Source organism: Pseudophryne corroboree, chromosome 12 (assembly GCF_028390025.1).
Source record: "Pseudophryne corroboree isolate aPseCor3 chromosome 12, aPseCor3.hap2, whole genome shotgun sequence".
Taxonomy (NCBI): domain Eukaryota; kingdom Metazoa; phylum Chordata; class Amphibia; order Anura; family Myobatrachidae; genus Pseudophryne; species Pseudophryne corroboree.
The window spans coordinates 61,060,719-61,310,599 of record NC_086455.1 but is presented as its reverse complement, the minus strand read 5'-3'; the positions used below and the strand labels follow the sequence as shown (position 1 = coordinate 61,310,599).

The window sequence follows — 249,881 nt, the reverse complement described above, 5'->3', positions numbered from 1 at the left end:
TGAACACACATTCAACCCTTCTCGCTAGCAGGGTTGAAATACCGAGTCGCTCAACCCGGTATATTGCCCCGGTACAACACGGGTTATGCGCGCTCATGTGCCAATAACCCGTGTTCAAAGCTGCTGGTGTGAAAGGGGTATAAGAGTGGTTGTGTAATAAATACAAGATGCTGCACTAAAATCTTCACCAATTGAAAGGACTGTAGCAGTGACGTGTGGTGAGGTCAATGGCTGAGGAGGCACTGGCTTCTCCAGTACATCCCCAGCAGCACAACGTAGTGCCCCCTGTAGTGCCAGTTACACGTAGTGCCCCCCTGTAGTGCCAGTTACAAGTAGTGTCCCCTGTAGTGCCAGTTACACGTAGTGCCTCCTGTAGTGCCAGTTACACGTAGTGCCAGTTACACATAGTCCCCGCTGTAGTTCCAGTTACAAGTAGTGCCCCCCTGTAGTGCCAGTTACACGTAGTGCCCCCTTGTAGTGCCAGTTACACATAGTCCCCGCTGTAGTTCCAGTTACAAGTAGTGCCCCCCTGTAGTGCCAGTTACACGTAGTGCCCCCCCTGTAGTGCCAGTTACATGTAGTGCCCCCCCCCCTGTAGTGCCAGTTACATGAAGTGCCCCCCCGTAGTGCCAGTTACACACAGTGCTAGTTACAAGTAGTGCCCCCTGTAGCGCCAGTTACACGTAGTGCCCCCCTCTAGTGCCAGTTACACGTAGTGTCCCTTGTCTCGGATGTGGGGATGAGCTACCCCCCTGCCCACACTACTTCAAGTCACCTTCCTCCCACCCAGCACCTCTCACCTGAGTCGTGGCAGAGTCGCCGGCGGGACAGTGCAGCAGGCCCAGTGCTGCTGCTGAGTCTGCTGCCTTAGAGGAGGAGAGTGCCATCCACCACTGCTCTAGGCTTCTCGCCACCACATCCGTGACTGCTGCCGCATATTAGATGCTGCTGCTGCGCTTTGCTCTCCCTGCTCCCTGGTGCTGTCTGCTGCGCCTGCGGGGTAACAGAGATCACCGGGCGCGGACGGCTACTACAGGCTCCCACCAGCAGCAGCAGATGGTGAGGAGTCAGGGCCTAGGGAAGCTGATAAGTATCATTGATTGGCAGAGCCCAGACCCTTGCCCCGCCGCCACTTATGGGTGATTGGACCAGCGGATCCAGCACTGGATCCGCTATCCAATCACATGTGCCTCGCTAACAGGGGCGTGCTTCTGGTCAACGAGCCACTTCCATAGGTGCCGCTTTTTAAAACTTTTTCAATGGCGTCTACAGCCCTCCCCTTTATCCCATTCTCATTGCCTACGGGAGGCACTGCTATCAGTGCTTCACAAACTAATTTAATGAATTACAATGATTAGAATATTATAAAGAGGATACTTATGACTCAGAATATGTGTCATAAGTATCTTCTTTGTATTATCTTAATCATTAATGACAGGGGAATGACAGGGGAGGCACTGCCTCCCCTGACCGCACGTGCCTGGACTATAGGGTTTATAGGCAAACACGTGGGGGTTGCCCGGAAACCCCCGTCCTCTTGCACAGTGGCTCAAATTTTTACCACAATACCAATAGTATATAATATATGATTACTAGAGCAATGCAGTTTAAGGGACAGAGTGGAGCTGCTACACATACCCAGTATAGCAGTTTCTTCTACAAAGTTTTCTGTATTTGTGGATCTCAGTGCTCAATCAGTGCGCTGCACCAGAGAGTAGCTGCCAAGAAGAGGAGACAGGTGCCTTACTATGAGGTGGGCGAATGTGTGCTTTGAAAGTGCAGTTCTGTCTCCTACTGGTTCTATTATGTTTTTGTAATTATGTATTTATGATGGGATGTTTATCACTTTTCCTGACCACTTTTGTCATTTAATTTAGTTAAATATGTTACATGAGCCTATGCCATAGACCATCTATAGTGTTATTAATAATATATTTCATACACAATCCAGTGTATAAAAAGACCAATATTCCCCCAGACTCCCGCACTTGCTCCAATGTTCCGCAGATTGTGGATTGCATTTTGAAACCCCCCTCTAAAAATCCTGTGTTTGCCCCTCTGGATAATATATAAAAGTAAGGAGGTAATCTAGAATTTACCAAACTATTTACCTGTAGTAACAAACATCTACACTAATCTAATCTATCGGTGATCGGTGATGAATAAAAGGACCAACGATAATGTGGTTAGTCATTAAAAGCGCTAAACTCGCCCAGTGTGCAGGGCCCTTTATCCTAAGCACTTAGTAAACTATTTGTCAATCTACTATTATCAACTACTATTGTCAATCAGGCAGAGGCGTTCACATCTATCTATCTATCTATCTATCTATCTATCTATCTATCTATCGTAAAATGGGTACTGGAAATAAGGACTCGTTAGGCAGGTCTTTCGGTAAAACACAGTGTCTTTACTGGCATCAGACACTGTGCATAGCATACACAGGTGTGGGCCTGGTCACACAGGTACATAACTTAAAATAAACAAACACAATGACTTGCAGCCATCATCCACCATGCTCTCCTGGCACAGTCAATGTCCACAGTCTCTGGCACTATAGAACTGCGCCCTACTCGCTAGCCACTAATGGGCATCAGTGCCATGCACAGTGGGTATTTGGGAGTTTAAAACTCTGATGAGTTCCTGCTGGACCTGGGCAATCCACAAAACCCGGAGTTCCAAATCTCTACTGCAGCTGCAGTGTGCAGGTCTTGTTTTCTTTTCTCTTAGAGGGAGCTGATCCCACCAGAATGTGGGCAATTGTGGTGAAACACAAGCCCTCTCACCACAGTATGTATGTATGTATGTATGTATGTATGTATGTATGTATGTATGTATGTATGTATGTATCTATCTATCTATCTATCTATCTATCTATCTATCTAATCCTCCTAGACCTAGCCTCCAGTGACATGCAGTCAAGAAAGGTAGAGACTCACCTACCATACTCTAAAGGTGCATACACACGGTGAGATCCTTGCTATGCCCAATTTTGACTATGCCATTTCCCTTGAACTCCCCCAGAGCCCAGATAGTACAGAATTTGACTATCTGTACTTTCGATTTTGTCTATGTACGATCTTGACTAAGTGCCAATTTTGACTATACTTTGTACTAGATAGTACACTAGATAGTCAAGATTGACTTGCCTGCACAGTCTATCTAGCCTTGCGATACCGACCCCACGGGAGTGCGCATCGGGATCGATTTGGTATCGCAAGCTGCCTAACACCTTTCGATTTCCACTAACTATATAATAAAAATCGAAAGGAGAAATATGACTGTGTGTACATCTGTATAATGTAGTTTAAAGACGCCAGGACCGATGCATGCGCAGTAGCGGCGACGGTACTGCGCATGTGCAAACCCCGGCTTCTATGGACTACATCGGCTACAGTCCGTAGAAGCCGGATAGGGCTGACGAGGCAGGTAGTGTCTGTGATTGGCAGATAGGACTTCCAATAGGAAGTCACTGCCAGTCACACTGAAGCCAGTGCGGTCTCACAGACTGCATCTGGCTTCACTGACACTGAGAGAGGTGGCGGATTTTACCTGGGTGGGCTGCAGTCCTGCAGCCCATAGGCAAAATCCGCCACTGTTTATAACTTAGAAACATCTTGTTTGTATTATTCTAATAATTGTTATAGTTAAAGCTTGCAGCATTTGCGGTGCTCTACTGCACATACAGGGAGAGCTGAGAGGTGAGGCAGGACAAGTATAGTTATCTGATCGTCACACTTGGCTCATTTCCTGACTTATTCTGGGCTCGATTAATAAGCTTACATAAACAACTTGTTTTAGAACAATTAATTAATTAAAGCCACAAACATTCAATGAGAGTGCCATGGGGAGAAGACAAATATTACCTGAATGGTTGTAGTCAATGTCCCTGTTAATTGGATCTAGAATAGAGATGTGATTCAAATTTACTTCGTTCTTTTCGCCAAACTAACACAAGTTCGGATTTATCTTATTGGCTATTCAAAATACGTGACAGTAGGATAGCCAATGAGATGCCGTTTTGTTTGGGATCCAAACATAACAGAGTAAATCTGAACTGCTCATCTCTAGTTTAAGCATGAACATCCCTCAGCTCATTTACAGAACCGTAAAAATGGGGACTGCATGCAAGGAATACAATTCTCCAGTTTAAGTTTAAGAGTGATGCCCCATCTATTTCAGCATTTAAGCATAAATGGGACTCTCTTGTCCGTATGGAAAGGGTGGAAGACTGGAAGTGTCTTTGGAAAGGGAAACAAAAGTTGCAATTTGACTCAATTCCAAATTGTAACAAGTGCATACAGTCCAACATTACCCTCTCCAGGAGGGACACAATGCTCTGCTCCTGGACTTTTCTCTTAATTGATAATTGCCGGCACCTGTGTTGAACAGGTAAATGGATAAGAAAAGTGTTTCAGCACAGGTGCTGGCAATCATACATTATGAGGGAAGTCCAGCAGCAGAGCATTCTGTCCCTCCTGGAGAGGGTCATGTTGGGAGGTATGATAAGTGGTATCTCCAAAGCACCAGTCAGTATGATCTTCGAATTCTCTGTGATGACCATCCTATTCCACCTTCTACACCCTAGACCAGGGGTATGGAGCTACACATCCCAGCATGGCCTGCCACAGTTTTGCTATCAACGCATGCTAAAACTGTGGCAGGACATGCTGGAATGTGTAGTTCCACAGCAGCTGGAGGGCTGCATGTTGAATACTCTTGCCCTAGGGCATAGGTTCTCAAACTCGGTCCTCAGTACCCCAAACAGTCAGCATTTTCCAGGTAACCTAGCAGGTGCACAAGTGTATTTATTACCCACTGACACATTTTAAAAGCTAATTATTTTACTTGTGATTTTGGGAGGAGACCTGCAAAACATGCACTGTGTGGGTTCCTGAGGACCGAGTTTGAGAACCTTAGCCCTAGAAATTCATGACAGAGTAATACTTATTATGACGTCATCTGTTTGTTTGGTTTTTGCTCTGATCTATTATGTATGGATCCTGCATGGTCAGACGCAGTATTAAGGTGCATACACACGCACCAATGCAGGCTAACGGCACATACTGACTACATTATGACCAGAGGCATGTAGTCAGAATCGGCCCTGCCTGCACACACTAGATTTTCTTGCGAAGCCGATATCGAGGCACTGCGCATCGGCATCGCAAGTGCATACACACCATGCGATATACACTATGTTTCCCTGTGATATGGACTATATAGTCCATATCGCACCGTATGTATGCAGCTCTAATGCTGGTGTGCGACTGTGAATTTATTATACATTGTATATTTTTTTAATTGTTATTTTTGAGATTGGTATTTTATGCAAATCTAAACCTCTGTATTCTGTTCTGTATCTTAAGAAAATCTAAATTGCTGTATTTTCATGGGAACTGTAAAGCACCGTGAGTCCTATTGGAGAAAAGTGCTATATAAATAAAATTATTATTATAAAGTTGCATGAAGGGAAGAGGAGGGATAGTTGTAATTAAGTTATTTGGACAACACGGAAGGAATAAGCACAGCTGGATATCATGCATTATTAGCCTGTGCAGCCACGTAATTGCAGACTCTCTTCCCTGCCCATAATTACTTGGAAAATGTGCTGCTAATTAGAATCCAGCCACCTCTGCTTGTTCACAGGTTCAGATCAACGGACTGTGATCAGGAAATGACTAATTACTAGGGCTGCATGTGGCGTGAAGCATCACTAATAAAGAAATCAGTCCCAGAAGACTTGTTTTATACATTCAGGAAACGATTAATGATGTTTTTAAGGTTGCAAATCCCTGTGGTTACTACAAGGGTTTCAAACAGTGGGGAAATGATGTCACTACCTGCAACATATACAGTTCAGCAGCCAAGGCGATGCCTGCTAGAGACTATGAGGCTAATTCAGACCTGAACGCTGCAGTGCGCATGCCAGAGATACGATCGGCATCTCAGCCCAGCATTTGCTGGGCGCGGGTGGGGCGGACCGGCGGCGTTCAGCCGCCATTTTAGGGGCACGGTCAGGGCAGGTATAATGTTATAGCATTGTGCTTAATAAATATTGTAAAAACAAAATAATCTACAGAAATGTCATAGGACACTGAATGTTTATGTAATATATACTGTATCTTTTTTACACTGTTAGGTTTGGTGTTAAAGTAGACTGGTCATATTTGAGTGCTGGAAAAAAGTGACTGATTTTTGAGGTGATAGGGTTGATCGGATTGGTAATAGAACTTAAGGAGAAGAGTAGAGGCTTTAATTTACTAGAGAGTTCGGGTGGGGAGAGAGAGAGAGAGAGAGAGAGAGAGAGAGAATGCTACTTGGAGGTAGGCAAGCCAATTGTAAATGATAGGCAGATACTAGTTCTGAACACTAGTCTATATATTTTTTATTTTTTTTCCTGATAGGGGAAATATCTGCTCAGTAAATCAAGGAAAGGAGATCAGTGGATCACCCATATGTGACTATAAATATGGCTGCTGCTTTGGCTTGGTGTTAGTTTGCTGTTGCTTTCGATAATCCATCCTTTTTTTTTTTTTTCAGGACTTGGAGTCATGTGGGTGTAGCACAGTATCCATGACTAAGGTGAAAAATAAGATTTTAAACCTACCGGTAAATCTATTTCTCCTAGTCCGTAGAGGATGCTGGGGACTCCGTAAGGACCATGGGGTATAGACGGGCCCCGCAGGAGATAGGGCACCTAAATAGAACTTTGACTATGGGTGTGCACTAGCTCCTCCCTCTATGCCCCTCCTCCAGACCTCAGTTAGAGAACTTTGCCCAGAGGAGATGGACAATACAAGGAAGGATTTAGCAATCCAAGGGCAAGATTCATACCAGCCCACACCAATCATACCATGTAACCTGGAACACACATAACCAGTTAACAGTATGAACAAACGACAGTAACGGTCCAAGACCGATGTCAACTGTAACATAACCCTTATGAAAGCAACAACTATATACAAGTCTTGCAGAGTTTCCGCACTGGGACGGGCGCCCAGCATCCTCTACGGACTAGGAGAAATAGATTTACCGGTAGGTTTAAAATCTTATTTTCTCTTACGTCCTAGAGGATGCTGGGGACTCCGTAAGGACCATGGGGTTTATACCAAAGCATCCAATCGGGCGGGAGAGTGCGTATGACTCTGCAACACCGACTGAGCAAACGCTAGGTCCTCATCAGCCAGGGTATCAAACTTGTAGAATTTAGCAAAAGTGTTTGACCCCGACCAAGTCGCCGCTCGGCAAAGTTGTAATGCCGAGACGCCCCGGGCAGCCGCCCAAGAAGAACCCACCTTCCTAGTGGAATGGGCCTTAACCGAATTTGGTACCGGCAATCCAGCCGTAGAGTGAGCCTGCTGAATCGTATTACAGATCCAGCGAGCAATAGTCTGCTTCGAAGCAGGAGCGCCAATCTTATTGGCCGCATACAGGACAAACAGAGCCTCTGTTTTCCTAATTCTAGCCGTCCTGGCTACATAAATTTTTAAGGCCCTGAATACGTCCAGGGATCTGGAATCCTCCAGGTCACTTGTAGCCACAGGCACCACAATAGGTTGATTCATATGGAACGAAGAAACCACTTTAGGCAAAAATTGCGGACGTGTCCTCAATTCAGCTCGATCCACATGAAAAATCAAGTAGGGGCTTGATAAAGCTGAATATTTATCGTATATAATACCCTTTATGAGGTCTAAGAACACTGTATGCTATCTACGTATGAAGTACCGAAAGGGTACGCACGTTGCGTAACAATCGCTTAGCCGTAGTCGAGACGCTCAAGCGTCACGTTCGCTCACGGCCAAGAGATCACAGGCAGGCACGCTATTGGCTGCTGACTAACTTAATGATTCGCTATAGCGTAGCGGACGCTCGGGACCACGAGGAGATCACCAGCGGCGCTGACGCTCACAATGTTAAACCTTTGTATCTAAACCATAAACAGTGTATTGTGCAGTAAAACCTTAGTGTAATGATAGAGTGTAAATGCAACACAGTATAACCTTATTACCTTTAAAGCTGTTCTAGCGTCACCGACGCTCTGAGAATACTTAACACTATAAGAAATACACAGATACCGTGCTCAGGGTCCAACGCCTAATATATATATTATGAATGATATACTTGCAAAAGAATTAATACAAATACAAATCATACACTACAATATAACATAGACTACCTAACCAGATAACTACACAGGAAATATAATACAATTACTATTTAAGAGAAAATAAGAGAGAAAGAGGAGAAGAGAGAGAGAGAGAGAGATTGGCTCACAATAACAAGAAGATCTATATGGTTGCAGCGAAGCTTACACATGTGAGGAACAATCGCTGCGCAGTTATTTAATGCTGAGAATCTTTGTGGAGAAAATACTTGACCTTACCCATACTGGCAGTCCCTATATACACAACCCTACAATACCGCATGGGACAGAAGCTAGACTCCATTTTATTAAAGCTCCCATGATTACAAAGACTGCACCACATGGTTGAAAGGGGGAGGGGAAAATACCCGGCAGCAGCCATTTTAGATTTGCAGGTCCAAACACATGGCACTCTCTGCTACACCACAATCACATAGCAGAAGACACAAGACTCCATTTTATTCCAAAATGTCCAAGCCTCAGAACAATGCATATGTTCTGATTTTACAATTCCAAACCATCTAAATCACCTTTCACAATTTCAATCCAACTTCCTAGAACCATCTTATTCACTTTCACATTCCAAACAACTTCAGTATCTCAATAACCAGAGCATATTCATCACAAGACCAGATCACAATGTAACCACACATCTCAGCCCGCCACTGCCACAAGCACATGCCCAAACGCAACTGCATGGTGGTATTTATGATTAACAAGATATATATTATAACTAACCAGTACAATCTATTTTAAATCACCATAGGCAAACAAATACCACAAATGCTATGCTACAGGTTGTCTAATGTCCCAGCTACCATCACAGATTCCCAGATCTATCACACAAACACCCAACAATCACACAACCAAGTTACAATATCCTATTTAAACCAGAAAGCAATCTGTCTATATTTCCTTATCTAGCCATGTGAATTCAATACTTAGCCTTTGGTGCCTGGTGATGATCCAGCCATGCTTCTGGGAGCTTTGTTCTGAGTGTAGCTTCATTACATCTGTTCTCTGAGGCCACCAGCAAAAACTGACCCCCAACCCCCACAGACAGGAACTATCCTCCTGTGTGTCTGTTCCTAGGGGAGGGGTCTCTCTCTCTCCTTTGTATATGTTAATCAGGTTCAGCCCTGAAAATCTTAGTAAAAGGTTGGCTTGATCATCCATTGTTCTCAACAAAGTGATCTTAGCTTTTATACATATAATCATATCTATCCGCTGCAATGTCCCACAACTTCACAACCAGCATCAAACTAACCCACACATCATTCTGCTTGCTTCAATACCAAACATGATGGGCGCATCTGGTTCTGTTCAGATAATACATATTCATGACATCAATTCATCAGCCAATTCTAAATCTCCATGATGTCTGGTGCTTGACATTATTATAACCATGTACTGTATGAAACAAGCGCCGAATCCATCTCCGTGCCATGTCCGAGCAAATGCGTGTGTTTCCATATATTGCTGTGCTCGCTGCGCATATTTGCAAGTATAGCGACTTAAATGTGTGTGTGGTTTGTATGTTCTCTCTATGTAATATTTTTGACTTTGACAGTCCACCCTTTGGCAGTCACCAATAACTGCCACTTCCTAAAACATTTCAAAAAGAGAAAAATATATGTCAGGGGTTAATACATTTACATGTTTGGGTAGGGGAGGAGAGGAGAAGGTAGAAAAAGGGTATGACCTAGTGAGATAGCAGAAGCATGTGTGTATGAATCCGTGCTTGGGGGTCATGTATCATCGTGCCGTACGTGTTTTAAATCAAGCTTCGAGGTATTGCGAAGTATACATTTGAATTCCTTCTTATCCCGTGGTACGGGTCTGTGGATGGGCTGTCAAACTTTACCGAGCTCTTTTCGGCTTTGGTTGTAACAAAATGGGGGAGCACATTTTAGTTGATGATACATGAATGGGGGTGATATGTGATTGCTGATATCTGTGCCTGTATTCCCTATCGACTATGTGTGTCATTACCTGAGGGTTGTAGAAATGAAGAAAAGACATAATTACGGTAAATGCGGTGGTATTCTATGTCAGGTAAATGAACATTCGTCGATTGAGGTCTTGTTTGGTGTCTGTTGAATGCAGTCTTCTTTGTGCTTTTGCCCATAAGGTGCGAGCAAAAGCTGTCAATGTCCATAGATTTACAAAAGTGTTGGGCTAGCGTAATTTTAAAATTTCTAGGGAAACTGGGGATCCATGGCATAGTTCATCAAAAATCTGTGTATCAGGTTGTCAAAACTTCTTCTTTAATCCCTCTGTTGTCTGTATATCGGCTCATCAAATTCCTCGTCCAAGTGGGTCTTTTTACCTTGGAGGAAACTGAAAAACAGGTGAAAGAAACGGACCGTAGAAATCGCATTTTCATCACATCATTGTTTCTACATTTGGGTCATAAATCAAGTCCATTGGAATTACAGTTTCCTCACTCCTCAAACTCATTACCCTAGTACGACGATTGCACCTCATTAAAGCCTGCCCGCATCTAAATATCAAGCCAATCGTTATGATAACACCTAAGATACATAGGAGAAACTTCCCAACATCCATTATGACTCCTTGAGCCCAGTCTCCTAAACCAGAGAACCAATTTCGCGGGTTCAACCATGACACCCAACCAGTCAGCTCATTACCTACAGCAGCAAGAGTGAGATTGTGTCTCCTGCGAAATTCCCACTTCAGTTGGAGAATATCGTCCATCTTTTGGTCTATGACCTCGACCGGGTCCTCGGTGCTATTCGTAATATAGGTGCAACATTTCACGCCGTATTGTGTTGCCAGTGTGACACAATATCCGCCTGTCACTGATGTGAGGTAATTAAGAACCATTCTATGCTGTACCAGTTCTGTTTTATAAGCCTGAAGTTCTCTTCCAGTATACCTAAACGTGTCATCATACATTTCAGTGATATTATCTAACAAATTGGCGAGCGCAGATATGTATTTATAATTCAACACTCCTCTGGCGGTGCGAGTGATGTCTAACGCGATTAGAAACTGAATCCCGGTGGATTCATGGATCATGTCAGAGGCCGGATGCTCTGTTCTTTCTATCAGGTGCCGTTTAACTACGCTCGTAATGGGTGTGAGTATAAGGAGTTTGGACAACACGGTGTATGTCTTTCATTTTGTCATGTGATACAGTCATTACTTCAGGCAGTACTTTTCCAATATAACACAATCCTTCAGAGTTTGGGGCAAGCCACTTATACGCCTTTCTCCCGCATATGAAATATGCATCATCGGGGAGAACATATGGGACGGAGTAGGACATAACCATATTACACACCTTCCATGTGAAATCTCCTAACCCTAATTCTTCCATCTGCTTAGTACACGTATCAGGTTGTACGATATGTCCACAGTATCCTGGTGATACCTCTCCAACTCTCGTAATCCTATTTCCTAAGGTATACCTATACCGGAAAGATTTTCCTCTACTGGCTATGTGGCGTATAAGCTCTGTATCTGTAGGCATTCTATCTGCTCTATGCGAAAAGGTCATGGTTTGATTACTCCATGACACTTCCCAATTTCCCGGCTTTCGGGGATTGGAGATGTTAAAACATAATAGGGACCTATCCACATGGTATTGGTGGAGCTTCAAACTAGGAGGGCTGGAGATATTAAACCTCCTGTCCACCGGTCTCCCACCACTTAACTCAAGTACCTCCCCTAACGTTAAAGGAAATGGTACTAGCCCTGATTTGCTATGACCTTGAGGTACTTGAGAGCATACCCAACAATCTGTCTTATTTAACACACTACCCACTAAGGAGTGATAGTCACTCAATGGATGCCGGTCCATGTGGATATTAAAACTGGATTGGCATTTCTTAATGCACCCATCCTCAACTACATTGTTACAGAGCCTACAGATACAGTTTTCTTTCCAGCTAACAATGTTTACAAATAACATGGCTGTTAGATCGTTTCCGGTACTCGCCTTTGCTCGGTGCTTGTGTTGCTATTGGAAATTTACACCTCCGTCTTAGTAATTGGAACCTTTCTGGATCCTTTCTCGACCTCACTGGTACTCTCACCGAAACAGACTGCTCGGGTCAACGTCATGGTCAACAGGAAAATCCATATCACAGTCTCTCGGGGCAAGTCCATCTTACAGGAGGAGAAAAGAAGAAATTTGTAATGGGGTACAGAAAATCAGTTTGAGGGGGAGAGAAACTTGTTACGATAATTAGTTCTCTCGTCTTGTTGTTCTTCTTGTTCTGCTGTCTTCTCAAAGGTGCTGTCTCTCAGTCTTCCAAACGAACATTCTGGTGATGCAATATTCCCTCCAAACCAGCGATCTTTCTGTAAGGAGCAAAAATCTTGCATTACCATTTGTCTAACTGATGGGTGACATACCATCTTTAAAACATGAAAGCATGAGTGAGAAGAGAGAGAAAACAACAACAGCAAAAAAAAAACAAAGAGAGAGAACAATTTATATGCATGTGTATATTACTTAAATCAACAATAGCCATCAATAGGAAAAGAGAAAAAAAACATTTTTCAAACATTTTAAAACATTGTCAGATCATCAGGCTGTCATATCTACATGTCTAATGGTTTCCTTGCGCAGTCCCTCCCCCCCAGCACTTCCATATTCCATTGTCTGTATCTGGCCAGAATACATTGATGCGGATTGGTCATGCTGGGGTTTGGTAGACTTCTGCAAAGACCAAGTATATATGCAATGTTTGAATCCTACCAATATTCGTCAGAGATGGGGAGAGAGAAAAAGAAACATTTCACAGATACATTTACAACGTTTCACCCGGTCATTCCTGTGTCTTCAGGGAATGACCTCCCAATTCATTAACTATTACCTCAGGCTTACCATCAGTCCTAATGATCACCTTTCCTGATTGCACATTATGGGTGTGGCTCAATTCTTCCTATATGGTCCCTGTTTATAATTGTGTGTGTTTTAATTTTGCTCATTTCTGGGTCTAGGGGGTCTGACTTTATGTGGGTTATTACAGCTGCTGGCATAATGCCCTTCTCTTTTACAAAGAAAACAAACCTGGGGCTTCTTCCAAGTGTCAGTGACCTGAGGTTTTGGTAGATTTGATGCCTCCTCAAACGCTCGGATGCTCATCACCATCAACCGCTTTCCCTGTGCTTCCCTGCTTCCTTGGATATCATGGTTATGTTGTTGTCTAGGGGATTGATATGACTTTTGTATTCCTCTTGATCTACAATCTCTCGCAAAGTGTCCTTTTTTATGACAATTGTAACAGACTTCCGCATTTAAATTTCTCGCAGGGGTTTGGGGCTTATGCTGGAGTGGTCTTGTGGTTAGGGCCTGTATACTTGCGGCCATTAATTTATCACTTTGTGACTCTCTGTATCTGGTGATATTTTGATCAATATCAATAGCGGCCTCTCTTAATGCGGCCACCGAGATATTTCTCCAGTTTGGGTTGGTGGTCTGTACCCTTGTACTCAATACCTCCTTTAAACCATTCATTAATACCTTAACCGCTATTTCTCTATGCTGTGCGCATGTTTTGATGTCTGTGATCCCAGTGTTCCTAGCCATTACTTGCAGTGCTCGATTGAAATAACTGGAGATACTTTCCCTTTCGTTTTGTCTTATGGAGAAGATTTCATTCCACTTGACAACGGCAGGGAAATATACTTCCAACTGTTGGTTTATCTGCTTAATACATTCCTGATTGTGTTCCTCCGTTTGAGGTACTTCTGTGTCTAATTGACAATCAGTAATAAATGTCGCAGAGTCAACACCGGAGGGCAAACATGCCCTCAGCACTGTCCGCCAATCTTTGTTGGTGGGTTCTGTTGAGTTTCCTAGTTCTTTAATGAACCTTTGACATGCGACTAGATTTTTCCGTGGATCGGGAAATTCGGACATAATTGATCTCAATTCGGTCCGGGACCAGGGACAGCGCATTGCACTGTCCTGGACGGGAATGGTTCCCTGATCGTCAGTCTTCCCATTGGGGACTGTGATCACCCTGACAGGACTAAACTCAATTACATCACCTTGTTTTGGTCTTACAATATGGGGTACATTTGTTTGTGCGTGATATAAAACATTGTACGTACCTGTGGACACGACCTCACCTGACCCTCCGTTAGGGGGTTTGATTATTGCCTTTACCGATTTGGTCGCGTCCACCTGGATGTCTTGTGTGATGGCTGCTGGAAGTGGTGCCGACATCGTGTTGAGTTCACTTTCTTGCTCGTATTCCTGAGGGAAGTTTGACATGGGGTGCAACTTGCACGGGTTAATAGTTGTACATTTAACAGCATTACAATTATCATTGTTATGTTTATTACACTTATTCTTATCATCTATACTACAGTTGCTAAGTGCGTTTTTATTGTTCAACATTGTGCCTTTCTCCGCAACCATAATCCTCTCCATTGCCACATCTCTCCTCCCAAGATGAGAGTCAGGTATGTCAGTTAGCTCTTTTTGCATTTCACTTTCCTGTTGCCATAACTTTAAACAATCATAATGTTTGATCCGTCTCTTTGCTGGTTCAATAAGACCTATCCTTCTCCTTAGATTTAGTAACACTTCTGGGCTAAAGCTACCTATTCTTGGGAATTTCTCCCCGTCCAGTACAGTCATTCTTTCCCATTCATCACATAAAACCTCTATGTGTGAACCGTATTTTTCACACATTACATACCTGGCCGACCCGATTGGTCGGTTTACTAAATCAACCCGAACCGAGGTTGATCGCCCCCTACCTGAACAACTGGCCCCCATAACTTGCAGGTGTTGCTTTTCTTCAGCGAACCCTTACAAAAACCAAGATGCCCGGGGCAGGCTGGCGGTGAAGTTTACCGAGTACTCCACTCACTTCTCGCCCACGTTGGCCAGTAACACAATCACTGTATCCAGAGCTGTTGTACCCAACCTAGGGCCCCTGTGAACCTTTATTTACTGGGGCGCGTTCCCCAGCAAGTATCGGTTGTTGGATAGTTCCTGAGTGACCAGCGAACTTCCCTTAAAATAAAAAAAAATTACACAAATCACGTTAGAATGTACAAATAGCGTTTATGACCTTCGTACACAAATAGTACCGGTCAGGTTTACTAATGCACACAATTACGTGCGGTACAATCGTTCAGCACATAAGCAACTAATCTTATGTACTGAGCGACCAACGGAATCGAAAATTACGGCTGCGAATTCCTTCAGCCAGAGCTTGTATGGCCTATATGGGTGTTGCACCAACCCTTTTAGGTGTTGTGCCTGTGGACTGTATAGCGGACTTCCTTGTCTGCTGTACCTGAACCTGCTGGTCTGCTATGACCTCCTGGTCTGTTACAGTATGACCTCCTGGTCTGCTACACTCTAATGCTCAAATTGTATGTTTTAACCATGGATGCTTCCCTAGCCACCATGTACGTCACTTACACGTATGTACCTCATGAGAACTCGACTTTTCTTGTGGTTCAACCTCAAAAATTGTAAAAACAAACACTCACTCACCACATATACACTTTTGTTTCTATTTCTATTTCTGCGCAGAAATTTCTCTTTAGACCAGATGTGTTACCAATTAGGAGAAGGATCTGTTAATTTAAATTTCGAATGTTAGAATAGATTTGCGCGATTTATCGCCTTGCGTTATTTACCGCGTTGCGCTATTTATCACGTTGAAAAAAATTAACACTTGTGATTTGAGTTACGTGGGCGTACCCGTACACTCCGTTGCGTAATATACGCTGCGTGCGTCGGCCCTTGGGTTGCGTACGCAAGTCTCAGTCCTTTGTTAGAGACACGTGTACGCAAAGCAAAGATCCACCGTAACACAATTTATACGTTTATCAATGTAGATGATCCTTTATCATCTACCGCGCACCACACTGACTTCGCCTTGTCTCTCAGGCACAGCTGTGTTTGTCTATACTTTAACTATATTACCTTTTTACTCTTAAACTATGAAATAGCGGCAAATCTCTCTTAGCACGTTTATCAACTATAAAACTGGCAAACAGGAGAGTGATATATGAAAATACACGAATGAAAAGAAATGCAGATATGCGTGCGTGTGTACGCAAGACAGAAATAAACAGTTTTAAAAGAGACTAGCGTGTTGTTCTTACCTCCGGTTCCCAGATTCCTTCAGCACCCTTTACTAAGAGAAGCAGACGCTTATCCAAACAGCACTACGAGGAATATGATCTCCCGCCCTTTGCTGCTGGATAATGTCTGCTGAAATTACCTAGTGCAGATATGTGAAGGACAGGACGAACCCGCAATTGATAAAGCTGAATATTTATCGTATATAATACCCTTTATGAGGTCTAAGAACACTGTATGCTATCTACGTATGAAGTACCGTAAGGGTACGCACGTTGCGTAACAATCGCTTAGCCGTAGTCGAGACGCTCAAGCGTCACGTTTGCTCACGGCCAAGAGATCACAGGCAGGCACGCTATTGGCTGCTGACTAACTTAATGATTCGCTATAGCGTAGCGGACGCTCGGGACCACGAGGAGATCACCAGCGGCGCTGACGCTCACAATGTTAAACCTTTGTATCTAAACCATAAACAGTGTATTGTGCAGTAAAACCTTAGTGTAATGATAGAGTGTAAATGCAACACAGTATAATCTTATTACCTTTAAAGCTGTTCTAGCGTCACCGACGCTCTGAGAATACTTAACACTATAAGAAATACACAGATGCCGTGCTCAGGGTCCAACGCCTAATATATATATTATGAATGATATACTTGCAAAAGAATTAATACAAATACAAATCATACACTACAATATAACATAGACTACCTAACCAGATAACTACACAGGAAATATAATACAATTACTATTTAAGAGAAAATAAGAGAGAAAGAGGAGAAGAGAGAGAGAGAGAGAGATTGGCTCACAATAACAAGAAGATCAATATGGTTGCAGCGAAGCTTACACATGTGAGGAACAATCGCTGCGCAGTTATTCAATGCTGAGAATCTTTGTGGAGAAAATACTTGACCTTACCCATACTGGCAGTCCCTATATACACAACCCTACAATACCGCATGGGACAGAAGCTAGACTCCATTTTATTAAAGCTCCCATGATTCCAAAGACTGCACCACATGGTTGAAAGGGGGAGGGGAAAATACCCGGCAGCAGCCATTTTAGATTTGCAGGTCCAAACACATGGCACTCTCTGCTACACCACAATCACATAGCAGAAGACACAAGACTCCATTTTATTCCAAAATGTCCAAGCCTCAGAACAATGCATATGTTCTGATTTTACAATTCCAAACCATCTAAATCACCTTTCACAATTTCAATCCAACTTCCTAGAACCATCTTATTCACTTTCACATTCCAAACAACTTCAGTATCTCAATAACCAGAGCATATTCATCACAAGACCAGATCACAATGTAACCACACATCTCAGCCCGCCACTGCCACAAGCACATGCCCAAACGCAACTGCATGGTGGTATTTATGATTAACAAGATATATATTATAACTAACCAGTACAATCTATTTTAAATCACCATAGGCAAACAAATACCACAAATGCTATGCTACAGGTTGTCTAATGTCCCAGCTACCATCACAGATTCCCAGATCTATCACACAAACACCCAACAATCACACAACCAAGTTACAATATCCTATTTAAACCAGAAAGCAATCTGTCTATATTTCCTTATCTAGCCATGTGAATTCAATACTTAGCCTTTGGTGCCTGGTGATGATCCAGCCATGCTTCTGGGAGCTTTGTTCTGAGTGTAGCTTCATTACATCTGTTCTCTGAGGCCACCAGCAAAAACTGACCCCCAACCCCCCCAGACAGGAACTATCCTCCTGTGTGTCTGTTCCTAGGGGAGGGGTCTCTCTCTCTCCTTTGTATATGTTAATCAGGTTCAGCCCTGAAAATCTTAGTAAAAGGTTGGCTTGATCATCCATTGTTCTCAACAAAGTGATCTTAGCTTTTATACATATAATCATATCTATCCGCTGCAATGTCCCACAACTTCACAACCAGCATCAAACTAACCCACACATCATTCTGCTTGCTTCAATACCAAACATGATGGGCGCATCTGGTTCTGTTCAGATAATACATATTCATGACATCAATTCATCAGCCAATTCTAAATCTCCATGATGTCTGGTGCTTGACATTATTATAACCATGTACTGTATGAAACAAGCGCCGAATCCATCTCCGTGCCATGTCCGAGCAAATGCGTGTGTTTCCATATATTGCTGTGCTCGCTGCGCATATTTGCAAGTATAGCGACTTAAATGTGTGTGTGGTTTGTATGTTCTCTCTATGTAATATTTTTGACTTTGACAGGCTCTTGTGTGACAAAGCGCCAATTCTGACACTCGCCTTGCTGATGCTAAGGCCAACAACATGACCACCTTCCAGGTAAGAAATTTCAACTCAACCTTGTTAAGCGGTTCAAACCAGTGTGATTTTAGGAACTGCAACACCACGTTCAGGTCCCATGGTGCCACTGGAGGCACAAAAGGGGTCTGGATGTGCAGCACTCCCTTTACAAACGTCTGGACTTCTGGAAGAGAAGCCAATTACTTCTGAAAGAAAATCGAGAGGGCCGAAATCTGTACCTTAACAGAGCCTAATTTCAGGCCCATATCCACTCCTGTCTGTAGGAAGTGGAGAAAACGACCCAGATGAAAATCTTCCGTAGGTGCATTCTTGGTTTCACACCAAGACACATACTTTCGCCAGATACGGTGATAATGCTTAACCGTCACCTCCTTCCTAGCCTTTATTAAAGTAGGGATGACCTCATCCGGAATCCCCTTTTTCGCTAGGATTCGGCATTCAACCGCCATGCCGTCAAACGTAACCGCGGTAAGTCTTGAAATACACAGGGCCCCTGCTGCAACAGGTCTTCCCTCAGAGGAAGAGGCCAGGGATCTCCTGTGAGCATCTCTTGTAGATCCGAGTACCAGGCCCTTCGAGGCCAGTCTGGGACAACGAGTATCGTTCGTACTCTTCTTCGTCTTATGATCCTCAACACTTTTGTGATGAGAGGAAGAGGAGGAAACACGTAGACCGATTTGAACACCCACGGTCTACTGCTATTGCCTGAGTGTCCCGAGACCTGGCGCAGTACCCCCGAAGTTTTTTGTTGAGGCGTGACACCATCATGTCTATTTGAGGAGTTCCCCAAAGACGTGTTACTTCTGCAAAGACTTCTTGATGAAGTCCCCACTCTCCTGGATGGAGATCGTGTCTGCTGAGGAAGTCTGCTTCCCAGTTGTCCACTCTCGGAAAGAAGACAGCTGACAGAGCGCTTACATGATTTTCCGCCCAGCGAAGGATCCTTGTGGCTTCCGCCATCGCGACTCTGCTTTTTGTCCCGCCTTGGCGGTTCACATGAGCCACTGCTGTGACATTGTCTGATTGAATCAGAACCGGTAGGTTTAGAAGAAAACTCTCCGCTTGTCGAAGGCCGTTGTAAATGGCCCTGAGTTCCAACACATTGATGTGTAGACAGGACTCCTGGTCTGACCAAAGACCCTGAAAAAATTTTTTTCCCTGTGTGACCGCTCCACATCCTCGGAGGCTCGCGTCCGTGGTAACCAGGATCCAATCCTGAATTCCGAACCTGCGACCCTCCAGGAGGTGAGCACTTTGCAACCACCACAGGAGGGACACTCTGGTCCCTGGGGACAGAGTTATTTTCCGATGTAAGTGCAGATGGGATCCGGACCACTTGTCCAGAAGGTCCCATTGAAAAGTCCTTGCATGGAACCTTCCGAAGGGAATGGCCTCGTAGGCCGCCACCATTTTCCCCAGAACTCGAGTGCATTGGTGAACTGACACCCTTTTCGGTTTTAGCAGGTCTCTGACCATGTTCTGTATGTCTTGGGCTCTCTCTATTGGGAGGAAGACCTTCATTTGTTCCGTATCCAGTATCATACTGTTAGGGTCTCCTGCTCTGTGCTGCCACGTCGTCATGGCAACCGGGAGACAAGTGCTAGCGGAGTAACCTGAGCGTAGCTGATACTCCGGTTCGGGTCTTTTGCTGTGCAGTGGTTACAGGCTCTGTGCACGGCAGGGGATCCGGTGCTGGTTTTTGTGCTCACAGTCTGTGAGGTCTGAGTGGGGCGTGGACAGCACCTGCTATATAAACCCTCTTCTCAGGTTAGGCAGATGCTGCTGAATCTTTGTTGGTTAGTCAGTTCCTGAAAGCTAGCTAGTACTGTGTAAACTTTGTATTTGTGTGTTGCTTACTGCAAATAGGCCTTGGGATTTGGTATTACACTCTGCCAATCCAGACCTAGCAGTAAGACTGGAGTCAGTCGTTTAACCTGCTGGGGTTCTTTTGCTACTCTGTGAACCTAGCAAGTTTGCGGCTGTATTCTCAGACTTGCCTGCCAAAATCCTTTCTCACTGTGCTAGGTGTTCAGGTGTCAGTTTAGTGGCAGTAAGCTGAACCAGTGCACTGCAAGTGAGGACTAGGATTGTGGAGACTCTCCTTGTGTCTATTATTCCATCTCTGACCAAGGAGTTTACTGCCACACCCGTTGGTAACCCTTTAGGGTTTTGCTGTTGCCCTTAGCAACAGCATTTTGGGTTCTCTACGTATTAAATCACTACATCTTGCTTCTTTCCATCTGAGCATTCCTAATATTAGGGAGACACCCAGTTTCTTAGCCTTTGGGCTTCTCTGTTCACTTTGTGTTTATTTTGTTACCCTATCACCTTCTGTGTATGTAATGTCATATTCCCCAGTCTGTCTGTGAGTTCATTTGTTTTGCATCCCTCACCGTTCAGACACCAGTACATTCCTGCTGGCACTGGTGTGCATAACATATTCAGCAGCCAAATACTCCTGTTGAAATTTTGTGGGAATATGGAGCATACCCCTCAAAATACTTTGCAACAGGTGGTCGATCAGGTGCAGGTCCTGACTCGACAATTTAATGATTTGTCCATTAAAATGCACACCTCGCAGGCCGCTGGCGGAGCTCCCGCAGCAGCAGTACCTTCAGGGGTTAAGGAGCCGAAAGTAAATCTCCCGGATCGTTTTTTTGGAGGAGATCGCTCGCAGTTCTTTTGTTTCAAGGAGAGCTGCAAGCTATATTTCCAGCTTAGGCCTCAGTCTTCTGGGTCAGAGATTAAGCGGGTGGGCATAGTGATTTCCCTGCTACAAGGAGACCCACAGGTCTGGGCATATGGGTTGCAGCCTGACTGTCCGTCGCTTAAAAGTGTTGATGCTTTTTTTACGGCACTGGGCATGTTGTATGATGACCCTGACAAGACGGCCTCAGCCGAGGCTCAGATTTCGATCCTTAAGCAAGGGCGAAGGCCAGTTGAGGTTTATTGTACGGAGTTTCGGAGGTTGGCCCATGATACCCAGTGGAATGACCCAGCCCTGAGACACCAGTACCGAAGAGGTCTTTCTAACCAGTTAAAAGACCAACTGGTACAATATCCCTTGCCTGATAGCTTGGATCAGCTCATGCAGTTATCCATTCGGGTGGATAGACGGCTGAGAGAGCGCAGGCTTGAAAGGGAGACCGAGGTTTCCTTCTTTCCCAAGGGAACCTCAGACTCTGAGGAATTTTCCGAGGAGCCTATGCAGATTGGGGCTACCCGCCTCTCCTCGCGTGAGAAGACACGGAGGAGACAGCAGGGGTTATGTTTGTACTGTGGGAATAAAGGTCATGTGGTAGTATCATGCCCAGAAAAGCCGTAAAACTTCAGGGCCTGAGGGTGATGGGAAATATCCTGTCAGGCCAGAAGTCAGAATTTCCCAAGAAGACTTTTATCATTCCGGTGACCTTGAAGATCCTCGGTCAAACTGTCAAGACTGAGGCCTTTGTGGACAGTGGGGCCGACGGGGTTTTTATGGACCGCCAATTCGCCCTGAAACACTCTGTTCCCTTAGTACCCTTGGCATCGGAAATTGAGATTTGTGGGTTAAACGGGGAACCATTATCCCAGGGTAAAATTACCTCTTGCACTAGCCAGATTTCTTTGTCTATTGGAGCCACACACTCTGAAAAATTGTCCTTTTATGTGACTGTCTGTACTTTTGCCCCATTGGTGTTGGGGTTACCCTGGTTAAGGGCCCACAATCCTCAATTTGACTGGGTCTCTGGGGAGATTCTTAGTTGGGGTACTGATTGTTTCAGGAGTTGCTTGAGCCTTCCAGTCAGGCTTTCGCAGCTACGTTTGCCAGGATTGCCAGGATGTTATGCAGATTTTGCGGACGTGTTCTCCAAAAGAGTTGCAGAGGTACTACCTCCCCATCGCCCCTATGACTGTGCCATTGATTTGTTGCCGAATGCTAAGCTTCCCAAGAGCAGGTTGTACTCCCTGTCACGTCCTGAGACTCAAGCTATGGCAGAGTACATTCAGGAGAACTTGGCTAAGGGATTTATCAGACCTTCACAGTCTCCAGTTGGGTCGGGGTTCTTCTTCGTGGGTAAAAAGGACGGTTCGTTGCGACCCTGCATCGACTTCAGGGAATTGAACCGTATCACGATTAAAAACTCATACCCACTGCCTCTCATTTCGGTCTTGTTTGACCAGCTTCGTACTGCCACCATTTTTTCTAAGATTGACCTACGCGGTGCGTACAATCTAATCCGAATAAGAGAGGGGGATGAATGGAAGACTGCCTTTAATACCCACTCAGGGCATTATGAATATTTGGTGATGCCTTTTGGGCTCTGTAATGCCCCGGCAGTCTTCCAGGACTTCATGAACGATGTGCTCAGGGAATATTTGGATAGATTCTTAGTTGTATACTTAGATGACATCCTAATCTTCTCCCATTCCCTGGAGGAACATCGGAAGCATGTACGCTTAGTCCTCCAGAAACTCAGAGACCACCGGCTTGGGGCGAAGCTGGAGAAGTGCGAATTTAAAGTTCAGCAAATCGCATTTCTAGGATATATTATCTCCCCAGAAGGTTTCCAAATGGAAGGTTCCAAGGTACAGGCAGTCCTGGATTGGGTGCAGCCCACTAGTTTGAAGGCGCTTCAGCGTTTTCTGTGCTTTGCGAATTTTTATAGACGATTTATTCGTGGATTATCGTCTATAGTGGCGCCCTTGGTGGCACTCACTAAGAAAGGGGCGGATGTTGCTCACTGGTCTTGTGAGGCCAAAGCGGCTTTTGCCTGTCTCAAAAGGGCATTTGTCTCGGCCAAGGTGCTGCGACACCCAGATCCAGAGCGTCCTTTTGTGGTGGAGGTGGATGCCTCTGAGATGGGTATTGGGGCAGTGCTCTCTCAGATGGGGGTGTCTGATAATCGCCTTCATCCCTGTGCTTACTTTTCCCGTAAATTTTCGCCTGCCGAGATGAATTATGATGTGGGTAACCGGGAATTGTTGGCTATTAAGGATGCACTCGAGGAGTGGAGACACTGGCTTGAGGGGGCTAAGTTTGTGGTCTCAATTCTCACCGACCATAAGAATTTGGCATATTTAGAGTCAGCGAAGCGCCTCAATGCCAGGCAGGCACGATGGGCTTTGTTTTTTGCTCGCTTTAATTTTTTGATAACATATCGCCCTGGGTCAAAAAACATCAAGGCTGATGCGCTCTCGCAGAGTTTTGCTCCAATCCAGGAGACCACCGAGGAGCCATTGCCCATTGTGTCCCCATCATGTATTTTTTTTTTTTTATCATCAATAGTTTTTATTGAATTTTTTTCATTGCAAACAGGGGTACAAAAGGAAGAGAGAGGGAAGGGGGGGGAGTAGGTACATAAACATAAGAGAACGTTCCCATCATGTATTAAAGTGGGCATTACCCAGGACCTCTTGTCATTAGTCCTTAGAGCACAGGAGCAGGCTCCTCCAGACCTTCCGGTAGGTCTTTTGTTTGTGCCTCCTAGGTTAAGACAGCGAGTGTTCCTGGAATTCCATGCCAAGAAGTCGGCAGGTCACCCGGGTATTGCCAGAACTCGGGAGTTGCTATCTAGGGCGGTGTGGTGGCCCTCGGTGGCTAGGGATGTGGATCAGTGGGTTCGGGCATGTGACATATGTGCCCGAAATAAGACTCCTAGAGGGGTTCCTGTTGGCCCATTACATCCACTCTCTATTCCATCTAAGCCATGGACCCACATTTCAATGGATTTTGTGGTGGACTTGCCCAAATCCTCGGGGATGACAGCCATCTGGGTTGTCGTTGACAGGTTTTCGAAGATGGCGCACTTAGTTCCATTGGTTGGGCTGCCATCGGCCAGACGCCTGTCTGAATTATTTATGCTGCATGTTGTGCGCCTCCACGGGTTGCCACTTGATGTGGTCTCTGACCGTGGATCCCAGTTTGTGGCCAAATTCTGGAGGGCATTTTGTTCCGATCTCCAGATTTCTGTCAGCTTTTTGTCAGGCTACCATCCGCAGTCTAATGGGCAGACTGAAAGGGTGAACCAGTCCTTGGAGCAGTTCCTCAGGTGTTATGTCTCCAAGTGTCAGACTGACTGGGTTGCTCATCTGTCCATGGCGGAGTTTGCCTATAACAACGCGGCTCACTCTGCTACAGGGATCTCTCCCTTCCTTTGTGTGTATGGGCATCATCCTAAGGCCAATTCTTTTGACCCCCTGGACTCCACGCCTGGTGGTTCCTCTGTGGTTTCGGTCCTTAGAGGTATTTGGAGGAAAGTGAAGAAAGCCCTTGTGTCTGTGTCATTAGTGACCAAAAGGGTTTTTGATAAGCGGAAAAGGTCCTGCAGCTTCAAATTAGGGGACTTCGTCTGGTTGTCTACCAAGAATTTGAAGTTGAGACAGCCATCTCATAAGTTAGGCCCCAGGTTCATCGGTCCTTATAAGATCACTAGGGTTATCAATCCGGTGGCATTTCAGTTAGATCTACCCCGTTCTTTGGGTATCAATAAAACATTTCATTGTTCCCTTTTAAAACGGGCGATTAGTAATCCTTCTTCCAGTGGAAGACCTTCCCCTCTTCTGATACATGGCCAGAGGGAGTTTGTTGTTGAAAGGATTCTTGACTCCAAGATGGTTCGGGGTCGGCTGTCAGTTTTGGTGCACTGGAAGGGGTATGGCCCGGAGGAGCGGTCGTGGGTGCGCAGTTGTGATCTTCATGCCCCCAGACTGTTACGCTCTTTCTTCTCGCAGTTCCCCGATAAACCCGGTGGTAGGGGTTCTTTGACCCCTCGTCAGAGGGGGGGTACTGTTAGGGTCTCCTGCTCTGTGCTGCCACGTCGTCATGGCAACCGGGAGACAAGTGCTAGCGGAGTAACCTGAGCCTAGCTGATACTCCGGTTCGGGTCTTTTGCTGTGCAGTGGTTACAGGCTCTGTGCACGGCAGGGGATCCGGTGCTGGTTTTTGTGCTCACAGTCTGTGAGGTCTGAGTGGGGTGTGGACAGCACCTGCTATATAAACCCTCTTCTCAGGTTAGGCAGATGCTGCTGAATCTTTGTTGGTTAGTCAGTTCCTGAAAGCTAGCTAGTACTGTGTAAACTTTGTATTTGTTTGTTGCTTACTGCAAATAGGCCTTGGGATTTGGTATTACACTCTGCCAATCCAGACCTAGCAGTAAGACTGGAGTCAGTCGTTTAACCTGCTGGGGTTCTTTTGCTACTCTGTGAACCTAGCAAGTTTGCGGCTGTATTCTCAGACTTGCCTGCCAAAATCCTTTCTCACTGTGCTAGGTGTTCAGGTGTCAGTTTAGTGGCAGTAAGCTGAACCAGTGCACTGCAAGTGAGGACTAGGATTGTGGAGACTCTCCTTGTGTCTATTATTCCATCTCTGACCAAGGAGTTTACTGCCACACCTGTTGGTAACCCTTTAGGGTTTTGCTGTTGCCCTTAGCAACAGCATTTCGGGTTCTCTACGTATTAAATCACTACATCTTGCTTCTTTCCATCTGAGCATTCCTAATATTAGGGAGACACCCAGTTTCTTAGCCTTTGGGCTTCTCTGTTCACTTTGTGTTTATTTTGTTACCCTATCACCTTCTGTGTATGTAATGTCATATTCCCCAGTCTGTCTGTGAGTTCATTTGTTTTGCATCCCTCACCGTTCAGACACCAGTACATTCCTGCTGGCACTGGTGTGCATAACACATACCTAGGAACGGTAGTCGAGTTGTCGGAATCAACTGTGACTTTGGTAGATTTAGAATCCAACCGTGTTGCTGGAGCACTCTCAGCGAGAGCGCCACACTGCTCAGCAATTTCTCCCTTGATCTCGCTTTTATCAGGAGATCGTCCAAGTATGGGATAATTGTGACTCCATGCTTGCGCAGGACCACCATCATTTCCGCCATTATCTTGGTGAAAATCCTCGGGGCCGTGGAGAGTCCAAACGGCAATGTCTGAAATTGGTAATGACAATCCTGTACAGCGAATCTCAGGTATTCCTGATGGGGGGCATATATGGGGACATGAAGGTACGCATCCTTTATGTCCAGAGACACCATAAACTCCCCCTCCTCCATGTTGGCTATTATCGCTCTGAGAGATTCCATTTTGAATTTGAATCTTTTTATGTACAGGTTTAGGGATTTCAGATTCAAAATAGGTCTGACTGAACCGTCCGGTTTCGGGACCACAAATAGGGTTGAGTAGTAACTTCTTCCCTGCTGGTGCAGGGGAACCTTGATTATCACTTGCTGTATACACAGCGTTTGAATTGCAGCTAACACTATATCCCTTTCCGATGTGGAAGCTGGTAGGGCCGATTTGAAAAATCGGCGCGGGGGCACCTCCTCGAATTCCAATTTGTAATCCTGGGAAACTATTTCCAACACCCAGGGATTCAGGTCCGAACTGACCCAGGCCTGACTGAAAAGTCGAAGACGTGCCCCCACCGGTGCGGACTCCCTCAGGGGAGCCCCAGCGTCATGCTGTGGGTTTTGGAGCAGCCGGGGAGGACTTTTGTTCCTGGGCACCTGCCGAAGCAGGTGCTCTCTTGCCTCTGCCCTTACCTCTGGCGAGGAAAGAGGATCCCCAACCTCTTTTGGACTTGTGCGACCGAAAGGACTGCATCTGATAGGGTGTTACTTTCTTTTGCTGTTGGGGAATATATGGTAAAAAATTTGATTTACCTGCTGTAGCTGTGGAAACCAGGTCCGTCAGCCCATCCCCAAACAATACATCACCCTTATAGGGTAGTACTTCCATATGTTTTTTGGAATCCGCATCACCCGTCCATTGGCGAGTCCATAAGGATCTTCTCGCTGAGACAGACATGGCATTGGCCCTAGAAGCTAGCAATCCAATGTCCCTTTGAGCATCCCTCATAAATAAGACTGCGTCTTTAATATGGGCTAGAGTTAGGAATATAGTATCCTTATCATCCATATTATCAAATTGATCTGTCAGCTCATCTGTCCAAGCTGCAATTGCGCTACACACCCATGCCGACGCAATTGTCGGTCTTAGCACAGCACCCGTATGAGAATAAACACACTATAAGGTAGTTTCTTGCCTGCGATCTGCAGGGTCCTTAAGGGCTGCTGTGTCAGGAGACGGTAGCGCCACTTTCTTGGACAAGCGCGTCAGGGCCTTGTCCACAGTGGGGGTTGATTCCCAAATCTCCCTGTCCTGCTTAGGGAAAGGGTATGTCATAAAAATTCTTTTGGGGATCTGCGGTCTCTTATCCGGAGTCTCCCAAGCTTTTCCAAAGAATTCATTTAATTCATGAGATGTGGGAAAGTTAATAATCTGTTTCTTTTCCTTAAACATGTGTATCCTTGTGTCGGGGACCGAGGGTTCATCCTCAATATGCAACACATCCCTTATTGCCACAATCATACACTGGATGGTTTTAGTCACCCTAGGGTGCAATTTTACTTCGTCATAGTCGACACTGGAATCAGAATCCGTGTCGGTAGTGGTGTCTTGTGTTAAGGGACGCTTTTGAGACCCCAACGGGCCCTGTGAGTCGGTCCAATCCGAGGATTGACCCCCTGATGTCCCCCCTAAATCAGCCTTATCAAGCCTTTTATGTAAAGATGCCACACTTGCATTCAACATATGCCACATGTCCATCCAATCTGGAGTCGGCACAACCGACGGGGACACACCACTCATTTTGCTCCACCTCCTCCTTGGAGAAGCCTTCCGCCTCAGACATGTTGACACACACGTACCGACACCCCCCACAGACAGGGATTAACCTATAAGGGGACAAAACCCCAACCAGGTCCTAAGGAGAGACAGAGAGAGAGTATGCCAGCACACACCAGCGCTTAAAAACACTGGAAAAAATATGTCCAGATAGCGCTTTTTTTATATATAATAAGCCAATTCCCACTCACTGCGTCGCTAATGTGCCCCCCTCCTCTTTTTTCCAGCCTGTGAAGTTCAGCAGGGGAGAGACCAGGGAGCCAGCGTTTTTCTCATGCAGCTTCTGTGGAGAAAATGGCGCTGGTTAGTGCTGAGAATCAAGCCCCGCCCACCCGACGGCGGGCTTCGGTCCCAGTGATTTTTCAATAAAATGGCGGGGGATCATAGATTTACTGCCTCCGCAGCCTAATCAAACTGTATTTGGCCAAAATGTGAGGTTTATTGCTGCCCAGGGCGCCCCCCCCTGCGCCCTGCACCTTTCAGTGCTGCTCAGTGTGTGTGTGACTGGGAGCAATGGCCTTACCTCATGAAGATCTGATGTCTTCTGCCTTCTCATCAGGCTTCTATCTTCGGCATCTGTGAGGAGGACGGCGGCGTGGCTCCGTGACGAACCCCAGGTGAGACCTGTGTTCCGACTCCCTCTGGAGCTAATGGTGTCCAGTAGCCTTAGAAGCAGTGCTCAACTTGACAAGCCAGCTCTGCTTCTCTCTCCTCGGTCCCACGATGCAGGGAGCCTGTTGCCAACAGAAATCCCTGAAAATAAAAAACCTAACAAAATTCTTTTTACACAGAAAACTCTGGAGAGCTCTCTGCAGTGCACCCATTCTCCTCTGGGCACAAGATCTAACTGAGGTCTGGAGGAGGGGCATAGAGGGAGGAGCCAGTGCACACCCATAGTCAAAGTTCTTTTTAGGTGCCCTATCTCCTGCGGATCCCGTCTATACCCCCCATGGTCCTTACGGAGTCCCCAGCATCCTCTAGGACGTAAGAGAAATAATAATAATAATAATGTTATTTACATAGTACTCTTCTCCAAGTAGGACTCAAAGGGGACAATTCAATTGTTTTACCCCCTAGCTACCACTAGGTGGAGCAAAACAGAGCAATTAAATTGTTCCTCTCTTTAGACAACCACTAGCCGCGGTGATGATATTTCTTCTCACAGCTTTCTGGAGGTGTGAGAAGAAATGTGTGCTAATTCAGTACTTTGGGTGTCCAAACAGGAGTTTGGATGCCCAAAGCAGGACTTTAGACGGATTTAGCAATTTTAAGCAGCTAAACCCTGTCTTTTTGGGCACGACATGCGAAGAAGTGGGTTCCATAGAGTTGGAGCTGCAAAGCTGAAAATCGACCCCCAAATAAATTAAGGGATATTGTAGGTACTGCTAATAGTCCTTCATTTACAGATGGCAGTAAATGAGCGGGGCAGTATGGAATCCGAATGTTACATAGAAACATAAAATTTGACGGCAGATAAGAACCACTTGGCCCATCTAGTCTGCCCTTTTTTTTTAACCCTATTTTTATCTCAAAACTTATGGAACCTGGTTATGTAGAGCTTTGACAGTCACCAGCGCCTAACAGGGTTTTCTGTGCCCTGTGCTGACCATGCCTCCTGAATGCATGATGTCCTGTGGAGAGGGTGGGGCCGGCATTTCTAGAAATGAGAGCACAGGATAGGCCTATAAGAGCAGCAGTGTGCACATCTAGCTCTGTGAAGAGCAATCACTTGCACACCCTTAGTTATGGCACTGACAGTAAGCCAATCTTGAAATACATTCACCATCTCACAGGCAGCCATTGAAGGGAGTAGTGAATGGGTGATATGTGGCTGGAACGTGGGTGGCTTGGCAGCTACAAGCGGTGCACTTTTTCTGCTGGGAGACCCGGTAGTGGGCATTGCAGTAGTCTAGATGTGATGATTCAAATGCAGATATTCTGAAGGAATTAAGTGCTTGATTCTGGCTACGCTCCTTAGATTTTATTGTGGCTGATTCGCCTAAAACCTGCACTGCTGGTGTGCCTCGAGGACCACGGTTGGGAATGCCTGGTCTAAGGGTTCTATTTACTAAACCATGAATGAAGAGAAAGTGGATGGAGATAAAGTACCAGCCAATCAGCTCCTAACTGCCATTTTTCAATCACAGCCTGTAACATGGCAGTTAGATGCTAATTGGCTGGGACTTTATCTCTGTCCACTTTATCTCCATCCCAGGCTTTGTAAATAGACCCCTAAATCACAGGTGTTGGAACATAAAATTCAGGCAATTTTAGCAATGTCTTTTACATCTAATATATGGATACCATTTAGTTGCTACAGGGATTTCATATCAGCTTTAATCCATTGGTCCTGCCTGGGCAAGCCCTGGAAAAGGAGAAATGGTCAGTGTGTCAGCAAGCGCGTCCAGCATGGGCGTCCTAAACACTCACCAGTGTCACTGCGGGTATGGCAGGGGGTCCATAGGGTCCTCTGACAAGTTTATACTTCAGCCGGTAACCAGTCCGGTCCAGCATTATACTTCAGCCGGTAACCAGTCCGGTCCAGCATTATACTTCAGCCAGTAACCAGTCCGGTCCAGCATTATACTTCAGCCAGTAACCAGTCCGGTCCAGCATTATACTTCAGCCAGTAACCAGTCCGGTCCAGCATTATACTTCAGCCAGTAACCAGTCCGGTCCAGCATTATACTTCAGCCGGTAACCAGTCCGGTCCAGCTTATGCATCAGTTGGTATATTTCTCAGACAGTAGCCAGTCTGGTACAGCAGCATCTCTTCAGCCGGCAGCCAGTCACGTTCAGCTGTATTCCTTAGCCGGTAGCCAGTCCAGTCTAGCAGCATCTCGTCAGCTGATAGCCAGTCCGGTCTAGCTGCATTTCTCAGATGGTATCCAGTCTGGTACAGTAGCATCTCTACAGCTGGCAGCCTGTCATGTTCAGCTGTATTCCTCAGCTGGTAGCCAGTCCGGTCTAGCTGTATTTCTCAGACGGTAGCCAGTCTGGTACAGCAGCATCTCTTCAGCCGGCATCCTGTCATGTTCAGCTGTATTCCTCAGCTGGTAGCCAGTCCAGTCTAGCAGCATCTCTTCATCTGGTAGCCAGTCTATTCCAGCTGTATTCCTCAGATGGTGGCCAGTCCGGTCCAGCAGCATATCTACAGCCAGTAGTCAGTCCGGTCCAGCTGTATTCTTCAGCCGGTAATCAGTCCGGTCCAGCAGTCTTCAGCCGGTAACTGGTCTGGTACATTACCACTGCGTTGTTCATAACCTTGAACTCATATCAAAGGCAATTCTCACTGCTACCCAAATCCCATGTGAAAGAGCTATACTAGCCTCGACTCCAGCTCCAAGCCTCAGACCTTGGATGTCAGTCATCATCTGACCCAGGCAACCTTGTGGACAAAACTGTGACACAGTGGTTTCTCAACCTCATCCCTCAAGTTTTCCCAGCAGTTCATGTTCTGTCTGTGGAAACAGGTGTGATGATTACTGGCCCAGTGAAATAGAGTAACTCACCTGTGCATGATTAAAGACTTCCAGAAAATATGACCTGTTGGTGGTACTTGGGGACTGAAGTTGAGAACCACTGGTATATGTAGTCTGGCCAGCTACCACAAAAGGTGTGTCTGTATATTATATATCTTTTTATAATTTTCCTCTTCAAGATATGATAAATGTGTGCATACCTCCCAACGTGACCCTCACCAGGAGGAACAAAATGCTCTGCTTCTGGACCTCTCCCCCAATTTATGATTGCTGGCACCTGTTTTGAACAGGTTAATGGATAAGAAAGGTGTTTCAGCACAGGTGATGGCAATCGTAACTTAAGAGGGAAGTCCAGGAGAAGAGCATTCTGTCCCTCCTGGAGAGGGTCATGTTGGGAGGTGTGTATGGTGACATATGGTTACTAAAAAAAGGCCATGATACATAGGATAGCAGCAGGCCATGCACTGGAGAACATTGCACTACCCTATACTGCAGGTAACAGTGAGGGCATCTGGACACTAGAGAGGCTTTGTAAAATGGATGGGTCAATATCATGTGTTACTTTGTACCTGGAGATTGTCTACTATATTGTTATCCATGCCTGCAGCATATAAGCCCATGCCAATTATCAAGTGGCAACAAGCTTTTTGAGGCTACTCTGTCGGGCAGCTAAAGAGTATCCAATCCAATAGACAGTGGAGGTTTTGTATGGTCATTGTTTATTGTTATGAATGCAAGGTGGGTTATATCTAGGCTACACACTGTGGGTAATTCGGTTTAGAGATTTTTCTTAAATGTATTTTTTATTTAGAGAATATATCAGAACAAATGAACAAGTGCAATCACACAGAGACTGTAATGTGTTACCATTAACAGTACAATTACATGATTATAGATGATGAAAACAATACATTTCACTAACGAAACATGATGGGGGGTGTGAGAGGATTGGGGAAGGGGATCATGTATAGATAGACCAGAGCTGAAAGAAGGCTTTGCAGCATAATAAATTAGACAGCATGGTTGTTGTAATACTTAGCATTACTGCCTCATAGCACTGAGGACTTGAGCTCAATTCCCACCATGGCCCTATTTGTGTGGAGTTTGTATGGTTTCCATGTGTTTGTATAGGTTTTAAACCACGTGCTTCCTGGTTTTCTCCCACAACAGAAAAACATACTGGTAGGTATGGCTAATATGGTTGGGATCCCGGCCGTCAGCATACTGATGCCAGGATCCCGACCGCAGAGAATGGTAGCGGCGCCAGGGCTATTTCCACTCGTGGCTGTCCAAGACACCCATAGAGTGGGAATATAATCTGAGGCAAGCACAGCGAGCCCGCAAAGGGCTTTCAAGCATTCGCCCTGCTGACGGCATTTTGGTGGCCAGGATCCCGGGGTCTGTATTCTGCCTTTTGGGATCCCGATCGCCGGCATTTCAATCCAACCCGCTAATATGTGTGTGTGTACATGTGTTAGGGAATATAGAGTGTAAGGTTCACTGAGACAGGGACTGATGTGTGTGACTAAATGGTCTGCAAAGTTCTGGAGAATGGGTATGCCATATAAATACTTCAAAATGAATAAAGTAAGTGTGCTTACTCATTTGCACTAGATAGGCTATCACTGAACGTTTACTGAACTAAATGCAAAGATAGTAAATGAGCTTGGGTGCATTAACAAAAGACAGAAAGATGTAGAGACTACATAATCCGTTACACAAAGGTAACAATTAGTAAGAATTTTTCTTTTCATATGTATTGCGTCTTTAAAAAAGCCCAAACATTTTTACTTTTAATTATGAACTTATATACATGTAACTGGGAACATCTAGAAGGATATGGCACGATACAGTATATGTCAACATTTATCATGTAGAACTGATGCAATATCAACATAGCATCCTGGGTGGCCCACGGCGATTTATCGGCTTCCGACAGCTGCAGCGGAGTCTTCCAGGTCCTGGTGGTCACGTGAGTGTCCCTTCTGGCTGTGTCATCTGATGGAGCTGCTTTCTGGAGGAAGGCTGGACTGCACACCCTAACTTTATACATAAGAGCTACCAGGCCGAGTCCTCATCAGGTGGGTCCTAACATCCCGAATACTGACATAATATATACATTTATCCAGCTCTTACCTAGAATAGTGCCCATCCTAATATATAGACGGCAAATTCAAAGACCTCTGCCAACTAAAATCACCTAAGGACAGGTGGGTAGGGTGCTAGAGTCTCTACATTCAAGTATACAGAAAAACAGAAAGGAAGGGGAGGCTGCACTGTACACCCTAATTTTAAAAATAAGAGGTGCTACCATGCTGAGACTTGTAGTGCCACACAGTAAAAAAAAAAAAAAAAAAAAAAAGCTACATTTCTGGTACAGTCCCCCTATACCTCCCCACCCCTAGTGCCTAACACTAACCTCCCCCCTAGTGCCAAACCCTGCAGGTGTGGCAGATATAACATGTGCAGAGAGAGTTAGATTTGGGTGGGTTATTTTGTTTCTGTGCAGAGTAAATAGTGCCTGATTTTTACACTGCAATTTAGATTCCAGTTTGAACACACCACACCCAAATCTAACTCTCTCTGCACATGTTATATCTGCCCCCCCTGCAGTGCACATAGTTTTGCCTAACTGCTAACAAATTTGCTGCTACGTTCAGGTCTGCATTACCCCCACAGAGCAATGTTACTCACTTCCCAGTAGTGGACACACAGAGCAATGCTAAACATTTCTAGTGCTGGAAAGAGAGCAGTGTTATTCCCTTCCCATACCTCCCAACATGACCCTCTCCAGTAGGGACAGAACGCTCTGCTCCTGCACTTCCCTCTTAATTTCTGATTGCCATCACCGGTAGTGAAACACCTTTCTTATCCATTACCCTGTTCAAAACAGGTGCCGGCAATCACAAATTAAGGGAAAAGTCCAGGAGCAGAGCATTTTGTCCCTCCTGGAGATGGTCATGTTGGGAGGTATGCCTTCCTAGTGCTGGACACTGAGCATCATTTTCCCTGCCTAGTGCTGGCCACAGATAAGTGTTACTCCCTTCCTAGTTCTAGACACAAAGCAATGTTAATCCCTTCCTAGTGCTGTATACAGAATAATGTTATTTCCTCTCTAGTGCTGGACACAGAGCAACGCTATTCTCTGGGTGTAGTATGGTCAGCTTACCGACGCCGGGATTCCGGCAGCATACCGACGCCGGGATCCCGGCGGGGAGGGGCGAGTGCAGCAAGCCCCTTGCGGGCTCGCCTGCTCGCCACGCTGCGGGCTCGGTGGCGACCTGCGGTTGCCACGGGTTCTATTCCCACTCTATGGGTGTCGTGGACACCCACGAGTGGAAATAGTCCCTGTTGGTCGGCATGCCGACCATCGGGATACTGAGCCGGCGGGATGGTGGAGTAGGTCATGTGACTGTCTGTCAGCAGACCGCCGGTCACATGAATACCACCCCTATTCTCTACCTAGTGCTGGACAAAGAGCAATGTTATTTCTTTCCAAATGGTGAACACTTAGCAATGCAAAAATAAGAATTTACTTACCGATAATTCTATTTCTCGTAGTCCGTAGTGGATGCTGGGGACTCCGTCAGGACCATGGGGAATAGCGGCTCCGCAGGAGACAGGGCACAAAAATAAAGCTTTAGGATTAGGTGGTGTGTACTGGCTCCTCCCCCTATGACCCTCCTCCAAGCCTCAGTTAGGATACTGTGCCCGGACGAGCGTACACAATAAGGAAGGATATTGAATCCCGGGTAAGACTCATACCAGCCACACCAATCACACCGTATAACTTGTGATCTGAACCCAGTTAACAGTATGACAAACGTAGGAGCCTCTGAACAGACGGCTTACAACAATAACAACCCGAATTTGTTTGTAACAATAACTATGTACAAGTATTGCAGACAATCCGCACTTGGGATGGGCGCCCAGCATCCACTACGGACTACGAGAAATAGAATTATCGGTAAGTAAATTCTTATTTTCTCTAACGTCCTAAGTGGATGCTGGGGACTCCGTCAGGACCATGGGGATTATACCAAAGCTCCCAAACGGGCGGGAGAGTGCGGATGACTCTGCAGCACCGAATGAGAGAACTCAAGGTCCTCCTCAGCCAGGGTATCAAATTTGTAGAATTTTGCAAACGTGTTTGCCCCTGACCAAGTAGCAGTTCGGCAGAGTTGTAATGCCGAGACCCCCCGGGCAGCCGCCCAGGATGAGCCCACTTTCCTTGTGGAATGGGCCTTGACAGATTTAGGTTGTGGCAAGCCTGCCACAGAATGTGCAAGTTGAATTGTGCTACAAATCCAACGAGCAATCGTCTGCTTAGAAGCAGGAGCACCCATCTTGTTGGGTGCATACAATATAAACAGTGAGTCAGACTTTCTGACTCCCGCCGTTCTTGAAATATATATTTTCAATGCCCGGACCACGTCCAACAACTTGGAATCCTCCAAATCGTTAGTAGCCGCAGGCACCACAATAGGCTGGTTCAGGTGAAACGCTGACACCACCTTAGGCAGAAAATGAGGACGCGTCCGCAGTTCTGCCCTGTCCGTATGGAAAATCAGATATGGGCTCTTATATGATAAAGCCGCCAATTCTGATACTCTCCTGGCTGAAGCCAGGGCCAGTAGCATGGTTACTTTCCATGTAAGATACTTCAACTCCATCGATTTGAGCGGCTCAAACCAATGGGATTTGAGAAAATCCAAGACTACATTAAGATCCCACGGTGCCACTGGGGGCACAACCGGGGGCTGTATATGTAGTACTCCTTTTACAAAAGTCTGGACTTCAGGAACTGAAGCCAATTCTTTCTGGAAGAAAATCGACAGGGCCGAAATTTGAACCTTAATGGACCCCAATTTGAGGCCCATAGACAATCCTGTTTGCAGGAAATGTAGGAATCGTTGAAATTCCTCCGTGGGGGCCTTCCTGGCCTCACACCACGCAACATATTTTCTCCAAATGCGGTGATAATGTTGTGCAGTCACCTCCTTCCTGGCTTTTACCAGTGTAGGAATGACCTCTTCCGGAATGCCTTTTTCCCTTAGAATTCGGCGTTCAACCGCCATGCCGTCAAACGCAGCCGCGGTAAGTCTTGGAATAGACACGGTCCCTGCTGAAGCAGGTCCCGTCTTAGAGGTAGAGGCCACGGATCCTCCGTGAGCATCTCTTGAAGTTCCGGGTACCAAGTTCTTCTTGGCCAATCCGGAGCCACTAGTATCGTTCTTACTCCCTTTTGCCGTATAATTCTCAGTACTTTTGGTATGAGAGGCAGAGGAGGGAACACATACACTGACTGGAACACCCACGGTGTTACCAGAGCGTCCACAGCTATTGCCTGAGGGTCTCTTGACCTGGCGCAATACCTGTCCAGTTTTTTGTTGAGGCGGGACGCCATCATATCCACCATTGGTTTTTCCCAACGGTTCACAATCATGTGGAAGACTTCTGGATGAAGTCCCCACTCTCCCGGGTGTAGATCGTGTCTGCTGAGGAAGTCTGCTTCCCAGTTGTCCACTCCCGGAATGAATACTGCTGACAGTGCTATCACATGATCTTCCGCCCAGCGAAGAATCCTTGCAGCTTCTGCCATTGCTGTCCTGCTTCTTGTGCCGCCCTGTCTGTTTACGTGGGCGACTGCCGTGATGTTGTCCGACTGGATCAACACCGGCTGACCCTGAAGCAGGGGTTTTGCCAGACTTAGAGCATTGTAAATCGCTCTTAGCTCCAGTATATTTATGTGAAGAGACATCTCCAGGCTTGACCATACTCCCTGGAAGTTTCTTCCCTGTGTGACCGCTCCCCAGCCTCTCAGACTGGCATCCGTGGTCACCAGGACCCAGTCCTGTATGCCGAATCTGCGGCCCTCTAACAGATGAGCACTCTGCAACCACCACAGAAGAGACACCCTTGTCCGTGGCGATAAGGTTATCCGCTGATGCATCTGCAGATGTGATCCGGACCATTTGTCCAGCAGATCCCACTGAAAAGTTCGTGCGTGGAATCTGCCGAATGGAATCGCTTCGTAAGAAGCCACCATCTTTCCCAGGACTCTTGTGCATTGATGCACAGACACTTTCCCTGGTTTTAGGAGGTTCCTGACAAGTTCGGATAACTCCCTGGCTTTCTCCTCCGGAAGAAACACCTTTTTCTGAACCGTGTCCAGAATCATTCCCAGGAACAGCAGACGTGTCGTCGGGGTCAACTGAGATTTTGGAAAATTCAGAATCCACCCGTGTTGTTGCAGCACTAGTCGGGTTAGTGCTACTCCGTCCTCCAGCTGTTCTCTGGACCTTGCCCTTATCAGGAGATCGTCCAAGTAAGGGATAATTAATACGCCTCTTCTTCGCAGAAGAATCATCATTTCGGCCATTACCTTGGTAAAGACCCAAGGTGCCGTGGACAATCCAAACGGCAGCGTCTGAAACTGATAATGACAGTTTTGCACCACGAACCTGAGGTACCCTTGATGTGAAGGGCAAATTGGGACATGCAGGTAAGCATCCTTTATGTCCAGGGACACCATAAAGTCCCCTTCTTCCAGATTCGCTATCACTGCTCTGAGTGACTCCATCTTGAACTTGAATTTTTGTATGTACAGGTTCAAAGATTTCAGATTTAGAATAGGTCTTACCGAGCCGTCCGGCTTCGGTACCACAAATAGCGTGGAGTAATACCCCTTTCCCTGTTGTAGGAGGGGTACCTTGACTATCACCTGCTGAGAAAACAGCTTGTGAATGGCTTCCAATACCGTCGCCCTGTCTGAGGGAGACGTTGGCAAAGCAGACTTTAGGAACCTGCGAGGGGGAGACTTCTCGAATTCCAACCTGTAACCTTGAGATACTACCTGCAGGATCCAGGGGTCCACCTGTGAGCAAGCCCACTGTGCGCTGAAATTCTTGAGTCGACCCCCCACCGCTCCTGAGTCCGCTTGTAAGGCCCCAGCGTCATGCTGAGGCCTTTGCAGAACCCTGAGAGGGCTTCTGTTCCTGGGCAGGGGCTGCTTGCTGCCCTCTCTTACCCCTTCCTCTGCCCCGAGGCAGATATGACTGTCCTTTTGTCCGCTTGTTCTTATAGGACCGAAAGGACTGCGGCTGAAAAGACGGTGTCTTTTTCTGTTGGGAGGGGGTCTGAGGTAAAAAGGTGGATTTTCCGGCAGTTGCCGTGGCCACCAGATCCGATAGACCGACGCCAAATAATTCCTCCCCTTTATACGGCAATACTTCCATATGTCGTTTGGAATCCGCATCACCTGACCACTGTCGCGTCCATAAACTCCTTCTGGCAGATATGGACATCGCATTTACTCTCGATGCCAGAGTGCAAATATCTCTCTGAGCATCTCGCATATAAAGGAAAGCATCCTTTAATTGCTCTATAGTCAATAAAATACTGTCCCTATCCAGGGTATCAATATTTTCAGTCAGGGAATCCAACCAGACGACCCCAGCACTGCACATCCAGGCTGAGGCGATGGCTGGTCGCAGTATAACACCAGTATGTGTGTATATACTTTTTAGGGTAGTTTCCAGTCTCCTATCAGCTGGATCCCTGAGGGCGGCCGTATCAGGAGACAGTAACGCCACTTGTTTTGATAAGCGTGTGAGCGCCTTATCCACCCTAGGGGGTGTTTCCCAGCGCGCCCTAACCTCTGGCGGGAAAGGGTATAATGCTAATAACTTTTTTGAAATTAGCACTTTTCTATCTGGGTTAACCCACGCTTCATCACATACATCATTTAATTCCTCTGATTCAGGAAAAACTACAGGTAGTTTTTTCACCCCCCACATAATACCCCTTTTTGTGGTACTTGCAGTATCAGAGATATGCAAAGCCTCCTTCATTGCCGTGATCATATAACGTGTGGCCCTACTTGAAAATACGTTTGTTTCATCACCGTCGACACTAGATTCAGTGTCTGTGTCTGGGTCTGTGTTGACCGACTGAGGTAAAGGGCGCTTTACAGCCCCTGACGGTGTCTGAGACGCCTGGGCAGGTACTAACTGGTTTGCCGGCCGTCTCATGTCGTCAACTGATTTTTGTAATGTGCTGACATTATCACGTAATTCCATAAACAAAGCCATCCATTCCGGTGTCGACTCCCTGGGGGGTGACATCACCATTATCGGCAATTGCTCTGCCTCCACACCAACATCGTCCTCATACATGTCGACACACACGTACCGACACACAGCAGACACACAGGGAATGCTCTTATCGAAGACCGGACCCCACTAGCCCTTTGGGGAGACAGAGGGAGAGTTTGCCAGCACACACCCAAGCGCTATAATATATATGGGAACAACCTTATATAAGTGTTGTTCCTTATAGCAGCTTAAATATATCAAAATATCGCCAAAAAATGCCCCCCCTCTCTGTTTTACCCTGTTTCTGTAGTGCAGTGCAGGGGAGAGTCCTGGGAGCCTTCCTCACAGCGGAGCTGAGCAGGAAAATGGCGCTGTGTGCTGAGGAGAATAAGCCCCGCCCCCTATTTCGGCGGGCTTTTCTCCCGGAGTTTTAGATATCTGGCATGGGTTAAATACATACATATAGCCTCAATGGCTATATGTGATGTATTCTTTTGCCATAAAGGTATTAAATATTGCTGCCCAGGGCGCCCCCAGCAGCGCCCTGCACCCTCCGTGACCGCTTGGTGTGAAGTGTGTGACAACAATGGCGCACAGCTGCAGTGCTGTGCGCTACCTTCATGAAGACTGAAGAGCCTTCTGCCGCCTGTTTCCGGACCTTCAATCTTCAGCATCTGTAAGGGGGGTCGGCGGCGCGGCTCCGGGACGAACCCCAGGGTGAGACCTGTGTTCCGACTCCCTCTGGAGCTAATGGTGTCCAGTAGCCTAAGAATCCAATCCATCTTGCACGCAAGTGAGTTGAAATTCTCTCCCCTAAGTCCCTCGATGCAGTGAGCCTGTTGCCAGCAGGACTCACTGAAAATAAAAAACCTAAAAACTTTTTCTAAGCAGCTCTTTAGGAGAGCCACCTAGATTGCACCCTGCTCGGACGGGCACAAAAACCTAACTGAGGCTTGGAGGAGGGTCATAGGGGGAGGAGCCAGTACACACCACCTAATCCTAAAGCTTTATTTTTGTGCCCTGTCTCCTGCGGAGCCGCTATTCCCCATGGTCCTGACGGAGTCCCCAGCATCCACTTAGGACGTTAGAGAAACCTTTCTAGGGGTTGGGTAGGCGTTACCAGCGCTGGGGATCCCGGGGGTCAGCATACTGTCCATGGGATCCCGTCAGCAGAATGTCGGTGGGGGAGCGCAATGAAGCCCCTTTGCAGGCTCGGTGGCGCAGGTTCTATTCCCATTATGGGTGTTGTGGACACCTGCAGGATGTAGCCGTCGGTATTGTGACCAGCGGTCTTCTGAATGCCGGTCACATAACTACATCCCCTTTCTAGTGCTGGAAAGAGAGCAATGTTATTCCCTGCCTAGTGCTGGACACAGAGCAGTGTTATTCCCTACCTAGTGCTGGACACAGAGCAGTGTTATTCCCTACCTAGTGCAGGACACAGAGCAGTGTTATTCCCTGTCTAGTGCTGGAAGGAGAGCAATGTTATTCCCTGCCTAGTGCTGGACACAGAGCAGTGTTATTCCCTGTCTAGTGCAGGACACAGAGCAGTGTTATTCCCTGCCTAGTGCAGGACACAAATAAATGTTATTCCCTTCCTGGTGCTAGACACAAAGCAATGTTATTCCCTTTCTAATGCTGGACACTGAGCAATGTTATTCCCTTTCTAATGCTGGACACCGAGCAATGTTATTCCCTTTCTAATGCTGGATGAAGAGCAATGTTTTTCCCTACCTAGTGCTGGACACAGGGTAATGCTATTCCCTGCTTAGTGCCGGACATAGAGCAAAGATATTCCCTGCTTAGTGCTGGACAGAGCAATGTTGTTCTCTGCTTAGTGCTGGACACAAAGCAAAGATATTCCCTGCCTAGTGCTGGACAGTGAGCAATGTTATTCCCTGCCTAGTGCTGGACACTGAGCAATGTTATTCCCTGCCTAGTACTAGACACTAAACAATGTTATTCCCTGCCCAGTGCTGGACACTGAGCAATGTTATTACCTGCCTAGTGCTGGACACTGAGCAGTGCCATTACTTGCCTAGTGCTGGATGGAGAGCAATATTATTCCCTGCTTAGTGCTGGACACTGAGCAATGTTATTACCTGCCTAGTGCTGGACACTGAGCAGTGCCATTACTTGCCTAGTGCTGGACAGAGAGCAATGTTATTCCCTGCTTAGTGCTGGACACTGAGCAATGCTATTCCCTGTCTAGTACTAGACACTAAGCAATGTTATTCCCTGCCCAGTGCTGGACACTGAGCAATGTTATTACCTGCCTAGTGCTGGACACTGAGCAGTGCCATTACTTGCCTAGTGCTGAATGGAGAGCAATATTATTCCCTGCTTAGTGCTGGACACTGAGCAATGTTATTACCTGCCTAGTGCTGGACACTGAGCAGTTCCATTACTTGCCTAGTGCTGGACAGAGAGCAATGTTATTCCCTGCTTAGTGCTGGACACTGAGCAATGCTATTCCCTGTCTAGTACTAGACACTAAGCAATGTTATTCCCTGCCTAGTGCTGGACAATGAGCAATGTTATTCCCTGCCTAGTGCCTAATGCTGGATACTGAGAAGTGCTATTACCTGCTTAGTGCTGGATGGAGAGCAATATTATTCCCTGCCTAGTGCTGGACACTGAGCAATATTATTCCCTGTCTAGTGCTGGACACTGATCAATTTTATTCCCTTTCTACTGCTGGACGGAGAGCAATGTAATTCCCTGCCTAGTGCTGGATGGAGAGCAATATTATTCCCTGCCTAGTGCTGGACACTGAGCAATATTATTCCCTGCCTAGTGCTGGACACTGAGCAATATTATTCCCTGTCTAGTGCTGGACACTGATCAATTTTATTCCCTTTCTACTGCTGGACGGAGAGCAATGTAATTCCCTGCCTAGTGCTGGATGGAGAGCAATATTATTCCCTAGCTGGGACTGAACAGAGAGCAATGTTACTCAGAACCCTCGCATGCAGGATACTTACGCCTGCAAACTAAATGAAAAAGTGAAAAAGAAAAATAGAAATACAACAACTATAACATTAGCATACTTTATTTCAGTTTTTCACTTTCCAAAATCTCAGACACATGTAAAACAATCCTTGGCAATAAACAGTACATACATTGGAGATACCTTAAAAATGGAGTTTTGCTGGAATCCTTTGGTGATCTTTTGTTTTTTAGAAAGGGAAAGTGTTCCCATACATATCTATTGATGGGCTTTGTGTCATTGTTATTACAGGCACTGGTAAACAAGGCAATGTTCAGTAAAAAAACAAAACACATAACAGGTACTTTGGTTAAAATGGTTTTGTGCAATTGTTGTAAATGTATTTGGATAAGAGACTACTGCAGATATTATACGTGCTGCAAGAATCAAACATAACGGCAGAATCTGCAGACATCAACACCACATGTATAGCGTCCCGTACCCCTTATGAAACAGTTAAAGCATCTTTTAGGGCAAAAACAAAACAATGTGATCTGGAGTGTCTGAAAGTATTAGCAGGTTGCACAATAATGTGACAATTCTATGGTCTTCATCCTGCGCATTTTCCGGACCAACCGCCAACATGGAAAGCTAGGAAGCTTTGATGAGGGTTTTTCCGAAGACCGCAACAAATGCGTTAGCAGTTAAGGAAGCACATAAAGAAACATTACATGCGCACAAACTGTTCAGTTTCTAAATGAGTCCAGATAAAAATGAATTTGATACTGGTTGTTAAACTTCCTTCCAAAGTGTTTCAGTGGCAATATTGACACACATCCCTTTATAGTATGCCAAGATAGTTTTTTTTTGGCAACGGTAAATAGTTTGGCCACAAAAACAAACCAAGCTTGTTTTTTTGCTAACCGTTCCAAAACAGGATTAATGCTATAACACTTCCTAATCTACGTGAGCGTACATAGGTTAGGAAGGGCAATCATTAAAGGATTACAAATGTGTTATACAACTATGGTTTCCCAAAATCCCCGTTATTCTCTTATCAAGTTAAGAAGTTGCATTTTAGTATGTAACCTACAGTCTGCAAAATTACCTATACTGAGAATCCAGATAACAATACTACAACAGCAGTCCGACAAAACGTTTCAGACCTACTGGGTTGTCGGCCCTGTCGGATCATGTATCTAAGAAAAAAGACAAGTTTGTTGTAAAACCCCGCTTGATGTGTTTTGTGTGTGTATATATATATATATATATATATATATATATATATATACATACACATGCAATTTTCCACATAATTGCTCCAGTTTTGGCGATGCACACGCAATCCCCTAATAAGGAGAGTCTACTCCTTTTAAGCCCATTTTGTGTAAAATGGATTCAGAATACATTAAAATGAGGATAATAAGGCACTAGCACTAAACCGAGTACACAAAGTTCCCCTATACAACAGTACAAAACAGAAATAGAATCCGCTGCAAACGTCCTATTGATTAGCAGATATATTACCCACTCAAGCAGATGATTATTAATAAATAAGAATAAAATGTTTTATCTTACAAAGAGTTGGCTACAGAGGCACCGAATCCCTAGATAGATATGAACTGACCCACTGCGTGACTTACTTGGCACAGACAGTAAGAAATGAGCCCATCTTACAGGATATCAGCTTAGTAAAGTATCACAACATTGGGCTATACCTCAGTCTGGGTTTATTGGGCAGTGGGCACAAAATCAGTGTATGTTTTAATGACTCCACTGTAAGGGGAAACCACACATCCCTATAACTCCATCTTTGGCAGGCCAGTCCCGATACTTGGACCTGGAAAGGGGGAATGGACTATTGGAGTTGGCGGTGTGAAGTTTCTGCAGAATGTGGGCGTGGCTTGGATCCAGGCTGTGTCCCTTTAAAAATGTGTACAGCAGTTATCCGAATGTTGGTCGCAAGGCACATAAAGGCGGGTGTACGTAACTGAGTTTGATGATTGGCCAACTAAAGTTTTAATTACGCACAAAATATCAAGCCTTTACTTTCCCTTAAGCTCCTAAATAATTAGCGTTTCTTCTATGAAAATTAAACAAATTATTACCAAGAGGTATCTTTAGACAGCATAGGTAAAACTAGCTTACTTGGGCCTGCCATGAGAAACAGAGTGTTCTAGCTTATGGGGTTGTGGGAGCAGAATTGCAGAAGGGCTAATTGAAGCGTATATATTTAGAGATGTCAGATCTACTTATCTTCAAGTAAATGGCACTGCGGTAAGATACAGTTGTGTCAAATAGAAAAGCCTGATTTTAGCACAAAAAAGAGAGAACATTTCAACGCACCCCCTTAATGCTTCCATAACCCTTTGCCCACCCCCTTCCACTGATAAAGGGGCTGTGTGTCACAGCTTTTTATTAAGCAACCAAATAAAAACCAACACCACACAGTGGTGACAGGAGATACGCTGTTCCCAGCGACACACACACAACAAAAAAAAGTTAAAACAAGAATTCTAACCAAATAATACAGATACAATAATAAAAATAAAAAATTACAAGTTGACCTGCGATACAACTTGTATGGTAGGAGTGTCCCAAAGAGAAGCAGTTTATGATGGAATTTCAATTCCTATGTCATTTGTGTTGTACTAACACTGGAGTGCGGAGTGACTAGTAGCTGTTTTCATGCCCAGCCAAGATGTACAGGTTGCTGTGTGCGGTTGGGTTTGACGTTGGCCGACTCTCCAAGACCACCACCCTGTAAACAGACAAAGAGAGAATGCATGAACATCACTATAACGTATAACTACGGCTGGTTATACCGATCAGCAATGTATAGAAGGATGCAGCCACTCTGGGGGCTAAATAACCGTCACAGAAATGCAGTCTATCAAATCACAAGGAACTAGTGACATCACTACGCACTTTTTTGAATTGCATGTAGCGCCTCCCTCATGTCACCGTGTTTATACGGACGGACCACCTGGCGCTCTATAATTGTGGCTACAATGGCTGCAAGAGGAGAACTCAGTGATCGTGATGTTGGTGTGCGTTTAGCAACCGCATCAGTAGGCAAGACAGCAGAAGTTCAAGGGCAACAGTGATACCACCATGGAACTCGGAGAAGAAATCATCAACAACAAAAGGCAGCAGTGCACATTTAGATATATACATATATACAGTACTTTGAAGTGCCAGACAAAACAGGTGGACAAGCCGTCCAATTCATCACCAATAAGCAATGGAGGAAAAGGTTTTAGTAGGAGTAACAGATGGGTACACAAGCAGCACCACCCTAAAGAACTGCACGTCCCTAGGCCTCGACTCCAACAGTATAGGCTTCTACTGGTTCCATAATGTTGTGTGCTGGCACAGACCATGTGTGGTCACCCACTGGTTGGATGTACATGACAGTGATGTTATATAGGTGTCAAGGGCTTATCACTCACTAAATATGAACCCAATTGAGACTGCAGTGTGCATTTTCCACCACGGTCAACAAACAGCCAATTGTGTTATTTTCTTGTAAGATGGTGCTGCACCACTCCCGCACAACTGCAGACACCGGTATCGCCAGCGCCCTATTTAGTGATTTCATATTGTCCACTACAGTACTTTCTGCTCACAGAGCTGGCTACCTCCCATAATGATGGGTCATTCAGTGTTATCACCAGTCCATACTGAACGTTAAAAAACAAAAACACAGCAGCAATGTTTTTCTTTATGTGTTTTTCTTTCTAAGCAGAATGTTAACGTAGACCCGTCATCTAAATGTAGTAGAGTCCACCTACTGGGCCTGTCCATCGGGATGTCCAAGCACGGGGCACGTTTCTATTGGCTGGCTTTGAAGTACGGTGAAGCAGTGGCTGGAAGGAAGACCTAAAACCTAAAAGCTACATGTGGTAGTACATTTAAACACTGATGTCTTTAAGGCCAAAGTTACTGTTGTAAGAACCTGGCTAGCTCCTGCGTAAAGCTGTATACATACAGTCAATGGAAGGCATTGGTTAATAATACAGCTGACCACCAGAGGTGCTTATGTTCCAGTAGGAATACTACTGTTCTCAAAACCTATGGTCTGGGATCATTGCTGTGAGTCTCGTTTTGGGTTGCACTATGTATACAAATTGAGATTTTGCTGTTATTTACTGGCCTTCTGGATCCGATTCGTCATTAGTTCCTTGCACGTTTAGTACTCATGTGTACCGACGTGGAGCCTGTACTGCTTTGCTGCGTCATATATACTGGTTATTTGGCATTGTTCTGCACCGTTTAATTGTTTGTGTGTATTTTTTTATTTCTGTGTGAAAACCAATAAAAACGTACCTGATTTAAATTAAAAAAACAAACAAAAACAAGACTCATTTTCCCCTTCCCTGAGCGACGTTGCTCATTTTATCGGCAAGTGTGAATGCCGCCAGCGACAACCGATGCAAGGCCCCGCGGGTCAGCAACGATCGTCGCTGTTGCCAGTGCATGCATGCAGGATCTGGACTGCATGCAGGGCTGGCGGAGGCGCAACGTCACTGAGCGATATGAGCGGTCATATCACTCAGTGTGTACAGTCGGCCGCCGACCGGCCGGCCCGGGAGGGGAAACACGGACCTTTATTTTAAAAAAGAATTTGTTGAAGGGGTGCTTGCAGTTTCAACCCGGGTTATTCCCAGGTTGCCTTTCACACTGAACCCGGGTCACCCATGTTAAACTCTGTGATGTGAATTAAAATGGACTTTTCTGGCTCACACTGCTGAAGTTTCAAAGGAAATAAAAGGCGGGGACTGCACTGAGCAGACACATAAACAGCCAATCAGCACCTTTTTCTGAGATCGGGGTTGAATATCCCAGGTCACAGGCTTTCACACTGCACAGTGACCCGAGTCCGACCCGTGTTTAACCCGAGGTTGCTCAACCCGGGTTATACACTTTGACCCAGGTCGACCTGGCAATAACCCAGGGTTATTTTGACGATGTGAAAGGGGTATAACTTTTTTTTTTTTATTGCTCTCCTTAAAATAAAATTGTTATTATTATTTATACCCGGATGCTGGCTGAATCGGCCTTCTCTCTCCTGTTTGCACAACATGCCACTTTTAGAGTTGGTGACCATACTGCTATATCATAATGTAATGCAGATTTCTCTTGCAAAATTAGGATTCAGTAACACTTTTGCAAAGTACAGCACCCCCTTGTGGCAAGGCTGTAATGTTACATATAAACACATGTCTGTTTGATAAGTACCTGTCTGATCCTAACAAGCGGAACACTCTAGATTCATCAGAAATCTCTTGTGTAACCTAAAACAAAGCACATAAGGTTTAACCTGCAATAAAGGGCACATGACGTAATCTAATATAGAAAAATTGGTGCTTATAAGAAGCTGTTTATTGTATATATGCATATAAAAATTTTTTTGTAAAGGTCTAAAATAAATTCAAGACTTTATTGTAACAGCAAATTCATTGTTTCTTCCTTGTATATAAATCCTTTCCTTGGAGGCCAATGGTTGACACAGAGACTCCCCTGATATACTTCCTTCCACCTAACCACTCTACCAATATGGGAGCCAAGGATAAATAGAAAACTTTAAGATGGAACAAAACCCAAGGAACTACAGTACTCCCCCCAGAGGACACTACGGTTTAATTTGCCTCCGTGTAATGCTAAGAGAGGATCAGTCAAACCAAACCCTAAAGAGGCCGTAACTAACTCCCAAAGGATAGAATAAAGCACTGGTTCTCAAACTCGGTCCTCAGGACCCCACACAGGTCACATTTCCCAGGTCACCTAGCAGGTGCACAGGTGTAGTCATTACTCACTGACACATTTTAAGCTAATTATGTTACTTGCAGTTCTGTGAGGAGACCTGGAAACGAGTTTGAAAACTAGTGGAATAAAGTAACAGCAGGAAAGGAGATGTAGCCTGAAAGCTCTCTGCTTTAACAGATTCTGATTGGCTAGGTGTGTTTTGATCCCTCCCACTGATACCATAACTGTTAGTAGTGTGAGGCTGCAGCATTTCTCAAGTGGTTAAAGTAGAAGACAATGCAAGTCTCCATGTAAATTAAATTATTACTTTTTTTTATATTTATGTCTGGACTTAATTTTATCATTTACAGGGTTTATTATGCACCTTTATTACTTATTAATATCACTGTCCAGACACAGACTATAATATATATGAATTCTGTACTGTTATGGTTAGCATTTACTATTAACAGAGTCAGGTCACATTTCTGTGATGTAAACCTGGCACGTATACTAGCCTTACAGACCTGGCCAGCACGAGGCTAGTGACAGTGGACTCACCTCATTAGATTTAAAGTTTTTCCCCTGCATGCCGTGCTTCCAGAATGCCAACACACTGTCCTGCAGACACACTGGGAAATACAAAATGCAAGAATCTCAACACAGGGCATTACGTTTCACCTATGGCAGGTGTATGGCGGGCACAGTACTGTACTGGCACAGCCGCAGGACACACCGGGTGCTTTCCATACTCACCTACAGACTCAATCTGAAACTTAAAGCTCAATTCAGAGGCCAGCTTTCGACTTGATTTAAGCTTTCCCTGAAGGTTCACGATCTTCACATAATCTAGAAAATAAAACCAGAACAAAGAAATCAGCCAACAAACTCACAGAAACACAATCCTGCTTCCAGATGACCAGAACAAGCCCCCAAGTGTGAATTCGCCCTCTCCCCTGCTGGATATAGTGAGATTTCCCACTAGAAGACTTTGCAGTGACGACAGTCACATAGGCATTCTGATGCAATGTTAGACTTACGGTCCAGGCAGACCAGGACTGTGTCTCTCTCCAGCTGGGTTACATGTATAGCATCAATCTGGTGACCCTCTGTAGAGACAAAATGTAAAATGGGCTATACAGTGTGTCATGTGTCCAGGTTATTAGTAGAAAGGTAATTGCACACATAAAATAATAAGAATTTCTCTGACGTCCTAGTGGATGCTGGGACTCCGTAAGGACCATGGGGAATAGCGGCTCCGCAGGAGACAGGGCACAAGAATAAAAGCTTTAGGATCAGGTGGTGTGCACTGGCTCCTCCCCCTATGACCCTCCTCCAAGCCTCAGTTAGATTTTTGTGCCCGAACGAGAAGGGTGCAGGCTAGGTGGCTCTCCTGAGCTGCTTAGAATAAAAGTGTATTTTAGGTTTTTTATTTTCAGTGAGTCCTGCTGGCAACAGGCTCACTGCATCGTGGGACTAAGGGGAGAAGAAACGGACTCACCTGCGTGCAGAGTGGATCGGGTTTCTTAGGCTACTGGACATTAGCTCCAGAGGGACGATCACAGGTTCAGCCTGGATGGGTCCCGGAGCCGCGCTGCCGGCCCCCTTACAGAGCCAGAAGAGCGAAGAGGTCCGGTGAAATCGGCGGCAGAAGACGATCCTGTCTTCAGACTAAGGTAGCGCACAGCACTGCAGCTGTGCGCCATTGCTCTCAGCACACTTCACACTCCGGTCACTGAGGGTGCAGGACGCTGGGTGGGAGCGCCCTGAGACGCAATATAACAGATAATACCTTAGGTTGGCAAAAGAATACATCACATATAGCTCTTGGGCTATATGGATGTATTTTAACCCCTGCCATTTTTACAGAAAAAGCGGGAGATAAGGACGTCGTGAAGGGGCGGAGCCTATCTCCTCAGCACACAAGCGCCATTTTCCCTCACAGCTCCGCTGGAAGGACGGCTCCCTGACTCTCCCCTGCAGACTTGCTACAGAATCAGGGTAAAAAAGAGAAGGGGGGGCACTATTGGCAGCTAAAAATTATATAAACAGCAGCTATAAGGGAATAACACTTATATAAGGTTATCCCTGTATATATATATATAGCGCTTGGTGTGTGCTGGCAGACTCTCCCTCTGTCTCTCCAAAGGGCTTGTGGGGTCCTGTCCTCTATCAGAGCATTCCCGGTGTGTGTGCTGTGTGTCGGTACGTGTGTGTCGACATGTATGAGGAGGAAAATGATGTGGAGGCGGAGCAATTGCCTGGGTTAGTGATGTCACCTCCTAGGGAGTCGACACCTGACTGGATGATCGTATTTAAAGAATTAAGTGATAATGTCAGTACTTTGCAAAGAACGGTTGATGACATGAGACAGCCGGCAAATCAATTAGTGCCTGTCCAGGCGTCTCAGACACCGTCAGGGGCCCTAAAACGCCCGTTACCTCAGTGGGTCGACACAGACCCAGACACAGATACTGAGTCTAGTGTCGACGGTGAGGAGACAAACGTAATGTCCAGTAGGGCCACACGTTACATGATCACGGCAATGAAGGAGGCATTGAACATTTCTGACACTACAAGTACCACAAAGAAGGGTATCATGTGGGGTGTGAAAAAACTACCAATAGTTTTCCCTGAGTCAGATGAGTTAAATGAGGTGTGTGATAAAGCGTGGGTTTCCCCCGACAAAAAACTGCTAATTTCTAAAAAATTATTGGCACTATATCCTTTCCCGTCAGAGGTTAGGACGCGTTGGGAAACACCCCCTAGGGTAGATAAGGCGCTCACACGTTTATCTAAACAAGTAGCGTTACCGTCTCCTGATACGGCCACCCTCAAAGAACCAGCAGATAGAAGGCTGGAAAATATTCTTAAAAGTATATACACACATACTGGTGTTATACTGCGACCAGCAATCGCTTCAGCCTGGATGTGCAGTGCTGGAGTCGCGTGGTCGGATTCCCTGACTGAAAATATTGATACCCTGGATAGGGACAATATACTGTTAACTATAGAGCATTTGAAGGATGCATTACTATATATGCGTGATGCACAGAGGGATATTTGCACCCTGGCATCAAGAGTAAGTGCTATGTCCATTTCTGCCAGAAGAGCGCTATGGACGCGACAGTGGTCAGGCGATGCGGATTCCAAACGACATATGGAAGTATTGCCGTATAAAGGGGAGGAGTTATTTGGGGCTGGTCTATCGGACCTGGTGGCCACGGCAACGGCTGGAAAATCCACCTTTTTACCCCAGGTCACTTCACATCAGCAGAAAAAGACACCGTCTTTTCAAACTCAGTCCTTTCGTTCCCATAAGTACAAGCGAGCTAAAGGCCATTCCTTCCTGCCCCGGGGCAGAGGAAGGGGAAAAAGACTGCACCATGCAGCCGCTTCCCAGGAGCAGAAGCCCTCCCCTGCTTCTGCCAAGTCTTCAGCATGACGCTGGGGCTTTACAAGCAGACTCAGACATGGTGGGGGCCCGTCTCAAGAATTTCAACGCGCAGTGGGCTCACTCGCAAGTGGACCCCTGGATTCTACAGGTGGTATCGCAGGGGTACAAACTGGAATTCGAGGCGTTTCCCCCTCGCCGGTTCCTGAAGTCTGCTCTACCAAAGTCTCCCTCCGACAGGGAGGCAGTTTTGGAAGCCATTCACAAGCTGTATTCCCAGCAGGTGATAATCAAGGTACCCCTCCTACAACAGGGAAAGGGGTATTATTCCACGCTGTTTGTGGTACCGAAGCCGGACGGCTCGGTGAGACCAATTTTAAATCTGAAATCCTTGAACACTTACATAAAGAGGTTCAAATTCAAGATGGAATCACTCAGAGCGGTGATAGCAAACCTGGAAGAAGGGGACTATATGGTGTCTCTGGACATCAAGGATGCTTATCTCCACGTCCCAATCTACCCGTCTCACCAAGGGTACCTCAGGTTTGTAGTACAAGACTGTCATTATCAGTTTCAGACGCTGCCGTTTGGGTTGTCCACGGCACCTCGGGTCTTTACCAAGGTAATGGCCGAAATGATGATTCTTCTTTGAAGAAAAGGCATCTTAATTATCCCTTACTTGGACGATCTCCTGATAAGGGCAAGGTCCAGGGAACAGTTAGAAGTCGGAGTAGCACTATCTCAGGTAGTGTTACGTCAGCACGGGTGGATCCTAAATATTCCAAAATCGCAGCTGATTCCAACGACACGTCTACTGTTCCTAGGAATGATTCTGGACACAGTCCAGAAAAAGGTGTTTCTCCCGGAGGAGAAGGCCAGGGAGTTATCCGAGCTAGTCAGGAACCTCCTAAAACCAGGCCAAGTGTCAGTGCATCAGTGCACGAGGGTCCTGGGAAAAATGGTGGCTTCTTACGAAGCAATTCCATTCGGAAGATTCCATGCAAGAACGTTTCAGTGGGATCTACTGGACAAATGGTCCGGATCGCATCTTCAGATGCATCAGCGGATAACCCTGTCGCCAAGGACAAGGGTGTCTCTTCTGTGGTGGCTGCAGAGTGCTCATCTACTAGAGGGCCGCAGATTTGGCATTCAGGATTGGGTCCTGGTGACCACGGACGCCAGCCTGAGAGGCTGGGGAGCAGTCACACAGGGAAAAAATTTCCAGGGCTTGTGGTCAAGCATGGAAACATCTCTTCATATAAACATTCTGGAACTAAGGGCCATTTACAATGCCCTAAGTCAAGCGAAACCCCTGCTTCAGGGTCAGGCGGTATTGATCCAATCGGACAACATCACGTCAGTCGCCCACGTAAACAGACAGGGCGGCACGAGAAGCAGGAGGGCAATGGCAGAAGCTGCAAGGATTCTTCGCTGGGCGGAAAATCATGTGATAGCACTGTCAGCAGTGTTCATTCCGGGAGTGGACAACTGGGAAGCAGACTTCCTCAGCAGACACGACCTTCACCCGGGAGAGTGGGGACTTCACCCAGAAGTCTTCCACCTGATTGTAAACCGTTGGGAAAAACCAAAGGTGGACATGATGGCGTCCCGTCTAAACAAATAACTAGACAGATATTGCGCCAGGTCAAGGGACCCTCAGGCAATAGCGGTGGACGCTCTGGTAACACCGTGGGTGTACCAGTCAGTGTATGTGTTCCCTCCTCTGCCTCTCATACCAAAAGTACTGAGAATCATAAGAAGGAGAGGAGTAAGAACGATACTCGTGGTTCCGGATTGGCCAAGAAGGACTTGGTACCCGGAACTTCAAGAGATGCTCACGGAAGACCCGTGGCCTCTACCTCTAAGAAAGGACCTGCTCCAGCAGGGGCCTTGTCTGTTCCAAGACTTACCGCGGCTGCGTTTGACGGCTTGGCGGTTGAACGCCGGATCCTGAAGGAAAAAGGCATTCCAGATGAAGTCATCCCTACCCTGGTCAAAGCCAGGAAGGATGTAACCGCAAAACATTATCACCGCATTTGGCGAAAATATGTTGCGTGGTGTGAGGCCAAGAAGGCCCCTACAGAGGAATTTCAACTGGGTCGTTTCCTCCATTTCCTGCAAACAGGACTGTCTATGGGCCTAAAATTAGGGTCCATTAAGGTTCAAATTTCGGCCCTGTCGATTTTCTTCCAGAAAGAACTGGCTTCAGTACCTGAAGTTCAGACATTTGTAAAAGGGGTACTGCATATACAACCTCCTTTTGTGCCTCCAGTGGCACCTTGGGATCTCAATGTTGTTTTGAGGTTCCTAAAGTCACATTGGTTTAAACCACTCACCACTGTGGACTTAAAATATCTCACATGGAAGGTGACGATGCTGTTAGCCCTGGCTTCAGCCAGGCGTGTGTCAGAATTGGCGGCTTTATCATATAAAAGCCCTTACTTAATTTTTCATTCTGACAGGGCAGAATTGAGGACTCGTCCTCAATTTCTCCCTAAGGTGGTTTCTGCTTTTCACATGAACCAACCTATTGTGGTACCTGCGGCTACTAGGGACTTGGAGGACTCCAAGTTACTTGACGTTGTCAGGGCCCTGAAAATATATGTTTCCAGGACGGCTGGAGTCAGAAAATCTGACTCGCTGTTTATCCTGTATGCACCCAACAAGCTGGGTGCTCCTGCTTCTAAGCAGACGATTGCTCGTTGGATTTGTAGTACAATTCAGCTTGCACATTCTGTGGCAGGCCTGCCACAGCCAAAATCTGTAAAAGCCCATTCCACAAGGAAAGTGGGTTCATCTTGGGCGGCTGCCCGAGGGGTCTCGGCTTTACAACTTTGCCGAGCAGCTACTTGGTCAGGGGCAAACACGTTTGCTAAATTCTACAAATTTGATACCCTGGCTGAGGAGGACCTGGAGTTCTCTCATTCGGTGCTGCAGAGTCATCCGCACTCTCCCGCCCGTTTGGGAGCTTTGGTATAATCCCCATGGTCCTTACGGAGTCCCAGCATCCACTAGGACGTCAGAGAAAATAAGATTTTACTTACCGATAAATCTATTTCTCGTAGTCCGTAGTGGATGCTGGGCGCCCATCCCAAGTGCGGATTGTCTGCAATACTTGTACATAGTTATTGTTAACTAAATCGGGTTATTGTTGTTGTTGTGAGCCATCTTTTCAGAGGCTCCTTCGTTGTTATCATACTGTTAACTGGGTTCAGATCACAAGTTGTACGGTGTGATTGGTGTGGCTGGTATGAGTCTTACCCGGGATTCAATATCCTTCCTTATTATGTACGCTCGTCCGGGCACAGTATCCTAACTGAGGCTTGGAGGAGGGTCATAGGGGGAGGAGCCAGTGCACACCACCTGATCCTAAAGCTTTTATTCTTGTGCCCTGTCTCCTGCGGAGCCGCTATTCCCCATGGTCCTTACGGAGTCCCAGCATCCACTACGGACTACGAGAAATAGATTTATCGGTAAGTAAAATCTTATTTTACTTACCGATAATTCTATTTCTCGTAGTCCGTAGTGGATGCTGGGGACTCCGTAAGGACCATGGGGAATAGCGGCTCCGCAGGAGACTGGGCACATCTAAAGAAAGCTTTAGGACTATCTGGTGTGCACTGGCTCCTCCCCCTATGACCCTCCTCCAAGCCTCAGTTAGGATACTGTGCCCGGACGAGCGTACACAATAAGGAAGGATCTTGAATCCCGGGTAAGACTCATACCAGCCACACCAATCACACCGTACAACTTGTGATCTGAACCCAGTTAACAGCATGATAACAGAGGAGCCTCTAGAAAAGATGGCTCACTACAGCAATAACCCGATTTTTTTTTTTTTTTTGGTAACAATAACTATGTACCAGTATTGCAGACAATCCGCACTTGGGATGGGCGCCCAGCATCCACTACGGACTACGAGAAATAGAATTATCGGTAAGTAAATTCTTATTTTCTCTAACGTCCTAAGTGGATGCTGGGGACTCCGTAAGGACCATGGGGATTATACCAAAGCTCCCAAACGGGCGGGAGAGTGCGGATGACTCTGCAGCACCAAATGAGAGAACTCCAGGTCCTCCTCAGCCAGGGTATCAATTTTGTAGAATTTTACAAACGTATTTGCTCCTGACCAAGTAGCTGCTCGGCAAAGTTGTAAAGCCGAGACCCCTCGGGCAGCCGCCCAAGATGAGCCCACCTTCCTTGTGGAGTGGGCATTTACAGATTTTTGGCTGTGGCAGGCCTGCCACAGAAAGTGCAAGCTGAATTGTACTACAAATCCAACGAGCAATAGTCTGCTTAGAAGCAGGAGCACCCAGCTTGTTGGGTGCATACAGGATAAACAGCGAGTCAGTTTTCCTGACTCCAGCCGTCCTGGAAACATATATTTTCAGGGCCCTGACAACGTCTAGCAACTTGGAGTCCTCCAAGTCCCTAGTAGCCGCAGGCACCACAATAGGTTGGTTCAGGTGAAACGCTGAAACCACCTTAGGGAGAAACTGAGGACGAGTCCTCAATTCCGCCCTGTTCGAATGGAAAATCAGATAAGGGCTTTTACAGGATAAAGCCGCCAATTCTGACACGCGCCTGGCCCAGGCCAGGGCCAACAGCATGACCACTTTCCATGTGAGATATTTTAACTCCACAGATTTAAGTGGTTCAAACCAATGTGACTTTTGGAACCCAAAAACTACATTGAGATCCCAAAGTGCCACTGAAGGCACAAAAGGAGGCTGTATATGCAGTACCCCTTTTACAAACGTCTGAACTTCAGGGACTGAAGCTAGTTCTTTTTGGAAGAAAATTGACAGGGCCGAAATTTGAACCTTAATGGACCCCAATTTCAGGCCCATAGACACTCCTGTTTGCAGGAAATGTAGGAATCGACCCAGTTGAATTTTCTCCGTCGGGCCTTACTGGCCTCGCACCACGCAACATATTTTCGCCAAATGTGGTGATAATGTTTTGCGGTTACATCCTTCCTGGCTTTGATCAGGATAGGGATGACTTCATCCGGAATGCCTTTTTTCCTTCAGGATCCGGCGTTCAACCGCCATGCCGTCAAACGCAGCCGCGGTAAGTCTTGAAACAGACAGGGTCCTTGCTGGAGCAGGTCCCTTCTTAGACGTAGAGGCCACGGATCCTCCGTGAGCATCTCTTGAAGTTCCGGTTACCAAGTCCTTCTTGGCCAATCCGGAGCCACGAATATAGTGCTTACTCCTCTCCATCTTATCAATCTCAGTACCTTGGGTATGAGAGGCAGAGGAGGGAACACATACACTGACTGGTACCCCCACAGTGTTACCAGAGCGTCTACAGCTATTGCCTGAGGGTCCCTTGACCTGGCGCAATACCTGTCGAGTTTTTCCCAACGGTTTATAATCATGTGGAAGACTTCTGGGTGAAGTCCCCACTCTCCCGGGTGGAGGTCGTGCTGAGGAAGTCTGCTTCCCAGTTGTCCACTCCCGGAATGAATACTGCTGACAGTGCTATCACCTGATTTTCCGCCCAGCGAAGAATCCTTGCAGCTTCTGCCATTGCCCTCCTGCTTCTTGTGCCACCCTGTCTGTTTACGTGGGTGACTGCCGTGATGTTGTCCGACTGGATCAACACCGGCTGACCTTGAAGCAGAGGTCTTGCTAAGCTTAGAGCATTGTAAATGGCCCTTAGCTTCAGGATATTTATGTGAAGTGATGTCTCCAGGCTTGACCATAAGCCCTGGATATTCCTTCCCTGTGTGACTGCTCCCCAGCCTCGCAGGCTGGCATCCGTGGTCACCAGGACCCAGTCCTGAATGCCGAATCTGCGGCCCTCTAGAAGATGAGCACTCTGCAACCACCACAGGAGGGACACCCTTGTCCTTGGTGACAGGGTTATCCGCTGATGCATCTGAAGATGCGACCCGGACCATTTGTCCAGCAGGTCCCACTGGAAAGTTCTTGCGTGGAATCTAACAAATGGGATTGCTTCGTAGGAAGCCACCATTTTACCCAGAACCCTTGTGCATTGATGCACTGAGACTTGGCTCGGTTTTAGGAGGTTCCTGACTAGCTCGGATAACTCCCTGGCTTTCTCCTCCGGGAGAAACACCCTTTTCTGGACTGTGTCCAGGATCATCCCTAGGAACAGAAGACAAGTCGTCGGAACCAACTGCGATTTTGGAATATTGAGAATCCAATCGTGCTGCCGCAACACTACCTGAGATAGTGCTACACCGACCTCCAACTGTTCCCTGGATCTTACCCTTATCAGGGAATCGTCCAAGTAAGGGATAACTAAAATTCCCTTCCTTCGAAGGAATATCATCATTTCGGCCATTACCTTGGTAAAGACCCGGGGTGCCGTGGACCATCCATACGGCAGCGTCTGAACTGATAGTGACAGTTCTGTACCATAAACCTGAGGTACCCTTGATGAGAAGGGTAAATTTTGACATGAAGGTAAGCATCCTTGATGTCCCGAGACATCATGTAGTCCCCTTCTTCCAGGTTCGCAATCACTGCTCTGAGTGACTCAATCTTGAATTTGAACCTCTGTATGTAAGTGTTCAAAGATTTTAGATTTAGAATCGGTCTCACCGAGCCGTCCGGCTTCGGTACCACAACAGTGTGGAATAATACCCCGTTCCCTGTTGCAGGAGGGGTACCTTGATTATCACCTACTGGGAATACAGCTTGTGAATGGCTTCCAAAACTGTCTCCCTGTCAGAAGGAGACATCGGTAAAGCCGACTTTAGGAAACGGCGAGGGGGAGACGTCTCGAATTCTAATTTGTACCCCTGAGATATCACCTGAAGGATCCAGGGGTCTACTTGCGAGTGAGCCCACTGCGCGCTGAAATTCATTGAGACGGGCCCCCCACCGTGCCTGATTCTGCTTGTAAAGCCCCAGCGTCATACTGAGGGCTTGGCAGAGGCGGGAGAGGGTTTCTGTTCCTGGGAACTGGCTGTGCAGCCTTTTTCCTCTCCCTCTGTCACGGGGCAGAAATGAGGAACCTTTTGCCCGCTTGTCCACGAAAAGACTGCGCCTGATAATACGGCGTCTTCTCATGTTGAGAGGCGACCTGGGGTACAAACGTGGATTTCCCAGTTGTTGCCGTGGCCACCAGGTCTGAAAGACCTACCCCAAATAACTCCTCCCTTTAATAAGGCAATACTTCCAAATGCCGTTTGGAATACGCATCACCTGACCACTGACGTGTCCATAACCTTCTACTGGTAGAAATGGACAACGCACTTAGACTTGATGCCAGTCGGCAAATATTCCGCTGTGCATCACGCATATATAGAAATGCATCTTTTAAATGCTCTATAGGCAAAAATATACTGTCCCTATCTAGGGTATCAATATTTTTAGTCAGGGAATCCGACCACGCCAACCCAGCACATCCAGGCTGAGGCGATTGCTGGTCGCAGTATAACACCAGTATGTGTGTAAATACATTTTAGGATACCCTCCTGCTTTCTATCAGCAGGATCCTTAAGGGCGGCCATCTCAGGAGAGGGTAGAGCCCTTGTCCTTACAAGCGTGTGAGCGCTTTATCCACCCTAGGGGGTGTTTCCCAACGCACCCTAACCTCTGGCGGGAAAGGATATAATGCCAATAACATTTTAGAAATTATCAGTTGTTATCGGGGGAAAACCACGCATCATCACACACCTCATTTAATTTCTCAGATTCAGGAAAACTACAGGTAGTTTTTCCTCACCGAACATAATACCCCTTTTTGGTGGTACTCGTATTATCAGAAATGTGTAAAACATTTTTCATTGCCTCAATCCTGTAACGTGTGGCCCTACTGGAAGTCACATTTGTCTCTTCACCGTCGACACTGGAGTCAGTATCCGTGTCGGCGTCTATATCTGCCATCTGAGGTAACGGGCGCTTTAGAGCCCCTGAGGGCCTATGAGACGTCTGGACAGGCACAAGCTGAGTAGCCGGCTGTCTCATGTCAACCACTGTCTTTTATACAGAGCTGACACTGTCACGTAATTCCTTCCAACAGTTCATCCACTCAGGTGTCGACCCCCTAGGGGGTGACATCACTATTACAGGCAATCTGCTCCGTCTCCACATCATTTTTCTCCTCATACATGTCGACACAAACGTACCGACATATAGCACACACACAGGGAATGCTCTGATAGAGGACAGGACCCCACTAGCCCTTTGGGGAGACAGAGGGAGAGTTTGCCAGCACACGCCAGAGCGCTATATATATATACAGGGATAACCTTATATAAGTGTTTTTCCCCTTATAGCTGCTGTATCTTTAATACTGCGCGTAATTAGTGCCCCCCCTCTCTTTTTTAACCCTTTCTGTAGTGTAGTGACTGCAGGGGAGAGACAGGGAGCTTCCCTCCAACTGAGCTGTGAGGGAAAATGGCGCCAGTGTGCTGAGGAGATAGGCTCCGCCCCCTTCTCGGCGGCCTTATCTCCCGTTTTTCTATGTATTCTGGCAGGGGTTAAATGCATCCATATAGCCCAGGAGCTATATGTGATGCATTTTTTTGCCATCCAAGGTGTTTTTTATTGCGTCTCAGGGCGCCCCCCCCCAGCGCTCTGCACCCTCAGTGACCGGAGTGTGAAGTGTGCTGAGAGCAATGGCGCACAGCTGCAGTGCTGTGCGCTACCTTGTTGAAGACAGGACGTCTTCTGCCGCCGATTTTCCGGACCTCTTCTGCCTTCTGGCTCTGTAAGGGGGCCGGCGGCGCGGCTCTGGGACCCATCCAGGCTGGGCCTGTGATCGTCCCTCTGGAGCTAATGTCCAGTAGCCTAAGAAGCCCAATCCACTCTGCACGCAGGTGAGTTCGCTTCTTCTCCCCTTAGTCCCTCGATGCAGTGAGCCTGTTGCCAGCAGGTCTCACTGAAAATAAAAAACCTAAACTAAAACTTTCACTAAGAAGCTCAGGAGAGCCCCTAGTGTGCACCCTTCTTGTTCGGGCACAAAGATCTAACTGAGGCTTGGAGGAGGGTCATAGGGGGAGGAGCCAGTGCACACCAGATAGTCCTAAAGCTTTCTTTAGATGTGCCCAGTCTCCTGCGGAGCCGCTATTCCCCATGGTCCTTACGGAGTCCCCAGCATCCACTTAGGACGTTAGAGAAAAGCAGGTTGTGTGTGTTCAGGTAAGTACAGGGTATAAGATGCTGACACTAAGTAAATGTCCTATATGTGATAGGTTACCTGTACCGATCTTTGTAAACCAGGAGGAGGCGGAGCTCAGGTTGATGGTCTCAAACTGTACAACTTGATTTGGGTCTACACCTTTGCTGACGGCTACACACACCATGGGGTATTCCTGCTCCGGGATTACCAGCATTTCAAATACTTTCAGTGGACTTGGAAGGGGGAAGTCAAAGTGCTGAAAGACAAGAAAATGAAGTTTAAAGAGACAAGCTAAACGGACATGTGGATCACCGTAACAAAAATGCTCTTTGGTTATATATATTTTGACAAACACTGGGGAAAGTGCCCCAATAGGGACTTGGGGAGGCTATGCCACTGGGGATCTATTACCACTAAAGGGTTGGGGGTATTGCCACTGGGGATCTGTTGCCACTAAGGGGTTGGGGATATTGCCGATGGGGATCTATTACCACTAACGGGTTGAGGGTATTGCCACTGGGGATCTATTGCCATTCTATAGATATGTTTACACTAGAAAAAAGGCGTCTAAGAAGAGACATGATCAATATCTTCAAATACATCAAGAGACAATACAAGGAACTTTCAGGCAATTTACTTATCGTGAGACCTACTGTATACACAGAACACGAAGTCACCCTCTAAGATTAGAGGAGAGGAAGTTTAACACCAAGCATAGGAAAGGGTTCTTCACAGTGCGGGCAGAAAGATTATGGAACTCTCTGCCAGAGAAGGTTGTAATGTTGGACTCAATCGATGGATTTAAGAAAGGGGTGGATAAATTCTTAGCCAAAAACAGCATCCAAGGATATAATATGTAATAATGACGTAATACAGTATATGCCCCTATTGCAAAAGTACCTACCCCCTTCCCAGTGTCTCAATAGTAACATAGTACTTGATGTGCAATTGTCTTTTTTTCAACCTCAACTACTATGTTACTATTGAGACACTGGGAAGGGGGTAGGTACTTTTGCAATAGGGGCCTATGGACATCGGGAAGGGCATATTCTTTTAAATAAAATATATATATATACATCTTTCTAAATTCAGTTACATTTAAATCAAAAAGGAACGTTTCTGAGCAGTTTAAAAATAAGATTTTAAACCTACCGGTAAATCTTTTTCTCCTAGTCCGTAGAGGATGCTGGGGACTCCGTAAGGACCATGGGGTATAGATGGGCTCCGCAGGAGACATGGGCACTTTAAAACCTTTAATGGGCGTGAACTGGCTCCTCCCTCTATGCCCCTCCTCCAGACTCCAGTTATAGGAACTGTGCCCAGAGGAGACGGACATTTCGAGGGAAAGGATTTTGTTAATCAAGGGTGAGACACATACCAGCTCACACCACAAACACACCGTACAACATGGTATATAAGTAAACCAGTTAACAGTATGAACAACAACAGAAAACAGCAACAGCCTGATTTCAACAGTAACACAACCTGTGTGTAATTTTATCAATAACTATGTACAATTATTGCACATTTCAGTCCGCACTGGGACAGGCGCCTAGCATCCTCTACGGACTAGGAGAAAAAGATTTACCGGTAGGTTTAAAATCTTATTTTCTCTTACGTCCTAGAGGATGCTGGGGACTCCGTAAGGACCATGGGGTTCATACCAAAGCTCCAGACCGGGCAGGAGAGTGCGGATGACTCTGCAGCACAGACTGAGCAAACATGAGGTCCTCATCAGCCAGGGTATCAAACGTATAGAATTTGTTTTTCTAATACGAGCCGTTCTGGCTACATAGATTTTTAAAGCCCTGACCACATCAAGGGACTTGGAATCCTCCAAGACATTCGTAGCCACCGGCACCACAATAGGTTGGTTCATGTGAAACGACGAAACCACCTTGGGTAGAAATTGAGGACGAGTTCTCAATTCCACTCTATCTACATGGAAAATCAGATAGGGTCTCTTGTGAGACAAAGCCGCCAATTCTGACACCCGCCTTGCCGAAGCCAAGGCCAATAACATGACCACTTTCCAAGTGAGAAATTTCAAGTCAACAGTTTGAAGAGGTTCAAACCAATGTGATTTAAGGAACTGTAACACCACGTTAAGGTCCCACGGTGCCACTGGCGGCACAAAAGGAGGTTAGATGTGTAGTACTCCCTTCACAAAAGTCTGCACTTCTGGAAGAGAAGCCAATTCCTTCTGAAAGAATATTGATAAGGCCGAAATCTGCACCTTAATGGAGCCTAACTTCAGGCCCATATCCACTCCTGTCTGTAGAAAATGGAGAAAACGACCCAGCTGGAAATCCTCCGTAGGAGCATTCTTGGATTCACACCAAGACACATACTTCCTCCAGATACGGTGATAGTGCTTTGCCGTTACCTCCTTCCTAGCTTTAAGTAGAGTAGGGATGACTTCGCCTGGAATACCTTTCCTAGCTAGGATCTGGTGTTCAACCGCCATGCCGTCAAACGTAATCGCGGTAAGTCCTGGAACACAAACGGCCCCTGTTGTAACAGGTCCTCTCTGAAAGGAAGAGGCCAAGGATCTTCTGTGAGCATTTCCTGAAGATCTGGATACCAGGCCCTTCGAGGCCAATCTGGAACAATGAGTATCGTCTTAACTTTTGTTCTTCTTATGATTCTCAATATTTTTGAGATGAGTTGAAGCGGAGGGAACACATACACCGCCTGATACACCCATGGTGTTACCAGCGCGTCCACCGCTATCGCCTGAGGGCCCCTTGACCTTGAACAATACGTCCGAAGCTTCTTGTTGAGGCGTGACGCCATCATGTCTATTTGAGGGAGTCCCCAGCAACTTGTCACTTCTGCAAAGACCTGTTGATGAAGTCCCCACTCTCCTGGATGGTGTCTGCTGAGGAAGTCTGCTTCCCAGTTGTCCACTCCCGGAATGAATACTGCTGACAGGGCGCTCACGTGATTTTCCGCCCAGCGAAGAATCCTGGTGGCCTCTGCCATTGCTGTTCCGCCTTGTCGGTTTACATGCGCCACGGCTGTGACGTTGTCTGACTGGATCAGAACCGGTAGGTTGCGAAGAAGGTGCTCCGCCTGCCTCAGGCCGTTGTACATGGCCCTTAATTCCAGCACATTTATGTGCAGACAAGCCTCCTGGCTTGACCATATTCCCTGAAAGTTTATTCCCTGTGTGACCGCTCCCCATCCTCGGAGGCTCGCGTCCGTGGTCCCGAGAACCCAATCCTGAATTCCGAACCTGCGACCCTCTAGAAGGTGAGCCCCCTGGAACCACCACAGGAGAGAGATCCTGGCCCTGGGGGACAGGCATATCAACCGATGCATTTGGAGATGGGACCCTGACCACTTGTTCAGTAGGTCCCACTGAAAAGCTCTTGCATGAAACCTGCCAAACGGAATGGCCTCGTAGGCCGCCACCATCTTTCCCAACACTCGAGTGCATTGATGAATCGATACTCTTTTTGGTTTTAGCAGAGCTTTGACCATGTTCTGGATTTCCTGAGCTTTTTCCACTGGAAAAAGAACCCTCTGTTTTTCTGTATCCAGAATCATGGCCAAGAACGACAGCCGAGTTGTTGGAACCAACTGCGACTTTTGCAAATTTAGAAGCCAGCCGTGTTGTCGTAGCACCTTCAGAGAGAGCTCCACATTTTTCAGTAATTGTTCTCTTGATCTCGCTTTTAACAGGAGATCGTCCAAGTACGGGATAATTGTGACACCCTGCTTGCGCAGGAGCACCATCATTTCTGCCATTACCTTGGTGAAAATTCTCTGGGCCGTGGAAAGCCCAAACGGCAACGTCTGAAATTGGTAATGACAATCCTGCACAGCGAATCTCAGGAATTCCTGATGAGGAGGGTCTATAGGGACATGAAGGTATGCATCCTTTATGTCCAGTGAGACCACAAACTCCCCCCTTCCAGACTGGAGATCACCGCTCGGAGAGATTCCATCTTGAATTTGAATCTCCTCAAATACAGGTTTAGGGATTTTAGGTTTAGATTCGGTCTGACAGAGCCGTCCGGCTTCGGGACCACGAATAGAGTTGAATAAAACCCCTTCTCCTGTTGTAACCGGGGAACCATGATAATCACTTGCTGTTGACACAGCTTTTGTATTGCCGCTGCAACTATTGTTCTCTCTGGGAGAGAAGCTGGTAAGGCCGATTTGAAAAATCGGTGTGGAGGCACGTCTTCGAACTCCAGTTTGTACCCTTGGGTCACAATTCCTAGCACCCAGGGATCCAGGTCTGACTGAACCCAGACCTGGCTGAAGAGCCGAAGACGTGCCCCCACCGGTGCGGACTCCCGCAGGGGAGCCCCGGCGTCATGCGGTGGATTTGGCAGAAGCCGGAGAGGACTTTTGCTCCTGGGAACTAGCCGTAGCTGGTGTTCTTTTCCCTTTCCCTCTGGCGAGGAAAGACGATCCACACCCCTTTCTGAATTTATGAGACCGAAAGGACTGCATCTGGTACTGAGGCATTTTCTTTTGCTGTGGGGGAACAAAAGGCAAAAAAGAAGACTTACCAGCGGTAGCTGTGGAAATCAGGTCCGCGAGGCCATCCCCAAACAACACTTCACCTTTGTAAGGCAGAGCCCCATTAAAGTCTCTTGGAGTCAGCATCACCAGTCCATTGACGGGTCCACAGCGACCTCCTAGCTGAAATTTCCATTGCATTGGCCCTTGATCCCAAGAGGCCAATATCCCTCGCAGCCTCCCTTAGGTATAACGCTGCGTCTTTTATGTGACCCAAAGTTAACAGAACAGTATCCCTGTCGAGGGTGTCCATGTCAGATGACAAGTTATCTGCCCAAGCTGCAATAGCGCTACTCACCCATGCCGACGCAACTGCCGGTCTGAGGAGGGCTCCCGTAGTCGCATAAATTGATTTTAAAGTGGTTTCCTGCTTGCGGTCCGCAGGATCCTTTAGTGTCGCCGTGTTCGGGGACGGTAGGGCCACTTTTTTGGATAACCGCGTCAAGGCTTTATCCACCGAGGGAGAGGATTCCCACCGTAACCTGTCCTGTGAGGGAAAAGGATACGCCATAATAATTCTCTTGGGAACCTGCAGCCTCTTGTCTGGAGTTTCCCAAGCCTTTTCAAATAGAGCGTTCAGTTCATGAGATGGGGAAACGTTACCTCATGTTTCTTCTCTTTAAACATACAGACCCTTGTGTCAGGGACAGAAGGGTCCTCTGTGATATGTAATACATCCCTTATTGCTACAATCATGTACTGAATACTCTTGGCCACCCGTGGGTGTAATCTCGCCTCATCATAGTCGACACTGGAGTCGGAATCCGTGTCGGTATCAGTGTCTGCTATCTGGGTAAAGGGACGTTTCTGTGACCCTGATGGGTTCTGAGACACATCAATATCCATGGATTGACTCCATGCTTGATTCTGAGACTCAGCTTTGTCCAATCTTTTATGCAATAAAGCCACACTTGCATTCAAAACACTCCACGTCTACCCAATCAGCAGTCGGCGGTGCCGACGCAGTCACTATCACATTTTGCTCCTCTTCCTCCCTCGAATAGCCTTCCGCCTCAGACATGTCGACACACACGTACTGACACCCCCACACACACTGAATTACAGGGGACTGACCCACAAGGAGATCCTTTGGAGAGACAGAGAGGAAGTTTTCCAGCTCACACCCAACGCCGCCACAGTCTGAAATATAACAATACCCCAGATCTGTATAGCGCGTTTTATATATAATATACATATATATATATATATATATCAAATCAGCACCAAATATTGTGCCCCCCCCTCGTTTTGCACCCTGTTACTTGTAGATATCAGGGCAGGGTCCGGGAGCAGCGTCTCTGCAGCCAAGCTGTGGAGAAAAATGGCGCTGGTTAGAGCTGAGGGACGAAGCCCCGCCCCCTCGACGGCGGGCTTCGGTCCCGCTAATATTTATACTGGCGGGGGTCTTAAATACCCTGCAATGCAGTGCATATAGCTCGCCAGTCGTTTTTATGAGGTAATTTTTGCTGCCCAGGGCGCCACCCCTGCGCCCTTGCAGTGCCTCGTGTGTGTGCGGGAGCAAAGGCGCGCAGCGCAACCGCTGCGCGGTACCTTCCGAAGCACTGATGTCTTCTGCCGCCTGTGAAGTCTTCTTTCTTCCTATACTCACCCGGCTTCTATCTTCCGGCTCTGTGAGGAGGACGGCGGCGCGGCTCCGGGAACGAACAGCTAGACGACACCAGTGTTCAGACCCTCTGGAGCTAATGGTGTACAGTAGCCTAAGAAGCAGAGCCCATCAGTCCAGGAAAGTGGGTCTGCTTCTCTCCCCTCAGTCCCACGAAGCAGGGAGTCTGTTGCCAGCAGTGCTCCCTGAACATAAAAAACCTAACAAAGTCTATTTTCAAGAGAAACTCGGTAGAGCTCCCCTAGTGTGTGACCAGTCTTCTCTGGGCACAGGATCTAACTGGAGTCTGGAGGAGGGGCAGAGGGAGGAGCCAGTTCACGCCCAGTAAAGGTCTTAATGTGCCCATGTCTCCTGCGGAGCCCGTCTATACCCCATGGTCCTTACGGAGTCCCCAGCATCCTCTAGGACGTAAGAGAAAAAAGCAAAATTAAGTGGTTAATATGATCCTCTTATAAATCTGATACTGGACATAATCATCTTAGTAGATTCATGCAGTAACATTGCAGACATTGCTTGTTTCATGGCAACTAATGTGACATTATATGTGATGACAGAATGGCAGGTACAGTACGCAAGAGAAGAAGAATACAAACCCGTATTAACATGAACTTCTGCATGGGCTCATACCACTGCAACAGTACTATGCCCGACGGCAGCGCCCCGCACAGATACTTATGTCCCGTGTACGGGTTCCTTACTGTATTGAGAGACATAAGACCATGCATTAACAAGGGCCCGGGCTCAGATTACAATTACACTGCAGTAAGAAAGGACGAGTCAGTGCAGATTACAGAATGCTGGGTGGACAGAACCAATCCGCTTCTATCATATTTTTCTAGCAGAATTTAGGAAATGAAAAGCAAACATCAGACTGGTTCATTTGTACAACACTACACAACACTGTTCGTTTCCTGTGCACAGTCTCGCCAAGGAGTTTCTTATATCTGTTACGTGAATGGCGCTGGCATTTGTAATTTATCACTTAGCAGTTTGCTACCCTTTCACTACCATTAAATGAAGAGCATCTGGTTGCTTTACGTGCCTTTTATCGGGATCCGGGTGACCGTTATTAGGTCAACATGCATTAGGTTGACATTGTCAAAACGTTGACGTGACAATGGCCGACACATCAAAAGGTCGACATGAGGATTTAAAAAAAATTCCTTTTCATATTTTACCATCCACGTGGACTCCAATTGGGAATGCTAACCTGTGCCAAGCAAAACAAAGCGAGGCACCTTGCCATGCGAGGAGACGCGGTACACTTATTGGGGTTCCACATGCTACTACGGAGAAAATTACACCAAAAAGAACTCATGTCAAGCTTTTCATGCGCCGACCTTTTCCGTGTTGACCTTTTGTCAATGTCAACATTTTGGGCATGACCTAGGCACTGTCGACATCGTATACCACACCCCCTTTTATCGTACGTAAAAAGATTGCAAAATATATGGCTCTCCACCGCCCACTTTCCAGCGTCAGGATATGGGGTACTCACCAATACAGCACTTGTGGCAGCCCTTTGTGTCTGGGATCTTTGTAGTGAGGGCAAACTTCCTGAAAGAGAGGATGGAACATGTAAAGGACCTTTCCATCCCAACAATCTTACTTTCTCATTACCTTTCAATCATTTTCTATTGAGATATACTGACATAGATCAGAAAGAGATGTTGCCATTAATACAAATACAATAATATATGTTACTTGCTTACAGTTCTAGATCAATATGCAATAATCCCAATTACAAAATAACCCATTTATGCGGAAAAACGTCCACACACACACTAAAACCGACGTCAAAATAATGAACCTTGGTTATATAAAGTGTACAGTCTGCTCCCAGCTGTCACACGTCTGGTTACCTGGGTAATATTCTATCTGGGAAGCGGTGTGTCTGGATATGAGATGCTAGGCCGAGCTTTTTGGCGTGTTCAAACAGACCTATTAGATTGTGTGAATAGAGTTGTAGGGTTTTGCCTGTAAATTGAAAATAAAAAAATAGAACTCTATGAGATGTTCCATTTCAAAACGAGAACCTTCATTAAAAAGTTCAAAACCTAAACCGTATATATAGTTACCTTCTACAAATCGGGTCAGTTTGTGTTTCACGATCATATAAAAAAAAAGAAGAAGAAGAAATGTGATCAGAAATAACCTGTAGGTTCATTTTAGATACATGCAGTCTATGCAATATATATTGAAACAAAGACAACTACATTTTATGTCTCTCAATGCGTATAAAAGCAAAACTAATCTGTGTTACACCATTATCTATCATTATACTCTCAGTGGTCAGACCGAAGTTTATAGGGTTACCAGTGTCCACCCACAAGTGCAGGAAGGCAGGCGTTAAATTATCTGGGAAACAGGCTTTACAAAAGGTGCCTGGGCGCTGGCAGTCGGGTGCTATTGGCAGATGCACAGTGGCAGCTGTGTGGTGTGCAGACACTGCTATACAGAATAGTGCGGCCTAGCACACAAGAGGGTCACCTCCACGTTGCCAAGTACAGAGAAGCTGACCTTTAACAGTGCGGGAGAGAGGCCAGAGAGAACTGTTCTCAGTGCATTTATTAGCTTCTGCTGTCTTCATTGTCGTGTGTAAATGTCACATCCCACTGGAGCCATGCCATCTACCAACCAGCGCTGCATCCTTTACTCCTGGCACATCACCAGTGCCCCCCCACAGTAACAGTACAACCCCTACACTGCCAGCCTAGTTCCTGTCTCATGCTGCTCCGCACCAACTCACGTAGTACACAAGGGTCGGGATCACATTATAGACCTTGATAGAGACAAACTACATTAGAACGACTGATGAAAATAACTAGCTGTAGAACACATTTGAAGGGACTATAAGAAATTAAAACAAACTGGTCAGGATCAATCACACAGCGGTTAGGGATGCTTAAAAACAAGGTAAAATGATCCTAATATTCCATACTATGCAGAGCCTGCAGATCTGGCCAGCATAAGTAACACACTTTGCAGGCATCTATAAACTACAGAGAACAAATATTAGAGCTTAATAGACAAAGGGCCCTGATTCTGAGCCCGATGCAGGGATGGCCATGTGTGCAGCTGTGTGTCTGATGTGCAAGGACTGAAATGCCCACTTTCAGCATCGTTAGACGCTACCATCATGCTTGGCGCATCTTTACACACCACCATCGGTTGCACCATCGAAACAAGTACCTCACCCTATGCTACTTGGAGATTCTCTAAGTACGACCTCCAATGTGAGCCTTTAAGCGTCTTCATAGGCAACCAGTTCAGCGTCAGGCCCATGACACGCAGCATCTACGTACGCCTAAATAGCCAGCCCAGAAACACCCAATACAGATCCAATCAATTTCTCCGTGCATGCGCCTGAAATCGCGACTGCAAGACAATGGGGATGCATGCGCAGTAAAAGTTAGAAAATCACACAGCTACATCCAACATCTTGTAGGGCCAAGAAGAGACTGAAAGAAGTTGCACGGCACAGCAATATTACGCGGAGTACTCACCTGACAAGGACATGAGTGTATTATTAATAATGTACAGCCACGTGCACTTCCGAGGAAACAGCTACAAGACAAAGGGATAACGGGGGTTATGCCGCAATCACACACTCAGATATAGTAAGATAGCCGCATGCTTGTTATATATTACTGCGCTACCTGCTCCATTGTAGTTTCATGCAGTTCATTCAGATTCAAGGTGTAAATTCCATCCTCGGTGCCAAAGATGATGTACTGGTCTGATAAGGAAAATTTTTTCATTTATTAGACTGCAAATTCAGTCTGTGTCAGACGTTACAGCTACAAGCGGTAATGTCTCACTAACTACATGTACAGTCCCTGGTATTCTACAACCGCAAGCTGCATACTTTAACATGACCACACTCCTTTCACTGGAACAGCCCATCCGAATAGAAATAATTCATGGAGGTTCCGTCATCAGTGACGGGATTTATCAGACATTTATTCTGCAGAATCCATAGTACTGAACAATTTTTCCTGGTGTCCCCTGTGGACCCCCAATGGAACCAGAAGAAGAAGTGTAATGTGCAACAATTTAATAGATCCAAATGTTCATGCTACAGTACTTGCTAGGATATAGGGGGGAAGGGGTGGGGGGGGTATGCAATTAGCACTGATTATTTCGGAGCTAATGAATTCGTCCCACTGAGTATTCAATTAGAGACGGTTTCGTCCGTTTTGAAGGCATTGTCGTCAATGCCTTTTCCCTTTTCTTTTTTTTTTTTACGTGAAAAGGCATTGGTGAAAAAATTCCTTAAAACCTGCAAAAAAATGGCCCGCGTTTTCTACGGAAAACACGTGGATTCGCCACTCAGCATGTTTTCCGCCCTTCCTGCATTTTTTGCCCAAGCAAAAATCCAGCCCTGCTGTTGCATAGAGCAAATCTTTATTTGCCCTAAAAATAGCTAAAAAGCTAGGCGGAAAAAAAAACGGAGCTAACTGCATTCCCCTTACTCTCCTCCAATTCATCCAGTCTTAGAAGAACTATTAAAATATGTAAAAACAACCTTTTAATTGCGTACACAAGTTAAATTCAACCAGATGGTGCTGGGAGCAGAACGCAGATAAAAAGTAGGGATTACTGATCCCTATGAATGTTACTCATTTCACCCACTTTTATGTTTGTTACAGTATTTTTCTAGAATACTGTAGACAGATGGGATCAAATCCAGCAAACGGTGCTGGTTATCATGCAAGCGGGGCAGCTGTAACTTATGAGAAAATACCAGCAGCTTTCGCACAAAGCAGACAAATAGTGGGCAGTGTTACATGTACACTGTGATTTAGGGATAAACTAGCACACGCACTCTCCCAACTCTAAATCCCTCTGTGCATTTTAGACCCTCGTTCTTTTTAGCCATATTTACTCCAAACACTAAATCATCCCCACAGTACGTACTGCAGGGCGCCCCTTGACAACAGGGACAGGCAGTCTCAGAAGGCAGATTGCATGTTGGATCTGCAGTCTACGCTGAGCAAATATTTGGTTTGGCTCAGACAGCACCCCCCCGCCCCTCCCTAACCTGGCCCAATGGTACAGACTTGTAAACACCACTCTTCCCTAATACAAGACACAAAGAGGATGCCCAAATATTCTATATAAGATTTATAAGCATTGCCCCAAGCAAGCCTCCACAATGTGACCACCTGCTCCTTTCACTGTCTGGGCATGCCCACTAAGCTACCCGCTGCAGTTTCATGTGCCTATTCTACCTATTTGCTAAAATATCTGATCCACAGCACCCGGAATATTAATTACTTTTAGTATGTTTGCACATTTTATTTCTGTTTATAACCAAGTTACCAAATTAATGAAATCTATTTAACAAGTACTCTTTGTTTTTCTATTTATTATTTGTTGAACAGAAAACCACACCTGGCTAAAAAGAAAGCGTATAACAGCAATCTAACCAATGTTCAGGCTGCAGGTTTCTATTGGTGAGAAGAGAGCTGTTATTTTTCTTATATAGAATTATATTGTATAGTCTGCGTATAGTCAATCAATTATTACTGCTAGAACTGCCCTGTATACTAGTCTCCAAAGGTGTTTTTTGGATGTACAGCTACCTAGAAAATGGTAAAAAATAAATAGAATTTTTTTAATGTTACAGTACATGATATAATGTACATCTGTTTAATACCTTTGGTATCTGGATGTATCCAAGATGTGGCACAATTGATCTTCAAAGGACAGCCATCAAACACTTTGGAAAAACAGGCTCCCATCTAAACAAGAGACAAGAAGGCACCACCAGGGAGAGGTTAGGGTCAGGCACTAAGGGGGAAGGTTATGGTTAGGCTGCGGAAAGGGAGGTTTAGGGGGTAAGCAAGAGGGGGGGACAGTTTTACCTCCCACCTGTAGGGATGCAGGCATCGGTATTCTGACCGCCGGCATATCATACTGAATCCATTCACATACATGTATACACAAATGCTATACATACATATATACAAACAAAAAATGCACTTGTTGCACCAAATGGGTCCAATAGGTTTTTAAAACAAGGTTACGTGATTCAGTAAGTCACATAACAGGCCATATATCAAATAAAAACATATATCCTATATAATAAAGTTTAACAATGCTCCTCACCTCTATGAAGGGAATTCAAGTGGTTTGCATTCCAGCGGCCACTAGATGACACCCAACGGAGCGATACAAATGTTGGTTTGGTGCTGACATTACTACAGGTTGAGTATCCCATATCCAAATATCCGAAATACGGAATATTCCGAAATACAGACTTTTTTGAGTGAGATAGTGAAACTTTTGTTTTTTGATGGCTCAATGTACACAAACCTTGTTTAATACACAAAGTTATTAAAAATATTGTATTAAATGACCTTCAGGCTGTGTATATAAGGTGTATAAGAAACATAAATGAATTGTGTGAATGTACACACACTTTGTTTAATGCACAAAGTTATAAAAAATATTGGCTAAAATGACCTTCAGGCTGTGTGTATAAGGTGTATATGAAACATAAATACATTCTGTGCTTAGACTTGGGTCCCATCACCATGATATCTCATTATTGTATGCAATTATTCCAAAATACGGAAAAATCCCATAGCCAAAATACCTCTGGTCCCAAGCATTTTGGATAAGGGATACTCAACCTGTATTATGTTGTTCCGTCATTTTGACGGGCTGGTAACTAGTTATGTGTAAGAAACAAAGCAGTAAAACTACCAGACAATAGAGGTATGCCCTTTTAAAATAGTCTGGAATCATAACATCTTACTTTGTATCCAAAAGTCAATCCTCTATTATCAATGACTACTTTTGACCTACAATCTATAGGACAAGATACTGTATACGAGTTATATGAAACTACAGTTTCTCACTTGTGGAACGATCTTTCCTAATTAGTATCACTCAACAAGATATTGCTTCACTCTGGATAATTCAGTAACATTTCAACATTAGGACTGACACTTGGATACAAAGTAAGTGGGTGTGAATCAGACTATTTAAAAAGGACATACTAATGTCTTGTGGTTTACTGCTTTGTTTTTTCAGACACAAAGTGCAGGATGTAATGACGCCCGCGTTCAGCAGCCGTGTGAGATGCCGGCTGAACTTGGATGTTTTTTTAAAGGGACAATCATTTACAAGGCAAAACCATGCTTTGGAAGTGATTGCCCCTTTAAAAAAAATGTCCGACTTTGCCCGGCAACCCGCATGGCTGCCGAACGCGGGCGCCATTAAATCTGGCCCAATACGTTTTTTTTTTTTTTAATATTATTCTATGAGATATGTGACGTATTGAGTCAATTACGTTTATGTGAACAACCTATTTGGTGCAACCAGTGTTGTTTCTGTATGTATGTATGTTTGTATATATGTGTAATATATATATATATATATATATATACACATACATACATACATACACACACACACACACACACACACACACACACACACACACACACACATCCCTATACATAAAATATTCTCAAGTTGATTTTTCTTTTGGAGTTGTAAATGTCCCTTTTATTTATTTTTTTAAACAGTGGCAGGCAGGGCCATATTAACCTATGGCCGGGCCCTTAGGCTTTCAGGTATTTCGGGCCCCCTCCAGCACTGCTATTTTTCACCCCACTACAGCTGACATTTGGGAAGCAGAGCTTTTGCCATCATTCACACTTTCAGTATTCACACGGACACTGATACCCAGTTGACCTCTTCTCTCACAACGCAATCATTCTTCCTTTTATCTTTAAATATCGCTAGTGCGCTACTGGTCCATTGACACCAGACCCCCCCCCCCCCCCACACACACACTTTCCACTGTCTCAAAACAAACCTTCGCTGACTATGAGTGTGCCTTGCTATGGTGCAAAGTCTTTTTAACCATCGGAGCACTAAGGTGCAGGTAACAGTGGCTCAGAAAATAAGAATTTACTTACCGATAATTCTATTTCTCGTAGTCCGTAGTGGATGCTGGGAACTCCGTAAGGACCATGGGGAATAGCGGCTCCGCAGGAGACTGGGCACAAAAGTAAAAGCTTTATGACTAGCTGGTGTGCACTGGCTCCTCCCCCTATGACCCTCCTCCAAGCCTCAGTTAGGATACTGTGCCCGGACGAGCGTACACAATAAGGAAGGATTTTGAATCCCGGGTAAGACTCATACCAGCCACACCAATCACACCGTACAACCGGTGATCTGAACCCAGTTAACAGCATGATAACAGAGGAGCCTCTGAAAAGATGGCTCACAACAATAATAACCCGATTTTTGTAACAATAACTATGTACAAGTATTGCAGACAATCCGCACTTGGGATGGGCGCCCAGCACCCACTACGGACTACGAGAAATAGAATTATCGGTAAGTAAATTCTTATTTTCTCTGACGTCCTAGTGGATGCTGGGAACTCCGTAAGGACCATGGGGATTATACCAAAGCTCCCAAACGGGCGGGAGAGTGCGGATGACTCTGCAGCACCGAATGAGAGAACTCCAGGTCCTCCTCAGCCAGGGTATCAAATTTGTAGAATTTAGCAAACGTGTTTGCCCCTGACCAAGTAGCTGCTCGGCAAAGTTGTAAAGCCGAGACCCCTCGGGCAGCCGCCCAAGATGAGCCCACTTTCCTTGTGGAATGGGCTTTTACAGATTTTGGCTGTGGCAGGCCTGCCACAGAATATGCAAGCTGAATTGTACTACAAATCCAACGAGCAATAGTCTGCTTAGAAGCAGGAGCACCCAGCTTGTTGGGTGCATACAGGATAAACAGCGAGTCAGATTTTATGACTCCAGCCGTCCTGGAAACATATATTTTCAGGGCCCTGACTACGTCCAGCAACTTGGAGTCCTCCAAGTCCCTAGTAGCCGCAGGTACCACAATAGGCTGGTTCAAGTGAAACGCTGAAACCACCTTAGGGAGAAATTGAGGACGAGTCCTCAAGGGCTTTTATAGGATAAAGCCGCCAATTCTGAGACACGCCTGGCTGAAGCCAGGGCTAACAGCATTACCACTTTCCATGTGAGATATTTTAAGTCCACAGTGGTGAGTGGTTCAAACCAATGTGATTTTAGGAACCCCAAAACTACATTGAGATCCCAAGGTGCCACTGGAGGCACAAAAGGAGGCTGTATATGCAGTACCCCCTTGACAAACGTCTGAACTTCAGGAACTGAAGCCAGTTCTTTCTGGAAGAAAATCGACAGGGCCGAAATTTGAACCTTAATGGACCCTAATTTTAGGCCCATAGACAGTCCTGTTTGCAGGAAATGCAGGAAACGACCCAGTTGAAATTCCTCTGTAGGGGCCTTCCTGGCCTCACACCACGCAACATATTTACGCCAAATACGGTGATAATGTTGCACGGTTACATCCTTCCTGGCTTTGATCAGGGTAGGGATGACTTCATCCGGAATGCCTTTTTCCTTCAGGATCCGGCGTTCAACCGCCATGCCGTCAAACGCAGCCGCGGTAAGTCTTGGAACAGACAGGGTCCCTGCTGGAGCAGGTCCTTTCTTAGAGGTAGAGGCCACGGGTCCTCCGTGAGCATCTCTTGAAGGTCCGGGTACCAAGTCCTTCTTGGCCAATCCGGAGCCACGAGTAAAGTGCTTGTCCACCGTTGGTTTTTCCCAACGGTTCACAATCATGTGGAAGACTTCTGGGTGAAGTCCCCACTCCCCCGGGTGGAGGTCGTGTCTGCTGAGGAAGTCTGCTTCCCAGTTGTCCACTCCCGGAATGAACACTGCTGACAGTGCTATCACATGATTTTCCGCCCAGCGAAGAATCCTTGCAACTTCTGCCATTGCCCTCCTGCTTCTTGTGCCGCCCTGTCTGTTTACGTGGGCGACTGCCGTGATGTTGTCCGATTGGATCAACACCGGCTGACCCTGAAGCAGAGGCCTTGCTTGACTTAGGGCATTGTAAATGGCCCTTAGTTCCAGGATATTTATGTGAAATGACGTTTCCATGCTTGACCACAAGCCCTGGAAATTTCTTCCCTGTGTGACTGCTCCCCAGCCTCTCAGGCTGGCATCCGTGGTCACCAGGGACCCAGTCCTGAATGCCGAATCTGCGGCCCTCTAGAAGATGAGCACTCTGCAACCACCACAGGAGAGACACCCTTGTCCTTGGAGACAGGGTTATCCGCTGATGCATCTGAAGATGCGATCCGGACCATTTGTCCAGCAGATCCCACTGAAAAGTTCTTGCGTGGAATCTGCCGAATGGAATCGCTTCGTAAGAAGCCACCATTTTTCCCAGGACCCTTGTGCATTGATGCACTGACACTTGGCCTGGTTTTAGGAGGTTCCTGACTAGCTCGGATAACTCCCTGGCTTTCTCCTCCGGGAGAAACACCTTTTTCTGGACTGTGTCCAGAATCATCCCTAGGAACAGCAGACGTGTCGTCGGAATCAGCTGCGATTTTGGAATATTTAGAATCCACCCGTGCTGTCATAGTACTACTTGAGATAGTGCTACTCCGACCTCTAACTGTTCCCTGGACCTTGCCCTTATCAGGAGATCGTCCAAGTAAGGGATAATTAAGACGCCTTTTCTTCGAAGAAGAATCATCATTTCGGCCATTACCTTGGTAAAGACCCGGGGTGCCGTGGACAATCCAAACGGCAGCGTCTGAAACGGATAGTGACAGTTCTGTACCACAAACCTGAGGTACCCTTGGTGAGAAGGGCAAATTGGGACATGGAGGTAAGCATCCTTGATGTCCAGAGACACCATATAGTCCCCTTCTTCCAGGTTCGCTATCACTGCTCTGAGTGACTCCATCTTGAATTTGAACCTTTGTATGTAAGTGTTCAAGGATTTCAGATTTAAAATAGGTCTCACCGAGCCGTCCGGCTTCGGTACCACAAACAGCGTGGAATAATACCCCTTTCCCTGTTGTAGGAGGGGTACCTTGATTATCACCTGCTGGGAATACAGCTTGTGAATGGCTTCCAATACCGCCTCCCTGTCGGAGGGAGACGTTGGTAAAGCAGACTTCAGGAACCGGCGAGGGGGAGACGTCTCGAATTCCAATTTGTACCCCTGAGATACTACCTGCAGGATCCAGGGGTCCACTTGCGAGTGAGCCCACTGCGCGCTGAAATTCTTGAGACGACCCCCCACCGTACCTGAGTCCGCTTGTAAGGCCCCAGCGTCATGCTGAGGACTTGGCAGAAGCGGGGGAGGGCTTCTGTTCCTGGGAAGAGGCTGCCTGCTGCAGTCTTTTTCCCCTTCCTCTGCCCCGGGGCAGATATGAGTGGCCTTTTGCCCGCTTGCCCTTATGGGGACGAAAGGACTGAGCCTGAAAAGACGGTGTCTTTTTCTGTTGAGAGGTGACCTGGGGTAAAAAGGTGGATTTCCCAGCCGTTGCCGTGGCCACCAGGTCCGATAGACCGACCCCAAATAACTCCTCCCCTTTATACGGCAATACTTCCATATGCCGTTTGGAATCCGCATCACCTGACCACTGTCGCGTCCATAACCCTCTTCTGGCAGAAATGGACAGCGCACTTACTCTTGATGCCAGAGTGCAAATATCCCTCTGTGCATCTCGCATATATAGAAATGCATCCTTTAAATGCTCTATAGTCAATAATATACTGTCCCTGTCCAGGGTATCAATATTTTCAGTCAGGGAATCCGACCAAGCCACCCCAGCACTGCACATCCAGGCTGAGGCGATTGCTGGTCGCAGTATAACACCAGTATGTGTGTATATACTTTTTAGGATATTTTCCAGCTTCCTATCAACTGGCTCCTTGAGGGCGGCCGTATCAGGAGACGGTAACGCCACTTGTTTTGATAAGCGTGTGAGCGCCTTATCTACCCTAGGGGGTGTTTCCCAACGCGCCCTAACCTCTGGCGGGAAAGGGTATAATGCCAATAATTTTTAGAAATTAGCAGTTTTTTATCGGGGGAAACCCACGCTTCATCACACACCTCATTTAATTCATCTGATTCAGGAAAAACTACGGGTAGTTTTTTCACACCCCACATAATACCCTTTTTTGTGGTACTTGTAGTATCAGAAATGTTCAAAACCTCCTTCATTGCCGTGATCATGTAACGTGTGGCCCTACTGGAAAACACGTTTGTTTCCTCACCGTCGACACTGGAGTCAGTGTCCGTGTCTGGGTCTGTGTCGACCATCTGAGGTAACGGGCGCTTTAGAGCCCCTGACGGTGTTTGAGACGCCTGGACAGGTACTAACTGATTTGCCGGCTGTCTCATGTCGTCAACAGTCTTTTGTAAAGTGCTGACCCTATCACGTAATTCCTTCCATAAGACCATCCAGTCAGGTGTCGACTCCCTAGGGGGTGACATCACTATTACAGGCAATTGCTCCGCCTCCATACCATTTTCCTCCTCATACATGTCGACACAACGTACCGACACACAGCACACACACAGGGAATGCTCTGATAGAGGACAGGACCCCACTAGCCCTTTGGGGAGACAGAGGGAGAGTTTGCCAGCACACACCAGAGCGCTATATATATACAGGGATAACCTTATTTAAGTGTTTTTCCCTTATATAGCTGCTGTATTGATTAATCTGCCAAATTAGTGCCCCCCCTCTCTTGTTTTACCCTGTTTCTGTAGTGCAGGACTGCAGGGGAGAGTCAGGGAGACGTCCTTCCAGCGGAGCTGTGAGGGAAAATGGCGCTTGTGTGCTGAGGAGATAGGCTCCGCCCCCTTCTCGGCGGCCTTTCTCCCGCTTTTTTAAGGAAAAACTGGCAGGGGTTAAATGCATCCATATAGCCCAGGAGCTATATGTGATGTATTTTTCGCCATCTAAGGTGTTTTTATTGCGTCTCAGGGCGCCCCCCCCCAGCGCCCTGCACCCTCAGTGACCGGAGTGTGAAGTGTGCTGAGAGCAATGGCGCACAGCTGCGGTGCTGTGCGCTACCTTATTGAAGACAGGACGTCTTCTGCCGCCGATTTCCCGGACCTCTTCTGTCTTCTGGCTCTGTAAGGGGGCCGGCGGCGCGGCTCTGGGACCCATCCATGGCTGGGCCTGTGATCGTCCCTCTGGAGCTAATGTCCAGTAGCCTAAGAAGCCCAATCCACTCTGCACGCAGGTGAGTTCGCTTCTTCTCCCCTTAGTCCCTCGGTGCAGTGAACCTGTTGCCAGCAGGACTCACTGAAAATAAAAAACCTTTTTCACTAAGCAGCTCAGGAGAGCCACCTAGTGTGCACCCTTCTCGTTCGGGCACAAAAATCTAACTGAGGCTTGGAGGAGGGTCATAGGGGGAGGAGCCAGTGCACACCAGGTAGTCCTAAAGCTTTTACTTTTGTGCCCAGTCTCCTGCGGAGCCGCTATTCCCCATGGTCCTTACGGAGTTCCCAGCATCCACTAGGACGTCAGAGAAATAACAAATGTATGGGCCCCTAGTTCCTGGAGGGCCTCTATGCTTCAGCCTAGTCAGCCTTGTGGATAATACGGCCCTGGCGGCAGGCTGCACCTTACTTCATTCTATTAGTGCTAAGAGCTGAGTTTTTGAACATTTCATTATGTGATTCAAACATATCTTTAAACCACAGCACATAGATAAATACTTTATGGTAATACACAGAGCAGAGCTGGCTGTTCCACAGGTTAGAACTACTCACCAGGACTTTGGGTGTGGGTGGCAATCCATTGATTGTAGGTTTCTAGGGCAAAAAACAAAACAAAACAGACTGAGAACCTCACAATCGCTGATCTATATTGCAGTAGGGCATATGTCCTATTTCACTCGCTGCTACTCCTGCCTGCAGCTACATTTAAAGGAACATATTTCTAATTCTTATCAAATCCGTGCATTTAAAGAAAACATTTCACCTATTCACAACGAGGGGGCCACAATTTTGTGGACTAATGGGGTGAGGATCAGTGTGTCGATAGTGACTAGGTCGACAGTCATTAGGTCAACAAGGAAAAAGGTTGTTCGGCACAGGTTACTATTCCCAATCGTAGTCCACATGGATCGTAACGTATGGAGGAAAAAAAAAAAATGGAAAAAAAAAATGCAGAAAAACTCATGTCGCCCTTGTCATGTGTCGACCTTTGCCATGTCAACCTCGTGATCATGTCGACCTAATGCATATCAATCAATTGAGGTCGACCTGAGTGTTGACCTAAGTGGTGTCGACCTAAAGACCGGATACCGACCAACGCTTATGGACATCATTGATGTATAAGACACAAAACTGTGAATTCTATTTTTTTTATTCGTGGCCACCACCAGATGTTGCCCGATGGCAGCAATTCAATTGTTCTGCTGTTCGGCGCCCATTAGCTATCGTGGACACATTTTTACTCACAGGCTCCTGAGGTGCAAGAAAAAAATGTGTAAAGTCGGCACTTTGGGGCTTTAGAAGGGTTTAGCCGTTTTCCGCGGCTAAACCATGTCCGGGCGCAACATACGCCCAAACACAAGATCAGATCAGACAGGATTATTAGACTCCCAAAACAATTGAATTCCCCCCAAAAAGTGCTTGACGTTACAGTGATATCACCTGCTCCATTATGTAGGCAACAAGTTGCTTTAAGGGTTTGTACAATTCAATTATAGGTGCAAACTTACAAGAAACAACATGGTGAGTGGTTTCCAATGTATGGCCACCTCTATCTCATCTACATTCTGATGTAAATTTTTGCTTTATTTGAGCGGCAGATAAGGAGAAAAGGTAAACTTCTACTCTGAGAATCCAGAGGCGTTGCTCTTCATCACAGTCATTTTTATGCCAAGACTAATCTAAAACATTGAAGCCTGGTATGTTGGCTGGGATAGCTAAATCACTATATTTGAAGTCTATTTTTACGAAGAAATTGAACAGTTCTTCAGTATTCATCAATATGGGGGGGGGGGGGGGGGGGGGGGGGCAGACATTTGCATTTCCATCACCTCCGGTTTGGTGACCAAATAAACATCATTGTACATTGTATACACAACCCCTTCCCCACTTCCCCTGCACTTGGCCTTTATTATGGAGAGGAGGTATGAATGGGAAGCAAGTATGGCCTGGATGCACATACAAACCTGTAATAAAACCGTCCAGTTGTTCTTTAGCTGCAGCCATTTATATATATATATATATATATATATATATTGTAATATTATTAAACTGGAGGAATTTGAAGATCTTTTATATATATATATATATATATATATATATATATAAAAGATCTTCAAATTCCTCCAGTTTAATAATATTACAACCAGAATTTTGAACCCCATATGCTAGCTAAGGCGCTGCTGGGGTTCCCCTCCTCCTCTCTTTTAGCCCATGTACTAATCTCTTTTCCCCCTGTTCCTCTCGTCCATGAAAATGCATTGCTAGGTCTTTCTCGTCACTTAACTAAGATAAGGGTCAAATTCAGTCTTGTCCTCCTCACCCAGCATTTCAGTCTGCTGCTAATGTTGTATTCTACGCACGCACTGTGGCTCTGGTGGAGGAGATGGCTGTCCAGCTTGCGATACCAGCCATACACATCTGGCTGTAGTACATATGCGAGATTGGCATCCCACTGTGCTCTGGAGAGGGCTCCCATGGCCCCATCTGCTCTGCCTGTCTATATATGTCTACCAAGTATGGAGGTGGAAGGATTCTGCTGGTGTGAAGTATACAGCGCATTGTAGCTGTAGGACATCATCTGGAATTCTTCTTGGGCATAGTATATCCAGAGGTGATGTTTCTGGTGCGGGCAAGCTGTAGCTTTCACAGTGGGCACCCATTACCTGGAGATACCTGTAGTGATAAGCTTGAGGCAACTGGCTGTGATGGTAGGACAGCCCTGGATATCCAAGACTAAAGTTATCTAAACACAGACTTCCCCCTCCTGGATCTGTACGTGTAGTTTGGATGGACCTGCGTAAGTTGTACTCGAAGACTGAAGGCTTCCTCCACATGTGGCCACTTTTCAGGCCATGTCAGAGATTTCCAGGACTTCCATACACTTTTTGGAATCGCTCCTATCTCAGCTCACCAGCAGTGAAAGGCCCAGTTTAGGACTTTCTCCATAGGCAGGAATGGTGCGCCCGGTTAGGGACCTTCTTCTCTGCATGCCCACTGTGTTCCTTTCTCATCACTGCCAGTTGGCGGAAACTGCCAGTAGGGGACATGTGCTTGAGCTTGTTAAATAGTAGATATTGGTAAATCTTTTCGTTCTTCTTCTTTTCTATTTTAATATATTGATTTTAACCTCTTTAAAGGCTTATCTTCACAGTGAATATTATGGAAACTTTAATCACTGGGGGACACCGCTGTCATTTACATTAATAACTAGAAAATAGCAAAGAAATGAAAGTTTCTAACATTGAGCAAACAGCTGTGCAATGTGTTGAGGAGAGGTAATTTTCTTTAGCTTCTGGCAGGATACCAGGTTTTGAATCACACCAGCCTGGAGTGGTGGCATCAGATACAACCATACCAAGCTAGGCTTTCCCTTAACGTGACTGCATCAGAAACGCCCACTGAGCGGCTGTCGGAAAATAATCTTCCAGCAGCCGCCAATCTCAGAGAGACCTTCTGGCCCCTCTGCTTCCTTGTTCCCTCCCCCAGCACCTCCATGGCAGCACCTGGCGGAATGTAAGTGTAGCAGCCCTCAACACCCCAGTGTATACCCGGCGGAGGGAGAGAGGAGCAGCCGCCGGGGAAAGGAAAAACATGTGATGTCATGATGATTCAATATATTGCCGATCAATGTTTATTAAATTCATGTGTTAAAAATAATTTTATAATTTTTTCCTTTTTTTTTTATATGAAATCGTGCTAGAGAAGTTTTAAATTGATGTTCTTACCCTAATTCATCTATAAAAAAAAAATGGTTTTTGGAAAAAATATTAGCCACTTATGAGGTTAATGCTACACCACCAAATATCATCTTTAATTGATGAAGACATGCAGTGCTTGCCCCACAATGTCTGAGGCCAACCTGGACAAACCAAGGGAAATACCTATGTCAGACACACGATTCTAGGCTCATCAATAACGGTTTTCCACTATCTGGACACACAACTATTGAGCTGTGGAAAAATCACAAGACATGCCAAATGACTTACTGGAAAATCTTTCTTCTCCTTCTTCTGCGGCAGCTGTGGCTTAGAGCCTTCTCCAACTGGACTGTTCAGTCTCATAGGACCATCCCCATTACCTGCTGGAGGAGAATGAGAAATGAATATACTGCTAATATACCGTCCTTTGAAAGAAGATGGATGATTGTGGGCGAGACAATGAGTAAAGCAGGTGCAAGCTACTGAGACATGGGAATGATGGTAGGAAAGCAATGAGAACTGCTGGCCTTCCGTTTTCAGCAGGAGAAAACGCGACCGGTAAGAAGGGTACGATAACAGTGACAACCCTTACTGTGCATTCCCCTGAATGCACAGAGAACCATCCTGGGGGAAGAGAAGCAGCAAACTACCCCTGTGCGGAGAGCCCGCTGACACCTACACAAGTCCACTCCTGTGTTACGGAGCTAAGTGAGTGATGCAGTAAAGCCACAAAGCAGGAAGCAGGGAGATGGATGGAGCGATACCCATTGGCAAGTCACAAAATACAATCTGAGAAAGTATTTTGAATACTTGTACAATTTACACTATGACCATCTTACGCAATGAGTATTCGACGGAGGGCAATAGGAAGGTCAGCTCTGAAAATGAAGAGTGAGAGATGGAGAGAATGGGCTACAAGCAGATACTAAGGGGCAGATTTACTAAAGCGTCCAAAAATTAAAAGTAGAAAATGTTATCCAGAACCTGATTGGTTGCTATAGGCAACAATACGTGCCATTTTTAGAAGCGTTATTAAAACAACCCTCCTAAGGGCTCAATCAAATTATAAATGATGATCTCACGGGTGCAAGTCATCGCGGCATCCGCCGCACTTTACGGCTGCCTGAACTCGCACGACAGTGCTCAATGTCACTGCCCCATACGGGTCTGAGCAAGTCTGCGCAAATTTGGGCTGATTTCAGCCTGCCAAGGGTGCAAGATCGAAACACTGCGGCAACGGCATATCACACCTATTTGAATTGACTCCTAATCGTGAACCTCCGCCTCCACTGATTTCTTAATTGAAGGGGTCTACTATATGGAGCATGGCTAACGGCTGGGTGTGCATGTAAGCATGACATGACAAAGTCTGATCCCTTTGGAATTTCTGTTATTCATGGATAAATGGAAGCCAGACGGATACACTGGAGTATACCCTTCAACGTCTAGTGACTTAATATGAAAATAAGCCTCTCCATAGGGAGAAGGAACGTACTCTGTATGGGTAATGCCATTTGGGTGGCGGTTCTCAGAGTCAATGCCTCACCCAATGGGGTTTGAAAATCTGAGACGGTATTATGTGAATGTGACAGTAGTCATTTTGTATATGGAAAACAACTACCCTGCTGCATGGAAATATACCCCAACAGCCACCATCTGATCACTAATAACCTGACACAATATAAAATGATGCAATCTACATGCGGTTCCGCCTCTGACAAGACGCGAGAGGTCCTCCACAGGATGCCACCGTTTTTTCCCAGGTTAGGCCTACTCCTGCCACCACCTGGAACCTGAAGCTTGAACTGCAGAAATAGAGTGAGGCGAAGAGATGGAAGCATGAAGCCATACTCGTGATGGGTATATACAAGTACAGATATGCTTATTATCAGGCAGCCGTGTAATGTAGTGTTAACCCCTTCCTTGGCGGGGGCAGTGCAGTGGAGGCTCCGACCTCCCTGCCTCTGCTTTGTGTTATTTACCCATCTCAAAGAATTTACTGCTGGACAATCCTGGGCTGCTGATGCTGCTAGAGAGGACATTATGGGGGGGAACTGTGTGGCGGCCACAACCTGGGGAGCTTTGCCTCCGGTGGATCTGTGGAGCTTGGTTATCCGGGTGGTGCTTAATTGTGTTGGCTCTCTCGTCGTCGGCCAGGTTTTCCTCTGGGCAGCTGTTCATTCTCGCTGGCTGTAAAAACAAATATCATTTAGGGTCATCTGCTGGCGGGATCAATGACATTGTTGCTCTGCACGGCGGGCTAGCTTGCACATGATTACGGACCAACACACGTCATGTAATCAAGATGGGGGGAAAAAGATCAGATAAATACAGAACAGGTTTGATAACCAGGGGAATCTTTGTGAAGTGCAAACATGCTGGGATTTGTAGTTACAAAGTAGCTAACTGGACAGCCAAAGATGGTCTCTCTGTGCAGCAAAGTTTAGTCATTGGTTGCCTTGACAAGGTCACGTTACTGTATCGGAGTGTAGAGGCATATTTATGTGCAGTCCACCACTGGGAAGCTTATTCACTGGATTTATTTGGAAAACGGTTTGTTACTTTGTTATTAGAGATGAGCGGATTCGGTTTTACTCGGTTTTACTCGGTTCTCAAAACGACATCTTATTGGCTCACGGATGTCACGTGTTTTGGATAGCCAATAAGATTCGGTTTTGAGAACCGAGTAAAACCGAATCCGCTCATCTCTATTTGTTATTACTTTGTACATTTATTTATTTGGCATCTGTGCTGTTCACACTTCCCTACAATACATAGCACTGCGCTATTCTGACTACTAAGCTTGGGGGGGAATTCAAATGTTTGAAAAGTCAGTCGGGTGTTTGTTTTTTCCTATCTAATAAACAGGGAAAAACAGACACCTAAGCAATTTTTCAAACATTTCAATTTCTTCCTTGGGGTCTAATGGTGACAAAGGGGCCTATTCATGAAGCAGAGAAAAGTGTGGAGAAGTGAGCTAGTGGAGAAGTTGCCCATGCCAACCAATCAGCATTGAAGTAACATTTATGATTTGCATACTATACAATTGTACAGAGCAGCTGATTGGTTGTCATGGGCAACTTCTCCACAGGCTCACTTCTCCACACTTTTCACTGCTTCATGAATAGACCTCTAGAAGAGCAGTCAGACTACCCATCGGCCCGTCTCAAAACTTTTCATTTCATGGGGTTTTTTGTGTAAAAGCCGTATAGATCTGGCCTCCTTTCTGCCTTTTAACTCTTGCCACCCAAGTATTACACACATAGGGGCTGCTTCTCAGTGGCAAGAAAAGTGGCTCTAGATGCGGGCAGCTGGGAAGCCTGGTTTCCTACTCACTCATTCCTGACACTCACACTAGTCAGTGCTGTTCCGTGAGATAGCATTGCCACCGCCCAGCTCATGCTTTGCAACGCCCAATTTCATGGAAAGACAGATCGGGCCAAGTCGTGTTTGATGCAAAAATGTGTAAACGTGACTTCTGTGCATGCGCTGTGTGCAAATACCTGCCATTCAGGATTGTGCATAGAGATCAGTGCAAGTCACAATCAGCCCCATAACAAGAAAGCATAAAATCTCTGGTGATCTTACCTTGGGAGGTAGTGGTGGGGGAATAGCACGTTTTATTGTAGAGCTACAACAGAACATAGAATGAGCATTAGACACATACATACAGATTACATTTATTTATATATAAAATTGTGTGTGTATGTATATATTGTTTGTTTATGTATGTTTGTGTATGTATATACTGTATGTATGTGTGTGTATAGATATATATAACTATACAAACACAGAAATATGTATATATACAAATGTCTGCAATAACAGTTACACATAAAATAAACTTTGTCTCTACTATTTTATTAACTTTCTTACTCATTGTTCGCTCCATTGGAAAACGGATTCCAGTTATGAGAAAATTCGATGTCCCGGCTGCTGCCCTATAGATGTAAAAAAAAAAGAAAAAAAAGGAGAGTTATGGTAGACTTACAATGGTTAACTCTCTTTCTGAGAAGTACATTGGGTACCACAGGGAAACATCGGAGCTGGGGGGGGGGGGGGGGTAGGGAGTGGATCTTGATCCAGAGGCACCAACAGGCTAAAGCTTCAGGCTATCCCAGGATGCATTGGGGCTTCCTCCAGGCACTGGAGCTCAGTTTCGATAACCAGTCAAGTGTAGGAGCAGTCAAGAGAGAAGGTAGATGTTAGATGTCACACAGAACCACATTCTCACGACAGGAGAAGGGACTAGTGGCTAATGCCATACAAACCCATAGAAGCTAGGTGCATCAGGGTGGGCGCCCTGTGGAACCCAATGTACCTAGAAGAAAGAGAGTTAACAATGGTAAGTCTACCATAACTCTCCTTTTCTGTAGTGGGGTACACTGTGTTCCACAGGAAGACATCGGGGATGTCCTAAAGCAGTTCCTCAAGGGAGGGGACACACCTTAGCAGGTATGAGAACCCGGCGTCCAAAAGGAAGCATTCTGGGAGGTGGAAGTATCAAAGGCATAGAACCTAATGAACATGTACACTAAGAACCATGTAGCCGCCTTGCACACTTGTTCTGCGGATGCGCCGTGGCGGGCCGCCCAAGAAGGGCCAAAAGACAGAGTAGAATGGGCTTTAATAGCAGCAGGAGCTAGGAGTCCAGCCTGCGCATAAGCTTGTGCAATCACCATTCTAATCCATCTGGCCAAGGTTTGCTTATTCGCAGGCCAGCCACGTTTGTGAAAACCAAACAAGACAAAAAAAAAGGAATCTGACCTCCTGACAGATGCAGTCCACTCCACATATATATACGGAGAGCCCTAACCACATCCAAAGACTGCCGTTTGGAGGACAAAACAGAAAAAAATAAAAGGACGGAACCACAATCTCTTGGTTAAGGTGAAAAGATGACACCACCATAGGTAAATAACCTGGGCAAGTTCTTAGAACTGCCCGGTCACGATGAAATATCAGAAAAGGTAGATGACAGGACAAAGCACCTAAATCCGACACCCTTCTAGCAGAGGCAATAGCAAGTAAAAACAAAAACTTGGCTGTGAGCCATTTAAGGTCCACCAACTCAAGAGGTTCAAATGGAGACTCTTGCAGGACATTTAGGACAACAGACAGATCCCATGGAGCCACAGGAGGGACACAGGAAGGCTGAATCCATAAGACACTCTGAGTGATTGTATGAATGTCAGGTATAGACGCAATTTTTCTCTGAAACTAAACCGACAAGGCAGATACAGTATATGAACCTTGAGAGAGGCCAGACTAAGGCCTAAATCCAGGACGCGTTGCAGAAAAGCCAGAATTCTGGAAGTTCTGAATCTGTGTGCATCATAATTCTTATCAGCACACCAAATGAAGTAAGAATTCCAGACCCTGAAATAAATCCGGGCAGATGCCGGTTTGCGGACTTTCAACATAGTTTGGGTGACCGCCTCAGAGAAACCTTTGGCCTTCAGGAGTGATGATTCAAGAGCCACACCGTCAAATCCAGTCTGGCCAGGTCCGGATAAAGACAAGGGCCCTGTACGAGGAGGTCTGGGCGCTGAGGAAGTAGAAGGGGACGCTCTGTTGATAGACCCTGCAGGTCTGAGAACCAATGTCGTCTGGGCCACGCTGGAGAGACTAGAAGTATATTCCTCCTTCTTGTTTGAACTTACGCAGAACCCTGGGCAGGAGAGACACTGGAGGGAACACGTAGGGCAGCTGAAAGTTCCATGGAATTGCTAGTGCGTCCACGAACGATGCTTGAGGATCCCTGGTCCTTGATCCGAAGACCGGAACCTTGTGATTGCGTTGAGATGCCATCAGGTCTTCATCTGGTAGGCCCCACTTGTACACTAGGAGTTGAAAGACTTCCGGATAAAGACTCCACTCTTTGTCGTGCACCTCCTGGTGACTGAGGAAGTCCGCTTCCCAGTTTAGGATGCCTGGAATGAACCTGCTGATATGGCTGGCAGATGGCGTTCCGCCCAACAAAGGATTTTTGACACTTCCATCATAGCCATGCGGCTTCGAGTGCAGCCTTCATGGTTTATGTATGCCCCCGTGGTGGCATTGTCTGACCGTACTTGAAGCAGCCTGTTCTGTACCAGAGGCGATGCATTCAACACCGCCTGCAACTCCAGAATGTTTATTGGGAAGAGTGATTTCTCCTTGGTCCATCGACCCTGAAAAGAGTGTTGCTCCAACACCACACCGCATTCCCTCAGACTGGCGCCCGTTGTCAGCAGGATCGAGTTGGGGATCCAAAAGGGATGGCCCCTGCTCAATTGCTGGTCCTGTAGCCACCAGGTCAGCGACAGACGAACCTCCGGAGTCAAAGTGATTATATGAGATCTGATCCGATGAGGTAGGCCGTTCCACTTGGAAAGAATTAACCTCTGCAGAGAGCGGGAATGAAATTGAGCGTACTCCACCATGTCGAATACCAACAACATCAGGCCAAGTACTTGCATCGCCGAGTGTATCAACACTCTGGGGTGACAAAGGAAGCATCTTATCCTGTCCTGATGCGTCAGGACTTTTTCTGGAGGCAGAAACAGTCGCTGACTGTGTGTGTCCAAGATATCTTCCAATTGATGAGCCACCCGTGGGCTTGTAGGAAGCTTACCGTCAACTTGCAGATGACTGAGGAGGACATCGTGGGAGTTTGCCAGGATAAGCAAGTCGTCCAGATATGGCAGGATCCTGACTCCCTGGCGACGGAAATAGGCCATCATTACGGACATGACCTTGGTGAAGATCAGTGGAGCCATAGCCAGTCCAAATGGCAGAGCCTGGAACTGATAGTGGAGGTCGCCAATAGCAAACCGCAGATACTGCTGATGTGACATGGCAATAGGTATATGCAGGTGCGCATCCTGTATATCCAGGGATACCATATAGTCTCAGGGTTCCATAGACAGTACAATGGAGTGCAGTGTTTCCATACGGAACTTGGACACGCTCACAAACTTGTGCAGTAATTTGAGGTTGAGTATAGGCCGGAAAGACCCATTGGGTTTCGGTACTAGAAACTGGGTCGAGTAGTAACCTCTGCGGGACAGAAGTACAGGCAGGCAGCGGTGGTAATGTGAGACAGGTATTGTCTGGCATTGTCAGATATATCCTCGGGCAGCTCTTCCTCTAATGCTTGAACCCATGCTTCAATACTTTTTGCAGCCCAAGAGGTTGCAATAGTGAGTCTATGTACAGCAACTGTCAGGGATTAAATAGATTTTATGCATCCCTCACACGCTTATCTGTCGGTTCCTTCAGTGAAGTGACAGTGGTGAAAGACAGAGTAGACAACACCACTAGGGAGGGGGTGACATGAGAATCCACCGGCGGTGAATTTTTCCACTTGTTACATAACTCTGCAGGGAGAGGATAGCGAGCCAAGGCCCGTTTAGAGAGAGGTAATTTCTTCCCTGGATTAGAACAGGGTTCCTGCCTGATGTCCCTCAAATGATCAGAATGGGGTAATATGTTTAAACGGCAGAAGGTGGTTAAAAATCTATCAGTTTTCTTAGCCACAGTAGTAGAATCCTCATCATCAATGATTTGTAGGATCTGCTTAATAGCAACTACTAGGGCAGGGACATCAATTTGCAATAGAGAATCTTCGTCAGAAACGCCTGATTCAGTGTCTAATAGGACAGTATGCTCCCCCTCCTCTTCAGGTGAAACATCTGAGAGATACGTGGATTGTGAGGAGGAAGCAGCCCGCTTATATGACCCAAAGACACGAGAGTGACCAGGAGTAGGTTTTTATCTGACCAATGATTGATTTAATTGCTGCAACTGGTTAGACAAATTTTCCGCCCAAGGTGGATTGACCATATGGACAGTTTGTGGCTGCAGTGGCACAGGTGGTCCCATAGGGGGCGTAAGGCGTTCCACCAGAGTACCTAGTAGGTTTGTGAACGTAGCCTGATTGGTTACAGGAGCTGCGGACTGACTGGGAAATGTATGACACACAGTACACAGACCATCATACAAAACTTAAACTTCACCGTCTAGTAAATCCTTGGCGCATGCTCTGCATGATGCAGGAGCGACCACAGACTTACTGCCTTTCTTGTTAGAAATTGTACACAAATGCAACAAAGCGATTTAATATGATAAAGCCAGACAGAGTACAATACTTGCTAATGAATCCGTTAGTATGTGACTGAATACACAGTACACAACACCTGCGAATAAATCCGGTATTATGTGACTGAGTACACAGTAGAACACACGTAATGGGCAAATACTGTGATGCACTATATATATGACTCAGACGCACCTAGTCCCTTAGGGTACAGAATATAGTGATAGATATATCTGGGAAACACTGAACGTGAAACCACATAGCAGATACAGGCACACACAGTCACAGGCAATGCAGATAATTATTATGACAATAAAACTGCACTGGACTAGTATATGTACAGATAGATAGATATATATATCTATATATATCTATCTATCTAACACAGCGTCTCAGTCAGGTAGTGAGGGAGAGTGTGAGGCAGCTCCAGGGTGGGGAAAATCTGCAGTAGATGGCGCCCTGGGCCGGGGGAGGGGTTAGAGGTCAAGTGCCAGCTCCCCTATGCTGGTCCTCATCGCCTGGTACTACGGCATCTTATTAAAATGGGCGTTGGTACACCTGACCTGTACTCCAATGCCCAGGCGGTCTAGTGGGGTCCATGCTTAGTGACAGTGCCCACGCCAGCATCGCGGTCCGTCTCCCTAGACCGCAACATGATTGCGATCTAATGGTGGGTCCCGCCTGGTGGACCCTCTTACCTCCTCCCCGTGGCAGCCACGCGAACCAGGAGAGCGTCTGCGTCCGTGTGCCTAAAGTCGGAATGCCTCCGCCGCAAGTACCCGGAAACAGGCCGCGGAAGTATGCAACACCGCTTGGGAGGTGATGGAGCCGCAGCACAGAATGTCACACTGATATATCAGCGCTGCGGCCCTTGAAGTCTTCTTAGAAAGCTTTTCAGGGCTGCCCCTCTGTTAAGTGACCTGCTGCTGCAGGCACCAACTCGAAACTGAGCTCCAGTACCTGGAGGCAAGGTTTATAGAGGAGGCCCCAATGCATCCTGGGACAGCCTAAAGCTTTAGCCTGTTGGAGCCTCTGGATCAAGATCCACTCTACACCCCCCAATGTTTCCCTGTGGAACACAATGTACCCTGCTGCAGAAAAATGCCTTAACTGTTGTATCCATAACATTTACGTTCTTTAAAATATCAGCTGGCCAGAGATAGCATTGAGAGCAAACAATGGTGTGACAAGGACTGCACGACAAGGACAGCTAAGCAGAGATCTGTAACAAGAAATACATTCTAATTCAAAAAAGTGACAAAAAATCCTATAATATATAATATTTTTTTTTCAAAACCAATTTCTGATTTAACTATGAAGCTTTAAAATCAGCTTTCTATAATGAGATTGAGTTGGGAAAAACAGGAAGAAAAAAAAAACAATCCCTCCCCCATGGGAATGGCAATATTTTTGAATATCTCAATGACTTTTTTTTTTTTTTATGAATTTAATTCTGAGGGCATAGTGACATATACCCTAAACCCAGGGGGGATTCAACAAAGCCCCATTTTTCATGCCTAATGCATTGTAATTTTTTGGATTGAATCTGGAGCTACAATGTATTAATAGAATCAATCCAAATATCAAAAGGCTGCTTCTGCAACGTTCCAAAAGATCGATATCAGGGACCATCGATAGGCCATTTCTAGTAGACACAGTAGAAAATATTATCCATAATTTGAATTCCCTGATATGTACTGCTGTATTGCAAACATTAGTAATTTTCTATTGATAAAATAACATGGAGGCTGATGCTGCAGGACCATGACCTCTGGATCTACAGACCTCCTGAAGACTAATTTAAGTAGGAGATAGAGCAAGACTCTGGGAGTGAGAGCCTCCAGAACAGACTCCAAGGGCAGGCTCTGGCGGCACTAAGGGGGTCATTCCGAGTTGATCGTAGCTGTGCTAAATTTAGCACAGCTACGATCTTCTTACCTGACATACAGGGGGACGCCTAGCACAGGGCTAGCCCGCCCCGCATGCCTTTGTACTTCTAGAGTAGCTCCCGACCAGCGCAGCTTTAGCGTGCTGGCCGGGAGCTACTCATCGCTGCGGCCCGCCCCCCGTTTGGTCGGGCCACGCCTGCCAAAACCCACGAAACGGCGGGCAAACACCGCCGTTCCGCCCCCTCCCCGCCCAGCGATCGCCTCTGCCTGTCAATCAGGCAGAGGCGATCGCATCCCTGCTACGGCTTTCGGCCGTCTGGCATGCGCTGGCGCACTACGGCGCCGGGGCATGCGCAGTAGGGACCCGTTCGCGCTGCTGCGTTAAAATGCAGCGAGCGAACGGGTCAGAATGACCCCCTAAGACAGGAGGCTAAATGGCTGCAATGCTGGGAGAGAAAGACATTAACAAAAAAAACCTCTAATATAGTTCTTAATACTCCCAGCAGATGGCGCCGAAGCATTACTAGTCAGATGGTTCATTAGTGAAGTGCTCCACACAGTACATGGCCAAAAGCATGTGGACACCAGAAGGATGGCGGCTATTAGGTCGACATGAGTTAGGCCGACATGATTGTTAGGTCAACATGGTCATTAGGTCCTCATGTACTAGGTCTACATGAGTTTTTCACTATATTTTTTTAATTTTTCGACCTTTTTCATACTTAACGATACACATGGACTATGATTGGGAACAGTAACCTGTGCCGAGCGCGAGCCATGCGAGGGTTTCACGGTGCACTAATTGGAGTTCCCAATCACTTTTCGAAGAAAACGACCAAAAAAAAACTAAAAAAAAAAAACTCATGTAGACCTAGTGATCATGTCGACCTAATGTACGTCGACCAAACGTGGACGACCCAATGTATGTCGACCTGACTCATGTCGACCTAATGAACCACACCCACACCAGAACATGCTCCATTCCAAAACCATGAACATTAATACTGAGTTGGTCCACTCTCAGCCCCCTAGCAAGAGTCCAATGGTAGGGTGCTATGGACAACAATGACTTCTTGTGCGGACGCTGCATCCAGAAGCTGATGGTGAGTGCTACATGTGATATCAGGCGATTTTTGCACATGCTGAGAGATATTTTGTGGGTGAGCTGTTGCTCTTGAACATTTCATTACAAAAGCATCTAAAAATGAAAAGTGGTGTTGCCCATAGCAACCTATCAGATTTAAGCTATCATTCCTCTATTGCATTCGAGAAAATGCTAGACAGAATTTGATTGGTTACTATGAGCAACACCTCCACTTGTCTGCTTTAGAATCTTTAGTAAATCTATCCCTTCCCCTACACACTAAATGGCCGACAGAGATCTAGCAGGGCGGAAATTTGATGAACTAGCCTGGCTGGCAAGGTGGCATCCTATAACTGTGCCACTCAGCTTCTCAGCCCGGCCTATTCTACTGCTAACGCGTAACTATGGAGATTCAATGGCTGCATGCTTGGTTCTATGTAGCTGTCCACAAAGGGTGTGACTGAAATGGCCATACACACTAATTGGAAGGGGTAGCCACATACGTTTACTCATGTAGTGTATATACAGAGTTACAACTGAGCCTCCTTATTGTAATTAGGAAATATATTCTTTTTACAATCATAAAACCACTTTATTATAATAATAATAATAATACTGTGATAAGTGCTTGTGAAATTCCAAAACAACGGTGACTGGTACATATGGACTAGAGCACAGGTTCTCAAACTCGGTCCTCAGGACCCCACACGGTGCATGTTTTGAAGGTCTCCTCACAGAATCACAAGTGAAATAATTAGCTCCACCTGTGGACCTTTTAAAATGTGTCAGTGAGTAATTAATACACCTGTGCACTTGCTGGGTTACCTGCAAAACATGCACTGTGTTGGGTCCTGAGGACCGAGTTTGAGAACCACTGGACTAGAGTACTTACCATTTCATTGGCTTCTGTCTCTTTCCTGAGGGGAGGCTCGAACTGCAGCTTGTCAACTGTAAGAGGGAACACAGAGCTCAGGTGGCACATTATACACTACAGGCGAATGTGTTGTGCTCACTGCTGTGTGCACATAGGACTACCCAACCCACCTATATGGCCAGACTTAGCTGCTGCTGTACTGAAATCATGGAGGAAGTACACAGCACAGACATGCCTGTGTCTCTGACCAGGACAACACAATGGAAGCAGTACGAGGGTTATGGTCACAGAAAGAGGAAACACCTATTTTCAATTCAATTTTAAGAAACTTTACATTTTCCATTAACCCAAGTTTAACTGTCTCTTTATGAGAAATCATGGTCATTATATGGAGACAACACAATGTGAACGGTTATATAGCAACAGCTATCTATAGCGCTATCCAGGGAAATTCTTGCTAGGAGGGACACCTCCTATGGCCATGGACACAATCGAGCTGGACATAAAGATCCTTAATCCCATTACTACTGTACAAGAAGAGTGTAGTCACACACACGCTACGAGGAGCAAATGACATGATGAGTCTCTTGTGTCTCCATGTTCCGTCACCTATGTTCTTTAATGTCTGTGTGAATGGATTAAATCCTGGATCTAGGTCGGCTGCTCTCCTAAGATAAAGAGAGTACAGCCTGGATAATGCTGTCAAATTGGTACACAAGGAAACCCAGGGAAACCCCCAACCCGGACTAGCAGAACTGAAGGGGTCTGATGTCTGGTGGCCCCCACAGTGTGGGAGATACACAACGTCCCACAGCAACTCACTGTACTAGTATCATGGGCAGAAGACCCCTGAACAAGTTTAGATGTAATCACACACAGTGAAGGGTGATGAATGCAGATTAAGTAACGACTGCTCTGAGCTCTGGTCCACAGAGGAGGTGAGAGTGGGGCCCCGGGGCTAATAGATGCTCGTTCTTCTATAAAAATAATATACTAGTCACACTTATATTAAACGGGTAACATACTCATAGAAGCACCTAACGCATGCAACATACAACACTAGTAGACAATGTGTAAAGTTAATAGATTTCCTCGATTGGGTTGAAATAATACAGTGCAACTCACAGTTGAGCTCAGACGCGGTCCTCTCCGCTCTCACGCCTTTGTTTGTAGAGCGAATGGTATGTCGCACTGCAGGGATGTGCTGCAAGATAATGACAGTGACATCTATTACTCATCACCTGAAGCCACTCTCTCCAACCAAATCATATTATGGCTTCTGTGAGTTCTGCAGTACGGTGAGAGCAGGAGATGTAGAACGCACACTGAGGGTGCCGACTCCAGAGCTCCATGTTCCAGATCAATGGATGCCTGCCGTGTGCCGCAATGACGTTAGTACTCCCTGTCTGGGCGAGTTGCAGTCTCAGAAACGACGTTCCTGCCAAAAAAGTGTCCGACACTATGGTGTGTAGGCAAACGGTGCACATTATAGAGGACAGGCCGGAACGTCTACTAGCGCTAAGCACCATGCCAATCCCTGTACCCCCCTCTCTGGAGGCTGGATATGTAGCGTTTCCCAAGAAGTAGGTCTGTGGAGGTTTGTTACTCACCTCAAGGTCGTCATCGTCAGGCTCGATATAATGGTGATGGTGGTCTGGGTTGTTCACCTTATCCAAAAGCTCCAGTGCCAGTAATCTGGAAAGACCACCTTGCGCCACAAACGTATGCTGAAATAAAGGACACCATGGATCACTCAGGCAGCGGAAAGGAAAATGTAAACTCGCTACACCCATTGGAATTACTGAGATTCTCGGCTTAGTGCAGCAATGTGGAAAGCCACCGATCGACGTCAGCTAAGGGCTTGCTGGATAAAGAGTTGGATTTGGTGGACAGTTGACCTATCCATCCTCTATGTTCAGTGCCCATGGTGAGGGTGATGTATGAACCCACAGATTATTTATGTTTACCGTATCTCCTAATCTGGCCAACAAATGTGAAGATGCAGATTGAAGTACTGAAAAGTAACCATGATCTACAGAGTGGCCTCTTGGCTGTGCCTGGTACCCCGACCCCTACTTTGGCATGCCCTGGTTATTCTCTGGCCTCATTAATCTGTACCCAGCTGACCTATAAGTTGTTCTTGATGGTCACAATCTGTGGGATACACAAGCGATGCCCATCGCCAATTTCCTGGCCAAATGGTAACCATGAGCAGTAACACACAGCCCATTCGGTGTTGTTCCCACATCCCAACACCTGTTTAATTCTCCAGGTAGATATAGATTGTAAGCTCTCAAGAGCAAGACCCTCCTTCCTCATGTCTGCCCTCTCTCCTCACTTTTGCAATCATCCCTCCCCATGCTAATAGTCTGCAGCACCCATCAACTGCGGTTCAGGTTCCAGCCAGCACTGACTACATAGGCTCAACTAATGAAATACACTTTGGGGTCTATGTACTAACCCATGGAGAAAGATATCGTGGTCAGAGATAAAGTACCAGCCAATCAGCTCCTGTCATTTTTAAAACCGCCTGTAACATGGCAGTTAGGAGCTGATTGGCTGGTACTTTATCTCCATCAACTTTACCTCTCTCCAAGGTTTAGTAAATAGACCCCTTTGTGCCGAATCTGTCTGTACCTAATCTATATAAGCGCTCAGTAAAGTGCAGCGGAACCTTTGTGGCACCCTATAAATTATTGGTAACAATAATATAGTATAGCTGTAGTACAGAAACAAGCAATAGGCTTGGGATGGAATCCCCTGTAATAAAGTCATGACGGGTACTTACAGTCAGCAGTCGCTCCGCAGTTGGTCGTTTCTTTGGGTTTTTGGTGAGAGCAACTTTGACAAAGTTATGAAACACTGGGGTCCTGTAAGAGGATAAAACAATGTTAATAAAGGATATTACAAGTTGGAATTAAAGTGGAGTTTCTGTCTTTGAGTAATAAAGAGCACAACATTGTGGAAAATAAGAATTTACTTACCGATAATTCTATTTCTCGTAGTCCGTAGTGGATGCTGGGGACTCCGTAAGGACCATGGGGAATAGCGGCTCCGCAGGAGTCTGGGCACAAAAGTAAAGCTTTAGGACTACCTGGTGTGCACTGGCTCCTCCCCCTATGACCCTCCTCCAAGCCTCAGTTAGGATACTGTGCCCGGACGAGCGTACACAATAAGGAAGGATTTTGAATCCCGGTAAGACTCATACCAGCCACACCAATCACACCGTATAACTTGTGATCTAAACCCAGTTAACAGCATGATAACAGAGGAGCCTCTAGAAAAGATGGCTCACTACAGCAATAACCCGATTTTTGGTGACAATAACTATGTACCAGTATTGCAGACAATCCGCACTTGGGATGGGCGCCCAGCATCCACTACGGACTACGAGAAATAGAATTATCGGTAAGTAAATTCTTATTTTCTCTGACGTCCTAGTGGATGCTGGGGACTCCGTAAGGACCATGGGGATTATACCAAAGCTCCCAAACGGGCGGGAGAGTGCGGATGACTCTGCAGCACCAAATGAGAGAACTCCAGGTCCTCCTCAGCCAGGGTATCAAATTTGTAGAATTTTACAAACGTATTTGCTCCTGACCAAGTAGCTGCTCGGCAAAGTTGTAAAGCCGAGACCCCTCGGGCAGCCGCCCAAGATGAGCCCACCTCCCTTGTGGAGTGGGCATTTACAGATTTTTGGCTGTGGCAGGCCTGCCACAGAATGTGCAAGCTGAATTGTACTACAAATCCAACGAGCAATAGTCTGCTTAGAAGCAGGAGCACCCAGCTTGTTGGGTGCATACAGGATAAACAGCGAGTCAGATTTTCTGACTCCAGCCGTCCTGGAAACATATATTTTCAGGGCCCTGACAACGTCTAGCAACTTGGAGTCCTCCAAGTCCCTAGTAGCCGCAGGCACCACCATAGGTTGGTTCAGGTGAAACGCTGAAACAACCTTAGGGAGAAACTGAGGACGAGTCCTCAATTCCGCCCTGTCCGAATGGAAAATAAGATAAGGGCTTTTACAGGATAAAGCCGCCAATTCTGACACGCGCCTGGCCCAGGCCAGGGCCAACAGCATGACCACCTTCCATGTGAGATATTTTAACTCCACAGATTTAAGTGGTTCAAACCAATGTGACTTTTGGAACCCAAAAACTACATTGAGATCCCAAGGTGCCACTGGAGGCACAAAAGGAGGCTGTATATACAGTACCCCTTTTACAAACGTCTGAACTTCAGGGACTGAAGCTAGTTCTTTTTGGAAGAAAATTGACAGGGCCGAAATTTGAACCTTAATGGACCCCAATTTCAGGCCCATAGACACTCCTGTTTGCAGGAAATGTAGGAATCGACCCAGTTGAAATTCCTCCGTCGGGCCTTACTGGCCTCGCACCACGCAACATATTTTCGCCAATTGCGGTGATAATGTTTTGCGGTTACATCCTTCCTGGCTTTGATCAGGATAGGGATGACTTCATCCGGAATGCCTTTTTCCTTCAGGATCCGGCGTTCAACCGCCATGCCGTCAAACGCAGCCGCGGTAAGTCTTGGAACAGACAGGGTCCTTGCTGGAGCAGGTCCCTTCTTAGAGGTAGAGGCCACGGATCCTCCGTGAGCATCTCTTGAAGTTCCGGTTACCAAGTCCTTCTTGGCCAATCCGGAGCCACGAATATAGTGCTTTCTCCTCTCCATCTTATAATTCTCAGTACCTTGTGTATGAGAGGCAGAGGATGGAACACATACACTGACCGGTACACCCACAGTGTTACCAGAGCGTCTGCTGAGGAAGTCTGCTTCCCAGTTGTCCATTCCCGGAATGAACACTGCTGACAGTGCTATCACATGATTTTCCGCCCAGCGAAGAATCCTTGCAGCTTCTGTCATTGCCCTCCTGCTTCTTGTGCCACCCTGTCTGTTTACTTGGGTGACTGCCGTGATTTTGTCCGACTGGATCAACACCGGCTGACCTTGAAGCAGAGGTCTTGCTAAGCTTAGAGCATTGTAAATGGCCCTTAGCTTCAGGATATTTATGTGAAGTGATGTCTCCAGGCTTGACCATAAGCCCTGGAAATTCCTTCCCTGTGTGACTGCTCCCCAGCCTCGCAGGCTGGCATCCGTGGTCACCAGGACCCAGTCCTGAATGCCGAATCTGCGGCCCTCTAGAAGATGAGCACTCTGCAACCACCACAGGAGGGACACCCTTGTCCTTGGTGACAGGGTTATCCGCTGATGCATCTGAAGATGCGACCCGGACCATTTGTCCAGCAGGTCCCACTGGAAAGTTCTTGCGTGGAATCTGCCGAATGGGATTGCTTCGTAGGAAGCCACCATTTTTCCCAGAACCCTTGTGCATTGATGCACTGAGACTTGGCTCGGTTTTAGGAGGTTCCTGACTAGCTCGGATAACTCCCTGGCTTTCTCCTCCGGGAGAAACACCTTTTTCTGGACTGTGTCCAGGATCATCCCTAGGAACAGAAGACGAGTCGTCGGAACCAGCTGCGATTTTGGAATATTGAGAATCCAACCGTGCTGCCGCAACACTACCTGAGATAGTGCTACACTGACCTCCAACTGTTCTCTGGATCTTACCCTTATCAGGAGATCGTCCAAGTAAGGGATAACTAAAACTCCCTTCCTTCGAAGGAGTATCATCATTTCGGCCGTTACCTTGGTAAAGACCCGGGGTGCCGTGGACCATCCAAACGGCAGCGTCTGAAACTGATAGTGACAGTTCTGTACCACAAACCTGAGGTACCCTTGGTGAGAAGGGTAAATTGGGACATGAAGGTAAGCATCCTTGATGTCCCGAGACATCATGTAGTCCCCTTCTTCCAGGTTCGCAATCACTGCTCTGAGTGACTCCATCTTGAATTTGAACCTCCGTATGTAAGTGTTCAAAGATTTTAGATTTAGAATCGGTCTCACCGAGCCGTCCGGCTTCGGTACCACAACAGTGTGGAATAATACCCCGTTCCCTGTTGCAGGAGGGGTACCTTGATTATCACCTGCTGGGAATACAGCTTGTGAATGGCTTCCAAAACTGCCTCCCTGTCAGAGGGAGACGTCGGTAAAGCCGACTTTAGGAAAACGGCGAGGGGGAGACGTCTCGAATTCCAATTTGTACCCCTGAGATATCACCTGAAGGATCCAGGGGTCTACTTGCGAGTGAGCCCACTGCGCGCTGAAATTCATTGAGACGGGCCCCCACCGTGCCTGAGTCTGCTTGTAAAGCCCCAGCGTCATGCTGAGGGCTTGGCAGAGGCGGGAGAGGGCTTCTGTTCCTGGGAACTGGCTGATTTCTGCAGCCTTTTTCCTCTCCCCCTGTCACGGGGCAGAAATGAGGAACCTTTTGCCCGCTTGCCCTTCTGGGAACGAAAGGACTGCGCCTGATAATACGGCGTCTTCTTATGTTGAGAGGCGACCTGGGGTACAAACGTGGATTTCCCAGCTGTTGCCGTGGCCACCAGGTCTGAAAGACCGACCCCAAATAACTCCTCCCCTTTATACGGCAATACTTCCAAATGCCGTTTGGAATCCGCATCACCTGACCACTGTCGTGTCCATAACCCTCTTCTGGCAGAAATGGACAACGCACTTACACTTGATGCCAGTCGGCAAATATTCCGCTGTGCATCACGCATATATAGAAATGCATCTTTTAAATGCTCTATAGGCAATAATATACTGTCCCTATCTAGGGTATCAATATTTTCAGTCAGGGAATCCGACCACGCCAACCCAGCACTGCATATCCAGGCTGAGGCGATTGCTGGTCGCAGTATAACACCAGTATGTGTGTAAATACATTTTAGGATACCCTCCTGCTTTCTATCAGCAGGATCCTTAAGGGCGGCCATCTCAGGAGAGGGTAGAGCCCTTGTTCTTACAAGCGTGTGAGCGCTTTACCCACCCTAGGGGGTGTTTCCCAACGCACCCTAACCTCTGGCGGGAAAGGATATAATGCCAATAACATTTTAGAAATTATCAGTTGTTATCGGGGGAAACCCACGCATCATCACACACCTCATTTAATTTCTCAGATTCAGGAAAACTACAGGTAGTTTTTTTCTTCACCGAACATAATACCCCTTTTTGGTGGTACTCGTATTATCAGAAATGTGTAAAACATTTTTCATTGCCTCAATCATGTAACGTGTGGCCCTACTGGAAGTCACATTTGTCTCTTCACCGTCGACACTGGAGTCAGTATCCGTGTCGGCGTCTGTATCTGCCATCTGAGGTAACGGGCGCTTTAGAGCCCCTGACGGCCTATGAGACGTCTGGACAGGCACAAGCTGAGTAGCCGGCTGTCCCATGTCAACCACTGTCTTTTATACAGAGCTGACACTGTCACGTAATTCCTTCCAACAGTTCATCCACTCAGGTGTCGACCCCCTAGGGGGTGACATCAATATTACAGGCAATTTGCTCCGTCTCCACATCATTTTCCTCCTCATACATGTCGACACAAACGTACCGACACACAGCACACACACAGGGAATGCTCTGATAGAGGACAGGACCCCACTAGCCCTTTGGGGAGACAGAGGGAGAGTTTGCCAGCACACACCAGAGCGCTATATATATACAGGGATAACCTTATATAAGTGTTTTTCCCCTTATAGCTGCTGTATTTTTAATACTGCGCCTAATTAGTGCCCCCCTCTCTTTTTTAACCCTTTCTGTAGTGTAGTGACTGCAGGGGAGAGCCAGGGAGCTTCCCTCCAACGGAGCTGTGAGGGAAAATGGCGCCAGTGTGCTGAGGAGATAGGCTCCGCCCCCTTCACGGCGGCCTTATCTCCCGTTTTTCTGTGTATTCTGGCAGGGGTTAAATGCATCCATATAGCCCAGGAGCTATATGTGATGTATTTTTTGCCATCTAAGGTGTTTTTATTGCGTCTCAGGGCGCCCCCCCCCCAGCGCCCTGCACCCTCAGTGACCGGAGTGTGAAGTGTGCTGAGAGCAATGGCGCACAGCTGCGGTGCTGTGCGCTACCTTATTGAAGACAGCACGTCTTCTGCCGCCGATTTCCCGGACCTCTTCTGTCTTCTGGCTCTGTAAGGGGGCCGGCGGCGCGGCTCTGGGACCCATCCATGGCTGGGCCTGTGATCGGTCCCTCTGGAGCTAATGTCCAGTAGCCTAAGAAGCCCAATCCACTCTGCACGCAGGTGAGTTCGCTTCTTCTCCCCTTAGTCCCTCGATGCAGTGAGCCTGTTGCCAGCAGGTCTCACTGAAAATAAAAAATCTAAAAACTAAACTTTTCACTAAGCAGCTCAGGAGAGCCACCTAGTGTGCACCCTTCTCGTTCGGGCACAAAAATCTAACTGAGGCTTGGAGGAGGGTCATAGGGGGAGGAGCCAGTGCACACCAGGTAGTCCTAAAGCTTTACTTTTGTGCCCAGACTCCTGCAGAGCCGCTATTCCCCATGGTCCTTACGGAGTCCCCAGCATCCACTAGGACGTCAGAGAAATTAATGTTTTGTTTTTTGTTCTTATGCTGAGAGCTTACTATTGTATTATAAACTTGACAAATCTATCACATAGCAATGAACATTACTTTGCAGCTTTTAGTTATATGTGACAGACTGATGCTAATACAAAAGCAATACATGCAGGGGTTAAAGTGGGGGGGTGGGGGGGGACGAGGTGGAACTGAGTTACACCACCTGTAATTGTAGGTGGAACTAGTTCTATCTCCTCAATGGCTTTGCACAGTAATTCCATAACGTGTATAAGCGGTACCACTGTGTAGCATAATGTGAATAAGGGGCACTACTGAGTGATGTAATGTGAATAAGGGGCACTACTGAGTGACGTAATGTGAATAAGGGGCACTGTTGTGTGTCATAACGTGAATAAGGGACACTACTATGTGGTGTAATTTGAATAAGGGGCACTATATGTGGTGTAATGGGAATAAGGTTGTTCTACGGTGTGGCGTAATTTGAATTGGGGTTACTATTGTGTGACCACACCCGTTCCTTGTAAGACCACTGTCTCTTTCTAAAGTATGGGAGGTAATGCACAAATATATAGTTTGCAAGGGGACGCCGAACACCCTAACACTGTCCTGGCTCTGCCTAACGGGAGGCAGAGGGGTTAGGATGCACAGGAAATGAGTTCCACCACCTCTCCTGGACCACTTTAAGCCCACATGGATCTACAAGGAGAGAACTATGCAGGGAGTGATGTCTACAGGAAACCTGTTAGCCACAAGAGCATAACACCAGGAGGAACTGAGAGAGAGGTAGGAGAGATTAGGTAAGAGAATAACTCAAGACAAGCTACGTTCAGGACAAGAATTAAAAGCAGGAAGACCAAATGAGCTATGGGGAAGACCAAATGAGCTTCTCGTACAGCGACAAATCACCGGTATACTTACCATTTCAGCTTCTCCTTCAGCTTAGGAGGCTGGAAATTGCTCTTAGACATTAAGAACAAGGCTCTAAAAATGGGGAATAAAAGAAGATTAAAATAAATACAAATGTATTGCAAAACACATAGAATGCAAGTAAAAAACATAAATTTAGGAGAATATAGGAGGACATAATAAAATGGGTCTTCACTAACAAGAATATACGTATTCCCTGATCCGTATGGAATTAAGGAAATTGTCCTGATTAAATAAACACTTCCCATGTAGCTAAATGAAGAGTATTCTGCGTATAAAAATGTTATTTAAGCTATTTATGTATGTTTTAATACTGTAATTAGCAACTTTGATCTGTAAGGCATTTCTATTTTAGGTTTAAAAGCTTTTAGATGAAAAAAGCAGGGAAAGGGCTATGCAGCAAGGCTACCCTGCTGTCGTGTCGGCTAACATATATTGCCTTTTAAATTGTAGCTGCAAAGGTATTGATCATTTCCAGCACTGCGATCAGGTGGCAAGCACACGTCAGCGCCACCTAGTGAGCTATCCTTGCTATGACAGAATAGCAGCATATTAGATAACTGGCTTTAAGACACACAGAAAACCAAATGTCAAGGTGAGGATTTATTTCTGCGCAGTGGTCGCGATGTACCATTACAGAATGCACGTTTCGGCCATCAACATTGGACAGTTTTCCTCACATCTCACAGAGGTGCGCAGGGAAGCTTGTGATGTTAACCCTAGCGTAATAGGCAAATATATACGCAACTCTAATTGAGACCATGAGGCACATTAATAGGTGAATGACACACAAATCTTGTATGAATATACTGTCCCACAGGCTTGGGCAGGACTGGTGTAGGGTACGGTGGGGAACATTTAATGTGGAGTCACAACTATTAGACGCTGTGACATTTCAGCTGGTGGAGTGCACCTTTCAGGGGAACGGGGAGGGGTAGCACTCTTCCCTGTCACACAGGAACACTCCAGCTCTGGTGATGATATATACAGCAGGAATTTCCACTGTGCTAACAATGATAACTGTGTCACTAAGGGGTCTATTCATGAAGCAGTGAAAAGAGTGGAGAAGTGAGCCAGTGGAGAAGTTGCCCATGGCAACCAATCAGCTGCTCTGTATGATTTTATAGTATGCAAATTTTAAATGATACTTCAATGCTGATTGGTTCTTCTCCACTGGCTAATTTCTCCACAGTTTTCACTGCTTCATGAATAGACCCCAAAGTCAGGGTTCTGAGTACAGCGAAACATCTGTCATATAAGGATTCATAGACGATCGGTTAAACCTGTATCAGTTACCATAACTACAGCACTGAATGGAGCAAACAAACCTCATGGGGTGAAGATCAAACAACGGCGGCTGCAGCTCCCCCAATTCTATCGCAGTGATGCCGACAGCCCAGATGTCGCACAGCTGGTTGTACCCTCCGTTCTTTTCCACAGCTGCAACTTCCGGGGCCATCCTAGGAGGCAAAGAACATGGTCGCATTTGATTAGCCTGCCCTGATTATGCAGATATACACAAGCATACAACACACACATACAGTACACTGAGACATTACCAGTATGGTGTTCCAATAAAAGATTTCCTTTTGGCGATTGTTGCTGTTATTTTTGCTGCCACCCCAAAATCCGCTGTGCAAAAAAAAAAAAAATAAGATTTTACTTACCGATAAATCTATTTCTCGTAGTCCGTAGTGGATGCTGGGACTCCGTAAGGACCATGGGGAATAGCGGCTCCGCAGGAGACAGGGCACAAGAATAAAAGCTTTAGGATCAGGTGGTGTGCACTGGCTCCTCCCCCTATGACCCTCCTCCAAGCCTCAGTTAGGATACTGTGCACGGACGAGCGTACATAATCAGGAAGGATATTGAATCCCGGGTAAGACTCATACCAGCCACACCAATCACACCGTACAACTTGTGATCTGAACCCAGTTAACAGTATGATAACAACGAAGGAGCCTCTGAAAAGATGGCTCACAACAACAATAACCCGATTTAGTTAACAATAACTATGTACAAGTATTGCAGACAATCCGCACTTGGGATGGGCGCCCAGCATCCACTACGGACTACGAGAAATAGATTTATCGGTAAGTAAAATCTTATTTTCTCTGACGTCCTAGTGGATGCTGGGACTCCGTAAGGACCATGGGGATTATACCAAAGCTCCCAAACGGGCGGGAGAGTGCGGATGACTCTGCAGCACCGAATGAGAGAACTCCAGGTCCTCCTCAGCCAGGGTATCAAATTTGTAGAATTTAGCAAACGTGTTTGCCGCTGACCAAGTAGCTGCTCGGCAAAGTTGTAAAGCCGAGACCCCTCGTGCAGCCGCCCAAGATGAGCCCACTTTCCTTGTGGAATGGGCTTTTACAGATTTTGGCTGTGGCAAGCCTGCCACAGAATGTGCAAGCTGAATTGTACTACAAATCCAACGAGCAATAGTCTGCTTAGAAGCAGGAGCACCCAGCTTGTTGGGTGCATACAGGATAAACAGCGAGTCAGACTTTCTGACTCCAGCCGTCCTGGAAACATATATTTTCAGGGCCCTGACAACGTCAAGTAACTTGGAGTCCTCCAAGTCCCTAGTAGCCGCAGGCACCACAATAGGTTGGTTCATGTGAAAAGCAGAAACCACCTTAGGGAGAAATTGAGGACGAGTCCTCAATTCTGCCCTGTCAGAATGAAAAATTAAGTAAGGGCTTTTATATGATAAAGCCGCCAATTCTGACACACGCCTGGCTGAAGCCAGGGCTAACAGCATCGTCACCTTCCATGTGAGATATTTTAAGTCCACAGTGGTGAGTGGTTCAAACCAATGTGACTTAAGGAACCTCAAAACAACATTGAGATCCCAAGGTGCCACTGGAGGCACAAAAGGAGGTTGTATATGCAGTACCCCTTTTACAAATGTCTGAACTTCAGGTACTGAAGCCAGTTCTTTCTGGAAGAAAATCGACAGGGCCGAAATTTGAACCTTAAAGGACCCTAATTTTAGGCCCATAGACAGTCCTGTTTGCAGGAAATGGAGGAAACGACCCAGTTGAAATTCCTCTGTAGGGGCCTTCTTGGCCTCACACCACGCAACATATTTTCGCCAAATGCGGTGATAATGTTTCGCGGTTACATCCTTCCTGGCTTTGACCAGGGTAGGGATGACTTCATCTGGAATGCCTTTTTCCTTCAGGATCCGGCGTTCAACCGCCATGCCGTCAAACGCAGCCGCGGTAAGTTTTGGAACAGACAAGGCCCCTGCTGGAGCAGGTCCTTTCTTAGAGGTAGAGGCCACGGGTCTTCCGTGAGCATCTCTTGAAGTTCCGGGTACCAAGTCCTTCTTGGCCAATCCGGAACCACGAGTATCGTTCTTACTCCTCTCCTTCTTATGATTCTCAGTACTTTTGGTATGAGAGGCAGAGGAGGGAACACATACACTTACTGGTACACCCACGGTGTCACCAGAGCGTCCACCGCTATTGCCTGAGGGTCCCTTGACCTGGCGCAATATCTGTCTAGTTTTTTGTTTAGACGTGACGCCATCATGTCCACCTTTGGTTTTTCCCAACGGTTTACAATCAGGTGGAAGACTTCTGGGTGAAGTCCCCACTCTCCCAGGTGAAGGTCGTGTCTGCTGAGGAAGTCTGCTTCCCAGTTGTCCACTCCCGGAATGAACACTGCTGACAGAGCTATCACATGATTTTCCGCCCAGCGAAGAATCCTTGCAGCTTCTGCCATTGCCCTCCTGCTTCTCGTGCCGCCCTGTCTGTTTACGTGGGCGACTGACGTGATGTTGTCCGATTGGATCAATACCGCCTGACCCTGAAGCAGGGGTTTCGCTTGACTTAGGGCATTGTAAATGGCCCTGAGTTCCAGAATGTTTATATGAAGAGATGTTTCCATGCTTGACCACAAGCCCTGGAAATTTTTTCCCTGTGTGACTGCCCCCCAGCCTCTCAGGCTGGCGTCCGTGGTCACCAGGACCCAATCCTGAATGCCAAATCTGCGGCCCTCTAGTAGATGAGCACTCTGCAGCCACCACAGAAGAGACGCCCTTGTCCTTGTCGACAGGGTTATCCGCTGATGCATCTGAAGATGCGATCCGGACCATTTGTCCAGTAGATCCCACTGAAACGTTCTTGCATGGAATCTTCCGAATGGAATTGCTTCGTAAGAAGCCACCATTTTTCCCAGGACCCTCGTGCACTGATGCACTGACACCTGGCCTGGTTTTAGGAGGTTCCTGACTAGCTCGGATAACTCCCTGGCCTTCTCCTCCGGGAGAAACACCCTTTTTCTGGACTGTGTCCAGAATCATTCCTAGGAACAGTAGACGTGTCGTTGGAATCAGCTGCGATTTTGGAATATTTAGGATCCACCCGTGCTGACGTAACACTACCTGAGATAGTGCTACTCCGACTTCTAACTGTTCCCTGGACCTTGCCCTTATCAGGAGATCGTCCAAGTAAGGGATAATTAAGATGCCTTTTCTTCGAAGAAGAATCATCATTTCGGCCATTACCTTGGTAAAGACCCGAGGTGCCGTGGACAACCCAAACGGCAGCGTCTGAAACTGATAATGACAGTTTTGTACTACAAACCTGAGGTACCCTTGGTGAGACGGGTAGATTGGGACGTGGAGATAAGCTTTCTTGATGTCCAGAGACACCATATAGTCCCCTTCTTCCAGGTTTGCTATCACCGCTCTGAGTGATTCCATCTTGAATTTGAACCTCTTTATGTAAGTGTTCAGGGATTTCAGATTTAAAATTGGTCTCACCGAGCCGTCCGGCTTCGGTACCACAAACAGCGTGGAATAATACCCCTTTCCCTGTTGTAGGAGGGGTACCTTGATTATCACCTGCTGGGAATACAGCTTGTGAATGGCTTCCAAAACTGCCTCCCTGTCGGAGGGAGACTTTGGTAGAGCAGACTTCAGGAACCGGCGAGGGGGAAACGCCTCGAATTCCAGTTTGTACCCCTGCGATACCACCTGTAGAATCCAGGGGTCCACTTGCGAGTGAGCCCACTGCGCGTTGAAATTCTTGAGACGGGCCCCCACCATGTCTGAGTCTGCTTGTAAAGCCCCAGCGTCATGCTGAAGACTTGGCAGAAGCAGGGGAGGGCTTCTGCTCCTGGGAAGCGGCTGCATGGTGCAGTCTTTTTCCCCTTCCTCTGCCCCGGGGCAGGAAGGAATGGCCTTTAGCTCGCTTGTACTTATGGGAACGAAAGGACTGAGTTTGAAAAGACTGTGTCTTTTTCTGCTGATGTGAAGTGACCTGGGGTAAAAAGGTGGATTTTCCAGCCGTTGCCACCAGGTCCGATAGACCAGCCCCAAATAACTCCTCCCCTTTATACGGCAATACTTCCATATGTCGTTTGGAATCCGCATCTCCTGACCACTGTCGCGTCCATAACGCTCTTCTGGCAGAAATGGACATAGCACTTACTCTTGATGCCAGGGTGCAAATATCCCTCTGTGCATCACGCATATATAGTAATGCATCCTTCAAATGCTCTATAGTTAACAGTATATTGTCCCTATCCAGGGTATCAATATTTTCAGTCAGGGAATCCGACCACGCGACGCCAGCACTGCACATCCAGGCTGAAGCGATTGCTGGTCGCAGTATAACACCAGTATGTGTGTATATACTTTTAAGAATATTTTCCAGCCTTCTATCTGCTGGTTCTTTGAGGGTGGCCGTATCAGGAGACGGTAACGCTACTTGTTTTGATAAACGTGTGAGCGCCTTATCTACCCTAGGGGGTGTTTCCCAACGTGTCCTAACCTCTAACGGGAAAGGATATAGTGCCAATAATTTTTTAGAAATTAGCAGTTTTTTGTCGGGGGAAACCCACGCTTTATCACACACCTCATTTAACTCATCTGACTCAGGGAAAAGTATTGGTAGTTTTTTCACACCCCACATAATACCCTTCTTTGTGGTACTTGTAGTGTCAGAAATGTTCAATGCTTCCTTCATTGCCGTGAACATGTAACGTGTGGCCCTACTGGACATTACGTTTGTCTCCTCACCGTCGACACTAGACTCAGTATCTGTGTCTGGGTCTGTGTCGACCCACTGAGGTAACGGGCGTTTTAGGGCCCCTGACGGTGTCTGAGGCGCCTGGACAGGCACTAATTGATTTGCCGGCTGTCTCATGTCATCAACCGTTCTTTGCAAAGTGCTGACATTATCACTTAATTCTTTAAATACGATCATCCAGTCAGGTGTCGACTCCCTAGGAGGTGACATCACTAACCCAGGCAATTGCTCCGCCTCCACATCATTTTCCTCCTCATACATGTCGACACACACGTACTGACACACAGCACACACACCGGGAATGCTCTGATAGAGGACAGGACCCCACAAGCCCTTTGGAGAGACAGAGGGAGAGTGTGCCAGCACACACCAAGCGCTATATATATACAGGGATAACCTTATATAAGTGTTATTCCCTTATAGCTGCTGTATAGTTTTTAGCTGCCAATAGTGCCCCCCCTTCTCTTTTTTACCCTGATTCAGTAGCAAGTCTGCAGGGGAGAGTCAGGGAGCCGTCCTTCCAGCGGAGCTGTGAGGGAAAATGGCGCTTGTGTGCTGAGGAGATAGGCTCCGCCCCTTCACGACGTCCTTATCTCCCGCTTTTTCTGTAAAAAATGGCAGGGGTTAAAATACATCCATATAGCCCAAGAGCTATATGTGATGTATTCTTTAGCCAACCTAAGGTATTATCTGTTATATTGCGTCTCAGGGCGCTCCCCCCCAGCGCCCTGCACCCTCAGTGACCGGAGTGTGAAGTGTGCTGAGAGCAATGGCGCACAGCTGCGGTGCTGTGCGCTACCTTAGTCTGAAGACAGGATCGTCTTCTGCCGCCGATTTCACCGGACCTCTTCGCTCTTCTGGCTCTGTAAGGGGGCCGGCGGCGCGGCTCCGGGACCCATCCAGGCTGAACCTGTGATCGTCCCTCTGGAGCTAATGTCCAGTAGCCTAAGAAACCCGATCCACTCTGCACGCAGGTGAGTCCGTTTCTTCTCCCCTTAGTCCCACGATGCAGTGAGCCTGTTGCCAGCAGGACTCACTGAAAATAAAAAAACCTAAAATATACTTTTATTCTAAGCAGCTCAGGAGAGCCACCTAGCCTGCACCCTTCTCGTTCGGGCACAAAAATCTAACTGAGGCTTGGAGGAGGGTCATAGGGGGAGGAGCCAGTGCACACCACCTGATCCTAAAGCTTTTATTCTTGTGCCCTGTCTCCTGCGGAGCCGCTATTCCCCATGGTCCTTACGGAGTCCCAGCATCCACTAGGACGTCAGAGAAAAATAAGGAGTAAATAAAAATGCAATGTGCACCAGATGCAAACACACAGGGGGAAAGCTATGTAGTGGGCTAATCTACTACTGAAGGATAAAAGGCCCATACATTTACAATGAACCGATTTGTAGTGATCGGTTAGCCGCATTCTCATTACAGCCACGAAGTAAAACGGGAACTCAGTTCAACAAACAGGTATTATCTGCTGACCATAGCAAACAATGGACAACCTTTCACCTACCACTAAGGGGCCAATTCAATTAGGGTCCAGCAGGGCAAAGAGCTGCATGGAAATGTCGCCTCCTCTCACCCACACGCAGATTTTTGCACGCAGCAAGTCTGGATCTACCGTAAGTGCCGGATATGCATGAGAAGACTCGCCACTAATTGAATCAACCGCTAACAGTCTCAAAACAATACAACACAAATACGAAAGATCTGTCATGTGACCGTGCACAATTTATTTCCAATGTATTGGTCTTGTGGATTGTGCATGTTGCCATCCTTTTACAGGGCAGAGGGGGTAGTAACTAGTCATTATGACAACCCGTTCGTCTTAAACAGTACTGTGGCCAGCCCATTAATACATCTAGCTTCAAATACAACAGAGAAACACAGGCGTTACCTAGTTTGACATCTCCATTGTCTGTTAGAAGTATGTTGGCACCCTGCAAGATACATAGAACACGTTACATTGGTGCAAGTTGTCTACAATCATTGGTGACAGCAATTCTGCGAGCAGTAACCGTAGGAGCTTACTAGGAACTAAATGCAGCAGTGAAGTGATGTCAATTGAAGTGCCGGTTTTCCGCCCTGTTGAAAATGCAGACATGTCGAAAAAACACATGGATGAGCGGAATCTCAGCTCATCCATGTGTTTTCGACCCCGCCGCAGTCGAAAACAGGTCCGATTTTGACCACTCATTTTCGCCCATAAGAGAGGATGAAAATGAATGATCGGAATCAGCGGGGAAACGGGTGGAAATGGCCCGCAATAGAATAGTGAAGTGTTGGATACTCAGTGTCGGAGAGGATCCGACACTAATTGAATATTGCCCTAACTCTTAGGATTTGTCCAGCACATGATGTAAAAAAACAAAAAGAAATAAAGTAAACACTGGGAAACATTTTCTAATGCTATGCAGCACAAAGGAACAGCTATGATTAAAACTAAGTAAAAGTCAGAGAAAATATAAAAAGTTGAGGAGCATTAGAATAATCCCCCCACTTCCCCCCAAAAACATTATAAAAAAAGAAAAGAAAACAAAAATTCTCACACAAAATTGTACCCATCACTGCGCACTTCACAGTGCAATGCTGACAAATTGCCTTGCATGGCTGTGCCATACAGAGAAACGGACCACCGCACACCCGTGATCAGAGAACCCAAGGTAGGCTAGGGAAAGTTAGACCACCTGCCGGGGGACCTTGATATTGTATCCGGAAAACATCCTGTGCACTACTGTCGTTGAGACCGGGACTATTCCAAACAGCCACAAAAGAGCTGAAACATTATCACCGAGCACATTGCACCTCGTCAGAAATTCATTGTTTTTAACATGTTTTTCTTTTCAGCATTTGTATATAATTTATATTTGTGCCATACAGAGACCATGCTATCAGATACAGTCTTCTTGCAAGCTTTGTCATACGACTTACCTTAATGTCTCTATGCATTTTCCCCTTAATGTGCAAATATGCCAGACCCTATATGAAAAGTAAAAGAGACATGAAGACCTGACAATAACAGCAACACATACACACTTTATTTTGCAGTATAACATGTACACACAATGGAACCTGCTAAGCAACCTAGCATATCTCAATGGACTTACGTAACAGTGAACTAAAAGCTTGTAGTAAATTAACTGAAAAGTTTATACTTAATTAAATAAAACCATTGTGGTCTACAACAGTCCATCTCACCCACAGCAGATGCAATATTATGAGCGAGGTGCCTCTCTATCTTACATCACTATGTTGTCTTACACAGGGTCCAGTCACATTGTCAACAGTCATCATATCGACATTAAAATGGTGGGCACTATGCAGTGTGTGAGGTGTCCTAGATGAATGGTGGGCACTATGCAGTGTGTGAGGTGTCCTAGATGAATGGTGGGCACTATGCAGTGTGTAATGTGTACTAGATGAATGGTGGGCACTATGCAGTGTGTGAGGTGTCCTAGATGAATGGTGGGCACTATGCAGTGTGTAATGTGTACTAGATGAATGGTGGGCACTATGCAGTGTGTGAGGTGTCCTAGATGAATGGTGGGCACTATGCAGTGTGTTAGGTGTACTAGATGAATGGTGGGCACCATGCAGTGTGTGATGTGTACTAGATGAATGGTAGACACTATGCAGTGTGTGAGGTGTCCTAGATGAATGGTGGACACTATGCACTGTGTGATGTGTCCTAGATGAATGGTGGGCACTATGCAGTGTGTGAGGTGTACTAGATGAATGGTGGGCACCATGCAGTGTGTGATGTGTACTAGATGAATGGTAGACACTATGCAGTGTGTGAGGTGTCCTAGATGAATGGTGGACACTATGCACTGTGTGATGTGTCCTAGATGAATGGAGGATGCAATGCAGTGTGAAAAGTGTACTAGATGAATGGTGGGCACTATGCAGTGTGTGAGGTGCCCTAGATGAATGGTGGGCATTGTGCAGTGTTTGATGTGTCCTAGATGAATGGTGGGCACTATGCAGTGTGTGATGTGTCCTAAATGAATAGTGGGCACTACGCAGTGTGTGATGTGTCCTAAATGAATGGTGGGCACTATGCAGTATGTGAGGTGCCCTAGATGAATGGTGGGCACTGTGCAGTGTTTGATGTGTCCTAGATGAATGGTGGACACTATGCAGTATGTGATGTATCCTAGATGAATGGTGCATAATATGCCGTGTGAGGTGCTCTAGATGAATGGTAGACACTATGCAGTGTGAAGTGTCCTAAAAGAATGGTGGACACTACACTGTGTGTGATGTGACCTAGATGAATGGTGGATGCTATGTAGTGTGAAAGGTGTTCTAGATGAATGGTGGGCACTATGCAGTGTGTGAGGTGTACTAGATGAATGGTGGACACTATGCAGTGTGTGAGGTGTACTAGATGAATGGTGGACACTATGTAGTGTGTGAGGTGCCCTAGATGAATGGTGGGCACTATGCAGTGTGTGAGGTGTACTAGATGAATGGTGGACACTATGTAGTGTGTGAGGTGCCCTAGATGAATGGTGGGCACTATGCAGTGTGTGAGGTGTACTAGATGAATGGTGGACACTATGCAGTGTGTGATGTGTACTAGATGAATGGTGGAGACTATGCAGTGTGTGAGGTGTACTAGATGAATGGTGGAGACTATGCAGTGTGTGAGGTGTACTAGATGAATGGTGGAGACTATGCAGTGTGTGAGGTGTACTAGATGAATGGTGGAGACTATGCAGTGTGTGAGGTGTACTAGATGAATGGTTGGCGAATGACATCAGCAGACAAGTTTATGCACTGCTATCACATGATACAATCTGACCTTTCAGCACAAGATTCTATACCAGTGAGAAATCAGAGAAAAGGAGAACAATACATGGACAGCTATAAAAATCCAGTTGCACCAAAAGCCTAATAAATGTGTTTTATTGGTATTGTCTTTCTATGATACACAATCTGTTATCACTTATCCATACAAGCAGATGAGCTTACTAGGAAATAACATACCTGTAAGGTCTCCCGACACATATAGGAGATTTGGTTTTCTGAGAGTGGACCAGTTACTGCAGAGAGAAAAACAACACAGAGGATTACTCAATGTTACCCGTCACAGAATATACAAAAGTTCCACCACTGGTAATGATGTAAGGATCAGTGCCAAAGCTTTACAGCCTCCTGCGCTGTTTTCTTTCAGTCTGTATTCGGATGTAATGTTTGTGTGTCTCATTGTACAGCACTAAGTACAACATTGGCACTCTATTAATACTTGATAGCTGTAATGAGAGGTGCAGTGTTATACAGCAGGGTATACGTTCATTTTCTATGAGGCAAATTTAATTTTAATTCTCAGGAGAGAAGAACAACCCTGTGAGTAACAGGGAGTGAGGAGAAGGCTCTGCACACTACTGTTACAGCCTGCAAGGCATTCCTGTGGACGCAGGAAGTGATGGCACTCTCAGGCCTCCTAAAAGAAGCTTACCATCAATTCATTTTGTAGCTAGTACTAAAGAGCTAGTTTGGAAATTGAGATAATGCTGAAATTCTGACTGAACGCCAGGATAACCTAATTACAAATGAAGAAAGGTTAGAGTCTCTTTCTTTTTAAATACCCCCCAGGGGCTTCTAGTGTTCTGAGATGGATGACTGAAACAATGGCTCTCACCCTCTGGTTCCATTATAATAAGGGTCGAGCCATATTAGATTATAAGATCTATTAAGCAGGGTCCTATAGTATTCTGCTCAGACCTCATCCAACTGTATGTCCTTGTATGTTCCGTAATATGCTTCATCTCTCCTCTACACCTTGCTTATTACGTCTGAAGTATTGGGCTTTTTGATATTATAGCATTAATTATCCTGGAATGCTCTGCATTGTGCTTGCTGGACCACCCACGCATTAATGTACTACGCTCTATCCGCCCCCAACCCCCCACCCGCCTTAGTGCACAACGTTACAGAATTTTGCGGCTCCATATAAATAAGAATAATTTGGCCCATTTCTTAACAAATAGTAATTACCCCAAACTGTTTGTTACGAATAAAGGATTAGATGCTGCGGTTTATATAGGTCTGTAGGAAGATTGTCACCTACTATATAGAAAATGGTTATTTTTATTATGCACGGCAGACTTGCGCAATGGGGTGTTCAGCTGATTACAGTGAATCTGGAAAGTATTCACAGCGCTTCATTTTTTTCACATTTTGTTATGTTATAGCCATATTCCAAAATGGAATAAATTAATTTTTTCCCTCAAAATTCTACACACAATACCCCACAATGACAACTTGAAAAAGAGATTTTTTAGTGATTTTTGGCTAATTTATTAAAAATAAAAAACTAAGAAATCACATGTACATAAGTATTCACAGCCTTTGCCGTAAAGCTCAAAATTGAGGTCAGGTGCATCATGTTCCCACTGATCATCCTTGAGATGTTCCTACAGCTTAATTGGGAGTCCACCTGTGGTAAATTCAGTTGATTGGACATGATTTGGAAAGGCACACACATGTCTATATAAAGTCCCACACTTGACAGTGCAAGTCTGAACACAAACCAAGCATGAAGTCAAAGTAATGCGCCCTACACATTAGGCGATGTGCCGCCTGGGTGCCCGACGGCCGATACGGCCGACGGGCGACCCGGCGGCGGGGGGGCAGTGACGGGGGGAGTGAAGTTTCTTCACTCCCCCGTCACCCGGCTCCATAGACGTGCAGGCAAATATGGACGATCTCGTCCATATTGGCCTGCATGCACAGCCGACATGTCACCAGCGATGAACGAGCGCGGGGCCGCGCATCGTTCATCGCTGGTGACTCCACAATGCACGATATGAACGTTATCTCGTTCATTAATGAACGAGATCGTTCATATCGTGCAGTGATATCGGCATGTGTGTAGGGCCTATAACTCTCTGTAGACCTCCGAGACAGGATTGTCTCGAGGCACAAATCTAGGGAAGTGTACAGAAAAATATCTGTTGCTTTGAAGGTCCCAATGTGCAGAGGCCTCTATCATCCGTAAATGGAAGAAATTCGGAACCACCAGGACTCTTCCTAGAGCTGGCGGGCCGTCTAAACTGAGCAATCAGGGGAGAAGAGCCCTAGTCAGGGAGGTGACCAAGAACCCGATGGTCACTCTGTCAGAGCTACAACATTCCTCTGTGGAGAGAGGAGAACCTTCCAGAAAGACAACCATCTCTGCAGCAATCTACCAATCAGGCCTGTATGGTAGAGTGGCCAGATGGAAGCCACTCCTTAGTAAAAAGCACATGGCAGCCTGCCTGGAGTTTGCCAAAATGCACCTGAAGGACTCTCAGACCATGAGAACCAAAATTCTCTGGTCTGATGAGACAAAGATAGAACTCTATGGCATGAATGCCAGGTGTCATGTTTGGAGGAAACCAGGCATCGCTCATCACCAGGCCAATACCATCCCTACAGTGAAGCACGGTGGTGGCAGCATCATGCTGTGGGGATGTTTTTCAGCTGCAGGAACTGGGAGACTAGTCAGGATAGAGGGAAAGGTGAATGCAGCAATGTACAATAACTTCCTGGATGAAAACCTGCTTCAGAGCGCTCTTGATCTCAGACTGGGACAACAGTTCATCTTTCAGCAGGACAATGACCCTAAGCACACAGCCAAGATATCAAAGGAGTGGTTTAAGGACAACTATGTGAATGTGCTTGAGTGGCCCAGCCAGAGCCCAGACTTGAATCCGATTGAACATCTCTGGAGAGATCTGAAAATGTCTGTGCACCGATGCTTACCATCCAACCTGATGGAGCTTGAGAGGTGCTGCAAAGAGGAATGGGCGAAATTGCCCAAAGATAGGTGTGCCAAGCTTCTGGCATCATATTCAAAAAGACTTGAGGCTGTAATTGCTGCCAAAGGCGCATCAACAAAGTATTGAGCAAAGGCGGTGAATACTTATGTACATGTGATTTCTCTTGTACTTATGTGGTTTTTCTTTTTTTTTTTATTAATGTGCAAAAATCTCCAAACAACTGTTTTCACGTTGTCATTATGGGGTATTGTGTGCAGAATTTTGAGGGGACAAATGAATTTATTCCACTTTGGAATAAGGCTATAACATAAACTGTGGAAAAAGTGAAGCGCTGTGAATACTTTCCGGATGACCTGTATTACGGGTATGGGACTCAGGGTCGACAGTGTCTAGGTTGACACCTATTGGTCGACAGTGGCTAGGTTAACAGTAGAAATAGGTTAACACGGCCATTACGTCAACATGAACAAGTTCGACATGAAAAAAGGTCGACATGAGTTTTTCATTTTTTTTTTTTGTGTCATTTTCTTCGTAAAGTGACCGGGAACCACAATTAGTGCACCGTGTCCGCTCGCCATGCTTCGGGCAAGGTTACCGTTCCCAATCGTAGTCCACGTGGATAGCAAAGTATGAAAAAGGTCAAAAATTTTTTTTTTCAAAACTCATGTTGACCTTTTTGCATGTTGACTTGTTCATGTCGACATATTTCTAGTGTCGACCTAGCCACTATCGACCAATGAGTGTTGACCTAAGTGATGTCGAACCAGAGTCTGGATACCGTGTATTTCCCCAATTTTGAAAGTACTGTAAATGGACGACTTAAACTACTGAGTAACTGGTCATGCGAGTTGTTGTCCCGTCACAAGGGTTGAAATTCTATAGTCCGACAAGTCAGATGGATGAACAAAAAAAAAAAAGCGCTATATCTCCACATCATTAGAGCCACGTACAGCTGTGCTATGTCCCCTCTAACTGCAGATGAAAGTTATTCAGTAATCTGGAGTCATTAATAATGAAACAGATCTCAGCCAGGGCCCACAGGACAATAACCCCTATGGGGCGCATAGGAAATCACATGTGGTTCTGTAGGAATGTCGCCAAGCAAGATGGACATTGTGAAACAATTATGAATCATGACATATTGGTATTACAGATTAGAGAGCCTGTAGATATTACTGTATTGCCATCTATCACAGCCTCCTGGTAAGTTGTAGGATGGGGACTTACCATGATATATATCCTGGAGAGATCCCCCACCGCAATACTCCATACAGATCCATAACTTCTCCCGGCTAGCATGGAAAGAAGACAGGACACAGAATACAATAAAGAGACTGTCAGATAGGAACAGTCCAATGTAAAATGATGTGTATGTGGAACTATGGGATCAGTATGAAATGCCGGCGGACAGGATCCTCCTGGCTGTCATATCCAGACATCGAGATCCAGTCCGCAGCAATGCTGGCAGAGGGGCGAGCGCTAGAAAGCCCCTTGCGGGCACGGTGGCTCGCTGCGCTCGTCACAGGTTCTATTCTCCCTCTATGAGCCACCCCACAGATGGAGAATAGCCTGTGTCGCCGTTATTCCTGCGGCAGCATTTCACCGCTAGTCGGGATTCTGGCATCGGCATTATGACCACCGGGATCCAGACTAGCGGTATTTTACCCGCTTCCTGGAACTATAGTAGAGGTAATTTCCTAACCCATAGCAACCTTGATTCCATTTAATGCACAGTACACAATTAAACAAAACCCCATCTGATTGGTTGCTTCAAATTTCTGGACATTTTGAATGTTGTTAAATAAAACAATGAGGGCCCATTTAACGCCATATGGAGTATACTGTACCAGAGATAGCTGCCGAAATAAGCCACAATATTGGTGTGTTTACACTCCTTCACCATGAAGATTTCTTGTTGTATCAGGGAAAAGTCATCACCTGCAAAGTGAGAGAGAGGACAAGGTGAGAAAGCCACAGAAGCTGCAGTTTCTTATGGTGCTTTATAAAGGACTGTTACACCAGAAGGAAATTGTGTGGGGTCACATTACTGAGGCATGAGGCACAAGTACAGGCTGCACTTTCTTGTAGCTTTGAAGGTACAGTCAACAACGTATACAGATGGTTACAAAGGGACAACAGCTAACAGGCACCCCTCAGAGTGATCCCCAGCTCCAATGATCATTACTAGGCCAGGAAACACTGTCACATCACTATGCGGAGAGAGAACGGACATGTAGCAGCCATGATTTCTAAACTGCATTAATGATCTGCAAATGAAACCCACCACCGGATCAGGAAGACACCACTATAGCCGCCAGTACAGGTAAGTCATCACTAGATCACCAGGATCGTTTCGTCAACATTCTAATAATTTCATCAGTGTTGAATGTTGACTCGGTCAATGGCGACAAACTGCATGACGTCAATGCAAGCAGGTAGATATGATGAATGTTGACGATATCAATGATCAGCTTCTTTACTGTTCTCAGGAATTACTCTAAGTCATCATCATAAGTTTATTGTTTTTTTTTTTTTTTTGTGTAAACTGTTTTTTATTAATTAAAGCAGCAGACAAAACATTACAGCAATACTTTTCCAAAAAAAGAAGGGGGGTGGGGGGACACACAAAAAACATCGCATATCAGCACGCTACACATAGAGCGCCCAAAGTATGAAAATAACTTGTCTGCTTTGCTTACAACATCCGAACTTATAAATGAGGAACATTTTAACAAAACAGCATAGGAAAATGGGAAAGAGGAGAAAGAGAGAGAAGAGAAGAAAGAAAAGAGGGGGAAATTTAGGACAGGTAGAGTCAGGGGTGAGTGTCTGGGACGGGTTGTTTGGGGGACGGAGGGGGGTTCTCCCTCAATTAAGGGTCTGAGACATATTAGAAAGATATCATAATCGGAATATGAATTTGAATATAAGTATGAATATGAATATGAGGTGGGTTATGTCACCATGTAGGATCGATACAAAGGTGAGTCCTTAAAATCGTACCAGGGAAACCAGATAGCTGTAAAGTTAACGGTTTTCCCAGATGAGAAGGAGACAAGGTCTTCCATATCTAAAAAGTAATCGATCTTTGTGAACCATAATTTAATCGAGGGTGGTGAGATGGATCTCCAAAGAATTGGAACAACCGCTTTTGCTGCGTTGCTAAGATGTCTCAACAGGGAGTGTTTGTAGGAGTGTGTTTGTGCGGAGGTGTGATTGAGGAGCCAAAAACCCGGGTCTTTTGGGATCTCATCTCCCACTATCTGTTCGGAACACTTGAATACCTCTGCCCAAAATGGAGTTATAAGAGGGCAGTCCCACCAAATGTGTATAAAACTTCCTGGGGCATTTTTACATCTCCAACACAGATTCGAGAGAGAGGGAAACATTTTATTGAGAACAAGAGGAGTCCTATACCACCTATATATAAGTTTATAGAGGGTCTCTAATGTCGATAGGCATAGAGAACTCGCCTGGGCGTTGTTGAATACGGAATCCCAGTTAATCTGCGTGGGTAGCCCTGCCAATTCTCTCTCCCAGGAAGCTATGAAGGTAGGAGGTTGCGGGAAAAAGTTTTCCATGATAAGCGCATAGATTTGCGAGATAGTATGTGTGGGAGAACTAGGAGAAGTGCATAGTCTTTCAAACCCAGTGAGATCCCTAGTTATGTCAGGGAGGTTCTTAGAAGATGATATGAAATGATGAACCTGCCGGAACCTCCAAAACTCAGCACTATGAAGGGTCCAAGAAGACTGAACATCTGAAAAGGAGCGCACCCTACCCGAGTTCACCAGCTGACCGACTCTAAAAATCCCGGCTTCCGCCCATGGAGCAAAAGCTGTCCCGTGAAGACCTGGAGCAAATTCGGAGTTATGGAGAAGGGAGGTTAGGGGGGACCATTTGGAGGATATATGGTTCTGGGATCTCAGCGTGGCCCATAATTTAAGCGTGGGGGAGACCGTGGGGTGTGTAACCTTCGGAAGGGTAGGAAGCCAAGGTGCTATTTCAATATAATGTGGAAGACAGCCCTCCTCCAGCAGGACCCATTGTTTTCGGTCTTTAGCACGCGTCCATTCCAGAATCCTATTCAAATGTACTGCGTGGTAGTAGTTAGAAATATGTGGGAGTTGTTGACCCCCTTGATGTTTTCTCCTAAATAAAATGTCGTGTTTAAACCTAGGTGTCTTACGTCCCCAAACAAACGCGCGAATAAGATTCTGGACGTCTCGGAGCCAAAGTAGGGGGATGTGTATCGGAAGGGTCTGGAGAAAGAATAGTATCCTAGGGAGGGCGTTCATTTTGACAACGTTAATCCTGCCGAACCAAGACAGTCTTAGTTTCTTCCATTTCTGGAAGTCTAGGCGCAGCCTGGCCAGTAAGGGGTTAAAATTTAGGGAGAATAATTTAGATAAATCGTTGGTCAGTAACACCCCCAAGTATTTTAATTTGTGGTCGTGCCAGGTAAAGGGGAAGGCATGTTTCAGACCCTCTACTATATCAGGAGGAGTAGTTAAATTCATGGCAATAGATTTAGAATAATTTATTTTGAAGTTAGAGAGGGCTCCAAACTTCTCAAATTCTACCATCAAGTTCGGCAAAGAAGTGACCGGTTTTGAGATTATAGCAAGTAAGTCATCGGCGTATAAAGCCAGTTTGTATTCAGTCCCCTTCACCAGCAAGCCTGAGATATTCGGGTTAGCCCTAATGCTTCGAGCTAATGTTTCCATGCAAAGAACAAAGAGCAATGGAGATAGTGGGCAGCCCTGTCGCGTGCCATTGGAAATAGGAAAGGAATCGGAAAGGGAGCCATTAATCCTAATTTTGGCAGACGGGGAAGTATAAAGAGATAGGATTCTGTGAAGACAGGTGTTACCGAGCCCAAGATGCTTCAGTATACCAGCCAGAAAGTCCCAGTCCACTCTGTCAAATGCTTTTTCAGCATCGGTCGACAATATGACTGATGGGGATGAAAGCTGGCCTGCATAGTGAATCATGTTGAGCACTTTAGAGGTGTTATCTCTAGCCTCTCGGCCTAAAACAAATCCAGCTTGATCTCCATGTATCAGACCAGGTAATAATAGTTTAAGGCGGTTTGCAATCAGTTTGGCAAAAAGTTTTATGTCTATATTTAATAGTGAAATTGGCCGATAACTGGAGCAAAGACTAGGGTCTTTACCCTCCTTGGGTAGAACTGCAATATGGGCTTCGAGGGATTGTGGGGAGAAAGGCGATTGTTCTGATATAGTATTGAAGGCTCTCGTGAGTAGAGGGACTAATTTCTCTTTGAAAGCTTTATAATAAGCAATGGTATAGCCATCACGGCCGGGACTCTTGCCGTTGGGAGAGGATTCAATAACTTTCTGAACCTCCTCAGTAGAAAAAGGGGCATCTAGATCCTCCCACTTCTTTTATGGATAGCGTGGGGAAGTCTAAGGTCCGTAAATAGTCAGCTATGGCTGTTTGATGGGACAACTTGTCAGGTCTTCCGGTCGGACCAGAAAGGTTATATAGAGTGGAATAATATGCCCTAAAGGCCCTAGCGATGTGAGGTGTCTCATGTTGGGACTGTCCGTGATTATTTTTAATTGTGTGAATAAAAGTAAGAGCTCGTTGCTCTCTAAGGGCTTTCGCTAGTAATTTCCCAGGTTTGTTGCCCCATTGGTAGTATCTGCTACGGCACTTCCGATAAGAAAACTTAACTCTATCAGAGAGTAGCTTATTCAGATCTGCCCTAGCAGCTTCGAGATCAGCATAATGCTGTGGGGATTGGGATTTCTTGTGTAAAAGCTCGAGAGATTGTATTTTAGACAATAAGTCACCTCGAAATTTCTCCCTTTGCTTTTTGCGGTAGGATCCCACCTGGACACAAACCCCCCTAATGACACATTTGTGTGCTTCCCAAACTGAGACTTTAGAAATGTCATCTAAGTCATTGGTACAGATATAAGAATCTAAAGCTTCGTCGATTCGAGACCGACAGTCTGCGTCCTGCAAAAAAGTGTCGTTAAAACGCCAGGACCATTGGCGATGTGCAGTGGGAGGCAAGCGTAAAGTGAGGTTTACTGGGGCATGATCTGACCACACAATCTGTCCTATAGAGGCATCAGAAAGGAGGTGTAAGTGCCGGTGGCTCAGAAACAAGTAATCAATTCTGGAATATGTCTGATGTGGGTGTGAGAAAAAGGAGTAATCTATCTCAGTAGGATGTGTCAGTCTCCATGTGTCAATCAGCTGGTGGTCGAGCAGGGCGCGCCTCATTCCCCTATGCTCCCTCTCCGGCCTACAAGAGATCTTTTTAGAATTGTCCTGGCTAGGATCTAGGGTCCAATTTAGGTCACCTCCCATCACCACCACCCCCTCCAGGAGAGGTTCCGCAATATCTAGAACTGAGGACAAAAAGGAAGGTTGTTTAGCGTTGGGAGCGTATATATTCAAGAAAGAAAACCGCTGACCGTGTAAGTCGCATTTCACCAGCAACCCCCTACCCTCAGCTATTCTATGGGAGGAAACATTAAGGACAGGCAGGTGGCGAGCCAGTAATATAGCCACGCCCAATGTCTTACCAGCAGAATTATTAGACAGGAAAACATGAGGATAATAGTGACATTTTAGGGACGGCACGTGTCCCATCTTGAAATGTGTTTCCTGAATAAAAGCAACGTCAACTTTCTCATCCCTAAGCCATTTAAGAAGTTTAGACCTTTTCTCAGGAATATTTAACCCTTTGACGTTAAGGGTAGTTACATGTAGATCATTCACCCCCATTGTCAGGCGGGCCTAAGTGCTTCACAATAGTCTTCCCTACGTCAGACACTGGGGGAGGGGAAGGAAGAGCGGCAAGGGAAGGAAATAGAAAAAAAGGGAAAGTAGAGAAAAGAAGAAAAAAAGATGCAGCGTGGAAAACCACGCCGTAAAGTACTTTGATATTAAACAGAAATAATAATACTACAAAAAGGACTGCTGCAAAAAGGACAGGAGCGGAATCCTGCCGATTCCCAGTCCAAAGAAACAGGGGATGCAGCATTGTGGGGGTCCTACGGGGGGCCCAGGACAGCGACCATCCACAAGATATAATCTAAACAAGTATATAGTATTACCGAGGTGTGCACAAAGGCACAAATGAAACAAAAAATAAAAATATGAAATCTTATATAAAAGTGTACATATAATTTTTAAGCTATCAAACCTGGTTTCATGTAGGCTGATCAATTGTGTATATAAGTATCGTCACCCACACAATAAATACAGCATGAGAGAAAAAGGACAAAAAAAAATATATATATATATAAAAAAAAATAAGATTTTACTCACCGGTAAATCTATTTCTCGTAGTCCGTAGTGGATGCTGGGAACTCCGTAAGGACCATGGGGAATAGACGGGCTCCGCAGGAGACTGGGCACTCTAAAAGAAAGATTAGGTACTATCTGGTGTGCACTGGCTCCTCCCTCTATGCCCCTCCTCCAGACCTCAGTTAGGATACTGTGCCCGGAAGAGCTGACACAATAAGGAAGGATTTTGAATCCCGGGTAAGACTCATACCAGCCACACCAATCACACTGTATAACTCGTGATACTATACCCAGTTAACAGTATGAAATATAACTGAGCCTCTCAACAGATGGCTCAACAATAACCCTTTAGTTAGGCAATAACTATATACAAGTATTGCAGACAATCCGCACTTGGGATGGGCGCCCAGCATCCACTACGGACTACGAGAAATAGATTTACCGGTGAGTAAAATCTTATTTTCTCTGACGTCCTAGTGGATGCTGGGAACTCCGTAAGGACCATGGGGATTATACCAAAGCTCCCAAACGGGCGGGAGAGTGCGGATGACTCTGCAGCACCGAATGAGAGAACTCAAGGTCCTCCTCAGCCAGGGTATCAAATTTGTAGAATTTAGCAAACGTGTTTGCCCCTGACCAAGTTGCAGCTCGGCAAAGTTGTAAAGCCGAGACCCCTCGGGCAGCCGCCCAAGAGGAGCCCCTTTCCTCGTGGAATGGGCTGTTACTGATTTAGGATGCGGCAATCCAGCCGCAGAATGCTCCAGCTGAATTGTGCTACAAATTCAGCGAGCAATAGTCTGCTTAGAAGCAGGAGCACCTATTTTGTTGGGTGCCTACAGGATAAAAAAACGAGTCAGTTTTCCTGACTCCAGCCGTCCTGGAAATATAAATTTTTAAGGCCCTGACTACGTCCAGTAACTTGGAATCTTCCAAGTCCCTAGTAGCCGCAGGCACTACAATAGGTTGGTTCAAGTGAAAACCTGATACCACCTTAGGGAGAAACTGGGGACGAGTCCTCAATTCTGCCCTATCCATATGGAAAATCAGATAAGGGCTTTTACATGACAAAGCCGCCAAATCTGACACACGCCTGGCCGAAGCCAAGGCCAATAACATGACCACTTTCCACGTGAGATATTTCAAATCCACAGTTTTAAGTGGCTCAAACCAATGTGATTTCAGGAAACTCAACACCACGTTGAGATCCCATGGTGCCACAGGAGGCACAAAAGGGGGCTGAATATGTAGCACTCCCTTTACAAAAGTCTGAACTTCAGGCAGTGAAGCCAGTTCTTTCTGGAAGAAAATCGACAGAGCCGAAATCTGGACCTTAATGGAACCCAATTTTAGGCCCATAGTCACTCCCGACTGTAGGAAGTGCAGAAAACGACCCAGCTGAAATTCCTCTGTTGGGGCCTTCCTGGCCTCACACCACGCAACATATTTTCGCCAAATACGGTGATAATGGTTTGCGGTTACTTCTTTCCTGGCTTTTATCAGCGTAGGAATGACTTCCTCCGGAATGCCCTTTTGCTTTAGGATCCGGAATTCAACCGCCATGCCGTCCAACGCAGCCGCGGTAAGTCTTGGAACAGACAGGGCCCCTGCTGTAGCAGATCCTGTCTGAGCGGTAGAGGCCATGGGTCCTCTGATATTATTTCTGTAAGTTCTGGGTACCAAGCTCTTCTTGGCCCATCCGGAACCACGAGTATCGTTCTTCCTCCTCGTTTTCTTATTATTCTCAGTACCTTTGGTATGAGAGGCAGAGGAGGGAATACATAACCGACTGGTACACCCACGGTGTCACTAGAGCGTCCACAGCTATTGCCTGAGGGTCCCTTGACCTGGCGCAATATCTAGTTTTTTGTTTAGGCGGGACGCCATCATGTCCACCTGTGGCCTTTCCAAACGGTTTACCAACAGTTGGAAGACTTCTGGATGAAGTCCCCACTCTCCCGGGTGTCGGTCGTGTCTGCTGAGGAAGTCTGCTTCCCAGTTGTCCACTCCCGGAATGAACACTGCTGACAGTGCTAAGACGTGATTTTCCGCCCATTGGAGAAGCCTTGTGGCTTCTGCCATCGCCATCCTGCTTCTTGTGCCGCCCTGTCGGTTTACATGGGCGACTGCCGTGATGTTGTCTGACTGGATCAGTACCGGCTGGTTTTGAAGCAGGGGTTTTGCCTGACTTAGGGCATTGTAAATGGCCCTTAGTTCCAGAATATTTATGTGTAGGGACGACTCCTGACTTGACCAAAGTCCTTGGAAGTTTCTTCCCTGTGTGACTGCCCCCCCAGCCTCGAAGGCTGGCATCCGTGGTTACCAGGACCCAGTCCTGTATGCCGAATCTGCGGCCCTCTTGAAGATGAGCTCTCTGCAGCTACCACAGTAGAGATACCCTGGTCCTTGGAGACAGGGTTATCAGCCGATGCATCTGAAGATGCGATCCCGACCACTTGTTCAAGAGGTCCCACTAAAAGGTTCTTGTATGGAACCTGCCGAATGGAATTTTGCTTCGTAAGAAGCTACCATTTTTCCAGGACTCGTGTGCAGTGATGCACCGATACCTGTTTTGGTTTCAGGAGGTCTCTGACTAGAGATGACAGCTCCTTGGCTTTCTCCTGCAGGAGAAACACTTTTTTCTGTTCTGTGTCCAGAACCATCCCCAGGAACAGTAGGCGTGTGGTAGGAACCAGCTGTGACTTTGGAACGTATAGAATCCATCCGTGCTGATGTAGCACTTCCCGAGATAGTGCTACTCCGACCAACAACTGCTCCTTGGACCTCGCCTTTATAAGGAGATCGTCCAAGTACGGGATAATTAAAACTCCCTTTTTTCGAAGGAGTATCATCATTTCTGCCATTTCCTTGGTAAAGACCCTCGGTGCCGTGGACGGTCCAAACGGCAGTGTTTGGAATTGGTAATGGCAATCGTGTGCCACAAATCTGAGGTACTCCTGATGAGGATGGTAAATGGGGACATGTAGGTAAGCATCCTTGATGTCCAGGGATACCATGTAATCCCCCTCCTCCAGGCTTGCAATAACCGCCCTGAGCGATTCCATCTTGAACTTGAATTTTTTTAATGTATGTGTTCAAGGATTTCAAATTTAAAATGGGTCTCACCGAACCGTCCGTTTTCGGTACCACAACCAGTGTGGAATAGTAACCCCGTCCTTGTTGAAGTAGGGGCACCTTGACTATCACCTGCTGGGAATACAGCTTGTGAATTGCCTCTAGCACAGCCTCCCTGCCTGAGGGAGTTGTCGGCAAGGCAGATTTGAGGAAAACGGCGGGGGGGAGACCCCTCGAATTCCAGCTTGTACCCCTGAGATACTACTTGAAGGATCCAGGGATCCACCTGTGAGCGAGCCCACTGATCGATGAAATTTTTGAGGCGGCCCCCCACCGTACCTGGCTATGCCTGTGGAGCCCCCGCGTCATGCGGTGGACTCAGAGGAAGCGGGGGAAGAATTTTGATTCTGGGAACTGGCTGACTGGTGCAGCTTTTTCCTTTGACCCGCTTGCTTTTCTGAAGCCGAAAGGACTGTACCTGATAATACAGTGCTTTTCTTAGGCTGTGAGGAAACCTGAGGTAAAAAAAATTCATCCCAGCTGTTGCTGTGGATACAAGGTCCCAGAGACCATCCCCAAACAATTCCTCACCCTTATAAGGCTCTATGTGCCTTTTAAAGTCAGCATCACCTGTCCAGTGTCGGGTCTCTAATACCCTCCTGACAGAATGGACATTGCAATAATTCTGGATGCCAGCCGGCAAAATATCCCTCTGTGCATCCCTCATATATAAGACGACGTCTTATTGTTTGAAAGGGTTACAGACCACGCTGCAGCAGCACTATCTGCAGGTCTCAGTCTAGAACCTGAGTGTGTAAATACAGACTTCAGGATAGCCTCCTGCTATTTATCAGCAGGTACCTTCAAAGTGGCCGTATCCTAAGACGGCAGTGCCACCTTTTTTGACAAACGTGTGAGCGCTTTCTCCACCCTAGGGGATATCTCCCAGCGTAACTTATCCTCTGGCGGGAAAGGGTACGCCATCAGTAACTTTTTAGAAATTACCAGTTTCTTATCGGGGGAACCCACGCTTTTTCACACTTCATTCACTCATTTGATGGGGGAACAAAACACCTCCTGCTTTTTCTCCCCACACATAAAACCCTTTTTTAGTACTTGGGTTAATGTTAGAAATGTGTAACACATTTTTTATTGCCGAGATCATGTAACGGATGTTCCTAGTGGATTGTGTATATGTCTCAACCTCGTCGACACTGGAGTCAGACTCCGTGTCGACATCTGTGTCTGCCATCTGAGGGAGCGGGCGTTTTTGAGCCCCTGATGGCCTTTGAGACGCCTGGGCAGGCGCGGGCTGAGAAGCCGGCTGTCCCATAGCTGTTACGTCATCCAGCCTTTTATGTAAGGAGTTGACACTGTCGGTTAATACCTTCCACCTATCCATCCACTCTGGTGTCGGCCCACAGGGGGCGACATCCCATTTTCAGCATCTGCTCCGCCTCCACATAAGCCTCCTCATCAAACATGTCGACACAGCCGTACCGACACACCGCACACACACAGGGAATGCTCTGACTGAGGACAGGACCCCACACAGCCCTTTGGGGAGACAGAGAGAGAGTATGCCAGCACACACCAGAGCGCTATATACTGTAGGGATAAACACTATCACTGAGTGAATTTTCCCCTATAGCTGCTTGTATAAACAATATTGCGCCTAAATTTAGTGCCCCCCCTCTCTTTTTAACCCTTTGAGCCTGAAAACTACAGGGGAGAGCCTGGGGAGCTGTCTTCCAGCTACACTGTGAAGAGAAAATGGTGCCAGTGTGCCGAGGGAGATAGCTCCGCCCCTTTTTCGAGGACTTTTCTCCCGCTTTTTTATGGAATCTGGCAGGGGTAATTATCACATATATAGCCTCTGGGGCTATATATTGTGATTGTTTTGCCAGCCAAGGTGTTTTTATTGCTGCTCAGGGCGCCCCCCCCCAGCGCCCTGCACCCTCAGTGACCGGAGTGTGAAGTGTGCATGAGGAGCAATGGCGCACAGCTGCAGTGCTGTGCGCTACCTTGGTGAAGACTGAAGTCTTCTGCCGCCGATTTTCCGGACCATCTTCATGCTTCTGGCTCTGTAAGGGGGACGGCGGCGCGGTTCCGGGAACGAACACCAAGGACGGGTCCTGCGGTCGATCCCTCTGGAGCTAATGGTGTCCAGTAGCCTAAGAAGCCCAAGCTAGCTGCAAGCAGGTAGGTTCGCTTCTTCTCCCCTTAGTCCCTCGTTGCAGTGAGCCTGTTGCCAGCAGGTCTCACTGTAAAATAAAAAACCTAATTTTAAACTTTCTTTCTAGAAGCTCAGGAGAGCCCCTAGTGTGCATCCAGCTCGGGCCGGGCACAGAAATCTAACTGAGGTCTGGAGGAGGGGCATAGAGGGAGGAGCCAGTGCACACCAGATAGTACCTAATCTTTCTTTTAGAGTGCCCAGTCTCCTGCGGAGCCCGTCTATTCCCCATGGTCCTTACGGAGTTCCCAGCATCCACTAGGACGTCAGAGAAATTCCTAAATAACATATCGATGATACCTCATCCCTTATCTATGAAACCATAACAACTGTAAACTTTTATAAAGTTACAAGAACCGATCTCACGTGTGAGCAACACATAGCACAATTTAAGAGAAATAACTCAGTGCATAACATGGGTAGCAGGAAAATTCACGTCCGCTCGGGACGAGACGTCTCATTCAGGGAGGTTCTGAAGAACGTGAACCATGAGTGGTTCCCCGCGTCCGTGGGGAACGTACTTGCTGCCACGCGTCGTCTAGAGGGAGCACAACAGGTAGGACCGGTAGGTGGTGAAAGGCGTCCCAATCTGGTAACGGTACCGGAGGAATTCCCAAGATCGTGAAGAAGGCCTGCAAGTCCGAAGGTCTGGAGAGACTTGCGACTTTGCCACCATGAGAGACCTGGAGGGAGAAAGGAAAGCCCCATCTATATTTCAGTTCGAGTTTCCTGAGAGAGTCTGTAAGAGGCTTCAAGGCTCGACGTTGTTGTAAGGTCGACCAGGCAAGGTCAGGAAATATCTGGATCTTGTCCCCTTGAAAGTCAATGCTATCCAGCTGACGGGCCGATCTCATTATTTCCTCTTTTTGGACATAATAATGGAGCCTGCAAATCACGTCTCGTGGTCTGTCAGATGGTAAGCCGCGGGGACGGAGGGCTCGGTGAGCTCTATCAAATATGATGTCCTTGTTCGGATCCAGGTCAATAAGTTCTCCAAATATCGTAGTTAAGGCCGCTGTCAGGTCAGCCTGTTGAACGCTCTCAGGTAGGCCCCTGACTCTAATATTATTTCGCCGACCGCGATTATCCATATCCTCAATACGTGATTTTAGAAATGAGATATCGTCCCGTTGATGTGATAGCACCTCCCGAAATTTAGTCAGAGAATCCACATTAGACGATTCGTGGCGTTCTAGGACATCGACACGGGTCGCAACTTGGGACATATCTTGTTGGAGCGCTGTCACTTCCTGAGTGATGGTGGAAAGCAAGCGAGTCTCCAAGGCTGAGAAATCATGTTTCGTGGGGAGTGTCTTTACATGAGACAATATCTCGCTTATCTCCGCAGACAGAGAGAGGGCCTGTGGAGGCAACGGAGTCTCAGGAGATGACATGTCGACCACCGAGCCGTGTAGATCCGGAGAGGTCGGGACAGTAGAGGAAGTTGCGGGGATTGAGGTTGGAGTGGTTAAGAACTGACGTAGGTCCGACGAATGTCGGTACGCAGGGGATGGGATCGCGTCCGGCTTGGTCTTGGCCTTTTTTTTCTTTATCCCTCTCACCATGAGATCGGTCTTCAAATTAGTTAGTGCAGCATTACACTTTCATAGAACCTCGGCAATTATAAGAACATGCGGACCGTCGCCGTGCAAGAGCCCCCACGTGGTCTTAGGGCGGCATCAGGCAGGCAGACGCATAGTTATGGGACTAAACTACTGATCTGAGTGTGGATCTTGGACGCCGTGCGCCAGAGAGTATACGGCCGCAACACCACTCCCCAGGCTCAGTGACCCACTTGTTATGAGCAGCAACAGTATTGATTCTGCTATGGCTCTGGTGACAGCAGGGAGCCAACTGGTCTGGGTGGGTAATGCACTGGGGCCGGGAACAGCGTGTGGGTAGCAGAGAGGTTACTATCATGCCACCTATATAAATTGCAGTGCAGCACACAGCTCCCTGATCACCCCTCTCTCCCCGCTGGAGCCCCACTAACCAGGAATCCAAGGTGTGTGTTCACTTCCTGGGCCCAGCGGGGGAGAGACCGAAGGGAGCAGCTGATCAGCGGAAACGGCCGCCGGGCGCCTCACAACTCCGTCCCGCTCCGCGATGTCCGGGACTCACAGGCTGCGGTGAAGGTAGGCAGCGGGTAGCGGGGAATGTCTCCCGGCCGCGGCAGGCTGCAATGTAGTAGTCTGGGGTCCTGGAGGAGTTCGCGGCACGATCCGGACAATGCTGGAGCTGCCGCCGGGCTGGGGAAAAAAATCGAGGCCCCGGCTTTTGGTATCCCCGTAGGCCACAATCCGCAGGAGCGGTTAAAACCACTCCCCGACTCCGCGGCACAAACGGGGGCACAGCAGGGGGGAGCAGGAGGAACAGGGGAGCTGTTGAAGGCACAAAGGAGCCCGGAGAGCAGGTTTATAGAAAGGGAGAAGCCCCGGTCTCAGGAGCTCATTCTGTATGTGACTGCTTCCATCAGCAGCCAGACCACGCCCCCAAGTTTATTGGTTTTATACTGGTAGATGATTCTTTCAGAAGCTTTCTAAACCACTGACATTTCCATTGTTCTGATCATATAGATCTTGGTAAATGTATGGTCTATCTTTTACCAGGTATCCGGTTTCTAGGTCGACCACTATTGGTTGACATAGTTTCTAGGTAGACATGGACACTAGGTTGACATCACAAAAGGTCCACATGAGTTTTTCACAATTTTTTTTCTTAATTTTTTAAACTTTTTCATACTTTACGATCCACGTGGACTACGACTGGGAACGGTAACCTTGCCCGAAGCATGGCGAGCAAAGTGGGATTCCTGGTCACTCTACGAAGAAAACGACACCAAATTATTTTTTTAAACTCATGTTGACCTTGTACATATGGTACCTCACCCTATTCCAGGTGTCGACTTATACTATGTACTATGTGTCGACTTATATACTATGGTATATCACCCTATTCCAGGTGTCGACTTAGTTACTGTCGACCAATAGTGGTCGACCTAGACACTATCGACCTAAGTCTGGTCGACTCTCTGATCCACACCCCTTTTACCATAACACCAAACTTTCACACCAAGCTTATCTAAATTAGAAATGAGCGGGTTCGGTTTTACGCGGATTTACTCGAATCTCCTTATTGGGTCTCGGATGTCACGTGTTTTGGTTAGCCAATAAGAAAAATCCGGAAAATCTGATTTTGCGATAATTCTGGCGTTAAGAACCGAGTAAATCCGAACCCGCTCATCTCTAATCTAAATACCCGCTTTCAGTTAAAAGGTTAATAAATGTGTACAAAAACGGAAACAATGTGAAAAATCTCGAGTTCTGCCAAGATATGTGAAGCTCTTTCCCTATGAATCCTCATGTTGCAATACGTCTGCGTGCACCAACTTGCAGCTTGGGTTTGGTAGCAAAGAAACTGGGAGCCAGAACGTGTGCTAATCAAAGGAAATACCACATGGAAATTACTCAGAGCCACTGTCCTTATGTCTACACTTCACTTACAATAGAAAAATAACATTCTAACAAGTACTTTGTCAGCCTAGAATGAGAAGAGAAGAAAAGGACTAAAGCCCCATGCACACTAGACGAGATTTTGAAAGATCTCGCTCAGAAGGGCCGATCTGAGCGAGGTCTTTCACAATCTTGTCCCGCGCATTGTTAATGTACACCCTCCCTCGTCCGAACATGTACGGACGATGGAGGGCCGCGTTGACGACAGCCATGCTGCTGCTGATGGCTGTTGTTCTCCCCTGCTCCCCCGCCATCGCTCCCTGTTCCAGCCGCATCGCCAAGTGTGTACTGTATTCACTCGCCGATGCCACCCCCCGCACCGCCAATATCGGCGTCAGCAGGGATCAGGTAGTGTGTAGGGCCCTTTAGGCTTGCTATGTAAATTTAGTGTAACGTGCAATTTACATAGCAAGGCCTGATGCACAGGTGGTCGCTGCTGCGTCTGCCCTAGCGCCCATTGCTGGGGTCGCAGGAGCGAGAATATGAAAATGCTAGTTTCAGCCTTCCCCTTAGCGTGCGCACGAATGACCGAGCCCAAGACGCCCACTTTTTGCGCCTCAGCAGGCAGTTACAGGTTCTCCATCTGACTGTGGCCTCTGTGAAAGCAGCTATGTGTCTGAGAATGCAGCAACCTTGCAGTGATGCACCCACGACACTCACATTATACGGGAATGTGGTGGATTTTTCTGCGCTCCCTTCAGGCCACCTCCCAAACATCGCCCAGGAACGCCCATCACTTTACCTCTCACGTTCTGTTACCAGCAGTCCTGCACACAGTAGCGCATGTGAAGAAGATCAGGACAACGCATCGTAAGGGCTTCCAGTATATTTTGAGCATGCGCAGCAGCAAATCTTGTGAAAACAGCAGCTTTGTGTGTGGTTTGCGGGCGCCCATGAACCAGGCACACAATCTCTAAAGGTTGTTGCAAAATACAAGAGGTAAAAAAAAGAGGAACCCACTGCCCTAAACTCCAATACTCAAGCTGGACTAACCAGCAAAGAATGGGGCATACTGATATATGGGGATTTTATTCTATGTCGTATTTGACAGAACTGTAAATTTATATATGATCAGGCTAAGCAGCAGCAATTCTCTTGACACATCACAATACAATATGATTTTAGGGGTATACTCACTAAAGATAGGTTTGGATCAGACTGTAGTTTTCCAGTAACAAAACTAGAACAGAAATAACACTATGGGGGAGATTTGCCAAGTCTTGGAGAGTGATAAAGTGGAGAGAGCACAGCAGGAAGCTACACAGACCAGATGTAATAATGGAATGCGGTTAAGATACCGGCTGTCGGGATCCCGGCAGTTGGAATACCGATGCACCCGTCAGAATGCCAACACCGGAATCCTGGCAGGTTCGGGCCGGGGGAAAGTGAATGGTTTAGATGCCACCTGTGGGGATGGAGGGAGGTCTAGGCTGCGGGTGGGAGGGGGATGTGGTTAGGCTGTGGGGAGGGGGAGGATTAGGTTTAGATGCCACCCGGGAAGGTTAGATTTAGGCACTATGTTTAGGCTGCCGGGAAGGGGGGGTTAGGTTTAGGTACCACCGTGGGGAGGTTAGGGTTAGCTGCAGGAAGGGAGGGTTAGGGGGTAGGGGAGAGGAGGGCACATACTTACCTTGCCCTGTCACGATTTCACAGTTCGGGAAGCAGGCGTCGGTATTATGATCGTCGACATCCCATCCGGCGGTCATTCAATCCGTACCCATATTTGCATCTCGTCTGCCAAAGTGGTGGAATGAGAACTCCCCCCTCTAGTGATCTCCACTACAGCGCATCATGTGTCTCACTGCGTGGCCGGCTCACTGTGCATGCTCGAGATCTTGCAAGGATCGCAAGATCTCCCATGCAGCCCGTAGCCAGCAGCCGCCGCTGCCAGGGACAGAGCTGTCACTGCTATGGCAGTCTGGTAACGACACCTGCAGCTGTCAGAATCGAAAGCTGCAGCTGTCATTAAAGACAGCAGCACTGATAGTGACAGGGTCATTTACCACACATCCCCACTTTAATACAAGCGCGAGAAGCGTTATCAGTTGCCACAACGTGCACCGATTACATTTTTCCCACATAACGGCGTTTCATACATCCATAGATGCTGTGCATTTATGACACTGGGTAAGGACGGAACTAAACAGCTAAAAGGATTTGCAAAGTGCAATCTGAATAACTTCTGGGTCATTACATGCTATCAGGAATATGAATGCTGGATGGAGAATGTTGCTATGTAATACATAGCCACATGAGTGTTTATGTCATAACGATACAGGGAAAAGATCACACGTGTGTAGACGACTAACCAAGGCTCATAGGGCTAAAACACACGAGCCGGCTTTTGCCGGCCGGGAAAAAGCCGGATGGCTTTTTCCCGTGCCGGCACTGTAATGAACAGTGTGAGAAGTAGTGTCCTTACACACTGCACGGCCCCGGCCCGGCTGCCGTGTTGCAGCCGGAACTATCCACTGGAAGGCCCGGCTGCCGGGACGTCTTTGCAGTCAGTGAACCGTGTGTGTGAAGGGGAGCTTTCACACACAACGGTTTTTTCCCAAGCCGTGTCTAATGCTGCGCACAGCATCACACACGGCTCAAAGCCGTTGTGTGTGAGAGACTCTGCCGGTTTCTCCCGGATGGCAAAAAGCCGGACAAACTTTGTCCGGCTTTTTGCCATCCGGGAGAAACCGGCGTGTGTGTTACAGCCCATAGATTCTCATGTTCTACAATGTTAAGAATCTCGGAAAATAATATGAAAATGCCTGTAAAGGGCAATCATTCCTCTACACACAGTTACAGATGGCCACTCCATGGCCTGAAACAGTATATAGCTATATATTGGGACCACTTTACATTTTAAAAATATAGATCATACTACTTTATCTTTTATTTGCACCACATACTTTATTAATATATTTTTATATGCCGTCACATTATTGCAATTACTGTATTTTAGTATTTTTTGATATTTGAAAAATTGATTTATATTGTATCTATGTCACTAATACGAACGCATTATCTACTGAACAACATCTTTTCTGCATTGTGCATTCACTTGTGCTTCAATAAAAAAAGTAAGAAACAATTATAAAGGTCCTATCATATCGGAAGGTACTTTTCCTGAATTTTGCTTATTAATTTGCTAATGGCATACTAAAATAAGATTTTACTCACCGGTAAATCTATTTCTCGTAGTCCGTAGTGGATGCTGGGGACTCCGTAAGGACCATGGGGAATAGACGGCTCCGCAGGAGGGAGACTGGGCACATCTAAAGAAAGCTTTAGGACTATCTGGTGTGCACTGGCTCCTCCCCCTATGACCCTCCTCCAAGCCTCAGTTAGGACACTGTGCCCGGAAGAACTGACACAATAAGGAAGGATTTTGAATCCCGGGTAAGACTCATACCAGCCACACCAATCACACCGTATAACTCGTGATAGTAACAATGGAACCTCTGAATAGATGGTTCGCAATAACAACCCGATTTGTGTAACAATAACTATTTACAAGTATTGCAGACAATCCGCACTTGGGATGGGCGCCCAGCATCCACTACGGACTACGAGAAATAGATTTACCGGTGAGTAAAATCTTATTTTCTCTGACGTCCTAGTGGATGCTGGGGACTCTGTAAGGACCATGGGGATTATACCAAAGCTCCCAAACGGGCGGGAGAGTGCGGATGACTCTGCAGCACCGAATGAGAGAACTCCAGGTCCTCCTCAGCCAGGGTATCAAATTTATAAAATTTTGCAAACGTGTTTGCCCCTGACCAAGTAGCAGCTCGGCCAAGTTGTAAAGCCGAGACCCCTCGGGCAGCCGCCCAAGATGAGCCCACCTTCCTTGTGGAATGGGCTTTTAGATTTTTAGGCTGCGGTAGTCCCACCGCAGAATGCGCAAGCTGAATAGTGCTACAAATCCAGCGCGCTATAGTCTGCTTAGAAGCAGGAGCACCCAGCTTGTTGGGTGCATCTAGGATAAACAGCTAGTCAGTTTTCCAGACTCCAGCCGTCCTGGAAATATAAATTTTCAGGGCCCTGACTACGTCCAGTAACTTGGAATCCTCCAGGTCCCTAGTAGCCGCAGGCACCACAATAGGTTGGTACAAGTGAAAACCTGATACCACCTTCGGGAGAAAGTGAGGACGAGTCCTCAACTCTGCCCTATCCATATGGAAAGTCAGGTAAGGGCTTTTTTATGACAAAGCCGCCAATTCTGACACATGCCTGGCCGAAGCCAGAGCCAACACATGACCACTTTTCATGTGAGATATTTCAAATCCACGGTTTTAAGTGGCTCAAACCAATGTGATTCCAGGAACTCCAAAACCACATTGAGATCCCAAGGTGCCACTGGGGCACAAGAAGGGGCTGAATATGCAGCACTCCCTTACAACGTCTGAACTTCAGGCTGACATCCTTCCTGGCTTTGATCAGGATAAGAATGACTTCCTCCGGAATGCCTTTTTCACTCAGGATCCGGTGTTCAACCGCCATGCCGTCAATGCAGCCGCGGTAAGTCTTTGAACAGACAGGGCCCCTGCTGCAGCAGATCCTGTCTGAGTGACAGAGGCCATGGGTCCTCTGAGATCATCTCCTGAAGTTCCAGGTACCAAGCCCTTCTTGGCCAATCCGGAACAATGAGTATAGTTCTTACTCCTCTTTTTCTTATTATCCTCAGTACCTTGGGTATGAGAGGGAGAGGAGGGAACACATAAACCGACTGGTACAGCCGCGGTGTCACTAGAGCGTCCACAGCGATCGCCTGAGGTTCCCTTGACCTGGCGCAATATCTTTTTTATTGAAGCGGGACGCCATCATGTCCACCTGTGGTCTTTCCCAACGGTTTACCAGCATTTGGAAGACTTCTGGATGAAGTCCCTATTCTCCCGGGTGGAGTCTGCTGCGGAAGTCTGCTTCCCAGTTGTCCACTCCCGGAATGAACACTGCTGCCAGTGCTACCACATGATTTTCCGCCCAACGGGGAATCCCTGTGGCTTCTGCCATCGCCCTCCTGCTTCTTGTGCCGCCCTGCCTGATTACATGGGCGAGTGCCGTGATGTTGTCTGATTGGATCAGTACGGCTGGTGAAGCAGGGGCCTTGTTTTGCTTAGGGCCTTGTAAATGGCTCTTATCTCCAGAAAATTTATGTTAAGTGAAAAACTCCTGTTTGGACATAGTCCTTGGAATTTTATTCCCTGTGTGACTGCACCCCAGCCCCGAAGGCTGGCATCCGTGGTCACCAGGACCCAGTCCTGTATTCCGAATCTGCGGCCCTCTAGTAGATGAGCCCTCTGCAGCCACCACCGCAGCGACAACCTGGTACTTGCCGACCGGGTTATCCGCTGCTGTATCTGGAGATGGGACCCGGACCATTTGTCCAACAGGTCCCACTGGAAAATCCTTGCGTGGAACTTTCCGAATGGAATTGCTTCGTACGAAGCTACCATTTTCCCCAGGACTCGTGTGCATTGATGTACCGACACCTGTCCCGGTCTTAGGAGGTTTCTGACTAGAGATGACAACTCCTCGGCTTTTTCCATTGGAAGAAACACTTTCTTCTGGTCTGTTTCCAAAATCATTCCCAGGAACAGAAGACGTGTCGTCGGGACCAGCTGTGACTTTGGAATTGAGAATCCAGTCCAGCTGTTGCAGCACTTCACGAGAAAGTGCTACCCCCTTACCAACTGTTCCTTGGACCTCGCCTTTATCAGGAGATCGTCCAAGTACGGGATAATTAAAACTCCCTTCTTGCGAAGGAGTATCATCATTTCGGTCATTACCCATGGTAAAGACCCTCGGTGCCGTGGATAATCCAAACGGCAGCGTCTGGAACTGATAGTGACAGTCCTGTACCACAATCTTGAGGTACTCCTGGTGAGGAGGGTAAATGGGGACATGCAGGTAAGTATCCTTGATGTCCAGAGAGACCCTGTAATCCCTCTCGTCCAGGATCGCAATAATCGCCCTGAGCGATTCCATCTTGAACTTGAATCTTTTGTTATGTGTTCAAGGATTTTAAATTTAAGATGGGTCTCACCGAACCGTCTGGTTTCGGTACCACAAACATTGTGGAAAAGTAACCCTTTTCCTGTTGAAGGAGGGGTACCTTGATAATCACTTGCTGTGAATCCAGTTTTTTGGATAGCCACCAACACTGCCTCCCTGGCAGAGGGAGTTGCCGGTAAGGCAGATTTTAGGAAACGGCGGGGGGGGGGGGGGGACGTCTCGAATTCCAGCCTGCACCTCTGAGATACTGTTTGAAGAACCCAGGGATCCACCTGTGAGAGAGCCCACTGTGCGCTGAAATTTCTGAGACGGGCCCCCACCGTCCCCGGGTCCGCCTGAGCAGCCCCAGCGTCACGCTGTAGACTTACCGGACGCAGGGGAGGACTTCTGCTCCCGGGAACTAGCTGTGTGCTGCAGCTTTTTCCCTCTACCTCTTCCTCTTGGCAGAAAAGATGAGCCTCTAGCCCTCTACTTTTCTGGGGCCGAAGGGACTGTACCTGATAATACAGTGCTTACTTTTGCTGTGGGGTAGCTTGTGGCAAAAGTTTTGATTTCCCAGCCGTAGCTGTGGAAACGAGGTCTGAAAGACCATCCCCAAACAGTTCCACCCCCTTCTAGGGCAAACTTCCATGTGCCGTTTTGAACCGGCATCGCCCGACCATTGCCGAGTCCATAACCCCCGTCTGGCGGCAATGGTTTTACATAGCGCTTATTAGTGATGCCAGTCGGCAAATATCCCTCTGTGCATCACGCATGTATAAGACAGCGTCTTTTATATGCTCTATTTTCAGCAAAATATTGTCCCTATCTATAGTATAAATATTATCCGACAGGGAATCTGACCACGCAGCTGCCGCACTGCACATCCATGCCGAGGCAATAGCAGGTCTCAATATAATGCCCGTGTGTGTGTATATAGCTTTAAGGGTAGTTTTCTGCTTTCTATCAGCAGGTCCTTCAGGGCGGCCGTATCCGTGACGGTAGTGCCACCTTTTTTAATAAGCGTGTAACCGCTTTATCTACCCTAGGGGTTATTTCCCAACGTGAACTATCCTCTGGCGGAAAAGGGTACGCTGCTTAGAAATTATCAATTTCTTATCGGGGGAAGTCCACGCTTCCTCACACACCTCATATCAATTCCTCAGATGCAGGAAAACTACTGGTAGTTTTCTGCCACCAAACATAATACCCTTTTTTGTGGTATCTGGGGTATTATCAGAAATGTGTAATACATTTTTCATTGCCTCAATCATGTAACGGGTGGCCCTATTGGAAGGTACACTAGTCTCATCGTCGTCGACACTGGAGTCGGTATCCGTGTCAACATCTGTGTCTGCCATCTGAGGTAGCGGCCGTTTTAGAGCCCCTGATGACATGTGAGACGCTTGGACCGGCACAAGCTGAGCAGCCGGCTGTCCTATATCACGTAATTCCTTCCATAAGTCCATCCACACCGGTGTCGACCCCCGCAGGGGGTGACATCCCATTCACAGGCATTTGTTCCGCCTCCACATCATTATCCTCATCATACATGTCGACACCGCAGTACCGACACACAGCACACACACAGGGAATGCTCTGACAGAGGACAGGACCCCACAAAGCCCTTTGGGGAGACAGAGGGAGAGTATGCCAGCATACACCAGAGCGCTATATATCACAGGGATATCACCTATAGAGAGTGTTTTCCCTTATAGCTGCATAATATATATATATTGCGCCTAATTTGTGCCCCCCCTCTCTTTTTAACCCTTTTCTGTAGTGCAGGACTGCAGGGGAGAGCCAGGGAGCGATCCCTCCAGCAGAGCTGTGAGGGAAAATGGCGCCAGTGTGCTGAGGGAGATGGCTCCGCCCCTTTTTCGGCGGGCTTTCTCCCGCTATTGCAAAAGTTCTGGCAGGGGTTAATAAACACCTATATAGCCCCTGGGGCTATATATGGTGTCAGTTCGCCAGCCAAGGTGTTAATATTGCTGCTCAGGGCGCCCCCCCCCCCCAGCGCCCTGCACCCATCAGTGACCGCAGTGTGTGGTGTGCATGAAGAGCAATGGCGCACAGCTGCAGTGCTGTGCGCTACCTTGGAGAAGACAGAAGTCTTCAGCCGCCGATTTTCCGGACCACCTTCTTGCTTCTGGCTCTGTAAGGGGGACGGCGGCGCGGCTCCGGGAACGGACGACAAGGTCGGGTCCTGTGTTCGATCCCTCTGGAGCTAATGGTGTCCAGTAGCCTAAGAAGCCCAAGCTACCACCACTTAGGTAGGTTCGCTTCTTCTCCCCTTAGTCCCTCGGTGCAGTGAGCCTGCTGCCAGCAGGTCTCACTGAAAATAAAAAACCTAACATATACTTTCTTCCTAGGAGCTCAGGAGAGCCCCTAGTGTGCATCCAGCTCAGCCGGGCACAGAAATCTAACTGGGGCTTGGAGGAGGGTCATAGGGGGAGGAGCCAGTGCACACCAGATAGTCCTAAAGCTTTCTTTAGATGTGCCCAGTCTCCCTCCTGCGGAGCCGTCTATTCCCCATGGTCCTTACGGAGTCCCCAGCATCCACTAGGACGTCAGAGAAATAGCGAATATTATACTAAGTACTGTTTTATGATTATTAATCAGGATAAATTTGTGTTGCAAAGGACTTGGTAAAAAGTAGCAGCCTGAGCATAATGAGCGCAAGCAGGATAGTCAAAATGTCATTATGCCTCATGCCAACAGTTCTGATGTACACCATGTTAAAATGGCAACATTTAAAAATAAGATTTTACTCACCGGTAAATCTATTTCTCGTAGTCCGTAGTGGATGCTGGGAACTCCGTAAGGACCATGGGGAATAGCGGCTCCGCAGGAGACTGGGCACAACTAAAGAAAGCTTTAGGACTACCTGGTATGCACTGGCTCCTCCCCCCATGACCCTCCTCCAGACCTCAGTTAGGATACTGTGCCCGGAAGAGCTGACACAATAAGGAAGGATTTTGAATCCCGAGTAAGACTCATACCAGCCACACCAATCACACCGTATAACTCGTGATACTATACCCAGTTAACAGCATGATAACAACTGAGCCTCTCAACGGATGGCTCAACAATAACCCTTTAGTTAGGCAATAACTATATACAAGTATTGCAAACAATCCGCACTTGGGATGGGCGCCCAGCATCCACTACGGACTACGAGAAATAGATTTACCGGTGAGTAAAATCTTATTTTCTCTAACGTCCTAAGTGGATGCTGGGACTCCGTAAGGACCATGGGGATTATACCAAAGCTCCCAAACGGGCGGGAGAGTGCGGATGACTCTGCAGCACCGAATGAGCAAACTCTAGGTCCTCCTCAGCCAGGGTATCAAACTTGTAGACTCTTGCAAGAGTGTTTTAACCCGACCAAGTAACAGCTCGGCAAATTTGTAAAGCCGAGACCCCTCGGGCAGCCGCCCAAGAAGAGCCCGCTTTCCTCGTGGAATGGGCTTTCACAGATTTAGGGTGCGGCATTCCAGCCGCAGAATGTGCAAGTTGAATCGTGCTACAGATCCAGCGAGCAATAGTCTGCTTAGAAGCAGGAGCACCCAGCTTGTTGGGTGCATACAGTATAAATAGCGAGTCAGTTTTCCTGACTCCAGCCGTCCTGGAAACATATACTTTTCAGGGCCCTGACTACGTCCAGAAAAACTTGGAATCCTCCAAGTCCCAAGTAGCTGCAGGCACCACAATAGGTTGGTTCACATGAAAAACTTAGGAAGGAATTCCACCTTAGGAAGGAATTGGGAACGAGTCCTCAATTCCGCCTTATCCATATAGAATACAGATAAGGGCATTTGTATGACAAAGCCGCCAATTCTGATACACGTCTGGCCGACGCCACGGCCCACAGCATGACCACTTTCCACGTGAGGTATTGTAGCTCCACGGATTTAAGTGGCTCAACTCAATGCGACTTCAGGAAATCCAACACTACGTTGAGATCCCACGGTGCCACTGGAGGCACAAACGGGGGTTGACTATGCAGCACTCCCTTAACAAAAGTCTGAACTTCAGGCAGTGAAGCCAGTTCTATTTTGGAAGAAAATCGATAGGGCCGAAATCTGGACCTTAATGGAACCCAATTTTAGGCCCATAGTCACCTCTGACTTGTAGGAAGTGCAGAAAACGACCTAGCTGAAATTCAACCTTTGGGGCCATACTGGCCTCACAGCACGCAACATATTTCCGCCATATGCGGTGATAATGGTTTGCGTTCACTTCTTTCCTAGCTTTAAATAGCGTAGGGATAACTTCCTCCGGAATGCCCTTTTCCTTCAGGATCCGGCGTTCAACCGCCATGCCGTCAAACGCAGCCGCGGTACGTCTTGGAACAGACAGGCCCCCTGCTGCAGCAGGTCCTTTCTGAGCGGCAGAGGCCATGGGTCCTCTGAGATCATTTCTTGGAGTTCTGGGTACCAAGCTCTTCTTGGCCACCCGGAACAATGAGTATAGTTCTTACTCCTCTCCTTCTTATTATTCTCATTACCCTGGGTATGAGAGGCAGAGAAGGGAACACATACACCGACTGGTACACCCACGGTGTTACCAGAGCGTCCACAGCTATCGCCTGAGGGTCCCTTGACCTGGCGCAATATCTTTGTAGCTTTATGTTGAGGCGGGACGCCATCCTGTCCACCTGTGGCCTTTCCCCACGGTGTACAATCATTTGGAAGACTTCTGGATGAAGTCCCCACTCTCTCGGGTGGAGGTCGTGTCTGCTGAGAAAGTCTGCTTCTCAGTTGTCCACTCCGGGAATGAACACTGCTGACAGTGCTAACACATGATTTTCCGCCCATCGGAGAATCCTTGTGGCTTCTGCCATCGCCATCCTGCTTCTTGTGCCGCCCTGTCGGTTTACATGAGCGACCGCCGTGATGTTGTCTGACTGGATCAGCATCGGCCGGTGTTGAAGCAGGGGTCTAGCCTGACTTAGGGCATTGTAAATGGCCCAAAGTTCCAGAACATTTATGTGTAGGGAAGTCTCCTGACTTTTCCATAGGCCTTGGAAGTTTCTTCCCTGTGTGACTGCCCCCCAGCCTTGAAGGCTGGCATCCGTGGTCACCAGGACCCAGTCCTGTATGCCGAATCTGCGGCCCCCTAGAAAATGTGCAGTCACCACCACAGCGACACCCTGGCCCTTGGAGACAGGGTTATCCGCCGATGCATCTGAGAATGCGACCCGGACCACTTGTCCAACAGATCCCACTGGAAGATCCTTGCATGGGACTTGGCGAATGGAAATTCTTTGTAAGAAGCTACCATCTTTCCCAAGGTTCGCGTGCATAGATGCACCGATACCTGTATTTGTATTAGGAGGTCTCCGTCTAGAAACGCCAACTCCTTGGACTTCTCCTCCGGGAGAAACCCTTTTTATCCTGTTCTGTGTCCAGAACCATACCCAGGAACAGTAGACGCGTCGTAGGAACCAGCTGTGACTTTGGAATATTCAGAATCCAGCCGTGCTGTTGTAGCACTTCCCGAGATAGTGCTACTCCGACGAACAACTGCTCCCTGGACCTCGCCTTTATAAGGAGATCGTCCAAGTACGGGATAAGTACTTCGGCCATTACCTTGGTAAATACCCTCGGTGCCGGGGACAGACCAACGGCAACGTCTGGAATTGGTAATGACAATCCTGTACCACAATTTTGAGGTACACCTGGTGACGAGGGTAAATAGGGACATGCAGGTAAGTATCCTTGATGTCCAGTGATACCCTGAAATTTTCCAGGCTTGCAATAATCGCCCTGAGCGATTCCATTTTGAACTTGAACCTTCGTATATAAGTGTTCAAGGATTTCAATTTTAGAATGGGTCTCACCGAACCGTCTGGTTTTGGTACCACAACATTTTGGAATAGTAACCCCGGCCTTGTTGAAAGAGGGGTACCTTGATTTCACCTGCTGGAAGTACAGCTTGTGAATTGCCGCCAGTACTACCTTTCTCCGAGGGCAGCAGGCAAGGCTGATGTGAGGCAACGGCGAGGGGGAGTCGTCTCGAACTCCAGCCTGTATCCCTGTGATACTACTTGCAGAACCTAGGGATCCACCTGTGGGCAAGCCCACTGATCCCTGCAGGTCCCGAGACGCACCCCCACCGCACCTGTCTCCACCTGTGGAGCCCCAGCGTCATGCGGTGGACTCAGAGGAAGCGAGGGAAGATATTTGATCCTGGAACTGGCTGACTGGTGCAGCTTTTTCCTTCTTCCCTTGTCTCTGTGCAGAAAGGAAGCGCCTTTGACCCGCTTGCTTTTCTGAAGCCGAAAGGACTGTACCTGAAAATACGGTGCTTTCTTTAGGCTTTTGTGAGGAAACCTGAGGTAAAAAAATTTCTTCCCAGCTGTTGCTGTGGATACGAGGTCCCAGAGACCATCCCCAAACACTTCCTCACCCTTATAAGGCAGAATCTCCATGTGCCTTTTAAATGCAGCATCACCTGTCCACTGCCGGGTTTCTACTACCCTCCTGGCAGAATGGACATTGCATTAATTCTGGATGCCAGCCGGCAAATATCCCTCTGTGCATCCTTTATATATAAGACAACGTCTTAAATATGCTCAATGTTAGCAAATATTATTATCCCTGTCTTAGCGTATTAATATTATCTGACAGGGTGTCAGACCACGCTGCAGCAGCACTATTTATGCTGAGGCAATTGCAGGTTTCAGTATATAACCTGAGTGTGTAAATACAGACTTCAGGATCGCCTCCTGCTTTTTATCAGCAGGTTCCTTCAAGGTGGCCGTATCCTAAGACGGCAGTGCCACCTTTTGACAAACGTGTGAGCGCCTTATCCACCCTAAGGGATATCTCCCAACGTGACCTATCCTCTGGCGGGAAAGGGTACACCATCAGTAACTTTTTAGAAATAACCAGTTTCTTATCGGGGGAAACCACGCTTCTTTACACACTTCATTCATTCATCTGATGGGGGAACTAAACAGTGGCTGTTTTTTCTCCCCAAAAATAAAACCCCTTTTATGTGGTACTTGGGTTTATGTCAGAAAATGCGTAACACATTTTTCATTGCCGAGATCATGTAACGGATGTTCCTAGTGGATTGTGTATATGTCTCAACCTCGTCGACACTGGAGTCAGACTCCGTGTCGACATCTGTGTCTGCCATCTGAGGTAACGGGCGTTGTTTTGAGCCCCTGATGGCCTTTGAGACGCCTGGGCAGACGCGGGCTGAGAAGCCGGCTGTCCCACATCTGTTACGTCATCCAGCCTTTTATGTAAGGAGTTGACACTGTCGGTTAATACCTTCCACCTATCCATCCACTCTGGTGTCGGCTCCACAGGGGGCGACATCCCATTTATCGGCCTCTGCTCCGCCTCCACGTAACCTTCCTCATCCAACATGTCGACACAGCCGTACCGACACACCGCACACACACAGGGAATGCTCTGACTGAGGACAGGACCCCACAAAGTCCTTTGGGGAGACCGAGAGAGAGTATGCCAGCACACACCAGAGCGCTATATAATGCAGGGATTAACACTATAACTGAGTGATTTTTCCCCAAATAGCTGCTTGTATACATATATTGCGCCTAAATTTAGTGCCCCCCCCTCTCTTTTTAACCCTTTGAGCCTGAAAACTACAGGGGAGAGCCTGGGGAGCTGTCTTCCAGCTGCACTGTGAAGAGAAAATGGCGCCAGTGTGCTGAGGGAGAAGCCCCGCCCCCTTTTCGGCGGACTTTCTCCCGCTTTTTCTGTGATACTGGCAGGGGTAATTTTACATCTATATAGCCTCTGGGACTATATATGATGTATATTTTGCCAGCCAAGGTGTTATTTATTGCCCTCAGGGCGCCCCCCCCCCCCCCCAGCGCCCTGCACCCATCAGTGACCGAAGTGTGAGGTGTACATGAGGAGCAATGGCACACAGCTGCAGTGCTGTGCGCTACCTTGGTGAAGACCGAAGTCTTCTGCCGCCGATTTTCCGGACCTTCTTCGTGCTTCTGGCTCTGTAAGGGGGACGGCGGCGCGGCTCCGGGAACGAACACCAAGGTCGGGTCCTACGGTCGATCCCTCTGGAGCTAATGGTGTCCAGTAGCCTAAGAAGCCCAAACTACCACCTGTTAGGTAGGTTCGCTTCTTCTCCCCTTAGTCCCTCGCTGCAGTGAGTCTGCTGCCAGCAGATCTCACTGAAAATAAAAAACCTAAATATACTTTCTTTCTAGGTGCTCAGGAGAGCCCCTAGTGTGCATCCAGCTCAGCCGGGCACAGAAATCTAACTGAGGTCTGGAGGAGGGTCTTAGTGGGAGGAGCCAGTGCACACCAGGTAGTCCTAAAGCTTTCTTTAGTTGTGCCCAGTCTCCTGCGGAGCCGCTAATCCCCATGGTCCTTACGGAGTCCCAGCATCCACTTAGGACGTTAGAGAAATGTCAGTGCAACACAATGTCGACATCTGAAATGTCATCATCTGAAACGTCAACATTCTGCACGGACCAACAGCGGAGGGTTAGGGTTAGGCAACAGATAGGAGGTTAGGGCTAGTCTCCGGGAGGGGATGGTTAGGCTACAGGAGTGGAGGGGTTAGGACTAGTCTACGGGAGGGGAAGGTTAGGGATAGACTGAAGGAGGTGAGAGTTAGGGCTAGGCTAAGGGAGAGGAGGGGTCATAGACAGGGTGCAGGGGGAGGGCTAGGCTACAGGAGTGGAGGGGTTAGGACTAGTCTACGGGAGGGGAAGGTTAGGGATAGGCTGAAGGAGGTGAGAGTTAGGGCTAGGCTAAGGGAGAGGAGGGGTCATAGACAGGGTGCAGGGGGAGGGCTAGGCTACAGGAGTGGAGGGGTTAGGGCTAGGCTACAGAAGGGGAAGAGTTATGGATGAGCTGCGGGAAGAGAGGGTTAGGATACAGGAGTGGAGGGGTTAGGGATGAGCTGCGGGAAGGGAGGGTTAGGATATAGAAGTAGTGTTCACTCTAGGCTGTTTAAGCAGGGCGCCGCGCCCTGCCCGATTTTTTAAGGGCAAAACCCACCCTGCCCTTTCTGCGGCGCCCTGCTAAAACAGCCGCCCGCTTTCTGCCCCTCTCAGCGTGTAAAGGAGAAGCCCAGCACCTCCGTAGGTGCTGGGCACGACTCCAACAGTGACGGGGCCGGCCGCCCACGCCCCCGTCTGTGAACTGAACCGCCCACTTGCATTACGTGCAAGTGGGCACGCCCCCTATTTGCATAGACACGCCACCCTTTTGGCGCGCGCGCTTACCCCTAACGGACCCGCACTCTGCCCTGCCCTGCCCGTCCGCTAGAGTGAACACTATAGAAGTGGAGGGGTTAGGGCTAGGCTACAGGAGGGGAGGAATTAGGGATAAGCTGCGGGAAGGAAGGGTTAGGGTTAGGATACAAGAGTGGAGGGGTTAGGGATGAGCTGCAGGGAGGGTTGGGGGTTAGGATATAGAAGTGGAAGGGTTAGGGCTAGGTTACAGGAGGGGAGGAGTTAGGGATGAGCTGCGGGAAGGGAGAGTTAGGGTTAGGATACAGGAGTGGAGGGGTTAGGGATGAGCTGCAGGGAGGGTTGGGGGTTAGGATATAGAAGTGGAGGGGTTAGGGCTAGGTTACAGGAGTGGAGGGGTTAGGGATGAGCTGCGGGAAGGGAGGGTTAGGGGTTAGGATATAGAAGTGGAGGGGTTAGGGCTAGGTTACAGGAGTGGAGGGGTTAGGGATGAGCTGTGAGAAAGGAGGGTTAGGGGTTAGGCTACAGGAGTGGAGGGGTTAGGGCTAGGTTACAGGAGTGGAGGGGTTAGGGATGAGCTGCGGGAAGGGAGGGTTAGGGGTTAGGCTACAGGAGTGGAAGGGTTAGGGATGAGCTGCGGGAAGGGAGGGTTAGGGGTTAGGATATAGAAGTGGAGGGGTTAGGGATGAGCTGTGAGAAAGGAGGGTTAGGGGTTAGGCTACAGGAGTGGAGGGGTTAGGGCTAGGTTACAGGAGTGGAGGGGTTAGGGATGAGCTGCGGGAAGGGAGGGTTAGGGGTTAGGATATAGAAGTGGAGGGGCTAGGACTAGGCTACAGGAGGGGGGGCAGTTCGGAATGAGCTGCTGGAAGGAAGGATTAGGATACAGGAGTGGAGGGGTTAGGGATGAGCTGCAGGAAAGAAGGGTTAGGGGTTAGGCTACAGGAGTGGAGGGGTTAGGGATGAGCTGCGGGAAAGGAGGGTTAGGCTACAGGGGTGGAAGGGTTAGGGCTAGGCTACAGGAGGGAAGGAGTTAGGGATGAGCTACGGGAAGGGAGGGTTAGTGTTAAGATACAGGAGTGGAGGGGTTAGGGATGAGCTGCGGGAAGGGAAGATAGGTGTTAGGATATAGAAGTGGAGGGGTTAGGGCTAGGCTACAGGAGGGAGGGAGTTAGGGATGAGCTTCTGGAAGGGAGGGTTAGGATACGGGAGTGGAGGGGTTAGGGATGAGCTGTGGGAAGGGAGGGTTAGGCTATAGGAGTGGAGGGGTTAGGGATGAGCTGTGGGAAGGGAGGGTTAGGCTATAGGAGTGGAGGGGTTAGGGCTAGGCTACAGGAGGGGAGGAGTTAGGGATGAGCGGTGGGAAGGGAGGGTTAGGGTTAGGATACAGGAGTGGAGGGGTTAGGGATGAGCTGCTGGAAGGGAGGGTTATGGCTAGGCTACTGCCAAAAAGAATTGCCGGAATAGCTGGAAGTCCTCATCATCTGACCGCTGGACATGGTAAATCATCACTAGACCACTAGGGACATTTTGCCGACATTCCACTATTTCAGTGGTGTTGACGTGGTCAATGTCGACAATATATACCTCACCCGGTGCGAGGCACTCATATATAAAGTACAAATGTCTTGTGCCATGCATAGTTGTGCTTAGTCTGCCACCTTATACCAATACTTTTTGTAACAAAAAAACTCTAATCCAAAGCACAATATTAGCTGCTTAGGTACAAAATGCCGATGTTGACGCAACTGAGTGATTATCGACCGACTGCGTATGTGCTGCAATTGCACTGTGCACGCACCAAGGTACCTTTGCGATGCCGCTCGCAGTGAGAATTTAATCGCAGAGCGATTGACAGGAAGGGACTGTTTGGGGGCGGAAACGGGGACTGGCAGCAAAACCACAGGCATGTCACGGCTGTTTCTAGGGTGGTTTTCTTCCTTCAGTTGCGAGTGCGTACATAGAAAACATGGTGCCAGCAAGGTTACCGCAGCCAGTCTGCATGACCACAGACTCGCTCGGGGTGTCTATGTTTCTGCGTGGATGCTGCGTACTGCGCAATGGCTCCAGTGGCCATCTCTATTCTTGTCTGGGCGGCAGGTTCATCAGCGTTCTTTCACACGTCCGTAGACTTGAAAAAAATAACATCTGTGTAGGCTTTGGCGTACCAATTGGAATCAGGCCCTTAGTACACTATCAGCGCACACAATACAGAAGCACAGGAATCTCTACCCGTGGCAGAGCCGCTTACCGCCCACCCCTAGTCAAAGTTCTGCCAGGCACTGTGCACTATATGGCTCAAAAAGGATTGGTGTATGAGGATACATATGCATATTATTTAAATTAGAAGTCAATAAAATAAAAACATAAGAAAATAACAGCATTTAGATACTCTGAGCAAACACAGCTTTGTTTGAACAAACAATAATAAATACACAATACAGATTTAAGGAAACTGAAAACAACATGCACAATAAAGTAAAAGGAGTTAAAGAAAGAGGAGGAAGAAGACAAAAAAAAAAAAAAGCAGTCCTATCCCCGTCCCATGCATATGGTTAAAGTCAAAATGTGGTTTTCTTGCAAATATGGAGAAGATTTTTTCTTCCCTTCATAATAAAACAGATAGGTTTAATCAGGTTTGAGTCTGCTTCAGTTTCTAGTCTTTGGCTCTAGAGCGCCTTCTTAGTCTATTATGCGGTCCCTCCAGATCTACATTCACAATGTAGTAGGTCTGGTCCATAGGTTCTAAAGGATTCCGGCGTCGGTCACCGACAGCCGGGATTCTGAACGCATCCCCTGCGTACTACACGATTCATAACTCCTACCTAGTGTGTATTTCCATCACTTAGTCCTTGATCCCCTTACCCAATGAATGGCCTTCATTCCCTTCCCCTCTCTCTTTTCACATCTTTCTACTTTATCTTCCTAAAGCTTTTCACTCTCCTTTTTCTTTTTTTTTGTTATTATTATTTTCTCTTGTATTTAGGCTAAGTTTGAAATTTTGTTGAATACCTTGTATTTTATGTAAATGTATCAAAGTCTTTCACGGTCCTTATTCTCATGTATAAGTATATTTCTAAGACTTCTTGTTTATGTAGTCTTGCATTCACAATAAACACTATTGGAAAAAACCCAAACTAGAACAAATGGACAAGTGGAAAGAGTTTGAATGAAACACTTCATAGAATGTGGTTCGGCCAGACTGTACCCAGCCCACGCATACAGGCAGCATGTCATCAGTAGCTTTTCCAGTACAGAATACAGTCTATGTCAGGAGCGCAGTCCCTTTTGCAATGCAGCTATACGAGGAAGGCAAGCCTGGGCTTGACATGAGATGGTTTGTTTATATAAATTCTGTCCACTGAAAGCCGGAGCCGTTCTCCCAACGCCTAGCGCTGTGCGGCTGTCTGGGAGGAGACGCTTCACCTGCTATTCCAGGACACTGCCAGGGAGTGTCATCGCACAGCAGCACTCTCTTACAGCAAGGAGGTGTAGGGGATAAACCCTGCAGCAAGGTAGGAAGCCGTCACATGACCAGACTAATGACACTATATTATAGCCTTCTATTAATATCTGAAGATCTTTTGTGGGGTGATTAGATTAATAAATATATAATTCCATAGCTGGTCACATATTTTAATAAGAATATTAAAGCAAATATTATAACTGAGTTTAGAAGTTTCTGGAACAAGATATAATGCTGACTTTTGAAATATAAAAAGTAGAAATAAACCCTGTAGAGACTGATAACCAGTCTGTACGATCCTGTACCATGCGCAGATACCCACATTCTATTATATACGATTATATTTGCCACCTGTGTGGCTTTATTATGTGACCCACAGTGCTTGGGCCAAGCTAAGCATCACAACTCATTTGCTTGTGTGCTATTCGAACAACCGACTCAGCCCTTCTCCAGTGGGGAATTTCCCATTAGGCATGTGCCTAGGGGCAGCACCTGTTTGGGGCAGGGCAGCAATTGGATGCTTGTTTTAGGACTTTCCACTCTACTATACAGCATCTTGGGTGGGGTGTAAATGGGTAGGACTGCCCTGTAAGCCCTTAGTAAATATGCATACTTAGCTTTTTTTATTATATTAAATTGCCAATCACCAAATGAGGGCTTATAACATCAATGAAATAATTTAATTATACAGAGAGGGTCAGCTGTTACTGTTGTGACTAGGGGCGCCATGACCCCTAAATTTGCCCCTGCCCTTTTCATGTGTTTAAGTAAACTCACCAATGTCTGGATCACAATTAATGGGGACTAGGGGCCTGACTTACAGATGTCGGCAGATCATAAAACAGCTCCGTCTGTGCGAACATATGCTAATGCAACAGGGGGCCTCCTGCCTGCTTCTCTGATCCGCTGCTGCGCCCAAGACATAGCCAGTGTGCAATTTAAAGCCCTTTGGCTACACATAAATGCTATTTGCCAGCAGTGCGGATGATGATGTCATCACATGATACCACAGTGACCTCAGAGCGATACCAGTATTGTCCACAAATTACACATCCTCATGACTGGGGATACTCCCTGTATAGATTTACACAAAACACGTCCCGGCAAACAATACCTGGCTGAGTGAATAAGACATGAGAAAGTACACACGTGTGTGTGCTCAGAGTAAGTCTTGCCAGCTGATCAGTAACAGTGTGTGGGACACAGACAAGTCCTATACGGACAGCAAATAATAGCCAGGTTGAAATAGTTCCATATTATTGTTTAGCACACAAAACATTGTTGGTAATGATCATCAGATCACCTGCAACACCCCTTCCGGCAACATCAATGACACAATTCACTTTACCCATGGAAAATAAATCAGCTGATCTTCAGACAAACACTTTATATTACCCAGCCATAGAAATTCCTAAGAGACAACCAAAAGGAACTAGGAATACCTATATACTATGATGCATCTCTCTCACCTGGGGAAGGATTTTCTTGCACACAGCACGCTTCCTGTTGTACTGTAAAACTACTGGAGCTAGCGATTACAAACCACTATGTCATTTGCCAATGTAGAAACCATTTGCATTTCTTAATAGCACTGACAAGGATACCTAAAAAGCAAATGTCCAGGTAGACAGACAGGTATATAGTGGTGAGACAAAGGTTCAGAATCCTTTGGAATTATCTGTCTTCCTGTAATTATTTGACCACTGTGAAATATATTCCTCGAAAAAACAAAGAGATAACAGGATTAAATAAACAGCCATAAAAACACTTTCCCATGTCTTCAATGACCACATTGTGTCAGCACTCACTGACATTGGGAGCCATTCAGATCTGAACGCTGTGCGTTTTCGCAAAAGCGGGCGATCAGATCTGAACTGCGCATGCACCGCAATGCACTGGCGCGTCAAAAGGCTACAACGGGCTTCGCCAGTAAGCGACGGGATGGTGCGAAGGATTCATTCGCACGAGCGTTTGCAAGGGGATTGACAGGAAGAGGCCATTTGTGGGTGGCAACTGACCGTTTTCAGGGAGTGTCCAGAAAAACGCAGACGGGCTTAAGCGTTTTCAGGGAGGGTGTCTGACGTCAGCTCCAGCCCCGATCAGCAGCCTTCTATCGCACTGGATAAATCAGTCCTTGGCTGCGCAGAGACTGCCCAAACTGACTTTTGTGCAGCTCTGCAACACACAGGAACGCACACTTGCACAGCGATTTTACCCTCCCCCTGTAGGCAGCGACTATCTGATCACAGGGCAGCAAAAAATGCAACCCAGCGATCAGATCTGAATGACCCCCCATTGATGGTATAAGACGATTTATGAAGCAGGTATTCCAAACATTGACATGAAAATACAACATGAGATTTTGCAGTCACAATATGCCGGCGTTATGAACACTCCCACGCCATTCCGATGGCACATCTCTCGGAACTGAATAGGCCAGGAGGAGTACAAGAATCTAGGAGATACAACTGACAAAAAAAAAATTGTATTGTCTCATCTAACTGCTCAGGAGTCCCACGTTTTTCAGCAGAAAAAATCATAACGAAACAGCAAAAAATCAGAGATTGTTTATTTACTGTAACAAGTGAGATAAACAATGTTAAAAAAAAAAACCTGGTAAGAGGATGCCACATTTATTGTAAAGTATTATTTTTGTACCATTAACATCAGAAACACCAAAAACCTAGAAGTAAACATTTGAAAGCAGACACATGGCAATTTTATCGAGCAACTGGAGCCCAGAGACATCTGGGAAAGGAGAAGAACAATCAGTGCAGGAAACTACGAACATTTAAGGCGGGTATACACTAGCCGATACAGGAATGTCGGCGATGAGCGACTACATCGCTGAACGATATAGTGCATACACACTGAACGTTATCGTCAAACGATAACGATCAGTGACGTCAACGCTGGCATTCCCAGATATGCAGCTCAGCCTAACATTGACGGGTTGAGCTGCACGTCAGCTCAATATTGGAGATCGCTGAACGACGCACGGGGGCGTGCATCGTTCATCAGTCACCAATATTGCCCCAATACACACTGGATCGTATAAGCCTAAAAATAAACGATAATGACATTTATGTCATTATCGTTTATTTTTTATTCCAGGTATTATTATCCTTTATTTATATGGTGCCACAAGGGTTCCGCAGCACCAAATTACAGAGTACATATGCACATAATCAAAACAGGAAAACAGTGACTTACAGTTGAAGACGATATCGGACAAATACAGGGTAACTAAGCATAACTACATCAGTAGACGACACTGAGATAAGTATCAAGGTGGCCGAGAACTGCAGGATTTGGGCATCTGAAGATTATTAAAGTAAAAATAGGTTTATCACGAGGGAAGAGGGCACTACTTGTAAGAGCTTACATTCTAAAGGGGAGGAGCAGACAGATAGGGGTGACACAGATGGGGTAGACAGAGTGTGGGACAGAGGGTTAGGATATTTGGCTGGGTTTGGTAAAGAAGTGGGTCTTGAGAGAGGTGGAGAGTCTGAGGGGGGGAGGTAGAGAATTCCAGAGGAAGGGAGCAGCACGTGAAAAATCTTGGAGATAGGAGTGGGAGGAAGTAATCAGAAGACAGGGTAGTCAGCGTGCATTAGCAGTGAAGAGGACGAGTGGGAGAGTAAAGGGAGATAAGGTCAGAGATGTAACTGGGAGATGAGTGGGTGAGTGCTTTGAAAGTGAGTGTGAGAAGTTTGAATTGGATTCTGGAAGGGAAGGGAAGCCAGTGAAGGGCTTGTAGGAGAGGGGAGGTGGACATAGTACGTTTGGTGAGGAAGATGAGACGGGCTGCAGCATTGAGGATAGATTGGAGTGGAGAGAGGTAATTGTCAGGGAGGCCAGTTACAAGGAGATTACAGTAATCCAGTCTGGAAATAATCAGTGAGTGGATAATGGTCTCGGTGGCATCCTGGGTCAGAAAGGGTCTGATCCTGGAAATGTTTTTGAGATGAAAATGACAATTTTGTGAGAGGTGCTGAATGTGTGGTTTGAAGGAGAGGGAGGAGTCAAGGATTACGCCAAGACGGTGTACTTGGGGGCTAGAGGAGTTAGTCGTGCCATCAATGGATGGCATAGATTGTGGGAGGTAAGTTTGTGTGGGAGGGTAGGAAGATGATCAGCTCAGTCTTAGACATGTTGAGTTTAAGAAAGCACAGGGACATCCAGGAACAGATAGCAGAGAGACAGTTGGAGGTACGAGTGAGGCGAGCAAGGGAGAGATCAGGGGAGGAAAGGTAGATTTGAGTGTCATCAGCATAGAGGAGATATTGGAAGTTAAAAAAACTGAGTTCACCTAAAGAGGATGTATAGAGAGAGAAAAGGAGAGGACCAAGAACAGAACCTTGGGGGACACCAACAATTAGTGGAAGTGGGGGGGAGGTAGTGTCATGAGAGGAGACAGAGAAGGAACGATCAGAGAGGTAGGACAGCCAAGAGAGGGCAGTATCATGCAGACCAAGAGAGTGAAGGATTTGCAGAAGGAGAGGGTGGACCACAGTGTCAAAAGCAGCAGAGAGGTTAAGAATAAGCAGAGAGTAGTGGCCCTTAGATATGGCTGCATGGAGGTCACTGCACACTTTTGTGAGGGCAGTTTCAGTGGAGTGGAGAGAACGGAAACCAGACTGGAACGGGTCAAGCAGTGAGTGGGAGGAAAGAAAGGCAGTGCAGCGGTTATAAAAAATACGGTCAAGGAGTTTGGAGGCAAAAGGGAGGAGAGAGATGGGTCGATAGTTGGAGAGGATGTTTGGATCAAGTGTAAGCTAAAATCACCTGGTGTGTGTCCCCCTTTATTATTATTATTATTATTATCCTTTATTTATATGGCGACACAAGGGTTCCGCAGCGCCCAATTACAGAGTACATAAGCACATAATCAAAACAGGAAAACAGTGACTTACAGTTGAAGACAATATAGGACAAGAACAGGGTAACTAAGCATAACTACACCAGTGAATGACAGCGATAAGTCCCAGGTGGCCAAAAACTGCGAGATTTGGGCAGTTGAGGATTATTAAAGTAAGAAAAGGATAAGCACATGAGGTAAGAGGGCCCTACGCGTGAGAGCTTACATTCTAAGGGGAGGGGTAGACAGACAGGGGTGACACAGATGGGGTACATAGAGAGCGTGGAACGGAGGGTTAGGATGAGATTTGGCTGGGTTTGGTAAAGAAATGGGTCTTAAGAGCCCGTTTGAAGTTTTGTAGAGAGGTGGAGAGTCTGAGGGGGAGAGGTAAAGAATTCCAGAGGAAGGGAGCAGCACGTGAAAAATCTTGGAGATAGTAGTGGGAGGAAGTAATCAGAAAACAGGAGAGTCGGCGTGCATTAGCAGAGCGAAGAGGACGGGTGGGAGAGTAAAGGGAGATAAGGTCAGAGATGTAACTGGTAGAGGAGTGGGTGAGTGCTTTGTAAGTGACTGTGAGAAGTTTGAATTGGATTCTGAAAGGGAAGGGAAGCCAGTGAAGGGCTTGTAGGAGAGGGGAGGTGGACGTAGTGCGTTTGGTGAGGAAGATAAGCCAGGCAGCGGCATTGAGTATAGATTGGAGTGGAGAGAGGTAATTGTCAGGGAGGCCAGTTAGGAGGAGATTACAGTAGTCCAGTCTGGAAATAATCAGAGTGAATAATGATCTTAGTGGCATCCTGGGTGAGAAAAGGTCTGATCCTGGAAATGTTTTTGAGATGAAAGTGACAGGTTTGTGAGAGGTGCTGAATGTGTGGTTTGAAGGAGAGGTAGGAGTCAAGGATTACACCAAGACAGCGTACTTGGGGCTAGAGGAGATAGTCGTGCCATCAATAGATAGTGAGATTGTGGGAGGTGAGGTTGTGCGGGAGGGTGGGAAGATGATCAGCTCAGTCTTAGACATGTTGAGTTTAAGAAAGCGCTGGGACATCCAGGAAGAGATAGCAGAAAGACAGTTAGAGGTACGAGTGAGGAGAGCTGTGGAGAGATCAGGGGAGGAGAGGTAGATTTGAGTGTCATCAGCATAGAGGTGATACTGGAAGTTAAAAGAACTAATGAGTTCACCTAAAGAGGACGTATAGAGAGAGAAAAGGAGAGGACCAAGAACAGAACCTTGGGGGACACCAACAGTTAGTGGAAGTGGGGACAGGGTAGCATCATGAGAGGAGACAGAGAAGAAACGATCAGAGAGGTAGGAGGACAGCCAGGAGAGGGCAGTATCGCGTAGACCAAGAGAGTGAAGAATTTGCAGAAGGAGAGGGTGGACCACAGTGTCAAAAGCAGCAGAGAGGTCAAGAAGAATAAGCAGAGAGTAGTGGCCCTTAGATTTGGCTGCATGGAGGTCATTGCAGACTTTTGTGAGGGCAGTTTCAGTGGAGTGGAGAGAGCGGAAACCAGACTGGAATGGGTCAAGCAGTGAGTGAGAGGAAAGAAAGGCAGTGAGGCGATTATAGACAATACACTCAAGAAGTTTGGAGGCAAAGGGGAGGAGAGAGATGGGTCGATAGTTGGAGAGAGTGTTAGGATCAAGGGTAAGTTTTTTAAGAATAGGGAAACAAGAGCATGCTTGAAGGCAGAGGGGACAGTGCCTGATGAGAGGGACAGATTGAGAAGGTGGGCAAGATGGGAACAGGCAGAAGGAGAGAGGAAGCGGAGGAGGTGGGAGGGGATAGAGTCGAGTGGGGAGGTTGTGGGGGGGGGGAATGTATGAGGGCCACGACTTCCTCGCCAGATACATGGGAAAAAGATGTCAGAGTTGGTAAGAGGGAAGGGGAGGGGTGGCAAAGGATGGGAGGTGGCTGGTTGCTGGTCTGGTGGGATGTGATGTCCTGACGTATGGAGTTAATCTTGGATGTGAAATAAGTGGCAAAGTCAAGAGCAGACAATGGGGAAGGGAGAGGAGGTGGTGGTGGGCAGAGGAGGGAGTTAACAGTGGCAAAGAGGCGCCGGGTGTTGGAAGACTGGGTAGAGATGAGGATTTTGAAGTATGATTGTTTAGCGAGGGAAAGGGCAGCACTGAAGGATGAGAGCATGAATTTGAAATGGAGGAAGTCTGCTTTAGAGCGTGATTTCCTCCATTGTCGCTCGGCAGTACGTGAGCATTTTTGTAGATATCTGGTGCATTTGGTGTGCCAGGGTTGAGGTGTTGATCTGCGAGGGTGAATAGTGGTTGGCGGAGCAACAGAGACAAGGGCTGAAGTAAGAGATGCATTGTATAGGGATGTGGCTTGTTCAGGGCATGTGAGAGAGAGAAGAGGAGAGAGAAGCGAGTCAAACTGGGAGGATAGGGATGAGGTGTCAATAGCCTCAATGTTACGCTTAGTGATGGTAGCCTTAGGAGGGAGAGATGGGGGAGCAGAGAAAGATAAGTTGAATAAGAGCAAGTGTGGTCAGAGAGGGGAAAAGGAGAATTGGAGAAATCAGAAATATCACAGCGGTGAGTGAAAACCAGATTCAGTGAGCTCCCGTTCACATGGGAGGGTGAGGTGGTCCACTGGGAGAGACCGAGTGAAGAGGTGAGGTTAAGGAGTTTAGAGGCAGGTGGTTTTGTGGGGTTGTCGATAGGGATGTTGACATCACCTAGGATAATGGAGGGAATGTCAGAAGAGAGGAAGTGAGGTAGCCAGGAAGCAAGGTTGTCAAGGAATTTGGAGGAAAAGCCAGGTGGACGGCAAATGACAGCAACTCGAAGATTAGTAGGTTGGTCGAGGCGTATTGCATGGACCTTAAATGTAGAGAATGTAAGAGATGGTTCTGGAGGTATAAGTTGGTATGTGTAGCTTGAGGGTAAAAGGATCCCAACACCACCCCCATGATGACCCCCAGGTCGGGGGGGGGGGGGGGGGTGAGAATGCGAGGCCCCCAGCAGAGAGAGAAGCAGGAGAAGCGGTGTCATAGGGAGTAATCCAGGTTTCAGTAATGGCTAGGAGGTGCAGGGAGTTGGAAATGAAAAGGTCGTGAGTGGGGGCCAGTTTGTTGGCATTCCAGAGTGCACAGGATAGGGGGTAGGAGTTTGTGGGAGGAGAGAGATGGGTCGATAGTTGGAGAGGATGTTTGGATCAAGGGTAAGCTAAAATCACCTGGTGTGTGTCCCCCTTTATGGATTAAAATGATCCAGCATTACATTTTTTGTGGGTAAAAAGTATGTGAACCCCTACGATTATCAGTTCAGCTAAGGGCACAATTAGAGTCAGGAGTGTTAATCAATTAGAAAGAGTTGTTGATGCTTATCAGGCTGGGAAAGTTTGCAAAATATTTTCACCAATCCACTATCAGGCAGATGGTGTACAAATGGAAAAATTTCAACACCAAACTCTAACCTAGAGTGGTCGTCCAACTAAATCACTCAAAGGCATACAATACCCTGGGAGATCATGTCCATGGGTCCAACATCAGGCAAACTCTCAACAAGAACTGACCATTATAAAAGTCTCCTAAAGATAACCTTGCTGAGCCAGAAGACTACTGGTGAATGTTGGATGGATGGATGGATGGATGGATGGATGGATGGATGGATGGATGGATGGATGGATGGATGGATGGATGGATGGATGGATGGATGGATGGATGGATGGATGGATGGATCAACAACAAAACTTTCTGGTTTAAAAGAGAAATGTTATGTCTGGAGAAAATGGCACAAAAGGCACCATTGAAATATGAATTGTGGAACGGGACCAAGGCACCAATGAACTATAAATTATGGAATGTACCAACAAATTGTACAACTCAATGTCGGGTTACCTAACCGAAGCTTAACAGAAGTGTCTTACAGCAGGACAACAACTAACCACACAAGATAGTCTACAAAAATAATAAATATACACAACATAAAAATAAAGGGGTGGGGGTGGAAGTAGAAGCTATATGTTTTGGGAGGACCGAGACAAAGTCAAGACCTTAATCCAATAGAAATATTTTGGCAGGACTTTAAGCAGTGTGTTCATGCTAGAAAGACATTAGTTAAAGCAGTTCTGTAAGGGGGACTGGCCCCAAATCATGTAAGCCAATGTGTGAGACTGATCATCAATTACTGTAAATGTACCCTGCATAATGGGACCACTCCAGTTACTGTCTTCCCGTATTCCCATACAGGTTCCCATATTTGTTTCATAAATAAATTTATTGTTAATGATCATTCTGATCAATAAATGAACGATTAAAATAAACATTGTTTTGTGCGACAATTAATATATTATATTCTCTATTTACTTTTACAACTTAAAATGACAATCTCAACCCATTTAAGATTTGTAAACTTTCTAGCACCACTGTGAATGGGGGAAGGGGGGATAGATCTACTACATTGCTCAAAAAAATAAAGGGAACACTTAAACAACACATCCTAGATCTGAATGAATGAAATATTCTTATTAAATACTTTGTTCTTTACATAGTTGAATGTGCTGACAACAAAATCACACAAAAATTATCAATGGAAATCAAATTTATTAACCCATGGAGGTCAGGGACGTGCAGTCAGGGGAGGCAGGGGAGGCAGTGCCTCCCCTGTCATTCTCCCCTGTCATTAATGATTCAAATAATATAAAGAAGACACTTATGACACATATTCTGTGTCATAAGTAACTTCTTTACATTGTCCTAATCATTTTAAGGCGGAGTAGTTGTTTGGGAGGCACTGATAGCAGTGCCTCCCGTTATCAATAGGTAAAGATTAAAGCAGGGAGAGGGGGGGACAAGCACTGGGCTGTGAAAGCCCATTAAAACCTGCGGGGGAAAGCGGCACTTATACAAGTGCCTCATTGACAGGGGAAACCCGCCCCTGTCAACGAGGCAGATGTGATTGGACAGCGGATCCAGTGCTGGATCCGCTGGTCCAATCACCCTTATGCGGTGGGCGGAAGCAACGGCGAGCGGGTCACAACAGTTACAGTAGCGTGGCCGGCGGGGTGAGTAGGCAGCGGGACCCGGCGGCCGGCGCTACTGTGGAGCCAGCGGGGTGAGTAGGCAGCGGGACCCGGCGGCCGGCGCTACTGTGGAGCCAGCGGGGTGAGTAGGCAGCGGGACCCGGCGGCCGGCGCTACTCTGAAGCCAGAGCTGTCACCACAGTTGCGCGGCCGGCGGGGTGAAGGGCCAGCGGGACCCGGCGGTAAAGCACACCAAGGAGGGCGCTGCGGCGGACCATCAGTATCTACATCGCCGCAGCCGCCCGCTGTGCCTGGATGCCGCTGGGTGTCCTCCTGCTCCCAGCCCTCCCGCGATGCTAGGGAACTGCGGGAGGACGTGATGTATTGCCCTCCCCCCTGCCTCTCAAAAAAAAAAAAGATATATATATATATATTGTTCGAAGTGGGGCGGTATGGTATACCACCACTTCTTCCGCTGACCCAGAAATTAAAGTGCAGCAGGAGGCGAGGGAAGTGGCCATCCTGCTGCACATGGTGCTCTAGTCCCTGCTCGGCAGCCGGCGGCTGCTTACCGCCACCGCTCCCCACCCGCTGTTCACCGCCACCAGCCGCTCACTGCCACCAGCCGCCACCCGCAACAAATGGCGGTCAGAAGGACCTCACCGCCACTGCCCATTGGTGCCTCCGCCGACCACAGTCAGGTAATGTTCCCCTGCTGTCACCCTCTCTCCCTGTCATTACGGTCCCTGTCGCTATTGTCACTCTCTCTCTCCCTGCTCTCCCTGTCGTCACTCTCTCTCCCTGTCGTCACTGTCTCCCTGCTGTCACTCTCTCTATCTGTTGTCACTCTCTCTCCCTGCTGTCACTCTGGCTGTCCCTGCTGTCACAATTTCAGGTCATTCAGTGTGCTACAATGTGAGTTTCCGCTCAGTGTGCTACAATGTGAGTTTCCGCTCAGTGTGCTTCAATGTGAGTTCCGGCTCATACAGTGTGCTACAATGTGAGTTTCTGCTCATTCAGTGTGCTATAATGTGAATTTCGGCTCGTACCGTGTGCTATAAGGTGAAAGGGACACGCCCCATTTTGGGTAACCACGCCCACTTTTCTGGGGGGGGGGGGGGGGCCGCGCCTCCGGCGCACACGCGTAATTGCGTCCTTAACTTTCATACCCCCGCTTCAAAATTTCCACTTCGACCACTGTGTATATGTGTATATATATATATAATCCAAATACAAAAGGAGGCACTCGGAGACTTGCAGATGCAAAAAAACTGTTTTAGTGAAACCACTGCACAATTACATCATGATGATGTAATTGTGCAGTGGTTTCACTAAAACAGTTTTTTTGCATCTGCAAGTCTCCGAGTGCCTCCTTTTGTATTTGGATTATTGATGGAGGTGGAAACCTCAGAGGACGGCACCTGAGCCAGTAAGCCCACGGAGGCCTTCCGAGTGCCGGCCACCATTTGTGTATGTATGTATGTATATATATATATATATATATATATATGTATATATATTTTCTCAGTGCCTCCCCAGCCAGTGACCTCACCGCACGCCACTGATGGAGGTCTGGATTTGGAGTCACACTCAAAATTAGAGTGGAAAAACACACTACAGGCTGATCCAACTTTGATGTAATGTCCTTAAAACAAGTCAAAATGAGGCTCAGTAGTGTGTGTTGCCTCCACGTGCCTGTATGACCTCCCTACAACGCCTGGGCATGCTCCTGATGAGGTGGAGGATGGTCTCCTGAGGGATCTCCTCCCAGACCTGGACTAAAGCATCCGCCAACTCCTGGACAGTCTGTGGTGCAACGTGGCGTTGGTGGATGGAGCGAGACATAATGTCCCAGATGTGCTCAATTGGATTCAGGTCTGGGGAACGGGCGGGCCAGTCCATAGCATCAATGCCTTTGTCTTGCAGGAACTGCTGACACACTCCAGCCACATGAGGTCTAGCATTGTCTTGCATTAGGAGGAACCCAGGGCCAACCGCACCAGCATATCGTCTCACAAGGGGTCTGAGAATCTCATCTCGGTACCTAATGGCAATCAGGCTACCTCTGGCGAGCACAAGGAGGGCTGTGCGGCCCCCCAAAGAAATGCCACCCCACACCATTACTGACCCACTGCCAAACCAGTCATGCTGGAGGATGTTGCAGGCAGCAGAACGTTCTCCTTGGCATCTCCAGACTCTGTCAGGTCTGTCACATGTGCTCAGTGAGAACCTGCTTTCATCTGTGAAGATCACAGGGCGCCAGTGGCGAATTTGCCAATCTTGGTGTTCTCTGGCAAATGCCAAATGTCCTGCACGATGTTGGGCTGTAAGCACAACCCCCACCTATGGACGTCGGGCCCTCATATCACCCTCATGGAGTCTGTTTCTGATTGTTTGAGTAGACATATGCACATTTGTGGCTTGCTGGAGGTCATTTTGCAGGGCTCTGGCAGTGCTCCTCCTGTTCCTCCTTGCACAAAGGCGGAGGTAGCGGTCCTGCTGCTGGGTTGTTGCCCTCCTACGGCCTCCTCCACATCTCCTGCTGTACTGGCCTGTCTTCTGGTAGCGCCTCCATGCTCTGGACACTACGCTGACAGACACAGACACAGCTCGCATTGATGTGCCATCCTGGATGAGCTGCACTACCTGAGCCACTTGTTTGGGTTGTAGACTCCGTCTCTTGCTACCACTAGAGTGAAAGCACCGCCAGCTTTCAAAAGTGACCAAAACATCAGCCAGAAAGCATAGGAGCCGAGAAGTGGTATGTGGTCACCACCTGCAGAATAACTCCTTTATTGTGGGTGTCTTGCTAATTGCCTATAATTTCCACCTGTTGTCTATTCCATTTGCACAACAGCATGTGAAATTGATTGTCAATCAGTGTTGCTTCCTAAGTGGACAGTTTGATTTCACAGAAGTGTGATTGACTTGGAGTTACATTGTGTTGTTTAAGTGTTCCCTTTATTTTTTTGAGCAGTGTATAATGATCTACATCTCAACGAGGGACTGATTTAACCTCCTTTCTTTGCTCCTAATCATCATCATCTGATTGACCCTCACCTATCGGCTCTTAGTACAATTCATATCCGTGTTTCACTGCCAATTGTCAGATTTCTTACAATGCAAAGACGAATAAGGATCACTATACTTTGCTATGTCAGTGAATGTAAGTGGAAAAACAATGAATTTATGCTATGAGCACTCTGGCAGGCTTTTTGTGGTTGAGAAAAAAGGGTGTGTACACACGGTGAGATATTTTCTTTCGATTTTGACTATGGGGTATATGCAATTAGCGGCGAATCGCGGCAATTTTTCGGCCGTTTTTTAATTCGACACAATTTGACCGTCTAATTTCGGCAAGTGGGTGCCGAAATTGACCATATTCAATAAAAAACGGATTCGACAGTCCCGCTGACGAAAAACGGCCGATTTGACGGATTTTGTTCCGATTTTTAAAAAACGGGTAAAAACGGGAAAAAAACACGAAAAAAAATTGCGTGGGGTCCCCCCTCCAAAGCATAACCAGCCTCGGGCTCTTCGAGCTGGTCCTGGTTCTAAAAATCCGGGGGGGAAATGGACAGGGGATCCCCCGTATTTTTAAAACCAGCACCGGGCTCTGCGCCTGGTGATGGTGCAAAAAATACGGGGGACAAAAAAAGAGATGGGGTCCCCCGTATTTTTTACACCAGCATCGGGCTCCACTAGCTGGACAGATAATGCCACAGCCGGGGGTCACTTTTATACAGCGCCCTGCGGCCGTGGCATTAAATATCCAACTAGTCACCCCTGGCCGGGGTACCCTGGGGGAGTGGGGACCCCTTCAATCAAGGGGTCCCCCCCCAGCCACCCAAGGGCCAGGGGTGAAGCCCGAGGCTGTCCCCCCCATCCAAGGGCTGCGGATGGGGGGCTAATAGCCTTGAGAAAATGACAAGAATAGTGGTTTTTCCTGTAGTACTACAAGTCCCAGCAAGCCTCCCCGCAAGCTGGTACTTGGAGAACCACAAGTACCAGCATGCGGGAGAAAAACGGGCCCGCTGGTATCTGTAGTACTACTGGAAAAAAAATACCCAAATAAAAACAGGAGACACACACCTTGAGAGTAAAACTTTATTTCACACCTGCCGACACACACATACTTACCTATGTTGACCCGCCGACTGCCACGTCTCCTGATCCGACGATCCGGGGTACCTGTGAATAAAATTATACTCACCTCAATCCAGTGTCCAGATATAAATCCTTGTACTTGGCAAAACAAATAAACGAACACCCGGACCAGCGGACTGAAAGGGGTCCCATGTTTACACATGTTTACCCTTTCCCCGAATGCCGGGACCCCACGTGACTCCTGTCACAGAGGTCCCTTCAGCCAATCAGGAAGCGCTACTTCGTTGCACTCACCTGATTGGCTGTATGCGCGTGTGACCTCAGACAGCGCATCGCACAGCTCCCTCCATTACTTTCAATGGTGGGAACTTTGCCGTCAGCGGTGGGGTTACCCGCGGTCAGCCGCTGACCGCGGGTGACCTCACCGCTGACGCAAAGTTCCCACCATTGAGTATAATGGAGAGGCTTTGCGATGCGCTGTCTGACAGCTCAGACGTGCAGCCAATCAGCAGAGTGCCAGGACGTTGCGCTCGCTGATTGGCTTAAGAGACCTTTCTGTGACAGCAGTCACGGGGGGGTCTCTGCATTCGGGGAAAGGGTAAACATGTGTAAACATGGGACCCCTTTCAGTCCGGCATGGTCGGGTGTTCATTAATTTGTTTTGCCAAGTACGAGGATTTATATCTGGACACTGGATTGAGGTGAGTATAATTTTATTCACAGGTACCCCGGATCGTCGGATCGGGAGACGTGGCAGTCGGCGGGTCACATAGGTAAGTATGTGTGTGTCGGCAGGTGTGAAATAAAGTTTTACTCTCAAGGTGTGTGCCTCCTGTTTTTATTTGGGTATTTTTTTTCCAGTAGTACTACAGGTACCAGCGGGCCCGTTTTTCTCCCGCATGCTGGTACTTGTGGTTCTCCAAGTACCAGCTTGCGGGGGAAGCTTGCTGGGACTTGTAGTACTACAGGAAAAAAACAATATTCTTGTCATTTTCTCAAGGCTATCAGCCCCCCATCCGCAACCCTTGGATGGGGGGGGACAGCCTCAGGCTTCACCCCTGGCCCTTGGGTGGCTGGGGGGGGCCCCCTTGATTGAAGGAGTCCCCACTCCCCCAGGGTACCCCGGCCAGGGGTGACTAGTTGGATATTTAATGCCACGGCCGCAGGGCGCTGTATAAAAGTGACCCCCGGCTGTGGCATTATCTGTCCAGCTAGTGGAGCCCGATGCTGGTGTAAAAAATACGGGGGACCCCTACTCTTTTTGTCCCCCGTATTTTTTGCACCAGCACCAGGCGCAGAGCCCGGTGCTGGTTTTAAAAATACGGGGGATCCCCTGTCCTTTTTCCCCCCGAATTTTTAGAACCAGGACCGGCTCGAAGAGCCCGAGGCTGGTTATGCTTTGGAGGGGGGACCCCACGCCATTTTTTTCCGGGATTTTACCATTCCATCTAAAAAAATATATATATATATATATATATATTTTTTTTTTTTTTTTTAAAGATATATAAATAATACTTGTGCCTCCAAAAAAGACAAACCAAGTACCTAATCCCTTCTAATATAAATAGATATGCTATTACCAATAAAAAAAACACCAAAAAAAACATGTTTTAAATTTTTTTTATTAGATTCACCCACCAAAGTGTGGCGGATTGAAAATGACGAATTTACTGTCTAATAGCACTGTTGTCGAATTTCCAAACTTCAATTGAATATACTTTTGTCGAATTGCCGCATTTGTACCATTACAGAAAAGTCGAATTTGACAAATGTCGAATTTCAAAAAGTCGAAATTTGAAAGTCCGTTTTTTTACGGAAAGTACTGAATTGCATTGTCGAATTTTTTTTTTTTGGCGAAAAAGTCCCGTTTTTCGACAATTTCGGGAATTCGACCGCAATTGCATATACCCCTATATAGTCAAAATCGCAAGAAAAGTTAGTGCAGATCACAAGGTGAAAGTCATCTTGCGATCCCGATGCGCGGTCCCGCCAGGTCGGCATTGCAAGAAAAGATAGACTGTGCAGGCAAGTCAATACTTGCTAGATCGGTGTACTATCTAGTTCATCTCACATGTCAATGACATCTCACATAAGTCAAAATCTAACATAAGCCAAAATCGTAAGCACACATAGTCCATATCTCAAGAAAAGTTAGTCAAAATCAGTGGTGCTGGGCTCCGGGGAGTTCAGGGGAAATCGCAAGTGAAAATCGGGCATAGCAAGGATCTCACCGTATGTACACACCCTAAATCACATTATATTGGCAAAGAGTGACAGCAATCCTAATGCATTAGCTTCTATCTATGGAATGTGGGAACCCTGGCTTAAATTTTGTTCTAGGTAGGTCTATATAGAATATTGATGGTATGCTTATCTCCATATGAGTGAGAACTTTTTTACAACTCGTCCTCACCGTCTCCTGCGCAGCGATTTGGCTGGACCTGCAGCCATATTTGTTTTACATCTACACCTATTAAATGATTGGTTAAAGAACACAGCGCAGCCGCCTGATTCCCTGACGACCAAGTGTGAAGGACAAGACTTTTCGATAAAAGGGGCAAAGATACATGTTCCATAAACACTTCATTGTTTTGATCAGCGTTCAATATTATATTCAAGGTGTACCTTTAATTACAGTACAGTAGTACATATGGATGCTCTTCTAAATCTTTTATGTCCCATTTAAATGAAAAACATCAATATATTTAGTTTTTCTCCTTTTTCGAGAGCCGTATGATACACGACCACTGTTAACCATACATAGAATATGTTTGTATATTTGCATGAATACATTTGTAGAGCTGGCTAGTGTAAAATATCATATTATTCTACATCCATCCTCTAACAGTCAACACCTGAGACCACTGCACAGGCAGTAAGAGTTCCAGCAAAAAGCACCGCAAGTCACAACTACAGTAGAAACTACCAGGTTCGGAAATATAAAATGTAATGTACATAAATGGAATGTATATACCCCAACTGATAATAGATTTGTTTAGCAATGTTTTATGTTCCCTTTTTGCAGCCTTACGGCAGAAACAGAGCACATCCAATTACTGTATTTACCACATCTGCTTGTCTAAAGGAGGATCCAGTAAACCTTTACTAAGTGAATTTAAAACAACAGTGCAGCTATTCATGACAAGAAAGTGGCAGCAGCCGATGCTTAAACCATAGAATTATGGTACACCCATTTACTGATAATGAGCCATGCTCAGCTGCTATGCTAATCACATATTAAATGGTATTTTGCATGCAAAATCTTCCGCTGGAGGGAGCTATGAATGGATCTCTCCTTATTCCCCCGTACATCAGTGCGATGCATGGTGAAGACTGAACACTGAGTGGTATTTATCTCCTCAGCCTTTTTTTACTGTATTATTATACAGCCGCTGTCACAATAGTGACCTCAGTGCTATTTAGTATAGGATCACTGACCCCTACCTATGAAAAACATACACACAGCACACCTTGTGGTTCCAGACTGAACCATAAACATAAGAAAATGCAGGAAGCATCGGTTACGGTCCATGCAATACCATGTGTGATGTGGTGGTGCAACCCATAGAGCTCAGTGATCCCTTACATAAGTACCAAAGCGGCATTCACTGTGTAGCTGAATGCTGAGCACATCCACAGACACACGGCAAAAGCTGTTTCTATGCAGAATTAACACCAGGAACTGCACCCTTCCAGCCTTTTTATATGGCACATGGATAAACAATGCCATAGGAATGCAAGCAAACTGGACACACACATACACACAGATGGAAACATCCACTCAGTCATACAAGTGAAAAGTAAATGATAGAGCACTGAATAAGCTTCAGTAATATGTAGGGGATCCGGTCTGAAGATCGACATTGTCTAGGTCGACAATGTTTAGGTCGACCACTATCGGTCGACAGGGTTGGAAGGTCGACAGGGTTGGAAGGTCGACAGGTCAAAAAGTCGACATGAGGTTTTTCACATTTTTTTTTTTACTTTTTCATGCTTAACGATCCACGTGGACTACGATTGGAACGGTAATCTGTGCCGAGCGAAGCATCTTGCCCGAAGCATGGCGAGCGAAGTGAGCCATGCGAGGGGACACTGTGCACTAATTCGGCTTCCCGGTCACTGTACACAGAAAACGACTCCCCCCAAAAAAAACCTCATGTCGACCTTTTTACCTGTCGACCTAGAAACCCTGTCGACCTACCAACCCTGTCGACCTAAACATTGTCGACTTAAACACTGTCAATCTAATGATCCACACCCTTATGTAGACACTGATAACATGGTACTGCACTGTAGGGGACAATGATAAAACTGATGCGAGTCTCAGACTTGTCCTAACACTTCCTGTAAGGAAACCGCTAGCATGCTCAGACCAGGGGATAATAAAACAGAAGCACAACTTCATGTCACTACTGATAGGGAAGCGCACAGTATATGGGAACTCACCAGGTTCAAGTTTTATAATCTTCACTGCAGCCAGTTCTCCCGACTGGAGGTTCCTAGCCTGGGAACAAACACATACAATAGGGTGATTAGTATCAGCAAAACACAAAGCACATCTACGTTCTAGAAAACAGGGATACATCTGGACATGGAATAATGCTGTGATGCTTGCCCAGCAGATAAGGGTCAGCGTTTAAAGTGGACACTGATCAATCCGTAGGCTGCATTCACTCAGTCGTCTTCTAGTCAAACAGGTCTCATCAAAAGCTTCCGTATGTGTAAGGTGTCTGCAAAAGTGTACGATATGCGTAGGCACAGCTTATGGAGAAGTGAGAAACTGTAAGAGGGAACATTGCAGTAATAGGCATCCATCTGTGGTTAGACTTATGTAAGATTGATATCATAGTTCAATAAACTAAATTGGGATTGAGCTATGTGGACTGGGATCTAAACTGTGGTATAATAGTTGTTAATACAGGTACTGGCTACAAAAAGATTGGGTAATTGAGGGACACCACACATACAGAAAGCATGGCCTTCCCTAAGCTGTAGCTCAGTCATAAGAAATGACAGGCCTACCCGGGTTGTCTATAGTTATAGCAGCTGAATGCCTAAGACAGCTCAACTGAGTAATGTTTTATGGGCAGCAGGGGCTAAGGGGGTGTCAGGCTGGAACTACAGTGGAAAGACATCATTGTTCATCTGTGAAAGAACACAATATTATGGCCAATGCCTACTCTCAGACTGTTTCACATGCTGGTCTGACTTCTGTCACTCCCCATGCAGCAGGTAAGGCATTGTACAAGTTGCCAGATGCCACAGGGACAGCGGGGAGGCCAGGCAATACGTGCCGCTGACACAAGTTACTGACAAGTTTAATAAATACTTTCTCTCTGGCCACATCAATAACTGCATGCTGTCCTGATCAGATAACCACAGTTCTCCATTCACAAAACAACCATATACTGCATGGAGATACATAGAACGTATAAAAATGATGTGACTGATGAGTACAGACACAATGGGGTATATTTACTAAAGTGCGGGTTTACACAAATGGAGATGCTGCCTATAGCAACCAATAAGATTCTAGCTATCATCTACTAGAAGGTGCTAGATAAAATAAATGGTAAGTTGAATCTGATTAGTTGCTACGGGCAAGATCTCCACTTCTATAAACCTGCACTTTAGTAAATATACCCCAATGTGATGATCTTCAGAGAGATTAGCTAGGCAGGGAGAGAAGGGGATACTCATTACTAATAATATCCTATGTATTATTTATTAGGTTATTAATATACTGTAGCACATACACATTCCACAACACTTTCCAGAGAATATTCCAGTCATTCACATCAGTCCATAGCCTAAACCTAACCTTGTGTCCCCGCTGCCTAAACCAAACCCCCCCCCCTCTCCCGTAGCCTAACCCTGACCTTCCGAGGGGGCTGCCTAACCCTAACCCCCCCCCATCCCTAATCCTCCGGGACGCAGCCTAACCCTAACCCCACCCTACCCCCCGCGGCTTACCTGTGGTGCGCCGTAGTCTGTCCTTGTTTGGGATCCCGGCACCGGAATACCGACATTCTGGATGCTGGCTTCGGCATTCAGAATAGGGTCGGTATTCCGACAGCCGGGATCCTGACTACTTCCCCCCAATGGAGTTTACACTCTATACTACCCTACAAACACACACATACACTCCCGTTTACGGACAGAAGCCTACTAACCTACCAGTATATTTTTGCATCGTACAATCAGAAACATGAAAATACAGTGACAACACGAGGGATTCTGTGCAACAGACAGAAAAACTAGCACATGAGAGCTTACAATCTATAGGCAATAAGAGGAATGGAATAAAATGCAGAATGGTATAGTTGAATAATAAATCATCCATAATTACATAAGTTTTCATTCTGAATGCTGGGCCACATTTTATACCCTGTCACAGCTAAAGTGAAGAAGAAAGAAGTCCCCTTGATGAAGTCAGACAGACGAAACGCGTTGGCTGTACCTCATGTGACTCTCTATACTAAGATCAGCAGAAATCTCTTATCTTATTTATTATTTTTTGTATTTCTATTTGAAATCTATGGTTCTAGCCTTTTTTAATACATAAATGTTTTGCTATTCCCTTGTCTCTCTTTTTAGTCCATCTCATTCTTTAATTGTATCCTTTTACTCTACTATCTCTGGAAATAAATTAACTGTAAAAATCTTTTATCCCATCACTACATATTTTGCCATTTCTTCATATATATCTATATTTATTCAGACACCGTTGGTCGCCGATACCCCTATCCCCCCAGTTCTAAGAGAGAAGTCATGTTCACATTGTCTAGAGACGGCACATCGCACTTTTTATTCCCTCAATTTTTCAAATGTCAACTTTGGAAGAAGCTCTAGTAGAGGTTCCACTTCAGGTGTGTGGGAGGCTTTATGCATTTATTTATCTTTTTATTGTGTTTCTAACATTATTTTACATAGGGAGCCAGGAGAGGGCTGTATTTTTCTGGTGCATTTATAACGCCTTTACAACTCTCTTCCTATTGCATCTGGTAATTTATATATATAACATTGAATAGCAATCAAGAACACGAACAGCGTGCGTTGTTTTGACGTTGATTCTGGTGGGTTTCGGGAAAACGTGTATTTATTAGCGTTCGATTATATACAGCGACCTAAAACTTAGTGGAAAGGTGTCAGTGTCACAAAATCAGAGGCTAGAACACCCCCCATCGCCATAAGCTTTTGCAAGTTGTTCAGGGCTTTGTAGTTTAGAATCATAATCTTAAAACTGTATCCATGAATGAGAGAGTAACCAATACAGGGTCCGGCTTACGGTTGCGGCGGTTAATGAAAAAAGTCAGTCTGGCAGCCACGCTAACAGAGGATGGCAGCGGTGCCAGTTTGGTTTAATAAACATGAAACGACAGTAATACAGATGGGATCCAGCACAATTACAGGTTTGCAGAAGTAGCAGATTGTGGCCAGCTCTGACGAGTAACACACAGGGGAAGACAGCGCTGTGTCGCTGCCAGAAATCCTCAGGAAGTACAGTATAGCAGCAACTAATGTGGTATAACAGGTATCTGGGATTACTGCATTCAGTGGTAACACCTCACAAAACAACATGGCATGTCACTGTCTACCAGTGTCATCTGCAAACATGTTGGTCCCTGGAAAGAATTCCTGCAGAATGAATGAATTTCTAGTTCTAATGAAGCTCTGCTACACATGGTCGCTCTGCATGAGAACCTCATATTACAAACATACCACCTCCCCCCATACCCAGGTGCGAGACAGAAACTGCAAACCAAACACACGGCAGCAGAAGCAACGTGAAGATGTAACCTGGATAGACAAGTGGTGATACGCTCTACGGCTTGTCTGTTCCTTCCTCACCAAGCACCAAACACACACACACACACACACACACACAAACACACACACACACAAGTGGAGGGTGCACAGACATCTACATAGAAAGCAGCACTGGTGAAGGATATGGTAACGCTTACAATGGCGGTAACATATGCCACAGCTCTGTACAATAGGATAATTTCAGGCATCAACTGGGATCATGCGGCTGCTAAACTGCATCTCCCAAGGTGCAATCTTGTGGATGTGTATCTACATGAGGTAAGTATGGGTGTTGCTGCATTCCCTGGAAGGTGAACTCTGATTAATACCTGACTATCAGGGCAGCACTGACAGCAGTGACCATACGGCCAGTAAATACTTCTATGTCCTCACCACTGTGCTGAAGGTTCATCCATTCTGTGGGCCTATTTTGACCCGTGAATAGGTCAATGCAGCATGCAAAGCTCTATGACCACCCGGCAGTAAGTAACTTTAAAAGTAATCCATTAGCCTGCGCCTGGCAGTACCCGGTAATGTCAGTGTCATTAGTATCGTTTCCAGTAGCTCTAAAGTGGAAGATTCCAATTCCACACTAACATTTGTTTTCATGACACCAGGAGCCTGGGGACGGAATCACTCCACTCCTAGACATAATACTGCAGCCAGATTATGTTGCTGGCAACCAGGGCCCATCGGTAGCTAAGCAAACCGGAATGCCCGACTGACATTTTCATTCCATTTTTGCAAGGACTGGAAAACAAGAAAGAAGCACCTTTGATCCACCCCGATTTCTATTAAATGATCCTGTCTTACACCCTCCTAAGGTGGTCATTTCCAATGCATATTTCTGCAAGCAATGTTTACCTTATATATTTATATAAAACAATGATTATTTTTCAAGGTGGATACATTGTGAGATGTTCTTACAGTTTTTATTTTGCAGCTAATATAGTACAGTAAGGAGAGTGAGGGGGATAAGAAAGGGGAAATTGTAATAACTTAACATATTCATTTACAAAAAGAACCTGTTGCCTGCAAATATGAGGTTGTGACTGCAAAGTGATAAATATAACCATTTCCATAGCGGACACCTGCACCATAGTGTTATATAGGGTAAATATATGCCTACTGTGCATAACCTGGTTATGTTTAGGGCTATTTAGGCCACCAGAACACACATACAAGCATTATTATCCCTTATAAACAACATCTCCTATATAATAGCCCAGATCTGTGACTCTGTGCCTGTGTGTACAACGCTGGGCGTGGCTGGGTTAGCAGCAGGTCTATCACACCCAGTCCACAGATGATTGGGCGAGAAACGCCTTCCCAGGTTACATCCAATGGGAGGCTCTGCCCTTTGGCTGCTGTGTGTTCCCAGTGCAGGATTAACAATGGGACTGATGGAGCTGCAGCTCCAGGTCCACACCCCAAACTAGGCCCACTGCATCTGCAGCAACATACCCTCCAACAATTTACACAGAAACCACCTTAGGCAAATAACCGGGACGAGTCCTAAGAACCGCCTGGTCACGGTGAAATATCAGATATGGGGAACTACAAGACAAGGCACCAAAATCCGACACTCTTCTAGTTGAAGCAATAGCCAGCAGAAACACCACCTTAAGGGAAAGCCACTTAAGATCAGCTGAACCAAGAGGTTCAAACGGAGACTCTTGTAACGCCTCCAAAACCACCGACAAGTCCCAAGGAGCCACAGGCGGGACATAGGGAGGTTGGATACGCAACACACCCTGAGTGAAGGTATGCACATCAAGTAAGGTCGCAATCTTTCTCTGAAACCACACCGACAAGGCAGATATTTGAACCTTGAGGGAGGCCAGACGCAGGCCTAAGTCCAGGCCCTGCTGAAGAAAGGCCAACAACTTGGCTGTACTAAACTTGGAAGCGTCATAATTGTTAGATGCGCACCAAAGTAAGAATGTCAGAACCTATGGTAAATCCGAGCAGAAGCCGGTTTCCGGGCCCGCAGCATAGTCTGAATGACCGCCTCAGAAAACCCTTTAGCCCTCAAGACGGAAGCTTCAAGAGCCACGCCGTCAAAGACAGCCGGGCTAGGTCCTGGTAGACACAGGGGCCCTGAACAAGGAGGTCTGGGCGTTGTGGAAGTAGAATTGGACGCTCTGACGATAGGCCCTGCAGGTCTGAGAACCAGTGCCGTCTGGGCCACGCTGGAGCTATGAGAAGCAGAATTCCTCTTTTTTGCTTGAACTTCCGAATTACCCTGGGCAGGAGTGACACCGGAGGGAACACGTACGGCAGCCGAAACCTCCACGGCACCGCCAACGCATCCACGAATGCTGCTTGAGGATCCCTTGTCCTTGCTCTGAAGACCGGAACCTTGTGATTGTGTCGAGACACCATCAGATCTACGTCTGGTAGGCCCCACTTATCCACTAGGAGTTGAAACACTTCTGGATGGAGGCCCCACTCGCCGGCATGTATGTCCTGACGAGAAAGTCGGCTTCCCAATTCAGGACTCCCGGAATGAATATTGCCGATATGGCCGGTAGATGGCGTTCCGCCCATTGTAGAATCCGTGAGACTTCCTTCATTGCCAAACGGCTTCGAGTGCTGCCATGATGATTTATGTAAGCCACTGTGGTGGCGTTGTCCGACTGTACTTGAACAGGACGGTTCTGAATTAAATGCTGGGCCAGGTTCATAGAATTGAAGACTGTCCGCAATTCCAGAATGTTGATCGAGAGGAGAGATTCCTCCTTGGTCCACCGACCCTGAAGGGAGTGTTGCTCCAGCACCGCGCCCCAACCTCTTAGACTGGCATCTGTTGTCAACAGGACCCAGTCGGATATCCAGAAGGGACGGCCCCTGCACAATCATTGGTCCTGGAGCCACCAGTGCAGCGACAGACGGACCTCCGGAGTCAACGAGATCATGTGAGACCTGATCCGGTGAGGTAGGCCGTCCCACTTGGCTAGAATCAGCCTCTGGAGAGGGCGAGAATGGAATTGAACATACTCCACCATGTTGAATGCTGACACCATGAGGCCCAGCACCTGCATCGCCGAATGTATCGACACTTGCGGAGGAGAGAGGAAGCAACGAATCCTGTCCTGAAGCTTCAGGACTTTCTCCTGGGACAAGAACAACCGCTGGTTGTGAGCGTCCAATAGCGCTCCCAGGTGCACCATGCTCTGAGCAGGGACCAGGGAGGATTTCTTCCAGTTGATGAGCCACCCGTGGGCTTGTAGAAACCGGACAATCATATCCAGATGACGTAGGAGAAGTTCTGGGGAATTTGCCAGGATCAACAAGTCGTCCAGGTACGGCAGTATCCTGACCCCTTGACGGCGGAGTACCACCGTCATCACTTTGGTGAAGACTCGCGGAGCCGTAGTTAAACCAAAAGGTAACGCCCGAAATTGGTAATGGAGGTTGCCAATCGCAAACCTCAGGTATTGCTGATGGGACACTGCTATAGGAATATGCAGGTAAGCATCCTGTATGTCCAGGGAGACCATATAATACCCAGGTTCCAAGGCCAGAACTATAGAGCGAAGGGTTTCCATACGGAACTTGGAAACTTTCACAAACCTGTTCAATGCCTTGAGATTGAGAATGGGCCGAGAGGACCCATTCGGTTTCGGGACTAGAAACAGCGGAGAATAGTACCCCCGGCCCCTCTGAGCAAGAGGCACCTGTACTACGACTCCTGTATCCAGGAGGGTCTGTACCACCGAATGTACAGTGTTTGCCTTTGTCTGGTCCAACGGGACATCTGTTTGGCAAAATCGATGAGAGGGACGGTTTTTGAAGGCTATGGCGTAACCTCGAGTGACGACTTCCCGTACCCAGGAATCTGAAGTGGTCTTCAACCATTCCTGGGTATACCCTAGAAGGCGGCCCCCCACCCTGGGATCCCCCAGGGGGAGGCCCGCCCCGTCATGCGGCAGGCTTATCGGTCTTGGAAGCTGACTGACGGGCAGCCCAGGCTCTTTTGGGCTTCGGCTTACCAGGTTTGGAAGTGCGGGCCTGCTTGTTGTACGCCTGACCTTTTGCTTTACCTGATGGACGAAAGGGGCGAAAGGAAGTACCTTTAGCCTTCGACACAGAAGGAGCGGTACTTGGCAGACAGGCAGTTTTGGCAGTAGCCAAGTCAGCCACTATCTTATTTAAGTCGTCCCCAAACAGAATATCTCCCTTGAAAGGGAGTACCTCCAGGATTTTTCTAGAGTCCAGATCCACAGACCAGGATCTCAGCCACAATATCCGGCGAGCCAGGACTGATGTAGTAGAGGCCTTGGCTGCTAGAATACCGGCATCAGAAGCCACCTCTTTAATATAGTGAGAAGCTGTGACAATATATGACAAGCATTGTCTAGCATGGTCAGAAGAGATTTCAGCTTCTAGGGCCCATGCTTCAATAGCCTCTGCAGCCCATGTTGCTGCAATAATAGTGGACCTTTGTGCAGCACGCGTGAGGGTGTAAATCGCTTTCAGACAACCCTCCACACGTTTATCCGTAGGCTCTTTTAGAGACGTGACGGTAGTGACAGGAACAGCTGAGGAAACCACCATCCTAGCCACATGTGAGTCTACTGGAGGAGGCGTTTCCCAATTTTTAGACAGCTCTGGCGCGAGGGGATAGCAAGCCAGCATCTTCTTTTGAGGCACAAACTTCTTTCCTGGGTTTCCCAAGGGTTCCTGACGTATATCCACTAGGTGGTCAGAGTGAGGTAAAACTTGTTTAACCACCTTCTGACGCTTGAACCTATCTGGTTTCTTAGGAGGGACGGATGGCTCGGGATCATCCGTAATCTGTAGAATCAACTTAATAGCCTCCAAAAGATCAGGAACATCCACATGTGAACTACCCTCCCCATCAGCAGTATCTGTCAGAATCTGTGGGGTCAGTGTAAGCGCCATCTTCATCAGACGAGGTGTCAGTGACAGCAGTGGATTGTGAGGAGGTAAGAGCTCACTTAAAGGACCCCTTGGTCTTAGGCGAGCGAGGGTCAGACTTTTTAGTAGTCAAGGACTGGTTCAATTTCTTCAATTGAGCAGACAAGTTATTCGCCCACGGCGGGTTTGCTGCGGGGACCACATATGGTTGAACCGGCATAGGAGGTTCCATAGGGGGTGTTAATTTAGTAACTAGCGTATTTAGAAGCGTGGAGAAAGTAGCCCGCGGGGGGTCATTATGGGCCCCCGTTGCCACAGTCCCACTGGGGGGCAAGGAGCCCCCAGAACCAGAACCCGCAGCTGCTATAGTCTCCTCATAGGGATCTGTGGCTTCAGCAACACCTGCAGTGTGTTCAGCCCTAGAACCGCTACCCTCAGAAGCAGACATGATATAACTTGCAATATCAGGTAACAGTACAATTGTCAGCAGCACAATACCTCTTGCCCAAACCCCTGCGCAGTGTAGTCAGCACAAGCAGAGATACAGGAGAGATATGGTGACTAAAATCACAGAGAAAAAATAAGATTTTACTCACCGGTAAATCTATTTCTCGTAGTCCGTAGTGGATGCTGGGAACTCCGTAAGGACCATGGGGAATAGCGGCTCCGCAGGAGACTGGGCACAACTAAAGAAAGCTTTAGGACTACCTGGTGTGCACTGGCTCCTCCCCCCATGACCCTCCTCCAGACCTCAGTTAGGATACTGTGCCCGGAAGAGCTGACACAATAAGGAAGGATTTTGAATCCCGGGTAAGACTCATACCAGCCACACCAATCACACCGTATAACTCGTGATACTATACCCAGTTAACAGTATGAATAATAACTGAGCCTCTCAACAGATGGCTCAACAATAAACAAGTTAATAGTATATAGTTAAACAATAACTATATACAAGTATTGCAGACAATCCGCACTTGGGACGGGCACCCAGCATCCACTACGGACTACGAGAAATAGATTTACCGGTGAGTAAAATCTTATTTTCTCTGACGTCCTAGTGGATGCTGGGAACTCCGTAAGGACCATGGGGATTATACCAAACCTCCCAAACGGGCGGGAGAGTGCGGATGACTCTGCAGCACCGAATGAGCAAACTCAAGGTCCTCCTCAGCCAGGGTATCAAACTTGTATACTTTTGCAAAAATGTTTGAACCCGACCAAGTAACAGCTCGGCAAAGTTGTAAAGCCGAGACCCCTCGGGCAGCCGCCCAAGAAGAGCCCCTTTCCTCGTGGAATGGGCTTTTACAGATTTAGGGTGCGGCAGTCCAGCCGCAGAATGTGCAAGTTGAATCGTGCTACAGATCCAGCGAGCAATAGTCTGCTTAGAAGCAGGAGCACCCAGCGTGTTGGGTGCATACAGGATAAATAGCGAGTCAGTTTTCCTGACTCCAGCCGTCCTGGAAACATATATTTTCCAGGCCCTGACTACGTCCAGTAACTTGGAGTCCTCCAAGTCCCACGTAGCCGCAGGCACCACAATAGGTTGGTTCACATGAAAAGCTGATACCACCTTAGGAAGGAATTGGGAACGAGTCCTCAATTCCGCCCTGTCCATATGAAAATCAGATAAGGGCTTTTGCATGACAAAACCGCCAATTCTGATACACGCTTGGCCGACGCCAAGGCAAACAGCATGACCACTTTCCACGTGAGGTATTTTAGCTCTACGGATTTAAGTGGCTCAACCCAATGCAGCTTCAGGAAATCCAACACCACGTTGAGATCCCACGGTGCCACTAGAGGCACAAACGGGGGCTGAATATGCAGCACTCCCTTAACCAAAGTCTGAACTTCAGGCAGTGAAGCCAGTTCTTTTTGGAAGAAAATGTACAGAGCCGAAATCTGGACCTTAACGTAACCCAATTTTAGGCCCGTAGTCACTCCTGACTGTAGTAAGTGCAGAAATCGACCCAGTTGAATTTCCTCCGTTGGGGCCTTCCTGGCCTCACACCAAGCAACATATTTTTGCCATATGTGGTGATAATATTTTGCGATCACATCTTTCCTAGCCTTAATCAGCGTAGGAATGACTTCCTCCGGAATGCCTTTTCCTTTAGGATCCGGTGTTCAACCGCCATGCCGTCCAACACAGCCGTGGTAAGTCTTTGAACAGGCAGGGCCCCTGCTGTAGCAGGTCCTGTCTGAGCGGCAGAGGCCATGGGTCCTCTGAGATCATTTCTTGAAGTTCCGGGTACCAAGCTCTTCTTGGCCAATCCGGAACCACGAGTATAGTTCTTACTCCTCTCCTTCTTAGTATTCTCAATACCCTGGGTATGAGAGGCAAAGGAAGGAATACATACACCGACTGGTACACCCACGGTGTTACCAGAGCGTCTACAGCTATCGCCTGAAGGTCCCTTGACCTGGCGCAATATCTTTTTAGCTTTTTGTTGAGGCGGGACGCCATCATGTCCAGCTGTGGCCTTTCCCAATGGTGTACAATAATTTTGAAGACTTCTGGATGAAGTCCCCACTCTCCCGGGTGGAGGTCGTGCCTGCTGAGAAAGTCTGCTTCCCAGTTGTCCACTCCGGGAATGAACACTGCTGACAGTGCTAATACATGATTTTCCGCCCATCGGAAAATCCTTGTGGCTTCTGCCATCACCATCCTGCTTCTTGTGCCGCCCTGCTGGTTTACATAGGCGACCGCCGTGATGTTGTCTGACTGGATCAGCACAGGCTGGTGTTGAAGCAGGGGTCTAGCCTGACTTAGGGCATTGTGAATGGCCCTTAGTCCCAGAATATTTATGTGTAGGGAAGTCTCCAGACTTGACCATAGTCCTTGGAAGTTTCTTCCCTGTGTGACTGCCCCCCCAGCCTCGAAGGCTGGCATCTGTGGTCACCAGGACCCAGTCCTGTATGCCGAATCCGCGGCCCTCTAGAAGATGGGCACTCTGCAGCCACCACAACAGCGACACCCTGGCCCATGGAGACAGGGTTATCAGCCGATGCATCTGAAGATGCGACCCGGACCACTTGTCCAACAGATCCCACTGGAAGATCCTTTCATGGAACCTACCCAATGGAATTTCTTCGTAAGAAGTCACCATCTTTCCCAGGACTCGCGTGCATTGATGCACCGACACCTGTATTTGTATTAGGAGGTCTCTGACTAGAGATGACAACTCCTAGGCCTTCTCCCCTGGGAGAAACCCTTTTTCCTGTTCTGTGTCCAGAACCATACCCAGGAACAGTAGACGCGTCGTAGGAACCAGCTGCGACTTTGGACTATTCAGAATCCAGCCGTGCTGTTGTAGCACTTCCCGAGATAGTGCTACTCCGATGAACAACTGCTCCCTGGACCTCGCCTTTATAAGGAGATCGTCCAAGTACGGGATAAGTATAACTCCCTTTTTTTGAAGGAGTAACATCATTTCGGCCATTACCTTGGAAAATACCCTCTGTGCCGGGGACAGACCAACGGCAACGGCTGGAATTGGTAATGACAGTCCTGTACCACAATTTTGAGGTACTCCTGGTGAGGAGGGTAAATGGGGACATGCAGGTAAGCATCCTTGATGTCCAGTGATACCATGTAATCCCCTTCGTCCAGGCTTGCAATAACCGCCCTGAGCGATTCCATTTTGAACTTGAACCTTCGTATATAAGTGTTCAAGGATTTCAATTTTAGAATGGGTCTCACCGAACCGTCTGGTTTCGGTACCACAACATTGTGGAATAGTAACCCCGGCCTTGTTGAAGGAGGGGTACCGTGATTATCACCTGCTGGAAGTACAGCTTGTGAATTGCCGCCAGTACTACCTCTCCACGAGGGCAGCAAGCAAGGCTGATTTGAGGTAACGGCGAGGGGGAGTCGCCCCGAAACTCCAGCTTGTATCCCTGTGATACTACTTACAGAACCCAGGGATCCACCTGTGAGCGAGCCCACAGGTCACTGAAGTTCCTGAGACGCACCCCCACCGCACCTGGCTCCACCTGTGGAGCCCCAGCGTCCTGCAGTGGACTCAGAGGAAGCGGGGGAAGATTTTTGATCCTGGGAACTGGCTGTCTGGTGCAGCTTTCTTAGGCTGTGAGGAAAACTTGAGGTAAATTTTTTTTTCTTCCCAGCTGTTGCTGTGGATACGAGGTCCCAGAGACCATCCCCAAACAATACCTCACCCTTATAAGGCCGAATCTTCATGTGCCTTCTAAAGTCAGCATCGCCTGTCCACTGCCGGGTCTCTAATACCCTCCTGGCAGAATGGACATTGCAATAATTCTGGATGCCAGCCGGCAAATATCCCTCTGTGCATCCCTCATATATAAGACGACATCTTTAATATGCTCTATGGTTAGCAAATAGTATCCCTGTCCTGACAGGGTAATAGACCACGCTGTAGCAGCACTATCCATGCTGAGGCAATTGTAGGTCTCAGTATAGTACCTGAGTGTGTATATACAGACTTCAGGATAGCTTCCTGCTTTTTATCAGCAGGTTCCTTCAAAGTGGCCGTATTCTAAGACAGCAGTGCCACCTTTTTTGACAAACGTGTGAGCGCCTTATCCACCCTAGGGGATATCTCCCAACGTGACCTATCCTCTGGCGGGAAAAGGTACGCCATCAGTAACTTTTTAGAAATTACCAGTTTCTTATCGGGGGAACCCACGCTTCTTCACACACTTCATTCACTCATCTGATGGGGGAACAAAACACTGGCTGCTTTTTCTCCCCAAACATAAAACCCCTTTTTTTTTTGGTACCTGGGTTAATGTCAGAATGTGTAACACATTTTTCATTGCCGAGATCATGCAACGGATGTTCCTAGTGGATTGTGTATATGTCTCAACCTCGTCGACACTGGAGTCAGACTCCGTGTCGACATCTGTGTCTGCCATCTGAGGTAGCGGGCGTTTTTGAGCCCCTGATGGCCTTTGAGACGCCTGGGCAGGCGCGGGCTGAGAAGCCGGCTGTCCCACAGCTGTTACGTCATCCAGCCTTTTATGTAAGGAGTTGACACTGTCGGTTAATACCTTCCACAGGGGGCGACATCACATTTATCGGCATCTGCTCCGCCTCCACATAAGCCTCCTCATCAACCATGTCGACACAGCCGTACCGACACACCGCACACACACAGGGAATGCTCTGACTGAGGACAGGACCCCACAAAGTCCTTTGGGGAGACAGAGAGAGAGTATGCCAGCACACACCAAAGCGCTATATAATGCAGGGATTTACACTACCCACAGTGATTTTTCCCTTATAGCTGCTATAATACACAGATTTGCGCCTAATTTAGTGCCCCCCCCTCTCTTTTTAACCCTTTGAGCTTGAAAACTACAGGGGAGAGCCTGGGGAGCTGTCTTCCAGCTGCACTGTGAAGAGAAAATGGCGCCAGTGTGCTGAGGGAGATAGCCCCGCCCCTTTTTCGGCTGACTTTCTCCCGGTTTTTATGGATCTCTGGCAGGGGTATTTTTCACATATATAGCCTCTAGGACTATATATTGTGATTAATTTGCCAGCCAAGGTGTTAATATTGCTGCTCAGGGCGCCCCCCCCCCAGCGCCCTGCACCCATCAGTGACCGGAGTGTGAGGTGTGCATGAGGAGCAATGGCGCACAGCTGCAGTGCTGTGCGCTACCTTGTTGAAGACCGAAGTCTTCTGCCGCCGATTTTCAGGACCATCTTCGTGCTTCTGGCTCTGTAAGGGGGACGGCGGCGCGGCTCCGGGACCGAACGATCGAGGTCGGGTCCTGTGTTCGATCCCTCTGGAGCTAATGGTGTCCAGTAGCCTAAGAAGCCCAAACTATCTCCAGTCAGGTAGGTTCGCTTCTTCTCCCCTTAGTCCCTCGTAGCAGTGAGTCTGTTGCCAGCAGATCTCACTGAAAATAAAAAACCTAAAATATACTTTCTTTTCTAGGAGCTCAGGAGAGCCCCTAGTGTGCATCCAGCTCAGCCGGGCACAAGATTCTAACTGAGGTCTGGAGGAGGGTCATGGGGGGAGGAGCCAGTGCACACCAGGTAGTCCTAAAGCTTTCTTTAGTTGTGCCCAGTCTCCTGCGGAGCCGCTATTCCCCATGGTCCATACGGAGTTCTTAGCATCCACTAGGACGTCAGAGAAATACGTATTAGAGTATATCTTGTGAATATCCTATATTATAAAAACTGACGCACCAAGCCCCCTCAGGTTATAGAATATAGGGATAGCAAGTTGAGTGAGAGACACGAAAAGTAAAACACCCAACAAGCTAATGCACACACACATATAGTCAGTGTTATACAATGCAGAGGTTATTACCAACAAGAATACTGCACTGGACCAGCTTATATATATATATATATATAGCTCTGTAATCAATAGATATAACACTGCACAGTAAGAACTGGATGTATATCACAGGGTACTTGTACCAGAAAACCCTGACTAAATGCACTCTTTCTTAATTAACACTGTCTAATTGACATGTAGAATACTTAAGTGTGTTGTAAAGTCACAGCGCTGACTACCAGGCGGCTTTACAAAGGAGGATTTGCCCAAGCAGTCCGAGGAACAGTGTAGCTGAGAGAAATGGCGCTCAAACACTGACAAGGAGTGAGGGAGAGACAGATATGCAGCTCCAGGGCGGGAACATTTACTGGAAATGGCGCCCTGGGGCTGAGGGAGGGGCTCCAGGTCTAAGCCTTATCCCCTCTGCTGGCAAAACCACCTGGTACTGCGGGTTACACACAAAAAGGTTTTAAGAGAAAACCTGACCTGCACCCATGCCCTGGTGATTTAGTGGGATCGCCTGTACTGCCACAGTGTCCACCGACAGCGCGCGCGGCCCGCCTCCCACCGGCCGCGCCGGATCGCTATACAGCACGGGTCCCGCGAGCGGGACCCACTTACCACCTCCCGAAGCGCGGCCATGCGATCCCGGAGAGCCCCAGTCATGTGTGCCTGACCAGAAGAAAACCGGAGCCTTCTGCTGTAGTAACCCGGCAACCAGGGCACGGGAGTGTACAGCGCCGCTGGGGAGAGATGGAGCTGCAGCAGTGAATGTCTCCTGACATCTACACACTGCTGCAGCCCTTGAAGTCTTCACCTTTCTTCATAAAAAAAGCTCTTCTTAGGGCTGCCTGGAGCAGCCCCTCTGTTATGTGCCTGCTATCTGCAGCACCAACTACAAAACTGAGCTCCTGTGCTGGGAGGCGGGGATATAGAGGAGGCGGCACTATGCATCTTGGGAACAGTCAAAGCTTTTGAGCCTGTTGGTGCCTCGGATCAAGATCCTCCTCTACACCCCCTATGTCTTTCCTTGTGGAGCCCAGTGTACCCCGCAGCAGAAATGGGTGTGGCCAATTAAAATGGGAAGTGATACACATATGCGCCCAATAGTGCAGTGCCAGATCCACAAATGCCCCCACAGTGCCAGATCCACAATTGCCCCCACAGTGCCAGGTATACAAATGCCCCCACAGTGCCAGATCCACAAATGCCCCCACAGTGCCAAATCCACAAAAGCCCCCACAGTGCCAAATCCACAAATGCCCCCACAGTGCCAGGTATACAAATGCCCCCACAGTGCCAGGTATACAAATGCCCCCTTAGTGCCAGGTATACAAATGCCCCCACAGTGCCAAATCCACAAATGCCCCCACAGTGCCAAATCCACAAATGCCCCCACAGTGCCAAATCCACAAATGCCCCCACAGTGCCAGGTATACAAATGCCCCCACAGTGCCACCCCATCCCACTGTGCTGCTTACCGCTGCTGCTGCTCCATCCGGCGGCGTGTTTCGGCTGGCAGGGGGTCAGGACAGGAAGGAGAGCGCGGCTTTGTCGGGCGGCGGCGGCGTTTAGGACTTCAAACCAGCCGCCGGTTCGTGAGCCAATCAGAGCTCGCAAACCGGAAGCAGCAGCTCCTGATTGGCTGCCGGTCCGCGAGCTCTGATTGGCGTACGAACCGGCGGCTGGTTTGAAGTCCTACACGCCGCAGCCCGACATAGCCGCGCTCTCCTCCCTGCCCTGACAGCTGAGACACGCTGCCGCCGGACTGAGCGGCAACGTGTCTCACTGACACAAGCGGGTGGGCCGGAGCAAACGGCTTTGCGGGCCTTATACAGCCCGCGGGCCGGAGGTTCCCCACCCCTGCTGTAAACCCTCGCAAGCAGGGCCCCTCCCTACCCTGTGTTCTTACATCTATGTATTTTCATCAACCATGTTTCATCATGTTTCATCATGTATGCTTTCTTTTCACCACTGTCCACAGAAGATCTTCTTCATGGTTTCTTTTCAAAATGCCATGGTAAAGTGCTACTATACTGGGCAGTGCATTCAGCACCCCGGAAAATAATAAACGACGGAGCTGCTGAGACAGCCGACAGATAATGAGTTACAGCATGGCTCTGACCGATGAGAAGTAAGAATGCAGCAGTGTGTGAATGCTGAAGAGGAGTACATAGAAGGGGAACAGATTTTAAATGTATTTAAACTGATTAAATGTACATGATAGCATTAATCTCGTTATTTAATAGCCACACCTCGTATGGCACAGAAGACAGTGGCTGACAAGAGGGGTCACTGAAACCTCAGCTGGTTCTTCAAATGTCCCAACACAAGCCCCCAGTTGTGTGCCAGACGACTTCAACTTCGGTATTTGGTTCCCAGAGGAATCTCAGCTGCTTATGGATTAGGGCCAAGAACGAATCCTGCAGAGATGCTATCACTGTAATGCAATATTTCTGCCAATGCGTACTACAGTGTCACACTACAGGCAAACATATCCCATGTAGCACTGCAGCGTGGAAATACATAAGGTAGACAGGGGCATGTCAGCAACTTACAGATCTTCTGTATTCAGGAAAGCACGTCAAACCTTTACGTAAAGCACATTTAGTAGTCATGTAGGTTGATGTAGTGTAACTATAAATCTCTGATAAAAGTATCACCGTCATCTAGAGAGAGTGGAAGTGGCCATCTGTGGGCTGACCTGACAGGGATAGGTCACTTGTTTATTCTCCAGGAACCATTACCCCACAAATGGACTTATCACAGTGAGCCAGAGATAGATAGATAGATAGATAGATAGATAGATAGATAGATAGATAGATAGATAGATAGATAGATAGATAGATAGATAGTTGACAATAGTAGTTGACAAATAGTTTACCAAGTGCTTAGGATAAAGGGCCCTGCGCACTGGGCGATTTTAATGACCAACAACATTATCGTTGGTCCTTTTATTCATCACCGATGTTTACCTACATACTGGATGATATCGTTGGCCAATTTGGATGATATCACAGTACATACATCTATATCGGCCAAATTTACTTGTATGTATAAACGAGGATAAATCAATGATAAAGGACTGCAGGGACGTGCATCGTTCATGCATACACACTGGAAGATATGAACGATTTATTGTTAATTTTTGAACGATATCGATCCTATTGACCATCGTAATCGCTAATTCCCTTTCACATAGCACAAATAACCCGGTATCGACCCAGTATATATAGATTGCGAATGTGAAAAGAGCCCACAGAGAATTCCCGGGTCACCTGACCAGGTAATTCAACCCGGGTTATAAGAAGGGTTATTCCCGGGTTGAATACTGGGTATGGGGCAGTGTGAACGGGTTGCCGGGTCGATGAGACCCGTTCACTACATAGGGAGAGGCGGCGCTGATATGAGCTCATCTCCCAGCGCCACCCCCGCCCCTGGCGCTATGGAAACCCGACCTGGCATATTTCCGGGCTGGGAAGCCATATATTAGGGTCTAATGCCGAGTCCCACCCGGGAAGGACCCGTTTCCAATTCCTGGGTGGGAACCAGCATTGGAGATGTGAATGGGGTATCAGTGTGTAGGGTCTATTAGGGGATCCGGTCTCTATGTCGACAGTAACTAGGTCGACCACTATTAGTCGACAGTAACTAGGTTGACAGGGGTTCTAGGTTGACAGGTCAAAAGGTCGACATGAGTTTTTCACGATTTTTTTCTTTTTTTGAACTTTTTCATACTTAACGATCCACGTGGACTACGATTGGAACGGTAATCTGTGCCAAGCGAAGCGAGCCATGCGAGGGGACATGGGGCACTAATTGGGTTTCCCGGTCACTGTACGAAGAAAACGACACCAAACAAACATAAACTCATGTCGACCTTTTGCCCTTTCGACCTAAAGACCCTGTCGACATAGTTGCTGTCGAACAATAGTGGTCGACCTAGACAGTGTCGAACTAGTTACTATCTACCTTCCATTCCACACCTGTCTATTAGTATTTCGTTTGTTGCAAAGGAATTGGTAGAAAGTAGCACATTAAGATGCAAATTTTAAGAAAAAGTCACATGGTGCAGCTACAATGCACACCAAAAGGAGCCATTTGCCACAATTTGAGGATAAGTATATGTGGACACATCTGTTATACAGGGCCTAGTATAAATGTAACATAGCAATGGACTGTCTGGATTTTATTCCAATCTGTGGTCCTATTTGTGTGGAGTTTTTTATGTTCTCCATGTGCTCGCATATTCCTCCCCCCTCACCCAGAGTGCTCTCCAGTTTCCCCCATGAGTATACTGGACAGCAGGAAAATCAGATTGCAAGCTCCACTGGGACAGATGTTCCCAAATAATATACCCCCACTGTACAGAGCTGTAGATTATAAATGGACGTTAATCAGGTAAAATATAATAGGGGAAGCATACAAATTAACTGAACAAACTTGCAGAATTCAAAGGCAGCCAGTCCTTGGTCACAAGAGGAAGTTTTATGTCTGATATATGAAGTCTTTGGTTAGAAATTAAAGTTTAAAACCATGGTCTAGACTGCTAGATGCTTAGAGCCACCGATGTGTTACAAGCACGTAGTTTTCTGATCCTTACATAGGAGAAACCCATCCAACACATGTGGACTGCAGTTGAGCCAGTATGTATAAGTACCAGCCTGTGTCTACAATTAATGGTTAGGGGAGGGGTCTCCTATTGTCCACAGGACAGAGAACAGTGTGTCTGTCAGCGCAGCCAGGGCGCTGTACACTGACGGTCACTGTGCTAAGACTGCACATTCTACACACAGATCCCACTCAGTGAGTTCACAAACAATCTGCATTTTATTAGAAGAGATTCCTACCCCCTAACTACTTACAGATGCCTGGACTGCGTCAGCAACCATTCTCCTTCTATTCAACCACTGTGACAAACAGAAAATACTCTCATCAACTAAAAGTGGCATCTCGTTCAAATGTATCTTACTGTACGTTTCTGGTAAGCCATGCAGACGGGATGGCATCCTGGAGCAAACGCACAAACAGTGGTCGGTCATCACACTAATGTTAATGCGAATGGGAAATGATGCCAAATTGTAATTGCAATTTCAGAAACCAGGGGGTAAATGTATGAAGCAGTGATAAGAGTGCAGATGTTGCCCATGTTCAACCAATCAGCATTAAAGTAACATTTATAATGTGCATACTATAAAATTATACAGAGCAGCTGACAAATACAGAGTATCAGTGAGCGCCGAGGTAATCACTGTTTTGTAGCGAGTAGTGGAGCGTGCTGGGCATATTTCTAGTAGGCTTCCCCTTAATCCCTGACTAATTACATAGAGACTAGTTTACAGTGAATAGTGTTCACTCTAGCACCCTGCACCTTTCAAAATTCGTGCAGTTCCTCTTCCCTGCCTGGGGTGTCGCTCTCTGCTGTGATGCTTCTCAGCACACTCTGATCTGTTACTCAGTGCTGTGATACAGACCTGTGTGTGCTGAAAAGCACCAGAGCAGAGAGCGACACCCCAGGCAGGGAAGAGGAACTGCACAGGATTTGAAAGGTGCAGGGTGCTAGAATGAACACTAAGGGGGTAATTCCAAGTTGATCGCAGCAGGATTTTTGATAGCAACTGGGCAAAACCATGTGCACTGCAGGGGAGGCAGATATAATATGTGCAGAGAGAGTTAGATTTGGGTGTGGTGTGTTCAATCTGCAATCTAATTTGCAGTGTAAAAATAAAGCAGCCAGTATTTACCCTGCACAGAAATAAAATAACCCACCCAAATCTAACTCTTTCTGCACATGTTATATCTGCCTCCCCTACAGTGCACATGGTTTTGCCCAGTTGCTATCAAAAATCCTGCTACGATCAACTTGGAAATACCCCCTAAGTGGATACAAAGTCGGTCCATGTCACTGCCAGAATTCCAACCGGACAGTACCGACACCCAAAGCATCTACTGTCACGCATAACTCCATTAAACAAGCACAAAGCCTTGATGTCATTTATTATCTGTGAGCACACATCTGCGGAGCCCAAAATCTACCTGTACACTGATGTGCAAATGTATTAGTGTTAGCTAGTGTAACTCTATTACAATGATGTATGTAGAGGAATGGTCAGGGATGTGGCACTTACAGTTTAATCCCCAATAGTGCTAAATCATGCACTGGGCACTCAACTAAATCAGCAAACTCTAGAATTAAATGCACAAAAATTGTAACTACCGAGGAGGGATGGAATCTAGAAGACACTATTTCAGGTGACTTAATGCTTGGCAGGGAATAAAGGGAAGCACTGGTGTAGGCCATTCAGACGCCAGGATGCATAAGCGGGTAGTAGAAAGACATGGTGATGCCACTAAGAACGCCACTAGTGAGACCACACCTACAGTAGAATACTGTCTGGAGGCTACATCTCCAGAAGGACATGAATAAATTATAGAGAGTATGACAATAAACTGGTGCAACATCAAGAACAGACCAGGAAGGGCTGAAGGACCTCACCAAGTGTAGCACTGCACAGCAGGGCCAGATTAAGGCTAGTGGGAGCCCCCCAGGCAACAAAGGTGTGGGGGCCCCCACCAATAAAACTGACTGTGCACCCCGTAGCTGTCACTACTATGCCCCTTAGTAGAGTAGGAGAGAGAGTGAGGGGAGTGAGAGACAAAGAGGGTGTCAGGGAGAGAAAAAGAGAGGGGGAGCGAGGGAGACAGAGTGGGGAGAACGAGAGAGAGAGCGGCACAGGGGAGGAAGCAGGGGGATAAGATCATGTGTTAACAGGGTGGTCTTCATTTGCCGGCTGTCGGGATCCCGGTGCACAGTATACCGGCACCGGAATCCCGACAGCCGGCATACCGACACTTTTTCTCCCTCTTGGGGGTCCACGACCCCCCTGGAGGGAGAATAGATAGCGTGGCGCGCGTGGCACACATAGCCCGCCACCGTGCCCGCAGCGTGGCGAGCCCGCAAGGGGCTCATTTGCGCTTGCCACGCTGTCTGTATGCCGGCGGTCGGGATTCCAACGCCGGTATGCTGGTCACCGGGAGCCCGGCCGCCGACATACCCTACTACACCCGTGTTAAAGTGCAGGAGGAAAGCATTCTAGAACAAGAGGGTATTCACTGAAGAGCAGAGCACTAAGGGGCAATTATTCTACCAGAAGGACAGCAGATATGTGAAGCGGCCTCCCAACATAGGTGGATGAAGTGAATATGGTAAAGAAATATAAAACATGGTTGGGAACGAGACTTCTCCATTTTATTTAAAAAATTACCTATAAAGCTGGGAATTTTTATTTGATTCTGAATAGTCTGCATTTGTAAGCCTGCCACATAGTCTTCACATGCGCAGGTGACACAAACACTGTTTTATCTAAATCTATGGCCCAGATTTATCAAGCTTTGGAGAGTGAGCTGGTTGCTTGGTATTTTATCACCGTGCTATTTATCACTCTCCAAGGCTTGACAAATGGGGGTCTTAATCCACTGATCACATATTATCCTAATAGTAGATTTGTAAGACGCTATAGTGCTCCACAGGGGCATACCGTGTGGAAAACCGGACATGCTTTTGTCAGAGAGCTTCCATTCTAACAGCTGAGACAAGAGGAGCGAGTGCGGCCTACAATGGAGATTGGGACAGTAGTGAGGAGGTATTACTGTGGGGGCGAGGGAGCATGGCAGAAGTGAGGGAATAGGATAGAGGAGCAAGGCTGTAGGGTGAGAAGATGGGAAGCGTACAGAGATGTCCTCATTGGTTTCCAGAGAGAATGAAGTGAGAGTAGAATGGGGTGTGCAGGGGAAAGTGGGTGAGGTAAGCGGGATTTGGCCTGAGCTTTTTAGGAATACAAAAATGGGTAAAAAGCTTCTTATCTGCCGTCACATTTTATGTTACTATGTTTCTACTAGCTGAACGCTGGCATCTCTCCAGAGAGACATTTCTTCACTGAGAAAGTCGCACGCTGAGGAATTATTCCTGGCAATGCAGAGTCTCATTGTTCACGCTTGGAGGCTTGTCACACTTATCTATTAATAAATGCATAAAAAACAGGGCAAGGAAGAGCCCACAACGCAGAGCACTGCATTGCGTAGTAAGGGTGGTCTTCAGGTTGCCGGCGACCGGGCTCCCGACGACCACCATACCGGCGCCGGAATCCCAACCGCCGGCATACCGACATCTTTTCTCCCTCTTGGGGGTCCACGACCCCCCTGGAGGGAGAATAGATAGCGTGGCACACGTAGCGCGCCACCGTGCCCGCAAGGGGCTCATTTGCGCTCGCCCAGCTGTCGGTATGCCGGCGGTAGGGATTCCGGCACCGGTATACTGGCTGCTCGGAGCCGGACCGCCGGCATCACATACTACACCCGCGTAGTAACACCTACATGCTGGAAGCGTGCAATACTCAGCTTATCTCCCTCATGCACTAATCATACTACCAATTGTACTGGTTAGCATGTAGTGAATGATGAATGTGTATAAATGCATCGGGTAAAGCAAGTCTGGTTGCAAGGTTTCTCTGCTTTTACCATAAATATATATCTATACACAAGCCCTCGTTCTGCATTAAATTATATAAAAAAGAAAGCAGAAAGCTGTAAAGACTGATAGAAACGCAAAAATCGGAATAACCTTACGGCACTATTCCCCGGGGCCCTTACCCTAGACCCATACATTTACCGGACAGTGGTGTTCATCTGGTGCGAGACCAAGGTATAAAAGATTTACCCCTACGCCAGAGACCCATTACAACAGTGCTGAAGATGACCTGGGCTTTTAACCACACAGTTCAATAAAGCACAGGGTGCTCTTCCCCAGGTCAACCACTGCAGTTTGTGGCGGCCAATAATCGGGGGGGAACCCCAAAGTGGAGAGACCATTTAACAGAACTGCCTTTTCTACAGGCTCTTTAGAAGACACCATCTATACGTGCTAGGGAAGAGTTGGTGTATACGGAGGAAGGGGCCAGCAAGTGCTTAATAAATAAAAATAATAAAATGAATAAATAAAACAAAGAAGATAATATTTAGGGATTAGGGGTAGATGAGTGTGAAACATTTTTTTATTTAATTTTATTTTATTTTTCTTTTGTATGCTCTACAGTAAGCACCAGAAGTCATGAAGCACCAATGTCAGCGTAGTCTCTGGTGCTACCCGTCTGGTGTCACTGATCTAAAGCTGCATATACACGGTGAGAATTTGGCTATCTTCGACTATGCGGTATGGACCATGCGATATTGACTATGTATGCTTGCGATATTGACTATGGGGGTCATTCCGACCCGATCGCTCATTGCAGTTTGTTGCAGCGCAGCGATCGGGCCGGAACTGCGCATGCACCGGCGCCGCAGTGCGCCGGCGCATGGCAGTCGTCGGTGCCCAGCGATCGCCTCTGAAACAGAAGCGGTCGCTGGGCGGGAGGGGGCTGGACGGCGGCGTTAAGCCGCCGTTTAGTAGGCGCGGTCCGGCCAACACAGGCGTGGCCGGACCGTTGGGGGGGCGTGGCGCAGCGGCTGCATGACGTATCACGCAGCCGCTACGGCCAGCGGAACACGACTCCCGGCCAGCCGTAGTAGCTGCGCTGGCCGGGAGTTACTCCTCAAATACAAAGGCATCGCCTCTGTGCGATGCTTTTGTATTTGTGCGGGGGGGGCCGGCACTGACATGCGGGGCGGACTAGCCCTGTGCTGGGCGTCCCCCCCTCATGTCTGAGTTAACGATCATAGCTGTGCTAAATTTAGCACAGCTACGATCAACTCAGAATGACCCCCTATGTGCGATTCTGACCACACTTTGTGCAGGCAAGTCAATTTTGACTATCTAGTACAGTCTAGCTAGCCTTGCGATACCGACCCCGCGGGAGTGCGCATCGGGATCGCAAGGTGGCTAACAACTTGCAATTTGCACTAACTTTCCTTGCGATTTTGACTATATAGTCAAAATTGCAAGGTAATATCTCACCGTGTGTACTCACCTTTAGGAATATCCTCAATTCTTCCTGGAATAAAACTCTTCCTGAAAGCCGAGAGCAACCAGAGTCACCTGGATTAACACACATCTCCTGAAATCACTACTATGGCATATATTACTCAACTGCTACAAAAACACAGGAAAGAAAAGATTCATCTGCCCTTCTGTACACAAGCTGAAAGACACGTCACAAGCATGTTACTTCTCAAAACATACCACCTTTCCAGGAAAATGACTTTCCTCATTGCCCCAGGCACTTATCTCACACTGAGACACATGCAGCATAATATAACCACAGTACCAAACCACTGGGTCTATGGGCCTAATTCAGCATGTATCGTTAATCTGAGAAATTGCAGTTGTCTGCGAGTAAAAAGGCGCCGCCCCGACAGGAAGAAATAACGCTCCTTGCAAGTTTGTGAATGCATCGCTGATCGCTATCCACTGCGGATGTATGCGCAATTTCTAGAACATCGAAGATTTATTGCCATTTGAGCAAATGTGAGTAGGTCTGAGGCTCCCACTAATCTGAAACGGAGATGGCCTGGAAGTTGTCTGCGCTGACGTCAGAGACCTTCCCCAAAAACGCCTGGGCACGCCTGTGTTTTTTCTGACACACCCAGAAAACATCAGGTTTCTGCCCCCAAAATGCCGGCTTCCTGTTAGTCAAACAGCGGCTACATTGCGATTATGATCTGTACACAATTTCTGACGCTATAACCCCACATGCGTGCGCAATGCGAATGCTATGCATGCGCATTCTATAATCGCTTGATTTGCGAATTCCCTAATTAGCGATACATGCTGAATTAGGCCCTATAACCAGCCCCCTTTTACACATTGCGGCAGGCAGAGCTCCCTTTTACACATTGCGGCAGGCAGAGCTCCCTTTTACACATTGCGGCAGGCAGAGCTCCCTTTTACACATTGCGGCAGGTAGAGCTCCCTTTTACACATTGCGGCAGGCAGAGCTCCCTTTTACGCATTGATGCAGGCAGAGTCCCCTTTTACACATTATGGCAGGCAGAGCCCCCTTTACACATTACAGCAGGCAGAGCTCCCTTTTTCACATTGCAGCAGGCAGAGCTCCCTTTTTCACATTGCGGCAGGCAGAGCTCCCTTTTACACATTGCGGCAGGCAGAGTCCCCTTTTACACATTACGGCAGGCAGAGCCCCTTTACACATTACGGCAGGCAGAGTCCCCTTTTACACATTACGGCAGGCAGAGCCCCTTTACACATTACGGCAGAGCCCCCTTTCACACATTCTGGACCCCTCTCCCCTGGACCCATATAGCAGTCTCTCCTCCCCCCCCCCCCCTTCCTTTCCCCTGGACCCATATAGCAGTCTCTAACCCCCCCTCCTCTCCCCTGGACCCATGTAGTAGTCTCTATCCCCCCTCCTCTCCCCTGGACCCATATAGTAGTCTCTATCCCCCCTCCTCTCCCCTGGACCCATATAGCAGTCTCTATCCCCCCCCCTTTCCCCTGGACCCATATAGCAGCCTCTGTCCCCCCCTCCCCTCCCCTGGACCCATATAGCAGTCTCTACCCCCCCTCCTCTCCCCTGCACCCATATAGTAGTCTCTATTCCCCCCTCCTCTCCCCTGGATCCATATAGCAGTCTCTATCCCCACCCCCCTCTCCCCTGGATCCACATAGCAGTCTCTATCCTCCCCTCTCCCCTGAACCCATATAGCAGTCTCTCTCCCCACCCCACCCCCCTAGACCCATATAGCAGCTTTTAAACACCCGACTCCCTCCCTGGACACAGATTGCTGCTTCCTCCCCATACCACACCAGCCCCCTCAACAGGCAGCGCCAGCTACCAATTTACCAACCTTAGAGGTTTTCTTTTTTTTTTAACAATGACAGATCCGCTGCCCGCTGCACAGATACACACTCTTCCTGTGGCTTCACCCCCCGCGCCGCCCAGCGTCTGATGTCAGACAGGTAATCCCGGTCAGCAGCCCCTGTGACGTGATTGGTCTTTCCGCAGTGGTGCCGCGTCTTGGAGCTGTAGCGCAATGACAAGCGGCTCAGCCATTCGGGCCGCTTATCATTGCGCACTGGTGGGGGACAGTGGACCAGGCAGGATCGGTTCGCGGCCCGCATGTTGCCCACCCCTATGATAGAGGATGACCAAAATTTTATGTCAAAACTGCAGTGTATGGAGGACCATTAAGAAGCACTCTAATCTTATATATAAAATTCATTGGTCTGTTGGTTTGTCTGTCCGGTTATGCATTCGTACATCCCTGCACCGTTTGGGATGAAACCAACGCGAGGTGGTCCAGTTCGATATTGGCCAGATTTTAAGGGGGTTGGGGTCCCAGTCAGACCTCCCGTTGGTGTACGCTGGATAGAGCTTTGACCCGGGGAGCCTATTCTGGGCTTTTACACAGGATGGATTTGGAAAAAAAACTTTAATGAATTGTAATAACTGACAGAAATGACCATAATTCAGTGGGCAGAAATAGCCAGCACCAGCTCTTTGCCAACATTCATCTAGCATAAAGCAGCGTGAACAGAGCAAATGCCCTAGCAGAGGTGTGTTCAACATGGGGCCTCTGACATCTCAGCATGCCCTGCCACAGTACGGCTATTAGGGGATGTGTAGCTCCACAGCAGCTGGAGGGCCGCATGCTGGATACCCCTGCTTAGAATGCCTGGGTAACAGGAAGCCCTACAGCAAGCACAACAAAGCAAACAGAGGGTTAAACCAAAGTCCTTTATGCAATATGCTTTTTAGCACGAGAGAGACGTCTTTCAGGACCTGTGAATGTGCCTGCACCTCTTGTAACTGGAAGAAGATGCTCTATTTATTTGAAACCACTCATGGGTTTAATATATCCCATGTGTTTGGCTTTTTTTTCTTGCTTTTATATATATATATATATATATATATATATATATATATATATTTTATATATAACTTTGACTTCCTCTAAATCTTAGGCCAACCTCATCCACCTCTAGGTATGTCATCTTTGGTAACATTCCCTTAAGCCCTATACAAGATGTGTCCTCATAACTTTGCTCCATGCGCCACAAGTCGCTTTACACATAACGCACGAGTGCCAAGTGACTCGGTAGCGGCGAGCTGCCTTTTTTGAGTCTTTTGCTGTGAAAGTGCATCTTAGACACAATGAAATGCAATAGGATAGTAAGCTTGCGAGCAGGGCCTTCCTACCTCTATGTCTGTCTGTTTTTACCCAGTTTTGTTCTATTACTGTTGTTCTAATTGTAAGCTGCAACGGAATATGCTGCGCTGTATAAGAAACTGATAATAAATAAATAAAATAGGATGCACAAGCAGCTTCTGCTGATTAAAATGATATGCCGCATGCCTATATTTTGTGTGTGACTGTATTTGCATACACTGTAACGTGACATTTTGGATGCAGATAGAGCCGCTATTACACACAGAATACAGGCATGCGGCATATCATTTTAATCGGCATAAGCTGCTTGTGCGTCCTACTGCATTTCACTGTGTCTAAATCGCACTTCCACGGCAAAAGACGCAAAAAAGACGCTCGCCGCGACTTGAAGGGCTGTTTAGCGTAACTGCAGCAAGGATGTAAGAGGACACATCTATTTATGCAATAGATAGATGTAATGTTAAGTCTGGTGACCAGTAAGGATTATGTAAGAAGAATATCTGTGCTTCACAGTCTTACCTGCGTATTGCACCGTAAAGGGCATGTCTAGGCTGTGTATACTACAAGAGATTACCGACGGGCATTCTGTGCTCAGACACAAGCTCCTCCAGTGTAAGCTATAGATGGCTAATATCAGCAGTGCTACCTTGTAGGGTGCAGTATCTTATGTCGGCAAGAGGTTTGTAGACAATGTGTTTGCCAGCAGCATTTATACAGGTAGACTGCCGACAGTGTTAAAATACTTTAGTTAACATTTTGATGAGGTTGGCGTCGTAGTCCCAGGATTATGGTGCAGACAATGGCATATGACTGCACACCGCCTTGTGAAGGTCTGGATATAACAGCACCGGATGCAACCCTTGCACTGATTGTGAAACCATGACAGCAGCTCATGAACCCAAGATGGACGCAGTCACACTCTGGACATTAGCACTGCTTTAGGCAGAAATAACTGAGGAATTTAGTACTGGTTTTTAATTCATTACTCAGGTGCTGTAACAGGTAATATGGGGTTACCAGGCGGAGCGCCCACCCTATTGCTAAATGTGGGAGATAAGACTGATGAATGTTTTATTAAGTGCAGGTATGGAATTGCTAGATTCCGGTTTGAATGGTAGACCATATAGTCCCCAGGCTCCAAGGCCAGAACAATAGAGCGAAGAGTTTCCATACGAAACTTGTAGACTCTCACAAATTTGTTCAAGGACTTGAGGTTGAGAATGGGCAGAGAGGACCCATTCGGTTTCGGGACTAGGAACAGCGGTGAATAGTACCCCTTGCCTCTCTGACCCAGAGGGACCTGTACCACCACTCCTGTATCCAGGAGGGACTGAACCACCAAATGAAGAGTTTTTGCCTTCACTTGATCCGAAGGGACATCTGTCAGGCAAAATCGATGAGGGGGACGATTCTTGAAGGATATGGCGTAACCGCGAGTGACGACTTCCCGTACCCAGGCGTCGGAAGTGGTCTTCAACCATTCCTGGGTAAACCCTAGAAGTCGGCCTCCCACCCTGGGATCCCCCAGAGGGAGGCCCGCCCCGTCATGCAGCAGGCTTGTCAGTTTTGGAAGCAGGCTGACGGGCAGCCCAGGCACGTTTTGGTTTGGGCTTAGTGGTTTTGGAAGTGCGAGCCTGTTTCGGGTACGCCTGACCTTTTGCTTTACCTGAAGGACGAAAGGAGCGAAAAGAAGTACTCTTAACCTTCGGTACCGAAGGAGCAGTACTAGGTAGACACGCTGTTTTAGCAGAAGCTAAGTCAGCCACTATCTTGTTGAGGTCTTCTCCAAAAAGAAGGTCTCCCTTAAAAGGGAGCACCGACAGGGATTTCTTTGAATCCAGATCCACAGACCAGGAAAGTAATCAGAGAATCCGGCGAGCCAAAATGAACGTATAAGAAGCCTTGGCCGCCAGAATACCGGAATCAGAAGTCGCCAAATAATGTAATGAGATGCTGTGACAATATACGAGAGACGTTGTCTAGCATTATCAGAAAAGTTGGACGCCAGCTCCGCTTCCACGTTCTGAGCCCACGCTTCAATAGCCTCTGCAGCCCATGTCGCTGCAATAGTGGGCCGATGCACAGCTCCTGCTAGGGTGTAAATCGCCTTTAAGCAACCCTCAACACGCTTATCCGTCGGTTCTTTCAGAGAAGTGACGGTAGTTACAGGCAGAGCCGAGGATACCCACAGCCGCACCACTTACGAATCCACTGGCGGGGGTGTTTCTCAATTCTTACTTAGCTCCGCAGCGAGGGGATAGCGAGCCAGCATCTTCTTGTGAGGTATGAATTTCTTTCCCAGATTTTCCCAGGATTCCTGACGTATATCAACTAAATGGTCAGAGTGAGGTAAAACTTGTTAAACAACCTTCTGACGTTTAAATCTGTCCAGTTTCTTAGAGGTAGCATCAGGCTCTGGGTCATCAGTAATTTGAAGAATTAGTCTGATAGTCTACAATAAGTCAGGAACATCCACCTGCGAGACAGATTCCCCATCAGAAGTATCTGGATCAGTGTCTGTGGGGTCAGTATACACGCAATCCTCATCAGACGAGGTGTCTGGGACATGGGTGGATTGTGAGGAAGTAATGGCCCGCTTAGAGGACGCCTTGGTCTTGGGCGGGCGAGAGTTAGATTTCTGTTTAGTCAATGAGTGGTTCAATTGCTGTAACTGAGTAGACAAGTGATCTGCCCATGGCGGATTAACCATGGGGACAATGGGATCCGGTCTGAAGATCGACAGTGTCTAGGTCGACAATGTTTAGGTCGACCACTATAGGTCGACAGTCACTAGGTCGACATGGATGGAAGGTCGACAGGGTTTCTAGGTCGACATGTGCTAGGTCGACAGGTCTAAAGGTCGACATGAGTTTTTCACATTTTATTTTATTTTTTCATACTTAACGATCCACGTGGACTACGATTGGAACGGTAAAGTGTGCCGAGCGAAGCGGTAGCGGAGCGAAGGCACCATGCCCGAAGCATGGCGAGCGAAGCGAGCCATGCGAGGGGACGCGGTGCACTAATTTGGGATCCCAGTCACTCTGCGAAGAAAACGACACCAAAAAAAAAAAAAAAATCCTCATGTCGACCTTTAGACCTGTCGATAAAACGAACCACACCCGGAGACAATATGCGGTTGTACCGGCACGTGAGGTCCCATAGGGGGCGTAAGTCTAGTTACCAGCGTACTTAATAACGTGGAGAAAGTAGCCCAAGGTGGGTCATTATGAACCCCCGTTGCTACGGTCCCACTGGGGGGTAGGGAACCCCCACAACCTGAACCTTCTGTTGCTATGTTTTCCTCTAATGTGTCTGCAACGTCACCACCACACACTGTGGGATCAGCCCCAGCTCCGTTGCCCCTTGTAGCTGACATACCTGTAAGCTCAAATCACGGGCAACACAGTACAATAACAGCAGTCTAACACCTTAACAAGAACCCCGTATGCAGTGTATTAGCACAAACAGAGAATTCAAGAGGTATATGGTGACCTAAAATCACAGAGAAAAACACACAAGTATATCCTGTGAAACACCTATATTAAATAATAGCACCGACGCACTTAGCCCCCTCAGGGTACAGAATATAGGGATAGCAGTCTGAGTGAGATACACAGAATGCAAGTCACGCAGCAGCTGTATATGCACACACACAGAGTCACATGTACAATGCAGAAATAATGGCATGCAATAAAACTGCACTGGACTAGCAACACAAAGTAGTACTAAGTACAGCTATAAAAAAATAAGAATTTACTTACCGATAATTCTATTTCTCATAGTCCGTAGTGGATGCTGGGGACTCCGTAAGGACCATGGGGAATAGCGGCTCCGCAGGAGACTGGGCACATCTAAAGAAAGCTTTAGGACTAACTGGTGTGCACTGGCTCCTCCCCCTATGACCCCCCTCCAAGCCTCAGTTAGGATACTGTGCCCGGACGAGCATACACAATAAGGAAGGATTTTGAATCCCGGGTAAGACTCATACCAGCCACACCAATCACACCGTATAACCTGTGATCTGAACCCAGTTAACAGCATGATAACAGAGGAGCCTCTGAAAGATGGCTCACAACAATAACCCGATTTTTGTAACAATAACTATGTACAAGTATTGCAGACAATCCGCACTTGGGATGGGCGCCCAGCATCCACTACGGACTATGAGAAATAGAATTATCGGTAAGTAAATTCTTATTTTCTCTAACGTCCTAAGTGGATGCTGGGGACTCCGTAAGGACCATGGGGATTATACCAAAGCTCCCAAACGGGCGGGAGAGTGCGGATGACTCTGCAGCACCAAATGAGAGAACTCCAGGTCCTCCTCAGCCAGGATATCAATTTTGTAGAATTTTACAAACGTATTTGCTCCTGACCAAGTAGCTGCTCGGCAAAGTTGTAAAGTCGAGACCCCTCGGGCAGCCGCCCAAGATGAGCCCACCTTCCTTGTGGAGTGGGCATTTACAGATTTTTGGCTGTGGCAGGCCTGCCACAGAATGTGCAAGCTGAATTGTACTACAATTCCAACGAGCAATAGTCTGCTTAGAAGCAGGAGCACCCAGCTTGTTGGGTGCACACAGGATAAACAGCGAGTCAGATTTCCTGACTCCAGCCGTCCTGGAAACATATATTTTCAGGGCACTGACAACGTCTAGCAACTTGGAGGCCTCCAAGTCCCTAGTAGCCGCAGGCACCACCAATAGGCTGGTTCAGGTGAGACGCTGAAACCACCTTGGGGAGAAACTGAGGACGAGTCCTCAATTCCGCCCTGTCCGAATGGAAAATCAGATAAGGGCTTTTTCAGGATAAAGCCGCCAATTCTGACACGCGCCTGGCCCAGGCCAGGGCCAACAGCATGACCACTTTCCACTATAGGTCGACAGTCACTAGGTCGACATGGATGGAAGGTCGACAGGGTTTCTAGGTCGACATGTGCTAGGTCGACAGGTCTAAAGGTCGACATGAGTTTTTCACATTTTATTTTATTTTTTCATACTTAACGATCCACGTGGACTACGATTGGAACGGTAAAGTGTGCCGAGCGAAGCGGTAGCGGAGCGAAGGCACCATGCCCGAAGCATGGCGAGCGAAGCGAGCCATGCGAGGGGACGCGGTGCACTAATTTGGGATCCCAGTCACTCTGCGAAGAAAACGACACCAAAAAAAAAAAAAAAATCCTCATGTCGACCTTTAGACCTGTCGATAAAACGAACCACACCCGGAGACAATATGCGGTTGTACCGGCACGTGAGGTCCCATAGGGGGCGTAAGTCTAGTTACCAGCGTACTTAATAACGTGGAGAAAGTAGCCCAAGGTGGGTCATTATGAACCCCCGTTGCTACGGTCCCACTGGGGGGTAGGGAACCCCCACAACCTGAACCTTCTGTTGCTATGTTTTCCTCTAATGTGTCTGCAACGTCACCACCACACACTGTGGGATCAGCCCCAGCTCCGTTGCCCCTTGTAGCTGACATACCTGTAAGCTCAAATCACGGGCAACACAGTACAATAACAGCAGTCTAACACCTTAACAAGAACCCCGTATGCAGTGTATTAGCACAAACAGAGAATTCAAGAGGTATATGGTGACCTAAAATCACAGAGAAAAACACACAAGTATATCCTGTGAAACACCTATATTAAATAATAGCACCGACGCACTTAGCCCCCTCAGGGTACAGAATATAGGGATAGCAGTCTGAGTGAGATACACAGAATGCAAGTCACGCAGCAGCTGTATATGCACACACACAGAGTCACATGTACAATGCAGAAATAATGGCATGCAATAAAACTGCACTGGACTAGCAACACAAAGTAGTACTAAGTACAGCTATAAAAAAATAAGAATTTACTTACCGATAATTCTATTTCTCATAGTCCGTAGTGGATGCTGGGGACTCCGTAAGGACCATGGGGAATAGCGGCTCCGCAGGAGACTGGGCACATCTAAAGAAAGCTTTAGGACTAACTGGTGTGCACTGGCTCCTCCCCCTACGACCCCCCTCCAAGCCTCAGTTAGGATACTGTGCCCGGACGAGCATACACAATAAGGAAGGATTTTGAATCCCGGGTAAGACTCATACCAGCCACACCAATCACACCGTATAACCTGTGATCTGAACCCAGTTAACAGCATGATAACAGAGGAGCCTCTGAAAGATGGCTCACAACAATAACCCGATTTTTGTAACAATAACTATGTACAAGTATTGCAGACAATCCGCACTTGGGATGGGCGCCCAGCATCCACTACGGACTATGAGAAATAGAATTATCGGTAAGTAAATTCTTATTTTCTCTAACGTCCTAAGTGGATGCTGGGGACTCCGTAAGGACCATGGGGATTATACCAAAGCTCCCAAACGGGCGGGAGAGTGCGGATGACTCTGCAGCACCAAATGAGAGAACTCCAGGTCCTCCTCAGCCAGGATATCAATTTTGTAGAATTTTACAAACGTATTTGCTCCTGACCAAGTAGCTGCTCGGCAAAGTTGTAAAGTTGAGACCCCTCGGGCAGCCGCCCAAGATGAGCCCACCTTCCTTGTGGAGTGGGCATTTACAGATTTTTGGCTGTGGCAGGCCTGCCACAGAATGTGCAAGCTGAATTGTACTACAAATCCAACGAGCAATAGTCTGCTTAGAAGCAGGAGCACCCAGCTTGTTGGGTGCACACAGGATAAACAGCGAGTCAGATTTCCTGACTCCAGCCGTCCTGGAAACATATATTTTCAGGGCACTGACAACGTCTAGCAACTTGGAGGCCTCCAAGTCCCCAGTAGCCGCAGGCACCACCAATAGGCTGGTTCAGGTGAGATGCTGAAACCACCTTGGGGAGAAACTGAGGACGAGTCCTCAATTCCGCCCTGTCCGAATGGAAAATCAGATAAGGGCTTTTTCAGGATAAAGCCGCCAATTCTGACACGCGCCTGGCCCAGGCCAGGGCCAACAGCATGACCACTTTCCATGTGAGATATTTTAACTCCACAGATTTAAGTGGTTCAAACCAATGTGACTTTTGGAACCCAAAACTACATTGAGATCCCAAAGTGCCACTGGAGGCACAAAAGGAGGCTGTATATGCAGTACCCCTTTTACAAACGTCTGAACTTCAGGGACTGAAGCTAGTTCTTTTTGGAAGAAAATTGACAGGGCCGAAAATTTGAACCTTAATGGACCCCAATTTCAGGCCCATAGACACTCCTGTTTGCAGGAAATGTAGGAATCGACCCAGTTGAATTTCCTCCGTCGGGCCTTACTGGCCTCGCACCACGCAACATATTTTCGCCAATTGCGGTGATAATGTTTTTGCGGTTACATCCTTCCTGGCTTTGATCAGGATAGGGATGACTTCATCCGGAATGCCTTTTTTCCTTCAGGATCCGGCGTTCAACCGCCATGCCGTCAAACGCAGCCGCGGTAAGTCTTGGAACAGACAGGGTCCTTGCTGGAGCAGGTCCCTTCTTAGAGGTAGAGGCCACGGATCCTCCGTGAGCATCTCTTGAAGTTCCGGTTACCAAGTCCTTCTTGGCCAATCCGGAGCCACGAATATAGTGCTTTCTCCTCTCCATCTTATCAATCTCAGTACCTTGGGTATGAGAGGCAGAGGAGGGAACACATACACTGACTGGTACACCCACGGTGTTACCAGAGCGTCTCTTGACCTGGCGCAATACCTGTCGAGTTTTTTAATCATGTGGACGACTTCTGGGTGAAGTCCCCACTCTCCCGGGTGGAGGTCGTGCTGAGGAAGTCTGCTTCCCAGTTGTCCACTCCCGGAATGAATACTGTTGACAGTGCTATCACATGATTTTCCGCCCAGCGAAGAATCCCTGCAGCTTCTGCCATTGCCCTCCTGCTTCTTGTGCCACCCTGTCTGTTTACGTGGGTGACTGCCATGATGTTGTCCGACTGGATCAACACCGGCTGACCTTGAAGCAGAGGTCTTGCTAAGCTTAGAGCATTGTAAATGTCCCTTAGCTTCAGGATATTTATGTGAAGTGATGTATCCAGGCTTGACCCTAAGCCCTGGATATTCCTTCCCTGTGTGACTGCTCCCCAGCCTCGCAGGCTGGCATCCGTGGTCACCAGGACCCAGTCCTGAATGCCGAATCTGCGGCCCTCTAGAAGATGAGCACTCTGCAACCACCACATGATGGATACCCTTGTCCTTGGTGACAGGGTTATCCGCTGATGCATCTGAAAATGCGACCCGGACCATTTGTCCAGTAGGTTCCACTGGAAAGTTCTTGCGTGGAATCTAACGAATGGGATTGCTTCGTAGGAAGCCACCATTTTTACCCAGAACCCTTGTGCATTGATGCACTGAGACTTGGTTCGGTTTTAGGAGGTTCCTGACTAGCTCGGATAACTCCCTGGCTTTTTCTTCCGGGAGAAACACCTTTTTTCTGGACTGTGTCCAGGAACATCCCTAGGAAACAGAAGACAAGTCGTCGGAACCAGCTGCGATTTTGGAATATTGAGAATCCAATCGTGCTGCCGCAACACTACCTGAGATAGTGCTACACCGACTTCCAACTGTTCCCTGGATCTTACCCTTATCAGGGAATCGTCCAAGTAAGGGATAACTAAAATTCCCTTCCTTCGAAGGGATATCATTTCGGCCATTACCTTGGTAAAGACCCGGGGTGCCGTGGACCATCCCTACGGCAGCGTCTGAACTGATAGTGACAGTTCTGTACCATAACCTGAGGTACCCTTGGTGAGAAGGGTAAATTTTGACATGAAGGTAAGCATCCTTGATGTCCCGAGACATCATGTAGTCCCCTTCTTCCAGGTTCGCAATCACTGCTCTGAGTGACTCAATCTTGAATTTGAACCTCTGTATGTAAGTGTTCAAAGATTTTAGATTTTAGATTTAGAATCGGTCTCACCGGGCCGTCTGGCTTCGGTACCACAAAAGTGTGGAATAATACCCCGTTCCCTGATGCAGGAGGGGTACCTTGACTATCACCTGCTGGGAATACAGCTTGTGAATGGCTTCCAAAACTGCCTCCCTGTCAGAGGGAGACGTCGGTAAAGCCGACTTTTGGAAACGGCGAGGGGGAGACGTCTCGAATTTCAATATTTACCCTTGAGATATTACCTGAAGGATCCAGGGGTCTACTTGCGAGTGAGCCCACTGCGCACTGAAATTCATTGAGAACGGGCCCCCACCGTGCCTGAGCTTGTAAGGCCCTAGCGTCATACTGAGGGCTTTTGCAGAGGCGGGAAAGGATTTCTGTTCCTGGGAACTGGGTAATCTCTTCAGCCTTTTTCCTCTCCCTCTGTCACGAGCAGAAAAGAGGAACCTTTTGTCCGCTTGCCAACAAAGGACTGCGCCTGATAATACGGCGTCTTATTTTGAGAGGCGACCTGGGGTACAAACGTGGATTTCCCAGTTGTTGCCGTGGCCACCAGGTCTAAAAGACCGACCCCAACTGTCCCCTTTCAAAGGCAATACTTCCAAATGCCGTTTGGAATCCGCATCACCTGACCATTTTACTGGTAGAATTGGACAACGCACTTATACTTGATGCCAGTCGGCAAATATTCCGCTGTGCATCATGCATATATAGAAATGCATCTTTTAAATGCTCTATAGGCAATAATATACTATTCTTATCTAGGATATCAATATTTCCAGTCAGGGAATCCGACCATGCCAACCCAGCACTGCACCTCCAGGCTGAGGCGATTGCTGGTCGCAGTATAACACCAGTATGTGTGTGAATACATTTTTGGATACCCTCCTGCTTTCTATCAGCAGGATCCTTAAGGGCGGCCATCTCATGAGAGGGTAGAGCCCTTGTTCTTACAAGCGTGTGAGCGCCTTATCCCCCCTAGGGGGTGTTTCCCAACGCACCCTAACCTCTGGCGGGAAAGGGTATACAGCCAATACTTTTTAAGAAATTATCAATTGTTATCGGGGGAAACCCACGCATCATCACACACCTCATTTTATTTCTCAGATTCAGAAAAACTACAGGTAGTTTTTCCCTCACCGAACATAATACCCCTTTTTGGTGGTACTCGTATTATCAGAAATGTATAAAACATTTTCCATTGTCTCAATCATGTAACGTGTGGCCCTACTGGAAATCACGGTTGTCTCTTCACCGTCGACACAGGAGTCAGTATCCGTGTCGGCGTCTGTATCTGCAATCTGAGGTAACGGGCGCTTTAGAGCCCCTGACGGCCTATGAGACGTCTGGACAGGCACAAGCTGAGTAGCCGGCTGTCTCATGTCAACCACTGTTTTTTTATATAGAGCTGACACTGTCACGTAATTTTCAACAGTACATCCACTCAGGTGTCGACCCCCTAGGTGGTGACATCACTGTTACAGACACTCTGCTCCGTCTCCACATCATTTTTCTCCTCATACATGTCGACACAAACGTACCGACACACAGCACACACACAGGGAATGCTCTGATAGAGGACAGGACCCCACTAGCCCTTTGGGGAGACAGAGGGAGAGTATGCCAGCACACACCAGAGCGCTATATATATATATACAGGGATAACCTTATATAAGTGTTTTTCCCCTTATAGCTGCTGTATGTTTTAATACTGCGCCTAATTAGTGCCCCCCTCTCTTTTTTTTAACCCTTTCTGTAGTGTAGTGACTGCAGGGAAGAGCCAGGGAGCTTCCCTCCAACTGAGCTGTGAGGGAAAATGGCGCCAGTGTGCTGAGGAGATAGGCTCCGCCCCCTTTTCGGCGGCCTTATCTCCCGTTTTTCTGTATATTCTGGCAGGGGTTAAATGCATCCATATAGCCCAGGAGCTATATGTGATGTATTTTTTGCCATGTAAGGTATTTTTTTCATGTTTTATTGCGTCTCAGGGCGTGCCCCCCAGCGCCCTGCACCCTCAGTGACCGGAGTATGAAGTGTGCTGAGAGCAATGGCGCACAGCTGCAGTGCTGTGCGCTACCTTATTGAAGACAGGAACGTCTTCTGCCGCCGATTTTTCCGGACCTCTTCGCTCTTCTGGCTCTGTAAGGGGGCCGGCGGCGCGGCTCCGGGACCCATCCAGGTTGGGCCTGTGATCGTCCCTCTGGACCTAATGTCCAGTAGCCAAGAAGCCCAATCCACTCTGCACTCAGGTGAGTTCGCTTCTTCTCCCCTTAGTCCCTCGATGCAGTGAGCCTGTTGCCAGCAGGTCTCACTGAAAATAACAAACCTAAACTAAAACTTTCACTAAGAAGCTCAGGAGAGCCCCTAGTGTGCACCCTTCTCGTCGGGCACAGAAATCTAACTGAGGCTTGGAGGGGGGTCATAGAGGGAGGAGCCAGTGCACACCAGTTAGTCCTAAAGCTTTCTTTAGATGTGCCCAGTCTCCTGCGGAGCCGCTATTCCCCATGGTCCTTACGGAGTCCCCAGCATCCACTTAGGACGTTAGAGAAATAAGAATTTACTCACCGGTAATTCTATTTCTCGTAGTCCGTAGTGGATGCTGGGACTCCGTAAGGACCATGGGGAATAGCGGCTCCGCAGGAGACTGGGCACAACTATAAAGAAAGCTTTAGGTCTAACTGGTGTGCACTGGCTCCTCCCACCATGACCCTCCTCCAGACTTCAGTTAGGATACTGTGCCCGGAAGAGCTGACACAATAAGGAAGGATTTTGAATCCCGGGTAAGACTCATACCAGCCACACCAATCACACCGTATAACTCGTGATACAATACCCAGTTAACAGTATGACAACAACTGAGCCTCTCAACAGATGGCTCAACAATAACCTTTTAGTTAAACAATAACTATATACAAGTATTGCAGACAATCCGCACTTGGGATGGGCGCCCAGCATCCACTACGGACTACGAGAAATACAATTACCGGTGAGTAAATTCTTATTTTCTCTGACGTTCTAAGTGGATGCTGGGACTCCGTAAGGACCATGGGGATTATACCAAAGCTCCCAAACGGGCGGGAGAGTGCGGATGACTCTGCAGCACCGAATGGGCAAACTCTAGGTCCTACTCAGCCAGGGTGTCAAACTTGTAGAATTTAGCAAATGTGTTTGACCCTGACCAAGTAGCTGCTCGGCAAAGTTGTAAAGCCGAGACCCCTCGGGCAGCCGCCCAAGAAGAGCCCACCTTCCTCGTGGAATGGGCTTTCACTGATTTAGGATGCGGCAGTCCAGCCGCAGAATGTGCAAGCTGAATCGTACTACAGATCCAGCGAGCAATAGTCTGCTTTGAAGCAGGTGCACCCAACTTGTTGGGCGCATACAGGATAAATAGCGAGTCAGTCTTTCTGACTCCAGCTGTCCTGGAAACATAAATTTTCAGGGCCCCGACTACATCCAACAACTTGGAAGCCTCCAAGTCTTTTGTAGCCGCAGGCACCACGATAGGTTGTTTCAGATGAAAAGCTGATACCACCTTAGGGAGAAACTGGGGACGAGTCCTCAATTCTGCCCTATCCATATGGAAAATCAGATAAGGGCTTTTACATGACAAAGCCGCCAATTCTGATACACGCCTGGCCGAAGCCAAGGCCAGCAACATGACCACTTTCCACGTGAGATATTTAAATTCCACGGTTTTAAGTGGCTCAAACCAATGTGACTTTAGGAAATCCAACACCACGTTGAGATCCCAAGGTGCCACTGGAGGCACAAAAGGGGGCTGAATATGCAGCACTCCCTTAACAAAAGTCTGAACTTCAGGTAGTGAAGCCAGTTCTTTCTGGAAGAAAATCGACAGAGCCGAAATCTGGACCTTAATGGAACCCAATTTTAGGCCCATAGTCACCCCTGACTGTAGGAAGTGCAGAAAACGGCCCAGCTGAAATTCCTCCGTTGGGGCCTTCCTGGCCTCACACCACGCAACATATTTTCGCCAAATGCGGTGATAATGGTTTACGGTAACTTCTTTCCTAGCTTTAATCAGCGTAGGAATGACTTCCTCCGGAATGCCCTTTTCCTTCAGGATCCGGTGTTCAACCGCCATGCCGTCAAACGCAGCCGCGGTAAGTCTTGGAACAGACAGGGCCCCTGCTGCAGCAGGTCCTGTCTGAGCGGCAGAGGCCATGGGTCCTCTGAGATCATTTCTTGAAGTTCCGGGTACCAAGCTCTTCTTGGCCAATCCGGAACAATGAGTATAGTTCTTACTCCTCTTCTCCTTATTATCCTCAGTACCTTTGGTATGAGAGGAAGAGGAGGGAACACATAAACCGACCGGTACACCCAGGGTGTCACTAGAGCGTCCACAGCTATCGCCTGAGGGTCTCTCGACCTGGCGCAATATCTTTCTAGCTTTTTGTTTAGGCGGGACGCCATCATGTCCACCTGTGGCTTTTCCCAACGGTTTACAATCAGTTGAAAGACTTCCGGATGAAGTCCCCACTCTCCCGGGTGGAGGTCGTGTCTGCTGAGGAAGTCTGCTTCCCAGTTGTCCACTCCCGGAATGAACACTGCTGACAGTGCTAACACGTGATTTTCCGCCCATCGGAGAATCCTTGTGGCTTCTGCCATCGCCGTCCTGCTTCTTGTGCCGCCCTGTCGGTTTACATGGGCGACTGCCGTGATGTTGTCTGACTGGATCAGTACCGGCTGGTTTTGAAGCAGGGGTTTTGCCTGACTTAGGGCATTGAAAATGGCCCTCAGTTCTAGAATATTTATGTGTAGGGAAGTTTCCTGACTCGACCATAGTCCTTGGAAGTTTCTTCCCTGTGTGACTGCCCCCCAGCCTCGAAGGCTGGCATCCGTGGTCACCAGGACCCAGTCCTGTATGCCGAATCTGCGGCCCTCTTGAAGATGAGCACTTTGCAGCCACCACAGCAGAGACACCCTGGTCCTTGGAGACAGGGTTATCAGCCGATGCATCTGAAGATGCGATCCGGACCACTTGTCCAACAGGTCCCACTGAAAGGTTCTTGCATGGAACCTGCCGAATGGAATTGCTTCGTAGGAAGCTACCATCTTTCCCAGGATCCGCGTGCAGTGATGCACCGACACCTGTTTTGGTTTTAGGAGGCCTCTGACTAGAGATGACAGCTCCTTGGCCTTCTCCTCCGGGAGAAACACTTTTTTCTGTTCTGTGTCCAGAACCATTCCCAGGAACAGTAGACGTGTCGTAGGGACCAGCTGTGACTTCGGTATATTCAGAATCCAGCCGTGCTGTTGTAGCACCTCCCGAGATAGTGCTACCCCGACCAACAACTGCTCCCTGGACCTCGCCTTTATCAGGAGATCGTCCAAGTACGGGATAATTAAAACTCCCTTTTTTCGAAGGAGTATCATCATTTCGGCCATTACCTTGGTAAATACCCTCGGAGCTGTGGATAGAACAAACGGCAACGTCTGGAATTGGTAATGACAATTCTGTACCACAAATCTGAGGTACTCCTGGTGAGGATGGTAAATGGGGACATGCAGGTAAGCATCCTTGATGTCCAGTGATACCATGTAATCCCCCTCGTCCAGGCTTGCAATAACCGCCCTGAGCGATTCCATCTTGAACTTGAATTTTTTTACATATGTGTTCAAGGATTTCAAATTTAAAATGGGTCTCACCGAACCGTCCGGTTTCGGTACCACAAACATTTTGGAATAGTAGACCCGTCCTTGTTGAAGTAGGGGCACCTTGACTATCACCTGCTGGGAATACAGCTTGCGAGTTGCCTCTAGCACTGCCTCCCTGCCTGAGGGAGTTGTTGGCAAGGCAGATTTTAGGAAACGGCGGAGAGGGGACGTCTCGAATTCCAGCTTGTACCCCTGAGATACTACTTGAAGGATCCAGGGATCCACCCGTGAGCGAGCCCACTGATTGCTGAAGTTTTTGAGACGGGCCCCCACCGTACCTGGCTCCGCTTGTGGAGCCCCAGCGTCATGCGGTGGACTTGGAGGAAGCGGGGGAGGACTTTTGCTCCTGGGAACTGGTTGTATGCTGCAGCTTTTTCCCTCTACCTCTGCCTCTGGGCAGAAAGGACGCGCCTTTAACCCGCTTGCCCTTATGGGGCCGAAAGGACTGTACCTGATAATACGGTGCTTTCTTTGGCTGTGAGGGAACATGGGGTAAAAATGCTGACTTCCCAGCTGTTGCTGTGGAAACGAGGTCCGAGAGACCATCCCCGAACAACTCCTCACCCTTATAAGGCAAAACTTCCATGTGCCTTTTAGAATCTGCATCACTACTGCCGAGTCCATAACCCTCTCCTGGCAGTAATGGACATTGCACTTATTTTAGATGCCAGCCGGCAAATATCTCTCTGTGCATCTCTCATGTATAAGACTGCGTCTTTAATATGCTCTACGGTTAGCAATATAGTGTCCCTGTCTAGGGTATCAATATTTTCCGACAGGGAATCTGACCACGCAGCTGCAGCACTGCACATCCATGCTGAAGCAATAGCTGGTCTCAGTATAATACCTGTGTGTGTATATACAGACTTCAGGATAGCTTCCTGCTTTCTATCAGCAGGCTCCTTTAGGGCGGCCGTATCCGGAGACGGTAGTGCCACCTTCTTTGACAAGCGTGTGAGCGCTTTATCCACCCTAGGGGATGTTTCCCAACGTGACCTATCCTCTGGCGGGAAAGGGTACGTCATTAGTAACCTTTTAGAAATTACCAGTTTCTTATCGGGGGAAGCCCACGCTTCTTCACACACTTCATTTAATTCCTCAGATGGAGGAAAAACTACTGGTAGTTTTTTCTCTCCAAACATAATACCCTTTTTTGTGGTACCTGGGGTAACATCAGAAATGTGCAACACATTTTTCATAGCCTCAATCATGTAACGTGTGGCCCTATTGGAAGTTACATTAGTCTCATCGTCGTCGACACTGGAATCAGTATCCGTGTCGACATCTGTGTCTGCCATCTGAGGTAGCGGGCGTTTTAGAGCCCCTGATGGCTTTTGAGACGCCTGGGCAGGCACAGGCTGAGAAGCCGGCTGTCCCATATTTGGTATGTCGTCAAACCTTTTATGTAAGGAGTCGACACTGTCACGTAATTCCTTCCACATAACCATCCACTCAGGTGTCGGCCCCGCAGGGGGTGACATCACATTTATAGGCATCTGCTCCGCCTCCACATAAGCCTCCTCATCAAACATGTCGACACAGCCGTACCGACACACCGCACACACACAGGGAATGCTCTGACAGAGGACAGGACCCCACAAAGCCCTTTGGGGGGACAGAGAGAGGGTATGCCAGCACACACCAGAGCGCTATAATAATACAGGGATTAACTGAATTATTTCCCCTTATAGCTGCTATATAAGTTATACTGTGCCTAAATTTAGTGCCCCCCCTCTCTTTTTTACCCTTTGTAGCTTGATACTGCAGGGGAGAGCCAGGGAGCGATCCTTCCAGCGGAGCTGTGAGGGAAAAATGGCGCCAGTGTGCTGAGGGAGTTAGCCCCGCCCCTTTTCCGGCGGACTTCTCCCGCTTTTTTCAGGAATTCTGGCAGGGGTAATTTATCACATATAAAGCCTCTGGGACCATATATTGTGATGATTTGCCAGCCAAGGTGTTTATATTGCTGCTCAGGGCGCCCCCCCCCCCCCCCAGCGCCCTGCACCAATCAGTGACCGGAGTGTGAGGTGTGCATGAGGAGCAATGGCGCACAGCTGCAGTGCTGTGCGCTACCTTGTTGAAGACCGAGGTCTTCTGCCGCCGATTTTCCGGACCACTTCTTGCTTCTGGCTCTGTAAGGGGGACGGCGGATCGGCTCCGGGACCGAACGATCGAGGTCGGGTCCTGTGTTCGATCCCTCTGGAGCTAATGGTGTCCAGTAGCCTAAGAAGCCCAAACTATCTCCAGTCAGGTAGGTTCGCTTCTTCTCCCCTTAGTCCCTCGCTGCAGTGAGTCTGTTGCCAGCAGATCTCACTGTAAAATAAAAAAACTAAAATATACTTTCTTTCTAGGAGCTCAGGAGAGCCTCTAGTGTGCATCCAGCTCAGCCGGGCACAAGATTCTAACTGAAGTCTGGAGGAGGGTCATGGTGGGAGGAGCCAGTGTACACCAGTTAGACCTAAAGCTTTCTTTATAGTTGTGCCCAGTCTCCTGCGGAGCCGCTATTCCCCATGGTCCTTACGGATTCCCAGCATCCACTTAGGACGTCAGAGAAAATAAGATTTTACTTACCGATAAATCTATTTCTCGTAGTCCGTAGTGGATGCTGGGACTCCGTCAGGACCATGGGGATTAGCGGCTCCGCAGGAGACAGGGCACAAAAATAAAAGCTTTAGGACTAGGTGGTGTGCACTGGCTCCTCCCCCCATGACCCTCCTCCAAGCCCCAGTTAGGACACTGTGCCCGGACGAGCGTACACAATAAGGAAGGATTTTGAATCCCGGGTAAGACTCATACCAGCCACACCAATCACACCGTACAACTTGTGATCTGAACCCAGTTAACAGTATGACAAACGTAGGAGCCTCTGAACAGACGGCTCACAACAATAACAACCCGATTTTTTTGTAACAATAACTATGTACAAGTATTGCAGACAATCCGCACTTGGGATGGGCGCCCAGCATCCATTACGGACTACGAGAAATAGATTTATCGGTAAGTAAAATCTTATTTTCTCTGACGTCCTAGTGGATGCTGGGACTCCGTCAGGACCATGGGGATTATACCAAAGCTCCCAAACGGGCGGGAGAGTGCGGATGACTCTGCAGCACCGAATGAGAGAACTCTAGGTCCTCTTTAGCCAGGGTATCAAATTTGTAGAATTTTACAAACGTGTTCTCCCCCGACCACGTAGCTGCTCGGCAGAGTTGTAATGCCGAGACCCCTCGGGCAGCCGCCCAAAATGAGCCCACCTTCCTTGTGGAATGGGCCTTGACAGATTTAGGCTGTGGCAGGCCTGCCACAGAATGTGCAAGTTGAATTGTGCTACAAATCCAACGAGCAATCGTCTGCTTAGAAGCAGGAGCACCCAGCTTGTTGGGTGCATACAGTATAAACAGCGAGTCAGATTTTCTGACTCCAGCCGTCCTTGAAATATATATTTTCAATGCCCTGACAACGTCCAGCAACTTGGAATCCTCCAAATCGCTAGTAGCCGCAGGCACCACAATAGGCTGGTTCAGGTGAAATGCTGAAACCACCTTAGGCAGAAACTGAGGACGCGTCCGCAGTTCTGCCCTGTCCGAATGGAAAATCAGATATGGGCTTTTATACGATAAAGCCGCCAATTCTGACACTCTCCTGGCTGAAGCCAGGGCCAGTAGCATGGTTACTTTCCATGTAAGATATTTCAAATCCACCGATTTGAGTGGCTCAAACCAATGGGATTTGAGAAAATCCAAAACTACATTAAGATCCCACGGAGCCACTGGGGGCACAACCGGGGGCTGTATATGTAGTACTCCTTTTACAAAAGTCTGGACTTCAGGAACTGAAGCCAATTCTTTCTGGAAGAAAATCGACAGTGCCGAAATTTGAACCTTAATGGACCCTAATTTGAGGCCCATAGACAATCCTGTTTGCAGGAAATGTAGGAATCGACCCAGTTGAAATTCCTCCGTCGGGGCCTTCCTGGCCTCACACCACGCAACATATTTTCTCCAAATGCGGTGATAATGTTGTGCAGTCACCTCCTTCCTGGCTTTTACCAGGGTAGGGATGACCTCTTCCGGAATGCCTTTTTTCCTTAGAATTCGGCGTTCAACCGCCATGCCGTCAAACGCAGCCGCGGTAAGTCTTGGAATAGACACGGTCCCTGCTGAAGCAGGTCCTGTCTTAGAGGTAGAGGCCACGGATCTTCCGTGAGCATCTCCTGAAGTTCCGGGTACCAAGTTCTTCTTGGCCAATCCGGAGCCACGAGTATCGTTCTTACTCCCCTTTGCCGTATAATTCTCAGTACTTTTGGTATGAGAGGCAGAGGAGGAAACACATACACTGACTGGAACACCCACGGTGTTACCAGAGCGTCCACAGCTATTGCCTGAGGGTCTCTTGACCTGGCGCAATACCTGTCCAGTTTTTTGTTGAGGCGGGACGCCATCATATCCACCTTTGGTTTTTCCCAACGGTTCACATTACGTGGGCGACTGCCGTGATGTTGTCCGACTGGATCAACACCGGCTGACCCTGAAGCAGGGGTTTTGCCAGGCTTAGAGCATTGTAAATCGCTCTTAGCTCCAGATATTTATGTGAAGAGACATCTCCAGGCTTGACCACACTCCCTGGAAGTTTCTTCCCTGTGTGACTGCTCCCCAGCCTCTCAGACTGGCATCCGTGGTCACCAGGACCCAGTCCTGTATGCCGAATCTGCGGCCCTCTAACAGATGAGCACTCTGCAACCACCACAGAAGAGACACCCTTGTCCGTGGAGACAAAGTTATCCGCTGATGCATCTGCAGATGCGATCCGGACCATTTGTCCAGCAGATCCCACTGAAAAGTTCGTGCGTGGAATCTGCCAAATGGAATCGCTTCGTAAGAAGCCACCATTTTTCCCAGGACTCTTGTGCATTGATGCACAGACACTTTTCCTGGTTTTAGGAGGTTCCTGACAAGTTCGGATAACTCCCTGGCTTTCTCCTCCGGAAGAAACACCTTTTTCTGAACCGTGTCCAGAATCATTCCCAGGAACAGCAGACGTGTCGTCGGGGTCAATTGAGATTTTGGAAAATTCAGAATCCACCCGTGCTGTTGCAGCACTACTTGGGTTAGTGCTACTACGTCCTCCAGCTGTTCTCTGGACCTTGCCCTTATCAGGAGATCGTCCAAGTAAGGGATAATTAATACGCCTTTTCTTCGCAGAAGAAACATCATTTCGGCCATTACCTTGGTAAAGACCCGAGGTGCCGTGGACAATCCAAACGGCAGCGTCTGAAACTGATAATGACAGTTTTGAACCACGAACCTGAGGTACCCTTGATGTGAAGGGCAAATTGGGACATGCAGGTAAGCATCCTTGATGTCCAGGGACACCATAAAGTCCCCTTCTTCCAGATTCGCTATCACTGCTCTGAGTGACTCCATCTTGAACTTGAATTTTTGTATGTACAGGTTCAAAGATTTCAGATTTAGAATAGGTCTTACCGAGCCGTCCGGCTTCGGTACCACAAATAGTGTGGAATAATACCCCTTTCCCTGTTGTAGGAGGGGTACCTTGACTATCACCAGCTGAGAATACAGCTTGTGAATGGCTTCCAATACCGTCGCCCTGTCTGAGGGAGACGTTGGCAGAGCAGACTTTAGGAACCGGCGAGGGGGAGACTTCTCGAATTCCAACCTGTAACCCTGAGATACTACCTGCAGGATCCAGGGGTCCACCTGTGAGTGAGCCCACTGTGCGCTGAAATTCTTGAGTCGACCCCCCACCGCCCCTGAGTCTGCTTGTAAAGCCCCAGCGTCATGCTGAGGGCTTTGCAGAAGCCGGGGAGGGCTTCTGCTCCTGGGAGGGAGCTGCTTGGTGCACTCTCTTACCCTTTCCTTTGCCTCGGGGCAGATATGACTGTCCTTTTGCCCGCTTGTTCTTATAGGAACGAAAGGACTGCGGCTGAAAAGACGGTGTCTTTTTCTGTTGGGAGGGGACCTGAGGTAAAAAGGTGGATTTCCCGGCTGTTGCCGTGGCCACCAAATCCGATAGACCGACCCCAAATAATTCCTCCCCTTTATACGGCAATACTTCCATATGCCGTTTGGAATCCGCATCACCTGACCACTGTCGCGTCCATAAACTTCTTCTGGCAGATATGGACATCGCACTTACTCTCGATGCCAGAGTGCAAATATCCCTCTGAGCATCTCGCATATAAAGAAAAGCATCCTTTAATTGCTCTATAGTCAATAAAATACTGTCCCTATCCAGGGTATCAATATTTTCAGTCAGGGAATCCGACCAAACCACCCCAGCACTGCACATCCATGCTGAGGCGATGGCTGGTCGCAGTATAACACCAGTATGAGTGTATATACTTTTCAGGGTAGTTTCCAGCCTCCTATCAGCTGGATCCTTGAGGGCGGCCGTTTCAGGAGACGGTAACGCCACTTGTTTTGATAAGCGTGTGAGCGCCTTATCCACCCTAGGGGGTGTTTCCCAGCGCGCCCTAACCTCTGGCGGGAAAGGATATAATGCCAATAACTTCTTTGAAAATAAGATTTTACTTACCGATAAATCTATTTCTCGGAGTCCGTAGTGGATGCTGGGGTTCCTGAAAGGACCATGGGGAATAGCGGCTCCGCAGGAGACAGGGCACAAAAAGTAAAGCTTTTTCCGATCAGGTGGTGTGCACTGGCTCCTCCCCCTATGACCCTCCTCCAGACTCCAGTTAGGTACTGTGCCCGGACGAGCGTACACAATAAGGGAGGATTTTGAATCCCGGGTAAGACTCATACCAGCCACACCAATCACACCGTACAACTTGTGATCTAAACCCAGTTAACAGTATGATAACAGCGGAGCCTCTGAAAGATGGCTTCCTTCAACAATAACCCGAATTAGTTAACAATAACTATGTACAATTTATGCAGATAATCCGCACTTGGGATGGGCGCCCAGCATCCACTACGGACTCCGAGAAATAGATTTATCGGTAAGTAAAATCTTATTTTCTCTATCGTCCTAGTGGATGCTGGGGTTCCTGAAAGGACCATGGGGATTATACCAAAGCTCCCAAACGGGCGGGAGAGTGCGGATGACTCTGCAGCACCGAATGAGAGAACTCCAGGTCCTCCTTAGCCAGAGTATCAAATTTGTAAAATTTTACAAACGTGTTCTCCCCTGACCACGTAGCTGCTCGGCAAAGTTGTAATGCCGAGACCCCTCGGGCAGCCGCCCAAGATGAGCCCACCTTCCTTGTGGAGTGGGCCTTTACAGATTTAGGCTGTGGCAGGCCTGCCACAGAATGTGCAAGTTGGATTGTGCTACAGATCCAACGAGCAATCGTCTGCTTAGACGCCGGAGCACCCATCTTGTTGGGTGCATACAATATAAACAACGAGTCAGATTTTCTGACTCCAGCTGTCCTTGCAATATATATTTTTAATGCTCTGACAACGTCCAGTAACTTGGAGTCCTCCAAGCCACTTGTAGCCGCAGGCACTACAATAGGCTGGTTCAGATGAAATGCTGACACCACCTTAGGGAGAAAATGCGGACGAGTCCGCAGTTCTGCCCTGTCCGAATGGAAAATCAGATATGGGCTTTTGTAAGATAAAGCTGCCAATTCTGACACTCTCCTGGCAGAAGCCAGGGCTATAAGCATGGTCACTTTCCATGTGAGATATTTCAAATCCACCTTTTTTAGTGGTTCAAACCAATGAGATTTTAGGAAATCCAAAACCACATTGAGATCCCACGGTGCCACTGGAGGCACCACAGGAGGCTGTATATGCAGCACTCCCTTAACAAAGGTCTGGACTTCAGGGACTGAAGCCAATTCTTTTTGAAAGAAAATCGACAGGGCCGAAATTTGAACCTTAATAGATCCCAATTTGAGACCCATTGACAATCCTGATTGCAGGAAATGTAGGAATCGACCCAGTTGAAATTCCTCCGTCGGAGCACTCCGATCTTCGCACCACGCAACATATTTTCGCCAAATTCGGTGATAATGTTGCACGGTTACTTCCTTCCTTGCTTTAATCAAAGTAGGAATGACTTCTTCCGGCATGCCTTTTTCCTTTAGGATCCGGCGTTCAACCGCCATGCCGTCAAACGCAGCCGCGGTAAGTCTTGAAACAGACAGGGACCCTGCTGAAGCAAGTCCCTCCTTAGAGGTAGAGGCCACGGATCTTCCGTGATCATCTCTTGAAGTTCCGGGTACCAAGTCCTTCTTGGCCAATCCGGAACCACTAGTATCGTTCTTACGCCTCTTTGCCGTATAATTCTCAATACTTTTGGTATGAGAGGCAGAGGAGGAAACACATACACCGACTGGTACACCCAAGGCGTTACCAGCGCGTCCACAGCTATTGCCTGCGGATCTCTTGACCTGGCGCAATACCTGTCCAGTTTTTTGTTGAGGCGAGACGCCATCATGTCCACCATTGGTCTTTCCCAACGGGTTACCAGCATGTGGAAGACTTCTGGATGAAGTCCCCACTCTCCCGGGTGAAGATCGTGTCTGCTGAGGAAGTCTGCTTCCCAGTTGTCCACTCCCGGGATGAACACTGCTGACAGTGCTATCACATGATTCTCTGCCCAGCGAAGAATCCTTGCAGCTTCTGCCATTGCACTCCTGCTTCTTGTGCCGCCCTGTCTGTTCACATGGGCGACTGCCGTGATGTTGTCCGACTGGATCAACACCGGTTTTCCCTGAAGCAGAGGTTCTGCCTGGCTTAGAGCATTGTATATTGCTCTTAGTTCCAGAATGTTTATGTGAAGAGACGTTTCCAGGCTCGTCCATACTCCCTGGAAGTTTCTTCCTTGTGTGACTGCTCCCCAGCCTCTCAGGCTGGCGTCCGTGGTCACCAGGATCCAATCCTGTATGCCGAATCTGCGGCCCTCCAATAGATGAGCACTCTGCAACCACCACAGAAGAGACACCCTTGTCCTTGGAGACAGGGTTATCCGCAGGTGCATCTGAAGATGCGACCCTGACCATTTGTTCAACAGATCCCTTTGGAAAATTCTTGCGTGGAATCTGCCGAATGGAATTGCTTCGTAAGAAGCCACCATTTTTCCCAGGACTCTTGTGCATTGATGTACAGACACCTTTCCTGGTTTTAGGAGGTTCCTGACAAGCTCGGATAACTCCTTGGCTTTTTCCTCCGGGAGAAAAACCTTTTTCTGAACCGTGTCCAGAATCATCCCTAGGAACAGCAGACGAGTTGTCGGCATTAACTGGGATTTTGGAATATTCAGAATCCACCCGTGCTGTTTTAGCACTTCCTGAGACAGTGCTAATCCCATCTCTAGCTGTTCTCTGGACCTCGCCCTTATTAGGAGATCGTCCAAGTATGGGATAATTAATACGCCTTTTCTTCGAAGAAGAATCATCATCTCGGCCATTACCTTTGTAAAGATCCGAGGTGCCGTGGACAATCCGAACGGCAGCGTCTGAAACTGATAGTGACAGTTTTGTACAACGAACCTGAGGTACCCCTGGTGTGAGGGGTAAATTGGAACGTGGAGATACGCATCCTTGATGTCCAAGGATACCATAAAGTCCCCCTCTTCCAGGTTCGCTATCACTGCTCTGAGTGACTCCATTTTGAACTTGAACTTCTTTATGTACAGGTTCAAGGATTTCAGATTTAGAATAGGCCTTACCGAGCCATCCGGCTTCGGTACCACAAAAAGAGTGGAATAATACCCCTTCCCTTGTTGCAGAAGAGGTACCTTGACTATCACCTGCTGAGAGTACAGCTTGTGAATGGCTTCCAACACCGTCTCCCTTTCGGAGGGGGACGTTGGTAAAGCAGACTTCAGGAAACGGCGAGGTGGATCTGTCTCTAATTCCAACCTGTATCCCTGAGATATTATCTGCAGGATCCAGGGATCTACTTGCGAGTGAGCCCACTGCGCGCTGTAATTTTTGAGACGACCCCCCACGGTCCCCGAGTCCGCTTGAGAAGCCCCAGCGTCATGCTGAGGCTTTTGTAGAAGCCGGGGAGGGCTTCTGATCCTGGGAAGGAGCTGCGTGTTGCTGTCTCTTCCCTCGACCTTTGCCTCGTGGCAGATATGAATAGCCCTTTGCTCTCTTATTTTTAAAGGAACGAAAGGGCTGCGGTTGAAAAGTCGGTGCCTTTTTCTGTTGGGGAGTGACTTGAGGTAGAAAGGTGGATTTCCCGGCTGTAGCCGTGGCCACCAAATCTGATAGACCGACTCCAAATAACTCCTCCCCTTTATACGGCAAAACTTCCATATGCCGTTTTGAATCCGCATCGCCTGTCCACTGTCGCGTCCATAAAGCTCTTCTGGCCGAAATGGACATAGCACTTACCCGTGATGCCAGTGTGCATATATCCCTCTGTGCATCACGCATATAAAGAAATGCATCCTTTATTTGTTCTAACGACAGTAAAATATTGTCCCTGTCCAGGGTATCAATATTTTCAATCAGGGATTCTGACCAAACTACCCCCGCACTGCCCATCCAGGCAGTCGCTACAGCTGGTCGTAGTATAACACCTGCATGTGTGTATATACTTTTTTGGATATTTTCCATCCTCCTATCTGATGGATCTTTAAGTGCGGCCGTCTCAGGAGAGGGTAACGCCACTTGTTTAGATAAGCGTGTTAGCGCCTTGTCCACCCTAGGAGGTGTTTCCCAGCGCTCCCTAACCTCTGGCGGGAAAGGGTATAATGCCAATAATTTCTTTGAAATTATCAGCTTTTTATCAGGGGCAACCCACGCTTCATTACACACGTCATTTAGTTCTTCTGATTCAGGAAAAACTATAGGTAGTTTTTTCATACCCCACATAATACCCTGTTTAGTGGTACCTGTAGTATCAGCTAAATGTAACGCCTCCTTCATTGCCAAAATCATATAACGTGTGGCCCTACTGGAAAATACGGTTGATTCGTCACCGTCACCACTGGAGTCATCGCCTGTGTCTGGGTCTGTGTCGACCGACTGAGGCAAAGGGCGTTTCACAGCCCCTGACGGTGTTTGAGTCGCCTGGACAGGCACTAATTGATTGTCCGGCCGTCTCATGTCGTCAAACGACTGCTTTAGCGTGTTGACACTATCCCGTAGTTCCATAAATAAAGGCATCCATTCTGGTGTCGACTCCCTAGGGGGTGACATCCTCATATTTGGCAATTGCTCCGCCTCCACACCAATATCGTCCTCATACATGTCGACACACACGTACCGACACACAGCAGACACACAGGGAATGCTCCTAACGAAGACAGGACCCACTAGCCCTTTGGGGAGACAGAGGGAGAGTTTGCCAGCACACACCAAAAGCGCTATATATATAGCAGGGATAGCCTTATAATAAGTGCTCCCTTATAGCTGCTTTGTTATATCAAAATATCGCCATAAATGTGCCCCCCCCTCTCTGTTTTACCCTGTTTCTGTAGTGCAGTGCAGGGGAGAGACTTGGGAGCCGTCCTGACCAGCGGAGCTGTGAGAGGAAATGGCGCCGTGTGCTGAGGAGATAGGCCCCGCCCCTTTTCCGGCGGGCTCGTCTCCCGCTATTTAGAAAAATTAGGCAGGGGTTAAATATCTCCATATAGCCTCTAGGGCTATATGTGAGGTATTTTTAGCCTTTATAGGTACTCATTTGCCTCCCAGGGCGCCCCCCTCCCAGCGCCCTGCACCCTCAGTGACTGCCGTGTGAAGTGTGCTGAGAGGAAAATGGCGCACAGCTGCAGTGCTGTGCGCTACCTTTAGAAGACTGCAGGAGTCTTCAGCCGCCGATTCTGGACCTCTTCTGATTTCAGCATCTGCAAGGGGGCCGGCGGCGTGGCTCCGGTGACCATCCAGGCTGTACCTGTGATCGTCCCTCTGGAGCTTGATGTCCAGTAGCCAAGAAACCAATCCATCCTGCACGCAGGTGAGTTGACTCCTTCTCCCCTCAGTCCCTCGCTGCAGTGATCCTGTTGCCAGCAGGAATCACTGTAAAATAAAAAACCTAGCTAAACTTTCTCTAAGCAGCTCTTTAGGAGAGCCACCTAGATTGCACCCTTCTCGGCCGGGCACAAAAATCTAACTGGAGTCTGGAGGAGGGTCATAGGGGGAGGAGCCAGTGCACACCACCTGATCGGAAAAAGCTTTACTTTTTGTGCCCTGTCTCCTGCGGAGCCGCTATTCCCCATGGTCCTTTCAGGAACCCCAGCATCCACTAGGACGATAGAGAAATTAGCAATTTTCTATCGGGGTTAACCCACGCTTCGTCACACACTTCATTCAATTCCTCTGATTCAGGAAAAACTACAGGTAGTTTTTTCAGACCCCACATAATACCCCTTTTTGTGGTACTTGCAGTATCAGAGATATGCAAAGCCTCCTTCATTGCCGTGATCATATAACGTGTGGCCCTACTGGAAAATACGTTTGTTTCTTCACCGTCGACACTAGATTCGGTGTCCGTGTCTGGGTCTGTGTCGACCGACTGAGGTAAAGGGCGTTTTACAGCCCCTGACGGTGTTTGAGACGCCTGGACAGGTACTAACTGGTTTGCCGGCCGTCTCATGTCGTCAACTGATTTTTGTAACGTGCTGACATTATCACGTAATTCCATAAACAAAGCCATCCATTCCGGTGTCGACTCCCTAGGGGGTGACATCACCATTACCGGCAATTGCTCCGCCTCCACACCAACATCGTCCTCATACATGTCGACACACACGTACCGACACACAGCAGACACACAGGGAATGCTCTTATCGAAGACAGGACCCCACTAGCCCTTTGGGGAGACAGAGGGAGAGTTTGCCAGCACACACCCAAGCGCTATAAATATATAGGAACAACCCTACAGAAGTGTTGTTTCCTTTATAGCAGCTTAATATATCAATATCGCCAAAAAAGTGCCCCCCCTCTCTGTTTTTTTACCCTGTTTCTGTAGTGCAGTGCAGGGGAGAGTCCTGGGAGCCTTCCTCGCAGCGGAGCTGTGCAGGAAAATGGCGCTGTGTGCTGAGGAGATAGGCCCCGCCCCCTATTTCGGCGGGCTCTTCTCCCGGTGTTTGTGAGACCTGGCAGGGGTTAAATACATCCATATAGCCCCAGGGGCTATATGTGATGTATTTTTAGCCAGAACAAGGTATTATCATTGCTGCCCAGGGCGCCCCCCCCCCAGCGCCCTGCACCCTCAGTGACCGCTGGTGTGAAGTGTGCTGACAACAATGGCGCACAGCTGCAGTGCTGTGCGCTACCTGATGAAGACTGAAAAGTCTTCTGCCGCCGGTTTCTGGACCTCTTCACTTTTCGGCATCTGCAAGGGGGTCGGCGGCGCGGCTCCGGGACCGGACTCCATGGCTGGGCCTGTGTTCGATCCCTCTGGAGCTAATGGTGTCCAGTAGCCTAAGAAGCCAATCCATCCTGCACGCAGGTGAGTTCACTTCTTCTCCCCTAAGTCCCTCGTTGCAGTGAGCCTGTTGCCAGCAGGACTCACTGAAAATAAAAAACCTAATAACTTTTTCTAAGCAGCTCTTTAGGAGAGCCACCTAGATTGCACCCTGCTCGGACGGGCACAAAAAGGGGCTTGGAGGAGGGTCATGGGGGGAGGAGCCAGTGCACACCACCTAGTCCTAAAGCTTTTATTTTTGTGCCCTGTCTCCTGCGGAGCCGCTAATCCCCATGGTCCTGACGGAGTCCCAGCATCCACTAGGACGTCAGAGAAACAATAGATATATCAACGCACAGTAAACACTGGATGTATATCACAGGGTACTTGCACTACATAACCCTGACTAAATGCACTGTTGCTTAACTAACACTGTCAGCAGACATGTAGAATACTTAAGTGTCCTGTAAAATGCACAGCACTGACATGCAGGCGGCTTTACAGAGGAGGTTTTGCCCAAACAGTCCCAGGATCAGCTCAGCATGTGAAAATGGCGCCCAAACGCTGACAGGGAGTGAGGGGGAGAGAGAGATGCAGCTCCAGGGCGGGAACATTTACTCTAAATGGCACCCTGGGACTGGGGGAGGGGCTATAGGTCAGAGCCTTATCCCCTTGCTGGACTTCACCACTGGGCACTGTGAGCCATATAAAAACGTTTTTTGCCAAAACCGACCTGTGCCCTTGCCCTGGTGGTCTAGTGGGGTCCCTGTACTGCCACAGTGTCCACACCAGAGCGCGGCCTGCCTCCCACCGGCCACGCCGAATCGCGATTTCCAGCAGGTCCCGCCTGGGGGACCCTCTTACCTCCTCCCTAAGTGCGGCCACGCGATCCTGGAGACTGCGGTGGTGTGTGTGCGCTTGATGGAAGAAAACTGGAGCCCCCACTGTAAGTACCCGGCAACCAGGGCACGGGAGTATACAGCGCCGCTGGGGGAGGTGATGGAGCTGCAGCAGGAGATGTCTGACTGACATCTAACACTTACAGTGTCTCTGCTGCAGACCTTGAAGTCTTCAAATGTAACTTAAAAAAAGCTCTTCTGAGGGCTGCTGTAGCAGCCCTGCCTGTTGTATGCCTGCACTGCATTGCACCAACTACAAAACTGAGCTCCTGTGCATGGAGGCGGGGTTATAGAGGAGGCGGCGCTATGCATTCTGGGAACAGTCAAAGCTTTTAGCCTGTTGGTGCCTCGGGTCAAGATCCTACTCTACACACCGATTTTATTCCCTGTGGAACCCAGTGTACCCCACTGCAGAAATTGTAGATTTTATGCAGGGTTATCTATAGACATTATATAACAAGTAGTCCTCTGACATTACAGTTAAACAGAAAAATGTACAGATATCCATTTTACTGACTAGAATACTGCATAAAGGCATGTTACTATGCTAACCACAAGGCAAGCCAATGTCACAGGCCTCTGGGCACACCGGAAGTGTAAAACTGCAGTATTTCAACTTATAAAAGAACAAACAAAAAGAAAAAAGGAGGAGGGAGAGAGATGCAAACACACAGAATAATAGATACATTAGCAAATAAGAGGTTTGTAAATTCTGCATAAGATGACCTAACATGGGAAGCGGTAACAATACCGCTAGTATGGATCCCGGATCACAATACTGGAATCCTGACAGGGGGTGAAATGCCGCCGCCGGTGAGACAGGCTATTCTTCCCATGTGGGTGTCCACAACACCCATAGAGGGAGAATATAACCGCAAGGGGCTTTCTAGCGCTCACCTCGCTGCCGGCATTCTGGCAGATACGATCCAGCTGTGGGGATCGTGACAGCCGGGATGCCGTGCGCCGGCAAATAGTACGTATCCCCCAAACATTACTAGGGTTTATAGTGATGTATTAACATAACATTTTAAAATAACATATTAAACCGATTTTATATTTCCCCATTAAGGAAATGTTAAATTCCATGTACATTATTCTTTCATGTTGTAATATAATTCTCCAGGGGCAATAACTTTAAACAGGCTTACGCCACTCCTGGTCTTACATAGGCACAATATACAAGTGTTATGCATGGTTAGCTGCTATTATACTGGGAGTTTGTAAAGCCCCTCCACAGCGAGCCCTGTCTCTGGCTGCAGATCTCCAGGCGATTCAATTGTTTTGGTGTCTGAAGGAGCTATTCAATAGTTGAACCCTTCAGGAGCAAATAGCTGCGGGTGACACATATTTCAGCCTGCAGCCTCCTGTGCTGGCAAGCTGAATTGTGCTGCACTCCCGTTTGGGTGAATAAAGCAGTACATCAGATGGGTTTAGCCGCTTTGTGCAGTTAACCACAGTACTTATAGGTGCACACTCGTGCCGTTTGGGGGGTATGAGGGGTTGGACAACTGAATTGCTCAGGGGGGGGCGCCTATAAAACAACTGAATTCTCATCTTAAAGTATATAACAAATTCTGTTTTATTTCATGTACATAAAGTGTTTAAAAACAATTATGTTGTTATATTACTTTGCACACAATCTCTGCGGGGAAACTTGCTAAGTACATAGGGGGTCATTCCGAGTTGATCGCTCGCTAGCAACTTTTTGCAGCGCTGCGATCAGATAGTCGCCGCCTATGAGGGAGTGTATTTTTTGCTTTGCAAGTGTGCAAACGCTTTTGCAGCCGACGGCACAAAAAAGCTTTTTGCAGTTTCTGAGTAGCTCTGGACTTACTCAGCCGTTGCGATCACTTCAGTCTTTTTGGTCCCGGAATTGACGTCAGACACCCGCCCTGCAAACGCTTGGACACTCCTGCGTTTTTCCAAACACTCCCAGAAAACGGTCAGTTGACACCCATAAACGCCCTCTTTCTGTCAATCACCTAGCGATTGGCTGTCCAAATGGATTCTACGTTAAATCCATCGCCCAATACTGATCCTCTTTGTACCCGTACGACGCGCCTGCGCAGTGCGGTGCATACGCAGTTTTGATGAGTTTTAACCTGATCGCAGGGCTGCAAAAAGTTACTAGCGAGCGATCAACTCGGAATGACCCCCATAGTCACTGTGGAGGGACTTCTTGAACTCCCTTGTACTACATTTGTTAACTGAGCTAAATGGAGTGCTGAAAGTATATTCCTGAGAGTACAGCATATTAATTCACTAGGGACTAACAACATTTTATGCCTCAGCGATGTTGCATGTCCTTATCAAACGGATAGGGTGCAGCCTCCAATAATGTGAAAAACAACAGGCAGAATCATTAGAGGAACATCACCACCATAAAGAGGAATTACTAAAATAATCAGTAGCAATATATCAGTGGAATAATACACGACAGAAAAATAATATTTGATAACACGACTCTGAAAGGATAAAGCAGAATGAAGATGACGGAACGATGTGTACTGAATGTGCAGCTGAAGACGCCTGCATATAAGCAATTACAGGAAGGAATTCCAGTGATATTTTGGAAACAGGTGTGTGAATCTTTGCACCAGGAAGTTGGGTTGGCTTTCTCTGCACACAAGCCCTGCCCTGGGATGATGTCTTCTCTTTCTATAGGGTTGGCCCAGTTTAAGCAACTTAAAAGCAGCATAGGTTGGGCATGTAAAATTGGAGAGGCACTTACAGGAATAAAAGGTGAACAATTCTCAATAGCATTACACAGAAAGTGCAATAAGCTGTCACAATGGAAAACTATCCTGACCTGCGTCTCAGCATTCCAGCGGTCCTGATGAAGTCTATCACAACATTCACCGGAATCACAATGCCTGCATACTGCAGGCTACAGGGCCCCATACACTAGAACGATTTTGCTCAATTTCAGCTCAATTCGGTCATTCGGTCCAATATATAGGGGGAAATTGTGCAGTTTTGCTGTGTATCCAATCCAATCCGCGGCCCCGTGAGCGTCGGATCGACTCCTCCAGGCCGTTGGTGCTGCACTCGTTATTTGTCGTGATCAAATGGAATTGTATGGAAGCGAACGGAAAAAAGTGTGGTTTTTGTGCTCACGATATATCGCATGCGATCTATAGTAGGAAGTTAGAAGCACCCTAATACAGCCCACCAGATGTATCTGATGGTACCTGTGAATGCATGCTAGACATCCCATGCGATATGTAGGCGCTTGACATATTGTATGCGATGTATAGCATGCTCAAAAAGTCACATTGTACCAAATCGTTTGGAATCGTATGTAAACACTCCCGGGAGAGTTCAAGGGAAATCGCCCCGACTTCAGCCTCTAGACATATCGTTCTAGTGTATGGGGCCCTTATTACATTTCCCCGTATGTTACAACTGTCTCGTCATCTGTCAACTGCATACATTAGATATCTGTCAATCTTGTTAAACACCTTTTCATACAGGTTTGAACTGTATACAGTGCAGTGACTTTTAAAGTTATTTTAATCGCATTTACTTATTTTGTGCTTGATTGTTACTAATACAGGGAGAATCATACTTTAGACATAGGTTTATGCTATTGCTCTGGATAAGCTCTGGACAAGCTAGGACATTTGCGTAATTCTCAAATATTTGATCATATGACATACCCCGCCCTTAATTAGGTAGATTCCTGCCTTGCTAATAGGCTGCATCAACAAGATACTATAATGCAGTGGTTCTCAAACTCGGTCCTCAGGACCCCACACGGTTCACGTTTTCCATGTCTCCCAGCAGCTGCACTGTGCATCAACAAGTGTCACATTTAAAAAATGTAAAGGTGACATGCAAAACATGAACCATGTGGGGTCCTGAGGACAGAGTTTGAGAACTTGTGCTATAATGCAATGGATTATCAGTCAAAAAAAAAGAGTGACAGTTGGCATAAAAAGAACCTATCAGCTCCCAACTGTCATTTTTCAAACACAGCCTGTAACATGGCAGTTAGGATCTGATTGGCTGGTACTTTATATCTCTCTACTGTATCACTCTACAACACTTAGTACATCAGCCCTAAAGGTATTAAGGCAGAGGTTCTCAAATGCTGTCCTCAAGGCACCCCAATGGTCCAGGTTTTAGGGATACCCATGGCTCAACACAGATGGTTAAATCAAATTGACTGAGGTGCTAATTAGGTCACCTGTGTCCAAGCATGGATAAACTTAAAACCTGGATCATTGGGGTGCCTTAAGGACCGCGTTTGAGAACCTATGCATTATGGAAAGCATAAATAAATGCAGTCTACATAATGGAGAGCCGTGCAAGCAAACTTTATAACACATTCCTATAATATGCTTATTATTATTATACACTTACCTATAAATATTTCCATTTCATTACAAAAAAGGAAAATAAAAGTAACAGAGTTACAGCATCTTTTATAAAGGACAGTACTCTGAAACATGTGTGTCCACTAGGGGCAGTGTCCTATTGCAGTCCACAACTGTAGGACAAGAAATATACAGATGACCTGCTAATAAATGCAAATATGCAAATGATGGGAATGGTCTGCTCTGAATGATGCCTGAAAATTCACCTTGCCACTAGCCATCGTCTCAGAACATCATACATAAAGGGACATGTGAGGTAAAGTGTCCAAAGGCACCTTATTTCTATAGGAATTATAAATGTTTCCACGCTTGGTGGGTCTTATGTCTCTGTGAGGAATGCAGTAATAATAAGAATTTACTTACCGATAATTCTATTTCTCGGAGTCCGAAGTGGATGCTGGGGTTCCTGAAAGGACCATGGGGAATAGCGGCTCCGCAGGAGACAGGGCACAAAAAAGTAAAGCTTTACTAGGTCAGGTGGTGTGCACTGGCTCCTCCCCCTATGACCCTCCTCCAGACTCCAGTTAGGTACTGTGCCCGGACGAGCATACACAATAAGGGAGGCATTTTGAATCCCGGGTAAGACTCATACCAGCCACACCAATCACACCGTACAACTTGTGATCTAAACCCAGTTAACAGTATGACAACAGAAAGGGCCTCTTAAAGATGGCTCCTTAACAATAACCCGAATTAGTTAACAATAACTATGTACAAGTATTGCAGATAATCCGCACTTGGGATGGGCGCCCAGCATCCACTACGGACTCCGAGAAATAGAATTATCGGTAAGTAAATTCTTATTTTCTCTATCGTCCTAAGTGGATGCTGGGGTTCCTGAAAGGACCATGGGGATTATACCAAAGCTCCCAAACGGGCGGGAGAGTGCGGATGACTCTGCAGCACCGAATGAGAGAACTCCAGGTCCTCCTTTGCCAGGGTATCAAATTTGTAAAATTTTACAAACGTGTTCTCCCCCGACCACGTAGCTGCTCGGCAGAGTTGTAATGCCGAGACCCCTCGGGCAGCCGCCCAAGATGAGCCCACCTTCCTTGTGGAGTGGGCTTTTACAGTTTTAGGCTGTGGCAGGCCTGCCACAGAATGTGCAAGTTGAATTGTGTTACAAATCCAACGAGCAATCGACTGCTTAGAAGCAGGTGCGCCCAACTTGTTGGGTGCATACAATATAAACAGCGAGTCAGATTTTCTGACTCCAGCCGTCCTTGCAATGTATATTTTTAAGGCTCTGACAACGTCCAACAACTTGGAGTCCTCCAAGTCGCTAGTGGCCGCAGGCACCACAATAGGTTGGTTCAGATGAAATGCTGATACCACTTTAGGGAGAAAATGCGGACGAGTCCGCAGTTCTGCCCTATCCGAATGGAAGATTAGATAAGGACTTTTATAAGATAAAGCCGCCAATTCAGATACTCTCCTGGCAGAGGCCAGGGCTAGTAACATAGTCACTTTCAATGTGAGATATTTCAAATCCACCTTTTTCAATGGTTCAAACCAATGGGATTTGAGGAAATCTAAAACTACATTTAGATCCCACGGTGCCACCGGAGGCACCACAGGAGGCTGTATATGCAGTACTCCCTTGACAAAAGTCTGGACCTCAGGGACAGAGGCCAATTCTTTTTGGAAGAATATTGACAGGGCCGAAATTTGAACCTTAATGGATCCCAATTTGAGACCCATAGATAATCCTGATTGCAGGAAATGTAGGAAACGACCCAGTTGGAATTCCTCCGTCGGAACCCTCCGATCCTCGCACCACGCTACATATTTTCGCCAAATGCGGTGATAATGTTTCACGGTGACTTCCTTCCGTGCCTTAATCAAGGTAGGAATGACTTCTTCTGGAATGCCTTTCCCTTTTAGGATCTGGCGTTCAACCGCCATGCCGTCAAACGCAGCCGCGGTAAGTCTTGAAAAAGACAGGGACCCTGCTGTAGCAGGTCCCTTCTCAGAGGTAGAGGCCACGGTTCGTCCGTGAGCATCTCTTGAAGTTCCGGATACCAAGTCCTTCTCGGCCAATCCGGAACCACTAGTATTGTTCTTACTCTTCTTTGCCGTATGATCTTCAATACCTTTGGTATGAGCGGCAGAGGAGGAAACACATACACTGACTGGTACACCCAAGGAGTTACCAGTGCGTCCACAGCTATTGCCTGTGGATCTCTTGACCTGGCGCAATATTTGTCCAGTTTCTTGTTGAGGCGAGACGCCATCATGTCTACAATTGGTCTTTCCCAACGGTCTATTAACATGTTGAAGACTTCTGGATGTAGACCCCACTCTCCCGGATGAAGATCGTGTCTGCTGAGGAAGTCTGCTTCCCAGTTGTCCACGCCCGGGATGAACACTGCTGACAGTGCTATCACGTGATTCTCCGCCCAGCGAAGAATCTTGGCAGCTTCTGCCATTGCACTCCTGCTTCTTGTGCCGCCCTGCCTGTTTACATGGGCGACCGCCGTGATGTTGTCCGACTGAATCAACACCGGCTTTCCTTGCAGGAGAAGTTCCGCCTGGCTTAGAGCATTGTAGATTGCTCTTAGTTCCAGAATGTTTATGTGAAGAGACTTTTCCAGACTCGTCCATACTCCCTGGAAGTTTCTTCCTTGTGTGACTGCTCCCCAGCCTCTCAGGCTGGCGTCCGTGGTCACCAGGATCCAATCCTGAATGCCGAATCTGCGGCCTTCTAATAGGTGAGCCTTCTGCAACCACCACAGAAGTGACACCCTTGTCTTTGGTGACAGGGTTATTCGCAGGTGCATCTGCAGATGCGACCCTGACCATTTGTCCAACAGATCCCTTTGGAATATTCTTGCATGGAATCTGCCGAATGGAATTGCTTCGTAAGAAGCCACCATTTTTCCCAGGACTCTTGTGCATTGATGTACTGACACTTTTCCTGGTTTTAGGAGGTTCCTGACCAGATCGGATAACTCCTTGGCTTTTTCCTCTGGAAGGAAAACCTTTTTCTGAACCGTGTCCAGAATCATTCCTAGGAACAGCAGACGAGTTGTCGGGATTAAATGGGATTTTGGAATATTCAGAATCCACCCGTGTTGTCTTAGCACCTCTTGAGATAGTGCTAAAGCTGTCTCCAGCTGTTCTCTGGACCTTGCCCTTATTAGGAGATCGTCCAAGTATGGGATAACTAATACGCCTTTTCTTCGAAGAAGAATCATCATCTCGGCCATTACCTTGGTAAAGACCCGAGGCGCCGTGGACAATCCGAACGGCAGCGTCTGAAACTGATAGTGACAGTTTTGAACAATGAACCTGAGGTACCCCTGGTGTGCGGGGTAAATCGGAACGTGTAGATACGCATCCTTGATGTCCAAGGATACCATAAAGTCCCCTTCTTCCAGGTTCGCTATCACTGCTCTGAGTGACTCCATCTTGAACTTGAACTTTTTTATGTAGAGGTTCAAGGACTTCAGATTTAGAATAGGCCTTACCGAGCCATCCGGCTTCGGTACCACAAATAGAGTGGAATAATACCCCTTTCCTTGTTGTAATAGGGGTACTTTGACTATCACCTGCTGAGCGTACAGCTTGTGAATGGCTTCCAACACCCTCTCCCTTTCGGAAGAGACGGTTGGTAAGGCAGACTTCAGGAAACGATGAGGAGGATCCGTCTCTAATTCCAACCTGTACCCCTGAGATATTATCTGCAGGATCCAGGGGTCTACCTGCGAGTGAGCCCACTGCGCGCTGTAATTTTTGAGACGGCCCCCCACTGTCCCCGAGTCCGCTTGAGAGGCCCCAGCGTCATGCTGAGGTTTTTGCAGGAGCCGGGGAGGGCTTCTGTTCCTGGGAAGGAGCTGCCTGTTGGTGTCTCTTCCCTCTTCCTCTGCCTCGTGGCAGGTACGACAAGCCCTTTGCTCTCTTATTTTTGTAGGAGCGAAAAGGCTGCGGTTGAAAGGTCGGTGCCTTTCTCTGTTGGGGAGTGACTTGAGGTAAAAAAGTGGATTTCCCGGCAGTAGCCGTGGCCACCAAGTCTGATAGACCAACTCCAAATAACTCCTCCCCTTTATACGGCAAAACCTCCATGTGACGTTTTGAATCCGCATCGCCTGTCCACTGTCGTGTCCATAAGGCTCTTCTGGCTGAAATGGACATAGCACTCACCCGAGATGCCAGTGTGCAAATATCCCTCTGTGCATCACGCATATAGATAAATGCATCCTTTATTTGTTCTAACGACAGTAAAACATTGTCCCTATCTAGGGTATCAATATTTTCAATCAGGGATTCTGACCAAACTACTCCAGCACTGCACATCCAGGCAGTTGCTATAGCTGGTCGTAGTATAACACCTGCATGTGTGTATATATTCTTTTGAATAACTTCCATCTTTCTATCTGATGGATCCTTAAGTGCGGCCGTCTCAGGAGAGGGTAACGCCACTTGTTTGGATAAGCGTGTGAGCGCCTTGTCCACCTTAGGGGGTGTTTCCCAGCGCGCCCTAACCTCTGGCGGGAAAGGGTATAATGCCAATAACTTTTTTGAAATTATCAACTTTTTATCAGGAGCAACCCACGCTTCATCACACACGTCATTTAATTCTTCTGATTCAGGAAAAACTGTTTGTAGTTTTTTCACACCATACATAATACCCTGTTTTACGGTATCTGTAGTATCAGCTAAATGTAACGTCTCCTTCATTGCCAAAATCATATAACGTGTGGCCCTACTGGAAAATACGTTTGAATTTCTACCGTCGTCACTGGAATCAGTGCCCGTGTCTGGGTCTGTGTCGACCGACTGAGGCAAAGGGCGTTTTACAGCCCCTGACGGTGTTTGAGGCGCCTGGACAGGCATTAATTGATTGTCCGGCCGCCTCATGTCCTCAACTGACTGTTTAAGGGAAGATAAACCATCACGTAATTCCACAAATAAAGGCATCCATTCTGGTGTCGACCCCCTGGGGGGTGACATCTGCATATTTGGCAATTGCTCCGCCTCCACACCAATATCGTCCTCATACATGTCGACACCACGTACCGACACACACCGCAAACTCACAGGGAATGCTCTAATGAAGACAGGACCCACTAGCCCTTTTGGGGAGACAGAGGGAGAGTCTGCCAGCACACACCACAAAGCGCTATATATACAAGGGATATCCTTATATTAAGTGCTCCCTTATAGCTGCTTTAATATATATATATATATAGCCATTAATGTGCCCCCCCTCTCTGTTTTACCCTGTTTCTGTAGTGCAGTGCAGGGGAGAGACCTGGGAGCCGTTCTGACCAGCGGAGCTGTGACAGAAAATGGCGCCGTGTGCTGAGGAGATAGGCCCCGCCCCTTTTTCGGCGGGTTCTTCTCCCGCTATTTTTCCAGTCAGGCAGGGGTTAAATATCTCCATATAGCCCCTATGGGCTATATGTGAGGTATTTTTAGCCTTGTATAAGGTTTATATTTGCCTCTCAGAGCGCCCCCCCCCAGCGCTCTGCACCCTCAGTGACTGCCCAGTGAAGTGTGCTGAGAGGAAAATGGCGCACAGCTGCAGTGCTGTGCGCTACCTTATGAAGACTGAGGAGTCTTCAGCCGCCGGTTTCCGGACCTCTTCACGCTTCAGCATCTGCAAGGGGGTCGGCGGCGCGGCTCCGGGACCGGACTCCACGGCTGGGCCTGTGTTCGATCCCTCTGGAGCTAATGGTGTCCAGTAGCCAAGCAGCAAATCCACTCTGCATGCAGGTGAGTTTACTACTTTCCCCCTAAGTCCCACGTTGCAGTGATCCTGTTGCCAGCAGGACTCACTGTAAAGAAAAAAACCTAAACTAAACTTTCTCTAAGCAGCTCTTTAGGAGAGCCACCTAGATTGCACCCTTCTCGTTCGGGCACAAAATCTAACTGGAGTCTGGAGGAGGGTCATAGGGGGAGGAGCCAGTGCACACCACCTGACCTAGTAAAGCTTTACTTTTTTGTGCCCTGTCTCCTGCGGAGCCGCTATTCCCCATGGTCCTTTCAGGAACCCCAGCATCCACTTAGGACGATAGAGAAATATATATATACACGTCTGATGCCAGGAAGAACATGGATTCACCTAGACTCAGAAACGCGCCTGACAGAAGCCAGCTGTGGTATCCCTGGCATAGCGCAGCACGCGGAGGTATACAGAAGGCTGCAAAGTGAATGGGTTAAATGGAGGGCGGTTGGGCATGGCTCATTTTCCCCTGTGTAATTATCAAACCGAACTTGTTTGACAACGCCAAAAATAATAAGTGGGATCGAGGTGCCAAGAAACTTGTCAGCCGCAGAGCACTTTTCCAGAGACTCATCACATCTGCTTTTTTCATTTGCTCTTTAAAAAGGTACTTGCTGCAGGAAAGTATTTACTAGCTGGAGGGTCCTCCTCTTACATGGTGTAGACACACAGCAGTAACAATAATCTCTATGCAACAGCACTATTATCCCAAACAGCTACAAATATCAGTTCCCATATCAATAACCTGGTAAACATTGGGGAACGCTCTGTAATGGAAACGTTGATTACTGGGCTATGTGATATACATTTTTAACAGCTACTTACACAGCGCCTGCGTATTCCAGTGCGCTTTACAACTGGGAACAAAAAACCAGACTGGTTAATAATAAAGAGGTAAGAGGGCCCTGCTCGCAAGATTACACTCAATAAGGAAATAGGCACTGATACACAAGGATAAGTGTTTCTATTGCATATTGATCCAGCTAGATTGTACAGGTTACTGGTGAGCTATATGAGCCTGTCACACAGTAATGCTGGCTTATGGATAGCGGGATGTGTGAGTGTAGAAAGAGAACATATGTACAGACAGGGATGCCACCATGGGTGGACTGCCGGGATTACAGTCCCGGGCCTAGACCGTGAGGGGGTCCGCATGGAAGCAGTGTGGATTGGAAAGCATCGTAGGCTGCTATAGAGGAACAGCCCGTCAGCATTTTGAATTTGGAGCCGGCTGCAAGCTACTCGGAGCTTGCGGACTGACAGATAATCAGGAGCAGCTGCAGTGGCAGCTCCTGATTGACTGCTGGTCCGTAAGCTCTGATTGGCTCGCAGCTGGCTCTAAATTTGAAATACCACCAGCACTGTCCCTCTATAGCTGCCTGCTCCGGATGCCTTCCTTGTGATGCTGGTTTGGTCCAATCCTGCCGCAGTTGTGCCTAGGGGCGCCACATGATGTCCTGTGGCCTTCTCCTGAGAACAGCAACTGGCACCCAAAACGGTAAGCTGTGGGGGCTGCAGGGAAAGCGGAAGGTGAAATGGGGGGCCCTGCTCATTCTGGCAGTCCCGGGCCCCACTATTTCTGATGGCAGACCTGTGTACAGGTATGTGTGGACTGTATAGAGGGGATGTAATTGGGTAGGATAGCTTATGAAGCTTATGTGAGCGGTTCTGGCATTTGATAAAGCTGCCTGAAGAGGTGAGAATCAGGCAACGGTATGCGATTAGCATACCAAAAGTCAGGATCCGGGCGGTAACAATACAGACGCCGGAATCTTGACGGGGGCACAATACCGCCGCCAGTTTACCGGCGAGGTAGGGGATTCCTCCTCTATGGGTGTCCATAGATAATAAAACCTGTGCAGGGTGGCAAGCGCAGCAAGCCTGCAAGGCGCTCTGTTGCGCTCACCACCCTGCCAGCATCCCAACGCACGGGATGCCGATGTCGGGATACTGACATTCGGCACCCTGGGCGGCAGTATTACATACCAAACCCCAGGCGACACTTGCAGATTTGGAGGCTAGAGGAGAGTCTTATTGTGCGAGGAGGGCATTCCACAGAGTGGGTGCAGCCCGAAAGAAGTCCTGTAACCGTGAATGGAGCAGGTAATCCATGTAGATGAGAGACGCAGACCTTGTGCAGAGTGGAGAGGTTGAGTTGGTAGATATTATGAGATAAGGGAAGAGATGTAGGTTGGTGTAGTTTGGAGAATAGCCTTGTATATTTAATTTGGTAAACAGATAACCAATGTAAAGAATGACAGGGTGAAGCAGCAGCAGAACATATTGCAGGGAAAGCAGGCTAGCCGCTGAATTCAGCACACAATGTAGGGGGGAGAGTTTGGTTAGGGGAAGACTATTGCAATAATCAATGCAGAGTGTTTGCAGTGTCTTGCATACGATGCAGGCATATTCTGGTTATGTTTCTTACATTAATAGAACAGGATTTTGAAATAGATGGAATGTGAGGCATACATGACAGTACAGAGCCAATGATGACACCTAAACTGTGGACATGAGGGGTAGGGTTGGTTATTGTGTCATCTTTAGAATGTAAGCTCTCACGAGCAGGGCCCTCTTCCCTCATGTGCTTATCCTTTCTTACTTTAATCATCTTCAACTGCACCAAATCCATCAGTCTTCTGCCACCTGATACTTATTCCAGTGTCATCTGCTGATCTAACTATGTTTATTTACCCTGTACTTGTCCTATATTGTCATCAACTGTAAGTAGCTGTTTTCCTGTTTGATTATTTGTTTATGTACTCTGTAATTGGGCGCTGCGGAACCCTTGTGGCGCCATATAAAGGATAATAATAATAATAATCTGCAGAGCTAGAGATGTCAGGTCAGTAACTGCAGTGCGATTACCAATGGAAATATTACGCTTGACGTTGCAAGATGACATCCAAACAAGTATTTATACTTGCCTAAGTGGAAGTTTATTGTTGTATGGAAAGGCATATAATACATATAGGTCCAGATTTATCAAGCCTTGGAGAGTGATAAATTGCACGGTGATAAAGTACCAGCCAATCAGCTCCTGTCATTTTTCAAAAACAGCCTGTAACATGGCAGTTGGGAGCTGATTAGCTGGTACTTTATCACCATGCAATATATCACTCTCCAAGGCTTGATAAATCTGGGCCATAGTGCCCACTCTGGGAGGGGTGACTGGAACAGGACACTGCACAGAACTGTAAAAGGTCTGAGTGATTTGCTTTTATTCCTCAGAGGTAATTACTGCTTATTTTGCAGAGTTTCTCATAAGTAACAATGTTCTATGTCACATACGGAAAGAAATGCCTGTGATCCGTCCTACTCAGAATCACCTGAAGATATGCACAGATTGCATATGTTTGCTATGGCACAAATTGGATACATGCGGCCACAAACGGAGCTATGGCGACTCAGAACCAGGGTTGGTATTTCCAGGTAATGCATAATCACCTGTCCGAGCAACAGCTGTGGTCTAAACGGAGCAACTGCTTTATGAAACCAGACCCACAATGAAACTCTTTATGGTCACCTGATACTTCATTTCACAGAAGAATATCCATTACACTGCACAAGGTACAATTTTATAAACTCTAGCATGCAGCAGACCATGCAATCTAACCTAGAGACAGGCGATTAGTGTAAGCACCAGCTCTTACCACTAATTAACTTTTATCACCACGCAAAGGAAGTACAGTACATAGTTTCACTAACTGAAAAACCATAACACAAGACACACACACATTTCATTACACACACAAGAATACTGGGGCAAATGTATTAACCTGGAGAAGGCTTAAGGAAGTGATAAACCAGTGATATGTGCAAGGTGATAAACGCACCAGCCAATCACCTCCTAACTGTTAATTTACATCTTGGAGCTGATTGGCTGCTGCCTTTATCACCTTGCGCATATCACTGGTTTATCACTTCCTTATGCCTTCTCCAGGTTAATATATCTGCTCCACTGTACCCATATAAAGGAAAACCTGCATTCCCTGCACTACCCACCACAGATAGCAGGTGTTCCACACGTGTCACACTGTGTGCTACATACAGGAAGAGAAATCCTACATTTAATGGATGAAAATAACATGACACATTTTCCACTCTCTGAGAGCTGGCAGACAACGGCAATGGATTCCATTGCTTCCATTCAGGACCATAACTACATCTGCAGAAATATAGGTGACCGTCAGATGACAGACATATGTGAGAGCCTCGTGGCATCTGACATGGAAATGCAGGCCCAAACACTGCTGCGACTTTCTATATATCACAGGTAGGCACCCTTCAGCTACCCAGCCAGCCGCAGAACACAGCCTGACAGAAATGACATTATATTCAGATCATTCATGAGCTTTTTGTGATCAATGTGAGAAGCAGCATTTCATCTCCAAAAGAGACAGTCCCTGATTTAATCACTGGAGACGGATTTTTATCATTAGAAAAACTAAAGGGGGTACACACGGAGAGATCCGTTCTTAAATTCTAAAGGCCAGTACTCACGGCACGATTTGGGGAGAGATGTGTGCTGAGCGGGTCGCTCAGCACACATCTCTCCCCCCGCTCAGCACAGCGCGATGTGTGCTGAGCGTGCGGGGGGAGACGGAGGGCGGCTCATTTCACCCAGCGGGTGAAATGAGCGACCTGCTAGATTGGCCTGCATACAGGCCAATCTAGGACCAGCAATAGCGATGCGCAGGGCTGCGCATCGCTTTCACTGTGGGGGGTACACACGGAGAGATCACTGCTTAAAATCTAAGCAATCTAGTCAGATTGCTTAGATTTTAAGCAGCGATCGCTCCGTGAGTACCCCCCTTAAGCAATCTGACTAGATTGCTTAGAAATTAAGCACAGATCTCTCCGTGTGTAGGATGCCAACGACAGCGTTGCGTGGCCCCGCGCGGTGCTATCGCCGGCTCTAGATGTGGCATGCGTGCATGCCAAATCTAGTGAGACCGCTCATTTCACTGCTGGGTGAAATGAGCGCCCCCCCCCCCCTTGCTCAGCACACATCGCACTGAGCGGGGGAAGAGTTGTGTGCTGAGCAGTCTGTGCTAGATCGCTCAGCACACATCTCCCCCGTGGGTACGGGGCTTGAGGGCGGTATTCAATTCTTTTCACCCCCTTCCACACCCGTTCTGTTTCTGCTGACAGGTGTGGTATCTTCTTGTCAGCTTGCTACCCCGGGGTAGCGAGGCGCCCAGCACTTCTCACTTTACACCTCATGCCTCACTGATCAAGGGAGTTTCTGAGGTGTCAAGACTATTCTTTCTGGCCCAAAGTGGCTGTAGCCACTGCGGATTCAGTATGATTTGCCGATGGATGGGATGCCAGCTGTCAGTATACCGACAGCGGCATCCCGTTCATCATAATTCCGACAAGGCACCAGAAAGCCCACTAACCCTCTTCTACCTCCTACCCTAAACCTGACCCTCCTTTGTGGGGGCCTAACCCTAACCCTCCCTTCCCCGCTGCCTAAACCTAACCCTCCCCACTTGATACCTAACCTCCGTTTCTATGTGCCTAACCCCCTTCTCCAGCCTAAATCTAACCTCCGCCCCCTCCCTCACCAGGACGCCAGCACCTCCCACTGTTAGGACAATTGGGGTGCCAGCTGTCGGTAATGTGAAGCTGGCATCCACAGCAGCATTGCGTCCTACTTTGGGATCCCAGCGTCGGTATATAGACCGCTGGGATCCCGTCTGTCGGGAAGCCAACTGCTTCCTGCCACTGCCTGTAGACAATGGTTACACATTCAGCTGGCCGCACAATTACATATGCCACATCCCACGTCTGGTGATAGGCTACAGTCCTCATCTCCAGGGCTCCATGGGGCAGATTCAGTTTGGACTTACCACAAGGTTTTAGCTCCCGTGTTAAATGTCCGTAGCTATTCAATTAGTGACCGCACTACACATGCAACTACTAGCCCTGAGGGACCATTTGACAACAAATAGGAACCTCTTGGCCCTTAACGTGGATTTCTGCTCGCACCCTCCTGAGGTGTGAACAGAAATCCACGATAACTAGTGCCTCTGGGGCTAGGTGCCGGCAGTAATTGCATAGCTCTGGGTACTTAACCCTGCAACTATGGCTTACCGCTGGAAATAATTGAATAGCTCTGAGTAGTTTTACCTGGGCGCTAAAACCCTGCGGCAAATCCCACACTAAATCAGCCGCAATGCATTCAAATAAGCAGATCATCTAACAGCTTCATTTTCCAGGATGCCAAAATACAGATGTAATAACACTAATACTGGGTAGATAGAATGTTCAGGACCATTTATAAGGTGGCATATGCCGATTTTGTCCCATACTGATCGCCAGCTTCTATATGAAGGAAAATATACCTTTCTGTAGTACATTAATTATCAACTCTTTGGAGCAGTGTCATACTTATATATACAGACTTCCCTCTTTATAGTGCCAGCCTAAAATACAGGCCCAAACTATTATAGGGGTGGCGTTATGAGAAAAGTGACATTAATGGAATTTATAAGTGAAAATATGCTTTGTACAGCGATTATACTGGTCAGTAAGCGAGGCATATAACCCATGAAGGGGAATGTGTACCTGGATGATATAGAATTACGTCTATTGTATGCAAAGAATTAAGGACAAAACTTAAGTCAGAACCAGATTTACATCCCATTACATGTCCAGGTTGTTTAGATCAGAGGACACAGACAGACACTCTGTGGGTTGTTATATGCCTTGTTTAATTACTTTGCAAGTTACCATGTGCTTTCTGGTAGCTGATCTTGACTTGTGACACAAAGAATAAGAGCAGACAGACGTGTTCACAGCCTTTCCCAAAAGACATGACAAACAAGTTTTTAACTCTTCGCACACTTGTAGAAAATGATCACGCGTGTTGTGTGACTTCAGGATTCATTTTCAGATGGGGCGCTACCACAGGTTGTTTCTGGTTAGAAAGCATACAAAGTCCTCACAGACCAACAAAGAGGCCCCAGGGACACGATTCTAAGGATGTGTAATCGTAGAGAAAGGGACTACAACCTACTCATACATACATTGTAAATGCACACACACTCTTACTGATGCCATCACGTCACATATTCTTTAATGCTTGTCAAATGCATGTGCATGTGTATGACACTGGAAACCACTTTATCTAGTGTTGCGTCTTTCAGGGTCTTTCCTTGTGGACACCCACAAGTGGGAATAGCCCCTGTAAGCCGGGATTCCGGCTGTCGGCATTGTCAGTGGTCGGGATTCTGGCGTCGGTATCCTGATCGCTGAGATCCTGATTGCCGGCAATGTAACCGCATCCCCTTTCCTCCTATATTGTTTTCATGTATGGCAGACCAGGAATTTCCTACAGTGCTCTTTGTATTGCTAGTATAGATGCATGTGTAACGCAAATGCAACATACAAAAGTCATCTTTAACCCTTGCTAGTGCCACTCTAATACATACTGAAATGCACAATAGCCACCCTTAGCTGCCAAGTCCTGCACTTTAACAGCACACCACGATGCCAAGGGGTCTATTCATGAAGCAGTGAAAACTGTGGAGAAGTGAGCCAGCGGAGAAGAACCAATCAGCATTGAAGTAACATCTATAATTTGCATATTATAAAATCATACAGAGCAGCTGATTGGTTGCCATGGGCAACTTCTCCACTCTTTTCACTGTTTCATGAATAGACCCCAAGTGTCAGTGGGCATCCCAATTAGGTAATGGTATATACTATTATATAATCTCTTAGCACACTTAGGTGTCTATTTATGAAGCAGTGAACCTGTGGAGAAGTTGCCCATGGCACCCAATCAGCTGCTCCATACAATTGTATAGTATGCAAATGATGTTACGTCAATGCTGATTGGTTGCCGTGGGCAGCTTCTCCATTGGCTCACTTCTCCACAATTTTCACTGCCTTATGAATAGACCCCTTACACTGCCCCTCCAGCAAAGTATCATTTAGATTGGAGTCCCAACACCCAAACTGCACACCAATAGCACAGACAAAATACTGTATAATGTACTTTATTGAGATACCACATAGAATTCATAACTATGTGTAAATGTGTGTCTGGAGCGATAGATCTATATATAATGTATATAATGAGCACTGTACAGTACTGGGGATGTCTATATACTGTGCAGGGTACAGGACTGGGGATATGTATATACTGTGCAGGGTACAGGAGGACTGGGGATATCTACAGTATATGTATATAATGGGTGTAGTACGGCTGACCGCCGGTCAGCTTACCGACGCCGGGATCCCGGCGGGGAGGGGCGAGTGCAGCAAGCCCCTTGCGGGCTCGCTGCGCTCGCCACGCTGCGGGCTCGGTGGCGACCTGCGGTCGCCACGGGTTCTATTCCCACTCTATGGGTGTCGTGGACACCCACGAGTGGAAATAGTCCCTGTTGGTCGGCATGCTGACCATAGGGACAGTGACCCGTCGGGCTGGTGGTGGAGGAGGTCATGTGACTGTCGGTCAGCTGACCGGTGGTCACATGAATACCACCCTATATAATGAGCACTGCACAGGACTTGGGATGTGTACAGTATATGTATATAATGAGCACTGCACAGACTTGGGATGTGTACAGTATATGTATATAATGAGCACCGCACAGGACTTGGGATGTGTACAGTATATGTATATAATGAGCACTGCACAGGACTTGGGATGTGTACAGTATATGTATATAATGAGCACTGCACAGGACTTGGGATGTGTACAGTATATGTATATAATGAGCACTGCACAGACTTGGGATGTGTACAGTATATGTATATAATGAGCACTGTACAGGACTTGGGATGTGTACAGTATATGTATATAATGAGCACTGCACAGACTTGGGATGTGTACAATATATTTATATAATGAGCACTGCACAGGACTGGGAATGTGTATATGTGTATACTGTGCACAGTACAGGACTGAGCATGTGTATATGTCAGAGTTTCCCAGACGTAGTCCTCAAGAACCCCAACGGTCCTGGTTTTAAATGTATCCATGCTTGGCCACAGGTGACGTACTTAGCGCCTTAGTCAATTTGATTTAACCATCTGTGCTGAGCCATGGATATAGGATATACACCTAAAACTTGGACTGTTGGGGTGCCTTGAGGACCGCGTTTGGGAACCTTTGGTACATGTATATACTGTGCACAGTACAGGACTGGGGACGTGTACAGTACATGTATATAATGTACAGTATATGTATATAATGAGCACTGTACAGGAGGTCTGGGGATATGTATATACTGAGCAGGGTACAGGACAGGGGATGTGTATATGTATATACTGTGCAGGGTACAGGAGGACTGGGGATACCTACAGTATATGTATAGAATGAGCACTGCACAGGACTGGGGATGTGTACAGTATACAGTATGTATAGAATGAGCACTGCACAGGACTGAGGATGTGTACAGTATACAGTATATGTATAGAATGAGCACTGCACAGGACTGGGGATGTGTACAGTATACAGTATATGTATAGAATGAGCACTGCACAGGACTGGGGATGTGTACAGTATACAGTATGTATAGAATGAGCACTGCACAGGACTGGGGATGTGTACAGTATGTATAGAATGAGCACTGCACAGGACTTGGGATGTGTATATGTATATACTGTGCACAGTACGGGACTGGGGATGTGTACAGTATACAGTATGTATATAATGAGCACTGCACAGGACTTGGGATGTGTACAGTATACAGTATGTATATAATAAGCACTGCACAGGACTGGGGATGTGTACAGTATACAGTATATGTATAGAATGAGCACTGCACAGGACTTGGGATGTGTACAGTATACAGTATGTATAGAATGAGCACTGCACAGGACTTGGGATGTGTACAGTATACAGTATGTATAGAATGAGCACTGCACAGGACTTGGGATGTGTACAGTATACAGTATGTATAGAATGAGCACTGCACAGGACTTGGGATGTGTACAGTATACAGTATGTATATAATAAGCACTGCACAGGACTGGGGATGTGTATATATGTATATACTGTGCACAGTACGGGACTGGGGATGTGTACAGTATACAGTATGTATATAATGAGCACTGCACAGGACTTGGGATGTGTACAGTATACAGTATGTATATAATAAGCACTGCACAGGACTGGGGATGTGTACAGTATACAGTATATGTATAGAATGAGCACTGCACAGGACTTGGGATGTGTACAGTATACAGTATGTATATAATAAGCACTGCACAGGACTGGTGATGTGTACAGTATACAGTATGTATATAATGAGCACTGCACAGGACTGGGGATGTGTATATGTATATACTGTGCACAGTACAGGACTAGGGATGTGTATATGTATATACTGTGCACAGTACAGGACTGGGGATGTGTGCAGTACATGTATATAATGAGCAGTGTACAGGAGGTCTGGGGATGTGTGTGCTCCCTGCTATTAGGGGAGTCATACTGGCTGCTGGCTGGCGCTATAGGGGCTCTCTCACCTTATATACATCCCCATAGGTGCCGCTGCCGACCCTCTGGATTAGCTCGAAGTCCTGCTGAGGGTTCTTGCGGAGGATGTCGGCGCTGGGCCGGCTAGTGGAGTGCTCCATGCTCCGGGATGTGGGTAAGCGGGGGCCAGGACTCGAGTCACTGACAAAGGGCTCCTGCTCGGAGGAGATCACCGCTGGGGGAGGCCGAGCATGGCTCCGGGCCCATGTCCTGGGGAGGCGGCAATCTGTGAGACGGGGTGAGGGAGGCTGAACGGCTGATGCAGAGTGAGGGAGATGCGGCTCGTACCGCCCGGACACAGGGAGGAGGAGAGACAGGAGAGACCGCCTCCCCCTGGGGCCTAACCCGCCTCACCCACACCGGCGTCCGGGAGGGAGCAGCTACCCCAGTGAACCACGCTCTCTACACACACCCGCCGCCGGGAGAGAAGACCGAGACACCTCACCCAAGCCGGGCTGTGCTTCCACTGCAGGCACACAGGGATGCCCCACTGCAGGGATCTCACCCCAGGAGATGCCCCACTGCAGGGATCTCACCCCAGGAGATGCCCCACTGCCGGGATCTCACCCCAGGAGATGCCCCACTCCCGGGATCTCATTCCAGGAGATGCCCCACTCCCGGGATCTCATTCCAGGAGATGCCCCACTGCCGGGATCTCATTCCAGGAGATGCCCCACTGCCGGG

The 249,881-nt window shown here is 47.3% G+C and overlaps 1 protein-coding gene and 1 pseudogene across 1 annotated transcript; both read right to left on the bottom strand.

Annotated features, from left to right (window-relative positions):
• Window positions 1-42,825: 42,825 nt before the first annotated feature.
• Window positions 42,826-249,659, bottom strand: MAP4K5 (mitogen-activated protein kinase kinase kinase kinase 5). The gene is made up of 32 exons (XM_063947557.1): window positions 249,188-249,659; window positions 172,166-172,223; window positions 120,857-120,947; window positions 120,237-120,301; window positions 116,233-116,288; window positions 114,172-114,219; window positions 113,138-113,180; window positions 106,759-106,831; window positions 106,528-106,659; window positions 105,191-105,253; window positions 98,595-98,676; window positions 97,417-97,533; window positions 96,932-97,010; window positions 95,825-95,880; window positions 87,756-87,820; window positions 87,468-87,510; window positions 85,952-86,069; window positions 84,168-84,259; window positions 80,734-80,775; window positions 72,785-72,869; window positions 70,782-70,861; window positions 70,629-70,689; window positions 69,201-69,203; window positions 68,985-69,099; window positions 68,621-68,679; window positions 67,716-67,819; window positions 61,041-61,218; window positions 49,507-49,575; window positions 49,223-49,315; window positions 49,028-49,098; window positions 47,960-48,015; window positions 42,826-45,479 (listed from the first exon to the last, which is right to left on the bottom strand). Exons 1-32 carry the CDS (start codon window positions 249,296-249,298, stop codon window positions 45,392-45,394), a joined length of 2,496 nt encoding a protein of 831 aa, XP_063803627.1. The 5' UTR covers window positions 249,299-249,659; the 3' UTR covers window positions 42,826-45,391.
• Window positions 82,461-83,534, bottom strand: LOC134980749 (transcription factor Sox-17-alpha-like; annotated as a pseudogene).
• Window positions 249,660-249,881: the final 222 nt, after the last annotated feature.

Excerpts from the sequence above, each read along its gene's own strand:
- MAP4K5 (XM_063947557.1), bottom strand. The coding sequence starts at position 249,298 with ATGGAGCACTCCACTAGCCGGCCCAGCGCCGACATCCTCCGCAAGAAC. Across the intron at positions 114,220-116,232 it reads TGTGTCGGGAGACCTTACAG|GGTCTGGCATATTTGCACAT; the intron begins GTATGTTATTTC and ends CTTTTCATATAG. Across the intron at positions 49,576-61,040 it reads GTTTACAAAGATCGGTACAG|AGGGTCACCAGATTGATGCT; the intron begins GTAACCTATCAC and ends TTGTCTCTACAG.